Below are 288358 nucleotides of genomic sequence, written 5' to 3' on the forward strand. Positions count from 1 at the left end.
ATTTTCAGGAGGAGAACAAAATAGAGCTCTTTTTACATATGGTCCCCAGCAATTTTCCTCTATCTTTTAAGGCACTTTCATAGATTCTGTAATACCAGTCAGTGTGGGCAAGACTTTTAGTAAAAAAAAGTAAAATAGTTTAAAAATAAGAAAAAAAATTAGTAAAAAAGTTTTATACCATGACTTTTTATTAAGCCTGTTAGGTCATTAAAGTTGGCTTGCTTTCCCCCAAGTCATAAGAGGGCTTAAAAATACATATCGTAAATAAATAGGCCAATGAGAGAAATTTCATTTAAAAATAAACTTTGAAGGTGCAGTTACTGTCTACTGGGGCTATGCAAGTATTTTTGTTTTTGTTTTTGTTTTTTTGTCAGAAGAGGACCCCTTAACACAGTGGGAGAACCTTCAGAGCTCAAGGGGCAAATACAAACCCAGAGAAGTAAAACGAAGGAAAAAAGGGACACATCAGAATGGGACCCAAGATCCTTGCCATGGAAAGGAAGATGCCGGCAGGGGGCACAGGGAAAAGGCAGGCAACAGAGTGAATACTGGAGGTGTTGAAGTTGGATGATGCATAGTGACTTCCTTGGGAGAGCGAGGATCCATGATTGATTTAGTCCTTCTTTGGCATCTGTCCTGCTATTTGACCACTGCTTTCCCATTGTCTAGACTGTAAGGCACCAGAAACAATTAAATAGAGGATCGATGTAAGCAGACAGGTGTGCCCCAGTCACTTCCCGGCTTTCTTCTACACTGCCCATATTCTCTGAATTTCATACAAACTACTCTGGAAGCAGCAAACTAGTTAAAATCTTATGCCTGCCAATACTTCCAGGCTTTGCAAAGCGATTCCTGAATAAACCTTTGTGATATCGTTGGCAAAGGCATGATCTTAAACTTAAAAGAGATCTCAGGCATTAGACGTACTTTTTGGTTATAGGCATCAACTAGTGAGGCTAGAAAATCCATTCTCAAGTATTATGTATATTATCCAGTTAATGTTAGAAACGGGCAACTGACCACGTCCTCGAGACCTCAACCATGTTTCAGAAGAGGCTGGCTGGACTTTGCAGTATGAATCCTCCGGGGAGTTATCTGCAGGGTCTTTGAAGCTATAAATGCCCCCAGGAAGAGGCTTCCCCACCTGTCACAACCTGGACCGTCTCCACGGAGGCTGCCGGGCACACCACCGCCACGCCTCGCTGAGGTCAGCCTCTCGGGACTTGGGAGAGCTCTTTTTATTCTAAATTACAGACTTTGCAGCCACCGGATATCCTCGCTGCACAACTGGCAGTAGCCATGTGGCTGCACTAGCGTTTCCTGACAACCACGGCATTATTTCCACTAATATCCTGTCTGAGGCCTCTGGCCGGGCGACTCCCTGCTCCCCGCCTCCTACGCGGCCCCTCTCGCTTTTGGGTAACAACCCGACTGTGCCCGCGTGCCCAAACAAAGAGAAAACCATCCGAAAGTTCCTCAAATCGCACTTGGCGACAGTGGCCTGAGCGTCCCTCCCGACAGCTCTTCAGCGACCCCGTCACAGCCGCAGACAGTGCCCGGGGACGGCCGATTTAGGAAGGACGCGGCGGGGCGCTGAGGGGCGGGCCCGCAGCCGTGGGGTCCGCGCCCGGGCGGGGCGTCCTGGGCCGCCGCGTTCGCATTGTCCACGTTCCCCCGCGCCCCGCCGCGTTCCGTCCCTCCCTATCTGTGGCGCACACGCGCGCAGAGCGAGCGGCGCGCCCGGGGCCCGAGCTGCAGCAGCAGCAGCTGCGGCGGCAGCGCCGGCAGGGGCGGGGCGGGGCGGGGCGGGGCGGGGGCGGCGCGGGGCGGGGCGGGGCGGTGCGGGGGCGGGCCTGGGGCGAGGCAGCCCCGGCGCCAGCGAGCGGGCGGCGAGCGCGGCGAGCACCCGAGAGGAGCGCGAGCACCAGCATGGCGGGGCTCCGACGCCCGCAGCCGGGCTGCTACAGCCGCACTACCGCGGCCGTGAACCTCCTGCTGGGCGTCTTCCAGGTCCTCCTGCCCTGCTGTCGCCCGGGAGGGGCTCAGGGACAAGGTCAGCCTTGCGCCGCTGTACTCGCTCTCCCTCTTCACCCCGCCCCCCCTTCTCTTTCTTTTAGGGAACTGCTGAAATCTATAAGAGGGCGAGGGGAGGAAGGGGAAAGGGGCAGGAGGAGGAAGGAAAGCGGTTGCAATTCTCGGCTGATAACATTTTCTGACCGCAGCGTCCCCTCCCGCGTTCCCCGCCCCCAGACAAACAGAAAGCTGGGCAGTCGCGGAGCTTGGGGACAGCGGCGCGGACCGCTAGCCGCACGCGCCCGGGCGCCTTTGTGCGCGGGCCCCGGGCGCTCCGGGCGCAGCCCCCGCTTTGTGTGGCGCGCGCTGGGGCCCCGCCGCGGCCCGGCTTCCTGCAGCTTTGTTCCTCGAGCCTGGCCGCCCGGGACCCATCCCGCAGACGCCGGCCCCAGATGCTGCGGGATGCGGAGCGCCGAGTGGCCGGCGGCGTGGCTTCCCCGTCTCCGTCCCTCGAGCACGGGAACCCCGGACCTTGCACGCTCCCCGCTCTCTGTCAGAGGGGCCGCCGACTTGCACCCCGTCCATTGTGTTCTTGTCCCCGGCCGGCATCTCCGGTGGCCGCCGCTTTAAGAAGGAAAGGGTGACTTGTTTCGGTGAGGCGGGTGCATGGGGGCACGGGAGGGAAACAGGAAGCGTTTCTTTTCCGTGCATTAAAACGCGGTGTGTTTCTTGGTGTTCGTGCAGCGATTGAGCCCTTGCCCAACGTGGTGGAGCTGTGGCAGGCAGAAGAAGGGGAACTCCTGCTGCCCACTCAGGTGAGGACGACCAGGTGACAGGGCGGGTGTGGGTGTGCGAGGGTGGAGCGGCCAGGAGGCCATCGCCCCCCCCCCCCCCCCCCCCCCCGCAGCGGCTCCGGCGCTCGGGCCACTTTGCAAGGCAAATAAACGGTCGGCCCGAGCCTGAACACCTGGCAACGGTGGCCTTTCCAGCCTCCTCCCGCGCCATGTGACAGGGCGTGAGTCACGCCCGCCCCAAGTTCAGGAGGTGGGAGCCGAGGCCACCTCAGCAGAGCCGCGGCCAGCGGCAGCCTTGTGCAGGGGAAGGGCGGGCCCCTCGGCAGGGCTGTGGTCCTGGGTGCGCGAGGGACGTGTGCCCTGTTCCCTAAGTGAGCTGGCGCCGTGTGCCCGAGGACAACAGGGAGACTGATTTCAGAAGTGTTAGTGAGTGGCACTTGCCGTTAGCGTTAAGCAGCTTTGCAGTGAAGATGGGACTTTAAAAGATTGTAGTCTTGGATTTTTTCCAAGTGCCTTTAATTCGTGTTAGGTACACCCTCTTAACAACTTGAATTTCAGGTTTTGGGGGTTCTTCCCCCCATTTGATACAAGGATTGCATGTGGAAAAATAATTACTAGCATTTCATTGAGAATCTGTGGCATCATACAGGGTTTACTTAGGGCTGAGGTAGCTACGGTGCTGCAAAGCGTTGTGTTGAGGTTTAACTTTTAATGTTTGACTGCAAATGTGCACATTTAAATATAATATTGTTGACTGCTTTTCAGCAGCAACTGTAGTGACCCCCAAATACTTTTTTCTGGAGAGGGGAGAGTTGAATTATAAGGGAGTATTCAGCTTGTGTGTGGTAATTTTTAAGATGTTCATTACTTCCCACATTGGTGGCAGCACTTAATTCTGTGTTGTCTCTTGTGGCTCTTTGGAAAAACAGGATGTCTAGCTATAAGTTCACGGCTGTGTGGTTTTACATTTGAGTTTCTCCCTCCTATGTGAAGCAGTGGAGTGCTGGTTTTGAGATACTCAGAATACTCACTTTAACCAGGACTAATGAATAACAGCTTCAAGGCAGAGAGGTGATTTTTAGAGGAAAATTTTCCTGGACCTTCCCTGAAGGCCAGCATGCTGAATGAGACCAGTCCTTTGAGAAAAAGCCTCATCGGGATGGAGAGCAAATAGTCTGTCCTTCTCTTAAAGGTGTACCCCAAAGGGATTTTTTTTTTCTGATTATAAATAACAGATGTGTATTGTGGAAGGTTTGGAAAATACAGAAAGATAAAAAGAACCACATAGAAATTGTTCATGACTCTACTGAGAGATCCACGTTTAAAATTTGACGTTTTTACTTTTTAAAAATATGGTTATATTTGTGTGTGTATCAAAATTGTTCAAAAGCAGCATTAATAACATTCTGGGCTGGAGACTGACTTCTGTGTTGTGAAGGCTGTCCTGAGTGGACTTCTGTGTCCTGGGGGCTACGAGATGCCCAGCAGTTAGAGCATCTCTGTCTCTACCCATTAGATGCCAGTGGCACTTTCTCCTCCCCTTCCCCCCAGTTGTGACAGCTAAAAATGTCCCCAGACATTGCCAGATGTCCCTGGGGAGGAAAATTGCCCCGGTTGAGAAGAACTGGTGTGTATCTATATGTATTTGCATTTTTTACTCAATTGTGGCCTGTACTCCTTACTGGTTAGTGTTGGAAGCCAACCCAGACAGAAAGGAAAGGAAATTATAGACTCTTATTTGTTGCAGCATTAGCTGAAGATTTAGTCACTGTGCTCAGAGATGGAAATGTCAAGGCCTATGATATGATTAATGATTTTATTTATAGGCTTAAAAGTTACTTTATAAAATTCTTAATTTGTGGTTTTGTTTATATGTTGAATACAGTTTGTTTTGGTAAAAAAAATGCACACAATTCTGTCTTTCTGGAACACTCACTATAGAAGCATTTATAACTAAGCTGTTTTAATCAAAGCTATAATGAAAGTGAAACTGATATTCAAAATAATTTTCTAAATACTTCGTCTCTATATGTGTATCTTTTAGACACTGTTTTACTCCGCGTGTACCTGGGTGGGGATGGGGATATATATGAATCTGTCTATATCTATCTATGTAAACTGCAGGTATATATGCATGTGTATCTATCTAAACTGCATATATGCACATGCGCACATATGTATATAAACTGCAGAGCGTTCTGAAGAAAGTTATTTTTAGAGAATTCTCTTCAAAGTATTTTGACTTTTTTCCCACAAAAAGCTCCCCCTGTGTGTCATGGAGTCAGCTGAAAAGAGAGTATTTATAGGTGTTTTTTAAATTTGAGGGTTTCTGCTTAATTAATTTGTAGGTTGGATTTCTTTCACTCAGGAAGACTCCGAGGCAGCTGCGGAAGCTAAGATTTGTCAGTGATAGGTGAACTGGGAGCAGCAGAAGGTGTTGCATTCAAAAATCGAATATTAACATTTGTCACCCCGAAGTATTTATACAGTTATTTGTTTTGGAAATGTTTTCTGGTGATTGGGTCTTCTTTTTTTTTTTTTCCTAATGGGTCTTTAAGTGATCAAGGACTAGAAAAATGCATCATTAGTAAAACCAAATACAATAATTGAATTTTTATAATCTTCCAAACCCTTTGGATAGGCTTCCAGGATTTGGCTCCGGGTTCCATCCCTTTTCTCAGTCTCTTCATCCACAAAATGGGGGTAATCCTCTGAGATCAGCAGTGCTTGAAGTATCTTGAACTTAGTAAGCACTTTATGTATGTTAGCTATTATTTTGGTGTACTTCTCAGCTGACTACTAGATTTGGTCACTGGAGGGCATGGGACAGCTTTCCTGCTTTGAAGGGGTTGAACCAGTGCAGAGAACTCAGTACTATTATATGCTCTACGGTTGTATAGATATGTTTTGTTACTTACATTTTTTTGTTATGTGCTGTTTTACGTGGTAAGATACTTGGTGTGGGAACAGAAAACATTCTTCCATGATGATAATGAGAAGGAAGAAAAAAAACCATGTGATTTTATTCTTAGATTTACAGAATTTTTCCTCTCTTCTGACTTTACTTCACCCATACTTCAATACAAAGTGGTGATGGTTGGGAACCAAACAAATGTTTTCATTAGCTTATTATCAAGAAGTGATGGCGTGTGTGCAAGATACTGCTCTGTGTACCTGCTCAATTCACCTTTAAGGTAAAAACCCTTCTGTGATGCCCTTGACCTGCTCTGGCTCTCGGGGCCTTCCTGACCTCATGTGTCGCTCCAGTCAGTCCTCTGGGATGCTCTGGGATGCTCGCTCCAGCAGGCCCCACATGTATCTGCTGAATGAGAGTACAAATGCTATTGCCCTGCTGTTCCCAGAGAGCCAGTGTGTCCAGACTTCTAACTTGGCAGTGGCACTGTTGTCATTTCTCTCTCTCTGAGTTTCTTGAGTGTCTGGATTTTTTTCTTTGCCTTGCCTGTGCCTTCTTGCCCTAACTGGGTTCCCTGTGAGAGAGTTTGGGCTTCTAAGCTTGGTGGTCCCATTGTGGCCACACCGTTCTGCATACAGGAGGCCTTGAGTAGCTGGCCCATGAGTTCTTCCTGGGGCAGGAGAGGCAGTCCTCAGTGTCTTGTCCTGTTTACGAGATTAATTTCAAAGATGGCTGGCAGAGTGCCTGAAGTGTTGATTTCCTATTATTGTTTTCGGGTTTGGGTTTTTTTTGTTTTGGGTTTTTTTGTTTTTTTGTTTTGTTTTGTTTTGTTTTTTGGTGTGAGTTCTAGCAGCAAGAAGGGCAATCTAGAATTTGTTCTTCTAATCCATTCAGACTTTGCTGAGATGAGAAGCCTCCCTCCTAACACCCCTGGTTAGATTTGGGACACTGACATTGGTGCTGAGTAGGAGCAACTGTTACTTGATAGAGAATCATGTTGGTCTGGTTTGGGGTGGCTAGGCTTAGAGCTTTTCTGGCCATGTTTGTTCATCTAGCAGACACTTAGCATGGGCCTGACCCAGTTAGGCCCCTGGGATACAGTGATTATAAATAAGAAAGTCTCTGCTTTTAAAAATCTCATGTCTTACCCCCTTATGTCTGAGGGTATAGGTAACAGAAACTGGTAGAAAGTGAAACAGGAAATAGTACATTGAGTATCTGAATTCTTTATTGTCTCAGCTACTGTGTTATTTAATAGCATCTTGCTCCCGTCAGTGAATCATTGACTGGTATTTGGAAATCTTTTTGTTACAGAGATTAATTTTTGGTTTAATCTACTTCCACTATCAACATAAAAAATAATACCTGAGTTGAATACCTAGCATTGTTTAAGCACTTTATGAGTTATTATTACTCATGTTAATACACTTCAAACTGTGAAGTGTTATGACTTGACTTTACAGATGAGGAAACTGAGGCACAGAGTCATTAAATAATTTGCCCAAGCCTGAAGGAATGTGGCACTGGTATGATTTGAACCCAGGAGGCGTTGAGCTTCAAAGCCCATGCTCTTGGCCACTACGTCACTGTATGTGTTTTAGCAGTCTCACCGGGGAAGTATTGTGGTGGTAAAGTTCCCGGGTCTGGGGGAGATACCTTCATGTTCTGTTTTGAGTTTGAAAAATTTGCTTCATAAAGTTTTTAAAAATGGTCATATCCACTAGTATTTTTGAAATTTTTGCTTAAAAAAATTTTTTTTATTGAGGCATAATTGACATATAACATTATATTACTTTCAGGTGTACAACATAACAGTAAGTCTAGTTACCCTCTGTCACCATACGTGGTTACGAAAAATTTTTTTTGGCTTATGATAAGAACTTTTAAGATTTACTCTCAGTAACTTTCAAATTTGCAATACAGTATTACTCACTGGTCAAATGCTGTACATTACATCCCCAGGACTTATGTAGTTACTTTATAACTGGAAGTTCGTACCTTTTGACCAACTTCACCCATTTCGCCTCCCCAACCCTCTTGGCTCCCCAGTAGTCACCAGTCTGTTCTCTGTATCTTTGAACTTGGTATTTGTTTTTAAAATATTTTATTTATTTATTTATTTTAGAGCGCGAGCAGGGGGAGGGGCACAGGGAGAGAGAGAGAATCTGAAGCAGAGTCCATGCTAGCACCGGGGCTCGATCCCACGACCTGGGATCATGACCTGAGCTGAAACCAAGAGTCAGAAGCTCAACTGACTGAGCCACCCAGACGCCCCTGCTTTTGTTTTTGTTTTTCACATTCTGTATTTGAGAGCGACCATAGGTATTTGTTTTTCTCTGTTTGACTTATTTCACTTAGCATAATGCCCTAAGGGTTCATCCATGTTGTTGCAAACGGTGAGATTTCATTTTTTTTATGGCTGAGTAGTATTTCATTGTATGTGTAAGTACACATATGTACATACGCATGTATACGTATATATGCACATACACACGTATGCACATCCACACGTACCACATCCTTATCCGTACATCTTTCAGTGGACACCTAGGTTGTTTACATATCTTGGCTGTTGTAAATAATGCTGCTATGAACATGGGGGTGCAGATATTTTTTTGAATTCGTGTTTTTGGTTTCTTCAGATACATACCCAGAAGTGGTATTGTTAGATCAATTTTTAACTTTTTGAGGAACCTCCATACTGTTTTCCAGAGTGGCCGCACCAGTTTGCTTTCCCACCAACAGTGGACGAGGGTTCCTTTTTCTCCACATCCTCGCCAACACTTGTTTTATTTCTTGTCTTTTTGATATTAGCCATTCTAACAGGTGTGAGAAACAGCTAGACTGTCTTTGGCTCTGCAGACATTTATTGAGCGTGTGCTGTGGGCCATGCACTGGTCTAGGTGCTGTAGATGTCAGGTCGAATAAAAGGCAAAACCACTGCCCTGGTGGAGCTTGCAGTCTAATGGAGGCATATAGATGGTAAATAAGAAGTAGAATACATTGTAAGTTCTTTAGTCTGTTAGAAAGGCATCAGTGCTATATGGTGGCAGACCAGAGGAAGATTCAGGTGGTGGGAGCTGGAGTTTTAAGTTAACAAGTTGAAGTAGGTCCCTTTGAGAAGGCCTCTATTTGACATTTGAGCCAACCCTCGAAAGCCGTGAGAGATTTAGAATAGCTAGTGCAAGGGCCCTGAGGCACTGCCAAGGGGGTGGGGTAGGGAATTATAGGATTTGGCTCCCGCCCTTTGAGAGCCCTGGTGGTGTCGGGGAGATAAGGCTGGTAATATCCTGAGATAACATTCAAGTGCTGAAATGTAGGAACTGAGAGGAGAGAGGAGGAACACTGTGTATTGGCAGAGTCTGTTAAGACTTAGGACTGGGAGGGCCGCTTAGAGAACCGCATTAGTAAGGGTGTGAATGGGACCTCCTCTAGATCCTTATTTGAGTGACAGTGTTTTTAAGCTGATGTTTTAAATGGGGGTCCAGAGCTCCTGATGAAGTGTGGCTGTAGAGATTGGGATGGGTATGTCAAGGGCATTTGACAGTTGCCCAGTTCCAGGTTAAGGAGCTTAAAGTACATCTGAGTAGCAGTTAGGGATGGTGGTAGGCTCTTGAGCAGAGATTAATAGGACATTGGATGCTGGGTCCATACCAAGTGGGTGGTAAGTCGTGACTGATGTTGCAGAAAATTGGTCTTGCAGAGACACAAGGGGTGGATTGGAGGTAGCAGTCTTAAACAGAGCAAAAAGCCCTGTCTGTGCCAGTAATGGAGGCCTGGGGTACTGATGGTATGGGCTGCTTTGCTGGCAGAAGGGATGGAAAAGAAAGCACAGGTCTGTACCGTAGTTCAGATGAGTGAGTGGGTCATTATGGCTGGAGGTGAAGGAAGGAGAGCAGTACAAGATGATCGTAAGGTTTGTCCATGGGTCAAGGAGTGTGGTGGTATTCTTGACAGAGGGAGGCTGCTTAGAACAGAAACCACTTGGCACGGGCCTCTGATGTTGATTAGTCAGTGTTGGTCATAACTGTCTCGGGGGAGACAAAATGGCATATGTGCTAGGGGCATTTGCCGGTAGGGCTGGAGCTGTAAGTGAATTCATCCTACGGGTATCGTGGAGTACCTGCCACGTGCTGGCCACAGCTTGGTGCTGGACTCACCAAAGCTGCAGGAGTCTTGCTCTCAGGAAAGGTAGGCATTCCCTGAGTATCTACACGTGTGATTGGGTGAGGAGTTGGGGCTTGCCATAGGGATTTGAGCCCCACGGTGATAAGCAGGTGTCAACATTCTGAGGGAACTGGTATAGGGAGCCTGGGCCCAGGAAGACTTGCCGTGACAAGGAGGAAGAGAGGGTGCAGAGAGGCAGTAAGTGCCGAGAGCAAGGGTTAGAGAGAAGCGGGAGGACCAGGGAGGCTCAGTATTCCTGAACCCAACAGTGGCGAGCTTCGGGAAAGGATGGTAAAGATTGTGTCTGTCAGGCAAATACATGTAGTATTTAATCGGATCTGCCCTTTTGTTTCTCTTTCAAGTGACTTTTCTTTTTGCCCTCCTAGTACATGACACGTGGTCAGATTTTGGCCTGGTAAGTCTGGGAGAGGATTTTGGAAATGCTTCTGAGTGTGATGTTTATGCCATTTATAAAATTGGTCAGCCTTTTTATGTTAATGTCACAGTATATCAGGTATCCATGTAGGGGATTCTGAGCTAATCAATCCATTTTCTGTATTATCATTAAAATTTATTTTGTGTGATTAAAGTTAAATGTTAAAAAAGGCACTTGGAGAGAAGAGATGTCAAACTAGTGTTGAGATTATGTTTAGGTCATGACTTTAAGCAGGGAGAATCTTGACTTACACTGTCTAAGGGATCACTTGGCAATTTATGGTTTTTAGGAGTGTCATTCTTTCAATAAATACTCACTGAATGCCTGCTGTGTATCAGGCACTATTTTATTATTTTTATTTTTTATTTTTTTAAAAGATTTTATTTATTGAGAGAGAGTGTGAAAGGGGGGAGGAGCAGAGGGGGAAAGAGAGAAAATCTCAGGCAGACTCCATGCTGAGCATGGAGCCTGATGTGGGGCTGGATCTCACCACCCTGAGATCATGGCCTGAGCCGAAATCAGGAGCCAGATGCTTGACTGGCTGAGCCACCCAGGTGCCCACAGGCACTAATTTTAGACATCCATTACAAGTTCATCATCCATGTGAAATTTAAGAACTGTTTCTTTTGTAGATTTTTGTGTTCTTTTGAAATAACTGCTAAACCATGTTTTGTTTTGTTTTGTTTTGTTTGTTTTTATCAATAGGGTGATTCCGAAGAGAATATGGAGGAGCATTCTCAAGAACAGAGGTAAGAAAAACAACAGGAGCAAATACCTGCACGCTGAACATTGCTGCCCAGTTTGGATGCTATCTGAAGTCTTGGTATATGTACGTTTGTGTTTACGTGTTTAATAGATCAGTGATGTACCTTGTTCTTGGCGTTGGGGTATCTGTACTCTCTAATAATTAATATGTCTTTGTTTTAAAATAAGGTTGTACAGAAAGCTGTTAGAAATATCTCCCCTTCCCCCATCCTCAACTTTGCCTTTTCCATGGCACACTTATGCTGTTCTTCTTGTTCACAAATAGCTGTTGAGCATCAGGCACAGTGCTGGGTGCTGGGCATAGAATATTGAACCAAACCTGTGTTGCATGTAGTGGTGGAGTCAGACATTACTGTAAATAAAACAAAATGGCTGTGATTATAATAACTATCAACAATGAGATTGCTGTGGTATAGAATAGTGAGGAAGATGGGGTGGTCAGGCAGGGCCCCTCTTAGCAAGTGACATTTCAGTCTGGAGGATGTGGAGGAATAGCCACATAGCAAACAGAGGGAGAGTGCTCTGGGCAGAGGGGGAGTGGTTGGTACAAAGGCCCTGAGGCGGGAAGCACTGGCAACATCCCAGGAATGTGGAGAAGGCCAGTGTGGTTTGTGGGATCGTGAGGTAAGGTAGGACCTTAGAAACCACAGCAAGGAGGTTGGGTTTTATTTTTTTAAGGGTGGTATGATTTGTTAAAGGATTTAAAGCAGGGGCTAACAAATCGAAAGGTGTAAACTACATTTTTAAGAGAATACTTTTGGGGTGCCTGGGGGGCACAGTCGCTTAAGCGTCTGCCTTCAGGTTGGGTCATGATCCCAGGGTCCTGGGATTGAGCCCCACATCGGGCTCCCTGCTCAGCAGGAAGCCTGCTTCTCCCTCTCCCTCTGCCCCTCCCCCTGCTTGTGCTCTCTCTCTGTCTCTCTCTCTCTCTCAGATGGATAAATAAAATCCTTAAAAAAAGTGGGGGGGAAGAAGAAGAAGATAGCTGGAGGGGAAGAATGAAGGGGGGGAATCGGAGGGGGAGAGGAACCATGAGAGATGATGGACTCTGAGAAGCAAACTGAAGATTCTAGAGGGGAGGGGGTAGGGGGATGGCTTAGCCTGGTGATGGGTATTAGGAGGGGTGCGTTCTGCGTGGAGCACTGGGTGTTATGCACAAACAATCATGGAACAGTACATCAAAAACTAATGATGTAATGTATGGTGATTCACATAACAATAAAAATTTTTTAAAAAAAGGATACTTTGGTCATGGGGCAGTCTCCATCACTTGTCAAATTGGGATGTCTGGTCCCTTGGAGGTACATGGAGACTCTTAAGTGGTACCTGGGCACAGGGATAACTTTCAGAGAATCAGCTTGTATTTATTTGTTTGTTTTAAAGATTTTATTTATTTATTTACAAGAGAGCACAGCAGGGGGAGCAGCAGGTGAGGGAGAGGGAGAAGCAGGCTTCCCACTGAGCAGGGAGCCCGATCGATGTGAGACTCGATCCCAGGACCCTGGGATCATGACCTGAGCCAAGGGCAGACGCTTAACGAGTAAGCCCCCCAGGCGCCCCGAGAATCAGCTTTTAGATCCCACCGTCTACAGATAGTCTCCTGCAACTGATCTGAGGTTGCAAGTTATCCTTTTCCACTTCTTTTGTAATCTCTCTTTTCCACTTTACAGAAGAAAGGCCTACTTCTTACCCTGCCCCCATCTTACTATGGGCTCCATCTTGGGCGGACAGAGGTGTGACTTGAAATACTGGCATTGGTCAGGAGAAGCGATTAACTCCGATTAGATAACAAATTCTTTTGTAACTCTGGTGGTTTTCAAATCTTTCCACGAAATGCAAGGGCACAATCAAATTGGCAGTTGATAGATCATCAAAAGTGATTTTCAATGATAGATCACTGTGCTTTTTGGATAAACAGTGAGGGAGTTTAGAGAATATAGGGACAGTACCGAAACGATGCTCCTTCCATTCACATCCGTTGTCGTGAACAAGCTTTTTCAGTGCTTAACATTTAACAAAAAAAGTGGACAAGAAAAATAATAGTCACATGAATCAATGATGGGGGGTAAGACACTTTCATCCATTTCATTAAAGAATGCATTTCAGTAAATTTGTCTCAAGTTTAATCACCTATCAAAATTTATAAAATTTGTTGATCAGTTGTATACTAATGAAAATTATAATGATAACTCAATTCAGAAGAAAAAATTATTTAACACTTAAACCCTGTCATCACAGGACATTTTTTTAAAAGCCTAACATTTCAGCTGAAACCCATAGTTTTGTTGCAAAAGGCTTTGAACATTATGATGTATGTATTAGGTTAAAATCTTTGGAGGGAATATCCAGCGATACAAGAACGCCTATTGGTGTGTTTAAAAAAATGGATGATGATTGGGCACCTGGCAGGCTCAGTTGGTACAGCATGCGATTCTTGAGCTTGGGGTCATGAGTCGGAACCCTACGTTGGGTATAGAGATTACTTAAAAAAATGAAGGATGGCAGGGCGCCTGGGTGGCTCAGTTGGTTAAGCGACTGCCTTCGGCTCAGGTCATGATCCTGGAGTCCCGGGTTCGAGTCCCGCATCGGGCTCCCTGCTCGGCGGGGAGTCTGCTTCTCCCTCGGCCCCTCTCCCCTCTCATGCTCTCTCTCTCTCTCTATCGCATTCTCTCTCTCAAATAAATAAATAAAGTCTTAAAAAAAATGAAGGATGGCAGCTTTCATTGCAGTAGTATTTAAATTACATTGAATATATTTTAAAAAGTGATTGTGTTTTATTTGAAAATGCCATAATTTATAATATGCCAGGAATTACATTCTTTGCAGCCATTTAAATTCATAGCATAAAATTTTAAATATGGGATAAATATATGAGGCAGAGTTCAGAGTTTGTCACAGTCCTCTGTTGGAGTGTATGGGAGGGAGCAAGATGAGGCGAGGATTGCTGGTGGTGGTTCAGACGAGGCTGGTGGGAGTGGGGATGAAGGGAGGCGATGGGAGGTTCTGAGATGAATTTTGGGGGTGGAGCAGATTGATTAGTTGCTGAATCAGGGGAAGAGAAGTCAGTCATGGAGGGCTTCCAGAATTTGGCTTGAGCATCTGAAGGATGACAACTGAGATGGGAAAGGAAGTAAGGGAGGGAAATCAGGAACTCTGGTTGGTTGTCTCATAGGAATGTCAGACTTGATATGACTCGTCGCTGTGGCCATGGCGCTGTGAGCCCCGAGAGGCCTCCGGGGCTGGGTGTGTCCAGCCTGTAGACAGCCGTGTTGCTCACCTCAGCCTCTGTTCTCTTCTGTAGATTGCGGCGTTCTCTCCTTTCTCATCAGTCAGAACTAGTTTCTTTTCCTCTGTTTTCTGTCGGACTTTAAGGTATTAGTAGATTTTATCCCCATGGGTCTTTTGACCTAGTGTCAGACTGTTTGTGAAGGTGTGTGGGGAGGCAGAATGGCAGCTGTGATTTAGCACAGTGGCTTTCAAACTTTTTGACAGTGACTCATGGTAAGGGAGACATTTTATATCATGCTTGCCTACCTGCCCATAGACGTATATATGGAAGTATGAATATGTATGCATGCTTTGTTTATTTATAAAATGGTGCTTACCTGTACTACCTGTGACATACCCTTTTCTATTTCATTTTTTTATTGTAAAATATACATAACATTGGCCATTTAAGCCATTTTTAAAACGTACAGTTCTGTGGCATTGAGTACATCCACATTGCTGTGCAGCCAGTCCCTACTACCCATCCACAGAAATTTCTAGTTCATCTTATTTTATTTAAAAAAAATGCTGCTTGCCACTACTGGATTGATATTAAATTTCTTAATCATGATTCCCATTTTGATCAGCCCTGATTTATATATTTTAATCTTCTCAATATTAAATACTCCAGTATTTTGCTGGTGCTCTCCTTTTAACTTGGCATCCAGGCCTCTTCCTCTTTGTTTCTTCTGGCTTTTTTTTCCCCGCTTGGGATTTGTTCCTTGTGTGTAAAGACTAGATCATGACACGGGTTGGATGGTGCTACTAGAGAATTTTCTTTGTGTCCATTTCCTGAAAACGTAGGTTCTGGAGCTCTTTCCAAGAATTCTCTCTCTAGGGGCACCTGGGTGGCTCAGTTGGTTAAGCAACTGCCTTCGGCTCAGGTCATGATCCTGGAGTCCCAGGATCGAGTCCCGCATCAGGATCCCTGCTCAGCAGGGAGTCTGCTTCTCCCTCTGACCCTTCCCCCTCTCATGTACTCTCTCTCTCTCTCTCTCTCTCTCTCATTCTCTCTCTCAAAATCTAAAAAAAAAAAAAAAAAAAGAATTCTCTAAGTGTAATGTCCTGTGATAGGTAAATGAATCGTCTAAGTACTTAGTATTCACTCACCTTTACTGCACTGTTGGGAATTTTTTTAAATGAAAATTCTAATACCTCCAAAGCTCATATAACATCTTGCTACAGTTAAAATAGACCTTTTGTTTTAGAATATGTTTAGATTTACAGAAAAGCTGTAAAGAAGGTACAGAGAGTTCTCATAGAGCACGCACGCACTTTCCCCGACTGTTAACATCTTCCATTATGCTGGCACATCTGGTTCGTTACCATGAGCTAAACTCCACCCTATCTGAACTTCACTTGTTTTTCCCTGATGTCATTTTTCTGTCCAGGATCCCATCCAGGATACCACATTACTTTTAGTTGTCATGTCTACTTAGGGCCCATTTGGTTGTGACAGTTTGTCAGACTTGTTGGTGAAATCTTAACTGTTTTGAGGAGTAACGCTCAGGTATTTTGTAAAATGTCCCTCTGTTTGGGGCTGCCTGATGTTTTTCCTCCTGGTCAGATTGGGGTTACGGGTTCTTGGGGAGGAAGACCACAGCTCTAAATTGGTATTCTCATCACATATCAAGGATATCTGCTGTCAACATGGCTTATCACTTTGATATTGACCTTGATCACCTGGCTTTTTCACCTCTGTCCATGCTACACTCTTTGGAGGCAAGTCCTTAAATGGAATTAAGCTCCACCTACACAGATTATTTGGAATTCTTCTGTATGGGAGATTTGTTTATTTTCCCTCATTTATTTATTCAGTCATTTATTTATATCAGTCTGGACGTACAGATATTTACTTTATGCTTTGGACTATAATTTGATACTAGATTTGCCCTGCTAGTTTAATGTCCTTTATCCTAAATCTTATTTGTGAAGTTATTATGACCTCTTTACACATTTTTAAACATTTTTGTGATTTGCATTTTAATTACTACCCCACAGTGCCAACTTTCATTGAAAAATAGGACTTGAAGTCAGTAGAGCCAATGCTTAGGAATTCTACACCACGAGTGCCTCGTCTCTGAGGAGCACCTTGGGACTCCAGATTGATATGACCATAAAATAGAGTTTCAAGGTGTCCCAAGAAAAGTGTAGTGGCCCTGACATCTATCCCTGGTGAGAATCTAGATCTGAAGAGGGCTCTGTGTCTCTGCCCAGGGCGGGGCCCCGAAGCAGACCACCATTGATCCTGGGGTGGAGGGTTCTGGAGTCGCCAGCCTATGATCTCAAACACAGTTTGGGAAAGCTTTCAGGGAAATTGGCCTTGCTGAAGATTTTGTTTGTATTAACTTGACTTAATCTTCTATGAATGCTATGTAATTGTATTTGGTTGAAAGCCAGGAAAGCACTATTTGAAGGACTTCTCCCCTCTTGTCTCTGCGGCCCCGTTTTTCTCCCGGGGGTTCTCAGATATCAGCAGTAATCTGTTCCTTCACTGAGAGTGAGAGATTGCATTTGGGACTCAGCGATGAGAATCAGTGAGAGCGGACTTCAGCTCTTGCTGGAATTGGACGCTCTCTGGGAAGCTTGTCTGGCTCTCTGTACATTGCTCCCATAAGCCTTGCTGGCGTACATTTGTTAGAATGGGAGAAGTGTGAGCAATGGCGAAGTGAACAGTATAGTACATCAGCGTTTAAAAATGGTTATATAAAAGTCGTAAATACCGACTGGCCAGGTACAGTGTCGGTGGGAGTTGTCATTGTGTGTGTTATTTTTTTTTTAATGTGTTTTTATATGGTCAGTTAACAGCAGCAAACTGTGTTCGCCTGAATCCATTTACATCAGTTAAAGGCCGGTCCTAAGAGTCAGAACATGAAGAAAGTCTTGTTAACCTTTCAGCAACATACTGAAAGAGATAATTGCAGACAAAAATGACTTAATCGCTAGAGGAAACTTCCTTTTGTCAGTGACGGGGATTTCAGAGCCCCCACAGGGAATGGAACTGCTTTTCACTTTTCTTTGTTCTCCTTTAGAAGTTGAAAGCTGTTTTTTTCAGGACAACCCCCAAGTTCCTCACCTGTTGACAGGATCTTAGCTTTTTAACCTGAGTGTGCCTCCCCAGGGTTCCCTTGTGGACATTCTTCTCTTCCCATCTGCCATTTCCCTGAGGTGATCTCACCTGTTCTCTTGGGGCTTTATCTGTATAGAAAGAACTCAAACTTAGATTGTACCTTCTAGCCAGGGGTCTCACCTGTCCAGTTGCCCACAGAGAGCTCCTTTTAGCTTTCAGGTGCTGCTCACTTACTGAGCTCTCGGGCTCAGTTCCTTCTCAGCCCTCTCCAGCTGCTGCCCCATGCATTCATTTGTAGAAGCCAGAAACCAGGATGCCCCCCCTTGATTCCTTCCTGCTCCCCACCCTAGTCGACGACCAGCCGTGGCTGGATCTTCTTCCGATGGTCTGCTGCCTCCGAGCCTGTTCTCCACCTTTCTCCCTGAGTAATGTATCTCAGTTATACCTCCTTTCCTGTCATTCCTCCTACACACAACCTTGCCTTCGTGAGGAAGTGCAGACCTCCGAGCATGGCTTAGAAGGCCTTTTGTGACCTGTGCCCTGCTCACTTCTTCAGCCTTCCTGCCCCTGCTTCTCCCTTCCCCTCTTTCACCTGGGCTCATACTCTCTCTCTTCTCATCTCTGGCTAAGCCCCTTACCTGACCAACTCCGTAGAGCACCATGGCACCTCTAATACAGGGCATATCTCTGTGTAAAATCGCCTGTCTCAGGATTGTCCTGAGTCTCATTCGACTGGTTCCTTAGCACCCAACCCAGTACCTGACACCTAGGTGAAGAACTGCTCAACGAAGGGATGCAAGCTCCTAATATAAATTTAAGTCTTTTAAGTTGATAACTTGTAATGTTTCACATGTTCTTCATATCCAAGCCCACAAACCATATTTGCCATTGAAGTCAAAGCAGTGGTATTGGTATCAGAGGTTGTGGTTTTTAAATTAGGTCATTGCAGTTGGTGTGTTTTTAAAGAGAATGGGTTATTAGTTCTACCAGTGTGTGCCCCGTGGTACCTTCTACAGAGTCGTGTGGGCCCTGGGAGGGTTGCAGAATGAATGCATTCAGTCATGGTCTTCACTGAAGGCTATAACAGTCTAAAGTAAATTTTCTTTGACTGTAATAGTTCTGCTAATTTAGATATTCTTAGAATACAAGCTTTTCAACAGGGTTCTTGGTATATATTAAAATTGTTTTCAAGTCACAAAAACCTTTTTTTTGTTTTTTTTTAAGATTGTGAAATTTTTAGCAAAGCTTTTGAGAGTTATTTATATAATTATTTAGCCCTCAATTGGAATTAATTAGAAAAATAGTATAATAGGATCAGTATCCTAATTCTGATTTTCGTTGAAATTATTACTTCCCCTAGATTTATTTTTTTACAGACTTTGGAGTGATTAGGCTTGTGCTAATTTATATCTTTATATTGAAAAAGATATTTGAACCAATTTTAATAATTCCAGGTATATTTTGAAGGGTTAATCTAGATTAAAAATAAGCAAAACATTTCATTAATGTTCATGGTCGCATAACAATAGAAGTAGAATTGAAGTCTGGAGAGCCTAGGTATGGTCCCTAAACGTGGCATATCCAGTGCCAGAAACTCGGTGTTCATTACCTTAGACTAGGGATTGCCTTTAGGAGGAGTGTCTTAATTCAGCACTTCAAGTCTGACTCTCACCTGGCTTCACAAGTATCTCAGCTACTCGTCACAAATATTTCACAGTCAGGTATCTGTGGAGTCTTCAGTCAGGTGTGCATCCTGAAGTAAGAGCTAGGCAGATTCAACAGCCCAGGAAGACTTGCCCATGGAACTGACAACATGGTTATTAAAAAGTACATAAAAGATTTGTAAGGAGCTTATTTCAGACCAGAGTGAAGTTACACTGTGAGCAAGAGAGAGACTTGGGTGTTTTGCCATTGGGAACCTAACTTCTATCTTCAAGAAAGCTTATCGCTATATGGTTAGAGATGAGCTGACATTGTGGTTGTCTTGGGCTTCTTTTATGCAGGGAGAATTATGCTTTGGGTTGCTCTTTACTCGTCATGGTGGGCTGATGAGAAATAAAAGTACTTTTCAGATGGATCCCAATATATTGGCAGCAGTATCAGTCGATTCTGTGGAGGCATTCTGGATGTGTCGTGACCCCAAACTTCATATTGCTTAAGAGGGTGACAACAGAGCTTGGGATTTCAAGGTTCAGAGGAGAAAAATAATTTCCCAAGGCAGTATTCTCTGTCTAGGAACATAAGTATGAAAATAATAGGGTCTCCCGGGAGCTTGTTACTCTAGTTTTAAACGAATTGTCATCAAATTAATTCTTTTGTTGTTGCAGTCTTCCACATATGAAACATGCCTCTAGAATAATAGTGACTCCCACCCCCACCCCAGGAAATGTAACAAAGGAATGGTGCCACTTCACGAATAATTAACTAGGGTCGTCTAGACAGTAGTTCCCAGATGTAGTGAAAGATGGTTTTGGAACCATTGCTTTTGAATTGCCTTTGCAGACTCATTTATGAAGGATATAGGGAAAGTCTTGTTTGTTTATTGTGGCCCTTTCCCAGTTTACCCCTCCAAGTAGTGGGGTTGTAGTTTTAAAAGTCTGCTATGAACATTAAAATTCTTAGAAATTAAAAAAACCCACATTTTTAATTTATTGGGAATTTTAAGTCACTTTAAAATTACTCATGGTTGTTTCCTTTTTTTCCTCCAAAAATCTTTTAGTAAAATGTACGTTTTGGGAAGATTGTCTGTTTACCTCATGGCATTATTTTCTCTGCTACACACATATACATCCCAGTTGGAGAAACATGGTTTTTGTGCCATACATGCTTTTTCCCTCATGGCCAATTTCTGTTGTATTTACCCAGTTTTTCAGATATTTCAGTCAAAAGACATGGCTCTGGATGGCATGTGGCTCTTGGGCTAAAACTAAATGTTATCTATTAATAAACTATTGGGACTACACCAAACTAAAAAGCTTCTGCACAGTAAAGGAAACCATGACCAAAACAAAAAAGCAATCTATGGGATGGGAGGGGATATTTGCAAATGACATATCTGATAAAGGGTTAGTATCCAAAATATATAAAGAACTTATACGACTCAATATCCCAAACATGAATAATCCAATCAAAAGATGGGCAGCAGACATGAATAGACATTTTTCCATAAAGATGGCCAAGAGGTACATGAAAGATGCTCTACATCACTTATCAGGGAAATGCAAATCAAAACCACAATAAGATCCACCTCACACTTGTCAGAATGGCTAAAATCAAAAACACAAGAAACAACAAGTGTTGGTGAAGATGTGGAGGAAAAGGAACCCTCGTGCACTGTTGATGGGAATGCAAACTGGTACAGTTACTATGGAAAAGAATATGAAGGTTCCTCAAAAAATTAAAATTAGAAATACCGTATGATTCAATAATTCCAGTACTGGATTTTTACCCAAGAAAATGAAAACACTAATTTGAAAAGATACATCCACCCCTGTGTTTGTTGCAGTGTTAGTTACAATAGCCAGGATATGGAAGTAACCCAAGTGTTCCATTGATAGATGAATTAATAAAGAAGAGGTCATATATACATATATACCTATATAAAATGGAATATTTTTCAGCCATAAATAAGAATGAAATCTTCCCATATGTGACAACATGGAAGGACCTAGAAGTTATTATGCTAAGTGAAATAATTCAGATAGAGAAAGACGAATACATTATGATTTCTCTTTTATGTGCAATCTAAAACACAAAACAAGTGAATAATGAGAAAACCAGACTCTTAATTACAGAGAACAAACTGGTGGTTGCCAGAGGGGTGTGGGTTGGGGGACGGGTAAAATAGGTGAATGGGATTAAGAGGTACAAACTTCCAGTTACAGAATAAGTCATGGAGATGAAAAGTATAGCACAGGGAATATAGTCAATAATATTGTAATACTATTATATGTTGACAGATGGGGACTATACTTATTTTGGTGGACACTGAGTAACATAGAGAATTGCGGAGTCACTATGTTGTACACCTGAAACTAATATAGCATATGTCAACTATACTTCGGTAATTTTTTTAAACATCAGAAAAACTTCACCGCCCCCCCCCCAAAAAACCCTAAACTTATTCTCTAGGAAAGATGATTTGCCACCTGTGAAATGTCCAAAGAAACCCACTGCTGCATTTGAAGGTAGTTCCCAGAGAACGGCTTCAGTAAAAACAGAGACATTGTGTGTGGCCTCTCATGTTGACTGTTGTGCAGATGTACATAGTAAATAATTCATGTTGATGTTATGCCCTGTACATCGTTAACTTTTCAGGTTGTACTTGTGGTTGTTGGTTCCTTTAGCTGCCACTAAATTATTGATAATAGGTGAAGTCCAGCTTGAATAACAATCCATTATCCCAATTAATAGTTATGGCAGATGTATGTAGTATGAAGCTTTGGTGAAGTAATTCCTCTGGGATCATGATTGATCTTAAAACCAGCTCTTAAAACCAGGCTTTGCTAATTCAGTTAATCCATTAAAAATTGGATTTAAGTAATTGCCCTTGTATTATACTTTATAGTTCACAAAGTACTTTTACATGCAATGTCCTTGGTTAACTAGGAATTCCCATTTTATAGATGAGGAAACAGGTTCAAAAAAGCAAAGCAGTTTAAGATTGCAGAACTATGAAGTGGCAGAACAGGCACATAATCTGAGGTGTCCTCTCTCTAGATACACTGGTTTACTTTCATCTAAAGTGATACGGGGGACGGTGCCTGGGTGGCTCAGTCACTTAAGCCTCTGCTTTCGGCTCCCTCTCCCCCCCACCCCCGCTTGGGGGTGGGGATCCTTCTTGTCCCTCTCCCTCTGCCCCTCCCACCCCCCTTGTGTGCTCTCTCAAATAAATAATAAATAAAATATTTTAAAAAATAAAGTGATACGGGTTGGAAGATGATTTTCCCAATTAGTCTGCTCTCTGTAGGAGACCAAATCTAAGATTGATAGGTGGAAGCAGCTGAATTCTTTAGGAAGCCCTGATATTATATGGTTCCTAGCAAACCGCTGAAAAAAAATGAGTATACTTCTTGTAAGAGAGACCCAGAGTTGGGGCTTGAGTACAGTAACACTTTACTGTGTGTTAGCTTCTTTCATTCTCTATTCTTTTTTTTTTTTAAAGAATTAATAGAGAGAGTGCACGTGCATACACACACACACACACACACAAGCAGGGGGAGGGGGAGAGAGAATCTCAAGAAGACTCCTTGCTGAGCTCGGTGCCCCACGCTGGGCTCGATCCCATGACCCTGAGATCATGACCTCAGCAGAAATCAAGAGCTGGAGGCTTAATCGACTGAGCCATCTAGGTGCCCCATAATTTTCTAAGTGCTGCTTATCCCCTGACATTCAGTTGCACGGCTTTTGAAATTGGAAAATATAAATATGGAATTTTAGGATTACTCTGTGCAACACATACCACTGTAATGTGTGCTGAGAGGTTGTCTTTAGCCCTCCCATGGACGTGTTACCCTGTTTGCTTTGCTTTGTGATTAGATATTTTCAGCCTCAAGTAACAGAAAACCCTGACTCAACCAGCTCAAACAATGAAGAATGTATTTTGTCACCTAACAAGAAGCCCCGAGGCTGGGTGGTTCTAGACTGGTTTACTCAGCAGGTGAGCGTCAGCACCCGGCAGCCAGATTCTGCCAGCTGTCTGTTCTGCTGCCGGCTCACTGCTGCCCAGCTCCCTTCAAGGTTGCAGGAGGGCTGAGGCCTCACAGCCTCATGTCCTTCCCCGGAACAACCAAAGGCAGGTTCAGAGAACCTTCATCCTGTGCCTCTTTCTCAGGAGCACCCCTCAGCAGACCTCCCCTTCCATCTCACAGGTCAAAAATGGTCCACGCTCACCTTGAACTACGCTTTGAACTACCCACCCTTGACAGCAGGGTTTACACAGTTGCCAGGGAGTGGCGCTTACTGACACCACGGAGGCTGTCCCTGTGTGGGAGAAGGGGATGGACGGTGGGAAGGCCTGCAGCGGTGCCTGCCTGCCTGCCGGCTGCAGCCTGGGGCTTGTTCTCAAGGAGGAGTGACAGGTCCGAGGCAGTTGTTTCTCAAAGAGGAGTCCTGGGACCAGCAGAATCAGTACCACCTGGGAACCTGTTAGACCAGTTCCCAGAGCCCACCCCAGGCCTACTGAATCAGAAGCTCCAGGGGAGGGGCCTGGGATCTGTTTTAACAAGCCCTCCAGGTGATTATGATGCATGCTCAAGTTTGAGAATCATTGGTCCAGGGTAAGGCATCTGACGAAGAACATTTCAAAAGTCACCTTGGTTGAAGATTAAATATGAGCAGCAGAAACGGTCTTGTTGGTAAAACAGTGGGGTGGAAGTTTGGAGACAGAGGTTGCTTTTTTTTTTTCAGCACAGCTCACTGTCCCTGGCCCAGGATTTTAGTAAACCTAGAATACTTACATGTTCTTTTCAGATGGTATCAAGTTTCAGCCAGTTGATCCAATTTTTCTAAAAGAGCTCTGTCATGGTTATGGGGCTTGGAGCTGGGGTTCCAGGTTGAGCTTTAGTGCCCACCCATCGGGGTCCACCATGCGCTGGCACGCCTGGTAAACAGGTGAGTTAGGCCATTTCAGGTCAGCTTCCAGGAGAGAACTGAGGAACTTTCTCAGGGATAATTCATTCATTATAAGGGAAGTGAGTCTGGCAGAAAACCTTGGCCCAGTAACAAAAAGTCTCAGTTATTGGATGGGCGTGGCCACTCACAGTACAGGCTGGTGTGTGTACTCAGCTCTGTCTCCTGGCCCCGCTCCCTCTGGGCACGTGGCTGTGTGTGTGAGAGAGTGAGAGTGTAGAGTTAGTGTGTAAGGGGGATGTGGGGCATGTGGAAGGATATTACTGAAGTAAAAACTGAAAGAGGTGTGCTAAAAATTCTGTGAGAAACCGGGGTGGGCGGAAGCAGAACAGGCACCGCCCACAGGGAAGGGACCTTCCCCATCCTGCCCGACGCCCCCTGCTCCCACCTCAGTCATGGTCACGGACACTTGCATGGGAGCAGGGTGGTGCTCAGGGCCAGGGGTGGGAGCTGGAGGGAAGGAATAAGTCCAGACCCGGGCCTCGGAGAGCGTAGCCTGTCGTGTGACGCTTTAAGAGAGTTTCCCCAACCAAACCACACACTGGGGATTCCCTGCAGCTTTTTCGTGGTGCCGTGGGAGTATTTGCCAGCCGAGGGGGCGGGATGGAGGAAGGCAAGAGAAGGAAACCCCAGTTCAAGGGCAGTGTGTTCCCTCTTCCCAGGGCTGCCATAACAAAGTACCACAAACTGGGTGGCTTCAAATAGCAGAAATGTATTCTCTCCCAGCTCTGGAGGCCAGGAGTCTTGGACGCAAGGTGTCGGCAGGGCCACGTTCCCTCTGAAACCCGTAGGGGAATTTTCCTTGCCTTTGCTTCTGCTAGTGTGCTGGTAGCCTTTGGTGTTCTTGGCTTGCAGCTTACCCACATCATTCTGGTCTCTGCCTTTGTCATCACACGGCGTCCTCCCCGTGTTTCTCCACGTCCTCTCGTGGCCCTCTTAGAGGGACAGCAGTCGTCTTAGGGGAGAGGCCCGCCCTACTCCATGATGGCCTGATCTTAACTAATTATGTTTGCGAGGCCCTATTTCCAAATAAGGTCACGTTTTGAAGTACAGGGGGTTTCCACCTGTAACACTCACTCCTTTGTGGGCCCGCGTAAGGTCTCCCCATCTCCTTTTCCTGCTCTCCCCCAAGTTTGGGGTTCCCAGGAAATAACTGTGCTCTGTTGACTGGCGGTGATTTTTGGTTTCCTAGGGCTGCCCTTCCGGGCCCACGGCAGCTTTGGATTGCCGGAGCTCCAGGGGCGGCTGCAAGCCTCATGCATTTTCTGACCCAACTCTTTGAACCTGGCCTTTGGTCCTATGGATTTTATTTCTGAATCTTTTTTTTTTTTTGCACATCTGCAAGAACCTATCCAAGGGAATTCTTTATGCTATTTACACATAGTCACAAGTGTTGGGAACACAAGTATCTTCTCTTCTGGATTTTTTTTTTCTTGTGGGAAACAAGTGGGTTGCCGAGCATTTCAGCATATACTGAAGCTTCACAGGCAAAGCCTTGAAATCGAGCCGCACTGCTTTGATGAGGATCCAGAAAAATGCAGTTACGGAGACTGCTGGCGGGCTGTGTGCACTGTGTTGGTCTGTGTGTGTAGATGCCTTCAACTTGTTTCCTTACTGGTTTCAACTTAGCGCAGACAAGTGCCTGTGGGTTGCCTCGCAAGCCGAAGCAGATCCCCGTGAGCCGTTTATGGGTTTGGTGGGGGAATCCTCTTGCTATTTCCTGGAAATGCTTGTATCAAGATTAGTCCCTTTCTGCTTCCACGTATTTTAACTGCAATCAGCCTGGTGTATCACAGTGCTAACCATGAGGAGTAGCTCTGTTATTGTGAACTTTCACACTTCGCCTCTCAGTCCACTTTCAGGTGGATGAATGTCACATCCAAATTGCCTGTTAGTTGGGCTTTCATGTAACTTAATTAGCAGATTTGTGTTTTGGGAAAGTCTGATCTGTGATCTCAAAATTGGTTACGGTTGGTGTAATTCATGGGTAATTGGGCGCCTTCACAGTGACTCCTCCAGTCATTAGAGGGCTGGGGTGGTTTGCGGTTGAAATGGGAGAGAGGGAGAAAGCAATGGGCTCCCCATGCCTAATCTTTTAATCCATTTAACCTGGGTTGTCAGTTTGGGCTTCGTTTTAATTTGAAAGTATACTTAGGTAGTTGGGAAGGGGTTTCATTAATTCACCACAGTTAGACCATAATTAAGGGAGGAAGGTTATCCTTAATTGCCTAAATTTCTTGAAGTTATAGTGGGTACAGTAAGGGTCCGTTAAAGTTACGCTTCTCCTCGTTGGAAACCAAAATTCTAGTCTTAAAAAAATGAGGCTAAAACCAAACAAAACAACCATCACAAAACCAAACCCCAGTTCAGAGATGTTTCGTGGGCATGGTCCTCATGAGTTCTGAAATGTATCCGTGGCACATGGAATAGGGCTGATGGACACACAGATACCAAGTAACCTGGTTTCTTACTGAGTTCAAGGTCTGTCACTTGAACACACATTATTTACAATTTCTTTTTCTTCCTGCAGAGAGATTCTCCAGGAGGCCTGCGCACCTGTAATATTGACTAATAAAAGAAAAGGGGGAGTAGGTAGGAAGTAAGTGGAACAGGAGACTGGTTAAAGAAGGGAGAGTCTGGATTGTGGGCATTTTTTTTTATACCCTTCGTTAGGGATTTTGATCAGGTAGATGGTGATTACAGTGTAAATCCTATGAAATTAAGTCACCAGTGTTTCGGATTATTTTCTCAGTGGTCCATGTCAGTTTTCCGTCCCTCTGTGATCATTCAGGTGATTAGTAAAAATTACTTTTGCTCCTCCAGGTCTGTTTAGGGACAACTTTAAATATTTTTTCCCATTAGTCATTTTATTCCAATGTGTATGGTTTGTAGATTTATTTTTTAATATAATGCTTTTTTTAAAGGTTTATTTATTTAAGTGATCTCTACACTCAGTGTGGGGCTCAAACTCACAACCCTGAATCAAGAGTCACGTGCTCTTACCAACTGAGCCAGTCAGGCACCCCAAAATTGTACTTCTTTTTTTTTTCCCCTAACCTGATCAGTTTAGTACTTTTTTTTTTTTAAGGTTTCTTTTGCTTTTCTTAATAAAGACTTTTAGTACCCAAAAGTTATTTACGCTACTACAATATTAATTTTCTACACCGGTATAACTTTTGGAGTATTTTTCTTGTAATGGCTAGTTTGGGATATATTTGGCAGCACTCAGTACGTGTTATTTCTACCATAAAATAGAAACCTGATTAAGAGCAAATAAATATTTAGCTTTTAATTTTTATGGAAATCAAAACCCTAAAATTGTCATAGAAATTGAAGCCCTGAAAAGTTAAGTCTGTTTTGGCCTCAGGGAGGGGGCTAAAAGGGTCAGGCTGACTTGAGCATTTTACTTTATGCCACAGCACAGGGGGTTGGCCGGCCGGCTTGCTGCCCTTGGAGGGACATCCTCCCAGAGGGGGTGTCTTACATTTGTACAAAAGCACCATATGGGCAAGTCCTGAACTTCACTCTGCTTGCTACAGTTTTATTATACTAAGCATATATTCCTTTTGTAGCCTAAACAATTCATTTAGAAATTAAATTAAAATGTTAATTATTAAAACTAAGTATGCTTTCACATACTGGGTTTTCTATGTAGCTACTAACATACCACACTTTTATTTTAAAGCACATGGCTCTGTATTCTCATTTGCTCTGAATAAGCTTGAAGAACAGATCTCATCTGGAAAACGGGGATAATGAAACCAAGATTCTGGGTGTAGAAACATTTATTAACATTTAGCATTTCCGTTTTTGGGTTTTGTTTTGTTTTTTTTAATAAGTACTAGCTTATTTAATTCGTAGGACCCTCCCAAGAGAACATAGCCTTATTTCAATTTTACCGTGACTGTTGAGACCCATGCCTTTCAAGGTTTCAGGTCTTGCCACAACTGAGAGGTGTTGGGGCTGAGACCAGAGTCAGAGTCCAGGGATCAAGCCACCAGACTTTGAATTTCTCACATTCACTGTGTGATGTCAGTTGAAATGACTACAAAATTCTCACTTGCTCTCATTTTTTCCTTTAGTTTCTCTGTGTTCTATGATGAGTAGAAAGAAAGACAAGATAGAAGAGTACCACGTAATTACATATATTGAAGTGTTAATTCATGTAAGCTGGGCTCTGGAGAGGCAGAATAGAGTTATGAAAACTTTGACCTAAAGATTATTAAAAAGAACATTTTTTTAAAAAGTTTTTTTATGTGAAAGAGAGCATGCACGGGCCTGCATGAGCGCATGCCCACCGGGCAGGGTGGGGGAGGGAGGGGAGAGAGAGAGAAAATCTTCAAACTGACTCCCAGCTGAGTGTGGAGGCAGACTTGGGGCTAGATCCCACAACCCTGAGATCACAACCTGAGCCGAAGTCAAGAGTTGGACACTTAACCTACTGAGCCACCCAGGCGCCCCTAAAAAAGAACATTTTAAAAAAATACATAATTTAGCTCAAGGGGGCTGATCAAAACATCCATGATGATGGTAACTTATAATTAACATGCTGGCTTGATTGTAGATAATTCTTTTTTTTTTAAGATTTTATTTATTTATTTGACAGAGAGAGACACAGCGAGAGAGGGAACACAAGCAGGGGGAGTGGGAGAGGGAGAAGCAGGCTTCCCTCTGATCAGGGACCGATGCGGGGCTCGATCCCAGGACCCTGGGATCATGACCTGAGTTGAAGGCAGACGCTTAACGACCGAGCCACCCAGGCGCCGCGATTGTAGATAATTCTTAATAGTTAAATGCCTAGTACTAAAATATTTTTCTTTCGAGTTCACCCTGGATTAAAAATAGAGGGAGCTTGTTGAAAATTTGAATTTTCACTCACTTGTCCAAATCATTACATTTCCAAATTATCCAAATCATTACATTTTCCAAATTAATGATGCCTCAGTTGGAGAGATCTTCAATGACTATTTTGAATCTATATTACATAATACAGATGCACAAAACTTTGCTTAAATCACTGCCTAAGTCTCAAGGTTATACATAAAATAACTCAAGCTTGCCAAATTGGACCTGGAGAAAACGAATATTCTGCTGTAATTTACTGATTAAAAGACAATATGCTGGTAATAGGAAACTGGCATTGCATGGTTACTAGAAAGCCCCCGAAGCATATTGGTTAACTAGTAGCTTATAAACTCAGGCTCTAGTCTCAAGGAATGTATAGTTTTAAGAGAAAGAACACATGACTTTGGCAACACGTGAAATAATGTGTGTTCATGAGCCAAGTTTTTAGTTTAGTTCTTTTTACTTGCGTCTTTTCTGGCTTCCTGTAATGTTGGGGGAGGGCCGGGGGCAGCGTGGAAAAGACCAGAAGAGAAAGTGGGACAAGGATGGGTGAGTGGAAGGGTAGTGGGTGGGAGGGAGAGCAGCAGGTGGAGGTGAGGAGGAGACGGCTGGACAGGAGAAGTAGGGACAGGAAGCGAAAGAAATGAGCCCAGGTCGGGAACCTGAGGTGGTTTACGTGGGCAGTGCTGTGAAATAAGATGGTGAGACACAGGCGGATATGGTAATGTTTACCTGAGGTCGGGTATTTTTTCCAGCCTCAAGGTAGGAAGTCGCTCAGTGGCTGAAGGGTGTGCTTGGAGCCAGACCACCTTGGTTTGAATCAGACGTCCTACTTCTTAGCGGGCTGCTTTCGGCAAGCTGCCAATACGCTCTGTGCCTGTTTCCTTCTTTAAAATAGGGGTATTCTTAAAACTACCTACTGCATAGTTTGTTGTAAGAATTAAGTAAAGACACGTAAGGCGTTCAGGACCGTGCCGTGCCCGTCGCTGCCCCCGTATGGCCTGCCGTGGGATTGGGAAGGCGCTCAGCACGTTAGCGGTAACCTAACGCTGGAACTTCGGTGCGCTGCTCTGGCCTCCACCCTTCCCTGGCTTCCAGGGGAGGACGCTCTTTTTAGGACTTGGCTGCATTTGAGAAGCTGGAACTAGTGTGGGGAAGGCCCTGGGCTCGGTGTGAACCCTGTCTCTGTAGCTTACCAGCCGTGTGACCTTGAGCCTCTCTTCTCTCGTCTGTAAAATTGGGACAACGTGAGCACCCACCTCACAAGGTTGTGAGGATCCATTAAAGGGGTTACATGGGCAGTTGGCAGCACCTCTCAAAGTGTGTGTATGCTTTAAGATACTACACTCTTTTAAGAGTTTCTTGAGGAAACAGGAGGATACGTTCCCGAAGACGTACTTTGGTTTCTCTTCAGATCGTATAAATCTTTCACCTTTTGCAAAGATGTACTTAAAACAGTGTCCATCTATTTATATTGAAAAAAAATTGTGATCAACCTGATTTGTATTGGGAAAGAAGTAGAAACAACTTATATGTCCAAGAGGACATCCATGTAGATAACATTGTAGTAAAGTATTTGAGAAAGTTGTTCATGATACTGAATTTTTTGACAGGAAAAAAAAGTGATGGACAGACGTTAACTAAGCTGACTGTGGTGATCATTTTGCATACTGAATCATTCTATTGTACACCTGAAACTAATATAATGTTATATGTCAGTTTTACCTCAATAAAAAAAAAAAAAACCCTTGTAACTAGAGGTACTGATGTTGACTGAGTCTGTGCCGGGTTCTGTGATACAGTCCCCCAGATATTGCTTTGTTTTGTCCTCATAACAGCTCCCAGGGATGCAGTTCAAAACACGGAACCACCTGTATGCAGTCTGCAAGAATGCCCTGGACAGTATCCAGGGTTTTCATTTGGGAGTGAAATGTTATTTTTATTTTTGCTTATTATGCCATAAGGTACATCATTAGAAAATAAGACATCTTGAATTAGGAAAATTCACAGTAAAGGGAGGAAACCAATAAAGAAGTAACGAATTGTAATCCTTGATACGCTACGAGTGCCGGGAGCCAGGGGGAGCCCCTTCTGCGGAGGTGAGGCCCTCGCTTCATGTAGTCTCACCTGAAGAATGGGAAGTTGTCTTCTGGAACCTGAGGAGTGATTGTGGGGCAGGGGCTGGGAAAGGGAACAGTAGGAAGAGCTGCTTCGTTAGGAGTTTGGGAGGGTTGAGGAGTTGCTGTTAGAGAAGCTGTAACAGAGCTGACGGCTGTAAAAACAGCTGTGGGCCGATTCGGGCCATGTTGTAGACCCAGCTCTGTGATGGGGGTGCTGGGAGCTCAGCGTGGGGGGCGGTGCTCTGCCAGATATTTCCCCATTGGTTGCTCAATTCTGGGGAGGTGTGAAGTGGTCCTAGGAGAGGAGAAGTAGCTCCCTAGCAAACACATAGGGAAGCGTCTTAGCGCGGTAACGGGGTGTCTGGACCGGCGCTTAGGGAGTGGATGTCAGCTCAAGCAGGAAAAGAAGTCTGAAGATGAATTCCTAGAGTGCCAAGCCAGCCTCCCTGCAGGGGGTGTCCCTGAGAATCGCAGAGGTGGTTGGTTGAAGAGAATCCCATGCAGAGTCAGGGTATCAAAATAGATTAGGCTATAGATTTAATGGATAGACGTTCTTAAAAAAGGATCAACCAGTACTTGCCCAGGCATTACTTCAGAAGACTGCCCTAAACTACACTTTCTAAAAACGAAACACAAGATTTTTAAATCACTGACCACTTTATTTAGGCTGCTCTATTACAGTGGGGATGGGGAGACCCACTGAGCCAAAGGGATGGTTACCTTCCAAGAACCCCCCCCAATCTTATTATTGAGCTGGGGTGGCCATGCATGGCAGGGAAGACTAACCCTAACCCCAACCCCAGAGACATATTTCCATCTAAGTCATCCCCCTTGGCATAGATGGGTACCTGGTGTGACCATGACAATGTCATGGTTGTTCCCTCCATTTTGCCAGCACATAATTTAGGGTTAGATGTTTATGAATGACAGTTTTGAAGGCAATGTTGTTTGAAGACTTTGGGGAAAGTTTTCCTCACCTCAACACCAGTGAGGGTGTGATGCTGAGGGGATGGCAAGGTGGAAAGTTTCCACAGCTGGACCCACCTGCCCTCAACTGTCTAGGACTTCACGTCATGGGAGTCATGTGAGAGAAATCTTCTTATTTACCTTGTTCTGATTTAGGCCTCATGCTGCTTGAAGCTGAAAACATCCCGTTACATGTACTATGTTTTAGGTACCCCTGTCTGGCCCTTGAGAGAAACCTGTGACTCTAACCCAGTTTAAAGCTTTTTGCTCCATGGAATTATCCATCTAGAGAGTTAATTTCACTAAGTTAGGTCTCCCATTTTGTTATTCATATTTTCAAAGACATGTTTTTAAAGTCTGCATCTCAGGTAAAGCATTTTCCACATTACAGTTGAATCGCCTGTCTGTTGGAGCTGCTTTGTCCTATTGTGGAAAAGAAAGTTATTTGTGTGCTGAACACACAGATTTGAAATTAGAACATGATGACATGAATACCACACACATAACAACAACCAAACAAACCACGCAAACCTCACACACAACATATACATAGCAAGCACAGTCCACACAGTGCACACTCACACCGCACACAGCACACTCACATCACACAGAAGACACACACACATCATGCATAGACAGTAAACGTACTCCCCAAATAAATTGGCTCTTCTTGTCATGGACTGTATTCTTTCTACTCTTTTTTTTTTTTAAAGATTTTATTTATTTATTAGAGAGAGAGAGAACGTGAGCACACGAACAGGGGAGGAGCAGAGAGAGAAGGAGAAGCAGACTCCCCGCTGAGCAGGGAGCCCGACGCGGGCCTCGATCCCAGGACCCCAAGATCATGACCTGAGCCAAAGGCAGATGCTTCACTGACCGAGCCACCCAGGAGCCCCTGTATTCTTTCTACTCTTTACTATCTTCTCTGCTTTTACAAACACAGAAATACTTAAAATTGTTTCCTTTTTCGTATGAAACATGTCAAAAATAAAGAGAACTTGAAAGAACTGTGCAATGAACACCCAGTTACACATCTCCTAGATTCAGCTTCTACTGACATCCTTAGAGCTTTCAATAGCAGGGGCCCATGTTTGAGCATTTTGAAAAGAAAAATGTTATGTTGCCTTCTCTTTTCATTTTGTTAGATTTAAGGCACAGCTCCCTTTCAGCCTGCCTGCCACTCTGAGTCTCTGTAAGTTTGAGGAGGCGGGTGGAAGAAGATGTAGGAGGATGGAAAATGAGCATCTTGCTTTCTTCACAGACGTTGCTCAGTGGGTCCTGGATGGAGCCAGGAGTTTTGAGGCATCCTGTGCATGGGGGCCCTTCCCCTTCAGCCCTTTATATGCTTTTCGCTGCTCCCCACAAGGATGAAGAGACTGCGAGGGGCCCTCCCCTGCTGGGAAGTCTTCCTAAAAGTCCACTTTGGGTAGAGAAGCAGATTGCAACCACAGAGCCAAGAAGGGCTGAGGCCAACCTTCCCTGCTCTCCCACTCATTTCCGGCTCGCTGTTTAATTTGAAATCCTGGAACATGTGTTTTAGTGAATCGGTTCATAAAAATGTTTTCTGCAGGATTCTGGAATAGAGGCTGCACATTCTTTAGTGCGCCATACATGGATAATTGCACTATGTGAGAGTGTGTGTGTGTGTGTGTGTGTGTGTGTGTGTGTGTGTGTGTGTGTGTATGTGTTTGAGAGAGAGACAGTGTGTGTATGTAGATTGTATTTCTGGAAGTGGGTAGGGAGGTAGAGGGTGAAGACAGTTCTTTTAAACTCTCTTCACAAGATGCAAAATGTTTTTTCCCTTAGTATTTATGCCGAGGGTAAACAATGAAGAGTTGAGATCCTGTGACCCTCTGGATCCCCAGGGTCTTCTCACTTGGCCCTTCTGGGCAAGGCTGGGCCTCTTCTTTTTCTGTTTCAGTCACTTTGGAAACTAGTTAAAAGCTGGAAATTGAGAAGTTGCCATTTAGAAGTTTATACAACATATGCAAGAGAGAGTCTGTTCCAGACTTTGCAGTTATACCCACTTTGAGCTTTCCCCACCCTTCCATGGAACAAAGCCCCCTGGAATTAAGTGAGCGCTCACTGCGCAGCATGGCTGATCGGCACTTGTAGTGTGTATGTAGTGTGTAAGCCTGGACTGGGTTGTTCTTTGCTTTGAATGCTGTCTTAGGTGGAGAACTTGTGCTTCCTCTCATTTTCTGAAAACTTTATTTGGCTTATCCTAGCCACAACCCATATTTTTCCTCCTTTTTTAGTGTTTAGAGAGGTGGGTTAGACCTGAACTCCCTGTTTTGTGGTACCAAGACTATACCTTACATCGTACGAGCACTGGTCCCGGGTAGTCCCTTTCCCACAGAGACTCATCTCAGGTGCTGTAGCTCAGCACGTCCTCGGGAGCTTTGGAAGTTGGCCAACACTCTTCTGCCCATGGCTGCTGACCGGCAGCATCATACAGCATGGTAGGTGAGGCCTTGGTCCATCCTTCCTCCTCTGATGCATCAGTCTGGACAGGAATCATCTAGCTCTGCCAGTGAAGAAATAAGTCCTTTGATGACGCCCTTCACACTTGACTGATGATTCAACTTCAGCTTGAAGACTTCATGTGATGGGGAGTTCACCACCTCTGAAACTGACTTGCTGTTTTTGAGCCTCTCTCATTAAGATGATGTTTGTGATTTCATGTTTACCGTCGTAGGCCTTCCACCAGTTGATTCCAGCCTGTCGTCTGCAGCAACACAGAAAACGTCTGCTCGCTCTGCAGTCAGACAGACAGTAGTTCCGCACAGATCTGGAGACCATTATCAAATCTGATTTTAGGTTCATTATACCTAATTATTATTTTGTTACTTCTTCAGGCTAAATTATTCCTCACTTTTTTTTCAGTTCTAATGTTCATTTGATCTGAACTTTTTTTTAGTGTGAGTTTGGCCAATACTGGATAAAGTGATTCAGTTGAGATCGGAATGGTGCCATATGCAATGAATTCTTTTTTTTTTTGGGTCTGGATTCTGCTTATTTTAAGGAGGACTAAGATTTCCTTAGTACTTGTATCGGTCTCTTCCCACAGGGACCATGTTGATTTTACGGCCAGACAAAACCAAGAACAAAACAAAACAACCCCTTAAGCCTTTCTTGTCCTCTTTTCATTTTTTTCTTCTTTTTACCAGGAGCTGTTAGGTTCTCTTTCTCAACATAGTGGAGAGTTTAAGTAGTCAATTGCCTTCTTAAAAAAAAAAAAAAAGCCTTCAAGTACTTACATTTGGTCTTGTTAAGGTTCCATTTTGTTGATTCAGACCTACCTTAGCCTGTGGAGACCAAAGGAAAACATACACACGCACATGCGTGCTCTTTTATTCCTAGTTGTGAAACTGATTCCAAAGTAACTGCATGACTTAGTCTCCTCTCTCTCCCAAGACCTCGTTAGATATGACAGGAATTGAAAAGGTGGAAAAAAGCCCATAATGAATAAATGTTTGGGAGAGGAGCTCTCAGTTGTTAAGATATGTCAAAAAAAAATTCTGAAGATTGCACATGGGTCAAGATGGTAACTGATGGAGGAACCAGAGAAAAGTCTACAACATGGAAGTTTAGGGGGCCCACAGAGCATACTGTGAAATGTCAGCATGACACAATAAAGAGAAGATTCTCAAAGGTTTTAGGGGAGGGTGGGTGGGGTTTGGCAGGGACCACATCACTAGCGTCTTCACAGTGGGAACTGGGTGCTTGACTGGGGATAGGGGCTTAGTACCCGCACCTTCCAAGGTTGTTGCAAATGTTAAAGTAAATAATGTCCGTAATGTATTTTCCGGCCTGTGGTGGGAACTCTCAGGATGTGTGTGCAGGTGTTATTCCCCTCCTGACTGTCACTGCTGCTACCATAATGGTGAAGAAGTGTACCAGTTAGGTTAGGATCAGCAAACCTAGTGGCCTAAATAAGATGGAGGTGAAGTGAATGGGATAGGAGTTTGCTTCTCGGCCGCCCATCTGAGAGAGCGGGGGAAGGGGGGCAGGCCAGCACTCAGGGGATAGATAGCTCCGTGGTTGTCAAGGTTTGGCTCCTTCTGTCTCCCACTTCAGAATGACTGCTCAACCGGCAGGGTTCTGTTTCTGTCGCTTCCAGGAAAGAGGAGGGAGCTGCGGTGGCATTCAGGCTTTGACTTCCCTTTAAGGTCACTTCCTGGAAGTAGCCCCCAGATTCTAACATACATTTCATTTCCAGAACTTCGTCAGCATGATTGCCTCTCCGTTGCAGGGTCGGCTGGGAAAAGGAGTCTACTCTGCAGCCACGTGCCTGGTTTAAGAATGACTTAAGGGGCGCCTGGGTGGCTTAGTCCTTGGGCATCTGCCTTCAGCTCAGGTCATGATCCCAGGGTCCTGGGATCGAGCCCTGAGTCGGGACTCCCTGCTCCGCGGGGAGCTTGCTGCTCCCTCTCCCCCTCCCCTTGCTGTGTTCCCTCTCTCACTGTGCGTCTCTCTCTGTCAAATAAATAAAATCTTAAAAAAAGAATGACTTTTAAGGAGGAAGGGAAAACAACTATGGATGTTGGCAGCTAGCATTCCCTTTGTCACAGTAAGCCTTTACTTACCAATATGTTAGGTCCTCGACTTCTGGAATACAGGATTTCCTCTAACTCATTGGGATTTAACCCAAAGGTCCATTAACATACACACTTATATACTTTGATTGACCTGTGAATTATTACATGTTAAACTGGGCATTGAACCACAGAAGCTTTTAATATGGCCGACGTGCATTTAAACGTGCTCTGCTGGGGGCACCTGGGTGGCTCAGTTGGTTAAGTGACTGCCTTCGGCTCAGGTCATGATCCTGGAGTCCCGGGATCGAGTCCCGTATCGGGCTCCCTGCTCAGCAAGGAGCCTGCTTCTCCCTCTGACCCTCCCCCCTCTCATGCTCTCTCTCTCTCTCATTCTCTCTCTCAAATAAATAAATAAAATCTTTCAAAAAAAATTCTATAAATGTGCCCTGCTGAAAATGCTCAGCTTAACATTACTTTTTTTTTTTTAAGATTTTATTTATTTATTTGAGAGAGAGAGAATGAGAGAGAGAGAGAGCACAAGACGGGGGGAAGGTGAGAGGGAGAAGCAGACTCTATGCATGGAGCCTGATGTGGGACTCGATCCTGAGACTCCAGGATCATGATCTGAGCAGAAGGCAGTCACTTAACCAACTGAGCCACCCAGGCACCCCTTAACGTTACTTTTGAAAAGATCTGTGGTTAAGGGAAAAATTGGAAATCACGAAATCACCGGTAATAGTTAGACATTACCCTCTGGTATGGAGACCATTCATGCAGATTGCTTTGACTCTTAGCAGCATTTGGTGTTCACAGCTTGTTACTTGATCTCTCTGCCCTGGGAGTGCTAACTCTGCTGTCACTCCTGGGAAATCTACATCTTAGATTTTTCACATTATTCCCATCTGTTCGGAGGATAGCTTTGGGGTCTGTGACCTTATTCCTAGATACGAAATTTCTAGAAAGCCGGTTATTGCAAAGTCTCCTCTTGCTGGATGATTTTTTTTCCCCTAGTCTTTCTGACCATGTTTATTTCTATTGACCCAAATACTTAAGATTTATTTTTAGTTGGAACAACTCCAAGATGCCTAAAGATTAATCTTAAACTCTGTAAACTGTGCATTAAAACGAAGACATAATTTTAGTTTCTCACACTTAACTTGGAGAGTGCTTTCTCACTTAGGAAACTTTTCAAGAACCTTAATACTTAGCAAATGTTCATGTGATGTTTTCCACTACTGTAACTTTTCTTGTTTCATTCACTTTTTCCCTTAATCATTTTAATTTTTTTTTAAGATTTTATTTATTTATTTGACAGAGAGAGACACAGGGAGAGAGGGAACACAAGCAGAGGGAGTGGGAGAGGGAGAAGCAGGCTCTCCACTGAGCAAGGAGGCCCACACAGGGCTCGATCCCAGGACCCTGGGATCATGACCTGAGCCGAAGGCAGAAGCTTAATGACTGAGCCACCCAGGCGCCCCTCCCTTAATCATTTTTGAAATGCAAGGGAATTTTCACATTTCAGGAATCTGGTTATTATTCTTTCCTGCTCTTGAAACATAACCTAACTTTTAAACATAAATTAGGACAGGATTAACCATATTAAATAGGAAAGAATTAAGGTTCAGTGGCACAAATGGGCAGCTACTTGAAATATAACAAAATGAGTAAATTCTGTGAGTTACTATCATTTTTCAAATTCAGACATTATACAACTGCTAGGAGATAGCTTTGAAAAATCTGTTAGGATATCCTATTGGATACACTGAAATATTAATAGAAAAAAGCTTTGGGTATATACTAAGTTAATGCCTTAATTTGGTTTTGTGGCCAGAGCCAGGACCCAGGAGTCAGAGAACCTGGGTCCTGCAGGTTACTAGTGATATAGTTTGGGGCAGGTCATTTGCCTTCTGAGTATTTCACCACAAGAAGCGAAATAAGGCTAATGTCTGTCCTGCCAGCCTCGTTGCAAGAATGTAATAATACACTGGTTGTAAAGTGCTTTGAAAATGATTAAGGGTCATGAAATGTAAGGTTATGTTATGAAAGAGTCACACCTGAGACTAGAAGCAAATCTTTAATAAGAAAACAGAAAATTCACTGCTTTTCAAAATATATTGTTTTTAATACCCATATTGAAGCCTTTGCTTTTAAATGTATAATGAAGACTTGCTGTTGATTATTTGTGTTTTATCCTACCCAAGAGAAAAACTGGCTTATTAGGATGATAATTATTGTGTTGCTTGGCTAGTGTAATATAAATTTTCTTATAAATGATAGCTTTTTTCCTTTGTCCCCTAGAACTGGCAAAATGTTGTGATTCTTTTAACTGGGTTATAAGTTTTGTTTCTAAAGAAAGCCTTTTTTTTTAAACGAATGAAATTTAGGTTATATGAGAAGTAGAATCCTTGACTTTTTGCCTCTTCACCACATTTACCACTGGCAACATATCGTTGTCAAGGGTGATGGATGCATTCACTTGAATCTCAGCTTGTTTTTCCAGAGTGACCAGCCTTGCTGAGTAGTAAGAGAGGTGAGGGTTCAGGGAGCCATGTGGGAAGAGAGGACGGGGTTGGCTAGGTGCAAGCTGGAAGGATGTAGAGCGAGGGTCAGGAGACCCTGGTAGGAGGATAAAGACAACTTAGGTGTATTTTGTGCTCATAAATATTTGCAAATAAATTACGCTAGTCTGTAACGAACTCCAACACTGTAACTTCAGTCTTGAACTACGTTGTGAGTAAATACATGTTTGTGCATCGTTTGAAGTAACATTTGAAAGCATGTTATGTACTGAAGGGGAAAAGAAAAATGTCCTGTTACTCACTATTCAAGTTCGTATTCTGTTTGGGGAGTAAGTTTTGAGCTCATGACCTGCTAATGGGTGTGGGTTAGTACTACAGTTTTATCACCCAGCTAAAATGTTGTATACCACTAAAATGAGTTGAGTGGTAAAATTATAAGGATTCAGAAAAAGGGAGCCAATCTGGGGTGAGAATGGTGAATAGGGCATGCTCAGGATGTCGGGAGGGGTGCCTGGCCAGAGCATGGGGCTCATTTTGTGGTGTCAAACATAAGTCTCCTGGATAGGTCGTACCAGATTTCGATAGCTTGAATTCTCGCCTGGGGAATTAAACTATTCCATGAAGCAAAAAGGATCAGAGGAAAGTGTTGGAAATAGAAGATGGTAACAAAGAAACAACAACTTAGGTATAATTGGACTGTGAATAAGAAAAACAGAATCATGCAGTGGTACTCCTATTTATTTATTTATTTATTTATTTATTATTTATTCATAGATTTTATTCATTTTTAGAGAACATACACATGGGGGAGGGGAGAGGGAGAGAAATTCTTTTTTTTTAATATATATACATATATACTTTAATTTATTTATTTGACGGAGAGAGACACAGCGAGAGAGGGAACAAGCAGGGGGAGCGGGAGAGGGAGAAGCAGGCTTCCTGCCGAACAGGGAGCCTGATGCGGGGTTTGATCCCAGGACTCTGGGATCATGACCTGAGCCGAAGGCAGACGCTTAACGACTAAGCCACCCAGGTGCCCCGAGGGAGAGAAAGTCTTAAGCAGACTTTGCCCTAAGCGCGGAGCCCGACATGGGGCTTGATCTCATGACCCTGAGATCATGACCTGAGTTGAAACCAAGAGTCAGGCGCTTTAACCAACTGCACCACCCTGGCGCCCCAGTGGTACTAATATTTAAAATCCAAGAAAACTTTCAGAAAAGAAAAGAAGACCTGAATGTGTAAATTGGAAGAGCCCATCAAGTACCTAGGCAAATTAACCCCAAATGACCAACTCGGAGATACAATCTAGATAAAGTATTTGACTTCAGAGAAAAGGAAACAATATTCCCAAGGATTGCTTGCAAAAAGATTAAATAGTATACGAGGGCAAAATGAATTTGACCATCGTCACCTTTCTCAAAATGACTTCCAAAGCAAGGTCACCGTGGAGACACATTTTCAAGAGCTTATGGAAACTGATAACCATGCAGTTATATCCAGTCAGGCTGTCCCTCAAGTATCAAGGCTAGAAAAACAGCTTTACACATACACCACCTCGGGAATAATGTACCTTTGAGCTGTTGTTGAGGAATCTGTAGAGGATGAACTTCGTTTAAGCAAGAATGGCTAGAGCATTTCATATTTTGTTTGCAGATCTAAGATTAAAATCTTCGGAAGGGGCAGTGATGGGAGAATGAAAACCTTCCCTGTAACTGTAGTTGGGAGCTCTTGAAGGTTGTTTTCCACCGCAGTGTGTGTTCCTTAGAAGCGGTTGCCGAGACAGAGTTTGGTGTACAGGATATTTATGAAGGATTAACACCTGGGGAAGGGCGGGGGCAGAGGCAGGGTTAGGCAGAAGGAGAGGTCAGATTGCCGTATAGGTCTGCAACACTGAGGCCAGCACCACAGGGAGATCTGGAGTGTTTATGGCGCATCAGGGCTGTCCAGTGTTGGGCACAAATGGTTGGACTTTTATACCCATGTCTTCATCAGTCATTTGATGTGGACTGCCCTTTGGAGGGCGTTTTTGGGTGGGTGGCTATCGGTGGCTGAGGCATACCCTGAAGGAGCTGCCTGGTAGAGGCCGTCTGGCCCATAGCCATGTCGGTAGCACGTCTCCATGTCCGCCATGCTTGTTTTTTCTTTAGTAGGAAGACAAGCGTCAAAGTGATCATTTAGAAGATGAATTTCTTCTCATTGGTGATGGTAGCCGCTCCCTTACCAGACCAGTTTTAAACATGATTCAACCTAGATCCCAGGACTGGCTGTAACTTAGTATTCTGCTGCAGTAAATGCCTTTAAAACATGTAGAATTGGGGGGCACCTGGGTGGTTCAGTCAGTTAAGCGTCTGCCTTCGGCTCAGGTCATGGTCCCGGGGTCCTAGGATCAAACCCTGTGTTGGGCTCCCTGCTCCGCGCAGAGTCTGCTTCTTCCTCTACCTCTGCCCCTCCTCCTGCTTGTATTCTCTCTTTTTCTGTCTCTCAGATAAATAAGTAAAATCTTTAAAAAAAAAATGTGGAATGGATTCTGTGATTGGCAACTAAAACCCTGACACATGCGTATAATGGATTTTGGGGAAAACAGCCGAGAGGCTAGGGGAGCAGTTAAAAGACCATTGCATAGTCCAGGTGGGGACTAAGGAAGGCCTGAACTAGAAGAGGCTTAGTAGAATGGAAGAATGGATTTAAGGAGAGCATGAAAGAAGGAATGAATCACACTTACGATGGTTAGAGTAAGGAAATGGTGGGGAAAATCAGATCTCATTCAGCATTACCTCTGGGGAATGGATTTGGGTGTGACATAGGGATGGTTGGGTGTATGGGAGTAGTAGGCAGGCGTACTTTTCAAATTATACCCTACTGTATGTTGTGTTTATTATATGCTTAGAATATTTTTATGGTTTAAAAAAAGCTCTAAGCTTTGAGCCCGGAAGATTAGAAACATTGTAGTGTTCAGATATCAGATTTTGGTATGTTTATTGTGCATGAGTTTGAGCCTATTTTTTTCTAATCGGAGAAGTCACAGTAAGTCAAATGAAGGAAGGCTATGAAGACTGGAAATGTAAAGTTAGAAAATTAGGTACATGTTCCCTCTGAATCCTCAGTTCAGAACTTGTAAAGCACAATGCGCTAAGTTCTTTAAATGTTTTCTTCTCTATCTGTATTGTGGGTAATATCCACTAAACAGCTTCCCAGGGGAGATTGATTAATGATATATCTCATTGGTTTCCTTGAATTGAGGAACGTTATTTAATGTTTAGATGGCCTCTTTTAGCAGAATCAGACCTATAAATACAGAGAACAAACTGATGGTTGCCAAACCAGTAGGAGCATGGGTTGAAGGGGAGTGGCAGATACAGGCTTCCAGTTACGGAATGAATAAGTCACAGGAATAAAAGGGCACAGCCAGAGGAATAGACTTGGTGATACTGTAATAGTGATGTAACAGGATAGGTGGTGACTACACTTGTGATGAATATAGTGTAATGTATAAACTTTGTCAAATCCCTAAGTTGTACGCCTGAAACTAATGTAATATTGTGTGTCAACTATACCAAAAAAAAAAGTAGAAGAGGCCTCTTTTCATAAGTCAAAAAGATGGTGCTTTTATCTGCATAGAACTCTACCACCTATGCTTTTTAAACCATTAGTAATATATCTTAAGAATTAAAATAGGGCACTGGGTGTTATGCACAAATAATGAATCATGGAACGCTACATCAAAAACTAGTGATGTAATGTATGGTGATTAACATAACAATAAAAATTTAAAGAAAAAAATTAAAATAGGTTAACCTTGGGTTAATCTACAGATCAGAAATAAACCACTCCTCCACAATTAAAAACTAATTTTAATATTTAGATATGAATTAGTTGAGGGTTAGGTTGAGAACCCTCATCATACTATAGAATCACCTGGGGAGTTTTTTTGTTTTTTTGTGTGTGTTTGTTTGTTTTAATACTGATGTTACTGGCCCCACCCTAAAGTAATTGAATCAGAATATGGGCAGCCTGACTTGAAACTGCTGCATCGGATTGCTTTTGTAATAGACCCAACAGCTGCTTTTATGGTGCCGTTGTTTTGATCTTGCTGGCTGGAATAAGATCTGTCAGGAAAGGGATGACAATGTGCATTTTGAAGAAGGCTAAATTTTCATTTTAAAATGAAAGCACATCTGATGATGTGAAAAGTTATGAAAATAGCTCTCAATATTAAGATTTTGATACCCAACTCTCGTTTTCTTAAAAATATGTGTATGAGGCAGCCCAAATTAGAATCAGACTTTGCATAATTTTTTCTTAATCTTTATCCGTGCTTCCCTGTCATTCCCATCTGCCTTTGACCTTGAGGTCTATCCATGTAGGAGTCTTAGAATAGTGGCCTCCAGATCCAAGAGGATGCACAGCTAGGGGTACTTGGAAGCCTTTTCAAGGGATATGCAGGCACCTTTAATTTAAAGAGAATCCATTTCAGATTCTTAGACCTTGAAAAGTAATCAGTCCTAAAATTGACCTGCCTCAGAAAATGCTCTTGGCTCAGGTGGTATGCTGGTTCTCCTTTCATACCTCCCCTTTCAGAATTACCTGTCTTTCAAGGAAAGGCATACCTCACACTTCCTCCAGTCATCATGGTGCCAAGCAGAGGGATGATGAAAATATTGGTGTGGCTGCTGAGAAAGGGAATGACTCTAAAGGAAAATGGTCCCTTTGCAAATAAGTTTCCTATTCTCTACTGTTCATAAAATTGAGAGAAGACTTATTGAGTGGTCAGCTGATAAATTATTAAATATCACACCCATGGATGCATATTATTACTTTGCTAGAAAAATCTTCTTCCATTTCCATCTGCCTATTTATGTGAACCCATTTTCTCAATACCTACATCTGTAAGAACTAAACATAATAGATTTCATGTGGAATCTTGTCTCATTCCAGTAATAAGTTATAATCCACAAAGAATGAACTAATGCGAAGGCAAGTCCCATCCATGTCGTTAAGATACACATTTCCAATAAAATTTTACTTACATTGAATAAATGTATTATTTTTTTGGTCACTTTTGTCCTTACAATAGTTATTGTATCGAACTCAATTTAGATGAAAATTTTAACACTGAATTTTATGGTTAAATACCCAAATCTCAATTTGTTTACAGATTTTTGTTACAGAGAGGTAGGATAGACTTAGGCATAAAAGTATAGTAAGAATACTGTAGGGAAAGTAAAATGGAAAGATGAGATCAAGGAGAAAGGGATATGATGCACAATTTCCAACTTCTGAAGAGTTTATTCATTTATTTTTTTAAATGGATATTGGTATGTGAAAAATGCCAATGGAATTTAGACTAGAATAGATATTTAAAAGTGATGTAATTGTTTTATTTAAAACTCAGTATTTGCAATATGCCAATATGCCAGAAATTATGTTCTTTGCAACCATTTCAAGTTAACAGTGTGAAATTTTGAATGTTAACTTTAAAATGGTGTAGAGTACATAGTTTTTCCAAATCCTTTTTGGGATTATGCAAACAAAAATGTGAAGAACCCTGGGCTAGGCCTGTCAGGGCAGGGGTGATGAGGAAGACAGGGTTATTATTTTTTTCCTTGGTTGAAATACCTGGAAAGAGGATATGACTGCATGTTTTTAAGCCTCTCAGCCATAATTTAACAAAAGAAGATAGTTGCCAAACTCTAATAGGACATCCAAAAATACACTGTCTTTTCTAAAATCACTTAATTTCTTCTTCCCTGAGCCTTTATGCCATTTGTGATGTCTCCCTGTCTTTTCCCTTCCTCCTGCTTAAGATGACTCTCTTTTAGATAAGCAGGCCATTTGTGTTCTCAGGAGATGATAATGGGTTTTGTTCTGTTTTTCTAAACAAAAACTTTATTTTTTTTACATTTTTTTTTCTTGAGGTTGTAACATTGACACACAATGTTATGAGTTGCAGGTGTACAAGTAGTGATTCCACAAGTGTATCCGCTGTGCTGTGTTCACAAGTGTCGCTACCATCAGTTAACGGGGTTTTAACTTACCGGTTTGTCACGTGCAGATGCGTCTTCATGTTCTGCCAGTTTTCATTTTTTATCTGCTGGTTTTAGTTATCAAAGAGCCTAGAGAGATTGGGAGTGCCTAAGGAAGTAGTTGGAGCCCCGGAGAGAGAGTCCGGATATACTGTGGTCTCATTTTGGCTCTGTTGCTAGCAAGCTGCTTGAATTTGCAGTTACTTTGCAGACTGTCACGTTAGCCTAAGGGGGCGGAAATTGGTGTTTGCCTTTCTTGTTGCTTTGGCCAGAGCACATTTGTGTACTTCTTAGAGAAAATTGCAAGACTTAACTACAAAAGCTTCTTTCTGTTGGTTCTAGGTCTCCACACTGGGTAGAAGAGGAGCTCTACTCTATCATTTTTGGGTTGACAATTTTGAAAAGATAGAACCAGAAAATATTTATCAAATGAGTAAACTGAAGATTGAAATAAGGCAGAAGGCATTTGGTTTGCCTTTTGTATTTTGTGGGCAGATTAGGTATTGGGGAAACAGTATAGATATTCTTGTTTTCCTACATTTATTCTGAATTCCTGTACTGATGTTTCAGAAGCTGTCATAACATAAAAATATTGAGTAATATAACAGTTGTAAAATTGGTCTCCATTCAGACATGTCTTCCTGCTTAGTGCTAGCTTCTGTTCACCCATTTCCCATCCGGTCGGTAGCTAAGTGTCTTTGTGTTGGCAGTTGAAGATGTGAAAATTGACAAAGAGTGATTATTTGATGCTTCAAAAGAGGGCGCTTTAAATATCAAACCTTAGGAGATACCCTTGTGAAAATTTCTGTGGGCCTTAAATATTTTAGCAAAGATTACCTGTGTGTGACTCCTTCTATGTTCTATCATACCAGTTTTTGTCAAGAATTATGCTAAAAATTCTCAACTCTTGACTCATTCTTCGTTCCTGTTGAGACTTACTTAGGGTATACGGTTGGGATTATAACAATATTTGTTAAATATAAAATGCTTATTTTCATAACTTAGTTTTGTTTTTTAAGATGTCAAGCCCCAAATAAGTCTCCTCTCTCTCTCTCTCTCTCTCTCACTGTTGTGGATTTTAAGTGGCTTCCTTTGAGTAGCTTTTTCCCCCCCCCCAGGTACTAATTTTCCCTCAAATACAGCACAACATGGGCTTTGGCAGCATAAACATGGGTTTGAATCCTGGCTCAACCCCTGGCCATGGGCAGCCTTGGCCAAATAAATGTGTACAAGCTTTGATTTCCTCCTCTGTAAAACGAGACTAATGGTACCTTTCTCAGAGTGTTGTTGAGAGGGTTTACTGACCGTAGGCACATAAAGCGCTTAGTGTGGGGCCTACACAATAGCCAGCGCTCCGTGATAGGACCAGAGGCTGTCCTTCTTTAGTGGCCATGTGACCCTGGCATCTCATTGGCTTTGTGCTTGGCATTTGTCTCAGCTGCGATGAGAATGGCTGCTGCTGCTGCTTTTTTTTTTTTTAAATTTATTTATTTATTTGACGGAGAGACACAGCGAGAGAGGGAACACAAGCAGGGGGAATGGGAGAGGGAGAAGCAGGCTTCCCGTGGAGCAGGGAGCCCGATGCGGGGCTCGATCCCAGCACCCTGGGATCGTGACCTGAGCCGAAGGCAGACGCTTAACCGACTGAGCCACCCACACGCCCCAAGGATGGCTTCTTAATGATGTGAAACAAATCAAGAATGCATAGTGATGGAAGTAGGAGGGCACGTTTCTGTTTTCAAAGTGGAAATACAGGAGTTTTTTTATTTTAAAGGTTGTAATCAGAATAGTTAATTTTTGAGGGCTTGCTTTGTGCTGAATACTCTTTAAAGCCCTCTACAAATGGAAGCTCATTTAACTCTTTGAATACAACTAGGAGCTAGATACTGTTAACATGGGTACCCATCACTATCCCCATTTTAGAGTAGGAAATCAAAGGGAGTACTTATTCAGGCCCAGCTGGCAAGTATAATGCCTGTTGTTAAAAAAAAATTTCTCAGGAAATGCTATATAAAGAAGAAAACTAAAGCCACCATAGAGTACTGAGATAACTTTTTAAAAATAGCTTTATTTAGATAGAATTCACAGTTCACACAGTCCCATGTGAATGTACCTGTTAAAGTGTACAGTTCAGTGGGTTTTAGTATATTGGCAGTTGTGCAACCATAACCATAATCTAAATTTAGATCATTTTCATTACCCCAGAAAGAAACCTCACACCCCCTCCAGCCACTTCCCATTACCTCCACTCCAGTCCCTGGCAGGCACTACTCTATTTTCTGTCTCTCCGGATTTGCTTATACTGAATATTTCATATGAATGGGATCATACAATAGGCAGTCTTTTGTGACGGGCCTGTTTCATTTAGCATCATGTTTTTGACGTTCACCCACTCTGTGGCATATATCAGTACTTTGTTCCTTTGTGTTACAGACAAATATGTCATTGTATGGATGTACTGATTTTGTGCATTTGGGATGTTTCCAGTGTTTTAGCTGTTACGGATAATGCTGTTATGAACACTGACTTGTGTGGAGGTTTTGGTGTGGACATATGTTTTCAATTCCATTGGGTATATAGGGAAGGTAGCATTTCTGACTCCTATACAACTCTGTGTAACATTTTGAGGAACTGTTAAACTGTTTGCCATAGTGTCTGCACCATTGTACATTCCCACCAGCAAGGTAGGGGAGGTCCCAGTCTCCCCACGTCCTCACCAGCACTTAATTACCAGACATTTTGATTCCAGCCTTGGTAGCTGTGATGTGAAGTGATAATGTCATTGTGGTTTAGATTTGCATTTCTTCAATGACAAGTCATGTTTAGCATCTTTTCATGTGCTTAGGGGCCATTTGTGTTATTTTCTTTGGAGAAATACATATTCAAACCCTTTTACCCATTTTTAATTGGATTAATTGTATCTTTATTGTTTGGTTATACAGTTGACCCTTGAATAACTAACGGGTTTGAAATGCACAGGCCCACTGATACATGGATATTTTTTCAGTAAACCCAGTACAATACTGTAAATGTATTTTCCTTATGATTTTTTAGTCACATTTTCTTTTCCCTAGCTTACTTTTTTTGTGAGAATATAGTATAATACATACAACATAGAAAATATATGCTAATCAACTGTTTATGTTATGGGTAAGGTCAACAGTAGACTATTAGTAGTTAAGTTTTTGGGTAGTCAGAAATTACATGTGGATTTTCAGCTGTACAGGAACAACCCCCACATTGTTCAGGAGTCAGCCATATACTGTAAGGTTTTAATGTATCCTGCCAGCACTTTTTTTGCATTAATAGCGTGTCTTATTTTTCCTATATATTTTTCCCTTTTCTTTCTTTCTTTCTTTTCTTTTCTTTTTCTTTCTTTCTTTCTTCCTTTCTTCTTTCTTTTCTTTTAAAGATTTTATTTGACAGAGAGAGACACAGCGAGAGAGAACACAAGCAGGGGGAGTGGGAGAGGGAGAAGCAGGCTTCCTGCCGAGCAGGGAGTCCGCCCGACATGGGGCTTGATCCCAGCATCCTGGGATCGTGACCTGAGCGGAAGGCAGACGCTTAACGACTGAGCCACCCAGGCGCCCCTCCTATATATTTTTCAGTGGGATTATTTGACATGTACAATTTTGTAATTTTATTTTTTCGTTTTCCAGTTTTAATGAGAAGTAACTGACATATACCACTGTATATATAAGTTTAAGGTGTACAGCATGATGGTTTGACTTATGTGTGTTGTGATTACCACGGTACATCTCATTAGCGTCCGTCGTTTCATATAGATAAAATAAAAAGAAAAAGCAAAAAAAGAAGAAAAAATTCTTTTCCTTGTGATGAGAATAACTTTTAGGATTTACACACTTAATGACTTTCCTATATCTTACTATACAGCAGTGTTGAGTCTAGTCATCACACTGTATGTTATATGCCTCAGAATTTATCTTTATAACTGGAAGTTTGTATCTTTTAAACACCTTCCTCCAGGCCCCCCCACCTCTGGTAACCACACATCTGATCTCTTTTTTCCCATGAGTTTGGTTTGTTTTTCTGTTTGTTTTAGATTCCACATATAAGTGAGATCATACAGTATTTGTCTTTCTCTGACTTGGTTCACTTCAGCATGATGCCCTCAGGGTCCACCTATGTGATCCTGAATGGCAGGATTTCTTTGGGTGTTTTTGTTTGTTTTTTTTAAGGATGAATCCTCTTCCATTTGTGTGTGTTATGTGTGTCACAACTTCTTCATTTATCCATCACTGGGCACTTCGGTTGTTTTCATGTCTTGGCTACTGTAAGTAGGGCTACTATGAACATGGGGCTGCAGGTCTCTTTTTGAGTTAGTATAACTTGATTTTAACTTTCATGTATTGTGACCATCTTTTCATGTCTGTATCTAATTACATCACTTGTAATGACTGCGTTGTAGTTCATATGAACGTTCTATAATTTGAAGTCTCATACTTTACATATGGGATGTATTTGAAAGGAAAAAAAAAAAACACCCACGACGCTGCATCTGCACCTTTGAACACTTGTGCACTCATATCTCTAGGGTACCTTCCTTACCAGAACTGGAACTGCCGGGTCAGAAGGTGGGCAAGTTTTAAAGCCTTTGAAAAATATTCCCTAATTGCCCTCCAGAAACATTGCGTTCCAGTTAATACTCTCTTGCCAGTGGCTTTAGGACTCCTGGTTTCCCCACAGCCTTCCTAACACTATCAGTATTTTTGTTAATTTTGAATCTGAGGGCCCCAACTGGTATTCTGTACTTCTTTAAATTTGCATTTACTTATTAATGAAGTTGGTTGAAGTCTTTGTTTCCCATCACTGTTCCCTGAGCCTGGAGATTTCCTTCTGTGCCTCTTCCAGATAGCTCTCTGCCTGAGCACCCCTGGTCTAGGAAGCTTTTCCTACCCCTTCCCCCACCTGCACAGACCCAAACACCTTCTGTCTCTCTTATTCTCACTTGCACAGGTCCTCCCCAAGGCCCTGGGAGGGATCCGAGGAAGGTGTTCACATAGTTATGGTTTATTTATTAAATTTTCAAAAGTAAGATGTATTGTGTAGTTTTTCTTCTTTGAACCCCTGCTGCAAGCCCTCCGGTAACTTTCAGAACCCCATAAAAGCTGGATCTCTCTGCCTGGGATATGTTACATGTTCAGTACAAAGTTGGGTTGAATGGCACACACGAAGTTTAGTGCTCATTAGCTTTTTTAGTATTTGCAAAGGAACTTTTGTTCATCAGAGGCTTGGTTCCTAGTAGGGTCATGAAAAATATGGTAGCAATGAAAGAAATACTCTCTGAAGGTTTTTAACAGTTAAGATTAATTTTGTGGGCGGTATGTGTGTTTATGCAATCATGTGTTCCCAAACCTTGTTAATCAGAAGTCAGAAATCTATTTTGGTACATTCCTGATTTCCTGTGATAACCCAGTCAAATTACTCATTGTCCGTACTGCCTCTTTCTTAACTCACTCTGATTCACCTCTTTTAAGGCCTTTAAACAGAGGAGGAGTCTTTTAGAACCCTATATTTTAGGTCTTGAAAATTTGCCCAGCTTGAGTGATGGGGTATCAATGTGATTAACTTTACTAGTTTTTCCACATTTCCTAAGCTAACTATGTGTGTGTATTGACTAATGGGGTGAAAAAACTCAATAAACAGTTGAATAGAAAATTTCTGACTTGCTTTCAGCGAGACCTGAGACCTGGAGCTTGGGGGTTGAACACGCAGGGCTTTCACTGGACTCCAGTCTGGTTCCCCTTTAGAAGTGAGGTCGGTCAGCAGGTGTTTGAATTCTCACACGTTCCCTAGAACATGCTATACCCTGTGATTGGAGGATCGAACACATAAACATTAGAATGTTTCCTCTCATTTTTCTGAGCACCTTTGGAGAGAGAGCTCTGGTGGATCCTGCTGAGTATTTCAAAAGACAGTGTTTGGGGAATGAGAGAAAACCATGGCAGCAGGGGCCGAGGCAGGATGTCCAAGAGCTGATCCAAAGAGAAAACTGAATCAGAAGAAGCTGAGCCCATCTCGAAGTCTGAAAATAGGGAGCAGACACAATTAGCTGAGAAACTGTTAATGGAATAGAGGAGTTCGAAAATGTAATGAATAAATTAGTTTTTGTCTCAGCATTAGATCATTCTGGAGAGAAAAATGTACGTAACAAGTGCAACGTTGCAGGGTCAGGGTATAGACGAGCGAGACACTAGCATGACATGTGGAAAGGGAAAATCGGGTAAATTATTGAGAAATTTCCTAATGATTAAAGTCATGTGTGACAGTTTCAAAAAATTATACCAGGCTTTGGAATATGTTGGCATATGTTTACTATAAAAATCAGTGGCCTCACTTGGTGCTCAGACTCTCTTTTCCGTATTCCTAAGCCCTATCAGAGCCGGTTTTCAGCTTTCAGAAGGAAGCTGTGACTCCAGGGGACATTACTTAGCTACAAGCTGATCAGGCCTCCTCTCTCGTGTTTGCTCCCTTGCAGGGCAGGCACCTGGAAATCCTGGTTGTTAAGGCCGTTACAGATCTCGAGAGACTTTAACCTGTGGTTTACTTGTTGTAGTTGAAACTTTTGAACACCTTTCTTACATTTCCTGTGATCAGTTTTTAGTATCTATGTGTAGTACTCTTGTCCCTGCCCTCCTGGGGGGAGAATTCTATACGTAAAGGACTTGTCAAATTGGTGATGTGGTCAGACAGCTTTAGGAACATGCGAGACATGTGCTGGTGAGCCAGAGAGGTGTGGTAGTTGTGTGGGATACTTTTTATTCTTTGTTGAGAGCTTTGGTAGGGAAAGTTCTCTGGGATTTCGACAGCAGTTGTTCTGATGTCATGTGTAAATATTGTCTTTTTGAGTTGCTTGCTTGGGGCCAAGCTTTCAGTAAAAGTTACTGAAGTGATAGAGGCTGCGATAGAAAATTATTTAATGGCATTGCGTACTTATTTTTGAGGTTGAAGACTTTGTACTTGAATCTGCATACATAGGTCTCTCACTTTTTTTTTTTTAAGGTTTCATTTATTCATTTGAGAGAGAAAGAGCACAAGCAGGGGGAGAGGCAGAGGGAGAGGGAGAAGCCGACTCCCTGCTGAGCAGGGAGCCCGATGTGGGGCTCAATCCCAGGACCTGGAGATCATGACCTGAGCCGAAGGCAGACGCTTAACTGACTGAGCCACCCAGGCGCCCTGATCTCTCACTTTTTATTCTTGCCACAGAGATTGTGAAGTTTTCCTCAAACTTCAGGTGACATTAATGCCACAGAAGGAGAAAAGCTGAAATAAGAGTATGCAGACACGTTAAAATTACAATGGAAGGAGTTTGAGTATATGTACCTGTCCAACTCTATTAGCCAACACATTTCGACTATGGAGAATGAGTAATTTTAAAACTTTTATCCTTGGCTCTACATAGGAGGGGAACAACAGGCGCATGTAATTTTAAAGCTGATACATGAATTTAGTACACATGTAATTTGGCCAGGTCCCTTTGACAGGGACAAAGGAAAAAAGGCTCCATTAGATAGTAGGGTCAAATGGCTGTTCTCCCCGTCAGAAGTAAGGGGCTTTATCAGGCTTTCAGACAGAAATTCACTGTGAGTCTCGAGGAAGATGGCCTGTTGGCTCCTTACATACTTTTTTACACAAGGACCCTGAAGAACCTGTAGTACCAAGAGTCTGTGATGTGTCAGAAATAGGATTCGATGTGGTGGACAAATAGGGAAGTTTGGCCTTCCTTGATCATAGGGAGTTTACACATTTATGCATGTGAAAACAAAACCACCAGGGTAAAGCCCAGTCCATAAATGCCAGGCAAATGGTACAGCTGTCGTTTGCTCACGGGGAGATCTTGTCAGGCATTCGCTTCGTGGGGGCCTGCAGTGAGAACTCTTATGTGCGGGGACAACCAGGGCCCGTTTCCTCATCTGGGCTAACTCTGGGGCTTTGGGGTTTCTGGAGGCCTCGAACATACACGGTCCATCTTTCCTGGTTGCCAGTTTTACTTAAAACTTGGAAGGAAGATTTTTATATTAAAATAAACCCAACAGTTAAGAATAGAATGCTTGGTTTGCATCCATCTTAAAAATAGACGACTGGCCTTTAAATATTTGTCACACTTGAGGTGGGAAACTGGGAAGGCCCTAGATCACTGGTGCAGTTCATTCCCCTCTGTCAGGGGCGGTTAGTGGGGAAAGTTTGAGAAGCGCTGATGAGAGATTGGGAAGGGCCAGCTCCCGCAGCCTGCTCTCCTTTCCCCAGTGACTCAGTGGGTTTAGGGAGCAGTGGTTTCAGTTGGCTGATAGTGGTCTCCGGTGTACTAGGGTTCTTGAGTGAGATGGATTCATTATTAAATGCAAATAATTCAGGGGAGTCTAGGTGGCTCAGTCAGTTGAACGTCTGCCTTTGGCTTGGGTCATGATCCTGGGCCTGGGATCGAGCCCTATCCACCCCACCATGTTGGGCTCCCAGCTCAGCAGGGAGTCTGCTTCTCCCTCTCCACCTCCCCCTGGTGGTGCTCTCTCTCTCTCTGTCAAATAAATAAATAAAATCTTAAAAATAAGTGCAAAGAATTCAGCACTACTTGAAGTATTTTGTCTTTAGAATGAGTTAGGGGGAAACACTGCGGACCCCTCTGCTGTGCAGCCTGATTAGGTAGAGGCCAGGGGTACTGGCCGTGAAAGGATTCACTCAAGACAGAACAAAGGAGATAGAAGTCCGCTGAATACACTGCAAGGGAGTAGTGGGCAGGACAGCGGAGGAGAGACAGTCCGTCAGGAGGCGGTATGGTAGGGTTGGGGGGCTATCGGTAAAGGGGGACGTGAGGAGCTATGGGAACCTATGGAATTTTCCTTTTTTGGGACCTGTGCCTGGTTGTCAGACGCCCATTGGTCAGCTAGGGCCTATGGCTATTTTGAGGTGGGTCGCTTGATGGGGCTGCTTGCATTCAGCCTGGTGGGTCACTGTGGGCATTCCTATCTTACTCAGCTTTCTATTACTCAAGCTTGTTGCCTGAAAGCGGCCTCTATACCTTCTGCTTTTTCAGTTCAGGAGTTTGGATCCAGCATTTGAAATAGTGCCCTGCAGTTATAGAGCAGGTGTTCAGTGTGTGTGTGCTGAGGGGTGGGGCAGGGTGGGTGGAGTGATTTGCGACCACCCTGGGAAGCCAGTGCTTTGTGTGTATGACTTAAGGGGGGAAAGGCAGTAATGGGGAGTCCATGGGGGCCAGGGGAGCAGCACTGCTTGCAGGTTGGCGATGCACAGACTTTAGCCACTTTGAACTGTGTAACCTTGGGCCTTTTTTTCCTCATGTGTAGAAAGAGGATGACGCCTCCTTTTCTAGGGTAGCTGGGAGGCCGGAGGTAGCATGTTATCAAGTAAATATGTGTTAGGGATTCAGCTAATGGTGGTGGTGTCTGTGTTGAGGATAACAGTGCTAATGTCATTGGGGGCATACAGGGTGGCTCTTTCTCCAGGGAAAATTCTGGGCGCTCATCTTCTAGGCAGGACTCTCTCAATATGCATGTTCACTCTTGATGTTCTAGACTCTCTAGGAATTGGATAGTTTCCATTATAATTGCTAGATCCATTGTGTACCATTCAAAAAAGGGCATGTGTGTTGTTTAAATACAGATGGACCCTAGTTTAGATACAGTAAATTTCTGAAGACTTTTAAAAATATTTTATTTATCTATTTATTTGAGAGAGAGAGAGCGCACGCATGAGCAGCGGGGAGGGGCAGAGGGAGAGGGAGAAGCAGGCTCCCCTGTTGAGTTGGGAGCCCAGTGTGGGACTCGATCCCAGGAGCCGGGGATCATGACCTGAGATGAAGGCAGATGCTTAACGGACTGAGCCACCCAGGTGCCCTGAAGACTGTTCTTTTTAAAAAATTATTTAATTGTTGCAAATGCTGGGTCATACAGTAGCTCTATTTTCAAATTTTTGAGGAACCTCCACACTGTTTTCCAGAGTGGTTGCACCAGCTTGCATTCCCACCAACAGTGTAGGAGGGTTCCCCTTTCTCCGCATCCTTGCCAACATCTGTTGTTTCCTGACTTGTTAATTTTAGCCATTCTGACTGGTGTGGGGTGGTATCTCATTGAGGTTTTGATTTGGATTTCTAGGAGGGAGAGGGTAGCTGGGTGATAGACATTGGGGAGGGTATGTGCTATGGTGAGCGCTGTGAATTGTGTAAGACTGTTGAATCACAGACCTGTACCTTTGAAACAATACATTATATGTTTAAAAAAAATAGTAGGAAGGGAAAATGAAGTGGGGGAATCAGAGGGGGAGACGAACCATGAGAGATGATGGACTCTGAGAAACAAACTGAGGGTTCTAGGGGGGAGGGGGTGGGGGGATGGGTTAGCCTGGTGATGGGTATTAAAGAGGGCACGTACTGCATGGAGCACTGCGTGTTATACACAAACAATGAATCATGGAACACTACATCAAAAACTAATGATGTAATGTATGGTGATTAACATAATAAACTAAAATTTAAAAAATTATTTAATTGTGATAAAATACATATAAAAATCACAATTAACTGGCCACATCAGTGGGCTACCATCACCACCATCCGTCCACAGGACTCTCTTCATCACTCCCCCTCCCCCAGCACCTGACAACCACTTTCTGTCATTGTAGACACTACTCTAGGCCCCTCACGTTTAAGTGGAATCTGAGTTATTTGTCTTTTTGGGACTGACTGACTTCACTTAGCCTAATGACCTCAGGGTTCATCCATGCTGTAGCATGTGTTCCTTGTTGTTTTGATTGTTCTTTGTCTTTTATTCCTTATTCTAATTCCAGAAGAAATACATGTTTATTTTACAGTCTTTCAACAGTATAGAGAAGAAAAACATTCTGTAATTCTCCTACCCAACATAATTCTTGCTGTTTCAGTATGTGCTGCATCTGCTAAGGCTGCCTCTTAAAGCAGAATGGTATAGAGTAAAATCCCGCATATACTGAGGGAAGCTGTTGAATGTAAGTTTGGAAGACAATGAGAAATCAAGCATAAGTGTCTGTCGAGCTGTGGTGACAGAGTGGGGAGAGAATGTGGAGCGGTGAAGTGGGAACCCGCAACCACCTTTTATGAAATGGGACATTCTCAGCTTTGAAGCTTCAGCTTGTGGGTTTTGAGTTCCTGTTTGTGCCCTTTAATTTCAACTTTCTAAGTTCATAAGTTTGTAGTAAATAGGTGTCCTGGCTTTCATTATGTGCAAATATTAAGGAGACCTCGGAGAGCAGTCTCTTTCCTTCCAAGGTGGGCGGGTTGGGAGAAGAGCTCTGTGCTAATAAGCACCAGGGGAGGGAAGAGACCCGTCGTCTCGTCGAAGGAAAGATAAATGCGGTGCCGAGAGGCTGTGCTCTCTGGGTCCCCCGAGACTCAGCCACCACCCCGCCCCCCCCCCGCCCCCCCCCGTCGCTTCCAGGAAGTCCCAGTGCCCTGCTCCTTCTGCCAGAGCATCTGGTGCTCTGCCCACCTAATTCTCTCGTCTTCTGTTTGTTTCCACCTGGTGAGATGGAGTCTCCACCTGGTGAGATGGAGTTCTTTAAGAGCATAGTCCTGTTACTTTCTTTTTTGTGTGTACCTGACCTACTTAGCTGGGTGCCCTAGCCCTAGACGGTCTTTCACAAATGCTCCCTCAAATGAATGGAGAGCCTGAAGGTAGCTGCTCCTGAGTCACACGCGGGGCTGTGCTGTCTTGATTCTCACCACAATTCTTCTGTCCCCCAGGACCCCCTGATCTCCCCACAGCCCCCCTTCAGCACGAGCAGAGCCCTGCCTTTGGTGAGTTAGGTGATTTAAACAAGGCGGAGGAAATCCCCGTCGCCTCTGCTTCAGGGCTGCAGAGTTCCTGGGTTTCCCCTTAGCCCACTGTGATACTTGGTGGTTAGACTGTGCAGGACTTAAGGACTGAGTAGGTTTTTGTGGCGTCACCTAATTAACTTAACCATTGTGTAATATTTCCATGGTACTGTGTTTTCTTTGGTCTGAAAAGGTGCTTAAAGACCCATGTGACTGTAGGATGACCTGTATTTTTGCCTTTTGCATTTGTTGTGCCTTTAGCATTTTATGTCAAAATAAGACCTGAAGTACAGTTTCCTGTGAATGTAATTCCCAAATGTTATGGCAAACCATTGGCAAACCCTATTAATTTTAAAACTACCTGAATTATGTTGCTTTTTAAGTAGAAGTATTTGTGAACCTTACGTATTTTCTGTGTTTGTCTCTATTGCTGTCTGTTGAATGGAATTCCTTCAGTAAGATGTGAGGTTAGGAGGTTTGCCAAAGATTAGGGAAGGGGGGACAGTTGTCTCAGGAATGAAATGGAGAGCGGAGAGAAGCATAATAAAGAAAAAATGAACAATCCGAAGGAAGACAGCACTGCATTGCGTAGGAGGAAACCAAATCTGATGCACGTGTGCAGGTAACACTTGGGGTAAAGAGAAGGGGAAGTGTTTGAGGAAGAGGAATTAAGGCTTTAGAAATGCAGAGGCAGACATTTGCAGAGTTGGTTGGCTGTTTTGCAGGGTGTGCTGAGGAGAGCTGTCAAAGGGAGGGTGGCTGTAAGCTTCTGACTCACCTCAGGTTTTGTAGTGGAGTTCTCAGGTGATCATTGCTTAACATATTATTATTGATAAGATTGTGGGAAATGTCTGTAGTTAGCCAGTGTTAAAAGAAAATTAAAACTTACCTCCAGATCAAGACCATCCCAGAAATGAAGCTGTCACCCTCATAGATTATAGGGAACATTTTATTTATTTTTTTTCCCCTATGCTCAGGGTGATACCCGGGGTTCCAATCAGAAGAGGTCTTAGACATTCAGTAAAGGGAATCCATTCTGGCTGAATATCAACCCTGCCCTTCCTTCATGACAGAATTTTCCCATTATATTTCTCATTACCAAATTCATGTTTGTGGTAGCAAGCTTAGGTAATTCAGAAAAGAACAAAAAGGTTAGAAATCATTACCCCACTCTGCTCAGTAAGACTGTCTTGCCAGCACCTCTCACTTTAGGTATGCTGGGCTGTCCTTCTGTCTTTCCCGGATGTCACTTCTGTTTGACTTTTTCTGTCCCTCCTGCAGAAAGTCTACTGGGGAGTTTGGCCACTGGCAGCACAGGAGTGCCCTTCTCAAAGCTTTGCACCCCAGGGACTTCCTTGCAGTTCATGTGGTCTGGGGAAAGGCTCTGATGGGCCTGCATTGGGTCACATGCTAGTCTCCGTAGTCCGGGAGGCTGGGTCTCTAATCGGAAGGAGGGCATGGCCAAAAGTCATGGCTCCTCTGGATAGGCAGTCCAAGCCTTCTCCCACAATACTTTGTGAATTTTAAAAAGACCAAAAAAAAAAAAAAAAAGTGGTTAATAAGGAGCACACAGATATATAACCTTTAATGGCTGACATTGTTTGCAGGTAAAATGTGCTATATGGGAGTTACATTTTTATTTGCTTTATCTTTGTCTTATCTTAGAGATAGCTTAATAACGGCATATGCTTTTTGTCTGTTTTAAGGGACTTTTGTAAAGTAAGCTTGTGTGGTAGTGCCTGGATTGGTTAGTAGGAGGCCCGGGTTTGTTTCTCAGTTGGCTTCTAACTGCGTTTCTGACCTTGGGCAAGGGGTCATTTGGGTTTTCATTTACTGGCCTAGAGAAGGAGAGATTTAGAGAGATTTAACATCAAATTCCAATGCTATGGCTTGATTTTATCACTTTATATTATTTAGAGGGTTTGGAGTTGTGTCCTAGGTTTTGTGCAACATTGTCATTACTGTGATTTATTTGGTGTCTTTGGCCAGGATGTGCCCCTTCGATTTTACTGCACTTCCCATGGGAAGATATGATTGGCTCTATGTCATGGTTTCTAGGGAATGTGCTGTGAAAGTAAAGCAGGGATTGTCTCTGTGTAAGAAACTTCATTGGGTGGCTCTTCTTTTGAAGACGACACTATTTGGTTAGTGACACACACTTAATGATGCTAAGTGTTTTAAAACAGCACACTGTCCAAGTATTTGACAGGTGTCTTTTTACTGTCCATTGTGTTAGTTTATCCTGCCTTAGTGGACCACCTTACATTTATTTCTCTCTAGTTTCGTCTTTTTGGTACCACATTTTGATAATCTGAGAGGCTTTGATTTTTGATCTTGTGTGTTTTAGGGTGTTAGCCACACCATTAGTGTGGGCGGCTGCTTTTTCCTATGGTCTGTTCTGAATTTCCTTGGCATGCTGAAAGACGTTGCATATGAGGCCTGTGGCATACCTTCACTCACGGAGTTTATCATGTCTCTGTGAAATGGAGAGCAGTGTGGATATGGAGGGAGTTCTAGAACTGGGAGTAAAATATTGTAGCCTCAGCCTACTTCCAGAATTTGGCATTAGGTAATATAAAATGGATTACAGCTTGCCTCTTCGAAAACTGTATTGTTTAGTTGTAAAAATGGAAATGTATTGATAGGGAGGATTTAGTATATGAAATCAGAACCGAGAGTAAGGCTGTACTTGAGCTCCTAGCAATTGGCGTTGGTAGATTTGTGTGGGTTGAAAACATAAGTTTTAAATTTAGTGTATCCTTTTCCAGGGACTGGAGAAAACTGTGTGGCATGTTTTAAAATACTGAAAAAAAAAAAAAAAAAGAGGACCAGTTTTAAAATAAGAGCGTCCAGTCTGGTTGCAGTAATGCAGATAAACCCATTCACCTATGGAAATTTAGGGGGAAACCTCTAGGTTTAAAAACAACAAGACAGTTAAAAACAAGGTGAGAACAAGTGTCAGCTTAAAAGCAGGTAGAGGAGGAAAAGACTTATTTTGGAACTTAAGGAGGAAATAACTGTCACTTCCGTTTTCTCTTATGTTCTTCTTACTTTCTTTAAAATACTGGTCTTGTCTCTTGTGGGTTCCCTCCTGGACCTGTCTCATAAAATGTTTGTGTTAAAGTTGTTGTGTATCAAGCAAAGCAGTTGACAATACACGCTTCAGTTTTAGAGTTTCCAAGACTAAGGGAAATAGCATAGGGGAAAGAGGAATTTGTTTGGGGTTGGGGGAGCTGGCCCCTCCCTCAAAGAGTTTGGCCTAGAGATAGGGTAGAAACTCAAGAGAAATGTCAGCCACAGTTCCTTATCTGATGATATGTGTTATAGATCACACCAGGCTTTGGATTTTTGCTCCCTTTCTGTAGGGCACCTTTGCGTTTAGTCTGATCTGGGAGGATCATGTCCTCTGGAAGTAGGGTTCTGTGAGGTGAGGAAAAGCCTTGCATTGCTTTTACTCCACTGGCCAGACGGCTTCAGAGACACATTCATCAGTCATCTGTTCCATCCTCTTTGGTGATTTGCAGGATAGTTTGTAATTAATTTTATCTTGGTGCTTATGAGAAATGACACTTAATCTAGTGCCCGTGAACTTTGACTTTCATCTGTAGAAGGTGGAAATGTACTATGTGTTGGCTAGCTGAACAGAGTAATAATAATAAAAAAAAGGTGGAAATGTTCTGTTCCATATAGAGTTGGTTGTATTTGCAGTAGTAAAAGAAATGATTGATTACTCTGAATTTTTTGTTTAAGGAAATTGAATACAACATGCTTCTAAAATGGGGAGGATGGGATGGAATCCTTTTTTTTTTTTTTAAAGATTTTATTTATTTATTTGAGAGAGCGAGCGAGCACATGAGAGGGGATAGGGTCAGAGGGAGAAGCAGACTCCCCGCTGAGCAGGGAGCCGGATGCGGGACTTGATCCCGGGACTCCAGGATCGTGACCTGAGCCGAAGGCAGTGGCTTAACCAGCTGAGCCACCCAGGCGCCCGGGATGGAATCCTTTTACAAAAGAAATGGAAGTAACGTTTCCACTTAAATCACCAAGCTTTCGTGGGTGTGCCCCTTCACCTTCAGCATAGCTTGAAGAGAAACTTACTCTATGTATATGTTTCCACTTATTGAAAGTGAATATGTACAGTGAGAAACTTATGTGTACTCCTCATTTAGAAACTGATGCTGCTTGGAAGACAATAGGCCAAAAGATGTGAAAAGCCAATGAGAAGAGAAAACTGAAACCCTCGGTGGGGGTGGGTGGGGGAGAATCTTAATGTAAGCGCAAATATGATACCAAGTTAAGTCTAGGAGTACAAGTAGTTCACAGGAGAAATTGAATTAAGAAATTAAGGGTGCATGTACGTCTTATACTGTGGTGTCCCTCTCTGGACTGACTCCTTGTGTTAGGGATGATTTGTTTGCTTTAAAAGATCTCCCTTCACTCCTTACTGTGGCCAGGTAACTGTGGGAGATTTTCTGTTACTCGACACATGCCCATGTTTTGTATTGAATTAAGTAAGATCTGATTGCAAAAACGGACACTGTGGGCTGTTACACAAGATGTTACCATATGTTCATGTCACGAGACCTCACGAATGCTTTACAAAAAGAACAAACGTTATTCTTTCAAATCTGAGGGGTTTGTAATTAATATTGGGGTCAAATATACTAGTTGCAGCATCTAAAATTCTTGCTGTCTCTACTGTTCTTTTTCCTTAGGTCTCTGCTGCTCCTGAGGATACCTGCTCCTCGTGGTCAGGGGCTTTTTATCCATTCATAGCACTCATGCTGTGTTGGACATATGGTTTAGAAAATACTGTGTAAAAAAGGCTGGTTGAATTTGGGCAGATCTTGATAATGTGATTAGCATTTTCTTGTGAAGGTGGTGTTAGTATATTTTTTGTTAATCCTCTCTGTTTCGTGCAAGTGGGCATCAATTTGGTGAATGACAGGATTTGGGGGCAAAGATCCAGTTTGTTGGATGATAAAAATCAGGATCCTATAAAAGATCCAGAGAGACTGCATTATGAGTGGAATCAAAGATGAAGAAATTCAGAGGACGCTGGGTGCAGGCCTGGGATCTGAGTGAGCCATTGTCCCCACAGGAAGGGGAAACGGAGAGAAGAAAGAACAGAGGAGGCCTTGTAGGCGAGGGAGCATTGAGAGCGTTGAGGACTGCAGAGTAGGGAGTGCTGCATCAGGCCGTTGCAGAGTTGAGGTCTTCTGCTCAGGGTGAGCCTGGCACACCGGACTTGGCTCTGGTGATCACTGTTTAGTGCAGTAGCATGAGAAGCACATGGAAGTTGGGCCTCTGGAGGGTAGCGAAAAGGGAATGATTCCTCCCTTGCTTTGACTCAGTGGCTGTGGGGCATAGGACCAACAGTGGTGGCAGGGGCAGCTCTCAGGTCCTGCGAGCCCAGCTGACGGGGTGTTCCTGACTCAGTTGTCCCAGGACTGCTTCCTGAAGTGGTCCACCTCCCCGGTGTGACAGAGGTACCAGTATTCTTGCTGGGGCCGCTTTCCTCTTGCTCTGGGAGTCCCTCTGGAGGCCCAGCAGAGAAACCGCTCGCTTGAAACTTTCAACGAGCTCATAACCATCTAATTCCCTATATGAAAATCCCTCTCTGCTTAAAATAGCTAGCTTGTTTCCAGCAACCTGATTCTCACTGAGACCGGAGAAGTTTAGGGTGAGAATGAATGAGCTGCATTGGAAACAGAAGTTTCCCTGGAAGAATCCTACAATGAGCAGCAGAGAGATGGATAAAAGGATCTGTGGTTCTGTAGTGCACATACTACTTCTGCTTCCCTAATGGGTGCAAGGAGAGTGGAATTGCCTAAGGGAGCTGTTCTCACAATGCAGATTTCCAGGCTCTATCCCCAGAGATTTTGATTCAGGAAGAGGTGATGGAGTCCTGAAGTCTGTATTTTAAAAAAGCTGTTCCCAGTTATCTCTGAGGGATGGATAAATTGGATACCAGTGGACTAATTTCTTGACTCTATGAGCTGTGCTCATGATGATCCTTTTTTTTTTTTTTTAAAGATTTTTTTTTATTTAAGAGAGAGCACGCTTGCGTGTGCCCACCCTGTGCTAGCGGGGGAAGGCACAGGGAGAGAGAGAATCTTTAAGCCAACTCCCCGCTGAGTTCAGAGACTTGAGGCCGGGCTGATCTCACCACCCTGAGATCATGACCTTAGCTGAAACCAAAAGTCAGAGGCTCAATCGACTGAGCCACCCAGGTACCCATGATGATCCTTTTTGAAAAGGAGGACATGTTTAGGAGTTATACATTTTTAAAGATTCCACTGCCGAGGATTAACCTTTTCTTGAATTTAATGGGATTAATTCTGTGATTGCTGCCAGAATGTGGTGGTATTTCTAGAGTGGAGTGTACAGGATTTCCTTCTTTTGTTATTACTAGAGGAAAGAAATGTATTTCTGAAGTGTTACTGAATATAGGATAAAAATTGAGTTGTTTCGAATGAGAGTTAACAATATAACTGCATACTTACAGTATTTTATTATATAAATATGGTATTTTACTGTATAATACCTCCATTTCATTGTATAAAATACTGTTAGTATATTTTCTTATCTCTGTTTATAGTTAAAGGAAAATCACAATGGAAGCTATTTAAAATACGGAAATGCCTCCTCAGAAGAGAGGTCAAGGGATTATTTGGAGAACTGGCAAATTCGGAATAATTTAGTAGTTTGGGAGTTCATTGAGCTCTGGAGGCCAGGTGCTTTAAGGATCAGGGCTCACATGTCCATGTAGATTAATATGGGGATGGAGATCGCAGCGGGGAGAGGACATGTCTTGGTGTAAATATTTGTTCTGTTCTTATTTGATTTCTTCACCCTCATATCTACCCTTCCCCTCCCCCCCAAAAGAAAAGAAAAACACCAGTCCTGATTTCTGCCCTTGTTCATCCTCTCATGCTGGCTTTTTGAAGGTACATGCAGATGAAGAAGGAAGTCACCATTATTCTGTGGTTTAATAGTGCCTACTCGATTGAAATTGATTAGCCCTAGATGATTGGAGTCCTCATAGCAGCGGGGGTTATATGTCAAATGGGCCTCCACTGATGGGCAAGACTGCTTTTCCTCTGCAGCTGCCAGGCTGCTTGAAATTAGGCAGAATGATTTTGCACTTGGATAATAGGCAGGAATTAACTGCAGCTCACCAAGTGCTGCATAATGATGGGAAATGTGGACGGCGCTAATCAAATGCATCTGCATATGGCATTTTCATTATGTTTAAGAGGCATCGTGTGCATAGAAAGGAAATGAGCTAGTAGGGCTTGTGTGGGTGCGTGTTTGAGAAGATGCATCTGCAGAAGTGGCCTCCTCTTGTACCCTGAATCCTGACAGGGTGATTGAATTAGGAGGCTGGCACTGTGTGGTTGCTATAGGTTCTTAAAAAAAAAAAAAAAAAAAAAAAACAGCTTTATTGAGACATAATTCCTATACCGCACAATTCACCCATTTAAAGTACACAGTTCACTGTTTTTTAGTTTATCTGCAGGATTGTGCAGCCATCACCACAATCTAATTTCAGAACATTTCTGTCCCTCTTAAAAGATGCTATTGGTTCTTTCATAAAGAAAATGTAGTTTGCACTTTTTAAGAGACTTTTTTCTGGTTTTTTGTTTTATTTTATTTTTTCGGTGGATAGGCAGATGATCTTGGGCCCTCTGCAGAATCATCCTATTTCTCAGAAAGCATGTGTTTTTATATATAGTCATAAAATATATTTTAATGTTTCAAAGGTTACTTGCTTTTCTAAATTTGGACACAACCTCATGAATATATTTTAGTTACTTGGGTTTATCTAACTACTAGTTGGGACCTTTTCAGCCTCGGGTGACAGACTCCAATCATTTGGTTAAGCATTAAAAGGAATTTGTTAGCTCTTATAACCCGGAAGAAGGAGGGTTGGTTTCAAGGAGTAAGTGAATTTTGGGATTCTCCCTCCATCTCTCAGATGTTTTACCTCCATGTTGGCCACATTTGCTCCCGTTGTAGCTGGAGGACTAGCGTGGGCCTGGGATACACATGGGTTCCCCACTTGTGCTGATCCAGGGCTGCAGCTGAGGGTCTGGTGCTGGGGCTCACCTCAGCTTGCCTTGGTTTTTGTGTAATTGGTATTTACAAATACGGTAGGTTTTGATTTCTTCATTTTGGGATTACAAATCTACTCATTTAAGCAGTGGGACAAAACAGCCATCTCAGGCATGTTGTAGTAACTAGTGATGCTGATTCAGATGGTTCATCCGAGGTTTGAACCAGGCCCAGGCCCTGAATGCTGCCTTCTGAAAGATGCTGTCCAGCCAAGGGTGAACAAAGTGGGTCTTTTATGGTACTAGCTTTACCCTTCCAAGATGTTCAGTGTCTGATCCACTGCCTTATTTTTCTTGATAGGTTCAATATTCTCTCTCTCTTTTTTTTAATTTCTTAGTTTTCTTTCTTTCTTTCTTTTAATGATCTATTTGAGAGAGAGAGAGAAAGGGAGCGCAAACAGGGGGAGGGGCAGAGGCAGAGGGAGAAGCAGACTCTCCGCTGAGCAGGGAGCCCGATGCGGGACTTGATCCCAGGACCCTGAGATCATGACCTGAGCTGAAGGCAGACGCTTAACCGACTGAGCCACCCAGGTGCCCATTAAATTTCTTAGTTGTCTTGACATTTAGTAAGTCACTCTAATTTGTATACTGTTGACATGACTGACTAGGCCTGACTTTTTTTTTTAAGATGAATAAAAAATATAACTTACTTGACATGGGTTTTTAAGACTGTTTTATACTAGTTTCTTTCTTTCTCTGTTTTCTTTTTCTTTCTTTCTTTCTTTCTTTCTTTCTTTCTTTCTTTCTTTCTTTCTTTCCCTTAAAATGAGATTTTAATAAAGGTTTAAATTGAAATTTGGAAAACTTTTTTTTTTTTATGATCCTGTGGTTCTGCTGTGTTATGGTGAGGCTGACTTTATACTGGATAATTAAAAAGATATTCTGAGGCCTGAATTGTGATTTTATAAATCCGTGGCATCAGCTGAAAATGTTTTCTTTTACTTAACAAATCCTGTTCAGCAACTCTTCTCTAAATACTTGGGACATGTTGGCATACAAGACAGACCAAAATCCCTGTCCTAGTGGAACTTGCCGTCAAATCAGGTATGGAAATGAGGCAGCAAACCTAAAGACAATAAACAGCTGACACTGAAGGATGCTTGAAGACTATCCATGGTGCGGAGGAAGTTGGGGCAAGGGCAAGGGAAAAGATGAGGATTGTGGGTGGGGACTGTCATTAGGGTGTGGAGGCTTTTCAGAGGGAGAGATTTTACACGGACTTGGAGGAGGTAAGAGGGTTGGCCATGAAGCCGCGTGAGAGAAGAACGTTCTGACAGATGAGCCAGTGCAGGGGCTCTTTAAGGTGGGAACTGCACCTGGAGTGCTCACAGATGGCAGCGTTCACTGGAGACCTTTGCAGTGGGCAGTCTTTGCGGGAGTTCTGAGCAGAGCACAGCGACATGATCTGAGTTAGACTTATGAAGGCTGGTGTTGAGCCTCAAATGCAGGGAGAGCAGCTGAGGCCATGTGGCCAGGAATCAAGGCCATGCGGACAGGAATCAAGACCTGAGGGAGATGAGGGTCCTCGGACCATCCGGGAGGTGGTGAAGGTGGTGAGGTTCTAGATATGCTTGGGAAGCAGAGCTCACAGATTTCCAGCAGATTGATGTGGGGTGAAAGGCAGAGAACGGTTCAGGATGATTCCAAGATTATTGGCTTGAATAGCTGAGCTGAGGTGTCTATCGATGGAGCGGGTTGGGGTAAGGAGTTTTGTTTTAGACTTTTTTTTTTTTTTTTTTTTTAACGTCTTGTAGACATCCAGTTGGCCTGGGGGTGCGAAGCCCGGGGGCTGGGACCCAGGAGAGGGCTGGGCCAGAGGTGTAAATTTAGGGTGATGTTTGGAGGCTGAGATTGTACCAGATCAGCCAGTGAGGGGTGTAGGAGGGAGAGAGAAGACTTTCAGCCTGGGGGTCTCTGTCTTGAAGAAGTGGTGGAGGAAGAGGAGCCCCTGGGGCACTGAAAAGTATAACCAGTGACTTAGGGAAGTAAAGCAAAGTAACAACCAAGTGTTCTGGAATTGAAACTTCTGTTAGCTTTTAAATAACTGATAAATGTGGAAATGCGTGCTTTGAATTGATCAAAAGAAATGATTACAAGTGATGTTTAAAAAGAATATGCCTTTCTATTGCTCTTGAGTTTTCTAAAAACATGTAACTGAAAAATTTTAACATCCTCAGAGATGCTTAAGGGTTTTGGAGAATCGGGAGAGGGAGGTGTTCCCGTTAATTTTAGTATTGCCTTCTCCTGTTCCTCTGTGTATTCGTGCTTGGGGCAGTTTTTGTTTCTTTTTGTTTACTTGTTGGCAGCATTTTTTTTTTTCCACGGTGCTATTATTATCTTCGAAACACAGTTTTTATTACTAAGGGAGCCCCACTTCTTTGGGGATGGGCGTGCCTTGACAACAGGATGGAGTGGGTCAGACAATGTTGCCACCAGCTGATCTTTGCTTTCCCCTCCCTTCTCTGCTGGACCCTGGAGTCTGTGCTGGATTCATCCTGGGCTTTGTCTAGGGATGGAGAATGCTGGAAGCATTGGGGGAGATGGTGGAGACTGAGCCGGGCTGCAAGGCTGGGGCCGTTCTGACCAGTGGGAGGGTAGTAACAAGCCTGCAGGGCCAGACAAAGGGAGGGAGGGCCTGTGAAGAGGGGCCTCTCCCCTGGGCTTCAGTGACCACGGGGCTACTCTTTCTTCCGAGACATCTTCGGCAATAACACTTCAGTGCCTCAGGGGGTTGAAAGAAAAATTACAATTTAAAAGGAAAGCCCTTCATGCACTATTTGCATATGAGTGGCGCCTGTATAATTAAGAACAATTCAATTCCCTGCGCAGAATTGAAAGGGAGGCTCGGGAGGCTCCAGCTACTTTGGCGGCTGTTCAGTGGAGTGCAGCCTGGAGCTGTCAGCTCCCTTGAATTAAGTTGGAGGCATTCTGCCTGCCTGCCTCCCCCAGCTACCTACCCTCCTCCACCCCCTACCCCCCCACCTCCCACCCCTGCCAATAAATTAAATTCTAAAACAGACACTCTTTCGCCTTGTCCTGATTTGTTTCTGTGGAGTCTGTGGAAATCAGAATATCAATCTTTACTATTTTGCTTTTCTTCCAACCTCAGAACTGACACTTCTCTACTCATGGGGCAAACACTCTGCCGGGTGCTTTGCAAGCTCTTTACATATAAATTCCATTTAATCCTCACAGTGGACCTACCTACTTACCTTAATTTTATAATAGTGGACACTGACATTCTGGTCCCAAGAACAGTAGATGGTCTCTTATACTCATCTTTCTAGTTAATTCTGCTCCTCTGGGTTGGTTTCTGATTGGGATTCAGTCACCTGTAGGCCTTGGGAACGTACCAAACTTCTTTCATTGCTAAAACCTTCTTGTCCCTTGAATTCCTTCCTTCCTCCCGAGACCAGGTAGGAAGCAGGGTACCATCATCCCTGTTCTTCCTCTTCTGGTTTTGCAAGAGCTCCGCAGTTTGCCACAGTGTTGAAGGACTTTGAGTGCAGTTGGAAGGTAGTTGCTTTCCGACCTGGGGTTCCTGTCATCCATCCCCAGGGAAGGAGGCAGTGCATATCAATAATTGAGTGTGTTTCAAGCGGTCTTTGAAAAGTAGAATAATTTTTATTCCTTGCCTTCACGACAGTGTAAGTGGTGTTGGGCTCTTTTTGGCAAGGCCCCTTCGAGGACTTATTCCTAGCAGATCAGGTGGGGACATCACCTGTGTGTTCCTTGTAGCACCGCTTATATTTCTGATGTGGTCACATCAGTATGGAATACCCTCCTACCCTGGGTTCCCTGAAGTGTCTCATAGGGGTCCTTGCATGGGATTGTCCCTCCCTGTGTGGTTAGGAGCAGAACGATAGGTTCTAAACTAGAAGGTAGTTTCTCTGTGCCCAGTCCTAACAGGAGTTCATAGACAAGCATTTCTCAGTTTACACCAGCTTGTGAACAAAGCCCCCATAGGCTACTACCACAGTCAGTGGCTTTTCCCAGTGAAAGGCAGCCAGGAGCTATCCTTTCTTTACTTAGAATTTTCTTTGTTTTGCCATCAGGTTTGGGTTACTTTTATTGCTTAACCATGTAGCTTTCTGATTTATTGGGAAGCTGTGGTTCTGGACCACATGAAAGGGGGATGCACTGGGAGCCCATCTCCCCCAGGGCCAGTAGAGGCTGGAAAGATGAGGAAGTTATTTAGCATTATTTCTTCAGCAGTGGCCCCTGCAGTTTCTGGCGTTAGAGAAGGGTGAGAAGCTATTTCAGTTAGAATTAAGTTTTTAGGTAACAGAGTTACAAGATATCAGTGGTTTAAAACAAGATAGATCCAAAAATCTATGAAGAACTTATCAAACTCAATACCCAAAAAACAAGTCATCCAGTCAGAAAATGTCAGCAGAAGACGTGAACAGACACTTCTCCAAAGAGCACATACAGATGGCCAACAGGCACACAAAAAAATGCTCATCACTTGGCATCAGGGAAATACAAATCAAAACCACAATGAGATACCACCTCACATCACACCAGTCAAAATGGCTAAAGTGAACAACTCAGGAAATAAGAGATGTTGGCGGGGATGCGGAGAAAGGGGGACCCTCTTACACTGCTGGTGTGAATGCAAGCTGGTGCAGCCACTCTGGAAAACAGTACGGAGGTTCCTCACACAGTTGAAAATAGACCTGCCCTATGACCCAGCAATTGCCCTACTCAGTATTTATCCAAAGGATACAAAAATAGTGATGTCAAGGGGCACCTGCATCCCAATGTTCATAGCAGCAATGTCCACAATAGCCAAACTATGGAAAGAGCCCAGATATGTCCATCAACAGATGAATGGATAAAGATGTGAGATACACACATGTGCCGCGCACACACACACACACACACACACAATGGAATATTACTCAACTATCAAAAAGAATGAAATCTTGCCATTTGCAATGACATGGATAGAACTAGAGTGTATTATGCTGAGCAAAATAAGTCAGTCAGAGAAAGACAAATACCATATGATTTCATTCATATGTAGGATTTTAAGAAACCAAACAGATGAACATAGGGGAAGGGAGGGAAAAATAAAATAAGATAAAAACAGAGAGGGAGGCAAACCATAGAGACTCTTTAACTCCAGGAAATAAACAGAGTTGCTGGAGGGGACGTGGGTTTGGGATGTGGTAACTTGGGTGATGGTCATTAAGGAGGGCACTTGATGTAATGAACACTGGGTGTTGTGTGCAGCTGATGAATCACAAACTCTACCTCTGAAACTAATAATATACAATATATTAATTGATTTTATATAAATTTTTAAAAATAAAGCAAAAAAATAAATAAGATAGTTTTCTCTCTCCCGTGTGAGTCTGGACCTCCCAGCTTCTGGCTCCAGGAGGTCTTCAGGGATGACCCCCCCCTCCTCCTGCCCCTGCTCCCTCCAGATCACCACACTGCCTTCCCTAAGGTACTGGGCCTGGTACTCAGGATGCAGGGTGGAGACTCTTGTGTCCGTGGCAGCAGGGAGAAGGAAGGAATGAAGGAGAGGGTCAGAGGGTTCCTGGAAGCTGCTGCACAATACTCCAGCTTACCTCCCATTTGCTGGAACTTGGTCCCATAGCCGTACCCAGCTGCAAGGGAGCCCAGGAAAGGTGCCCACCAAACAATTATATGAAAGAGGGAGAGAAGGAATATTACGGGCTGAAGAACAGTTCCTGTCACACTGAGCCCTGGGAAAGAAACCATGAAACCTTTACCATTATTTCTCAAGGGAAGACTGTTTTTGACATAACACATTTTTAAGCCTTCCCCCTCACTCGCTACAACCCCTAGGGAAAAAAGTAACCCAACCCTTCTGATTTGTATTAGGGAGTACTTGTCTTTCTGGGAACATTCTAGTCTAGTTTCTCTAGTGTAAGTATTACTTGGGTTTCACATGAGAAAAAAATCAGCTTTTAAGCCATTCTGACAGTGGGATTATATCATACAAGAAGTGAGCTTGGCAATAGTAAGTGATGCTCTGTGGGCAAGTGTGTGGTATATGCCAGTGTGTTTAGTGGACAGCTTGACAGGCCAGTTAAAAGAGCTGCTTCTACATTTAAAAAAAAATATTCAGAGGGTAGGTTTGTTTTTTGTTTTTAAAGAAGACTTGACCTTGTTGAAGAGTGACATGTTGTCCAGGTATTCTGAGAAGCAGGAATGCCTGGACACACAAGTTAGTATTGTACGAGACTTAACAATGGCCGTGCTCTTCCCAGTAAGCTGATGCTGCAAGTCCCGCACTTGCTCCAGCCCAGAAGGCCACAAGGCTGGCTGCTCCAGTGACAGTTAAAAAGTGTAGACATTTCTCATTAGAGTTTTCCAGCTGGATTGCTAATAGTCTTTGTAAATGCCTGAAGATGATTTTGATATATTCCTCACATTGGGATTTAAAAAAAAAATCGGGGCACCTGGCTGGCTCAGTTGGTAGAGCATCTGACTCTTGATCTCAGAGTCGTGAGTTCAAGACCCATGTTGGGTGTAGAGATGACTTCAATAACTAAAACTTAAAAAATGTTTTAAAAAATCAATTCATTGTGTTTGAATTAAAGTGTTGTTCTGGGATGTGAAGTGATAGAGGATTATTCTTTCATTCTACCAAGAAACTAAGGAATTACCTTGTATATGTGTCAGTTTTTACCTTCTTGGCCTTTCTGTGGTCTGTGTGCCTTCATTTCTGTTTCTCCCCTTGTCTGGAATTCCTCCTGCATTTCACCTGAAGACAGAACATACAGGGCTTCCAAGCCCTACTCTATGCCTCCTCTTCCAGAACAATTTTCCTAACCTGCTCCACCACCATTTTTTCCCTCTCATGGACTGTGCCCCACCTTGTATTATATGTAAGACCATAAGCTTTTGATTCATCTCTGGAGGCTTTGGCTGTTGTAATATTTTAATCCAGGGAAAAGGAAGAAATTAATGGCATTGCTACTTTTATAATGTGAATAAGTATAGCTACCCAGTTGCTGAAAGGGTTATAGATCAGATTTAAAAAATAGCTGGTTTCATGTTCAGAGAACTAATATCTAAAGCTATATGGACACTTTGAGAACTCAAAGTTGGTTTTCTAGAAATAGACACAGTATTGCAGAAACTTTGGATTGTCTATCTGTGATTGAGAAGGAAAGTCCTTCATCCTGAGTCTTCCCATTCCCTTAGTGTTCGTGTGAATTTCTGCTTGGGCTTCTACTTCCGATATGTAGCCTCTGGACAACTCTGTTGCTGCTTGGAGACTGAATTACTTCTTCTGGGCACCTGGGTGGCTCAGTCGTTGGGCGTCTGCCTTCGGCTCGGGTCGTGGTCCCAGGGTCCTGGGATCAAGTCCTGCATCGGGCTCCTTGCTCCGCGGGGGGCCTGCTTCTCCCTCTCCCACTCCCCCTGCTTCTGTTCCCTCTCTGGCTGTGTCTCTCTCTGTCAAATAAATAAATAAAAAATCTTAAAAAAAATGAATTACTTTTTCATCCTAACTTGTCCTCGAGCCGAAAGGTAATGCAAAATGCGTTTTGTATTTTGCAGATTTAAAAATCACATTTAATTATTTTAACATATAGTAGAATCTAGGAAAAGATGTGACATCTTTAAACCATAGATGAGAAGCCATACTTTGCACTAAGGCATAAGTTGGAACAGGAGTTAGGAAACATGGGCTTAATTACTGGTCTTTTCTTTTCTTTCATTTATTTATGTATTTCTTTTGCCTTTTCTTTTTTAAGTTTTTGCAAATCTAATCACTTAGCTAAAGGAGTTCTTTATGGCATGTGGACTGTGGTGTACATGTAATAATATATTTTAAAATTCTTTGAAATGAAAACATAATGCTCTTTGAGGGTTCCCAGAACCAATTCCAGTGTGTGTGGGGGTTCCCCCACATGCAACACCAAGCTATTCTAGGGCACCAGCAGGATGTCCAAGAATTCAACTCAATTCTGACACAACCTACTCAGAGATCTCAAAGGTTAAGGGGTCAGACCTACAGGACAGCCCTCTCCACTGGCCCCTCACTTCAGATGCTGGTCACAAGCCCCAGGTTGTTACCTGTGTTTCTGACTGACAGGTACAGATTGGTGGTTCCAATGACCTTCTCCTTAGGTTCGATTAATTTGCTAGAGCACTGTCAGAAATCAGGGGAACACTTAGGTTCGCCAATTTATTAAAGGATAGGTATCAACAGCCAAATGAAGAGATGCATAGGGTGGGGTCTGGGAGAAAGGGCACTGAGCTTCCATGCTCTCTCCAGACCCTCCACTCTTTCTGCCTCCCTACCAGTTCACCAACCTGGAAGCCCTAGGAACCAGTCTCTTTGAGTATTTGTGGAGGCTTTCTTACAAGTAAAGATAGACTAAGTCATTGGTCATTGGCTGAATCAATCCCCAGCTCCGCCCTTTTCCCCTCCCAGAGGAGGTTGGGGGCGATGACTGAAAGTTCCAAGTCTCTAATCACAAGGTTGGTTCCCCTGGCAACCAACCCCCCCATTCTTGGTTGGGGTCCAGCATTCATTAACATAACAGAAGACTCCTTTATCACCCTTAACACTTGGGAAATCCCAAGAGTTTTGGGAGCTATGAGCCATGAACTGTGGACAAAGACAAAATATATATGAGAAATCAATACTGACAAACCACAATATTGCAAATGCCTTTTGAATATAAGGTCCTGTTAGTGCCACTAGAAGGAGGGGACAGACTTGAGTGGTGTGAATGTGTCAGGGCCCAGCAGGGCCTTCAGCATCCATCGCATGGGGAGTTAAGAAGAGTACAGGAGTCAGAATCTCAATAAGTCTCCCTGGGCAATTTTGGCATACCTTGGTCCTATATCCCCCGAGGATAAATTCCAAGAGCCCCAGTGGATGCCTGAAACTAACTGCAGATAGTACTGAGCCCTATCTATACAGTTGACCCTTGAACAATATGGGCTGGGAGCACTTACTGCCGACGCAGTTGAAAATCCACATATAACTTTTGACTCCCCCAAAACTTCACTACAAATAGCCTACTGTTGACCAGAAGCCTTATTGATAACGTAAACAGACTGTTTACACATTTTGTAGGGTCTGTGTATTATATACTGTATTCTTTGTTGTTGTTGTTGTTTTATTATGTTGTGTTAATCACCATACATTACATCATTCGTTTGTGATGTAGTGTTCCATGATTCATTGTTTGTGCATAACACCCAGTGCTCCACGCAGAACGTGCCCTCTTTAATACCCATCACCAGGCCAACCCCTCCCCCCACCCCATTCCCCTCTAGAACCCTCAGTTTGTTTTTCAGAGTCCATATATACTGTATTCTTTTTTTTTTAAAGATATTTTTTATTTATTTATTTGACAGAGAGACAGAGAGCACAAGTAGGCGGAGGGGCAGGCAGAGGGAAAGAGAGGAGCAGACTCCCCACCGAGCAGGGAGCCCGATGCGGGGCTCGATCCCAGGACCCTGGGATCATGACCTGAGCTGAAGGCAGATGCTGAACCGACTGAGCCACCCAGGCGCCCCCGTATATGCTGTATTCTTAACATAAAGTAAGCTAGAGGGAAAAAAATGTTAAGAAAATCATAAGCAAGAGAAAATTCATTTACAGTACTGTATTTATGGAAAAAAATTTGTGTACAAGTGGACCCGTGCAGTTCAAACCTGTGTTATTCAGTGATCAGCTGTGCTGTTTTTCTTCCTAATCATACATACCTATGATAAAGTTTAATTTATAAATTAGGCACAACAGTAGATTAACAACAGTAACAAAATGGAACAATTATGACAATATACATAAAAGTTATATGCATGTGATCTCTTTCAAAATACCTGATTGTACTGCCCTCACCCTTCTTGTGATGATGTGAGATGTAAAATGCCTACCTAATGAGATGAAGTGAGGTGAACGATGTAGGCTTTTTGACCTAGCTTTAGGCTAGTATTGACCTTCTGGCTGTATATCCGAAGAAGGATTATCTGCTTCTGGACTGTGGTTGATGGCAGGTAACTGAAACCACAGCAAGCAAAACCGTGGATTGGGGGGCCAGGGCGACTGGTGTGCTGTGCTGTGATCCAAAGGGGCGTCAGAGCGAGATGTTGAACTCCGCCATGGATTCCATTTGGATGTGCCCGTAGGCCAGCTGTGGGATGGCGTCTGGTACATTTGGAAACCCGAGTCAGGAGCTCAGCAGAGGGCTCGAGTCCCCAGATACACAGTCTTGGGAAATGAATCAGTCAAACCACAGAAACCAGCTCTGGCTGATTCAAGCAGAAAAGGAATTTATTGAAAAGATGTTGGGCAGCTCTCAGAATCTCTAGGAAGACTTAAGAACCGGGCTCAGAAAACAAAGCAAGGAAGAGGGGACTTAGCAGACGGAACCACAGCCAGGATTGTGCCGTGGAAGCAGATGCTGAGGACACTGTGGTCCTTGACGCCTGCCCTGCTGGCTGGCTGCCGTGCCCGTCCCCAGAACGATTCTCCGCTTTCTTGCCTTCCTTGTGGCACCAGCTCCCGATGCCCTGCTTTAGGCAGGTGAATCTGGCCATGTCTGGGTCATATGCCAGCATCCTGACTACACGCAGGGCTAGAAAATGAGTAACTGGCCCTTTCAGAATCCAGGAGGGGTGACGGTGGGAAGTGTGTGGTGAAAGTAAGGAAACTTGGATGCCGGACAAAGAAATGACAGCTGTCCATATCGGAAGAGGCACCCAGTTGGTGACAGCTACAACTAGGGGGTAGGTGTGATTGGCCAGAGTGAGACTTTAGGGAGCGCTGAGGGGACAGTCCTGTGGGGGAGAGGAGCTTGACAGGCAGCTGAGAAGGAACAGCACAGAGGGAAGGGGAGACTGGGCAAGATTTCCTAGGAACCAAGGAGGGGCACTTCAGGAGAAGAGCCAGTGGGCAGATGGGAGTAACCTTAGCACTTGCCTTCCCGGCGTGTCCTCACTGATGACCTCAGCAGAGCATTTTTGGTAGAGTGAGGGGCAGGACAGCAGAGACGTGGATGGGAGGTGGTGTAGCATAGGGGCTCCTTCCCGGTCCGCCGGGCAGCGGAGTGGGCTTTGGCTGGTTGTTTAAACCCTCAAAACATGGGTTTCTTTGGGTATGGAGATGGGATAATAATGGTGTCCACAGAGGGTGCTTAGGATTACGTGGGATAGTGCCGGGCGCAGCATCTGGTCCACTGTAAGTGTTTAATAAGTGTTCTCGCTGTCACTGTTACTTTTGCCCACGGTTGAAGGGTTGAAGGTCGAAGGGTCTTCTCAAGTGAGAAGAGCTTGAGTCTCTCCTTTGCCTAAGTGGAGGAGAAAGACAGCAGGAGGGGATGCTGAGGATCCCGGAGAGGGCAGGATGGGTAAGGGCCTGGAATCAGCCCAGGTTCCACCCAGAAAGGGGCTTTGGGGCATTAGTCTTTGAGAGAAGGAACGCCTCGTCCATGGGCGGTATGAACTGGGAGAACATCTTCACACCTCGACGGACAGATTGGAGTGCGGGACTTTTGTTCTGGCCTTGGGAAGGCGTGGCCATCAACAGGCAGGTATCCCATTATCAGTGAGAGCACCTCTGAGAGACCCCTGCTGGTATTATTGCTCCAGGCCTTTTCCTGTTTGCTTTGACCTTGAAGTCTGAGGCTTTGTGTAATAGAAAAAGCGAGGAAAATCATGTCCAACCAAATTATTTCCCCCCCTCTCTGGGGATTCAGTGGGGAAGAATACCGGTTTCTGCCTTCATTGTTAAGTGGTTCTTTGCCCGTAGTTACTTTGCCAGGAAGAATGGCAGTTCTAACCTTGGTACGTGTGCCTGTATCTATATTTTTCCTCTGTAAACTTCTGGGAGAAGTTTTTTTTTTTTTTTTTTTTTAAGTTAAGAGTAAGAGCTGAAAGCAACTTATAGAACTAAGATTACAATGTGGAATTTCATAACTCATGTAGTTCTAGAACTTATTTCATAAATCATGCACTTTGGGCCTTTTCGCCGAGGTCCCTAAAGCTGGGTACCTTTGGATCATAGGAGTGATTAGGGAGGGTGGTGTCTGTGCCAGTGGTCGGTGGGAGCCTGTGGAGGCCTTGCTCTAGAGTGGCCGGTCTCATGTGGGCAGGCTTCAGTAGGGGCTGCCCTAGGCAGGAGCTGCTTCTACCTGTGCAGGGATCCATCCCAGTTCTGTATAACCGAAGAGTACTGAAATCCCCCGGGGTGCCTGGGACTAGCAGCTGAGTCCTGGAAATACCTGTTGTTGGCTCAAGGTCCAAGGGAATTAACAGTGCATGAATCCCTACCTGGGTGGAATCTGTAGGTCTTTTCCAGCGTTCGCAACCCTGGGCTCTGATGGGCGCTCCCATTCTCCTAAGGAGAACAGCCCAGTAAGTAGCTCAGTAGCATAACATGGCTTTCCTCGAGTGCTTCAGAGTCTAGACAATAGTGTTATTTTGCTGTGGTCTCCTTTGTTACCTTTCTTAGGCAGAGAGGGTTTGCAAAATATGTGTGAAGCGAGTCCCCTTGTCCTTGTCCTCATCCAGTGGCTAAAGCCTGGTCAGGGCCCTCTCTGGAGGGATTGAAAGAGTTTGCATGGAAAGGCAGGGAGCTGTAGATGTTGGGGCTTTGAGAGGCCGACGGAAACCAGTCCATTTAGGAATATGAAAAACCAGACAGTTCCATCCTCCCTGGAGGTGGTCACTGTTGTTTCTCAAATCCCTGCCAGAGGGTAAAGTTATTTTTTACCTGTTCAGAAAGGACGACAACAGCCTCTGAAGACCGTGTCCTGAAACACTACAGTCTTCTCCAGAAACTGGTTAAACCTTCAGGTTCCTTTAGGAGTAAAGGCCCAGCACAGACCCACAGTGCCCGGGACTCGTTTCAGGGGCGCATTGTGGCGTGTGTCGGGCTCGTGCCCCATCCCAGTGTTCTCGTTGTCCAGCAAGGCCTCATCGTTGGCTCCCTCCCTGTCTGCACTCCACCACTCAGAGCCGCCAGGCCAACTGTCTAGTGTGTTTTCCTTGCTTGGATGGTGTTCTCCAGATGTGGCCTGTGCTTTCCTTAGCCTTTGTGTCTTCCCTCCGGCTGTCAGTTGTGTTCAAGCGGCCCTTCTTCAGTTTCCATTCGAGGTCACTGTTCCTTGACGCCCCTGCCTCCTCACACCCCCAACCCCAAGCCTTTCCTGACTTTTTCAGAGAGTTCTCTTGCTCTCTTTGAACTTCTTGATCTTTGAGTTTTGCTTGTTGGCCTGCAAGCCTTGTCTGGCTCCCTGGATCCTAACCTTGAGGGGAGAATCTTTCTAGAGCTAGCCCCTTGCCCCGGGGGCAGCCAGTCCTTACTGAGTATTTGCCACAAGACTGGGTCTGCAGTTCCTGGGCCCTGTTGCTCATTCCAGAGAGGTGGGGCGCTACGTTTGCAGTGATGTGTTCGTTTGGTCAGATAACATTTCTGAGTGGCCTGAGCAGTTGGTTATAGTTAACTCATTTCCATATTGAAGTCACTGGAATGTTTAATGGGTGTGTCTGATATCAGCAGATAGATTTAATTTTCCTAGGAATACAGAGTCTGAGCATCTGAACACTCCTCTAAGGATGTCAGAGCCATGCTCCGTAAGTTTGCCAAAAAGGAAACTCTTACCGGACCTGGGACCCGAACCAAGGTCTTCTCATTTCCACAGAAATTTCTTTTCTCTTATTCTACCCACTTTTTTGAACTGTTTCTTTGTTTATAATTATATATAGAGAAAAAAAGTTAGCTGAAGTTTCTGAAAAAAGAGGAGATAAAAGAGGAAGTCAGATAATCTTAGGTAATGATATTCTTTCCAGACAGCACGTGTAGAATTCCTCCTCCTCGTGTCCTGCCGCTGAGGGAAGAGTCAGCTCTGCGGAAGGCAGGTGTCTTCAGAAGGGCTAAGGGAGTGTATGGGGCAGGGTCCATATAAACAAGAGCCCCCTCACCTCAGATGACTGTCACCTCTATTTCCTCTCCCTGTGTTCCTGTTAGGGAAGCAAAATGGCTCTTTTATTTTTCTCTTTTCATAAAGGGCTTTTCCTTAGAATTCTCTTGCTGGTGGGGGAGGGGTGAACATTAGAAATATGTGACACGAATTTATCATTTGTTTTTACAAGATGCCTGAGTTTATTTTACGCCGGATGAGGGGACTCCTAAGAGTGAAAGAGGCCAGGTGAACTGTGACATAAAAAAAGCATTCACATTACTAAGGGCACACATGCTGAAAAGGTCAATGCTGACTTTTGAGTAAAGGAGAAAAGGGAGGGAATTTTGTCTTTTACTGCTGTAGCTCATAAGGCTTAAGTTACTTTGATGTCATCGATTTGGAAATGAAAACTTTGGCATCTTTAAACACAGTGTAGTTTCTTAGCTACCACTGATATTTGAGGATGGTTGTTGATGTCCACAGTTGGCTAAATTTTGGCAGTTGGCTGCGGTTTCCGCCTTCCATCTTTAACAAATACTTGAGGGCATGTGCGCATGTGTGAGTATCGTCCAGGGCAGTACCTACGTCTAAGATGGTTTTATCTTTGAAAACTAACTTTTTAACTTAGGCAGTGATGTTAAATCTCCTTGTAACTTGATCTCCTTTCCAAATTGTAAAGTCAGGTGAGTTGAAACTGACCAAAGAGAGAAATGAGTCTGTTCTATGACTTTTAGGAAGAAATATCGACATGATTTTACTTCTCCATTATGAGATTAAAATAGGGTTTTCTCCGAAGTTAGAGAAATTCTGGCTATGTTTAGTCCTATTGCTTTAAGTTGGACCTTACATATCTGATTTTTGTTGGGTTTGTAAAACTTCCTGATTGTGGGATTGAAAAATCTCTGTTGTGATATGAGATGGCCCAGGTTTATATTTCATTTGTTCTATTCAGAGATAATTACTGCTACCCGTTTGGGACTTTTAAATCCCCAGGTCAGCTCTGACTCAAGCCCAATTGGCTTCTCCATCTGTTCTCATTACTTTTCTTGTTAGGTGACAGTCTTCCTCTTAGTAACATGATCTAATATTTATTGCACTTTTAACTGTGTGCCAAGCACGAAGCAAAGGCATTATTATCTGCTTTTAACCTCAGGATAACTGTATGGTAGATACTGTTGTCATCTTCATTTTAAAATAATAAGGCTGGAACTTTTGAGAAGTTAAGTGATTGACCTGCTCCCGACTAGAGAGTGGTGACCTTGGGCCTGGAATCTAAGTTTGTTTGCACTCTGAAGCCCAAACCCTCACCCAGCCACTAGACTGCCTTGGTTCCTTGGATAGGTCCTGTGAACTTGGATAGGCCTGAACTCCATACTAGCTGCATGTTTCTGACCTCGATAGATCTGCATTGGCATTCTGGCTCTCTTCGTAGCTGTGGGATCTTGAGTGAATTGCTTAAATCCTTAAAACCTTGTCTTCGTTCAGAAGTTGGGTGTGAAATCTGATGGATAAATCCACTTTCGGTATGCGAGACAGGAAGAGACTATAATTATTTTACTTATTACTTATACAGTGGCCTGACTTTTCTAAGATAGTTTTTGGCGTGCGAAGTTGCCTGTTTTCTTTTTCTTCTGGAATGCTGAGCCCTGGCCACCTCATCTGATGTTGGCACTTCTTTACATCCGTCACCTCTTGGGGTTCTCCAAAACATTTCTGGAGGCAACTAGGTGTGTTAGTGGCCTTTTGGTACACAAGTCATGGAGTGGGTCCTGGCCTTTTGGGGTTGGAGGGAGACCAGTAAACAGCATACCTCTTCTCTGCTTAAGTTCAACACCAGTGGAGAGGTGGCAGAAGTTGGGCAGATGGAGACTGAGCTGTCACCTTGATTTAGAGAGTGGAAGTAAAGTGAAGGGAGGAAGGAAAAATTGCAGCCAGGATTCTTCCTATCAGATGAGGATTTTGGAGGGGTTCTTTGGTCTCTGTGTTGTTTGCATCTTCAAGGAAATGGGAGACGGGCTTGCTGAAGGTCACAAAGCTTCTATCGGCCAGCAGCTCTGAAACTCAGATGTCCACTCCTGGACCAGTCTTGGGACCATGTTTGGTGGAGCACTTAGGTGGTGGGAGGAGATAAGGGAAACACTGTATTTTGGAAAGTTTGCGGGAGTCTTTGAAAATAGCTATACATGTTGTATTTTGGGGCTTCTTCAGTTAAAAATTTTTGGATTACATGGCTTTTAAAATGTCATATGACCCAGGTGCCTGGGTGGCTCAGTTGGTTAAGCGTCTGACTCTTGATTTTGGCTCAGGTCATGATCTCCGGGTCATGAGATTGAGCCCTGAGTTGGACTCTGTGCTCAGCATGGAGTCTGCTTGAGATTCTCTCTCTGTCTCCCCCTGCCCCACCATTTGTGCATGCTCTCTCTCTCTCAAATAAATATTTTTTAAAAAATAAAATGTCATATGACCACTGATAGTTTCTTGGTGTATATAGCGCATATAGACATGCACATACATATACACATGCTTTGCATTTTAGGTCTTTAAGTATATTTATGTATATGTATGTGTATGTGTATGTACATTATGTTATGTCATATATAATATATGTTTTTTCTTTTATTTGTTTTCTTTATATGTTTTTGGGTATGTTAATTTGTGTCTTGGTTCTGAAGAAAAATCATCATAATGATTAAAAACTGCAGAAAAATGACTGCCATGTGAGGTTTTATGTAAAGATTATTCTTAAAAATACAGATTTGGTGATCGTTTTGGCCTTGAGGGGCAACCCTGGCTACACTCCCCATCCTTTCCCTGTTACAGATAGTCTACTAATTTAGAGGCCAAATCTCTTTCCCTCTCCAGCCCGTCACCTCCACCCACCTTACATGTATGTCTTTTCTTGATTTGGAGTTTATGAAAATAGTCATGTTATTCAAATGCATCCAGAAATGAAGCCTATTAAAACTTAAATGCTTCCCCATTTTTGCTGAATGCTTACAGAATCTGTACATTTGATACGAAGTTATATTAACCGTCATCTAATCATCTAAAAGTATCTTAAATTTTTGCAGCTGTAGAATTATATTAGACTTCTAATAATTCAATTTTTACATTTAAAACCAATTTAGACTCATCTATAAGGGAGTAAAATTATATCTCGTGAGAGCCATTGCCCTAAGTATATACTCTTAACTCAGCATTCAGATTTCAAAACTACAACAAAATTAATCTGTCTTGTCTTTTCTTTTTTAGCTTCTCAGACAAACTATTTAGTGGAAAGGGCTTACATTTTCAGCCATCAGTTCTAGATTTTGGAATTCAGTAAGTATCTTCTTTATAATTGTTAGTAACTTGTTTAATGTGCATTATTTGCTCTCAGGATATCATTTATATATATGCTTAAAATATATTAACATATTTAAAATGTATTTATATATCTATATATAAAATATTAAGTACATTTTAAGTATATTAGTAATATAAGGGATATTGACCTTGGGACTTGTTAAGAGGAATATTTTTGTGAAAAGGAGAGTGTAAAATTGTTTTAGCCATTTCTTCAGTTTTTAATAAATATTTCCTTATAATGTTTTATAGTGATTGGAATTTAATAAGAAGTCAATATTAAGTCCTGTTTTTCTATAACAAATCAGGTCATTTTATAGTGAAAAACACTAAATACTGATGGTTTCTGAATTCTTTTCATTAGATTCATTTGCTTGTTTTTACTTCTCGTTATGCTTTGTTAATGCTCTGTGCAAACGTTAGTTGTTACCAGTAAGACTTTGGAAATAAGTCAAGTGGGGAAGACAGCATATAAACTGTAATTACAGTGCATCACATTCAGAACCAGGAAGATGAAGGGAACGTGACTTGAGTGTTGGGTGAGGGACTAATCTGGGAACTTGGAGAAATTAGGAGAAGGGCGATGCTGGGCCGAAGGGAGAACTTAAGGACTCTTGTTGGCGTTAACACTTAAAGTGGTTGAAGTTCGAAACTTCAGGTGTTAAACGCCCTGGGTGCAGCATATCTTGGCACTGAGAAGATACAGTTTCTCGGTCGTAGAGTTTCAAGTATGGAAGTAAAATTGTTTCAGGTGTCAAAGCTCTGCTTACTTCAGCAGCCTGGAACATCAGTTTCACAAAGAGCTGTTTTGAGTTACAGGATGAGTTAGGTGAATGAAATAGTAGGCATGGTGCTGGGAGAGCATCTGGGGGGAGTTAGTGGTGGGCTCCTGGGGTGCCCTCCTTGACTCATCTGGATTGCCTTCTTTCCTGTTCCTTCTGACCAGCAAAAGATTAGAGCTGCAGTAAAGAAGGAATTTTAAATGTAAAAGTACCTTGTTGAGCTTTTAAAGGAGATTCTGTAAAAGGAAGAAGAGAGGAAAGTGGGAAGGGCGCTTGCTGACTTTACCAGATTCTAGGTGTCTGGTTTTTTTGTGTTTGAATTTGTGTATTTTTACTGTTAGGTAAAGAAACGTTCAAAGCTGAATTTATGATAAAACCTCACTGGTTTGAGATTCTGAAAGATTGCTTTACTTAGGTGAAAAGTCTTTATCGTAAAAGGGAGCTTTAATGCAGGACCTACTTTTAAAAAATATATATTATACAACATTGCACTGTATGTTAACTAACAAAATCTAAATTAAAAATATGGAAAAGAAAAAAAAATATATTACAGATTGGTAGATATAATAAAATGAATAGTAGTAAATACAGTTAGATGAGGATAATAACTCCAGTTCATAGGATGCTAGCTATGATATATTTATTCTTCAGGAAGATAACTGTGATCAGTGCACATGGAGGGATGGATGTCTTGGCTACAAATGTTAATTAGCTATATGCATCCGTTTTTGATCCTGATGACTTGAAGCAGGTTGAAAAGCAAATGTTTAAAATGTTTTATTTGCAAAAGGTTATTTACACTTGAGCCTTGACTCACCTTTGGATGGTTCAGTTTTGTTTATGTAGTACTTTATAGTTCTCAAAGTACAGTTGTGTCTCTTGTCAGTTGAGTCTTCTATCAATCCTAGAAGGATAGTGGAGTAGTGGGGGCAGGTATTATCTGAGAGAGAGAGAGACAACAAGTTGCTCGTGTGTCATTTTCAAATATCTCTGTACTTGAGCATGGACTACAGATGCTCATGAATTTGTTGCTGAGCAGTAATGTTTTTTGCCCAAGGGCGTTTCACTAGAAGTGACAGAACAAGTCTTCTGATTTCTAAGCCAGCACATTCCATGCTATTTTTTTTTTATAAGTGAGCTCTAGGATATGATTATGGGAATAAATTAATTTTGCTAAAGTTTTTTAAAAATCTTGGTAAGAACAAACAGTAATCTAAATTAGAACACTTCTTTTTTTTAAGATTTTATTTATTTATTAGAGAGAGAACATGAGTGGGGAAGGGACAGAGGGAGAAGCAGGCACCCCGCTGAGCAGGGAGCCCGATGTGGGGCTTGATTCTGAGACTCGGGATCATGACCTGGGCTGAAGGCAGACACTTAACCGACTGAGCCACCCAGGCATCCCAGAACACTTCCAAAATTAGTCAAGTTTTTTCTTACTTTTAAACAAATGGTCTAATTTATAGGCATTAGGTTCAGACTTCAGCCAGAGAGTTCTTCTCTTGATTTCTTTAATGCCTTTGCTCAGCTTTTGCTATTGTTTATTTCGAAGCTGACCTTGGGCAAACCCCATCACTTTTCATAGCTTTGGTTTCCCTCTGGGATGCAGAATCAGGATTGTGAGATTCATCTGCCTTCTGCCCACCTCTTAGGGTTGATTATAAGGGTTAATATTCCGCTGGTCCAGAGATTAAAAGTGCTAATCATTCATAAGAGATTTTAATCATTCTTTTATAGTATTAAATTAATAGAGTATCTTCCAGTTGTCACTAGTGGAGGAAATTCTTATCCTCATAACAGTTTTAAAAATAGAATTAAAAAATAGAATAAAAATAGCACAGTGGTAAACTAGGTCTATGTTAGGTCTGGTGAGGTTTCTGGTGGATGCGGTCACTGGGCTCTGTAGAATTGCTGTTTGGAGTCTGATTTCTAATGTGTTTTTGTTTGGGCAACATCTGTATTTTTTTTAACTAAACATCTTGTATTCCAGTGATATGAATGGGATATAAAACTTTGAGGATAAGTAGTAAGAACTTTGCTGATTGAGTCGTATTATTTACCTAAAACCTAAAACGATGGAAGTCTTTGTTTATTTAACTTAATGGAGGGAAAAGGCAAATGTGAGCCCAGCACTCCCAAGGCAGGGCTCTGAGTTGACCCTTTATGGTAGTATAAAAAAAAAAAAATTAGTTGTATTAGTTAAGAACATTAAAATAATAATAATAATAAAAATTTTTAAAAATCAAGGTTTTGATCACATTAGTGTGTCTTTTACTTATAACTGGATTAAAGGACATATTTTTTAAAATACACATTGACTATATTAAATCTTCAGTTAAGACTTGTGATTAAAAGTAGGAGGTGTGGGGTACCTGAGTGGCTCAGTCGGTTAAGCATCTGACTCTTGATGTTAGCTCAGGTCTTGATCTGAGGGTCATGAGTTCAAGTTCTGCATTGGCCTCCGCGCTGGGCTTGGAGCTTACTTAAAAAAAAAAAAAAGTCGGAGGAAAAGCTGGAAGAGGAATGTGAGGGATTTGATGGCAGGATACAGTAGTTTGGAAATCCCGTTGTACATAAGACAGCATGTACTTCATTTTCTCTAAAACACGCAATTCTTAGTATCAGAGAAATACAAGTATAATGTAGATGAGTTTTTAATATAGAATATAGTTTTATTTCTAGGCCATATTAAAGAGAGCTGGATACTTGGGTCCCTGCCTCTGAGGGCATTAAAACTGGAGAAGTGGCTTCAGTGAAATTTTTGTGGCTCTCTGCGTATGGCAGTGTGACTTAACTGGTAGCAACCAGAGGTAAAGGATTCCAGGGAACATGGCACGTAGGTGGGCCAGAGATAGCTCCGCTCCTTTGCAATTCCTTTGCTAGCCTTGCAGGTGGAAACGAGGAGGAAGGAAAAAATCAACATGAGTGTCCTCATCAGTGAGGGTGTTCGCTGGAAAGCAGATACTCTTACCTTTAGTGCGTGAATGTTTTGAAATTAGGTCTAAAACTTCCATGTGTGTCTGTTTGTGGAGGGAGGAGCCAAAGCTTTCCTCAGAATTTTCTAAAAAAACTCATGATTTAAGTGGATAAGAACAAGCTATAGAAAGTGTTGCTGAGTTTGCATTCTTCTTAGAAGAATGGTCTTTAGCAACAATTACGTTTTCCTTTCGTGAGAGTTGATAAAGTCTCTTTGTGAGTAGAAATCCATTCCCCACCCCCACCAAAGCCTCTTTAAACTTATCACTCAGAGAAGAAACTCTAAACAAACTGGGTTTTTCTATGAGTACGGTTTCTTATCTGAACCTATTTTCATTTGAATTAGAGCCCCATTAGGCGAGAACCTAGTTCCTACTCTGTATTTGCAAGCATTTTAATGGATTGCGTTCTTCTAACGCCAAAGTCAGTGAGGTGTTCCCAACGGTTGGCCTAAGTGTCTAATAAAAGGATTCTTTTAAAAGTTTTTGACTTGTGAATTAAATGTTTTGTTAATAGCAGGATTTAATCATTGTTGCCTTTAGCTTTAATGAACATCAACAGCTTTTTGGGTTTAAAGTATATACATGTGTGAGTGGGTGGAGAGATGGGTGGATGGATGGCTATATTCACCACCACACAATCCATTGGTTTTTTCTCCTTGTTCCCCTCCTAGGTTCCTGGGTCACCCTGCAGCAAAGATTCTCTATGCTTATAACCCTAGTAGGGATAGTGAGGTCGTGGTGAATTCAGTGTTTACAGCTGCTAGACATTTTCATGTGCCTCCTGTTCATTGCAGGGTAAGTGTTGATGTACTCTTTGAAACTGCTATGGCAGGTGGCCAGGTTTTCTTGCTTTCTTTGGCCTGAAGTTTTTACTTTCTGCTCCCTGTCTCCGCTTTTTCTGCTACCCACACTCTTTCCTTCTGCGTGTTTGCTTTAGCATTTATTTTTTTCAGTTGTCCATAATTTTGGTGGCTCTTGATATCTCCATGGAAAAAAAAAGTTTAGAGTCTAAACAAGGTATAATGTTGTATATCTAATAGGACTTTTTCATAGTTAAAGAAACAGTATTATGTGTCTTAAAATGACTACAAATGCTGAACCATTTAGTAATTAATACAAGTTTTAGAGTCGTGATCTCTTGGCCTGGCAAACCTACTAGAATAGGACTCCTTTCTAAATGTAGGAATAGAAAGTAGTGAATGGCCCTTAAAAAGCTAATTTGCACCATAACAGAGAGCTACCAAGCCCTGATCTTCTGGTAGTTTAGATTTCAGTGGTCTTTAACTTTCAGTGAAGATCCCAATTACTAGTGGGTTTTATTTGTTTATTTAGCTTACTTATGTCTACCTGATAACACCGTTTTCCTTTTAAATATCGAACCAAGGAGATGGTGCAACAGGGAGCCCCGTATTGTGTTTATGATAGTCTGTCCAGATAAATGCAGCTGCTGACTTTCATTAGGAATTGGCAGGTTTGTACATCGGTGGCTCCTTTTACTTAAGCAGAGTTAGAGCTGTGTTTGATAAAGGCCGTTGAACACATGGGTGCAGGAGAGGAGGGAAGACGGAGAATGTGAGGGCGCGGGATTCCCAATCGGAAGTGAAAGGACTCGGCAGCGGCCTTGCTGTAAGTCTGTGGTGTGTTCTTTGTCTTTGATACATTGTCTTCGATTGTTGGTGATTCTCAGGGATTCGTGATACTTCTGAGTCAAGGGCACAGAATATTTAGACGTCTGTTAATGGAAATTGTCAAAAAGGAGGTCTCTGAAAGACATTTTTTTTACAGAGGTCCATTGCAAATGGCTAATTTGGTACCTTCCTTTCAGGTAATTCCAGCAATGGGGAAAACATCCTTCAGAATTATTTTCTTACCTACTGAAGAAGGAAGCATTGAAAGTTCTTTATTTATTAATACCTCCTCGTATGGAGTCCTTCCCTATCATGTAAGTAACTTTTCCCTCTAGTCCCTTGATTTGGTTGTTGATTTAACAGAGGGCTTTGGATATTTTATAAAAGACTTTTGGAAATGTTGCCACCTGCTTTATGTCATTAGAATATAAGATTGTTAGTGATGTAAACTCACCAGCTTTCCCCCTTCTTCTGCCTCCCATGCCATACCCAGTTGGCTGTCTCGGGCTCAGAGCACAGAGCTGAAACTCTCACTATGGATTTTTGAACGGCATTGGAACAAAACAAAGAAGGCTACCATATCCTATTTCTATTATAAAATAGAGTGGGCTTTCAGAACTCTGCCCTGACCTCATGAGCAGGCCAGAGGGAGGAGCTTATAAAGGCAGTCCCTAGTGCTTCTGCCGCCTTCCCTCCTGGGCTCAGGAATATGTCTAATCAGGGGACATGGTCAGTTCTCAGGGAGCTTGCTATTCATATCAAGGTACCAGGGATGGAGTGTGAAGAATCTTTTTGTTGTTGTTCACAAAGTAGTTAGGAATCTTTTTTTTTAACTTTATTTTATTATGTTATGTTAATCACCATACATTACATCATTAGTTTTTGATGTAGTGTTCCATGATTCATTGTTTGCGTATAACACCCAGTGCTCCATGCAGAACGTGCCCTCTTTAATACCCATCACCAGGTTAGCCAGAACCTTCAGTTTGTTTCTCAGAGTCCATAGTCTCTCATGGTTTGTCTCCCCCCTCCGATTTCCCCCCTTCATTTTTCACTTCTTACTATCTTTTTTTTTAAACATATAATGTACTATTTATTTCAGAGGTACATCTTAAGTGGTATCTGTGACATCTTTAATAGGATGTGGCATCAAGCCAAGGTCTGTCATTTTTGTGGTTATTTCCTACTGGTTTCCATTAAACACTTGGTCCCATATCAGAAAAATTGTTTATTTCTGGAAAGATTTGCTACAGTGAGGAACATTCAGCTTAAATAGAGCAACTTTTGTTGCTTTCTTTTGTAGATAAAAATATATAATAATTGGATTAATAGGGTCTTAAAGACCAAGGTGGTGAATACAGATTTCCTTTGGAAAGGTATTTTAACATTATGACAAGTATGTTTCAAAACGAATAGGGGAGTAATTAACTCTTTTTTTTTTTTTCCTGAAGGTATCTGGAATTGGCACTCGAAGAATCTCTACAGAAGGGTCTGCAAAGCAGCTACCAAATACTTACTTTCTGCTTCCACAGGTCCAGAGCATTCAGCTTTCACAAACACAGGTAATTTTAATAGTAGATTTATTTTGAATTCTGGTAAACACCACACTTTGTAGTCCTCTAAATTGATGTATCTTTTGCAGCCCTTTTTATATAGGATTGTTAGAGATGTTAAACTCACCAGGTTTCAGAATTGGGATTTTATTATTTTCTGCTTTTTTGAAAAAAGATCCTGATCTGTATAGAAATAATACATATATGTGAAGTACCAGTGGAATCCATGTGCGTCTTGTGAAAGGCTTTATAGTCTACGGTGTTGCTTTCTCATAGTTAGCTTAATCTTGTTTTTGATCATTTGAAATGTTTCCAGTTTTTCATTATTATTACCATTAGGCCATGTACATGTTTTATAAGTTTCTTTATTTCCTTTTTGCCTTACCTATTTCTTTGGGGTATGTTTTGTAAAGAGAGATTCTGTAGTTAAAGAGTATGAACCATTTTATAGAGCTTGTTAGTTGCTTTTTAGGAAGACAGAACCTCCATGGTCACCAGTAGTGATATTTTTTCAGGAATGTCTTACTGTCTTCCCCTCTCCCTGCTTCCAGTCTTTCCTGAGTGTGGCTTAGTGGAAAGAAATGTTTTTGATGTTTTAGAATGTGTATCCAGTCGACCTTGGAACAGTGCAGGGGCTATGGGGGCCCACCCCCTATGCAGTTCAAAATCTGTGTATAACTTTTGACTCCCTAGAAACTTAACTACTACTAGCCTACTGTTGACCAGAAGCCCTACAGATAACATAAAGCTGATTAACATGTATTCTGTGTTGTAGGTATTATATACTGTATTCTTAGAATAAAGTAAGCTAGAGAAAAGGTTATTAAAATCATAAGGAAGAGAAAATCCATTTATAGTACTGTACTCTTGAAACAAAATTTGCATAAAAGTGGACCTATACAGTTCAACCTGTGTTGTTCAAGTGTCAAGGGTAATGATACCTTAATGTTCTTTCAATATGCATTTCATTAATAGCATGTAGGGTTTGATCATTTTTCTCCTTTGTCTTATTTCCTGGCAACTATGGATAACTTTGGAAATTGAGAAAACTCTTGAACCAGTGTATGATGAACTTTGCCACCTTATCTACCCTTTTCTTTCTGATAAGTGAATAAAGAACATTGCTTAGAACTTTCATTGAATAGTCTTACTGCACCTCTGCTATGGGCATGCACTGGTTTAGCATTTCCATCTTCCTGGAGCTTACATACCAGTGGGAAGACAAGCAAAACTAATTTACCTGTAATGTAATGTCTGGGAGATTTGTCATCATTTTAGATAATTCTTGGGGATTTTTAGTATTATTTTTATTTTTATAAAATTGAATAACCCCCTTCCCAGGATTTTAAGGATGATTTCTTAAGGTTTGCAAGTTTGGATTTGGTTTAAATCCTAAAACCAGTGGGGATGTATTGAAGGGTTTAAGCATAAGAATGGCATGATCTGACTTGCATTTTTGTAAGGGGTTGAAAGGGCGGAGTCAATGTAACTTGCATCTGCTTATAGCATAGGTTTTTCCTGCTGAACATTTTTAGCCTTATCTCAGGGCCGTCCTTCAGCAAAGGGGGCGGCTGAGAATGGCCAGGTTTCTCTGGTTACTGAGACTGGAAGTTTTGAATTCCAGATTCCATATTAGTGGTGATAAAAGTATTGAAACAGAGACAGGTGTTCAGATACCTTAGTTAACAGGAATTAATTGAAGGGAGGATACAGGGCATTAAGGGAGAGAGGCAGTGACCATGCGGGCCTCTCTATGAGGTCTGCTGGAGAACTTGATGTGAAGAGAGCTTGTACGTTAACACGCTATACCTGGCAGATCTTGTCTGCTGGCCATGACGCCCACTGCCCTTTCCTGCGTCCAGGCTGTCATCATCCCTCTCCCAGGCCACTCTGGTGGCCCCATAACAGACCTGCCAGTATCTACTCTGGCCCTTTCAAAAGTCTTTGTCCCCCAAATGCAGATTGGACCACACTTATGATGTGATAATATGCGCTACATTTCAGAGTTTGTAGATAAGACTCAAATTTGGGGGCTGATCTTTTGTTAGAAACCAGTATTTTGAAGATCTGAATATCAAAAATATCTCTTAAAAGGCAACTATTTTAATCTTCCATTTTTACTGTGATTCAGGAAAAAAAGAAACTGTATTTTTCAAGTCTTACTGTATCTAAAAAAACCCCTGCAACATTAGACTAAAGAAATCATTATGGCATTCCTCAGAAAAAATTCTGACTATAATATTTCTGTACTGAAACTGCATACATATATGTGTTTGTGTGGTGTTTTAAGTGGGTATAAAATTGCCAGCTAACCTTCCTCAGAAACAGATGTCTTCATTTTGATGTTCTATCTGTCTTAAGTTTTCTTCTTTCTGTTTTTTGGTGAGAACCCATCATCTGGGTGAGTGGTTCAGTTCAGCTTCCTTCAAAAGGGAATAAAGGGTCTGGAAGGTACTCATAAAATCACCTCTGGTTCAGTTTAGAGCTGGAAGGTAGATCTGCTAGAATGCTGGAGATTAAGAAGGTTTAGGCAGAAATTAGGATGTCATCAACTTTGCTTTCACTTACCTCCTTAGCTCCACATGAAGAGAAATAACTTTATTGTGTTTAGGAATATAATTTGAAGTTGAGAGAAGAAATACAATTGCTTTATGTGAGTCCACTGAATCGTAAGAAAACTGAGACTAAGGTGATAATAACCATTTAAAAGAATTCTCACTCAAACAATAATAGGGCCAAATAATTTTAAAATTTTTTTGTGTGTGAGTAAAATGTACAGCCTGCTTATACGTTCAGGTTTATGTTGCATCTGGGCCTAAATAGGGTTGGATTTCAGTTTAACTGAGTATTAAAAAAATTATCTGGCTCAAACATAGTTAACAGAAGACAAAGACGTGCCCCCAAGGCTTCACCCAAGGATTCCTGAATATAAAGTGTCTAAAAGGTGAAGGCTCCAAAATGTGCAGATGCTGCTTGATTCTTCCAAGCTATAGAAATGCTGATCAGAGAAGGAAAAACAGCAGAAGTATTTTGTAAAGCTAGGAGTGTGGATCAGAAAATGTGCTTCTGGTGCTGCCTTGAGGAGACATAAATGAAATGGCATTTTTAATATGGCCATAAGCTACTGTTTCAAAACGTGAAAGAAATTTGAGTTATCAACATCCTGAGTTGTCAGGAGGATCACGGAGACATCAGATATTTTGCTGTTGCAAACCCAACACAATTCTATCATGAGAAATTAAGTCGGAAACAAGAGACAGATGTGTACCTTTGTACGGCATTGTGACGTGTATATGACCTGAAACACTTGATGCCGTTGTCTCCACTGTAACTCAGATGTAAGAAAGCAGAACTAGGTTTTGGTCATGTACCAGGATGGCTAGAGAGCTTGGGAAGCTAAGTACGAATAATGAAAGCTGTTTATGCCTGTCCCTCACTTAGAACCTCAGCTCTGCAGGGCAGAGATCTTTGTTGACTGACACATTGTAGGTGCTCAATTAGTAGGCATTGGCATGACTGCATGAAATTCATTTTTGTACATTTTGTACATCCAGGGATAAACAGGAAAATTCTAACCAAATAAGATTATAAAGTACAAAAATGTACATAGTTTCAAGGAGGCTTTAGAGAGATTGCTAGAAAAATGTATATAAATAGGTGATTAAGGGAGCATTCTGGAACCTTTATAAATTATTTTTCCCTCCATGCTGTGCATTACAACTCCAGGACTTATTTCTTTTATAATTGGGAGTTTGTACCTTTTCACCACTTTCACCCATTCTGCTCCCCCTACATTTCTCACCTCTGGCAATCACGAATCTGTTCTGAGTTCAGTTGTGTGTGTGTATGTGTGTGTATGTTTTTTCCCTAGAGTCCGCATATAAAGGGAGATCATATTTGTTTTTCTCTGTCTTACTTCACTTAGTATAATGCTCTCAGGGTCCATCCATGTTGTTGCAAATGGCAGGATTTCCTTTCTTTTTATGACTGAATAATATTCCATTGTATATACATACTACATTTTCTTATCCATTCATCCATTGATGGACACTTAGGTTGTTTCCCTGTCTTCGCTATTATAAAAAAACCAGAAATGCTAGGGGCGCCTGGGTGGCTCAGTCGGTTAAGCATCCAGCTCTTGCTCTCAGCTCAGGTCTTAATCTCAAGGTCATGAGTTCAAGCCCTGTGTTGTGCTCCACACTGGGCATGGAGCCTACTTAAAATAAAATGCTACAGTGAACATGAAAGTGCAGATATTTTTCCAAGTTAGTGTTTTCATTTCCTTTGGATAAATACCCAGAAGTGGAATTGCTGGATCATAGGGTAGTTCTATTTTTAATATTTTGGGGAACGGTTGTATTGTTTCCATAGTGGCCGCACCAGTTTACATTCCCACCAACAGTGCACTAGGGTTCCCTTTTCTGCACATTCTTATAAACTTTTTATATGTATATGAAGAAGTGAATGTTGATGGAAGACAGGGGAGCTCTTTCCACTGGGGACCAGCTAGCTGTATTGAGTTTTTCAGATACAGGGGGTTGTACTGCTCTTTCCTCACACTTCCTTAAAATTGCTTCCTGAGGTAGCAACTAGAAATTTTATGGAATCAGAACACCTTAGCTCACATATCCTTGCAACTTACTGCAGATTACCTCATGTGAATATACCGTGGCGGTAGTTGGTGTTACTCTCCCCTAAACTATTAAAAGATTCAGGTAGCTGGGGCACCTGGGTGGCTCAGGCAGTTAAGTGTTCAACTCTTAGTTTCAGCTCAGGTCTCATGGTTGTGAGTTCAAGCCCCACATTAGGCTCCATGCCCAGCATTTATTTATTTATTTATTAATAAATAAATAAGATTTATATAGCTATGACAAAAGTCAAGTTTAAATAATGCTCAAAAATTATGGATTTATTTTAGGGATACAGGCTGGAGGAAAAATTAATTACTTGTATGAGATCAAAAAGCCAATTTTATACCTCTGTCTGTGTGTTTCCAGGCCTGGGCCACACTGTCTTTTGTTGGAAGCATTAAATGAGCATCTGTAAAACATACAGTACAGAACTTAACCTCCAGACTATGACTTTATTAAAGTACTCTGAAAAGGGCATTATTCGGTATTTTAGCCTCCTTTCCTAAAAGAGCATATATTTAGGAAAAGTAGTCAAACAGATTAAGTCCATTTTATTTGATCTTCTCTCTACTAGTAGGGGAAAAACAGTGTTCATATTTATAGTGTCATATAGATCATAACTGCTTCTGCCCTCTTTTTTTTTTTTTGAAGATTTATTTATTTTAGAGAGAGTGAGACAGTACAGTGGGGAGGGGCAGGGGGAGAGAATCCACAAGCAGACTCCACGCTGAGCGTGGAGCCCAGTGCTGGGCTCGATCACACAACCCTGAGATCATGACCTGAGCTGAAACCAAGAGTTGGACACTTAACCGACTGCGCCCCCCGGGCACCCCTGCTTCTGCCCTTCTAATATGAATATCCTAAGTTTAAGATACCATTTTGTTTCTTGTAATAACAAAAAATGTGTCTATCTCATGGAATAAACTAGGGTGCCAGCGAACAATTGTTACCTCATTTTTATTTTTTATTTTTTTGCAGTATGGGCTCATTTTGGTCCTTTTTGTTTGTGTCTTTTACCTGTTGGTATCTGACTTTTGCATCGCTCAGTTGAATCGGGTGAAATGGCTCACTCTCTTCTGCTGGAAACAGAAGTGTGTGTGTGTGATTTGTCTTCTCTCTAGATTCTTGCTGGCCCCGTGTGTTGCAGCGGCCACTGAGTTCAGTGGGGAGGAGGGCGTAGGTTTCTGTCTGTGTGCTGCACATGTGTGTCTGCTCTTAGGAAGAAAGTAGGGGAACATGCAGACTTGAGATTGCTTTTTACTTTTTAAACCTTTTCATGTGGCCCTTCTTTTTCATTTGTTTTGCCCTTTGGAAGGGCAAAAGAAGGAAGGGTTCCTAGCAGGTGAGAAGTCACTGTTAGAGTGGGTCCGAGTGCGAGTCTGAGGTTCCTCTGCGTTTGTTGTAGTCGTCATTATTTGGCCCTTGACTTATTCTAGTCATTCTCCGCTCCAGTCCACGTGTCACACGGCTGTTCTGACATCCTCCAGAACAACGCCGCTCACCGCTTCCCCTGGTCTCTGTACTAGTCGGCTCCTGTAGCTTGGCATAGGAGGGCCTCAGGACCTGCTCCAGCTTCCTCGACAGCCTCAGATGCCCCACCACTCTCTTCTCCACTCTGGCCTCCCAAACCGCTCCCTGCCGGAACGTGCCATCCCTGCTTACATACTGCCTTACCTTCACAAGCTTTCAACCCCCTCTGACTCTCACGATCCTTCTCATTCCATCCTTTTTTTTTTTTTTTTTTAAGATTTTATTTATTTATTTGACAGAGAGAGACACAGCAAGAGAGGGAACATAAGCAGGGGGAGTGGGAGAGGGAGAAGCAGGCTTCCCGCCGAGCAGGGAGCCCGATGCGGGGCTCAATCCCAGGACCCTGGGATCATGACCCGAGCCAAAGGCAGACGCTTAACCGTCTGAGCCACCCAGGCGCCCTCCATTCCATCCTTTGAGATCCAGTTCAGGTATCATCTCCTCTGCAGCCTCCCCAGGGTTCCAGGTGAGTCTGCGCTCCGGGCCCCATGGCACTTGGTTCAGGCCCCTGCTTGAACGTTTGGGGCCCTGTGTTGTCTCCCTCCCATGCTCTTTCACAAGGCTGTCTTGGACAGGGCCTATTTCCTTTTCATTTTTATAATCTCAACATCACTTTAGTGCTTAGTACACTGAGGACCCCCAGAGTTTTTAATAGATAGGTGAGTCAGTGGACATCTGAGCTGTGATCCCCAAATAGCATATCTACCTGTTGTTGTTCCATGTAAGATTTGTATGACTTCACCTTTTCACCACATCAGCCACGTGGACCTTCACCAGATTTACTACCAGGGCAGGTGGTAATATTCTTATTTTAGAAACTGCAGAAGGGACTCAGTTTACGTTACTTGGTGGAGGCCGAGAGCAGAGCTGGGATCGGTAGAGCAGCTCAGTCTGCTGTAGGATTTTCCCCATATATAGGAAGTGTCATGATGACTCTCATTTCTGTTGACTTAGTAATTGGTGGTCCACAAAAGACAAATAGCAAATAAAATGTGTTTTTTTGCTGCATTTTTATAATGGCAATAAAACAATAGAAACAGCTTAAAGGCTCAACAGTAGAAAAAGGATTTGATGAATTTGATTATGTCAGTATGGTAGACTATTAAGTAGTTCTTCCAAATTGTAATTATGATGCCTCATCTGACAAGTGAATAGTAGAATATAAGCTAGACTATACTTGATGATTGTAACTGTAAAATATATGGTGGGATAGAATACACAAATATCGTTGTGTTAGGCTTGTTAAAAGTGAAAGTTTTTATTTTTTAATGTTTTTTACAGTGGTATTTTGTTTCTAAACCATTGAGATTTGAGGAGTGTTTCAGTGGTTTATTTGGGCATAATTCAAACAATATTTGAAACTGGCATCGTCTCAATCTGGCATAGAGTCTCACTGTCGCAATAGGCTTGTCTCAGAGATTTACAATAACTTAAGTTATTCTTGTTAGAATCATTGTAAAATAATGTTTATTGCTAAAAATAAAATGATAAGTCAAAGTGGGAAACCCAGAAAAGTTTTGAAGTGAGAGCTCATGATGCACCAAGTAAAGGTGTGTGTGTATGTCCTAACGTGGTATCATATTACCAAATTATCTAAAAGTGAGATTGTGGCTATGAACAATTGCAATGTAATCATTAGATAACATGAGAAACCAGAGGAGTGAAAAATTAGACATAAGCCCCAAGACCACAGTCACTCTTGGCAACGAGAACCAGGACTAATATTTTGTCATCTGCTCTCAGTGTATTTTCTGAGTGCATGCATATGATGAGGGTTCCCCTTCGCCACCACACTCTAGTGTGGCTGGAGGGTGTGAAGAAGAGATTCTCTCGTGTGCTGTGTGATAGCTAATGCATTTCAGGCCAGGAGTTAGTTCCTAACCTTTTCAGATTGGCACAGCCCTCGCTTTTGGAGTGGTGATGTCAGGGACAGGTGTTGGGCAAGGGCTGCCCGGAGCCCCGTGCCTGCCAGGCTGGGAGAAGGTGCCCTGAGGTGCTTTCCTGCTTCTTGCCTCCTGAGGTGCTGATCCCTGTCAATTAAGTGTGGCAATCTGAAAGGGAAGCTGTAAAATCAGCATAGGGAGGGAACCAAGGAAAGTTTTTTCAATCACAATTTGACAGAAGAGAAAGGGGCACATTTCTCACTAACAAATAAGTTACAAGAGTCTGATCTAGGAATTGGAGATGGAAGATAGAGAACAGGGAAAGGTTCTTTAACCTCTTTAGCTCTCCTATTTTCTTGATGGGCTTCCGTAATTAGTTAAATGGAAGAAACAGATTTTCTGAATGTGATAGCTGATAATTCCTACAAATCCATGTGTAATCAGTAATGTATTTAATACCATTTCTTTGCATGATAAAAGTTGTTTGATTTTTTTTAACATAAAAAATGATAGAGTGTCAGAGTCTGGAAAAGTATTACTCTATGTTAGGTAAATATATGCCATTAGTTAATTTTTGTTGACATACCTGCCTCTGAATATGGCTTTTATTTTTTAAATAACAGTAAAATAATAACAGTAAATAACAGTATTCAAAAGTTTTTGTTTTTAAATGTGTATTTTCCTTTGCCAAGATTATAAACTCCTCAAGAGCAGGAATCCTGTCTTAGCCAGTATTTGTTTTCTTATTACCTAGCACAGTCTGGCCATATAAGATGCAGTAAATAAATGCTTGATAATTGAATAAATGATCTTCAAAGGAAGAAACTATAATCTCAACTATTTATGAACTAATGAGACATGAATCTTTTTTGACTTCTTTCAAACATTCATTATGTTAGAATATTCTAGAAACTCTTGGGGTATTTGAAGATGCCCAATAAATAACGCCTGTATTCCTGGCCAAGTTCTAAACTAGTGGTCATATAAGAATCAGGAGTTGGGGTGGTGCCTGGGTGATTCAGTCAGTTAAGTGTCCAACTTTTTGATTTCAGCTCGGGTCTTGATCTCAGGATCGTGAGTTCAAGCCCCGCTTTGGGCTCCGTGCTGGGCGTGGATAATACTTTAAAAATAAAAAAAAAAATGAGGAGTCAGGGAACCAAAATGCCACTCATATTGTTGATAAGCCACATTCTTGTGTATCAGCTGAGGTCAGAGAGCCGGTTCCTAACTCCCTGTTCCCTTGGGTAGGTCATGGGGTGGCCCATCAGAAGGGGGGTTTGAGTCTGAAGGACAGACACCCCTCTCGAGAGTAGAGAGGAAAGAAACCAGCTCCTCTGTGAGCCCCTACCCTTCTCCACGCTGTCTACAGTATAGCATCATGTTCTGTTGCCCACTGACAGGCAACCCCCTCTGCCTCCAAGGGGAGAGGAAGACTTGGGGCAAAAGAACAGAGAATTCTTTCCTCATAACATTCCTCACCTTTTATACCTGTGACCCGTTGGGCTTGCCTATTATCAAGATTGGGTTCCCCCTTCCTCTGGCAAGGAGACCAGCAGACTCCTGACAACCATGCTCCCACTTTCCTTAGTCTGCTCCTCCTCCCACTGGAACCAAACCCCCATTTCTTTGATCCTCCACAGACTGTTGGGGAGCATTGTTGAGTTTGCCCCTAGAAAGCTCTGAGATAGATTAGAATAATTCATTAATAATCTGTTCCAAAGGCACACTGCAGCCAAGGTTGAAAGTTCATGTCCTCATCTGTTTTCCATTCCAAATTCTTTTCAAGTATGATATTCAATACAGCTTATCAGAGTTTTTGCAGTGGGATCAAATAACAGAGTTAAGATACTCCAATAAAAAAATACCAGCCATAGAAGTATGCCCCATCATAGAGATACACAGTGTACTGAATAAGAAGGTGAATTCTAAAACCAGACCACCTGGGTAAAAATCTTGTTCACCTCTGAGTGACCTTGGCCAAATTACCTAATGTCTTTGTGTCTCAATTTATCTATAAAATAAATAATAATAGCACTACTTTGTAGTATTGCTATAGCCGTTGACTAAATTCATGCTTGTAAAGTGCCTAGAACTAGTACCTGGCACCTAACTAAAATGCATTCATCACTTAAAAAAAAAGTTGTGAATATAAACCTTCTATTGTGAAACTCTTGGAGAATTTTTAAATTCAGAGATTCAGTCCTCTGGCAAGACTTGGAAAGTTCAAGGCTATAGTCCCATATCAAATTATCTTAGCTTGTGAGTTAACATTAAAAGAATTTGAAGCCCTCCCCAATTTCTTATTTTTTGGTCTTAGCCCGAGAGGTTGTCCATGCCTGTGTGAGCTGGGGAGCCTTCAGCAGCTACGGCCAGGGCTGGCTCTCCCTAGAGTGCATGAGGCTTCCCCAAGTCACACTGGCTTAATATTAAGTCACTTGGGGCGCCTGGCTGGCTCAGTTGGTAGAACATGCAACTCTTGATCTTGGGATTGTGAGTTCGAGGCCCATGTTGGGTATAGAGATTACTTAAAAATAAAAAAATAATCTTAAAAAATAGTATCAAGTCTCTCTTGAGCCTCTCTTGAGTCTAGAATCTTAAGACACAACAATATCAGATATCAACCTTCCATCCACAGGACTTGGAAAACACGCCTCCCATCCCAGCCCCCAAGGGACTAATTCTAAGCAGAATTATTCCCAGCCCTTCATTTTTGCCAAAAAGAGGGATGGAGGGTGGAGAGCATCACCTTGGCTTTGGCTTTAGTTTATGCCAGTTGTTCTGATTCCAAGACCTTTGCATTTAAACTCAGCAGGGAGAGATTGCCTGTCAGGAGGCTTCCCTGGAACCTCAGGGGCTTGGGGAAGCGCCACTTGTACAGACCAGCTCCTCTCGGGAGGTAGCCCCTGAGGTGCTCTGGTCTTCCCTCCAAGTTGAGCACTTGGCAAAGGTGGCAGCCCAGTCACAGGTGTGTCTTTGTTCTCCTTCCTTGCACAGAACCCTTGTTTCTGGCACTCCTGTGCTGAATGGTGTGGGACACCCTGTTGAGGATGGAGCAGCCTCAGTGCCTGGGCAAGGGCACTGGGATCTGTGCACACACTGGTTTCCATGGCCTCTTACGGTAGATTTACTTAGGCTCCTGGAACCTACTTAGAGAAGGCTTTTCCCGTTTAGCTCCACCTGTTTCGAGTGCAGCATTGTTCTCAGCAGATTCTTGGAGGGCAGCTGCTGTTGACATTTGGGAAGCTTAGGGCCTGGTGGGGATAGCACGTTGGCAGTGAGCCACTCACTGTCTCCTCCAGGTTGTGAGTGCGCCCCTCTTTCTCTGCAGTTGTGGGCTATGCCTCCAGGATGCTCTTGGTTTCTCCTGGCCCCTCTTCCTCTCAGGAAGGCTCAGTTGAGTTTCTAGCCATTTAACCAGCTTTTTTGTTAGTCTTTTTCTTTCTCTAACACCTGTAAGGCTGCTACTGTTTTCTAGAATTGGTTCAGTCCTTTTTTCTTTTTCTTTTTCTTGTTCTTTTTGGTCTAGATTATATTATATATGTACATATATAATATAATCTGTCTATATATACATATGTATTTTTTTTCTCTAGATGTTCCTTTAGATATTTTCTGTGAGTTCTCCTAAAGGAAGAGAGATTAAAATCAATTAAGTTCTGGGTCTGCTAAAAGCATCTATTCAGACCAATCTTCCCTTCCTGTGTTGGAGAGTCTTCTGCAGGAGACGCCCCCCTATCACACCAACGTCTGAATCAGGCCGGGGTCAGTCTGTCTCAACAGTCTTGCCTGGTTCCCCTTGAATGGGTTTCCTCTTCTTGCTGCGCCTTCTCTCAGACTGAGTCCTGCTTCTCTAAACTTCTCGAACATGTTTCCCCAGGGCACGGGCAGTAACTGTGTCTCTGCCTGATACGCTCTGAGCATTCTGCTCTGATCTTCCCGTCCCCCGTCCCCCTGGACCTGCCCAGGTCTTATGCAGTAGTCCAAGGGACAGCTGCCTCAGTCCTCAGTTGCTCTTACTGTGGATTCCGTACCTGGCTTTGGAAGTGCGTTTCTCCCTAACTCCTCTAACGAAAGCCTGGTTCTTTCGGGGGGAACAGTCCTGTCTACTGAGGTCTTGCTTTTCTTCTTTCATTCCATTTTTTTATTTTTATTTATTTTTATTTATTTTTTTTTAGAAAGCAAGAATGAGAGAGAGAGAGAGCACATGAGAGGGGGGAGGGTCAGAGGGAGAAGCAGACTCCCCGCTGAGCAGGGAGCCCGATGTGGGACTCGATCCCAGGACTCCAGAATCATGACCTGAGCTGAAGGCAGTTGCCGAACCAACTGAGCCACTCAGGCACCCTCATTCCATTTTTTTAAAGCTCCAATAAGCACAAAGATCTGTCTCCCTCATTTCAGTTAGCTACCAGGTTATCTCCTTCTCTCTGTCTGTCGAGCTGGACCTTTGAGGTCTCATTTTCTCATTCAAATTTTGTCTAGTTGTTCTCTAAGAGGTTAGTGTTTCTCTTAAGGGGAGCCCTCTCTTCCTCCTGCTCCATCAACCTGCCTTTTTTGTTTTGTTTTCTGTTCATCTTGCTCTGATAGGAAAACTAAACCGTGTTTCCCTAACTTTCTAGCACCTCTTTGATGTCCAGAGTGAACCGGATTGTTTCAGCCTTAGTGGTTGCCTTCTTTGTGCATGCAATAATTCTGTCAAATGGCTTCTCTGCCTCAACTCAAGATGAGAGCATATCTTCTATTTTATACACTTACTGCTTCTTTATTTATAAAATTTGCCATCTGTGTATCTGCCATTTTGGATCTTGAGCATCTAAAGCAGTGGTTAGCATTTAGATGATTAATAAATCTAGAGCCCATGAGTTGAGGAGGAACTTTTGAGTCTGTGGACCAGTCCACATGAATTTATAACTAGATTCTTTCATAGTTCCAATTCTTAGCCATGAAGATAATGCATAAAAAAGGTACAGATTTTGGAGCAACCTGACTGCCTGTATGGAATTGGACGCCACAGTTTCTTCAAGATCCAGCTATAAAAGCAGACGGTCCAGCTCTGGAAGCTCTCTCTATTGTGAGGGGAGCCCTGACTAGGACATCTTTTCCTTTTCCTTTTTCCTTCTCCCCCTCCCTTTCCTTTTCTAGTGGTAAAGTATATACACCATAAACTACCATTTTAAGTATGCAGTTGAGTGGCATGCAGTACATTCACACTGTTGTGCAATCATCACCACCATCCATTCTAGAACTTTCTCATCTTCCCCAACTGAAACGCTCATACCCACTACATAGCAATGCCCATTAACCTCTCCTCTCAATCCCCCTCTCAGATCTGCCTTCTGTCTCTATGAATTTGACTATTCCAGTCCCCCCCCCATATAATATTTGACCTTTTGTGTCTGGCGTATTTCACTCTCTTGTAATGTTTTCAGGGTTCATCCATGTTCTAGTATATGTGTCAGAACTTCTCTTTTAAGACTAAATAACATTCCATTGCATGGATACACCATGTTTTGTTTATTCATTCATCCATGGATGGATTTTGGGTTGTTTCTCCTTTTGACTACTGCATGTAATGCTGGTATGGATTTGGGTGTACAAATATCTGTTCAAATCCCTATCACTTTTGGGTATATACCTAGAAGTGGAATTGCAGGTCATTCAGTATCCATGTTTGATTTTTTTGAGGAACCACCATACTCTTCCCCACTGCGTGATCCTTTCCTCCATAGCCATGGCTGATTTTTGCCATGGCTATGCCTATTTAGGTAAAAGCTATGCCCACAGGGGTGCCTAGGTGGCTCAGTTGGGTAAGCGACTGCCTTCGGCTCAGGTCATGATCCTGGAGTCCTGGGATTGAGTCCCACATCAGGCTCCCTGCTCAGCAGGGAGTCTGCTTCTCCCTCTGACCCTCTTCCCTCTCGTGCTCTCTATCTCTCATTCTATCTCTCCCAAATAAATAAATAAAATCTTTAAAAAAAAAAAATCTGTGCCCACATTGCTCAAGGTCAAGCTACCACTGCCTGCATCACAAAACCCAAACTTTTGCCAAGCCTGGGCCCAGGGTCAAGTTCTGAGCCAGGCCTTCAGGACCCACTTGCCATTTGCTTAAGGCCCAGCAGCATCCAATTGTCTAAAAATAGCTGCTTGCCTTTGGATCAAGCCACCATATGCTGCATGACCTACCAAGGTGCAAATCCCACAAGGCTGTCCTGAAACTGCCAGCCCAGCTCGGAACAGTTAAAAGCCAGCTCCCCAAGTGCAAAAGCCAGAGTGTTGCACAATACAGGCCACTGTCACTTGGTCCAACGAAAAGTCTCAGGATCTAAGTGTTCACTTGTTCTCCACATTGCTTTTTTTGTCTGTTTTTCAGGGTCTCTGGCACATTTCAGGAGGGTGGAAGGTGGTGGGCAACAAATGGTTCTTCTCTTCTTTTGGGTTCTGAACCAAATGTGAAGTAAGACAAAAAGAACTTGAAGTGTTTAAGAAAAAATAACAACAACCACCCACTTTTCTTAGAAACCAAAGGAGAGTGGAAGAGGAGTTTCCCCTCTTACAACTTTGATGTGGGAAAAATGCTTCCCAGAAGCATTTATTTGTTGTGGAATTTTACTCATTTAATGCATTAACTGTGAATGAACAAGAAAGGACAATAACACTCCCTTTGGAAGGTCTACTCTGCCCTGTGCTGTGTCCTGTGTGTCTCATTTAGGGCTCTTAACATAGCTGGGAACTCACTAACTCCGTGTTATCGAAGAGGAAACTGAGTCATAGGCAGGGTAGGGGATGTCCCTAAGGTTTTGTGGCTGGGGTTTCATCTCGAATTGAATTCACGGCAAAGCCTTCTCTAAAATAGATGTGGATAAGAGGAAAAGCAAGACGTGTACATGCCCCCCCCCCCCCCTTGAAACAGAAAAACAAATTCCAGCCATTTCCTCGGTTTTTACAGATATTTTAGCGAGGGTTTGGGCAATGTTAGGTGAATTTTGTTCCAGTGGTTAAGTATCTAAGGATTAGCAAGGCAGTGGTTATGGGGAGGGCTGAAGCCCCGTTGCTGGTGAAGGGTGAAAGCAGCCCTACGGTGCTAATAACTCTGCTGAGCCCGTCCGTTGTGCAGAAAACACTAAATTAGGAGTTTGGTTATAGAGCATGGCCGCTGTGGGGAAGGGACCCAAGAGAGGGCCTGTTTTATGCAAGCTCATTTGCTATATAGACTGTATTGTACCTAGCACTGTATATGTGGGCCACCCTCTGGACTGGTCACATGGCTTATACAGGATCTGGGTTCCTGCTGACACACATGCTGGTGTAAGACGTTTACCTGGATAAGAACCTTTAAAATTTAGCGTTCAAAATTGTGGAAGGGGAGAAAAGCAAGACCTAATATTGGAATTTATCTATAATTCTTTTATATATTCCTTAACTATTCCTTAAATACAGGGTTTCTGTGTGTGGTCATTACTATGAATGCCATGATTTCAAGGCCCTTGATCACTATATTATAGATTCTCATATGCTTTTGTTAAGATGTTGGTTTATTCTTGTTAGTAGAAGTCCTCTAAGAGGGCAGGACTTCAAGTCTATCATTTTCTTTCCTCTTTACTTGTACACGATCCCCCCACAAATCACACTTTGCCCGGGGCCTGCCGCAAAACACCAGTTTCTTAGCAAGAAGAGAACTAGGTGATTTCTTCTCTCTTAGATCCAGTTAACTAGAGTCATAACACAAAACCATGGGAATATAAGCCGTTACAAAAGGGGGTTTTTAACACTGCCATTTTCTGGACTATTATTGCATAATCTCCCGGTAGGGTTTTCTAATACGTGTTTCCATGGTGAAGAACTTTCCGGCTTTTAAGTTTAGGAGAAGTAGACTTGGTCTGTTCTGATTTACTTAGAAAAAGTACTGACCTGTGTTAAAAGACCTGCAGGTTTTTTTCTTCTGGTTTTCACTAGCCAACCTTAGGACCTTTGATAAGTCATTTAACCCCACCAGACCACATTTCCCCCCATCTTCTACAAGAGAATAATACCATATACTTTACATGGAAATTACGAAGAAATTATTTTATTTTTTAGCTGTAAAATTTATGAACTAATTTGTTAAAGTGATTTGGGGGGTTTGAAAAGTAGAGAAGTAGGTTTCTGTTTTCCTTTTATAATCTGCCCAGGCACACTCTTGGATAAGGGGATGTCCCACCATCATAACAAATGTGCTCAGCTGGGTCCCTTTCAGAGAGAATTTAATCCGCGTGTGTGTGTGTGTGTGTGTGTGTTTGCCCGTGTGTGTGTGTGTGTGTGTGTGTGTGTTTGTCCCTTTCAGAGAGAATTTAATCCGTGTGTGTGTGTGTGTTTGCCCGTGTGTGTGTGTGTTTGCCCCAGGTTTCAGAGAGAATTTAATCCGTGTGTGTGTGTGTGTGTGTGTTTGCCCGTGTGTGTGTGTGTGTTTGCCCCAGGTTTCAGAGAGAATTTAATCCGTGTGTGTGTGTGTGTGTGTGTTTGCCCGTGTGTGTGTGTGTGTGTGTGTGTGTGTGTGTGTTTGCCCCAGGTTTCAGAGAGAATTTAATCCGTGTGTGTGTGTGTGTGTGTGTTTGCCCCAGGTGGCTCATGTTTTGGTTATACTTTACTTTCTTAAGTCAAGATTACAATAGTTTTGTTCTTTTGATAAAGACATGAACTGTTTAAATTGCTCTTCTAGAAAAATTGGCCTGCTTCAGGGACAGTTTGGAGGTGCTGCGACTCCCCCTTGTGGGACTCTGAAATGTTCTACAACAAATGAGACAATTTGGTAGTTTATTTTTGTTATGCTTCCAGCTAAGAGAGGAATCTTACTTAAAATGGTAAATTATAAATTCATCTAGAAACTTATCAAGAATGACCAAATACTGGGCTTTATATTACATCAGATCACTGTGCAAATTGGATTGTTTAATCGTGTTCAAAAATCATAATTTTGAACTTACATTTCAACGTTTGAAGAAATATTTTAGGTAAGAGAATTACCGTGTGAGGTTAAGGCCTATAATTAAATTACTGTAAATTTTCAAAAAACACAACTATTATAAATGCATATGTTGAAAATATGTTGATATGGGTTTTTCTTTAAACTTTTTTTTTTTAAGTTTTAGGTCAGAAGTACATGTCAAATGACAGGCTTTGGTATATTCTTTTATTTTATAGCTATTTATTATTTTTAGTTTCTTGCCCATTTCAAGCTTGCCTTTTTCAAGCAAGCATCTGTGGCTGTGTGCCCACTTCTCTTCATTCACTAATTGCATATTGAATTAAGTGGTAGACATTGTGGTAAAAACATCAAACAAGGTGCTTACAATCTTCTGGGGAAGACAGACCTTGAGCAGGTTGTTACATTATAATGAGGAGTGTTCAGGAAGGTCAGGGAAAAGGTGCTGTGGGTATAAGTAATGGACAGTTACCCCAGCTGTGATGTCAGGGAAAACCTTGGTGAAGGGGTTATTTGAGCTGGGCATGAAGGTTTAACTAGGTAGAGGAAGGCTGGATATGGGGATGTGAGTTCACAGCAGAAGAATACATTCAGAGGTTGAAGGCAAAACAGAGCAGAAAGCAGACCAGTGAGGCTGGAGCATAAATAAGGAGGTAGAGACTGGGCAGGTGCCTGAGTTTTGAAGCTACAGTAAAGGATTTGGTCTTTGAAGGGTTTTGAGCAGATAATGGCGTCACCTGATTGGCACACTTGTAAATTCACTTTTGATGCATTGTGGAGACCGGAATGGAGAGGGCAGAGGTGGACACAGGGAGACTAGCCTACCTGTCCTCCTCCCTCCCTCTCCTCCTCCTTTCCACGAGGATGAGCGTCCTTAAACTTTTTCTGTAAAGGCCTAGAGAGTAAATTTTGGCTTTGCAGGCCACACTGTCTCTGGTGCAAGTACTCATCTCTGCAGCTTGTAGCATGAAAGCAGCCACAGACAATACACAAAAGAATGAACATAGCTGGGTTCCAACAAAACTATTTACAAACAGGCAGTGGGCTGGATTTGGCCCATGGGCATAGTTTGCTGACCTCCGATCTCCTCGGTATTGGGAATGAAGAGAAGTGAATGGATTCAAGGGTACTGAGGAGGTAGGGTCAGTATAACTTGGTTATGGGTTTGTGTGAGAAGGGTAAGTGAGGAGGTGGAGTGAAGTTGGTTTGCAGGTTTCTGTCATAAATAACTGTATGAATAATGATGCCACGATGACACGCACAGCAAGGGTAGCTGTCTCGGCGAGTGTGAGCATTCAGGAGGTTGCCCGGCCATCGGTTGGGCATAGGTGTGTGGAGAGGTCTGAGCTGGAGAGAGAAGTGCAGGCAGCTTCAGTGTGTCACAGAGCTTGCCTAGAGAGAGATACTGAAGAGGGCAAAAGACAGAATCCGGAGTAACTCTTAACATCTTGAGAGGAGAGGGGGAAGAGCCACAAAGGAGGCGCCAAAGAGGAAGGAGAAGAACCAAGAGAAGCACAAGTGGATAATGGGGTTAAACTGGCAGAAGACTTGGGCAAAATGAAAAGTGTCTCTTGGATTGAGATATGAGGTGGTCATTTATAACTTTGCATAAAGCAATTTCAGAGAGTAGTGGGCTTTTTCTGTCTTTGATGGTGGGACTCATTTACAAAAAGACAAATTCAGAACTGTAGTTCTTAAGATTTTAGGTTCAGTTTACAAATGGTATTGTTCTAAGTCTAGTAGATACTAGCAATTACTTTTTAAAAGAGCTTTTGGTTAATATTTGGCCCCATTTACAAGCTTGGCTAAACTCCTTAACTATCTTTACTGCATTTTAAAATGCATTATATTTGATTCCAATTTTGGTACTTTATTTTTTATTTTTATTTTTCTTATAATTTTTTTAAAGATTTTATTTATTTATTTGAGAGATAGAGAGAGGGAGAGCCCGAGACAGGTGAGGGTCAGAGGGAGAAGCAGACTCCCCAGTGAGTAGGGAGCCCAATGCGGGACTTGATCCTGGGACTCCAGGATCATGACCTGAGCTGAAGGCAGTCGCTTAACTGACCGAGACACCCAGGCGCCTCAATTTTGGTACTTTATTTGCTGAATGACAATTGCACTAGTTAAAAATGTGTTTTTTTTAACGTAATATACTTAGGTAATTCTTAATAAATCTAACAAACACCATCGTGGTGGTTCTACTTAATACTAAATCTTCCTGGAGTGAATAAATGCTTACCCACAATTAAGTCAGCCAAGGATTTGGGGAATGCCCCTTACTATACTGAGATTTCCTGGTGTCCTGACTGTGGCTGCCAAGCCGAGTGCCTTTTTTTATTTTATAATCACTATGCCAGACACATCAGACTGAACAAAAAAGGAGCCCTCACAGCTTAGGTTGTTTGGATTTACATGCCTCACTACCTGACTGCTCTTTGCCTTCACTGTATGCAGCCCCCACCCTCCCGCCCACATGGCTATGTTCCTGGGTTGGGGTGTGCATTTCCTCCTCTTAAAGATATGACAGTTATCATCCCATGTGGCTGTTAAGATCTTTGAATTTGATGAAATTCTGCGTTCTTTTCATTTATTTTGGTCTCTTCCATCCATAGCTCTTTCACATATTAAAAATGATCATGATGGCCAGTGGAATTTTAGACCCCTCTGAGTGTTTTGTCACCACTTCTAACGTCATTCTACTAATGGAAGGCAGACATAAGAACAGTTAATTGGCTATTACTGGGTGAACCTACTTTGAAATGAAAGACTCCTATGTTGAAACAGAATGTTCAAAAAGTACAAGAAATGCCAAACTACAGTGTTCCTGTGTATATTTAGAACATATTTATCTCCTTACTGCCATAATAGGAATTTTCATGTTGCCCAAGGGAGAGCTTATGATTTCCATTAGAATATAAGCTCAGTGACAGTTTTCTGTCTTACTCATGTTTATTTCCAGCTACTAGAATAATACCCAGCATTTAGTAGATACTCAAATATTTATTAAATGAATGAATGTCCTGAATAAATGATAGTTTACTACGAATATGAGATTGAACTTTTTGCCTCTTTTAAGTGTTTACCCCCGTTTTTTCTTCTTTTAGGCAGAAACCACTAATACTAGCCTCTTGCAAGTGCAACTGGAATGCAGTTTACATAATAAAGTGTGTCAGCAGTTAAAGGTAAACTAAAAAATTCACTGTTTTTATCCTTCCTTTCCTGCCTCTTGGCTTGGAAATCAAAAATAAAATGACATATTTTGCTTTCAGAAATGCACATGCCCTTGCTTTTCTTTTCCTAAATTTGAAATCACCAAGTTTGGATGGTTTTTTTTTTTTTTTTTTTTGAGTTTTTCCTTTTTTTCCATCCCTCCAATCTCAGAGTTGTTATATGGAATCTGATGATGTTTTACGGCTACAAATGAGCATAATTGTGACCATGGAAAACTCCTCAAAAGAATTTGAAGAAAACACACAAGATTTGTTAGATCATCTTTCTATTATTTATGTAGCTACAGATAAATCTGAGACCTCAGGTAAGGTGGAATCTTTTAAAATTTTTATTATATATTTTGATTAACCTGCATCATCATTCTTAACAGCATTGACTTGTAGATTCTGTCATATATGCAATGCAAGACAAAGAGCCTTTGCTTTCATTATTAAGAGATTGAAACTAATTGGTTCTCAATCTGCAACTGCTAGTAAGACTATTATTTTGGAGTAAATTAAGTGGCAACTGCGAACCATTCTGAGTTTCCTTGGGAATAATTTTTCTTGGTGTTCTGGAGATAGTAAACAAGTTAAACAGGCACAAGAATCTAATATAAATATTCACAGAGTATTTTAAATCTCCTGTTTCTTGTTCCATTGTTACTAATTTGCAGAAGCTCAGTTAAATCATACTGTTTTGTACTTTTAATAGTTGATTGGGTGCTGGTTGTTCCTGGATGCCTGGCAAGTGAGGATAGTGAGAATTTTAGTGTTCATTTCTATGAATTTTGTCTTTGAAAATGTGTGTGCCATGTACCAGAAGTTACCTAGTTCATCAGTTTAAATTTCTAAGAACTTTGGTAGGCAACACACGTTACATAGTCCATACCATTTATAACATAGACATTTGCTATTATCCATTGGTTAGCAAGACTGTGCTGGTATATTTGTATATATGTGTGTGTGTGTACTTGTGTGTATATGTGCACACACACACACATATAAACATATATACGTATCTGGAGAAAGAATTGTTAGCAAAGCATAATTTTATTTGGGAGTCTTAATTGTTGGTCAAGCGTCATTTACTTTCCATTCGTCAGAATTGGTTATAGTAGTAATGGTTCAGCAGGAGAGCTGCCCTGTCCTTGGGCTCATAGTTTTGGTGATTCTCAGAATGGCCAGGTAGACAACAATGTAGAGAAGACCCCTGTCCCATGGGGAGCACTTTTGGTGAAGGTTAAAAGGAAGGCTGTGCTTTGAGATCCCAGGGTTTTGTTTTTCCTCAAATATGATCATCTAAATAAGGAAATGAGGGACTGTCTAATCAACAGGAGGACATAGCTTTATTTAAAGCTATCCAGTTGGTTAGTTTCATCCAGAGGAGTTATAGTATGGCCCTAAACTCAAGAGTTTCTCCACTGGTAGTTCATCATCATTTAGAGATCCTATATTTGAAGGTCAATCTTTTTGTATGGATCTTTTTTCTTGTGACTTAAAAGAATACCCAACAGAAAATAGCTCCCTGTTTCAATTGTAGTGTTGAAAAACGAGTCACATTTTGTATAGAAATGTGTAATATGGTATTTTAACTACTATGTTAAGGTGTGAGAATGAGATGACTCTTTGTTTTAATCTCATTGCTCTGATTTTTTTGGACAGATGATTCGGCAGTAAATATGTATATATTACATTCAGGAAACAGCCTTATTTGGATACAGGTAATTGTAAATGCTTACATAAAGTAAATTTTAAACTGACAAGGGTGTGTTTAGTTGGAGAGCATGAGGATTTTTCAGGAACAGTTACAGAAACACTTGTCTCAGTTCTCTTTTGCTTTAATTTATACCCATTTTCCCTTGCTTGAACCCATATTAGGATGAAGGTTGTCAGCACCCCCTTCATATTGTTATAGACACATATGCTGAGCAGTTACTTGTATGCCAGTCTGAGCCACTTATTCTTTTAACAGAGTTGATTCAAATTGGATAAACATTCACCCAGCTGAGGATAGTAATATGGAGTTTTTTTTGTAGGATGTACATCATTTCTCACAGAGAGATGCTCTGTCCCTGCAGTTTGAACCAGTCCTCCTACCTACTTCTACGACAAACTTTACAAAAATCGCCTCTTTCACTTGCAAAGGTATAGATTTTAAAAATATCGGAGATTGTCTTTTTATTTTCGTTATCTAGTTATGATCATTCTTTCTATGAAATGACTTAGAACTACAGAGTAATAAGTAAGGTTTTCAGAAAGTGAATGGGTTTGATTATAATACTGCAGCCTTAATAGTTCTAAGAGAGAGAATCACGGAAAGAATGATTGTTGGTGTCACTTTTATTCTGCCACATGTGTAGGGGTTTGCATTTAAAGCTTAACTGCTCCAGTTGTGTTTCTTGGTGCAGAATGCGATGCAGATCTAGTGAATATAAACCCAGTCCTCACTTTGGGTTCTTACTTATTTACGGTAAAGTTCTGTAAAGAAATGCAGATGGTCTTAAACATATGAAAACATGCCCTGCCTCACTTATATTTCAAAAAATGTTAATTAAAGCAACACGTGAGATATAATTTATTACTTAGATCAATAAAATAAAAACATTGTTAATCTGTGTTGGTAATGACTAGGGGGAAAAACAGATATTTTTGACAAGAGTATAAACCAATGCAGGCTTCTTTAGAGGGGAAATTGACAATCTAAGAAAATTTAAAATGCACATAGATGCTCTTTGATCCTTCTACATCAAGGAACCGTCTGCAGATATACTCATGTATGTATGCACAACTGTACCTACAGAAATGTGCACTGTTGGTGACAACAAAGCAGTGTCAATATCCATCGATAGGGGGCTGGTGAATTGTGCGTGTCGTGTTTTTTAAGGGGTGTCTATGTACTTGTGTATGTACAGAACACTGGATGGATGCATAAGAATCTGCTAACAGTTGTTTCCTCTAAGATGATTGGGAACTCAGGAGTGAACAGTAGACGTTATTTTCACATTTTTGTTAGTGTTTGAATATTTTCTTGGAGCCATATCTGTAGCTTAAGAAGAAAAAAAAGACTAAGGGAGCCTGGGTGGGTCAGTTGGGTAAGCATCTGCTTTCAGCTCAGGTCAAGCCCTGAGTCAGGCTCCCTGCTCAGCAGAGTCTGCTTCTCCCTCTCCCTCTGCCCCTCCCCCCTTCACGCGTGCACCTGTGCTCTCCCTCTCTTTCTCTCTCTCTCAAGTAAATAAATAACCCCCCCCAAAAGACTTGAGTATTAGTATCAGAGTTAAGAATTCAACACCAGTGTCTTAATATTACAAACTAGCTCAAGGAAAGCTTGAAAGTGTTGTTTTGATAATTCACAATGTTTCGGACTTCATTCCTACTTTCACTGTGAAGCTCCTTCTTGCTATTTTGGTTGTCTTCCTTTCTTGCTCCTATCTCCACATGCTGCACCCCACCCAGCTGAGCATCATTTTTCACTTTTGTCATCCCTGGCAGAACTAAAGACTTTATTTATAGTGAATGCAGATCTTTGTAAAGAGAAGCCACAAAGCATTCACTCTCTCTCTCTCTCTCTCTCTCTCTTTTTTTTCGCCCCAAAAGAAGAAATGAGAGGTTGGTTTAAAAAAGGGGTGGATGGGGGGGTGGGTGGCAGACACCGTGTTCTAGATGATTGGCAACAAGCCAGCAGAGAAAAAGATAGGAGTGTTTGAGAAAGGATTTTACCATTGATATCTGATGCACTGTTTTAATGGAGGCTGAAAAGCAAAGTAATTAGAAAGTTATAAATAAAACATAGATCTTGTTTTTGTTCACATATATTTCTTTGTGTCTCAAAACAGCTACGTCATGTGACAGTGGGATTAAAGAAGACACGAAGAAAATAAAAAACACTTCAACACTAAAAGCATGTCTCTCCTCTCCTGTGGTTCAAGGGTAGGGTGATGATTCCACTTTCCCTTAATCGTATGTTCGTTTGTTTGTTTTCATCTCGCAGTGATTTGAAAATATTACCGATAAGATGAGTGTATGATTCTCTCTCTCGGGACTTGCCTTCCATACATTAACACAGCTAACAAGCAGTGGGAGGGCGGACTGCAGACTGGGGGAGAGGAAACCGGATGGTTCAGTTAGCGGCGCAGGTCCTGGGCCAGGGAGCCGAGCTGGGTGTGGGATAAAGAAGAGGGCGTGCCTTTGGGTCCTGGCTTTGCCCTGGCGGCCTCCATGAGCTGGCCTGGTCCCTTTCCCTCTGGCCTTCAGATGCTCCCCTTATGGGCGTGAAGGTTGAAGAAGGCAGTCTCGAAGCTTGTTTCCTAGCACTACCAACCTTCATGCCCTGACATTTTATGATGCCTCTCTTTTTGCGCTCAGAGGCAGGATGAGTGCTGACAGTTGTCTCAGGCTCCAGGCTGATGGCGTGCCTGTCCTGTGTTCACAGGTATTTTAGAATGGACTCCTCTGCAGCCCAGTTTCACATAGAGACTCATGAGAACACATCAGGAGTTTGGTCAGTGTGGTACCTCAACCATTTCGACCGTGGCGTTGTATTACAGGATGTGTTTGTTTCCAAGGAAACCAAGCACATTTTAAAGGTACATATGGTATTTTTATCCAGGTTTTAGCCTATTTTAAGCTTTATTTAAGGTCACCCAGATGCTATGAAATTAATATTTATAAAATTTCATTTTTACTTCTGATTTTTAAAGCAAGTATTTTTCTTTCAGTATTTTCAGAGTTAACCTCTGGGACCTCTCTATTTATTTTTTTAAGCTGTTGTTCAAGGAGTTAAAAGGGACCAAGATATATTCTTAAATGATATTTGCTCTTACCATTGTTCAAAAAGATTACAGTGTATAATTTATACTAAAAAGATGGTATTTATTAAAAGCCTAATTAATGACAAAATAGACTTTTTCAAAATACTACCCCATGAAAATTTCAAGATTACTTTTGTGAAATTTAAAAGCAGTAGCATACACAGCATTTAAAACCTGTCATTTATATAAAAATATTTCAATCTTTGACCTGAAAATAAGTGAGTAAAATTATATTTTTAAAAGTACAGAAGACCTTTAGCATCATACTTTATAATGGTCTTTTTTTTTATTATGTTATGTTAATCACCATACATTACATCATTAGTTTTTGATGTAGTGTTCCATGATTCATTGTTTGTATATAGCACCTGAATGGAGATTCAGGACGTGCCCTCTTTACTACCCATCACCAGGCTAACCCATCCCCCCACTCCCCTCCCCTCTAGAACTCTCATTTTTAAAAATTTTTTTTATTATGTTAATCACCATATATGGAACACTACATCAAAAACTAATGATGTAATGTATGGTGATTAACTTTATAATGGTCTTAATCCTAATTAGTGTTAGGAAAAGTAATTTCTCTTGCTTTTTTTCTTTTTAGATTCTGAATTTCACTGGCCCTTTATTTCTACCTCCAGGCTGTTGGAATATATTTTCTTTGAAACTTGCTGTTAAAGACATTGCCATAAACCTATTCACCAATGTATTTTTGACTACAAACATAGGTGCCGTTTTTGCAATACCTCTACAGATTTACTCAGCCCCAACCAAGGTATTGTTTACAACACTATGTGTTATAATTTTCATAATAATTACTGTTTATTAACTTACAGTGCTTGGGTTTTATTGGCAGAGTTAAGCTTAGAGTTCTTGAAGACTGTCTAAGAAATTAGAAGGATATTACCAGGCCAGTCTTATATGGTCAGTTGTTTAGATATGGAACTCTTTATTTGGAAAGAGTTTCTATTTTTCATAAAGTAATTTGAGGTTCTTGAATAAAATAATACAAATAGATTAATCTCATTTTCATTTGTTTCCAAAATTTGAAGAGCAAGGAATATATGCTTGCTATAGAAAACGCAGTTGAGCTTTTGGTGCATACTAGCAGTGAATTCAAGTAAACTAGACGGTCAGATGCTTTAGTTAGGCCTCTGGTAAGTGACTCTCAGTTGCTTGTAATCCTTGCATTTCTTTAGTGGGCCAAATCTAAAACCTGAAAGGGTTATCAATTAAAATGCTTTCTAAAATCTGGGTAAGCCATATTTAATTTAGATCTTATCTTAAACATGTCTCATTTTTTTCTTAATGTTTATTTATTTTCATTTGGTTACTGTTATTGCTTCTTTTTAATCCAAGCTCTTCTGTATAACACTGGGTTCTAATTTTTCACTATGAGACATTCATGCAACCATCTTTATGATTTTTCTCACTTACTAGCTTTGGTGTTTCATAGATAGAAATGCCTCATGCTTAGCTATGGGCTTAAAGGTAGGACCTCTAAAATTAAACTACACAAGATGCAAGCTTAATTCCATTCATCTGTATTTCGAGCAGGGGAGATTTCTTAGAAATCTCCTTTTTCCGATCAAGAGTTGCATTTTAAGAAGAGCTGCTTGTGGGAGGGAGGAGGCAGGTGTCACATATATGTGGAAGTAGGAAGTAGCAAGTCTGTGCTTTCCCAACATGTGGGAAGTGGAACATCAGTTTACATGTCCCAAGTGGTTTAGGAGTGACTATAGATTGGTATACTGTTTTTCAGAAGATTAGAGTACAGTTTAAAAAACAAAAAACCTGTCAAGAGTGTCCTGAGATTAACCTCTAAATCAGAAGGCAGCTTTGTGTCTTTGGGGCCCAAGGATCGTCCCTATGGGCATTGAAGATTGTGCAAAATCCCCTGCCGTGATCCTGTCTGTGACAGACAGTTCAGAGCACTCATTCAAGGAGCAGGGAAGCTAAGAATTCACTTTCTTGTTGTTTGGCTTCTGGTTAAAGAGAAATTCACTGAGGTGGAGGCCATTGTCTGCTTCGCATTTGAGTGCATTAGGATTTTTATGTTTAGTGTTGTGTTTTAAGTTATTCATATATTACTTTTCAATCTAGGAAGGGAGTCTGGGTTTTGAAGTGATAGCACATTGTGGCATGCATTATTTCATGGGAAAATCAAAAACAGGTAAGTATTTTGCCCTTAGGCTTTCTATAGAACTCTAGTTTGGTGTTGGGTGGGAAGTAGTGAGGAAAAATAGCATTTGTAGATAGAATAATTAATACTGTAAACATAATTGTGTCATATTTTATTCTTAAAGAGCATGATCATTCACAGAATGACTTGAAATTGTTAAGAATCCTCCAAAAACACCCAAGGTACTTGTGTTAATAATGTCCCCTTGAACTTTTTGTAAGGGATTTTCTTTCCAAACACATTATTTGATGGTCACAGCAGCCTTGTGTCCAGGAATAATTGGAAGGTTCCAGTTCTTTTATAAAAGGGCTGACTACAAGTTAGTAAAAATAACCTGGAATTGCATTTGAACACTTTAGTTATAGGAACATAAACATCTTACAGGGGGTGCTAGTTGTGGTGTGAGATTGAAATACATAGTGTTGATAAAGAAGCTCTTTCTCGTCCTTCTCCTGCCTTCTGATTTATTAAGATATTTAATGTAAGGAGACTGTTACAGTACAGTACAAGATGTCTTTGGGGAGATTCCCACTTTCTCATCCTGGTACGCTCTTTAGCACAGATCAGACAGAATGGATAAGTAGAGAGGGCAAGGTGAACGGGAGGCCAGTTTGTAAATATAAACATGCACCTTCTCCAGGCCCAGCCCCTGGTCTGTGCCCTTCTTTAGGAGGACTGCTGTTTGTCTCTCAGCACTGATCCTAGTCGCTGAAAGACTTGGATGATGACGAGCTCTGTTTACGGGGAAGCAGTTTGGCCTGTTAGCTTGAAAGCTGTTAAAAGTCATCCAAGAATAATTTTAACTTGTTTCAGGCTGTATTCATGAGCCATGTGTCTTTTATGTTATTACCTTTACATAATTCGGTTTAGTTTTGTTTTATACATGTTTGTTTGATTTGATATGTCATTTGCCATTGGGTTAGAGGGACTCCTAGTAAAGTACAGTCAGAGGAAAGTGGGGGGAGGATGTTGATTCGCTTGGCAGTCCTCTCAGTTTGAGAAGTTTGACAGCCTGTGGCTTTCTTTCCTAACTGAATTGCATTTTCTGTACGTCTAAATATTACATCTGATCTAACTTGTAGAAAATCCTAATTGGGAAGGGAGTCTTTCTCTGGATTGGTCTACCTGGGACGTGGATTCAGAACTTGCCAATAAATTGTATGAAAGATGGAAGAAATTTAAAACTGGTGACGGCTGCAAGTATGTCTTTTGTGTTCACCTTTGCTTGTCTCTTTTCTTCAGCACCGGGTCAGGGAGGGGGAACACTACTACGTAGTACTTTATTGAATTTGCACGACTGAGTTTTTAATAATTAGTATTTCTCTTGGGCCTTTTATTTTGACAAATTTCCAACCACAGAAACGTTGAAAGTATAGTACCATGAATACTCAAACATTCCTCATAAATCCGGGATCCATTCAAGGATCATGCATTGCATTTGGTTGTCATGTTTTCTTAATTTTCTTTAGACGTGTATCTCTGCCCCCCTTCCTTCATCTTTCATAATGCTGACACTTTAGAGAGTCTTAGCCAGTTGTCTTAGAGAACCTTCAGCGCTGTGGGTTTCAAGTTTACATTCGCTTTAAACATTTTTGGGAAGAGTGCTGACTACTTGGTTGGTATTATGTCCTTACCATTGCATCACCTCGGAAGGGACATATATGTCAATTTGTCCCATTGTTGGTTTTGCTAAGTTGAATCATTTGACTCTCCCCATTGTATGTGTGACAGATCTCTCTCTGTTATAGATGGATTTTTCCTTTAATAAGTAATTAATAAATAATATGTGCCATGATAATTTGAGATCATATAAATTTCCTGTTCCCTAAGAGTATGTCACCCCATGATCTTAGCATCCATTGATAATTCTTGCCTGGATTGGTTAGTTGTTAGATTGATGGCTGCAAAAATGGTGATGTTTCTAATTATTTTATTTATTCTACATTCTTCTTGAGCATCCCTCTGGATTCTTTGTTCATTACCACCACTTACCACCATTATTATTTTTGATGCTAAATTGTCCCAGATTTGACTGATGAGAGCCCCTTCAGGCTAGCTTGTTGGTAGCCTCAAATGTTCTTACCATTCATTCTTTGAACACTTCCTTGCTTTCTAGTAAGACAGGATGTTTCAGGATCATCTTGTATTTTCTCTTCCCCAGACTCATAATAAGCCATATTTTTCCCCAAGACCCCTTGTTCCATTTAGTGGGATTGATATTTAGTGATTTCATTTTTTTTAATGTCAAAATGATTTTTCAAAGTAATTTTTCTTTATGAATTACACAGGAGGACTGTTTTAGGAGTGACACGGTTTGGTCGCTTGAAGAAATCCAAGGAGTCGGAATCCTTTGTTTTCTTTCTGCCTCGTTTGATTGCAGAGCCCGGCCTGGTGTTGAACTTCAGCGCAACTGCCCTGAGGAGCAGCGTGGTGAGGGTCGCATGTCTCCTTGTCAGCAACGCCCCAGCTCTCGGGTTCTTGAGTTACCAGAGTCTTTCCACCTTCAGAATACTGTTTCAGAACCAAACATAATTTAAGTTCATTTTTAAGTGACACACATAGGCTGTTTAGTGCATTTAGTAGGGAGGTGTCAGAAGAACACAATGAGTAAAACTCAGAATGCATGAAACGAATACATTTTCTGAAGCTTGTTTTCGATTCAAAATCTATCTGCCAGGAAAGTGTTCAGCTATGAACAACAGGGCAGGTCTTTTTTTTTAAGACTTTATTTTTATTTTTACATAAGATTTTATTTATTTGTCAGAGAGAGAGAGCACAAGCAGGAGGAGCGGCAGGCAGAGGGTGGGGGAGAAGCAGCTTCCCCGCCGAGCAAGGAGCCTGATGCAGGACTTGATCCCAGGACCCTGGGACCATGACCTGAGCCGAAGGCAGATGTTTAACCAACTGAGCCACCCAGGCGTCCCTTTTTTTTTTTTTAAGTAATTTCTACACTCAACGTGGGGCTCGAACTTAACAACCCCAAGATCAAGAGTCACAATGCTCTATGCTGAGAAAACCTTGAGTGACACAGGCTTATGTAGAGGTAGCTTGTTTCATGCGACAAGCTCAAAGGAGAGAAGTCCAAAGTAGTTGTAGCATCAGTGAGATGCCATCAGGAGCCCAGGCTCTGTCTGCCTGCTACTCTCTGTCCTTAGTGTGTCCACTTCTCCCTGTGTGTGCTTTCCTCGAGGAGCTCGGGAGGCCTGGAGGAAGGCACAGGCAGCGAAGGGACACCAGCAGGCTTCCATGTGTGTCTCCAGTCTCGCTGCCAAAGAGCTGCCTGCATCACGTGTGGTCTGGGTGATAATTTACCCTTCGTGAGGCGCTCACTGGGTTTCTTAGGGGTGGCATCTGAAGACTCTCCAAAAGATGTTCATTTTGAAATGATTTCAACTTAAAAGTTTCAAGAATAGTACCAAGAACTCCCAATCACACTTCACAGAGAGTCACAAGTTTTCCACGTTTGCCACATTTGCTTTATCATTGCTTCTCTCTCTTTCTCTGCATGCGCGCACACACACCACACATTTTTATGGGCCATTTGAGAGTGTCTGACGCTGTGCCCCTCTTGTCTCTACTTCAGTGTGATTTTCCTAAGGACAGGAGCGTCTTCCCACATGCTAGAGTATAATTATCAGAGTCGGAAAATGTGACATCAATCAGCATAATGTTACCTGGTCTGCAGTCTATATTCAGATTTTTCCAGTTACCCCACTCACATACTTTATGGTAGGCTTCCCCCTCCTCCCCCCAGTTCAGGATCTTGAATTGCACGATTGCGTCTTTTTTTGTCACCCCTGTAGTCTTCCTGAGCCTTTCCTTGCCTTTCCTAGCAGAGACATGGTTGAAGAAGGCAGGCTCTTTATTTTCTAGGATGTCCCTCGATTTTATTTGCACGATGGTTCCTCATGATTAGATTCAAGTTATGAATTTTTTGCAGGATTATTTCAGGGGGCGACGCCGTGTCCTTCTCCGGGTTTTGATTTGCCTTTCTCTGTATCTAGGTGAAGTACTTTGTGGTGAAGAACCCTTCCTCTTGGCCAGTCTCCATGCAGCTTCTGCCTCTCTCCTTGTACCCCAAGCCTGAGTCTGCAGTGCGCCTGCTGCAAAAATGGTAAAGCTCCTAGTTGAGGACTTCCTGACAGGGTTTGGGCACTATTGTTACGACTCAGAATTATTCTAAGTCCTTCACATTTTTCACCCGGAACCTGTATGCGGGTATACACAGTATTAACCCCGGTACCTGGACACCCAGCTCCTTGGGGGATATACCTGGATGGAAATTGCCACTTCCCTTTGCTGTGTGGTATCTTCAGTGTTACCATGTCAAGGCTACTTCCTGGCAGAATATTATTTTCTTTGGCCAGGGAATCTCTTGGACTGTGATTTTCCCGCATATACTCTAAAATTTAGAAACTAAATCGCAGTGATCTCTGGGCGACACAAGAAAGTGAGTTTAGCATTTTATACGTTTTAACTGAGTGTTAGAAAAGATGATCATTTTAGTTCGTGTCTAAAAGATGTTAGATGTTCATGTTACATCTTATTTTTACAAAGCAATCGCAGTTTCACTTAGAATGTTTCCTTCCTTGGCTTCGTAGAACCTACTCTGATCCCAGGGTTTCTCAGCTTCAGCGCTACTGATATTTTGGACAAGATGATTTTATGTTTGGGGGAGGAGGGGCTGTTCTGCGTTTTGGAGGATGTTTAGCAGCATCCCAGGCTTCTACTCAAGAGGTGCCAGTAAGATCTCCCCAAAAATGTCTCTGGGTATTGCCAGATGTCCACTGGGAGATAAAATTGTCCTTGGTTGAGAGTCACTTCCTGTCAGGTTCCATATGGACCATTTGGAGGAAAAAAAATGCTTCATATTTAGAACTTTTTTTTTTTAAAGATTTTATTTATTTATTTGACAGAGAGAGACACAGCGAGAGAGGGAACACAAGCACGGGGAATGGGAGAGGGAGAAGCAGGCTTCCCGTGGAGCAGGGAGCCTGATGTGGGACTCGATGCCAGGACCCTGGGATCAAGACCCAGGCCGAAGGCAGATGCTTAACGACTGAGCCACCCAGGCACCCCCATATTTAGAACTTTTGTTACTATATGCTTCTTTACATTATGTGCTACCACAGTCATTCATTCAACAATAATTTATTGAGCACTTAACAATATGCCAGGGAGAGTGCAGGGGCCTGGGACACGGTAGTGACAGGATGGGGTGAATTTTGCATGCAAATACATGTACTCACATAATAGGTGTATGTGCACACATATTAGTCTCTCTTTATTGGCAATCTGAATGTTATTTCAAACATTTTTTTCTCTTTATAGGTTTGGCACCGATATGCAGATGATTAATTTCACAACTGGTGAATTCCAGCTCACCCAAGCTTGCCCTTACCGGGTAGGATGTCCTTTTTAAATAGAAAGAGAATGCTAACAAACTGTACACATAGCATATGGGCTCTACTGATTTATGTTTTGAGCGTGTTTTCATAATATACGTGGCTTTCTTATTTTTATATTCTAGACCTTAAGCACACATAGCAGATTTTTCCAATTAACGAATGCAGCAGGAGCTGTATGGTTCATGTTAGCCTGTAAATCATTTTAATTTGATAGTTTGGATTCATGTGAGTGAAGAAATAACAATTGAATCAGGGCTATGTAGAAAACCATAAAACTTGAGACCCCAGAATTTACAATTCTCTTCTAGATTCCCCATCCAGTTTTTTTTTTAATGGCTGCATAAGGTAAAAATAAACTTAAAAAAAAAAATCTTCTCCTACCAAATTGGCTTCATGTTTTGAGCAAGTTACCCAGCTTCTGTGATGTTCATCTCATCTGTAAAAAAGGATTTCTCTGAAATTCTTAAGCCTCAGGGCACTCATGAGGTCTTGCACAAATACTTAGGGAGAAGGAGTAAACATGTCATGTGGTGAGGATGTTGTCTAGGCACTTGGTGGCCTTGTTTCTTAGTTTCCACCCAGTAGTTCTGTGGTTCTTTGTATGGAGCCGAGTGTTTTCCTTACAAGTATCCTATGTGTGAGATCAAGTCAGACATGGAGCATCTGTTAAATGATGCAAGCACACATAGGCACACAACTATATTTCTAATACACACATACTTAAATGCCTTGGGTATTTTCTTCTTTCTCTGCACTTATCCATCTGAAGATACGCTGTTGGCTCTAGGTGAACTTGAATAGCAGAAAGAGGGAAACCAGATAACCTCCAACTAAGAGTTAAAACTCATCAAAGCAAGTTTTTAAGTGGATTTAACAGAAACTTGCAATAGGAAACACATCACAGCAAGTGTTCCTTTGTCTTTGTAAGCGGTCTAGGTGGCTGCGTGGTCTTGTTTTTGTTAGTGAGCCTGCAGTACTCATTCCCTCTCATTCTCCTTTCCACCGAGCAGCCTCCCAGGGCTGTTGGGAGGTAAATTAGTCCAAAATACTAAGAGATCTTTTGCCCCCATGGTTGAATCATATATAATTTGGAATTCCAGAAATAATGCCAAATTCCTTTTACATATAAATGTTCTGTTCAGATTTGAACAAATGGTGCAACTCACTTGGAAAAAGTTTTTCGTCTGTGATTGAAGGTTTTCCCCAAAGATATTACACCTTTTGCCATCAAGGACACTATTACCATCAAGAATGGTATCAGTGCCTTTGAGACACTTAAAAATTTAACTCAAAAATTCTTATTAGAACTCTGTCGTGTAAAGAATAGCACACATTTTTTTAATGTTGGTGTGCTTTTAGAAACGTAATTCCTTTAGGGAAGAGCAGGGGGGATTGGACAGTCAGGTTTCTGAACCCAGGCTCATAACATGGGCTTGCTGCGTGACCCTGAACAGATTCCTTAACCTCTCTATAGCCTCCTCTCTCTCACAGTAATGTTGGAAGATTCAGTAAGGTTTATGGAATGCTCAGCGTCTTACAGACCTTATTATATTCCCGTGCGTGGCGTATAAGAACTATTTAATAAAGGGTGTTTTTGTTATTAGAGTTTTAATACTAAAAATCAGCTTTTTCTTCAGTATTTATATTAGATATATGTAAAGCAGGGTTTCTCCCCTCATGAAGTTTATAATTCTAATGAACATGAAACAAGTACCATCCCTATTTCTTCTTTCAGATAGCATGGGGACATGCCAGCAACAGTTGCGGAATAAAACAAATTTAAAAATGAGGAACGCAGAAAAGGGAATTATTACCATGAAGATTATATGGTTATAGCGCTAAGAAATTAATAAATTGTTTTTAGTGAGAAGGATCTGGAAAAAGCAGTGGAAAGAGGAAAAATGATGAAGACCTCAATCTTGAATACTAAATGTAGAACACAAGATTTAGTCAGAGTTAGAAATCTTGGGGAAAGTCAAGGGGGACATGAATAGAGCTCTTTCTTGTGAGTGCAGAGACTAAATGTAATAAAGATGGTTTCTGTATAAACCGAAGCTCAATATGAAAGAGAAATTTAGGGTTGTCCAGCAGTGGTGGGGTGTTTGGTCAGCTCCTCATAGCATTCAAGCAGAGGCTGTTTGGTCTGTTTTCTGAGTGATGTTTTCTAGTCAGAGCATCTTGGCAGAGAAGGCTGCTTCTGGCCGCAAGTCCCCTCCAAGCCAGGAAGCAAATCCCCTTGCCAGCCTCCATGGCAGGTTGTCCTGCAGCCTCTGCCTACACTTCTCAGCTGTGGTTCAGGAGCTGTTCGTTGGTGTGAGCTCTCAGGGTAAACAGGTTCAGCAGGTCGATGAGGGTAGTCACATCTGGACATTAAAAGAAGAGCAATCATGGTTATACTCTAAAATGCATGTAATGAAGACAGAAGCTTGCTTTACAGGATTCCATTTAATTGCATTTATTAAATTTGCAGGGCATGCATTCTGAGGAGTCCAGGTTTGGCATCCTCCACTTACATTTGCAGCCTCTGGAGGTGAAAAGGGTCGGTGTGGTTTTCACGCCAGCTGACTACGGGAAGGTTACGTCACTCATACTAATCCGGTAGGTGTGTCCCCGTCACGGAGCCTGTTTGTTTCCCTCTGACTCATCCATCCAAGTCTCTTTCTCTCAAGGATACATACTCTGTCTAGCCAAGAGCTGACATTGACCTCTCAGGCCGGTAGGGATGAGGCCGTGTTGCATGGCAGGCAGAGAAAGGCTACCTGAGGCTCCATGCTTACACCCCTGGGGCCTCTGGCCTTGAAAGGTAGGGGCCGTGTGTGTGTCCTTCTCTCCAACAGCCACAGTGTATTTTGCTCAGCATCCCATCTGTTGCTGTCTCCAAGGGCAGAACACACACACATACACACACACGCACACACACGTACTTCTCTTAGCTTAGAGAAGTAATCGAAACACTGCTGTGTACGTTTTCATTCCGCAGTGTTTGGATTTACTCCACTTTCATAGCTGCCTTGCTTCTGGAATTCTCTGTAGCCCCAAAGGACAATGGACTAAGGATTATTGAGCCCATTGGCTTTTTTAAATTTCTTTTTCTTTCTTTTAAATGACAGTGGTTGCTAACTGATTTAAGCACCCAATGTTTTTCATTATTAAATCTTTTTCATCTTTAGGTAGTCTTTATTGAGAGTCTTCTTTCAAAAATTTACAGTAAATACAGATGTTTGTTGAAGCTCTCTGTATTGGTGAGAAGTCTAATTTTTAATAAATGACATTTTAGTTTCTTTTTAAAGCTTTTCTAATATCAGATCAGCTGACGAAGACTTTCCTATTCTGGACTTCCTTTAATATAGCACATGAGTTTGTTGTTCTACAAGTGAATGCCCTGAAAAAGGAAAATGTACTAAAGTTTTTTTAAAAGAGTGTGTTCTATTAAGCGTTTTAACTAAGACTTCTCATGCCCTGCAGTGTCTTTCATCTTAAACCCATTCTTGATTGAAGACCTAAGGTCCTGGGAAGTGCAGAGATGAACTTTACCTCCTCCCAGGTTAAACCCTCCTGGCTTCGAAAAGTCTAAATTATTTATAGTACTTAATTTATTTTTGATGTTTCTGTATTGATAGTATTTTTCTGTAGACAACAACATAACATAACTTAAAGGTTTTTAAATGGTCAAAGATTCTTAATCCTTTAGAGAGAGATATAAAGATACTGGTGTTTTTTGCATAATTAGGCATGAATTCCTTCTCCGCTTCTACAGTATTTGCATTAATGAGGACTGGCTTTCACTCTAGTCCGCATCATTTAAACTTCTGTCCATTTTACTTTTTATGGCCTAACAATCATGGTTTCAGTTACTGAAAAGGCAAAAGCTAGTCTGAATTTGTGTTTGATGACTAAGAACTTATAGGTTATTTGTGGGATGACATTATAAATCTTTGGTTCAATAGAAATAATAGGATTCTATTTCTGGAATTATCCCTAAGGCAGAATTTCCTACAGTCATGATTACTATGAGAACTCCTTAATTCACCCTGTAAGCAATTTTTGTCAATTAGCCTAAATTTGTTAATATTTCTCATTATTAAATCTTTTTCATCTTTGGGTAGTCTTTATTGAGACTTTATATTTTCAGTTTGTTTTTTTTGTTTGTTTGTTTGTTTTTTTCCTCTTGGAGTTCTGATCACCACCCTGGTGGCTGGTTCTTAGAAAAACATGGCTTTGCAGTCTCAGGCCAAGGCAGGAGAGTGATGAGGAGCATTCCCTCGTTCTTGCTGTAGTCAGCCTCAGCCTGCCTGGGCTCTTCTGAGCCCATGGGCAGCTTCCGTTGCCCATGGACACCCTCTAATTCCATGAGATGGCCGGAGGTGCCACGGTATTTAAGTTGATTTTCTCTTTCACATTGTTACACTGTTCTTGCCAACTAGGAATGTTGAAGTCCACGTGCACCGTGTCTTGTGACTCTGTTGTAATGCCTTTGTGTTTGTATGGGTTGCCCCACTAGGAATAACTTGACGGTTATTGACATGATTGCCGTGGAAGGGTTTGGAGCCAGAGAGTTACTGAAAGTGGGCGGAAGGCTTCCTGGCGCAGGAGGTTCACTCCGATTCAAGGTGCCTGAGTCCACGCTGATGGACTGCCGACGACGTGAGTTCACATGCCTGGCCCTTGGACGGCGAAGGCTTGGTGCGAAAGTCAAGGGCAAAAGGATTCCATAAGAAGATTTTTAAAATTGACAGTGAATTCATGGCATTGATGCAAATAATTAAATCAGGCGAACATCTGAACATGTATGATAGGCTAGTACTGCTTAGAAAAATAGCCTTAGATATTTAACCCAACTTAAATGATACCTATATAAAAAGTATAATTGCTAAATTATCAGTATAGTGATGGATATTTAAGATAAATAGTATGAAGATGTCAGTTTGGTTATCAGCTACATCTTCATAAAAAAATCACACCAAAATGATGAATGGCGAGAAGAGTAAAGGTCTGCTAACCGGTAGAACTTTATGCAGTAATGGAAATGCTCTGTATCTGTGTCACCCAGGACAGCAGACACTAACCACATGTGGTTAATGAGCACTTAAAAATATAGCCGATGTGAGTTTTTAGATTTACTTAATTTTAATTTTAGCCATGTATGTCTAACAGCTACTGCATTAGACATTGCAGATTTTAGAAACTTACCTAAATGTTGCATTAGAAATTTCCAAATTGTGCATGTATTTAACTCAAATGCTTCTGAATTATTTATATTAGTTTCAAGAACTTCCTCAGGAACTAAGACAAAAATCAAACAATAGATGTAAAATGTTTTTGGTAAATTCCTTGTTTTCCTATTAATATTTTGTATTTCTGGAATACACTGAAAGCATTTTAGTGTAACACCATGCTTCCTATGGAGAAAGCTAGTTGGTGAAAGTATTGGATAGTTTGTAACACTATCTAATGCCTGATTGGAATTTCTTTTTTAAGAAAACTATGCTAATTGAGCAATGAGTTTGAAAAGATTTACTGATCATTTGCGTTCAAAATTCATCAGAGTATTCACTTTTCCATTCATTCATTCATTCAGTAACTTAGAGTTGACCTTGACAGATGAAATTAGGGAAAATTATAAAAACTACAGAACTACATAAAATTTTAGTCTTTATATGGAAAAGATTGTGGGTTATAAATTTATAGGAATAATTTAAAATTGTGGTAATTCTTTTTTAAACTCCCCATATAAAATGTGCTCTCGTTCTTTTGCAGAGACTTAGTGACTTACTTCCTCTGAATGTAGTGGGTGTTTGAACTGTGTTTCTAGAAGCACAGACTCTTGCTCTTAACCGGTCCCTGTTCACTGTGAGGATCCCGGGAGCAAAGTGTGCATGGTGTCTAGGGGTATCCAAAGTACTTGGCTTCTGAGAAGAATAAACTTCTAACCTTAACTTTTAATAAGTAAAAGAACAAAGAAGAGATTCTGATTACTTTTGGTACCTAGGAAGGTCATATAACTTAAGAAAAATCTTGACTAATTAAATGTTTTTATTGTATTCTGGTAGTATAAGGAAATCTGTGACTGTTCTAGAAATTAGATAGAAGTTGACTTTGGGCTTATATTGCATTTTTTTCACATTTTAATAATATAGGTCATGGTTTATTGATTCAGTAAATGTTGATTCAATAAATGACTCTGAAAAAATTTTGTAGTTCATACATACTAAATATCACTTTTTATCCTCACTTAGAACTGAAAGACAGCAAGCAAATTTTATCTATTACAAAGAACTTTAAAGTTGAGAATATTGGACCACTTCCTATAACTGTGACATCTTTGAAAATTAATGGGTATAATTGCCAAGGTTATGGATTCGAAGTGCTAGATTGTCATCAATTTTCCCTGGCCCCAAACACATCCCGGGATATCAGCATCGTGTAAGCATTGGGTTTTAACCTCCCTTAGGTTTTGTGGTGCATTTGATAATGTGGGGAAGAAAACCTTTTTTGCATTGGTAAGACATGTTAAGTTGTTTTTATATAAACATATATTGTAAGTAAGAAATATGACTGCTATCGTGATTATTTTGTTTTGTGCCTAAAATGAAAACAATTCATGTTTTGTTATCAGGTTTACTCCAGACTTTACCTCTTCCTGGGTCATTCGAGAGCTGACTCTCGTAACTGCAGCAGACCTGGAGTTTCACTTCACTCTCAATGTGACCCTCCCCCATCACCTCTTGCCTTTGTGTGCAGACGTGGTTCCAGGACCCAGCTGGGAGGAGTCGTTTTGGAGGCTTACAGTCTTCTTTGTCAGGTATGCTACCACCTTCAGGAGAGTTGCATGAAAATGTACTTTGCCTGGGTGTAAAAAGCATATGAATTGTCAAAAAACATATTCAAAGTGTGTGAATTGAGTGGAATTTACATTGCTTTGTGAACCTCCACATATATGAAATAGACAAAGTAGTAACTGATGAACTTTAAGATAATAGTAAACTTACTGTAGGAGATTCATGGGACCTAGAAGTATGAGATCCTTGTGCTTCTTACGCTTCTGTTGGCAGTCACGGTGGAAAACACAGATGTTACTCCTTTTGGCTCGGCGCAGTGGCAGTTTGAGATTGGAAGACTAGAGTGGCCCTTTTGAAGTGATTTTGTCATGAAAGTACCTTTGAAAGTGGAATTGGAATGTCAGACTTATAAATGTGCACATTTTTAGAAACTTGGAGCTTTTTAAATCTAAGTCACATCAGAAATGATGTGATACATTTTATGGAATTTCAATGCTATATCTTTAGACATTTTGCATCAGCCAACCACTGCTCTTCTGTAAGAGAGCTGGTCTTTTTAATGCCCGTCAGAACCATGCAGTAATGAACCTCGTTGCTTTCTTCCTCAGTTTGTCCCTGTTGGGTGTGATTTTAATAGCCTTCCAACAAGCACAGTACATTCTTATGGAATTCATGAAAACAAGACAGAGGCAAAATGCTAGCTCATCTTCACAGCAAAACAATAATCCGATGGATGTAATTAGCTCCCATTCTCACAAGTAAGAATTCTTGTAGAGTGTGTGTATATGTGTGTTGGAGAGGGGGGAGGAGCTCTCACCTTTGATATTACTCAGTTCTGATTTTAAGGTAATATAAATATTACTCTGCTTCCAGATTTGTCTTCCTAAAATTTTCTTGAAGTCATTGTCTGGCAGCTGTAACAGTTTTTACAATAAGATAGACCTCCTATAAGGACTTAGTTTGTTAAACTCACGGGCCTTTGGAAGAAGGAGGGAGAGAGAGTACTCCTTAATACACACAGTATCGAGATTGCTACTTCTCTCTCATGGGTTTAGAAACAGAGGGGTAGGGTTTGATTCCATTTGGCTTTCTGTTAAATGTTTTTCTTCTTCAATTCAGAAGCAATTGTAAGAACTTCCTCGATACCTATGGCCCCTCCGATAAAGGCAGAGGGAAAAGCTGCCTTCCAGTAAACACTCCACAAAGCAGGATACAGAACACCCCAAAGAGGAGCCCAGCTACCTACGGTCATTCTCAGAAGAAGCATAAGTGCTCAGTGTATTACAGCAAACACAAAACCAGCCCATCTGTCACCAGCAGTGCTAACACTACTGCTGAGGAGAAACAGACTCCGGCCCCGAGCAGCTCCCTGTCTGCTCCTAAAGAGGACGTGTGCACTGATGTTATGGGCGAGAACTGGGTCAACCTCAGATACGCAAACGGCATCAATGTTGACCTGCAAAAGAATTTAACCCTTTCCAAAAACTTACTGAATAAAGAAGAAAACACACTGAAAAACACAATTATTGTCAATAATACTTCTTCAGAATGTCATATGAAGGAGGGAATACAGACATGTATGTTTCCTAAGGAAACGGACATTAAAATTTCAGAAAACATAGCTGAGCTCAAGGAACGAGAGCTCTGTCCCCTGAAGACCTCTAAGAAACTACCTGAAAATCACTTGCCAAGAAATTCACCTCAGTACCAGTCAGACTTGCCAGAGATTTCCAGGAAAAATAATGGTAATCTTTTCATCCTCCTGGATGATTCTTTTCTCTGGTTTGTCTTCGGTCTGTTTTTCGCAGAACTTGTTCTCACCTGTGATTTTAGTTTTAATCACGGATGCTGCACAAAGTTTTAGCCAACGTATGAATGTTGAAATACAGTTTGTAAAATGAGAAGTTTAGGACGAGGCACCATGTTTTTAGAATGTCATGAGTAAAGAAGTTTACTTTTTAGTACATATGTTTAGAGGGATGTGAATGTCCTATTTTACTGTTGGGAGGCTATGGACACTGTTTTTAATTACTTTCTATCGTGGATTTTCAGACTTTTTGTGAAAATTAATCAGCCCGTAAAATATTTCTGACCAAACAAAACTTACCAGCTTTCTATATTTAACAGCTGCTACCATCTCACATTCCCTGGCCCTGGTGCTTCTCTAATTGTGTCCCTTGGTTAAAAGAAGACAGATGTTCTCTCACAACAAATACAGTTAGTGAAGGCATAAGCAGGACGAGACTCAGAAAACCACCTACATGTAAAATCGCCATTAAACTGTAACTGACCCCTTTGGCCTTTGGCATAAGAAAGAGTGCTTATTTTTTTTTTTTTTTGACCATTCTGACCATTTTAATACGCACATTTCTACACCTGTTAAAAGTCAGATTTTGGGGGCACCTGGGTAGCTCAGTCATTTAAGCGTCCCGAGTCTTGATTTCGGCTCAAGTCCTGATCTCAGGGTCATGGGATCAAGCCCTATGTTGGGCTCCGCTCTCAGTGGGAGTCTGCTTGGGATTCTCTCTCTCCCTGTCCCTTTGCCCCCCCACCCCCAAATAAATAAATATATTTTTAAAAGTCAGATTTTTGACACTTTTTAATCTGGAAAAGTCCGTTACCTTTAATCTTAATTGAAACACCTAAGTATAAATAACTTAATATTTTATACTCCCCGTTATTGGAGAGAAAGTACAGAAGTGTTATGGATAGGCCAATTCTGATGAGCTTTAGGCATTTAGTTAAAAACCCAAACTGAATTTTAAGTGTTGCATCAAAGGACCTGTCTCATTGAAAAGAAAGCTGGAGTGCCCTGAGTGGAACGTGGTTTAGGCAGCTGCACATGTATTCCTGGTGCATCTTGTTCCAGCCAGTTTGCACCGTTTCCCTGGCCTCAGCGTGTGTGTTTGGGGCGGACTTCTGTCTGCAGGTCAACACTGTCCCCCGTGTTCTCTCTGCCTGGCGTGTGAGGACGCACTCTGAGTGATGTGTTCAACCAGATCTTCAGATGAAATCCTAGCGTACATTGTCAGAGCCTGTTTGATGGTGGAGTGGGCGGGGTGCCTCTCATTCCGTTTCTCTAGGGCCCAGGCGACAAAACCTTTGTGAAAGGGTGAAATTAGGGGCGAGTCCTACTGAGCTTTTCCTTGTTTTCTGTCATTTGGGCCCGAGCACAGTATTTGACCGAGGCTGCCTCGACACAGACTTAAAATCATAGTTGTTTGGGGTGCTTCTGTGGTCCATTGCATCCGTCAGCTGTCTGCATAAACGTGGCTCTGGATGCAGCACCCGGGGCATGGTGGATAGATGGATGGGGAAGGACCCCCTGCTGCATCGTAGTACACTGGAGTGGTTGAAATGTAGAGGTGCGGACCCGAATTGCGGTGCCACAGTCGGTCAGAGGGCTTGAATTTGTGCTTCAAGACCTTCCTGCCCAACACTTGATGTTTAATGCCCATAGTTGAGCCTAGATGACCATGGAATAACTTCTGCAAGTGTGAGTAAACTTAATATGGGAGTCCAGAAACACAGGATTTGCTTAAATCATCGTAGATGGCGGTTCTGCCTGGAATCTTCCCCTCCGGTGCAGATTATTAGCCTATTTGTGTTTTAAAGGGAAACACGCATCTTGCAATAAGAAGTCTTTCAAAACTGCTCTTTGGCGGGATCAGTAGCATGTTAAGTGGTATCAGAGTGATTGTTGATCAGATCAAATAAGAATCGATGAAAGAACTTCGTTCAGACCAGCACATTCAAAGGTGCTAATTGACAGTGCTGTATTTCTCTCCAGAATGAATATGTCAGAGGAGAGTCCTCATGGGGAAAGCCGTTCATTGACATGTATTTTGTTCTGTGTTCCGTTCACAGCACTATTCTGGGAAAATAGCAAAGAGGTTAAAAAGCTAAACATATTGCCTGCCATCATTTTACAATTTGAACATTTTAAAGAATTTGCAATGTTAAAGATAAGAAAGGACTGAGTAATCCAGAGGAAGAGAATTGTAGTTTGAAGGCAGGATGTGGAGTTTTGTTTTGTTTTGTTTTGTTTTGTTTTGTTTTGTTTTGTTTTGTTTTTAAGTAATATCAAGGGTCTGGGGTTCTTTTTTCACATTTTAAAGGAAAGCATTGTAACAAACTGGCAGATGGTGAACAGGCATATATAATCGTCAGGGAATCCATAACGTGTGAAGAATGCTCAAGGATGAGAAAACCGTTTATACATGAGAACTTTCCAAGTTTTTGTTTCCAACTTTGAGCTTTAGTTCTTTTTTTATTTTGAAAAGTGTTTTCTTTGTGAAAAACATGTTTCCATCTTAAAATCATTCTAGAATCTGAAGAAAATAGCCTCAGTCTTAGTAGCTGAACTTCACCCAGCTGATGGCGAATCCTAAGTTCCTGGCATTTTGTTTCCTGTGTCCCCCACCAGAATGGGGACTCTTCCCTTTGCTCAGGGGGAAACCACATCCTTAGCTGTTTCTCCTAAACGACACAAATGTTCCGTAGAAACAAATCTAGTGATGATTGCCTTTGGAAAAAGGGGAAGGGGACAGGCAGTCTATCCTAAGAGTGCCTGAAGTGATTTTATTAACCTGACAGATGTCCCTGAGGCACCTGAGGAATTGTGCCTTCTCCTGTTCTGAAGCTTTTTTTATTTCTCCTGAGGGTAACATATTGTGTGAGGAAAAAAACATTCCAAGGTGTTTATTAATGGCCCTGGCACTACATGCTCATTTTTGTTGTTGAGAAACACAGACTATTTTCTGAATAACAGAAATGTGTCTCATCCCTTTCCTCTTCTTTCTCCAGCCTTCTTCTGAGAGGCCTGTAGTAAATCATAAATTAAAATTCCCCTTAGAAATGAAGTCTGTTGACAGATGCTTCAGAGCTCTGTTTTCACACACTTGTTTTTTGGCATCCACCTGTCAAACAACAGCTCAGTTCTTCAAACATTTGTTAAAACGTGTTGCAGACTCTCTTGATCATCTGACAAGAGTAGAGCTTTATATGTCATGTAAATGATCATTTAAGTATGTCTCTTTTCAAATATTTATTATTTTCTAATTGTACGATCAAAATTCTAGATCTGTATTATTTCGGTCACATAAAGAGTAATGAGCTCTGGAATTAAGGCTAAAGATAAACAGCTGGCCTCAGCACTACAGAAGTGGAAAAGTTAACAGATTATTTTATTGCTTTCTGCTTATAATAATGTGAAGGATAAAAAACTTTTAAATTTAATAATACCCTAAGCCTTGGAATTAATAATACATGAAAGATTTCACTGAATTCAATAGATACCTCCAAATTTCTGAAATCCCAGTATTGGAGAAATTCAAAAAACTAGCCTCATTGACTTATAGATACTAATAACTTGAAGATTAGCAGTTGGCTCAAAATAGAACACGATTGGATTTGATACCATTAAAGCTTAAGCAGGATTCTGGTGAGTTCACTTGTTCCTTGTTTTATTCGTGTTTTTATCTTCATGGCTCAAAGACTGACTCTGAGATGGGTGTGAGAAAGTTGTGTAACACCGTAAGTAATCACAGTTAATAAGATGACATGGATTGCCTCCATTATTAAATGAAGAATATACTCACGAAATTTTTAAATTCTTAGATATTGTCATGCTAGAATTTGTCAAAGACTTAATGAAGAACTGCTTATTAGAATTCCTTTTACTACTTCTCCTGATTCCTGGCCCCATGGAAGGTGTTACTAAGAGTGGGTGCTTTACCACTTTTTTGGGGTAGTTCAGTATTGGATATTAAGTTTGGATTCTTCCTGAGAACGTATGATGACTAATACTTTTAGTGCTCTTGTTGGCCTGAAAAAACCTCAAGGAAATCCATTTTCTCATGAATTAAGACTCTAGGAAAGTTAGTGGCACATTTTTGAGGAGAATATATGTGTTCTTTTTCACATGTATGGTTTCCAAAATCCAGATTGATGTCCTTAGTTATGATTTCATTTTTCTGTTTCAGACCCTGTCGCCTTGGTTTTTGGCTCTTTTACCACTTCATCGTGGTGGATATTTTCCTCTGTCGGTGTCTTAAACACCTGATTTGTGTCATAGAGGAATTAATGCTTCCCAGCATTTTTATAGTTTTGTAATACCTACACGATTTTCCATTAACAAAATAAAAGTATGCTTACTTGTCAGTGTTATTTGCAAAATGTATATATCTTGCTTTGAGTGAGGTCAGCTTCAGAGTTTCAGAATCAGAGGGGATTTGACTGCTCCTTTCATTTTGTGGGCAGAGACCTTCCCTGCCCCAGGTCCCCAAGCAGGGCCAGATTGGAGCCTCTGCTGAAGTCCAGTCAGGCAGGCATCTCACCAGAGCCTACGGCCTGCTTTGCTGTGAAATCTTTGCATTGTGGTCATCTAAACTTTCTCAGGTTGCAAAGGTGTGGTAAGGGTTTTCTCAGTTAAAGAGAAAAGGAGAAGGTGTTGAAATACTTTGTTTTCTGTTAGGACACTGAGGACGGTTATTGTGGGGTTGAAGTTGATCTGACTTTATTTTGAATTAAGGGATAGAAGAAGAAATACACTGATGAATGAAATCACTTGAAAGAAAAGTGGGAGAATCGTGTTTTCAGATGAAGTCTCTTCCAGCACCCACTTTTGCCATATGATTCACCTGCCCCTCATTGTCAGTATGTAGACGCTGGTCACTGGGGGCAGGTGGGCACGGACTGTGGGAGGAGGAGCTGCCCCAAAACAGGTCATGTGTTTTTGGTGGTGATCGTTTCCATGTATATGTCTACTGGTTTCATCTTTATAATGGTCAGAGGAGGCAGAGAAGGTGGTATTTGCATTTTATAAATAAGAAAACTAAAGAAGCTCAGGCAGCTTGAGATTTACTTTGAAAACTAATTTATAGCTGAGTCATGACTAGAAGGCAAGTCCTTAACCCCCCTCCCTCCCTCCCCCAACTTTTAAAAAAACTGTGGTAAAATAGACATAACATAAAATTTACCATTTTAGTCATAAAGCTCAGTGGCATTAAGTACATTCACACTGTGGTACAGCTGTCACCATCATCTGCTTACAGAACCTTTTCACCATCCCAAAAAGAAACTCTGTAGCTGTTAAACAGTAAGTATCTGTGTTCCCTGCCCCCAGCCAGCCCCCCACCATTCTGTCTCCATCTCTATGAATTAGATGACTCTAGCTCCCTCAAATAAGTAGAATCATTGGATGTTTGTCTTTTGGGGACTGGCTTATTTCACTTAGCGTAACGTCTTCTGGGTTATCCATGTTGTGGCATGTCTCAGAATCTCATTGCTTTGTTTCCCGTCTCAGGCATTTTTTTTTTAAACTTTGAATATGCTTTATTATGCCATAAAGTCCCAGGAAATATAAGAAATATAATTTCTGAATGGAACTAATAATTTCATTTTTGAGTGTCCCATTGAATAGTATTAAGTGTATTCACGGTATTGTGCACTGATTCGTTCCTCTTTAAGGCTGAGTGGTATTCCATTGTGTATGTACCATGTTTTGTTTTTTCTGTCTGTTCGTCCATGGACACTTGGGTTGTTTCTACCTTTTGGCTGTTATGAATGATGCTGCTATGAGTAATGGGGTACCCCCTCACCTTTTTTCCTTGACCTCTTTTAAATACTGTTTGTAGAACTCTTCATGTAAGTGCATTTTTACTGGTAAAACACTTCCTAGAGCATCATGAATGTCAGGAACAATCCTCAAGTCTAAATCTCAATTTAGATGGCTTGGTGTAGGAAAGAGATTTAAGTATGAGAACATGAATGGAAATAATTAGCTAGAGATTCAATCATTTTTATTTATTCAAGGGAATAACCAGCAAGTGCCTGTCAAGAATGAAGTAGACAACTGTGAAACTTTGAAGAAGGTTGACACAAAGTCTTCCTCGGAAAAGAAGATTCACAAAGCATCTAAAGAAGACATTTGTTTTGAGAAGCAGGATGTACCTTCAGTCGAGGTCTGTATTCCATTTTCTCTTGACTTTTAGAACAAAACCCATGTTTAGGGCTGAGAGTGCAATTATCTGTCTAGTAACTGTACATGTGTATTTCATACCTTTTAGGGGGGCCAGTTATCATGCATTTGAATCAGCATTATAAATTGTGTTTGGAAAGTTTTCTTTATCTTCTAATTATATAGGAGATGCTAAAATAATTTATAGTAACATCAGATAGCTTTTATTCTCAAGGGAAGCTGTTCTTAAGCAAATGGGTTAACTCCTGGCAAAGATGATGGAGTAGAAGCAGATCACCTGTCTCTTCTCTCTGGTTGTTACTCAACACTCATTATTGGGCCTGCTCTTGCTGTGTTGGAAGCATAAGCCAAAATCCACAGGAGTGGGATGCCTATCTAGCTCAGGTGAGGGGGCCCTAGGACAACAGACCCGCAGAAGAGAAAGCACTGTTGCACACCATCCTGGCAAGCCCTGCACCTTCCTGCCAGTGTAGGCTAATGAAAAGCATCTGGAGAACAGAACTGAGCCCTGTATCTTGTAGGTGAAAGCAGACGGGTCCAATGTAAAGGTGGGAAAGGTATTCAGGAGAATTTACCTACTTTACATCAGAACAGAGGTATTTGTGTATTAGTGTAAACCCAGTATGAAAAAAAATAGCATTCTGACTATGCTGATACATACCATCTGCTGCACACATGCACGCACACACAGAGTAAAAGTGAATGAGAGGAGTAGAGCACAGAAGACAGGTAAAGATCCTAATCTGTTTTTTCCTATCCCATGTACATAGCAAATCAAGACAAACTTTCGCCATCTACACCTAAGTTCATCTGTATAGGAAACACACAACTTGGCACATACATATATATTTGTGTATTGGCAACTGAATATGTCATGAATGTGTAACAGCAACATTGTGTTTCACAACTAAATTTTTTTTATCCAGTAAAATACATTACATTAAAAAAAAAAAAAGATCCTAATCTAGAAGAAAACCTGTCCAGAGACTGGAAGGAAACTCTGAGAATACTTCACACTATAGTTAATGAACTCAATAAAATAAGAGTTTTTTTTAAAAGGCAAATTAAGATACTAGGATGAGGTTAAAAGAGGTATTATATAGCTAAGTAAATAAATGAAGACCCAAATGACATTTCACAGTTGCCAAAAATAGAATTGCTGACCCTGAGAAAGGCTTTGAGATAATCAGGGTGAGTGTGAGGGAAAAAATTGAAGAGCTGGAAACATTAGATATGGGGCAAAGAAAGACAAAGCAGTCCAACATAAGAATAATGAGTGTTTAAGTAAATGGCCCAACAAATGGATCTGAAAGGTATTCAGAGATGTAATAGAAGAATATTTTCCTGACACGAGGGGAGAATTGAATTTATAGATGAAAGGGCACACTGTGTATACCAGGAAAAATTGATACGTAATAATGGACATAGGCGCAGCCTGGCTAAATTATTGATCTTGATGCATAAAGAATGGTGCAAAGGCAGGAAGATGGAAAAACACCAACTCAGGGTTGCCTCAGACTTTGTAGAAACATCTAATGCCACAGAACAGTGGAGCCATATCTTTAAGAGAATAAAAATGTGAACAAGAACATTCCAGACAAGTTGACACTCAGGTACAAAGGAAGCAAGGCAGGCATCCTTAAATACAAGAGAGCTCATCATGAGTCTTTCTTAAAAGATGAAGTTAACAAAATTTAGCCAACCAAGACAGAAGTAAAAATAAAGACCCGGGGCGGAAGTAAAAATAAAGAAGCTGTGTTAATGGTCTGTTGTTGAGATTTCTATCCATTTTATATCCAGAACTAAGACTAAACAGTTGGCAATTATAATTCCAGAACAGATTGCATATATTACAACTTTAATAAAGCAAAAAAGTAACATAAGCTGCAAAAACAGGAGGTGGTATTGAATGGTAGGTGACAATGAGTTTTAATTTTATTTTTCTTGGTGGAGAGTCAATACTATATAAAACTGAACATATCGTTTAACAGGGTGAAAACTTAGGAAAATGTCTTTCATGGTCTTTTGCTTAACTTTAGAGAGATCCTTAAGGAACTAATGTATCATGTGGAGAAGAAACAATTATTTGACAGTTGGTAGTTCCTTGGGTTCTACTTCAGTTTATGTTAAATTCAAATAAATCCGAACCTTAAATTTTTATTTAAAAGTAATACATCGTTGTGTTCACTTCAGCACGTATACTAAAAAAAAATAATACATTGTCCCAGTGTTATAAATGATTCCCATCGTCTGTCTTGCCATCCTAACGTGTCTGTAGGTTCACAGAGAGTTGGTAAAAACAAGATTTGCCAAATAATCAATGGCAGACTGTGGTTATTCTGAGTGGTGGGATTTGGGGTGATCTTTTTCCTTCTTTATATTTCTGCATTTTTATTAAACTTTATAACAAACATGAATTTTTCATTTAAATAACATGAAAATGATGCAAAATAAATATATCCTAGACATCCCCAACTGGAAATTTGCAGGCTTTTAAGAAGGACACATTATGTCCAAGTAGTCAAGTGCCCCAATCCGGATTGTACAGAGTGGAAGGGATTTCAGAGAGTGAAAAGTCAGTTTAGCCTGCAGCGGGCACGGAAAGCTCCTAGAGGAGGTAGAAACGCGGACAGGCAGAGAAGGGAAGGTGGGCAGCAGCCCCACTGAACCCCACGGCATAATCAGGAGCAGTGGGAAATCCTCTTTGGGAAGAGGCTCAGTCAGGAATGTGAAGCAAGAGTGGGAGTCATTCCAGATGGCGAAGGCCTTGGCTCACCAATTCCAAGTTTGGACTTCTCCACTCGATCTCAGCTGGCAGTGCAGATGGTGAACTAGATGAGCCCAGCAGTCGGAAGTGATGATGCTTGCAGAGAAGCAGAGCATGGTCCCTTGCCTGCTAAGGAACTTCAGAGTCATATTCCTTAAAGCACATGTGTCCAAACAGAATGTCTTCTCGGAGGATTTAGCTTGAGCGTGGCCAGTTGGGGAGACCCTGATGCAAAGGATAGGGAGCTAGGGAAGGTTTCTGGACTGGGGGGTGGATGGGGGGAGGGCTGTGGGTAACCAGTGGAAAACAGCCTGCAGGCTGTGATTTTCTTGAAGGTCATAATTGAATCTTTTTCAATTCAGGTTTACAAAGATGGGCAGAATGCCTATTATAGAGATCATAAAGTGCCGTTTAGTAAATGCTTGAATGAATGTGTGAATAATGCATTTTTGGAGGATCAGTGTGAGTGTTTTGGAGGCTGGGTTGGAGCGGGCCAAAAAGGACACCAGCTCTCTTCTAACAAGGAGGCTGTTACTCTACTGGGAGGTGTGACGTAAGGCTGTGTTTGGGGAACGACAGGAAGAGTAAGTAAGAGTTTAGAAGAAAGACTAACAGGATTTCCCCTTCCCTAATTGTATAAAGGAGAGGAACTATCTTTTCTTACATAACCATTTGCAAAAATAACTCCTAAATTTTAAGTCTGGCTAACGAGAAGATGGGGGAATTCTGACTTATGCAATGAGTTCATTTTTATGTTTCTCAAAGCAGTGTTGCATATTAAGAGCATGGACTTTGCAGCCAGACTTCTTGGGTTTGAATCCTGGTCGTCATTTATTTGCTCTATAACACTGGGCGAGTTACTTAACATCGCAGTTTCCTTATCTGACAAATGAGGGTACTGAGAGCGTGCCTACATCCTAGGGTTGAGAGGAGCGGCTGAGTTAACATGGTAAGTGCTTGGAGTAGCTCATGTACCAAGAGCTGACAAGGGGTCAGTACAAAGGGAATGACTGTGTGTGATTGTGACCGACAGCGGGAGATACGGAACCAGAGCTTACATGGCAAACTAGGGCCTGGAGCTTGAGATCTGGGAGCTGTGCCTGTGGAGGTTAGAACTGAAAGGCGACCCTGAGTTCTCTGAGGTGTGGTGGGCATAGGGAGAAGAGCAGGGCCTCAGTGTGAACCCTGGTGGTGGTAAATCTGCAGGTGGCCCGAGGGTGCAGGTATACCACATGTACAGAAAGCGAGGCCATGAGACTACGATGGGCCGTGCTTTCAGGAGCAGAAAGAAGTCATTGAATTTGAGGTAGGAGGGAATGGGTGAAGTTAAGAATTGGAACTTAGCAGCCTCTTGCTAGGGGCTTTGGAGACTTCCATGTTGCCCTGCCATGTGATGCAAACCAACAGTGAGATGTAATGACTCAGTGGCTGCAAAGCCTATGTGCTGGGCAGAGCAGGTGGAACTCATGCCAAGTCCGTCCATCCGTCTGAGGGCCATCAGGAGGAGGTGGCCCCAGGAGCCCTGCTGTGTGGTGCTGCCACGAGTGGGCGCCATTCCTGGGCTTCAGACTCCATCCGAGGCCCCCATGCCAGACTCAGCCCTCTACCCTTGTGCCCTTCCTTGTGGCAGGTTTCTTAATTTCTTCCTGTTGTTTTCTTCTCTGCGTATCTGCACCATTCCATCTTTGGGGGCATGGGCCTTGTCTTTTCTCTCTCTATCCCGGGAGTGCAGACTTGACTTGTGCACAGTCCCAGGGGTCGAGTAAGTCCCTCCTTTCTTTTCTGGTCCGGGAGCCCATGGAAGAGAGACCTGTGCAGCTAAAGATGGCAGCCGGCTCTGCAGAAAGGCTGCAGCGAGCCGGAGGATCTGGGGGACCATAGTCCCCATCTTTTTTTTTGTTTGTTTGTTTGTTTGTTTTGCTGTCTCTGTGACTTACTCCCTGTTTTGCAAAAAGCTCTTTAAAACCCTGCAAGTGTGCTTTCCATTTCATTGTTCGTTTGGAGAAATCATTCTCAATAAACACATTCCCAAGGGCAGTATTCAGTGTTTGTTTTTCTTGTACATTCTTAGGACCTAACTTTGCAGCTTAGAAAATTGTATAAATCTGTCTATAGTACATGGAGAACATTCTTCTAGATTTATTGGCAGAGAAAGTTGAAGCCCAGATCTGAGAGCTACAAACTAAATTTTAACCCTAGCCCTGCTGTTTATTTTTTTTAAAGCAGATTTTTCTTTCCCTTAGAAAGGAATTCATGATTATTATAAAAGCATGAAGGGGGGGAGAAAAGTGTATACAAAATGAACCACTTTGTACATTTTTCTTTATGCAACTTTTTAAAAAACTCAGGACCATCATTATGTATATGTAGCTTTGTTAATAATGTTATAATTCTACATTTTCTCATGTTCAGAACAAGGGGAACTTTGTTTCCAGTGGTTATATTACATTCCATCATTTAACTATGCCCTAATCCTAAACCATTTGCTTGCAGTCGGACATTAAAGTTATTTACAGCTTTATTTTCATAAATAGCACTGTGATGAACTACATTGTTCTTAAGTCTTCCCTGTATACCTGATATATCCTTGTTAGAGATTTCTAGAAGCAGAATTAAAGAGTGTCTTCCTGTGTGCCCCAGATTGCTTTCTGGAAAGGTGGTCCTGATTCTCATTCGCACTGATGAGATGATGCCATGGGACAACGCTGACTTCCTCTGCTCCCACCAGCACCGTGCTGTGTTTCTTGCAAAATCTTGGTCAGCATGATGGGGAAGTGACTGTGTTTTGGTTTTCATTTCAATTTGCATCTCTTACCAGGGAAAAGTGAGCACTTTCCTTCATTTCCTTTTTTGTAAAATTCTGAAAAACAAGTAAAAAAATCATCCATCCGAAATCCTACCCCTGAAATTCCTGCCTCCCTCTCTTCCTTCTTTCTTCCTTTTCTTTCTTTCTTTTTTTATAAATTTGGAAGTGAATGTCTCACCCAGTTCTGCTTGCACTGCTCAGAGGCAGACTCTGTTAAGGGCATTGCCTCCCCAGGCCTCCGCCTCCCCAGCCCTCTCGTAGTGTCTGCAGGCACAAACATGCAGTATAAACACACTCGTGTTTTTTAAAACCAGCACGGAAAGAGGAGATACAAGCTGGTCTATAATTTCCCTTTCCTAAAAACATACTTTATTATTAAATATTTTGGATAGAGTCTTCATGGTTTTTTAGCCTTTTATATTTCTTTTGTGAATTTGCCTTTCATGTGCTTTGCCCACTCTTCTATTGCATGTGTTTTTCTTATTTGCCGTCAGAACATATGGCATGGTATTGACTCTGCCTATCAGTGTGTCTGGTTTTTTTTCTTAGTCTGCCCTTCTCTCTTATTTTTTATTTGCTGTTACTTCTACACAGCAGCTTAAAGATTGTTTTATGGAGTCAGTCTGTGATTTTTCTCCTTTGATTTCTTTGTTGGCTTTTATTAAAGTTTTAGGAAATCTTTTTATTTGCCCAACCTGTAATCAGCAAAATTGTCCCTTCTATCAGGGACTTCCGAGAACTTCACTAGTTCAAATAATTCAATCATGTGAGAATAAGACGCCTTCTATAAAGTGCTTGCTATGTGTCAGGTTATTTGCTCCTCACAACAGCCTGCTGGAAGATGCAGGAAACTGAGGCAGAGAGAAGCTGAGTAACTTGCTCAAGATCGCACAGCCAGTAAAAAGCCTGGAGTGAGCTTCACTTCAGGCTGTTTGGCCTCAGAGCTGCTGTGTTCTTGCTTGCAACTCTACCTGGACTCTTCCCCTGGTTGGGTCTGCCTCCCTCTCTGTGTGACACCCTCCCCACCAAAAAGAAAAGAGCCGAATTCTCCCTTTATTCTCCCTCTCATTTCTTGACAGGTCTGTTGCTTTGGGTCTCTGATGTCCTCACCCTGCCTCCCCACCCCACTCCCCCCGCCACCATCTGCTATGTCCAGGGCTAGCTTGTTCTCCCCAAGACGGGGGCCCTTCTTCCTCAATGCCGCACTTCCCAACCCCCTCTCCCTGCCATACACGCGTGTGCACACACACGCACAAAGGCCATTCATTAGTTTTTCACTCCCCCATATGTCCTCCATCTCTTCCCTCTTTTGTCCACACCCTCTTTCCGTCCCCCGCTTTATTTGGTCATGGACACTGCTTCTCGGTCATTCCATGCACCCGAGTCCAGCGTGCCGAGCACTCTCCCGCTAATCACTCTGGCTAATATTCAGAGGCAGTAGCCATGCCTCTGACCGCCCTGTCGCACGTCTTCTGTAGTCCCTCTTGTTTGCACAGGATGACAGCTCTCACCAGATTGAGTGGAGAGAGGCAGCCAAGTGTCAGAGTGACTACTGACCAGTTCACTCTTTCCCTGACCCCACTTAGAGGCAGATCCTTTCTTTGTATGTGACTCTGGAGGGACACAAAGGCTCAAGGTCTTGCTGTGTTGAACAGCCTTTCTTGGCCCAAGGAAAGGGGAATCCCTTTCTCCCCCAAGGCTAGAAATATACGGGGACCAGTACACGAATAAATATGGTATATAGCTAAACTTTAACTTTGGAGAATGTCTGATCATATGTTATTAATGTGTTTGTTTAGCCTCAAACTTGAGCAGTTGGCATTAAGATCCTCTAAGATGGGGCTTTGTGTGTTTAACTTGTCACGTTTTTAAAATACCTTCAGAATCAGAAAAAAGTTAATACCTACTTACTGGGGGAGAAACTAAAGGAGTATTAAGAAAAAAACAAAAATCCCATTCTCCCACCACAGGTACAGTTACAATTTCATTTTATTTCTAGTATTTATTGTAATAAGCCTGCTTAATGGCTTTTGGTACCCCAGGTATGTAACGTATAGGCATTTGAATGAAACCTTTTCTTTTTCTTCTTCCAAGTCATGTGTGTCAGGCAAGTGTATGTTAGAACATCATACATTCCTACTCTGATTTCAGGACCAACCTTCTCAAAAAAGAAGGTAAAACGAGCCAGTCTTTATTCTTTATGAAATGTGAATCCTAAGGGTCAGTAGGAAGAGGAGTCTTGGAGCTAGGGGATTTGCCTCTGGGAGGTCCCTGCAGGATACATTTTTCAAGCCCTGGGGTCTCAATTTGTGAGCTCTGTACCACCTCCCACCTGCTGACAGTGCCTCTGCTTTAAAGGGGCAGAGTGGTGGAAGGAAAAGAGAGTACAAGAACACTCAAGGCAGGAGCTACTTCAGAATGCCAACAGGCAGGGGACTCCCCCTCCCCTCGGGCCAGTTAACAGACTGTGCCTAAGGTAAAAGGAGAAGACCCAAAATAAAGAAACAATTACATACATATACACGCACACACACACACTTATGTATATGTATATATACACACATACACTATATATAATTTATAGGTATGTATTTCATGCTAAATTAAGTTTTTCAAAACCACATTTAAAAAACATCAAGCATATTCTTATTTACAAAAGCTTAAACTATTTGGAACACTCAGTGGAGATTGGCTGTCTCCTAAAGTTTCTGTAAACAAGTACACAAATTACTCCTACCTTGAGTTTTTACATGATTTTTCTTCAGTAGTAATTCATGTGAATTGCACATACCAAATTAACAGGTGAAGCTGGAGAATTTATTGCTGCTGAAGTTAACAGCAAGCTGACCCTAAATTGCTAACAGATGTTTTCCCTTTTTAGCCCCATTGGAATTCTGAAGGCAACAATGTTTCTTCTTTTTGCAGAGATTGAGGGAGGTAGAGAAAGAAGGGGAATGAAAACAAACCGGAGATTGAGAAATGTGTGCCTCCATTTTCACCAGTGTTGGAACATTCTGAATTTGTATGGAGTTGGTCTTCAAAAGTTAAAAAAAAAATAAAAAAGGTTTTAAATGTATATTTAGTCAGTTTAAACCTTCATTTAAGGTTTCTTTTTTCTCTGTAGCAAGAAGATCCTTATAGGAAGAAGAAGCTTCAGGAGAAAAAAGAAGGAAATTTACAAAATTTAAGTTGGAATAAAAATCGAACGTGTCGTAAAAACAAGAAACGGGGTGCTGCTCAGGTCTTGAGGTGTGTTAATTTTTACAATCCCTTTAAAATTTTCATCTATTTTTTACTCTAATTTTACACTTAGCTGTTACCGTTTAATCTGTTTTTGCGATGTCGGATACTGAGAAGAGAATATTGATGTAAAAGTACGTTATTAAAATTAATATGTATTCTTGTTATGTTTTCATTTATATTGTTAAAATACCTTAAAGTGAATAGATTTTTCGTGTTTTTACCTTAAAAAAATGCTCAAAGCTATGGGAGGTTTTAAAGAAAAAAGCATAAGGCCTCCTCTGTGCCAGGCCTTTCGTTCTGCCTGTGAAGTGCAGGAGCGTTTGTGGGGCAGGTGGGTGCCGACAGGCCTCCCCTCCCCAGCGTTACCCTCACCCATGGGGTCCCGTAGTGAAAGAGAAGAGTCACCAGAAGCTAGGTTCTTACATTTCTGGGAAGTGAGGGGCCGAGACATGTGTTTTGCTGAAAGCCCCAGAGTTGGTAAGGGGCAGAGCCAGAATTGGTGTTCTCCTTTGGAAACCTTGCTTCCTTAGGTCACTCAATTTGCCTAAGCTTTCATTTTCTTATTAGTAAAATGAAGGCACTGAATAGTGTTTATGTGGGAATCCCATATTTTTTTTTCAACAGGTCATTAGTGCATACATTCTTTTTTTTTTTTTAAGATTTTATTTATTAGAGCACGAGTGGGGGATGGGGGTTTGGCAGAGGGAGAAGCAGACTCCCCGTTGAGCCGGGAGCCCTGTGCCAGACTTGATCCCAGGACCCTGGGATTATGACCTGAGCCGAAGGCAGACGCTTAACCAACTGAGCCACCCAGGCGTCCCTGTAGTACATACATTCTGACTCCAAATCCATCTGGTGGTATAGTCTCTGAATTTTGATTTCTTGGGTTAGACTTCTAAACACCCAACATGTGCCCAAGTCGAGAGCCTCCAGTAGAGATGCTTTCTCCTGCCTTTTCCTCCCAAAGTGCATGGAAGCAGCTTTTCTGGTGTCTCTTGTACTGACAGTGCCTCCTTCAAGGACCCTAGTTTTATTTAGGAAACAGTTCCAGGTCCCCGACTCCTGTATGTGACTGTCCTTGAGCAGGGAATAAAACCCAGCCCCTCCTGAGTAATCCCTCCATCCTCACCACTCTGGCTTTTTCTTCTTTTGAGTTCTGGCATCTGGGGATTTCTTTCTTGTAGACTCAGCTAGGTATTTGTATGTGTTTCTGTCAAATTGTTCTCTGGTGGCTCCCAGTCTTTCTGTGGAAGGGGCCCCACCTTGCTGCAGTCGCGCTTGTTGTGGGAAGGGGACTCGGGCAGCACAGCTCACATGGAGGCGAGGACCACGGGGTGGGGAGCATATTTGGTGCTGCTCATGGCGTCTGTCCCTAGGTCCCTGAGGTGGCCACGATCTGGAGCTCAGAGCCGGTGATTCAGCAGTGTCGTGTTGTACACTGCTGGAGCACGGTCAGGCAGCTCCAAGGGCCCTGGCTAACACTGGGCAACAGCAAAATGCAAACATGAAAAAAGAATAGTCTCATTGTTAGTTTGTTGTTAATACCAAATACTAACTGTTGATTGGTAATTATCCTTTTAATTTAGGCTAAATTATTTAAAAAACTGCAATGTGGTATCTTATAGAAAGTTACACCTTATATTCTTTTTACATGTATTTTCATTAAAAAAATTGATTGATTTAGATCACTTTTAAAATATTACATTTTGGGGGCGCCGGGGTAGCTCAGTTGGTTAAGCGTCTGCCTTTGGCTCAGGTCAAGATCCCGGAGTCCTGGGATCGAGTCCCATGTTGGATTCCCTGCTCAGCAGGGAGCCTGCTTCCTCCTCTCCCTCTGCCCTTCCCCCTGCTCGTGTGCATGCTCTCTCTCTCTCTCTCTGTTAAATAAATGGATAAAATCTTTTTAAAAATTAAGTATTATATTTTCCTGATAAGGACATACAGGAAAATACAAAAATCAAGTGGAATTTCACCAATTAAGTGTCAGGGTATATTTCTGTAAGCCGATTTCTGACATGCTAAAGAAACAAGTTGTTAAAAAAGAACCGTTAAGTATCTTGTAGCTAATCAGAACCTTCTGGGAACATGATGCTTAAGAAGTAGGTGGTTGTCAGATTATCTGTTTCCTTGGCTCTTGCTTCTGTCTATTACACTCTTTACCTTGAGGGGTCAGAAACCGGCGAAATCATGTGCTATGGTTCACATGTTTTGTCTTCATAACTGCCGTCCTACAAACCTGCCACGAGGTACTGAAATTGGACCATGTGAGTAGCCATCTACATACTCCTATGGCATCCTCTACCATTTCTAAATGTTTAGCCATTTGCAAAACCATTACAGTTCTTTCCCCCAAGGAGTTCACGGTCTAGTAGAGAGATGTTATCATTGGGCCATGAATTCCTTAGGGAAAGAACTTTATGCTTTGTAAATGCTACACCTCGCCTAACAATACATGGCACTGTAGTCATTCAACAAATGTTTGCTAAATGAATGGATGAGAAAAGATTTAAATTAACCCCCAGACAGCAGGGAGTAGGTTCATCTACTGAGAATCATACTTTACATTAAAGCCAAGGAAGATTGGGCCAAGAGTCCTGGGTTCTGGTCCTGGACTTGCCACTTAAGAAATGATAGAAGGACTCCTTTAACCTTGTGGACTTTTATTCCTGTCACTGTGAACTAGGAAGTCGATTAAATGAGCTCCAACTTGATTGTCGTTCTAAAACAGCAAAATCTTTGTCTTTTTGATATCCTTCTCTTCCTCAGTGTCTTCTCCTCCAAAACCCTAAGAACAGAGGTCTTGAGTTGTCCCAGGTTCATATTTTCACCTCTGATAAGTCTCCTGGAAAGCAAGGATGGATGGATGATAACATTCAAATGTGATATTTTTGTGGTTCTTCTAGGCCCTCTGAACAGAGTGAATTAAAACTTGTGTGCAGTGAATTTGAAAGGTCCGAGCTGAGCAGTGACATCGATGTCAGAAACTGGTGTATACAGGAAAATCCTGGGGAAATTTGTAAGACCGATGCTGGCGTTGGAAGCAGCTTACCTGCTGCACAGGGAGAGGCGGGTATGTAACTATATTGAGCTGTGAATGGTGCTTCTGTCGGAAGTTTTGATTCCTCTAGGAAGTATCCAGTGTAAAGAAATGGGTCTTGACATGAACAGACACTTCTCCAAAGAAGACATAGAAATGGCCAACAGACAGATGAAAAAATGTTCAACGTCATTGGCCATCAGGGAAATTCAAATCAAAACCACATTGAGATACCACCTTACACCAGTTAGAATGGCAAAAATGGACAAGGCAAGAAAAAACAAATGTTGGAGAGGTTGTGGAGAAAGGGGAACCCTCTTACACTGTTGGTGGGAATGCAAGCTGGTACAGCCACTCTGGAAAACAGTGTGGAGGTGCCTCAAAAAGTTAAAAACAGAGCTACCCTATGACCCAGGAATTGCACTACTGGGTATTTACCCCAAAGACACAGATGTAATGAAAACAAGGGCCATATGCACCCCAATGTTCATAGCAGCAATGTCCGTAATAGGCAAACTGTGGAAAGAGCCGAGATGCCCTTCAACAGACGAATGGATAAAGATGATGTGGTCCATATATACAATGGAATATTACTCAGCCATCAGAAAGGATGAATACCCAACTTTTACATCAACATGGATGGGACTGGAGGAGATTATGCTAAGTGAAATAAGTCACGCAGAGAAAGTCAATTATCATATGGTTTCACTTATTATAGCGTGGAGCACATTAGGAGAAGGAAGGGAAAAATGAAGGGGGGAAATCAGAGGGGGAGATGAACCATGAGAGACTATGGACAAACTGAGGGTTTTAGAGGGGAGAGGGGTGGGGGGATGGGTTAGCTTAGCTTACGGCAGCCCAAATGGGAAGGTATCAGGATGAGACTGGAAACCTGAGATTCTTTTGAACCTGGGCAGGCCTCTGGTGTTCCCCCCTCCTCCCTCCCCCTTCCTCTAAAACCTGGCCATTCTCCACTCGCCCCATGCAGAGTGTTGAAGGCATAGTGGGTGCTTACTCTGGGGGATGGCCAGGTGGGAACCGTGTTCTTCTCACACACCTGAGTCAGGTGGTTCCTGCAGACCAGGCTGCTGGCCCACCTGAGAACTGCTGGGCAGAGTCTCTGGGAGTGGGAGGTAGAGGGCACGCAGAGCTAGGTCCAGGGTAGGGCAGAGCATAGCAGGAGGCTCAGGGGCCGCTGAAGCTGGCTGTACCCGTGGGGTAGGGGGCGGGGGAGTGGTCATCCTCCAGGCCAGCACCCGTGTCCCTAGACACACATCCGCGTCAGTGCATGCAGGCTGGCAGACACACAAGCTGACAAGAGTTAGGGAGTTTCTCCGTCCTCTCACTCATTCCCTTGACACGCATGTTGCTTTTTGGTCTTATTGGAGGTTCTTTCCACCCACACATAAATAATAATTTGAAGCTCTTAGTGGAAATCTTAATAGAAGAGAGCGGGACTTTACCCATAAATTTCCACTCCGGTTGAGTAGGCTGTTTTCTTTCCCAGAGTGTTTATTTCCAGAACCATTGTTAGATCACAGTTATCATTGGTAGGGACGGTCTGAGCCCCGGACATGTGTGAGCGTCCATCCCATAGGCAGAGCTCATCCCCTACAGTTCCCCCACGTCCCGTCATTGGTGTCAGGTCGTTCTTCTCCCTGGATGAGCAGAGGTAGAGCAGACCCTGAAGCTGAACGTGGCCTCCTTCCTAATTCTAGCTCTCTCCTTTGATGGGACGTGGCATCCAGTTGAAAACTGTTTAACTGAAACGTGACGCCTCTCTGCCTTCCCACAGAGGGCTACTACCCGAAGCCCAGGGAGAAGTGCATGGAGAAGTCCTGCTCTGATTCCAGCTCGGACTGCGGCAGCTCCTCGGGCAGCGTGCGGGCCAGCCGGGGCAGCTGGGGCAGCTGGAGCAGCAGTAGCTCCGACGGGGACAAGAAGCCCGTGGCGGGCCCTCAGCACTTCCTGCCGGCCGGTGAGTCCCGGGGGGCCGGGGGGGGGGGGACCCAGCCTGCCAACCGCCCTCGGCCAGCCCGGTACCAGGCCGGGATCTGCTTTCCAGCGCCCGGAGCCCACGCAGGGCCGCAGGTTGGAGCCGCAGGTTGGAGTACCGGCTTCACTTTGGATTTCATTCACTCTCTTGTTTTTCCCTCCTTCCTTTTTCTCCCCTCCCCACCCCACCCCATCATCATCATCATCATCATCATCATCATCATCATCATCATCATTTCAGTGTCTTTGAAACAGTTCAAAGAACTTCCACATTTATTTCATTACTTGCGCATTTTTATTATGGTAAAATATTTGTAACAGAATTTACCGTATTTAAGTGTAGCATTCAGTGGCATTAAGAGCACTCCTATTGTGTAACCATCCATTCCTCAAATCCTTTCATCAGCCCAAACAGACTCTGCACTTTTAAACAATGGCTCTCTGTTCCCCACTCGCCGCTCCCCCAGCCCCTGGAAGCCTCTCTGCTACTTCCTGTCTCAATCACTTTGACTACTCTAGTGTCTAAGTAGAATCACACAGTGGTTGTCCTTTTGTGTCTGGCTTATTTCACTTAGTGTAATTTCTCCAAGGTTCTTCCATCCTTCCTTTTTAAGGCCAAATAATATTCCATTGCATGTACATACCACATTTTGATTATCCATTCATCTGTTGATGGCCACTTGGGGTGTTTCCACCTTTTGGCGCTTGTGAATAATGCTGCTGTGGATATTGCGGCCCTCTCTTTATTTTTGAGAAATTTGAAGATTTGGGAAAGGTCAAAGTTCATTTTTTTTTAATAATGCCTTATAGTCTGTTCCACTTTCACCTCCTCAAGAAAATCACTGTCCACTGTCGTGAACTTGGTGTGTATTCTTCTAGTCCATATTTTATTTTACCTTCATATGTCCACCAACAAAGTATAGAATATTTGTGACTTACATAAAGGAAATCACACTTCAGTATATCATTCTGCATCTTGCTTCTTTCACTGTGTTTTTTTAAGCTCCGTGACCATATAAAGATGGAGTTCATTCCTTTTCACTGTTGTTTTCAACATAGTAAATTTAGTCTTTGTGGAAGGAAACGGTGGTGAGGTTGAGAAGCTCACATGTGTGAGGCCTTCGTTCCCCGGTCACACTCGCACTGCTCCCACATGGCCTTGAGAGGGAGGGCCAGCGTCCCCGGGCCAGGCCGAGGCGTGAGGCCCCGGGCTCAGAGAGGTTGACGGCTTGTTCCACACCCCGGTTTGCTCACCGCCAGGGGCTCAGCTCGATCCCTGTCTCCTCCGCCAGACAGGCCGCTTCAAGCCACAGACAGCTCCCTTCAGCAGCCTCTGGGCTTCTCTCTTCTCTGTCTCCTCCCCGCGGTGAGACCTATAAAAGGTCTTGGCTGAGAGACCAGGGCACAATAGCCATAAAAACCTACACAGGGCACCCACGTGTATCTTCAGGCTGTGTTTTGTTATCAGCTGCCTCACCTCCCCCCCACCAGGAGCCTTTGAGACATTGTTTTCTTAATGACCCCCATAAAATTTTAATATCACTGATATGCACTGTTTATTACTGTGTACTGTGCTTTAGGCATAAAGAGATAAGATCTTCTCAGAAACATAGCAGTCCTGCCCCTTCTGGGGGACACTGTCTTCCCTTACGTGGAGCTGCCGGCCCATGTGCTTTGATAGCGGGGATGTGTTTGGCCTGAGGAAGCTTGGCTTTCGCAGCCTACACCAAGCACAGCTCCATCCACCACTGAAGACAAAGTTTGCCTGATGATGCCAGCTCAAGATTTTTAAAAATCAGTCCTTAGTAACAAAGAATAGAAGTGCAGTTTTTGCTTAGGGAAGGCCAACAGGAGCAAGATGGTAAAAATTATTGATGGTGTTGCCGTACTTAAAATGTAGTTTATAAGTTGTTTGAGGGTTATGTACCATCAGGAAAATGCCCCCAGTATAATTAATGGTGTAAAAGACCATAAAGACAAAGTATATATGAAGTGTGACCCCAATTTTATACATATGCATACACATAAAAGAGATTATAAGGAAACATACCTGATGTTGAATGGCAGTATAATCGCAGGTGACTTCTGTTTTTCTTCTCTAAACTTAGTTTATTTTCATAGGTTTCCTACAGTGTCGCTTTTATAAACTGCAGGGGTCTATTTATATAACAAGACTTCTTTTTTCTTTTTTTTTATATTTTATTTATTTATTTGACAGAGAGAGACACAGCGAGAGAGGGAACACAGGCAGGGGGCAGAGGGAGAGGGAGAAGCAGGCTTCCCGCTGAGCAGGGAGCCCGATGCGGGGCTCGATCCCAGGACCCTGGGATCATGACCTGAGCCGAAGGCAGACGCTCAATGACTGAGCCACCCAGGTGTCCGCAAAATTTCTTTTATCAGAAAAATCCTTATGAGAAAGTTACGTAATATTAAGTTTCAGCTTTTTTCCATAATTAAAACACTGTGAGTCCAAAATCCATAAATTTAAGTTAGTAAGTTTTCAATGAAAAGATAAATACAATAGAGAGTTTTAAAAAATAAAATTACTAATGTGAAAATCAGTTAAAAGTGAGAAATAAATTGCTCATTCAGGGTTAGTGATAATTAGCAGTCTGCCCTTTAATACATAATGCAGTTAAATTACATTTGTAAAAGCTTGTGATAATTTTTTTGCTTTTATGCAGGAGACAGTGTTTCACAAAATGACTTTTCTTCAGAAACTCCCATCTCCTTGAATCTTTCTCATAACATCTGCAATTCCACGTAAGTTTTTAACTTTCTAGCTCTTATAGTGTGTTTTATGTACTATCTTTTTTCTGTCACTGCTGCTTGCTGCTTTGTACTTGGTTCTGCAGGTGAAAATAGGAAAGCTTTTTAAGAATGAAAGAAAGTAACATCCAATTTCGCTCATAATTCAGAAAGTAGGATCCTTCCGAGTAAACATGTTTCGTGTGGGAGCCCTGTTGCTGCCAGTAATAAAGCCACGTTAGAACACATCCCATTTCTGGGGCGCCTGGGTGGCTCAGTCAGTAAAGTGTCTGCCTTCGGCTCAGGTCACGGTCCCAGGGTCCTGGGATGGAGCCCTACATCGGGCTCCATTGGGCTGGGAGCTCAGGCTCAGCGGGGAGTCTGCTTGTCCCTCTCCCTCTGCCCCTCCCCTAGCTTGTGCGTGCGCTCTCTCAAATAAATAAATCTTAAGGAGAAAAAAAAAAAGAACACATCTCATTCCTGAAAGCAGAAAGAGAAACTGCAGCTATTGTAGGGATGGGCGTCATCTACTATTTGCTAGGACTTGAAATAAAACTGAGACTGATGACGTAGGGAGTTTTGCAAGAAGCTAGCCGATCCTCCCATGGTTATGACTCCACTCTGTGACGATTGCTGCCCCCATCGAACAAAATAGACAAGTGGCTTTTGTTGAGCAGGGCAAGAGGAGAGGACTCAGCAGGCAGAGGGTTTTCGAGTGAGAACGTGATCGCATTTCCTTAGGCGCCGATCGCGTTGCGAGAGGACGGGAGGCTCTCGTTAACATTAGGTGGATGTGCCTGTGAAGGAGGAGGTTCAGCAGGGGGACGAGGCAAGCTGTCGACTGTTTTGGGAGCGGTGGAGCGTACAGTAACTGGGGATCGATAACCTCCTGCCGGCTGGAGCTGGGCAGGCGGGAGCCTGCAGCTGGCCTCAGTTACACTGATTCTGTTGTGTATGGCTTTGCTGGGTCTTGGAAATTTGATATCCCTTAACCCTTTTCTGGTTGTGTACCTTTGTGTCTCCAGTATTTCTGTTTCTTGGGGGAAGAATTTCTGTAAAACTCAGACTTGGTTGAACAAAGTTGGTATGTCCTTGCACAGAAGAAATCTATAGATCCTCATTTTCTCACTTTCTCCACAGAAACATGAATAACCTCCCACAATATGCAGAACCTCCCTGTCCCAGCCTTCCTGCCGGGCCCCCAGGTGTTGAAGAAGATAAAGGTGAGACGCAGACTCTTGCTTCAGGCACCAGCCAGGGGTCCCTCCACATGGCAGGCCAGGGAGCTGGTGAAGACGAGCAGGTGGCAGGGGGTGCGGGCCCTCTCGTCCGAGCCACGTCACCGCACTTCCGTGCACTCTGGGAGGCACCTGCTCTCTGGGTCGGCATCATCAGGGGCCTCTGACTCAGGCTGCCCCTGCCTTGTAGCCGAGGTGCTCATGTCTCCTGTTTTCCTCTAGTGCCTGCTTCCCGCGTGGCTAGGGTCGGGGGTTGTGGCAGGATGAGCCCGATGTTCACGCCCCGTGGCATCATTGAGCTCTGATACACGGACTTGCTTTTGCTTATATAAACTCTGCTAGATTTGAAAACCGCCCTACACCTTGGAGCCGACTTTGAAAGCATGGGCTTCTGCACTGTCCTTTGGATACATTTTGGACTTGCTATTGTTGAATTGTTAGTGGAACAGTGGCATTCTCCTTAGACCCCATCTTTCTGCTTTATATCCTGAAAGTATATCCCGAAAAGGGTCAGGGAAGACAGAGATGGTCAGCACGTGTGGGTGACTTGCAGGGAGTGTTTTCTAGAAGGAAAGAAGAGAAGATGCAGGAAGGGTGGGAAGAGGGTAGGCTGAGAGGACCTGTTCTCTTCCTTAGGTCTTTACCCACCTGGAGACCTGTGGCCCACGCGGCCCGTGTGTGTGACCAGCAGCTTCAGCTGCGCTGTGGAGAGCAGCATGCCTGGCGTGATGCAGGGCCCGGCCCCCGTGCATAATAGGTACGGAGTCTCTTCTCTGGTCGTTGCCTCGCTTAGCCTAGGGGCTTGCCCTGGGGACTGGAGTTCAGTCTGTTGGGCAGGCCTTGCAAAATTGGGGGCCAGGCTTCCTTCCCCCGTGCACCTTAGCTGGGTGTTTCCATCTGTCTCTTGAAGTTGTGTTGTGATGTCTTAGAAAACAACAAAGCCTGGGTGCGAGAAACATGAAAGGAAATAAGAGCGACATAGCTGCTGACCACATCGTTACTTTCCTCCTTAAGTTGAAAAGATGGTCTGTTAACGGAGGCCTGTTTGGAAAAACAGTCACAACTCCTACCACCTGACAGAGCAGAGATTTCCATTTTTCCGTGGCATTCATCACGAACACATTTAAAATGTTAAGGAAGATCAGATAGTTTGAGTATTGAAAGACTGTGACATTAGAGCAGTTTCTTTAATTTACTGTTGGATGTCAAGGACGTTCAGTGGTGAGAACATGAGAAAATGGTGGCATCTATGTTTAATCGCGGAATCTATTTGAGGTTTTCTTTTTTGGTTCAGTTTATTACAGTGGTATTGACTTTCTTCTATCATGAGACTCCAGTTTGTAATCGTGATCGAAGTGTCTGTCACGAATCAGTCATGCTGGTTTTGGCCCCCCTGAGAGGAATGCAGACCCTGCCCCGGGTGAGGGGGACGCCTTAGAGCCACGCCTGCTGAGGCTGAGAGCCTCGGGGTAGCGCGGTCGCTCTCCCAGAGAGCTCCGAAGCCACGGCCTTGGATTCTGCCTCCGGGTGGACTTAGCCCACCTGGTGATCAGGCGAGCGCGCTCCCCGCCGGAGCCATCCGTCCTGCAAGGCCCTGTCGTTGGCGGGGAGCGTTCAGTCAGGAAGTCTTTGATCCCGGGACTTGAGAAAGTACATCTTTTCTCTTCCAAAACAGGGATGAGCAGTGACTAGGAGGCTGGGCCATGAAATCGTTCTCTTTCTTCACTCGGGTCTTTTGATGTCCTGCTTCTGAAACGAGACCTCTTGTGTTTTGTAGCAGCTTCATTGACTGGAGCACAGCCTGTGAAGGCCAGTTCCCCAGCGTGTACTGTCCGTTGGAACTGAACGATTATAATGCCTTTCCGGAAGGTAAAAGCTGCTCAGACAATCCGATGCCATTCTTTTACTTTCAGAAAAGTCGAAGCAAAAAGTGGATGGACCTGAGGCACTAACTGCACAAGAATGTACCTTTTTGTTTGTTTTTAATTTAATTTAATTTTATTGTTATGTTAATCACCATACATTACATCGTTAGTTTTGGATGTAGTGTTCCATGATTATTGTTTGTGTATAACACCCAGTGCTCCATGCAGAACGTGCCCTCTTTAATACCCATCACCAGGCTAACCCATCCCCCCACCCCCCTCCCCTCTAGAACCCTCAGTGTGTTTCTCGGAGTCCATAGTCTCTCATGGTTCGTCTCTCCCTCCGATTTCCCCCCCCTCATTTGTCCCTTCCTTCTCCTAATGTCCTCCATGCTATTCCTTATGTTCCACAAATAAGTGAAACCCTATGATAATTGACTTTCTCTGCTTGACTTATTTCACTTAGCGTAATCTCCTCCAGAATGTACCTTTTTAAAAGCAACTTCGATATAATTGACCCAGAACATTGTATTAGTTTCAGGTGTACGACGTAATGATTGGCTATTGGTATGTACTGGGAAGTGATGGCTACAGTAAGTTTAGTCACCACCCATCCCTGTACATGATTACACATGTTCTCTCTGTGAGGAAAACTTTTTTTTAAAAAGATTTTATTTATTTGAGAACGAGAGCACAAGCCGGGGGGAGCGGCAGAGGCAGAGGGAGAAGCAGGCTTCCCGCAGAGCAGGGAGCCCGATGCGGGGCTCGATCCCAGGACCCCGGGATCATGACCTGAGCTGAAGGCAGACGCTCAACAACTGAGCCGCCCAGGCGCCCTGTGAGGAAAACTTTTAAGATCTCTCTTAGCAACTTACAAATACACGATAGGATATTGTTAACACTGCTCACCATGACTGTACACTCTGTCTCCAGGATGGATTCAGCTTATCATGGGGAGTTTGTGCCGCTCGAGCACCTTCATCCATTTTACATACACCCCACTCCCCTCCACCCCCTCCATCCCCCGCCTCTGACAATCACCAGTCTGTTCTGTGTATTCATGAGCTTGGTCTTTTGTTGTTTTACTTGTCTGTTTGTTAGGAATGTGCCTTTAAGAACAAAACAGGTGAACATAGGGGAAGGGAAGGAAAAATAAGACGAAATCCGAGAGGGACACAAACCATGAGAGACTCAACTCTAGGAAACAAACTGAGGGCTGCTGGAGGGGAGGGGTGGGGTGACTGGGTGATGGGCATTCAGGAGGGCATGTGGTATGTTGAGCACTGGGTGTTCTGTGCAACTGGTGAATCACTAAATTCTCTCCCTGAAACTAATAATACACTATATGTTAATTAAATTGAATTTTTTTAAAGAAAGAATGCACCTTTAACAGTGAGAACCTTTGAGAATGACCTTACAGGAAGCTGCCGAGTCGCTTCATGTGGGTTCAGTTGTGCAGGCCTGCCGTGTATAATTTTAGGTGGTCTCAGATAGCCCTCTCAACCTGGCTGTCTGGGGGCTTCTACGAAGAACCCTGATCTATTTAGTCCCTCAGATTTGGTAGACCTGGGTCATTTGGATTTCTGTGGACTTAAGATTGTAGATTATCCACTGGGAGGCCGAGGCTTTAGATATTTGGTGTACTTTTTAGGCAGACAAGTCCTGAGTGAAATGGAAACAAGTATGGGCTTGTTCCTCAGCAGGGCCTAACTCTTCTTCCCCTGGGTGGTGCAGCCGAAGGACAGAATGGAGAGCCAGGAGGGGAAGCTGTGGGAAGTTGCAGATGCTTGGGCGCAAGCATCGGTAATAATAAACACTAAAAGCTATGAGATTTCCCTGATAAGCTGCAAAATGTTCTTATTATACATTACAGCCTGATCACAATTTCTCATAGTGGGGCTACCTTTTCAGGGAAGCTCTAAGCCGTGTAAGTAGATGGACTTCACCGGATTTTGATACCTGCCTTGCGCCATGCTAGCCACAGGGGGGTGCTGGGGTGACTTTCTTCCCGGGCTTGGGAGGCTTCTGTATATTACTGCAGCACCCCATTATCCGTGTTGTGCTTTCTGTGGTTTCAGTTACCCTCGGTCAGCTGCCTTCCAGAAGCAGATGATCCTCCTCCTGACGTATTGTCAGAAGGTTGATAGTAGCCTAATGCTGTGTCACAGTGTCTGTCATTCACCTCACCTCCTCTCCTCACGTAGGCACTTTATTACCTCACAGCCTCACAAGAAGGGTGAGTGCGGTACAACAAGATATTTTGAGAGGGAAAGAGAAAAGAGGGCCCATTCACATAACTTTTATCACAGTATATCATTATAATTTTTCTATTTTATTAGTTAATCTCTTGCTGTGCCTGATTTATAAATTATACTTTACCCCGGGTATTTATGTATAGGAAGAAAACAATGTACATAGGGTCCGGGAGTATCCGTGGCTTCAGGCACCCACTGGGGGTCCTGGAACATACCTCCCGTGGATAAGGCACGGACAGCTGTACCTTCCTGCTTAGCTAAGAAGTGCTGGTTCCATGGTATATGTGCAGGAGGCTGAGGTCGGCACGACAGGTAATAAAAGCAAATGTTAAGGACTGGTAAGAATGGACACGATTCCAGGCTGCAGGAGTGTTGATTAGAAAGCCTCCCATCACATTGTCAAATACAGAACATCAAGGCCAGAGGAAGACCTTCCTGAGGGCTTCCTGAGGGCTTCCCAGGTAGCATATCTGATAGGTTTAACCTTGCGAATGACAGTGTAATGGCCCGCCTGGTTCCCATGGGGTGAGTATCTACGCCTGTCTTTACCTTGGCACTACGGTAAGGCCTTGAAACTTTTGGCCTGAGAGTGAGAATTCAGATCTTGCCGTAAAAATGTTTACGTATGTTGTTGTCTTCCACTCTTTGTAGAAAACATGAATTACCCCAATGGCTTCCCTTGTCCTGCCGAAATTCAGACAGACTTTATGGATCACAACTCTCCATCTACCTGGAGCCCCCCGCCCAACATGCCGACTGCCTGGGGACATGCAGGTCTCCTCAATTCTCCGGTCAGTGTCGTGGCCCCCGGGCAGCTCCGAGTTCTTTCTGGTGCTTCTTTAATCCTGGTCTCACTTCACTTCAGAGTCAGGTTCAGATCGGCCAAAGCCCGGCTTGTTTCCTTTAGATCACAAAAGCCAGGCTAGCCCCCCTCTGAAGGAGCCTAGTGCGTAGTCAGACAGGTGGGGGCTTGCAGACGTGGGCGGTTTAGCCACCCTGAATGAGAAAGGCGTCCCAGAGGACACGGAGGAGCGATGCTGTGTCCCTAAAATTGAGTTTGGGCCAGGAAGCCCCCTGTGACACAGCTGTGTTTATAAACACGGTCCTGCTGACCTTTTCATCTGTGCTCAGGGAGGAACGGATCCAAATGACCAAAGAGGTTGGTCAGTGGTCCGTGAGTGGGTCCTGAGGGCTTCCTGCTTGTCAGCACCCTTCTGAGCCTAAAAGCCCCGTGCCGCCTCCCTCTCACATCCACTCAAGACACTTTTTACGGATCGAGGGCATTTGACCTAGGGGGTCCTTCCTTGGGTTGAAAATAAGTTTACCCAGTGAGATGAGGATTTCACAACGCTCTATTTGAGAAAAATGGCGTTGAGGCAACCCAGAGGGTTGAGAATAGTTTAATGACTTCCCGGTGACTTGGATGGGTACCACTGTGGTGTCCACTGGTGTGCCTTCAACCTTGATGTTGCCTTTCTAAAAAATTTCTTTTTTTCCTCTCCTCATGTACACCTCAGCCCTACCTCACAAGCACCCGAAGCTTGTCTCCAATGTCTGGACTTTTTGGTTCCATCTGGGCCCCGCAGAGTGATGTATACGAAGGTTGCTGCCCCATCAATCCCACCACGGAACATTCGACTCACATGGAAAACCAGGCTGTCATGTGCAAGGAATACTACCCAGGGTTTAACCCGTTTCGTGCCTATATGAACCTGGACATATGGACTACCACAGCAAATAGGAATGCAAGCTTCCCACTGTCTAGAGACTCAAGCTACTGTGGGAATGTGTGAAAAGAATTTGATTTTTAAACAATGTGAATAAAGAGGCTTGTGTTTTGATTACTAGCGTAAACTGGTTGTTGAGATAGATTATGACATTGGTGGATATTTTGGCACTTTTATATGAAAATAAATTTTTTTAATGAAGTCTGGGTGCTCTATTTTTTTTTAACCCATTACAAATCACTGGTAGAAACTTAAGCATCCATATGTCATCACTTCTTCGTAAATGAAGAAGTGTGTCAGACATGCCAAGTGTTTTAAATTGGAACACGGGGTACTTCTAAGAAGGTAAGAGTTGAGAAAGGAGGGGCTGCTATGGTTGTCCCCTCCTTGGGCATCAGAATCCTCCCTGCCCTCCCCCGGGGAACTTCAAAAATGACCTTCATCGGGTGACATTCCCAGAGATTCTGACTGAGCTGACCCGTGGCTCAGACCGTCGGGATTCTGCTTCAGGTTCTCCACGGACTGTAAGTGCAGCCGGTGTTGCGATGCCCAGCTGAGCAGCCCGCTCCCTTGCCTGGACAGACGGTGCTCAGGGTGGAAGGGTGGCTCTTTCCGGTCCCGGCGGTCGCAGCTGCTGGGCGAAGCCGAGAGCCTAGCTGCGCTCTGCCTGTTCAGGAGCACAAGAGTGTTCCCTGCCCTCTGTCCTGCCTGTGTGGGGGCAACAGCAGCAGTGGGGACATTCTGGCAAGTGTTTGGTTTCCCCTGGGCGAGCGGGCTTACTCCAAATACAAAACCTCGGGGGAGTTAGGTAGCCAAAGCATGTTTGCCAGACCAGTTTGTATCTGCTTGTCAGTGACTTTAGAAAGCCATGAGATAGTGGAAGTATCTATGTGCATGTTTAAACCTTGAAAACCTTTTTAACTTTTAATAAAAAATGTCTTCTTTTTTAACCTTTTGTCTTGTCTTTATTGGAAATTCAGTAGCAGAGAGTTTCAAGTGGAGTGCTGGGTATGCTGGCTTTGGATCTCTCTTTGCCATGGCTGCCAGGGGGCCTGGGACAAGGAGGGTGGCATGCTGCCCACTGGGGACTGCCCTTCTGTAAGGGGTGCCTCCAGGCATGCACAGCTGCCAGAGACTACTCAGGTGGCCAAGTTAGAATCCTGATTTGGGTAAAGCAGACTTCCCACCCCCAATGTTGAATAATGTTACAATAATTTAGGTTCTAGGTATATACCCAAAAGAATTGAAAGCAGGGTCTTAAACAAATGTTTGCATACCCATGTTCGTAGCAGCATCATTCACAATAGCTAGAAGGTGAGAACAACCTAATTGTCCATTGACAGATGAATGGATAATCAAAACATGGTATGTACGTAGAATGGGATATTCAGCCTCAAAAAGGAAGATGATTCTTACCCATGCCACAACGTGGAGGGACCATGAAGACTTGATGCTCGGTAAACTAAGCCGGTCACAGGACAGTTACCATATGATTCTACTTGTATGAGATAACGTAGGGTGGTGAGGTTCATAGAGACAGTAGAGTGGTCACCGGGGCTGAGGGGAGGGGGTGGGAGTTGTTGTTTAATGTGTACAGTTTTCGCTGGGGAAGATGAAAACGTTCTGAAATGGATGGTGGTGATGGTTGCACAACAGTGTGAACGTACTTCGTGCCACTGACCTGCACACTTCAAAATGATTAAAATGGGAAGTTTTGTGTTAAGTATATTTTCCCACACACAAAAATAACTTAGGTTGATGAAAAAGCCCCCAAGCATTTTCAGAATCAAATTGAAAACTCCCAGGGAAGAGAGAGATGTTAGATGTACATTCTGTATCTACTTTATATTTCTACGTTCAGCGATCCCCCAATTCTCTATCAGGAAAACGTGAGAAACCAAAGTAAGCGTTTCCTCCACTCTGTACGAGAAAAAGTAAATCTTCACTTCGACTGGAAGATGGTCTTTAGCCCGAAGACTAAAGCCAATGGCTGTGTGGCATGTGCGCAAGCGGGAGAAACCAAGTCCGGGTTGTGCCCCTAATGCAAGGGGCGTGGCCTTCTCTTCCTTTGTCTTCCCCCTGGCATCGTGGCCTGGACTCCTGACCCTGCTAAGGGTCTGTTACAGCATCACACCCAACACAGCCTTCCCCACTTGTCTGGTTCCCTGTTGTTCCTCACACCTGGCGTGGGGTCTGGTATAGGGCAGGGAGTGTAAAGGAATCGGGGGGAGAGGGGGTTACGATTACCTGGCAGTTGAAGTGAGTCTTAATTATTAAAGAACACTCCAATCCTTCTGTGGTTGAGAGACAAGCAAGGGCCACCAGCAAAGCAGCCAAGGTAGGAGAAAATGTTACCACAGTTCTTCACATATGAGTGAGCTTTCAGACGTCAATCTCCATGCATAGAGTTCTTCATGACCACTGTTGTCATCCTGGATTACAGTGACAGTGGGGAAAACTCGAGAATCACTTGAGTAATCAAGGAGGTAGAGGAGAAGACTGACCCTACCTTCTAGGACTTTCAGTTTGAATGGAGAACTCACCGAAGAGCCTGCCCTTTGGGGCCAGGCTTCCCGAGGTCTAACTCCAGCTTCACCACATTTCTTAGTTTCTCCATGCCTCAGTTTCCTCTTCTGTAAAATGGGGATGACAGTGGTAACATACCTCATAGAGTAGTTGTGAGGATTAAATGAGTGTTTAAATCGTAAACCCTCGATTGGCTGCTACTAGTATTTCGTATAATTACTATCGTCAATTTCAATGACAACATGAAACAACAAGACCCAGGAAATGAAGTTTCAGGGTGGGCAGGGGCGAGTGAGGCAGGCACTTTTTACATTGCTGATGTGATTATAAATTCATTGGCAGTGTATATCAGGGACCTTGAAGACTCTTCTAGGAATTGACTCCTACAAAAAAATAGTACAAGATGTGCACAAAAATCAGATACTAGTTTTCTCTTGCTGCCATTAAAAATTCCCACAAACTTAGTCGCTTAAAACAACACAAACTTCTCATCATCTTAACAGTAGTCGGTCAGAAATCCAACACAAGTCTCACCAGACTAAAATCATGTTGGCAGCACTAGATTTATTCCCATATGGAGGCTCTAGGGGAGAATCGGCCTTCTTCCTTGACCTCTCCAGCTTCTCCAGGCCACCCATGTTCCTCTGCTCGTGGCCCCCTTTCTCCATCTTCAAAGCCAGTAATGTAGCATCTCTCTGGTAACTGCTTCCTTCCATTGTCACATCTTTTTATATGATCTCAACTGGGAAAGATTCTCCTATTTTCAGAATCCATGTGATTAGACTGGGCCCACCCAGATCATCTCCCTATCTCAAGGTTCTTAATTTACCCCATCTTCAAAGTCCTTCTGGCTGTTTTTACAGGTTCCAGGGGTTAGGATGTGGACTTCTTTGGTGTGGGGGGTCTTTTTTCTGCCCACCACAAGTGATGTGTGAGCATATTCATTACAGTGTTTAGAACAGCGGTGAATTGGAAATAAATGTTCTACAACAGGAATGTTTAAATTATAGTTCACATGGATGTTAGAATTCTAGGAAGCCTCTAAAAACTGTAAGACAATGATATAGGCAGTGAAAGAATTAGGATACAATGTTATATACAGCATGAATATGGATAGTTGTTTTACATATGAATATGGATATTTTATACAGTGTGACTATGATAGTTTATATAGCAGAATATGGAGTTGGAGGGAATGATGCACCATCTGGTGGGTGGGGTTGCGAGTGGTTTTTCTTTTTTGTATCTTTTTTTTTTGTATTGTCTATTATAGGAATGTATTAATATTTATTACTCTTGTCTCCCAAAATTTTAATTAAATCTGAAGGGAAAGTATTTTATTTAACAGTGGGGAAAAGTAAGCATGTTAAAAACAAATAACCGAAGTCCTAATAAAAGTTACATCGTGCTATAAGAAGATATAATTTTAAGGAAAAGGCAAAGTGAAACTTTGACTAAGCATTCCCCAATAAAAATCCTATAAAATGAGGTATGTGGTAATTATGTGGGTTAGGATTAAAGGCACATAAGAATGTCTTTAAATACTTGTATAGCCAGCATACAAAATGCAAAGCAGTCTAATTATGATGAATCGAAATACTAGACAAGTTTATAAAAGTCACCTTTAAAATACAACTTTGTTAAAATACATGTAATACTTATGCCAACTCAAATTAACATTTCAAAATAATAATTTCTGTGTGACCTAGATATTTGAGCCATTTAATCCTCCCACTAGAGTACAGAGGTCAGTAAAATAAAATGTATTATTTATGGATGTAGAATGTATGTATTACTTACAAAGGAAAATTAATTTGGAAATTAAAAATAATTGAAAACTTTGCTCATGTCACCTCATCTGGCCAATCGGATGTGTATGCCTTCACTGTAGATGTAGAACTTACTTAAAATCTTGAAAACGATGGAAGGAACTGACCGAGCACTGTGGCCTCCACTGGAGGGGGAAGTGAGCCCTCTGGCTACATTCAGTGTTAAAAGAAAAGGAGCAAGTAGTCCTGGGTCAGGCCAGGTTCCCCAGTCCATCGTGTGTTCTCGATCCACAGAGCTATGGAAGCCAAACCAATCACTTGTTTGCCTTCCTGCTTTCATTTAGGAAATTTCATTACATCAAAATAACAGGTAAAAATTCAGAACTGAGTTGATATTCGTTGGGATAGGCTGAGTTATAAGCGGCAGTAACAAACTGATCCCCAAACAGGTTCCGAGGACCCTGCAGGGCAAGGGCCCTCTCGTGTGACTCAGCCATTCAGGCCACTCTGCCGTCTCCACCCCGGAAGAAAGCGCTGGGACGACTCAGCCCACTCTCCGGTGCTTGGGCCCAGCAGCGACCCCCCCCCCCCCCCCCGACTTCACTTCTCACAGCCCATTGGTGCGAGTTGGTCACGTGGACCCCCTCGGCGGGGCTGGGGGGGGCGCATAAGGACTTCCACGTGTCTGAAATAGGGGCGCTGGATATTGCTGGACACCGTTGATGTTAAACCAACAGGATACAGGCTTGGGGATGGTTTCTTTATTTCCCTCCTAATTGGAGAAATGGTGTCAAAACCCCAGGGTGGGCAACAGGGCCTGGGCCTCCTTCTGGGGAAAAGACCTGCAGTGCCAGTCGCGGTGTGACTTGGGGCCCTGGCCGTTTGGGCTAATCCTTGGGAATTGCTCAAAATCCAGTGCTGAGTCCCTGTGGTACCCAGCACCCAGCCCTCCAGGCTTCCATATACGGGGAGCTGAGGGCCACCCCCCTTAGCTAATGGGGATCATGTGCCTGCCCAGGAGCCTGACCTGGCTCCAAAACACAGTGTGTGCTCCTTACGTTGCTTTTATTTCAGAAAAACATAAATGTTAGTAATGGGCACAAATGCATGTCAACTACTGAATAGCTATTCCAACAAACAAACAAACAAACAAACAAACCTTTTGCCATAGTAACTAGAACGCCCCAAACCTTGGGAGCCATGAAAGGGGTCATTGCTGGATGAAATCGAAGCAGAACTTTGAAAAAGAGGTTGTAGTGACACTGCGGTAGAATGTTGGCTTCCTGATGGTAAGTGAAAGTCTTACCGAGTTCTGCTGGGGGCTGAGAGGAAGGCGGGAGCGGTCTCGAAGGCCATGGTTTCTCGCGCTGGCTGCGCCCAGGGGGACGGCGCTGGGGTGTCGCTGGAGCTGTTGAATGGAGGCCGCCTCCAGAGGCTGCGGAAGCTGGCTGCCCGCAGGAGGCAGTCCACTTGCAGGGGTGGGAAGAAGAACGGCTAGGCCGCTGTGGGGGCAGGAAAGGGACTTGAGAGGCAGGTGGAGAAATGTTTCCGAGAAAACTGGCTGTGAGGGTGGGCCAGAGTGAGGCTGGCAGCGTGGAAGGTGGCCATCCAGGACAGCCAAGACCAGATGTCTGTGCTCCGACCCAACCCGAGATTTTGCTTCGGAAATGACGAGGGATGACGCCCTCAGCACCCGCTGTCCTCTCTCCTCTCCTCACTGGCTTATCACCTTCACCCGTGTATCTTCAATGGCTTACATGAGACTGACTTTTAAATCCATCATTTCCCTGCTTTTTAAGCAGAAATACCGTTATTGTTTGTCCTTTCTGTAGAAAATATGAATAACCGAAAGGAAAAAAAGAAAATCATTATAATCCTACCACCCATCAAGAAGCACTTAACATTTTGGTATGTTTCCTTCCAAACTTTGTGTGTGTGTGCGTGTGCATGTGTGTGTGTCTGTGTGTTTTAAAAAATGGGATACACACACTATTCTTTTTTTCTCACTTCATATTCTGTGAAAAGCTAGACTTAGTTCTGAGTGCCTATTAGACATCGTACTGGCATTTTACACTCTTCATGTCAACACCGGGCCTACCACTTCCAGTCTGTCGCTAACCCAAACCTCTGCCTCCGTTTGTTCATTGAGGAACTGATTCATTCAACATCTGAGCCCACAGTAGGGGCCCACGCACTCGATAGTTCAAGGTAAGTCAGCCCAGCGTCTCTCTCTTTTCCTAGCCCCTCACACTTAATTAGTCGCAGCATCACTCATTTATTTAACAGATTTTTATTTCATTGGTCCTGGCATGCTCCGTAGGTAGCCTGTGACCTCATGGTCTCCTCACTCAATAAAATCGAGCATCTCTCATGTGCCAGATTTTGTGTTTTGCTCTGGGCATACCGAAGTGAACAAGATAGGCATGGTCCCTTCTGCCATGGTGCGAACACTCCAGAGGAGGAAATAAACAATACATCTGTGTATTAATTATTTATCGGTGCATAACAAATCACCCCAGAATTCAGTGATTTCAAATGACAACATTTATTACCACACAGTTTCTGTGGCTAAGCTTGGGAATTCTGCCTCGGGGTTTCTCACGACGCCGCAGTCAGGGTGTTGGCTGGGACTGCAGTCATCACGTTAAGGCTCCCCCGAGGGAGAACTTGCTTCCAAGCTCATTGGTGTGCTTTCTTGCTGGTTGTTGGCTACAGGCTGTCTCGGTGTTTGGCCACATCCACCTGTCCATTGGGGCAGCTTCATCAGAGTAAGCAAGGAGAGAGAGAGAGAGAGAGCGTGCGCGGGAGAGGGAGAGGAATTACGCTCTTTTAGAACATAAGCTCAAAAGTGACATCCCATCGCTTTGCCATATTCCATTTGGTAGAAGCAAGTCCCTAGGTCCTGCCCATACTCAAGGGGAGGGCTGACTCTCAGCAAATGAGGATCTGGGAAAGCCATTTTAGAAGGCTGCCACCCTTGGTCATAAATAAACAAGGCAATTCCAGACTGTGTTCAGCACTAGGAAGGAAATCAGATGGGGACAAGACAAAGAGCCCCCTGGAGCATTGGGAAAGGTCCTTCTGAGTGAGGGGTCAGGGAAGACCTTGGGAAGAGGTAACAGGTAGGCAGAGACCTGAATGACAAGAAAGAGCCCATCTGAGAATATGCCTTCCGGACAGAGGGAACAGGAAGTGCAAAAGCGGAGACCAGTGACACGGAGCAAAGTGAGGTGAGAACTTTATCACAAACCCATGAGGCAAATATTATCTGCATTTTAAAATAGTGAGTAACTCCTCTAAGATCACACAGCTTGGAAGTCACATAGCACACACATGATGCTAACTAAAATCCATGTTTTTGCCACAGCAGTTCCTTGCAGTCCATTGCAGAATTCACTAGAAGGGATGATGGCCGGTGATCAGCCAACCCAGTGGCCCAGGACATAAAGCCAAAATAGTCCTGTGGCAGCTGGGGTAGTTGGTCATTGTAAAGGGAAAGGATGGCCAGCAGGCTCTTTCCTGTGGCATGAAGCCCAGGTGAGCCAACAGCCTTGAGTCAGCTGGGTAAGACTCGGCTGCGTCTTTTGTAGCTAAGAGAATAAACTGAGTCATAACCCCACCTTGTTGCTAAAATCAGATGTTTATATACTGCTGCTTTGTTTCCTTTTGTTCCTCTCCAGTCATTCCTGTGAGAGAAGCTGGCCTAACACACAGGGGCAATCAGGGAATCTTCGAGCTGGGAGAGGCCTAGGCTGGTTCATGCCGGTCTTCAGCCGCTGAGCAGGACCTCGGGCTCAGGGCAAGGCTCCTTGCTCCCTTAGACATCTTTCCCCCTGGGCCTCTGCTTTGGGCAAAGCTACCGATAACTTTGTCCCTTCCTGAATTACACCTCTCTCCCTCCCCCACCAAAATGCTCAGTCCAGTGCTTGGCCCGCGGAAGGTACTTCATGAAAGTTCAATGCCTGAATGACAGGACATCTACCTGTACACAGCAGCGTGGAAAGTGTCTGAGAAGGGCCACAGCAGCAGAAGATGGAAGCTGAGCTGTAGCTAGCTTTTTTAAAAGATTTATTTATTTATTTATTTAAAGATTTATTTATTTTAGAGAGAGAGGGTGCGTGCACGCGAGTGAGAGAGTGCGTGCGTGCGGTCCGGGGGAGGCACAGAGGGTGCGAGAGGGGAGCACACTCCCCACTGAGTGGGGAACCCGACGCTGGGCTCAATTCCACCACCCTGAGGTCATGACCTGAGCCAAACCAAGAGCTGGATGCTTAACCGACTGAGCCACACAGATGACCCATATTTATTTATTTGAGAGACTGTGTGTGTGTGTGAGTGTGAGTGGGGGGAGGGGCAGAGGGAGAGGGAGAGAGAGAGAAGCAGACTCTCAACTGAGTGGGGAGCCCGAAGAGGGGCTCAACCCCACAGCCCTGAGATCATGACCTGAGCCAAAATCAACAGTCGGACGCTCAACCGAGTCACCCAGGCGCCCCTGAGCTGTATCTATGTCTTTGCTGGTCACGTTGCCATATCCTGGTGACCTGAACCAGGAAGTCAGTGGCTCTAAGATATCCCCGGTGGGATTTGGCATCTCTCATCAAGGCAGTGGATCCTCCACTTCTCCATGAGATCTGACCTTCCAGACCAGCCCTCCCTTTTGAACCTCTCCTAATATAAATTCTCCCACTGGCAGTTCCCTTCTGCGCCGCATTACTCCTGGTCTCCTAACCCCTGGCCTCGCTATTCTCCCGTGAGTGGGTGACAAGACTGGGCCCTGGGCCTTCTCTCCCTCCCTAGAGAGCTCCACACTCAGCTGCAACCTTCCTTCTATGCTGATGACCTCCTAAGGAGGTCTCAGACCAGACTGATTTCAGTTGGACACAGGGTAGATCCCACCCACCATCTCCCCTGTGGTGCACAGCACCTCTCTGTGATTCCTTGCCTCATGATCAGGCTTGGCCTAATGTCTTGTTTCGGCCACTGAAGGTGGGCAAAGGTGACAATGTGCCAATTTCCAAGAGAAGCTCTAATAGGCCCTGCATGGTCCCTCGTCTTTTACTCTTTCCTTCTGCTGCATAATAGCATGCTCAAATAGAGGCTTCTCTTTCAGTCTAGGATTCAGAAGGAGAAAACCAAATACCTACTCTCTCTGTTTTCTACAGAATATCAGAAGTTGATGGGATCATAAAAAGCACATCATTGAAAGGTATCCATTTGCAAGTGGGATCAGATCTCTAAGAATGACTGGAAAGGCGACTTCTGTCCAATAATTATTCAAAGTGAAATATAGAATTAATACATTCTGAAAGAAAAAATAAAATAGTGCAAAGATCCCATCTCAGAGGTACTTCTGGGAGAGCCAAGGTTTTAAGAGAGCACAGTATGCTCCAGCTGACCAGCGCTGGTTTATAGGGTATGGGGGCTTTTTGTTTGAAAGATAAACTATTGAGATAGTGTTTTCTGAACAGAGCAACCAGGAATGGTCCTTTCAGTATGCCAGACGATGTCACACTTCCACTCAGCACCTACTCATGGCTTCCCATGATGCTTAAGTGCCATAGCACCCAAGACTCTACGTGATCTGACTGCCCATCACCTCATCTCTCTCCTACCCTGTCTTTGTTACTTTATTCCAGCCATTTCTCAGACACACCGAGAATGCACCAGCCTCCACGACTTTGCACTGACTCTTCTCCATCTGAAACACTCATTCCCATCCGGATAGGCACGTGACACTCCCTCCCTCCCTTCAGGTGTCTATCCAAGTACCACCTTATTAGAGAGGTCTTTCCTGATCATGCCCGCACAGAGACTGTACTTCCTTGCCCATTATTACTTTGGACAATGAATTTTCGCAACAATCACGTGTGTCACTCCTGGGTTGAAGCATTTAAGAGCCAGTATATAACACTGATGTTTATCCTCTGATGTTTCAAGGGAGCAGACCACATGTTCCAGATGGTTTGATCACCGGAGGATGTAGCCTGAATTATGGAGTAACTGCCTAGAGCAAATTTCCCTGGAGACTTGCCAGGACCTGCAGTGGAGTCTGTGTTTGTTACAGCGGCATAACCTGTGTGGACTGATACACATTCGCGTGTGCCGTCAACCCTTTCCCCTTTACACTACTTTATTTTATTTATTTATAGGTATTTATAAATAAATAAAATGTAAATATAAACAAATACATAGAATAAAGTACTTAAGCATTTACTATTACTCAACATATTGTGTATTTACTTGTTTGTTTGTAGAGGTCCTTAATGCTACTCACCAACTATTTCCACCTTTCTGCCTTCTGGACGTGTCGTAACATTGTGGTTGGGTGAGGCCATGTTCTAGAGTTTCCCTTATGCACAACGGCTGGTCCCTTGGACTCATTGGGTCCTAGAATGTGGCAGGTAGACCCTAAAGTGGTCCCCATGATCCCTAAATCCTGGTGCTTATGCCTTTATATAATATCCTCCTGTCAAGTGTAGGGGGACCCGTGACTTATTTGTAACTAATAGAATATGGTGAAGGTGATGGGATGTCACTCCCATAATTATGTCACTTTGTGTAAGACTCCGTCTTTCTAGCAAACGCTCTCTCTTTTGCTGTCTTGGAAAAGGAAAGCTGTCATAAAGTAAGGGGCCACGTTGGAGAAGCCCAAGTGGCAAGAAACTGCAGGTGGCCTCGTCTTGGAGCCAACAATGACCCCAAGCAAGAAACTGAAACCTCAACCCAAAACTTGAGGAAAATGAATTTGGCCAAAACCATGAGGGGAGCTTGGAAGTGAATTTTTTCCCAGTTTAGCCTGTGATGAGAGGCCCCGTCAGTCAGTACTGGATTTCCTCTGGGTGAGAGCCCGAGCAGAGGGCCCAGTGAAGCCACGCCTGCCGTGGTGGTGTCCCCCTCTACCTGACAAGAATTAAGCTTCACGAGGGCAGAGTTTTGTTTTGTTCACTTGTATTTCTTCAGCATCATTGCTTAGCACACAGTGGGCACTCAATAAAGACTTACTGGATGAATGAAAAAATGAGAAAGAACTTTGTTTTGCTTAACTTAAAAGAGAGATAGTTGCCCATAATAAATCCATTACATAAAAGATGCACACATAGTAAATGCACTATGTATACATATCACGTGTATTGGAATGGCTATAGAAGTTAAACTTTGTCATGGGATTATTACTGAATCCCAAGTCTCATTAGGCACCAAGCTGATAGGATTTGATCTGTGGTAGAATTGACTTTATGCTAAAGCAAAAAATAGGATCATATAAAATAAGTGTTTCTTAATCCGTATCAATAAAGCAAAATTTCCATTGGTCTTAACTGTGTCAGGAGAAACTGGCTATCAGTATTTTCGCCAAACATGTCTGGAAGGGTCTGACTTACAATTTAGGCTATATAATGTACGTGAAGTCACTTAGTGGAATCTGGTGGCTTTAAAAGATGGGCCTCGAAATGAAAGTCGTGAGGACGGGCCTCAATTTGGCATAGCGCCATTTCTCACATAGGCAACTTCATAAACATACTATAAATATTTATTATATAATGATAGTTAAAATTCTCCTGAGTGATGAAGAGGCAGCCAGAAATCAAATAGGTGGATGTTTTGTGGTAAATGTTCTATTGCAAAGTGGCTTCCCTCCGTGAACTATCAGACTTCTGTGATTCCTTTCAGTACAGTTTGTGGTAGAATAATGGTCCCCCAAAGATGTCCTCACCCTCATCCCTGGAGCCTGTGAACACGGTATGCTACCGGGGCAAGAGGAATTAAGGTTGCTGGTAGAATTAAGGGTGCTAATCAGCTGGTTTTGAGATGGGGAGATTCTTCTGGATTATCTGGGGAGGCCCAATGTAGTCACCAGTGTCCTTACAAGTAAGAGGAGAGCTGGAGCGACAAGAAGATGGAGGAGAGAGGCACAAGCCACGGAATGCTGGTGGCCTCTAGAAGGCAAGGGAACAGATTTTTCCCCTAGAGCCTCCAGCAAGGGTTGCAGCCCTGCAGACTCCTTGTTTTTAGCACGAGGAAGCCCATTTGGAGTGTCTGCCCTCCAGCACTCTGTAAGATAGAAAACCTGTAGGAGAGTCTGGGTGGCTCAGTTGTTAAGTGTCTGCCTTCGGCTCAGGTCATGGTCCCAGGGTCCTGGGATGGAGCCCCGCATCGGGCTCCCTGCTCGGCGGGGAGTCTGCTTCTCCCTCTCCCTCTGCCTGCCACTCCCCCTGCTTGTGCGCTCTCTGTCTCTCAATCTCTGTCAAATAAATAAATAAACTCTTTTTTTTTTTTTTTTAAGAAAACCTGTGTTGTTTTAAGCCCCTGAGTTCGTGGCCATCCGTGAACTCAGCAACAGGAGATGAAGATAGCACTGTGAAGAACAACGAAGTACTGGAGATTTCCCCCTCAGTGCAAACTAGCCGGTCTCATTTCCGTGGATGCTGGCAGAACACACATGGCCACCGGGCCAGAGACAAGGGGCCGCTTCTCCCTGACTAACGGCAGGGCAGCTGCTGGGCGGGGGGTGGGGGTGGGGTGGGCAGCTTTCTGCACAGTTCACCGAGCCCAGATTCCCACAGGGCAACGTGAAGGTGGCCAGGTGACCTCTGCACACAGTGGCTTGTGTGATGGGCGAGGAAGCTTGACACTAGGATCTCAAATCATTCAAACTGGGCAGCAAGCACCGCTGCCCTTTGCTCCCAAGGTACTCTGTCTTCCAAGCTAATAAGCAGGAGAACAGTGGTTTGAGTTTACAGACTACTTTTCACCTCTACCATCTAATTTAAACTTTTCTTTTTAAAGATTTTATGTACTTATTTGAGAGAGAGAGAGCACACGAGTAAGGGGTGGTGGGGGGCAGAGAGAGGGAGAAGCAGACTCTCCACGGAGCAGGGAGCCCAATGTGGGGCTTGATCCCAGGACTCCGGGATCATGACCTGAGCCGAAGGCAGACGCTTAACCGACTGAGCCACCCGGGTGGCCCTCCCCTAATTTAACCTTTTAAAAGCCCCTTAAAGGGGTAACATTCCCAAGAACCCGAGGCCCTGAAACGCTGAATGACACACTCGGGGCCACCCACTCACCCCCATTTCCTGTCGCTTCCCCTTCTAATACTCTCAGTAAATAGATCCATTTGTGCAGCTCTTCACCCTTTGAGGGTATGAACGTCTTGTAAAAGAGTAAATTGTTTTCAGGCTCTAACCTGGTGACCTGCAAATGGCGGACACTAAATTCAGCCATAGAAAGAACATGGGCTGTGGAATTAGATATCGGTGGTTCAAATCCTGACGATGCTTCTCTAATGTCTATGAGCCTCAGGCTGCCCATCTGCAAAATGGGGTAATAATTCCTTCATAGGGATGTTAAGAGACTTGTGCCTCCTGGGTCCTGTCGCTTAGGTTCAGGTTGTCCCCCTTGGAACTACTTGCTCGATTTGTCTCTTCCCCACGACTGTGAGCTTCTTGAGGGCAGGGACCACGTCCTCTGTGCTGGTCCCCCTACGACTAGCACCATGCCTGACAAGAAGACATGCTGAATAAACATGTGGTGACTGAAAGAGTCCACCTGGCACCCAGTAGGTGCTTGATAGTTGCCCCTTCCTGCCTTCCCTCCGCAAACCCCGCCTTTCGGAATCGGCTTCCTGGACAGATCGCTGCACGCCCAGGCAAGGGCCAGTTTCCATCCTAAAGCAAGTCTGGGTTCTCCACAGTCACTTTCATTTCCTAAAACTGAAATTTCTATGACACATATTATGCAAGAGCAAATAATGCAGCCACTCATTGGACAGCAGGGAGCCGAACAGAGTCATCCGTCCCGGTTCCTGGCATAGCTGGTGGGGGCCCAGTTGTGCAAGTTTCTGAGGTTGGAAACAGAACAACTCTTCTAGTGTTTCTGCGAGCACCAGGGAAAACTGTCCTGGCAGAGCTGTCCCTCATTCTTGGAAAAGAGAGCAATGCCCCTTTCCTCCCCAAAGCCAAGTCCCATGATTCTCTCCTGTGAGAGGGAGTAATGATAAGTCACCCCTGGGCCCGCAGACTAGGCCTGTAGCCCTCCCTGGACGAAGAGGCAAAATGCCTCCACAATTCAGGTTTCATGAAGTGGGTTCCTCCCCACCTCCTTTTTCTATCCCCTCCCGTTTCCTGGACTCGAGCCTCTACTTCGGAGGGGATTCCCCTTCTTCCCAAATACTTTCCTTTTCCTGTTCCAGCTGAGCCTGCCTGAGGCGATGCTGTCTGCCTCAAAACAGCACCTCTACTCATTCCAGCAACACCTTTACTTTCCGAGGGAAACTGAGCTCATCCCATTGATAAGAAGGAGACAACATTCACATCAAAGTCAAAAAGCCCAGTAATAATTACATTTCTTGGTGTATGTGCCTTTTATCAAAGGGGCTTCTTAATCCAAATCCAAACCCACACCCATTCATGTCATTTAATTTTCTCTCCAAATTTTTATTCTTTGTCAACACAGCTTTGAAGCTGTGTGATTTCAGGGCTAAAAGTTCCTCAGCCAACCGACCTCCAATCCCCCTTTCTCTTCTCATTCCCCCATCGTTACCTAGTTTTGCCTACTGTTTGTGCCCTGATATTGACAGACAGCTGTGTTTCTCCCGCTGATTTTCCATAAAACAAACACATTTATTCGCTTGGCTCTACTTACCAAGCAACCCATATCTCGCATTTACAGATGCCGGCACTGCGTGCATCCTGCCTGGGGCCTTGCCTGATTTCCACGACTCTGTGACATTCACTTAGCAAGGACAGGACTGGGGTGAGATGGTGCAGTCAGCAACAGGGCTCACCGTCTCTGCTGGTAACCACTGCACCACACTGCCGTCCTGTTCTATCTTCATGTTGTCAGAAATGTTTTAAAATCACTCTGAAATATTTTTTTCCCACACCAGACCAGAGCTCTGGCATCCTAACTTTCCACTAGGCTCTCTGGACCGTTTGACAGATGAACAGTTAAGGTAGGGCTCGACCCCACTGTACCCATAGCAGGCTCACATTCCTGCTCTTTCCTCCTTACCTGGTGATGGCATCACAAAGCTCAACAGGTTCTGGGGGTGTAGGCGTAGGAGCCCCTTGAATCAGGAAATCAAAGGTGACAGGAGCCAGAAGTGACTATAGGATATTCTTTTCCCCCAGGACAGTGTCCTCATTATTTACATCCTGCTCTGTCAACAATTTGATTTGACTGGCCGAACCTGCAGCAAACTAGAGAGGATGAAGTTCCCGTAGTTTAAATCCTACGGCCTAGGGTGCCTGGGTGGCTCAGTTGGTTAAGCAACTGCCTTCGGCTCGGGTCATGATCCTGGAGTCCCGGGATCGAGTCCCACATCAGGCTCCCTGCTCAGCGAGGAGCCTGCTTCTCCCTCTGGCCCTCACCCCTCTCACGTACTCTCTCTCTCATTCTCACTCTCTCAAATAAATAAATAAATCTTAAAAAAAAAAAAAAATAAATAAATAAATCCTACGGCCTTTCCTAAAAAGAACAGCTAACACTGAGTGTTTACCAGGTTCTGGGTGCTGGCTTCTGGGTATCATTCCCCCTAGTTAACACGTGTGAAAACTGCTAGATCTTAAAGCTAACACGTGGAAGAGACACAGCACGGGCCCTCAACAGGCCCCGTCTCCATAATCCCATCATGCTGTGGAGGTGGGGGCGCAACGGGGTGCGCGGAGCCCTGGAAATCAGTCCATTCAGCTTTGGATGTGCGCTGCATGGGCCACCGTTGGTGGCTGCCCCGAGCCACTCCGGAAGCTGATTTACGGTAGCGACTCGGAGAGAGTCTTTTGGAGCTGGCGTCACATATTTTTAAGAACCTGTATATTTCGGTAGGAAAAGGAAGTGAAAAGCTGCCATGATAATGATGGTAATAATAGCTGATGATTATTGATCTCTTTCTGTAGGCCAAGCATTCTGTTAGCTCATTGGATACATGACCTCACTTAAGCAGTGAAATCCCAGAAAATCAGCTGGGATTTCAGTGTCCCGTACTCAAGCCATCATTCAATTATCATTTAACTTTCTTCTTGGACTTAGAAGAGTAAATGACATCCTTGTAGGCAACGTTTGTGCCGCTTATGATTCTTCCATGTGGCAATCATCCTTGAAATGTGCAATGCATTTGGGCCACGTTTGTGTAAAGAAATCTTGCAACAAAATGGGCACACAGAGACACATCCCATCAAAAATTCAGTTTTCTAGTAGTTGAGTGTTTCCTAACATTCTCATTGAACAAGTGTAGCAAGATGATGAAGCCAGGGAAGATGTCTATGGGGATCTAGTGAAATGCATGTGGGCTCTGAAATCAGACAGATGGTGGTTCCAATCCCAGTTGTGTTACTTAGCAGGTTCCTGAGCCCTTCTGAGCCTCCTTGAATTTAAAATGAGGGGATACCCGCCTCATAGACTTGCTATAGGATTAAACAAACACATGTAGAACAATGAGCAGAGGTCTTGGCACAAGACAGAGTCTCAACAGGAGTAATTTCCTTCCACTCCTCCATCCCCACTTTGGATTCGACTTGCCAAACTTGGTAGTGTTCCCTGACTTCTTCTGTACCCCAATTTATAGGTCCTTATTTCCTGATTATCTTGATTTGCTCATTTACTTACTCAAAAGTTTTTATCAAATGCCTATTATATGCAAGTTACTGGGTAACCGTTGAGGATGCAATGAAGAACTAAATAAAAACAAATTCCTTTTCACGTCCTGGTGAGAGATTCAGACATTAATCATACAAGTGGGTGGGTAGTTAGAAAGGGAGATAAATGCTGCGAAGGTTAGGGACACATACCTAGGCTTTAGAGTAGAGACATGAGGGTGAGTCGAGACCAGAAGTGAGAGTGTCTACGGCAGGGGGGGTTGGTGTTGGGGGAGTGGACAGTGATGGTGAAGGGCGTGTGGTAAAGGACAGCATTCACAAAAGGGCTGTGCAAGGGACGTGTGTAGGGTGGAAACTCTGTGTGTCTGAAAACCTGAAAGACAAGTGTGGCTGGCACACCGATGGTGAGGGGGAGAGGGGCCAGAGACCAGGAGTTTAAGCAGAAGCCATTCCACAGACCCCGCAGGGCTGTGCGGTCCACCTGGATTAGGATCCTCATCCCAAGAACAATCCAGAAGTCACAGAAGAATTTTCAATACGGGGGTAGCGTGAAATGATCAGATTTTGCGCTGCAGAAAGATCATTCTAGGATCTGTACTGTCCAATAACTGTAGCTACTGGCTACTCGTGGCTCCTGAACACTTGAAATGTTGTTGGTCTTAGTTGGAATTTACTGCAAAGGTAAAATACGCACTGGGTTTCACAGACTTAGGTATGAAAACAAGAATGTAAAATGTCTCATTCATTTTAACAGATTGATTCCATGTTGGAATGATAATATTTTGGGTGAAATAAGATGTAATTAAAACCAATTTTACCTGTTTCTTGTTACCTTTTGAAAACGGAGCTACTTGAAAATTTAAAATGACACGTGTAGCTTGCACGTGCGCCTCCCATTCTATTTGCGTTAAACGGAGTTGTTGGATGCAGTGTGGGCGAAGGGGTACAGAGAAGGTGAGGTGGACCTGGAGGCTGTTTTAGAGTAAGGCAGCTGGGTCATGGTCGCGGGAATAACAGGGGTTGGGTGGATTCAAGGTAAAATCAGTAGGACTAAGTCCTGTAGCAGGTGCATCTGGATGAATGGTGGGCACCACATGTTAACCTAAGGACCGCTGGAAAAGGGCCGGCCCTGACGAGAAATAATTATGAGCTCAGCTGTGGATATGTTCTGAGACAGCCAAGTAGACAGATGTCTCACCTAGGCTTGGATGAGATGTCTGGGTGGGAGACTTAAATTTGAAATGAACTGGCATGCAGAATGGGCATGCCTGACGTTCCTTAGGAAGCAAGCAGCCAGTGAGGAGTGATCTGGAACCTAGACTTGGGATAGAGGGTAGGGAAGGCTAAGTTTGAAAAGGAGAGTTGAAGGGGAAAACTAAGTGTGTGCGGTCCCGGAAACAAAGGGAGAGAATGTCTTAAGGAGGAAGGAGCGGTCAGCAACGCTGTCTGCTAGGACAGGTTAGGCAATGTGAAGAATAAAAAATATTGGGAGTTAGCAACATGGCGGCCATCGATGATCTTTGCAAGTGCTGCCTGACATGATAGGCTGTAGAGGAGTGCAGACTGGGCAAGAGGTGAAGAAAGAGGGACGGTGACTATAAAGAGCTCTTTTCAGAATTTGGACTATGAAGGGGGAGAGAGGGAGAGAGAAAGAGAGAAGCTTGAGGGAGATGAGTTTTTTTGTTTGTTTTTTAAATAACCGGAAGAGACTTGAGCAGGTGTAAATATTGTTAGGAGTGGTCTAGTTGGGGTGGAGTGGCAGAAAGTACGAGAGGGAGAGAACACAGGGAGGGAGAGCATTCCCTACTGGACCGAGCTGGGGGTGGGGTGGGGGAGGGGCGCTGGGACAAGGGATCCCCCTTCTACTGTGGCAGGAGGGAGGACGGCGGGCATGGATGGAAGCTCAGAAGTGGGAAGTTGAGGAGATTTCTTCAGATGGCTTCAGTGTGCTCTGTGAAGTAAGAAGTAAAGTCATCCCTGAGAGGATATGAGGGGGTGAAGATGGATGGTCAACGGCGGGAGGAGCGTGCTGGAAGTGTCACACATGGTGGGGAGTGCGGGGGCCTTAGCCAGAGAAATGGAATAAAAATGCCTGTTGTCCTCTAAGAAAACAGGCAGGAGGGCACTTTTAGGTTTGGGGTTGAATGTTATACAGGAGAAACAGAAACAGGAGGAGAAGAGACCGTGGTGGCTCTAGAATTTCTATTTGGTAGAGCAAGCTGATTCAGGGGTGGGAGGGCGTGAAGCGTTTTGTGTAGGGTTCCACATGCTATTACAGTGAGGAAACACAAATTGTTCATACTGAAGAACAGGGAAGCCTTACGGAGACTGGGTAAGTCTTAGGAGGTAAAGCCCTGATCTTCAGCCCCGTGTTTGGCAACACCAAACGAAGGTGTTACGACGATTGTGCACAAGAGGGGCTGTGCCCTCTCTCAGATCTCCAAGGCCTCCTGCTGGCACCCCAGCCACCCCCCCCAACCCTGCAGCTGGCGTGAATGTTCTGACTATCTGGCGGCCCCAGTCAGCTGGGTATGTTCCCTATAAAGAGACGGAAGGAGCTCCTTCCCGCGGAACCAGAAGTTTTTAGGCCAAGTACAACTCTCCATATGGTGTTGAGAGAATGGGAACCCCGGGGGCTGCTGGCCCCTCTGCCTGTGAACGCCAGCCTGCGCCAAACGTTTGCCTCAAGCTGCACTGAATGAGCAAGGAAGAGAAGGAAGGAGATGACGAATGGATTGGGGAAAGAGGAAGGAAATCAGTGGACTCTGAGCAAGATGCAAGAGGCCCGAGCTAGTCATTGAGAGCCTGGTCGACTGTAAGTAATGACCAAGTCCAGGGAGTGGCCGAGGTAGTGCAGAGGGAATCTTCTGGGAGGAGGAGGTAAAGGGACAGAGAGGCTTTGGGAAGAGTGAAGCCCCCTGGGCTGCTGGAAGATCTTGGGAAGAAGAGTTCTATGGGCTGGTGTCAAAGCCTTCAGCAAATGGGAGGAAGGGACTAGGGAGTCAGCAGACGGACACAGACATAGGAGGCCAGAGGTCAAAGGGCATGCCAGGAGCCCATGGCCCCAGGGAAACTGATTTTCTTACAAAGGATTGGGGAAGTAACAGATTCTCAGGGAACAGGGTTCCTGGCTCTAACGACGCCCTTTGCAGAAAACCATGAGACACCATGGAACGATAGATTTAATCCCCTCGTATGAACTGGGATTTAGCACAAATCATTTTAGTGACCTACGTGGGCTGGAACTGTTACATGGTAAATAATGGACACACGGTTGGATCTTCACCAGTGACTGAAAGCTCAAAGGAACCGTAGCCAAAGGAAGGGCAGTCCACCAAAGAACGTGGAGGGAAAGTCTCTTTCTCTCTTTCTTCTTCCATTTCCCAAATAGTTGCTGAAATACTTACAAATTCTCTACATTAAAGAAAAAACAGGAGTTTTATGGACTTTCTGTTCTGAGTTACCATTGATGCTTCTAATCCTGAAATATATACCAAGAAGCCTGAAATCAGTGTAGATCAGTCACTCGGGCCAACATAGGAAACAGTCAATTTTATTTGGAGAGATTTTCTTTAATCTATCTTCCCTCCCTCGCTCCCTCCCTCCTTCCCATCCCTTCTTCCCTCCAGAATGAACGTTGAAATTATTCTGCCAAGAATACCTTATTTTCTGGAATCATTACAGGATCATGAGTTTAGTCCTTGAAGAGACCTTGTGGAAGGTGGGTGGTGAATTGTTCTGAATAGGCACGGAGTGATATTAGGAAGATGGCAAGCTGAAGATGAGCATTACATAAGGGATAAAACTATCTGAATACGGGGCGCCTGGGTGGCTCAGTTGGTTAAGCGACTGCCTTCGGCTCGGGTCGTGATCCTGGAGTCCCGGGATCGAGTCCCACATCGGCCTCCCTGCTCAGCGGGGAGTCTGCTTCTCCCTCTGACCCTCTTCCCTCTCATGCTATCTCTCGTTCTCTCTCTCTCAAATAAATAAATAAAATCTTTAAAAAAAAACTATCTGAATACAATATAAAAAGATTTTATGGTGTTATGTTTCTAGGTCATTTGGAATTTCTGAGGTATTTAAGAAATTTAATTTTCTTTCCATCAATAAATATCTTATTTAGAGCTCTTTTGGGTGTGAGAGAAATCAATGTCAACTTATTAAGGAAAAAGGAGATATTTTATAAGTGAGTCTATTTATTTTATGACTTGCTAAAGAAATTAGATGTTTTCTCCTTCCTTCTCTCAAAGGGCTAGTAAAAAGCCAGCTCCTCTCTTTTGGAGGCCTGATGTGTCTGTCTATCCTTTGCTCAAGGAGAAAAAAAAAAGAGATCCTTAGAGGTCAGTTATTGAGATAATTTATGTACAATAAAACTTGTCAATCTAAAAATACAATTTGATGAGCATTGGCAAAGACATGCAGTGTGTAGCCACCACCACGATCATGAGGCAGAACCTTTCCAGCATTCCCAAAGTTCTCGGGTGCCTCTTTGCAGTCAGTCCCCTCCTGCCACCTGGCTCCCTGGCTTCTCCTGGATGACCTTTTGTCATAGTTTTGCTTTGTGCAGCATTTCATCTAAATGCACCCTACAGAATCTGTTTGCTTGTGTCTGACTTCTTTCACTTAGCATTACGCTTTTGCTATCCATCCATGTTCTTGCATGTATCAGTTCTTCCTTTTCATTGCTGAGTAGTATTCTCTTGTCTAGATAAGTAGTAATTTTTAAAATCTATTCATCAGTGGATAGATATATGAGTTGTTTCTAGCTTTGAATATAGTACACGATTTTGTGTGGCCTTATGTTTTCATGTCTAGAGAGTAAATACCTAGAAAGAGGATTGCTGGGTCACAAATTAAGTGCATGTTTAATTTTATAAGAAGTTCTCAAACTTTCCCAAAGTGGGTGTACCATTTTGCATTCCCACCAGCAATGTATGAGACTTTCAGTTGTTGCACATTCTTACCAACACTCGGTATCATCAGTCTTTAATTTTAGTCATTCTTGTGAGCATGTAGGGGTATCTCAGTACAGTGTTTCCCCCAGTTTTATTGAGCTATAATTCACTTATATCATTGTATTAAATGTTTACAACATAGTGATTTGAGAAAAGTACATATGATGAAATGGTTACCACATTAAGTTTAGTTACCACCCATCACCGCACATAGTTATAGTTTTTTCTTATGATGAGAACTTTCAAGATCTACTCTCTTAGTAACTTTCAAATATACAGTACAGTATTTATTAACTATAGTTCTCATGTTGTACATTACACCCCTAGAACTTACTTATCTTGTAACTGGAAGTTTGTACCTGTTGACCCACAGAAAGCAGTCAATTTTACTCTGAGAGGTTTTGGTTGATCTTTCAAGGTTCCAAAATGTTTAGAAGTGAGAGATGTTGCTTTTCAAAGAAGATGAGAGGTAACAGAAGAGTACCCTACGGTCAAGCCCATAGCGAAAAAACTAATATTAAAATGAGCTAAAGTAGTAAAACAGTAAAATTTGAAAATTAGTTATTAGAGGTAGAACTGAAAGACTGTGTACTTCAGGAAAATTGCGAGAATTTTTTTGAGATGATGGAACTTTAAAGACATGCTTTTATATTAACTAAAGATATTTACAGTCGAAACTGCCCAAGTCGGCTTGATACCTTAACTTCTGTCACAGTATTTTAAATCCCCAAGGTACTTAGATCTCAGTGAAAATCTGATAGTTGAATAACTGAAGCATTCACTTTATAAGGATATCTGTCACTCCCTGCATACCTTGAATTTAAGACAAAATCAGGGCGCCTGGGTGGCTCAGTTGGTTAAGCAACTGCCTTTGGCTCAGGTCATGATCCCGGGGTCCTGGGATCGAGTCCCACGTTGGGCTCCTTGCTCAGCGGGAGCCTGCTTCTCCGCCTTCCTCTGCCTGCCATTCCCCCTGCTTGTGCGTTCTCTCTCTGTCAAATAAATAAATAAATAAATAATCTTTAAAAAAATAAAATAAGGGGGCGCCTGGGTGGCTCAGTCGTTAAGCGTCTGCCTTCGGCTCAGGTCATGATCCCAGGGTCCTGGGATCGAGCCCCGCATCGGGCTCCCTGCTCCGTGGGAAGCCTGCTTCTCCCTCTGCCACTCCCCCTGCTTGTGTGCCCTCCCTCGCTTTGTCCCTCTCTGTCAAATAAATAAATAAAATCTTTAAAAATAAATAAATAAAAATTAAAAAAATAAAATAAAAATTAAAAAAAGACCAAATATTCTATAAAGTTCGGAAAATGTTCCTCACCCTAGAAAAACCTGACTAATCTTAATCTTTGTAAATGTACACTTGGTTCTGTACCTAACACTTATCAGTGGCCAGAAAAGGTCGAATATTCAAATTTATCCAACACAGAAGTATACAGTTTAACCCACAGTGTTTCCCAGCCACGAGGCATAGTAGCCGTTAGCAGTATCTTTTATTTTGCCACAATTTAAAGAACTTGACCCTTTCAGGTATGTGCTGAAGACACCACCAGATACTTCCTTCTGGAAAATAATACTTTCTCTTCAGAGCACCCTGATTCTTTTCACACACTGGAGGCTCTGGACGCCGGCGGTAACAATTTCCTTTGCTCCTGTGAATTCCTGTCGTTCACGCAGGAGCACCGAGCGCTGGTCCAGATCCTGATCGACTGGCCGGAGAACTACCTGTGTGACTCTCCGTTCTCTGTGCGCGGTCAGCAGGTTCGGGACACGCGTCTCCCGGCCTCTGAATGCCACCGGGCCGCTCTGGTGTCTGCCGTGGTCTCTGTCCTGCTCCTGCTGCTTCTGCTCACGGGGGTCCTGTGCCACCGCTGCCACGGGCTGTGGTACCTGAAGATGATGTGGGCCTGGCTCCAGGCCAAAAGGAAGCCCAGGAAAGCGCCCCCCAGGGACCTGTGCTACGACGCCTTTGTGTCTTACAGTGAGCGCGATGCCTACTGGGTAGAGAACGTGATGGTCCAGGAGCTGGAGCACTTCGACCCTCCCTTCAGGCTGTGTCTTCATAAGCGGGACTTCATCCCCGGCAAATGGATCATCGACAATATCATCGACTCCATCGAGAAGAGCCACAAGACCATCTTCGTGCTGTCTGAAAACTTCGTGAAGAGCGAGTGGTGCAAGTATGAGCTGGACTTCTCCCACTTTCGCCTCTTTGATGAGAACAACGATGCTGCCATTCTCATTCTTCTGGAGCCCGTTGGGAAAAAGGCCATTCCCCCAACGGGAAGTGTTTGAGTTGGAGAATAATTCTAGTTTTTAAAATGCAAATATTCAAACAGTGAAATATTCTCAGTTTTCAAAACTTCGTTCTAGGTTGAGTTAGAATTTTACTCTTATTTCGCACAGGCCGTATTAAGAACATTCTTCAAAAATTGCAGATGTTAGTGAAATCTTTTCAGAATAGAAAAATTTTGAGGAATGGGCATTTGTGTTTGCAAAGGTGTATAAAAGAGTGCAGGGAGGGGCGCCTGGGTGGCTCAGTCGTTAAACATCTGCCTTCTGCTCAGGTCATGGTCCCAGGGTCCTGGGATCGAGCCCCGCATCCGGCTCCCTGCTCCGTGGGAAGCCTGGTTCTCCCTCTCCCACGTTCCCTGCTTGTGTTCTCTCTGTCAAATAAATAAAATCTTAAAAAAATACAAAAATAAAAAAAATAGTGCAGGATTATATTAGATTTTCATCAAGTGATTTTTGACAGATGTATTTCTTGGTACTTTATGTAACTATTACAAGGCACTTTATATGAAAAAGACAGACTGAATTTTGATAACTTCATTTTAGAATTTCAGTCAGTTGCTCAAAAATATAAATATCTACCATGAGTTATCCCTTCCCAAACACCTTTTCATATTCTGTGCTCATTTTCTAACCTTAAAAAAATAAGATTTATAGTGAGTTGTAGGTCTTATGCCAAAAAAAAGCAGACTGACTAAGGAATCTTGGAGTGTGATCTGGGTTTGTCACCTAGCTGTGAGCCACGTGACTTAGGAGTTCTCCAATCACTTGAGCTGAAGGTGCAATAATATCAGAACTATTTATTTCATGTGTTCTTATGAGATTCAGATGAAAAGATATATTTGAAAGTGATTTGAAAACGTTTATGAATCTTTATTGTACACAGATGACACTGGTAATAACTTGTGGGTAAATAAATGATTTCTCCCTGACTTTGCCAGACATTCTAATTGGCTTTGGGATACAAAGCAATAACATCAGTCTAGGCATTTCAACTAAAGACATACAGAGACAGAAAAGAGGGTTTTTTTTTTTAGATTCGGGGGGAAATATTGGAAAGAAGCTTTCTGAGGTACACAATTGAGAACTCATGAGAAAGAGAGGTGGGAATTTTGTAGGAAGAAGAAAGTCTTTCAGGCAACAGCAGAGCCCGGATCATTAGGGATAGAGACAAATATCCACAGTCAGTAACCTGTATAGAAAATCAGACTCCACCCTCTCAAGTTCACATTCATTCATGCCTGTTAAGTTCGCCCCTATTGGAACCTTTCATGAGGATTAGGGATGTGGAATAGGGCAAGACAGGAACCCTGGTTTTAGGGTAAAATTCTCATTTCAAATCTCAGTCCTGCCACAACTTGCATGGCATTTCTTCCTGTGTAAAAGAGAAGAATGTTTTCTCAGCCTTAATTTGTGAAGATCAAATGTAATTATGAATATAAAGTGCACTGTATGAATATTATTAAGGCAGTTTAATTTTTAGAAGGTAGTTTGTTTCCCTTATAAATATTCTTCACTAGGTTCTGCGGCAATGAAAAAAGCCAATCTAAGACTGTTTTTGGAATTACTTTCAGAGGCAGGGATGGAAGGAACAAGGTTGTGATTTGGATTCAAAATCTTACGGGTAAGTGGGAGCCCCCCATCTTTCATGGTCAGAGTAGGGATGTGACATAGGACCTACAGTCAGTGAACCACCAGGGACTGCCCCAGGATTGGGGAAAAAATGTCCTTATCTGCTCCTCGGGCAAAATGTTGCTCAGTCTGGACAGTGACTGGTAAGCTATTTTAATATAGGCGAGCATAGCCATGCTGGTGGGAGCGGACCCTGGGGATATACTGGCCGGTGAATACATGCTGAAGCAGGGCAGGGTGAGAAGTATGAATCTGAGCTCCCGACGATGGAGCGAAACGGAGGGCAATTTCAAGACTGCGTTTCCGGGAACGCGAGGCTTTGAATGCCAGAGCTTCAAGAAAATACTGGTTGGGTAACTAGCCTCTGATTTCGAAATCCTCCTCTGTGCTTCGGGAATTCACGCACCGCGGCCGCTGGCAATCTCGGTTCTCTTTTCTCCGCCCCTGACCTCCAACAGCCCCAGAGCCCTCCTCGGACCCGGGCTGCATGCCGCCAGCCGCCACCTCCGTCAAAGTCACCTGACGCAGCCCGGAGCCAAGGCCGGCGGCGCGGGGCCACAGCGCCGGGCGTGCGCACCGAGCTCGGGCCTCAGCTCCCCTTGCGCGGCGGCGCGCTTAGCGGACGGGCGGTCCACGCAGCCGGCGAGGAGGGACATCCGTCCGGCGCATTTTTCCTTTCGCTGCTCGCCTCGGCCCCGGCGCGTCGCGTCCGGAGGCGGCGAGGAGGCGCGGCCCGACTGCGGCGCCGTCGTCTCCCAGGTACGTCGGGCCGCGCGTTCTCGCCGCCGCGCCCCAAAGCTCCCCCCCCCCCCCCCCGCAGCCGTGCGCCGGCGTGCGCTGGGCGCCGAGGCGGTCGCGGGGAGTCCCCGCTTCCCTCTCGCCGGCGCGCGGGGCCCGAGGCTGGCCGGCGGGCGGGCGGGCGGGGGTTGGAGGGAGAGCACCCCGGCACGAGGACCCGACCCGACGCCCCTGTCTGCGCGCCACCCGTCTCTCCGAGCGGGGGCGACGACGGTCAGGTAAGGGCTTGCAGGTGGCACGCGTGCGTCCGGCTGGGGGTGTGTCTGCGTTCCTTGGTTACTGCAGGGACCAAACTCCGCACGTTGGATATCCTTCGCTGTGAGAAGTGGGAAAGGGTCGGGACTCGGGATCCGCCCGGGACTCTCGCACCCTAACCCCGAGCCCGGCCTCTGCGTGGGGGTGAGCTTCACGCCCCCTGCGTGTTCCTCCAGCCCTAAAGTAGCTGAGTTATGTCTCTGATGAGAAAATAACTCAGAGCATTTAAGTTTAGGTGAGTTCTTTAAATAAGAATGCCCTGAAGTACCCCTTCAAATTCTCCAACTTCTATAAATGAGAACTTGTGTTTAGAACTTACGTGCAAGACAGGATTGTGTTTTTTACTCTTTTTTGGGGGGGGAGGGGCGGGAATTGATTGCTTGATTAGGTGTAAACAGCTCAGCTGGCTTGCAGAAGGTCTGCACTGTTACTAACTCAGATCTTTACCAGAAAAGGAACCGGTAGATAGGGTGGCCTGACTTGAAAGCAGAGACTAAAAAAAGGAAATGGCAAACATCCTACTTGAAAATGGCTTATTCACCGGTATTTTAAGTTTCTTCCTGTTCTAAGCAGAGAACTTTTGCATCTTTAAACTTTTTATGATGCACTCATTTTGTGAAAATTGCCAGAAGTTTACAGCATGTTTTGTAAGTTTCTAAGCTATCAGTTAATTTTTTTAAAATTTCTTTAAGAATTTGGCTTGGTTGGTTAAATATCTTTATTTTGATTTTCGTGATTGAGCATGATTTATGGTTAAACAGCATTGTGAGTGTGACATTCTTATAAAGATCTAATAAATGTAAGTTGTATTTACTCCTTATAAATAAGAGGCTTGCTTTTCAAAAATACGTTTCCTCCCACAGTAGCATTTAAAATTTATATTACTTCTTCCTCATACCAAAAAGCCATGCCTGAGTCTTTGGATGCTGTCTTCTTTCTTATCAATTATTAAATTAAAAAAAATGCAGTTGTTGCTTCTTGCGGTCTACTCTTACCAGGTTTATCTTCCAAATTGCGGAAGAACATATGTTTTGGGGTACTTCTTTCAATGATGGACTATGGGTAAAAATTATTTTTTTGCTTTTGAGTGTCTGAAAATGTCTATCTCACCTTTACTCTTAAATGATAATTTAAATGGGTCTTGACGTCTAGATCGGCAGGTGTGTCTCCTCTGCCCTTTGAGGATATCATTACATTGTTTTCAGGCTAGGTGAGGAATTTTTATTTATTTATTTATTTTGCTGGAGATTCAATATGCATTTATAATTTGGCGACTTATTTTTTTTTTCCAATTCGAAAAAAGTGTTTAGTTATTCTGTCTTTTAATATTTGGATCCACACCAGCATACACGGCAGGCCTGGAGTTCTGATTTCTTACAGGAGATTTCTGGTAGGCTGGCTTTTAGCTAGGGCCAGAGGGTAGAGATTTTTTAGATCCCTGTTCACATAAGGAGTAGCCTTTTCCCTGCCTGTGGCTTTATGGAGAGTGCACTTTCAGTTCCCAACCATGCACTGGGCCCTGCGTCCCTTCACCACTCCTGCTACACCCAACCATTATGGCCCTAGCCCTGATGTGGGTATCTGGTCGTTGTTTTGCTGGGGGCCATGGACCTTCAACTTTCTCTCAATTCTGGAGCAGCAGATGTACATAGCATAAGTTGCCTGTCCTGCCAGGCTTACTTGTCAGACTGCCATCTTTTCCTGGCTCTTGGGCCAGTAATGCCTCACCGCTCTGTCGATTTTCTGAATTCTTTAAGCAGGTGATTTTATACTTTTTCCAGACCCACAACTCTCATTAGATCGGATCCCACTCAGTCTAACTGTAGCCACTGCTCTTCCCTTTCTCAGTGTCTTACTCCGCGGAGCTCTCTGCCCCACGCTGTAATGTAGAGGGGAAATGGGAGGAGAGGGATGTGACTCTCATCTTCAGTGTCAGGTTGTTAGCGGTAGTTTTGGCATCACCAGTAATTATTATTTGTTGAAAAGTCACCATGTAAACTTCATACAAATATTAGGATATTTGTATGAAATAGCCCAAGGTCCCTGCTCTTATGAATTTTACATTTAAAGACAAAAGGCTAGGAAAAATTAAAAAATAGATGTATTTGACCTTTAAATCTCAGCTGAAAACTGGTATCGATTTCTTAAGATTGGTGCTATTTATTACAAAATGGAAATGATCAAGTAAATTTTGGTTGCCCAGAACTAAAAAAATCATACTAAGATGACTTTTTTCAATAACTGATTCAGGAGAAAGACAGTGGGATAACTATAGGACCAAATAGTAATCTCATTTCGTCTTCCCCCCTGTCAATTTTAGAGGTGGGGACAGTACTGGATCTATAGTCTTTATGGTTCGTTTCCGTTGCCCACTGTTGCCGCTCTTCTCATACGCATTAGCTGGCTTCCTGTAGTACCTGGTTGTTTTTTTTATGGTGTACTGGACATGCACTTCGAAAAACTGTTTGTAGGAAGAAGTTTGAGGCCTCAGATAATCTTAGCCTCTTCTAGAATTTCCCTTTGCTTCTGCAGGTACCTGTGAGCACTTGCATTCCAGAAATCGTTTTCATCCATTTTCAGAGACCGAGACTGTCTGAGCCATCCAGATAAATCAGAGCTGTGCTACAGTCTCCCTGAGGGCTCGGTTTCCCCTGGTTCAGCTTTACCTTCCCATCCATGATTGCCCCAGACCTTAACCTTAAACTCCCTGTCCTTCAAGGCTTCAGTGTCATGTAGCCTATCAGACGAGGCTTACTGTGTTCAAGGTGATGAAGGACGAGACTGAAAATTTTGGCAGAGAACTGGAAACTATAAAAAAATGACATAGTGGATGGGGAAAAGAACCAAAGAGAAGTTAAATAGATGAAAATGGCAATAACCGCAAAATTTAAAAGCCATGGATGGATCTGCCAGTAGATTAAGCATAGCTGGAGAGAGAAGAATAAACTAGAAAGTGGATCAAAAGAAAACAGCAAGCCTGAAACTTGAAAGGCAAAATATGGAAAGAATGGAAGAGGAGGAGGCCTAGAAAACAGAGCCAAACTAGTGCTTAGATGAAAATGTCTGACTTTAAATAAATATATTAGAAATGAAGAATGGCTGAAGATTAATGAGCAAACATCTACCTTAAGAAATTAGAATAAGAACAGCAAAATAAATCTAGAGAAAGTAGAAGGAAGGAAATTGTAATATAAGAATAGAAATTAGTGAAATAGAAAAGAAATAGAGGATCTGTGAAATGAGAAGCTGGTTTTTGAAAATGCTAGTAAAAAATGATAAACCACTGACAGTCAAGACAATTAAAAAAGGCACAAAGAACTCATCTAAGGAATAAGATAGGACATTAAAATAGAGCATGTTCTGAGTAACTGTGTCAATAAATTTGAAAATTTAAAAGAAAATGATAAATCCCTTGAAAAACACAATTTACCAAAAGCTGACAGATGAAGAAAAAGAACATCTGAATAGTTCCATAGCTGTTAAGTATATTTAATGCATTTTACAAAATCAAGATAAATGTATAGATAATAACAAAAACTGCAGGCTCAGAAGGTGGCATTGGTGAATTCTACCCAAGGAAAGGAAATGTATAGGGCAGTTTTACTCTGAATATGGATGCAAAAGTTCTAAAGAAAATATTAGTAAATAAATATATCCAGTAAAATATAAAAAGGATAATATATCCAGACTAACGGGTTTTATTCTAAAAATGCAATATTGTCTCAACACTAAATTGATTAATGTAATCACTAGTATTAGGGTGAGGGAGGGAATTCATGTTATTATTGCAATAGATACTGGAAAACAAAAGAGAGTTTGTTAAAATTCAATATTCAGTAATCAAGAAAACAAATGTATACAGATTGGAAAAAAGAAAAAAATTATATATGGGTGATATGATTGTGTACATAAAAAATAAAAATAATCTACAAACTGTGGAATTACTAAATCAATTTAGTAATTTTGCTTACGTGCATGGTAAACCCATAAAATTTAATTGAATATATATATATACATATACACACACACACGACACACAAGTACATATTATTATTTTCAAAGCTTTGAAAATATCAAATGCCTAAGAATAAATCTCATAAAATACACTCAAGATATCTATGCAGAATACCATAAGATGTTCTTGTGATAAATTAAAGAAAACCTAAATAAAGGGAAAAATGTATCCTGCTCACGAATTGGAAGATTTAGTATTGTAATGATGTCAGTAATTTCCAAATTGATCTACAGATTCATGGTATTGCCAGTTAAAATGAACAAGTTTTGTTTTTGAAACTGATAAGCTGGGGCACCTGGGTGGCTCAGTTGGTTAAGTGTCTGACTCTTGATTTTGGCTCAGGTTGTGATCTCACACTCCTGAGATCGAGTGCCCCGGGTTGGTCTCCACGCTCAGCTTGAGTCTGCTTGAGAGTCTCCCTCTGCCTCTTCTCCCACTCACACTTTCTCATGACTCAGCAATTGCACTACTGGGTATTTACGACAAAGATACAAAGGTAGGGATCTGAAGGGGTACGTGCACCCCAATGTTTATAGCAGCAATGTCCACAATAGCCAAACTGTGGAAAGAGCCTAGATGTCCATCAACAGATGATAAGAAGTGGTGTGTGTACACACACACACACACACACACACACACACACACACACACACAATGGAATATTATGCAGCCATTAAAAAATTGAAATCTTGCCATTTGCAACGACGTGGATGGAACTAGAGGGTATTATGCCAAGCGAAATAAGTCAATCAGAGAAAGATAAGTATCATATGATCTCACTGATAGGAGGATTTTGAGAAACAAGACAGAGGGTCATAGGGGAGGGAGAGAAAAATGAAACAAGATGAAACCAGAGAGGGACACAAACCATCAGAGACTCTTAATCTCAGGAAACAAACTGAGGGTTGCTGGAGTGGTGGGGAGTGGGAGGGATGGGGTGGCTGGGTGATGGACACTGGGGAGGGTATGTGCTATGGTGAGTGCTGTGAATTGTGTAAGACTCAAGAATCACAGACTGTACCCCTGAAACAAATAATACATTATATGTTCATAAAAATTAAAAAAAAAAAGAATTGAGAGCCCTGAAACACAGTCACCCCTATGAGGACATGTGGCTATTGGCAAAGGTAAATATTATTGATTGTTTCCCCAAAATGATCTTTTTAAAAATGGTGTTGGGTCAGTTGAATATCCATATTGGAAATAAAATGAATCCTGTCCACTACCTCAAATATGAATCCCTAAGAATGAAAGGCAAAGCCATAAAGATTTTGGAGAATAATAAAGAGGGGTGCCTAGGTGGCTCAGTCTGCCTTCGGCTCAGGTCATGATCCCAGGGTCCTGAGACTGAGCCCCGCATTGGGCTCCCTGCTCAGAGGAGAGTCTGCCTCTCCCTCTGCCTCTGCTGCTCCCCTGCCCCCTGCTCTTGTTCTCTCTCAAATAAGAGAAAGAAAGAGAGAGAGAGAGAGAGAAAGAGAAGAAAGAAAGAAAGAAAGAAGAAAGAAAGCAAAAAGAATAAAGAGAATATTTTCATGATAAAGATTTTTTAAACAGGCCACAAAAATCACTACTAAGAAACAAAATAGAAAAACGTAAGAACATCTGTTCATCAGGAGTCCGTGTAGAAAGTGACAAGGAAAGGCGCAGAATGGAAGAAGAGAGAGCCATACCTTGTTTCATTGCATGTGGCAGGTACTGCGTTTTTCACAAGTTGAAGGCATGTGGCAACCCTGCATTGAGCAAGTCTGTTGCTGTCATGTTTCCATGCTCATTTTGTGTCTCTGTGTCACATTTTGGTGTTTGGTGTTAACAGAAAGTTAACCATATGGATTTCAAATTTTCCATGATTATTATATTCATTATGATGATCCCTGATCAGTGATGATGACTCACTGAAAGCTCAGATGATGGTTAGCCTCCATTAGCAATAAATCATTTTTAAATGAAGGTATGTACTATTTTTTTTAAGACATTGCACATTTAACAGACTACCGTGTGGTATAAACAGAGCTTGTGTGTGCACTGGGAAACTAGAAAATTTATTTGACTTGCTGTATTGGGATAGTCATTTTATTGTTGTGGAACTGGGCCCGCAGTATCTCTAAGAAATGCCTGTACTTGTAACACATGTATCTTCTATGTTGAGACGATATATCTTTATATATATGTATGATATATAAGTTATTAAATTAATTATTAAATATATAGAATTTAATATTTATAATAATTATTATAAGGGTGACAACCCAGTAGAAAACAGACCAAACACTGAAACAGTGCACATTACAAATGAGGATTCCAAATGATCATTTGCAAAGATGTTCAGACTCATTATTAGTCCCAGAAATGAAATTTAGACTACAAGGAGATGGCACTACCTCCCTACCAGAATCGCTGAAATGAAGAAGACTGGCCATGCACAATGGTGGCAAGATATAGAGCAGTTGGATTCTCACACAGTGCTGATGGGCATGCCAACTGGGGGGTATCCATACATTGGGAAAGAATCAGAAATGTCTCTCTATATGGACATAGGAAGATGTCAGGCTACATTGTTAGGTCTCAAATAACTATGCATGGTATGGCCCCGCGTATCTAAAACAGACAGGAGACGATGCAAAGCAATTGCATTGGGGTGGCCATAAAAAAATCTGGCGGCAACAGCTATTAAATTTCCGAACCAAGTATGTATTAACATTATGTATGTTTTAATTCTCTGTGCCTATAAATTATATAGCCTAGGCCTTGATAATCTCTCATTCTGTGAATGTGGGAAAGAAATTAGTTTTACCTATAAAAAGTGTTGTTCTTGGGGTTACATTTTTAAAAATGTTTTGTACAGTTTGTGTAGTGAGCAAATACAGACAAAGGAGTGCAGGCACAAGGAATGAGAGAGCTGAGGGGCGCCTGGGTGGCTCAGTTGTTAAGCGTCCGTCTGCCTTCGGCTCAGGTCATGGTCCCAGGGTCATGGGATTGAGCCCTGCATCAGGCTCCCTGCTCAGCAGGAAGCCGCCTTCTCCCTCTCTCGCTGGGTCTCTCTCTGTCAAATAAATAAATAAAATCGTAAAAAAAAAAAAAAAAAAAAGGGAACGAGAGAGCTGAATGGAGCCAAAGAGGGATACAGGGCCCAGAAGGCGGGCACAGAGAGAGAGAAAGTGCTGGATTCACGGTTGCAAGGAATCTTGCAGTGGTGGAGGGTGTGCAGACCGCTTTATTTCCCCCACATTCATCTGAATAACCCATGCAGACTGAGCACTGCTTCTGCACTTCTCTGCAGGAAGGGAAGGTTCTGATGGTCTGATTGTCCCTCAGCCCAGCAAACCACCATGCTCTGCTGGGCGTGCCCAGCATCCCTCCTGCCTGCTAGTGGTAAGTGCCAGACAAGCTTGAGGAGCATGGGACCTTTGTCTTTCGGTGAAAGCATGCTACCACCCGAGCTGCGCTCAATGAATCCTTGTCCAGTGAGAGGTGTGGCTGGGCTCTGTGAGATCTCTAACTCATAGGGGGCATCGAGGCAAGGAGGAGACATGCTTAAATACAAGAGCATTTGAAGTGCAGGAGTCAGTGATTGCAAATCCATATGGTTAAGCCTAGCTCATTTCTTTTTTTTTGTTTGTTTTAAAGATTTATTTACTTTTTTAGAGAGAGAACGGGAGCACGAGCAGGGGGTGAGGAATGGCAGAGGGAGAGAAGCTCAGTGCGGAGTCCGATGCAGGGCTTGATCTCAAGACCCTAAGATCATGGACCTGAGCTGAAGTCAAGAGTTGGACGCTTAACTGAGCCACCCAAGCCTAGTTCATTTCTTAACCTGCTTCCTTATTCATCCTTCCATTCATTCATTTAGTCATTCTTTCTCGGCTCATGCTTAGTGAGTCCTTCTCTGTACTCCCAGATGGTATTGGGCTTTTAAGTCATGGCACAGGGGCAGAATCTCTGTGTTGGTATTGCTGGATGTGTCAGGGAATTCATTTGTTATCCCCGTTCATACATTCCATTTGCCTCTCTGTTATTTCCTGGTAGCTCAGTGTGTGTGTGTGTGTGTGTGTGTGTGTGTGTGTGTGTGTGTGTGTGTGTGTGTGTGTGTGTGTGTGTGTGTGTGTGTGTGTGTGTGTGTGTGTGTGTGTGTGTGTGTGTGTGTGTGGCGCGCGCGCACGCGTGTGTTATGCCTTACAGAGCATTTCTCAGGAACTGGAATCTTGATAAACCGTCAAACACAATCACTCATTTGAACCTCTTTTATTTGTAGGTTGGACCACTGGACCATGTCACGTGTTTGGTGGACAGTATGGGTGTTGGGGGCTGTAAGCAACCTCTCTAAGGAAGAGGCCCCTGATCAGGCTTCTTCTCTGTCCTGTGACCCCACCGGTATCTGCGATGGCCGCTCCAAATCTTTAAGCTCCATCCCGGCAGGGCTCACGGCAGCTGTGAGAAGCCTGGACCTTTCCAACAACGAGATCGCCTCCGTCGGCAGCATGGACCTGCGGGGCTGTGTGAACCTTAAGGCTCTGAAACTGGCGTCTAATGGGATTACCACAATAGAGGAGGAATCTTTTGTTTCCCTGCAGAGTCTCGAACACTTGGACTTGTCCTATAATCTCTTATCTAATTTATCATCCTCCTGGTTCAGGCCCCTTTCTTCCCTGAAGTTCTTAAACTTACTGGGGAATCTTTACAAATCACTTGGGGAAACACCTCTTTTTTCTCAGCTCACAAATCTGCGAATTCTGAAAGTAGGAAGTACTTACAGCTTCACTGAGCTTCGGGAAAAGGATTTTGCTGGACTCACTTTTCTTGAGGAACTTGAGATTGATGCGTCAAATCTCCAGAGGTACGAGCCAAAGAGTTTGAAGTCAATTCAGAACATCAGCCACTTGGCTCTTCGTATGAAGCAGCCTGATTTACTGCTGGAGATTTTTGTAGATCTTTCAAGTTCCTTGAAACATTTAGAACTAAGAGACACTCATTTGAACACTTTCCGGTTTTCAGAAGCATCCGTCAGTGAAACAAATACGCTGATTAAAAAGTGGACTTTTAGAAATGTGAAAGTCACCGATGGAAGTTTTAGTGAAGTTGTGAAACTGTTGAATTATGTTTCTGGAGTGTTAGAAGTCGAGTTTGAGGACTGTACCCTGGATGGGCTTGGTGATTTTGACATAACCGATATAGACAAAATTAAAAGTCTAGGTGGGATAGAGATATTAACAGTACGGAGGTTGTATATTCCATATTTTTACTCATTTTACGATATGAGTAGTATCTATTCACTTACAGTAGAAGTTAAAAGAATCACAGTAGAAAGCAGTAAGGTTTTTCTGGTTCCTTGTTCACTTTCACAACATCTAAAATCACTAGAGTATCTGGACCTCAGTGACAATTTAATGGTTGAGGAATACTTGAGAAACTCAGCCTGTGAGCATGCCTGGCCCCTCCTGCAAACCTTAATTTTAAGGCAAAATCGTTTGAAATCGTTAGAAAAAACCGGAGAAACTTTGCTTACTCTGAAAAACCTGACTAACCTTGATATTAGTAAGAATAATTATGTTTCTATGCCTGAAACTTGTCAGTGGCCAGAGAAGTTGAAATACCTGAACTTATCCAACACGAGAATCCACAGTGTCACCCGATGCATCCCCTGGACACTGGAAATTTTAGATGTTAGCAATAACAATCTCGATTCATTTTCCCTGACTTTGCCACAACTCAAAGAACTTTATATTTCTGAAAATAAGTTGACGACTCTACCAGATGCCTCCTTCTTACCCAGGTTACGCATCATGAGAATCAGCAGGAATATAATAAGTACTTTCTCAAAGGAGCAGCTTGATTCTTTTCACACACTGGAGGCTCTGGACGCCGGCGGTAACAATTTCCTTTGCTCCTGTGAATTCCTGTCGTTCACGCAGGAGCAGCGAGCGCTGGTCCAGATCCTGATCGACTGGCCGGAGAACTACCTGTGTGACTCTCCGTTCTCTGTGCGCGGTCAGCAGGTTCGGGACACGCGTCTCCCGGCCTCTGAATGCCACCGGGCCGCTCTGGTGTCTGCCGTGGTCTCTGTCCTGCTCCTGCTGCTTCTGCTCACGGGGGTCCTGTGCCACCGCTGCCACGGGCTGTGGTACCTGAAGATGATGTGGGCCTGGCTCCAGGCCAAAAGGAAGCCCAGGAAAGCGCCCCCCAGGGACCTGTGCTACGACGCCTTTGTGTCTTACAGTGAGCGCGATGCCTACTGGGTAGAGAACGTGATGGTCCAGGAGCTGGAGCACTTCGACCCTCCCTTCAGGCTGTGTCTTCATAAGCGGGACTTCATCCCCGGCAAATGGATCATCGACAATATCATCGACTCCATCGAGAAGAGCCACAAGACCATCTTCGTGCTGTCTGAAAACTTCGTGAAGAGCGAGTGGTGCAAGTATGAGCTGGACTTCTCCCATTTTCGCCTCTTTGATGAGAACAACGATGCTGCCATTCTCATTCTTCTGGAGCCCATTGAGAAAAAGGCCATCCCCCAGCGTTTCTGTAAGCTGCGGAAGATAATGAACACCAAGACCTACCTGGAGTGGCCCACAGATGAAACTCAGCAGGAAGGGTTTTGGTTAAATTTGAGAACAGCAATAAAGTCCTAGATTCCTTCATTAAAGGCCAGTCTGGGTCTGGTGGAGGTCTTTATGTCACCAGTGGTAGCTAGGTCCATTCTTGACACAGTCCTATGCACACCACACAAATGCACTGTCCTTTGCAGACTTGCTTACTAAAACCACTAAAATTGTTCATATTTTGTTTTGTTTTATAAAAACTACCAGATTGAAAATAAAAGGTTCTTGGTTTTTCTTTATCCTGTGAGATAGTCATGATCTAGGTCCATTACGGACATCAGAATTATCTGTAGCAATTGGCTTAGTTCATTAGGAAATAGCACAAATGAACGGATCTCATATGAATTCTTGGTCAGTTTTCTGCAAGGACTCTCATCCCCGTAGATGGCATCCTCTACCCCCACTTAGCTGTCTCCTCTCTGTGTGACTCTCTCAAGAACAACAAGGGAAAAGGTTGGGGAACTCAGCCAAACTTGTTGCTATTCCTAGAAAAAAAGTGCCTTGAATCCCCATTATTTACAGGATGCAAAATACCTAGATGGTGTTTTCACGTGACCTGGGTCTGAGTGTTGGATAGGTTTCTCCAGTCACAGTCACTTGAGAGAGGCTGTAGAACACACTAAACAGTAAATTATATCTTTCCATGAAAATGAAACTAACGAAGTACAGCTGACCCTTAACGCAGGAGTCAGGGGCAGTGACGTACCCTCTCCCCACTGTGCACTCGGAAATCTGTGTATGTAACTTTTGACTTCCCAAAACCTTAACTACTAGTAGTTTATGGTCAACCAGAAGCCCTGCCGATAACAAACAGCTGATTAACACACATTTTGCATATGTATTATATATGGTATTCTTACAATAAAGTCAGCTAGAAAAAAGAAAGTCATTAAGAAAATAATAAATCTGCACATAAATGGACCCACGCAGTTCAAACCAGTGCTGTTCAAGGGTCAAGTGTAAATAAAATACTCAATTTAGAGGACTTCCAAAGAAGCTCCCACATCCCTAACTCATCTTCCTTCAGCCTTTAATTCTGTGTGAAGTTCTGATGAGTTTCTAGTTACTCCATCTTCTAATCCATTTCCCTGCAGCATCTTGCTTTTTTTTTTCTTCTGAAAGTCTTATTTCTCATTCTCAGAAAGGCTCTTCCCCCCCCCTGAACATTTACAAAAGCACATGTGAGCTAAATAGATTTTTAAAAATTTTTTATTATGTTAATCACCATATATTACATCATTAGTTTTTGATGTAGTGTTCCATGATTCATTGTTTGTGCATAACACCCAGTGCTCCATGCAGAATGTGCCCTCTTTAATACCCATCACCAGGCTAACCCATCCCCCACCTCCTCCCCTCTAGAACCCTCAGTTTGTTTTTCAGAGTCCATCGTCTCTCATGGTTCATCTCCCCCTCTGACTTACTCCCCTTCATTCTTCCCCTCCTGCTATCTTCTTCTTTTTCTTTTTTCTTAACATATGTTGCATTATTTGTTTCAGAGCTAAATAGATTTTTAAACAAGTATATACCTAGTGATTCCTCAAAATGACCCCAAAATAGTGGATACACAATAATTTAAAGATAGATATTACTTCCACATGTTAATTTTTTTAAAGATTTTATTTTTATTTTTGCAAGAGAGAGAATGAGCACGAGCGGGCGGGTGGGGGGCAGGCAGAGGGAGAAGCAGATTCTCCGCTGAGCAGGGAGCCCGACGTAGGACTCGATCCCAGGACCCTGGGATCATGACCTGAGCCGAAGGCAGACGCTTAACCGTCTGAGCCACCCAGGAGCCCTCCACATGTTAATTTTTATAATGTAGAATTAATTCTACATTACGTTTAATGCAATTAATTAAGCTAAGAGCTATTTACTGATTCAATGGAAATTTCTTTTTAAACTGGGAACCACTTGTGAAAGGAAGCGAACTTCCTCTGACCTGCTCTGTTCTTAGCCAGAACTGGGTTTGTGTGGTTGACTGGGCTCTGGGTCAGTAGATGTGTATCTTTGGGCAAGTCACTTAACTGACCCCAAATATTTTTCTGCCCTTAGAATAGGAACACTAATATCTACATCATGTAGGTCTGAATGTACAGTAGTTTAGGTAAACTGCTGAGCACGTGCCCCTTGGTGACCATCCCCTCTGGAGGGTCGAGGAGGGCAACAGGACCAAGTCTTTGAGAATGGGAACCATGGGTGCTAGCGTGGGGTGACAGCAGTGACTATAGTAGATGTTAGCTATTATTTTTTTTTCCAAGAAGTGGTTTGTCTTATAGATTAGTTGGTAAGTGTATATTTTTCTGTTATGGGTACTAGCAGTGATATAAGGGACCCTGTTTTTTGCAGAAAAATACTCCAGAGAAATAAGTTCATTAAGTGCAGAGCAGTTTTAGTCCTGGGGAAACTCACAGAGTGTTTCTTCTCTCTCATACCAACTCTTGGGAAAGTGTTATGGAGGAGATAGTAGCTAGCCTAAGCAATAAAATGGACAAATTTAGCAGAAGGAAGGGTGTTACAAAAACCAAAGACAATGATGGACTTCTTGCCTTATTTCTTTACATCTTACATTTAAGCACGATGTTAATTATGAGAACCAAATTTAACATAGACTTGGTCTGTAGATTTATTTCCAATAATTTATTTCTATTTTTTTAAAGATTTTATTTATTTCTTTGAGAGAGAAAGAATGAGAGAGCACGTGAGAGGGGGCGGGTCAGAGGGAGAAGCAGACTCCCTGCTGAGCAGGGAGCCGGATGCGGGACTCGATCCAGGGACTCCAGAATCATGACCTGAGCCGAAGGCAGTCGCTTAACCAACTGAGCCACCCAGGCGCCCTTATTTCCAATAATTTAAATAGCAAGAGAAAAAGCTCCATAGTTAGTTGGTAGATTGAAAGTAATGTTATAAAAATAACCTTTATTTTTCTCATCGCAGATGTTAAACACGTTCACCATAGAAATTTTGGAAAAGAGATAGGAGCATATAAAGAAAGTAAGAATCCACTCTTATCCCTTCACCTTGGGAGAACCATTGGTAACTGTGTAGTGTATAGCTTTGCACAATTTTTTCAATGTGTATAAACATATTACCTCACAAAATTGGGATTAGATTTTAAATACCTAAACTATAAAGAAAATAGCATCTTTGTTTTTTGTGTGTGAGGTTGTTTAGTGATTATCTAAAATTTCTGAACTCTGAGGGTCATTCAGAATTCCACATAGATACATACTGGTCTAATTGCCCAGAGTTCTAAAGGGTTCTAAAGGCTGCCCTCCCATCCAGGTACTAACCAGACTACCCTCATGCAGCTATCCATAAAAGATAAATGGGAGGGGCGGCCCGGGTGGCTCAGTTGGTTAAGCATCAAACTCTCAATTTTGGCTCAGGTCCTGGTCTCAGGATCGTGAGATCGAGCTCCACATTGAGCTCCTCGCTCAGTTCGAAGTCTGCTTGAGATTCTCTCTCTTCCTCTCCCTCTGCCCCCCCTTAAAAAAAAGATAAATGGGAAATACGTCAGAGGTCAATTTAAGGGCTCCTTCTTTTATAGAAGAAAAAACTTTTAGTTAATGCTTTATCCAACAGTGAAGACTTTTGTCAGTGGACTATAAGCTCAGGAATCTTGTTTTATCTCCTTAATCCTTGCACACGCCTGGTATATAATATGTACCGAACTATTGAAGTATTTGTTGAGTAGAGAAATAAACCAGAGTTAAATCTAATAATCTGGCTGGTGAACCAATCATAATACTGAAGCACTGAGCAGTTTCAAGAAGGAATATTACCAACAGGTAAAAATCTTAGCACGAGTTATCTTCATTACAACCGTGATGGGACTTTGAAGAGCATTAAGTACATTGCCCAGGTTTTTGACAATAGGCGGTTTCCTTTCTACTTCATATAAGTGTAGTATCTCCAGGTATGCAGAATAGATGTCTGATATTAGGTATACAGGGGTGGCTGTTTTAACCACTCACCACCAATTTAAAACAAATACATTTTGGGAGGCCAGTGTATTGCTCTTTGAGTTAATTCTTTCTGACCATTCTTTCCTATTCCATTACTTTTATCCCTTCCTGCTGGATTAATTCATTCTTTCAACAAATAACTATTGAGTGCCTATACTAGATGCCAGGCACTACTCCGCATGCTGGAGATACAGAAGGGAACTAGATCTCTAAAATTCTCTGCCTTTATGGAGGGGAAACACACAATAAAAAAATAAATGTATCATAATGAGTTCAGGTATTGATAAGCACTATGAAGAAAATAAAACCAGAGCACAGTGGAAGAGAGTGGCCCTCCTCCCCTTTAGTGCAGCCCTAGATCGGGCAGGTGCACTCGGCAGGCCCAGGGAACGCAGCGCGCCTCCGGCCCGGCCCGTTAAATGGGCTGTGGCACCTAATGCTAGACTTTTCCGGAATAACACCGTCTATGCCGAAGGGCTTTCTGGTCAAAGCCGCCATGTGGTGACAAGCACATAGAGCAGAGAAGACCATATCCTTAAGCTGCAGATTACATAAAACTCTGCCTACTTCTTTGAAGATGTTGAACTCATCAGAAGATATTAGCTATCACTAAAGGTTGTATGTAAAGTACATTATCAGCCAAATTAAAGGGCGGGTGTCCATGGTGGGTTGTAACAAATGTGTCGCATGGATTAGAAAATGATCACAATGGGAAAGATGCAAGGTATGCTGTATTTGTTTATGTTGTTCATATTAAAATCAAACTCAGAGACCAGATTTGAAAACTCCCTGAGTGGACAAAACCAGTTTAGTCTTTTTTTTTTTTTTTTTTTTTTTTAAGATTTTACTTATTCACTTGAGAGAGAGAGCATAAGCCAGTGGGGAGAGGCAGAGTTGGTGTACCAACTATACACCAACCTCTGGGGTAATCTCCCCCCCCCCAGAGTGGGGAGTCCAACACGGGGCTCGATCCCAAAACCCCAGGACTATGACCCAAAGGCAGATGCTTAACTGATTGAGCCACCTACGTGCCCCCAAACCAGGTTAGTCTTATAATTTAGCTTATTTTGCAAGACAAGTAAGGCTACCTTGATCCGGGTACTTCCTGCTTAGGCCTCTGAAAATCATAAGCAAGACTTAAATTGTTTTCCCAAAATTGATATGAGGTGATCACTAACCAATTCCCTTCCATTTAAGAGAATTCCAGTATTGTAAGCAATCACTGTGAAGAATACACAGTCCCTGCATCTGCACTGTGTAAGCTGTTACCTAACATATACCTCGAGCTTCATTCTGTGTTTTTGAGTGCTCTTGGTTTGCAAACGATCTTTTTGATGTGTGCACAATAAACTTTTACTGATTACTACTTTACTGATTCATTGGTTTTACTTCTGTTTTTTTCTGAACTTTTGACAGCTTCTCTTTTAAATTCTTTTCCACATAGACAGATTGCCTTTTGTAGGGCCCTGAGTTTTATTCAGTTCTGTAAACTCTGGGGCTCACCTCTGAAGTAAAAAAAGATTATCAATAACAAATGTAGAACCAAGGATTTAAAAATATTTCAACATACAACACGTTGCTTCCGGAGTAGGTCTGCTGTATTATTCCAGCCCTAGTGAGTAATTAATGCCTTGAACTATTCCAATCACCACGGGTTGCCACGCCACCAAATAACGAAGCCAATCAAGGATTTGTCCATACAGAAAGTGTGTGCGCTCCCAGCTAAATCTCAGTTAAGGAGGTTGCTCTCTATGCAGTCAAGTAGCAGAAATATTCAATCTCATTTGCAAATATAATAAGCAATGCAATGAGTGGTTATTTCCTTTCTTGTTAATTCTGTGTGCTCATATAAAAGCCCCTTCTGTGATTTTTATAGCATTTGGTTATCATTGTATTTACACTACACCGAATTTCCAAAAGGAAATCAAAACAGTTTACCATAAAATCCCAGACTATGAAACAAGAACTAAAGGTGAGGGTCACTACTAAAAGAGTGGGAAAGGGGAAATGGCTACACTGGAAAACCAAGGATCATGGAAGCTTTTGTAAGTGAGCCAAGACAGCCTTGGGCGTTCCTGTGATTGGCTCATCAGAGGGAGCGCATTGTGTATTACAAAGAAAAACATCACAGATAAGATATACTTTTTCCTGATTTCACTGATAAATTGTGCTAAGGGGACATAATACATAATATCTCTGATAGCAATGTTATATACATAAAGGCAAATATTCCCCAAGTAGCTTTTTTTTACTGAGTCTCAATAAAAAGAGCACATGTAATACTCAAAAGTTTGTTCTCTCAAGACCATATAGAGTAACCCATTGTCCTTTGTTATTTACATGACCGTTTATGGTGACATTCAGGATTATATTATCAATTTTATAACAACGATGCATATATTTTCGCTTCATAATGTATTAACCAAAAGTGGTTCTGGGCTCGGTCTCCTCATATTAGAAGGGAACTTCAGGGAGAGTGCATGAAAAGGAGGGAGGGAGAAGCATCACACATCCATCATTAGCCGTTAGGGGTGGTTGTGCTTGAGTTGCACTGACTCCCTGGGAAAGCTCAGGCCTGTACATGGAGCTGGGGGCCGCAGAGGGGCTCTCTGTTGCCGCCCCCTAAGACGCAGAGACCCATGGTCCTGCTTCCACGGCTGCCCTAAGGGCAAATCTTTCCTTGATCTGCAGTTCTCAGGGATGGGGGCACTGCTGCCAACAGCCATGGTTACACCTGTATATTTAGGGTTGGTGAAGAGTAGGGGGAGCAGGGAACAAGGGAGGTATCTCCTCTAGCACTGTAAAATGTAGCTGACCGGTACGCGGAATGTATAGAAAGGCTGGCTGTCTCTTAGGAGAAGAGAGAGTACTTGGTAGGTTGACGCCAACCTCTCAATGTTTTCTGCATGAGGTCGGGATATGTTTTAATCCCATTTACTAACCACCCCCCCCACCCCCCGCCCCAAGAGATATATTATGGTCTTGGGCCAGCGGGGTTGAGGACTAAGTGTTTGTTAATCAGCTCTGGATGGGGCCGTTGAGGCTTCCTGTGGACTCAGTTGGAGAACATTGGTGTCTATTAAAATCCTGATTGTTGCCATAAGCTGTCCGTAGGTCCTCATTTTCTTTCACTATTATTATCCCTAGGGTGTAACCCAAGACAAGATGAGGCATGCCAAGGAATTTAAAAGGCCAAAATACAGGGGGTAAAAAAATCCTCTCTCTGGAAACAATAAAATTTAGTACACCTTAAAAATTTTTTTCTCTACTAGTTCACATTTGGGGCTTTTAAAATTTCAATTCCAGGGGCACCTGGGTGGCTCGGTTGATTACGCATCTGTCTTTGGCTCAGGTCATGACCTGGGGGTCCTGGGATAGAGCCCTACCTCGAGCTCCCTGCTCAGCAGGGAGTTTGCTTCTCCCTCTCCCTCTGCTGCTCCCCCTTCAAACCTCCTCTATGCTCGCTTTCTCGCAAATAAATAAATAAATAAATAAATATCTTTTAAAAAATTTCATTTCTATTCTAGTCTATATGTTTGTCTACCCACCCACTCATCCCATCCACCTGTCATCCATCTATCTGCCTGCATACCTATCCATCCATCCATCCATCCATCCATCCATCATCTATTTATAGATCTATCATCCATCTATCTGATCCTGCCATATATTTATCTATCTCTTGCAACATCCCATCACATTTCCACTAAAGCGCTTATAGAGTAGAATGTATCTTCTTTGGCATTTAAGTTCCTAGCCAGAGTAGTAACATGGGCCCAGGGGAGAAGAGACCAGGAAGTCGTTTTGAAATAAATGGCTAGGGAAAACAAATATTTCTGCTAAAACTGTAATGAAGAAAATGAAAATACAGATTGAAGAATGCATTACCAGGAACATTTAAGATAATACTTCAAACTTTTTTTAAAAAAAGGATACGGGTTACTGATCATCCTCTTCAAATCAACCTTCTCTTTGCAGTAAGGGCAAGTCTGCTTTTTACCAACTATACACCAACCTCGGATGCAGAATTCGTGAAAGCTTAGGCATCTTGTTAGGGAAGTTTCTAGATATTAAAGGGCAAGGTCTGCTTCATGATGGCATAATGGAAATGACCCCATCTGCGGGGAGGAAGTCGAGGGTGAGAATGGCTGTCCGTCGTGACTTGATTGTGCACATCACTATCTAAGGAAGATTCTGCAGGAGGATGGAACCCTCAAGGACTGGGAGCTTTCAGTCAGAGCTGCCATAGCTTTAGGACCCTGAGGAGTCTGTACAGCTCCTTGGCTTTACTTGTTCTTCTTGCTTCACTTGATCCTCCCAAGATTTAAAAGTAGATAAAGAATATGAAAGTGCTTTTTTTACAGTAATATTTTATGTAAATGTATCATGGCATTTCTCTGCCTCGCTGATTGTGCTCTTCTTATGCGTTCACCGTAGCATTTCCAGGTTCTACTTTCTGTGCATTATTCATTACCTACTATGTAATCAGACTTGTCCTAGGCACTTAGACAGGCTTCAGTTATTTGTAGTCATAAACTGCAAACTTAACGGCTATTTCTGTTAGCTTCATAAGTCCTATCTCAAGTTTTTTTTTTATTACTGGTGAGGAGTCACTTACTTTTAATAGACTATGAACCTAATAAAATTCTGAAACTCTAGGCATTTACAGATTCATTTGTATATCTCGCCTTGTCTGCAGAGTTTGACCCTTTGCCCCTAAAGTTGAGAGCGCATCCCATGTTTTCCCACAGCAGCAGGGGAATGCTCCTATTAGAGCTCATATCACATTGTATCATGACATTCCATGAGCATCCACGTCTCTTCTGGACCACTGGCTACCTGTGGGACCATGTCTCTTTCTTTTCTGTCCTCAACACCTTAAGCAGTGCCTAAGGGCCTATTTATTAAATAAATATTTGAATGAATCACTCAAAACCAATTACTTTTGCAAATATATTTTCTCGGGTTCCACAACATTGTAGATTTGAGCAAAGTGATTAACAGTAATGAGATCCATCCTACTGGTGTATTTATTTCTACAGTTGTTGATCCCAATGTGGCTTTCTGGATCCAGATCACATGATTTTTCTGACTAGCCTGCTGTCGCCCATGTGAACAGCAATGATGACGTCTCCTCCCTAACAAATGGAGGACTGTGAAGTGTAGACAAGTCAAGGCCATGTATATAAGTCCTCAATATAGATCTGTCTGCAACTAAGAGTTTCCACTGTTTTATGTTCTTGGAATTGGGTCATTTTTGCAATAGGCTTGAATGAACATAAAGGGGTGTATTATAGCAAAGATTTTAAACCCAAAGCCCTTACAGCCCTTTATTCAAAAGGGCTGGAGTACAGCCCCATCTTCTAGACAGGTAGAGAGGTCAGGGGTCATGGAGACAGCATTGAAATGTCCACCTCCTCTTTAATATTCTCTGTCTCATCTTCAAAATCTCGATGCTGAAAAGTCTCCAAGCTAGCATAATTGCTGCAGAGCAATATTCAGATTCCTTCCCCTGCCCCACCTTGTTAATATGAGTCATGTTTTCCCACTCCTTGCTCATATGACTCATGCTAAAGTGGGCCATTAATAATACTCCCTGCAAAGCAAATTTAAGGGTGACTACATTTTAGATTGCATATGCACACATGTACAACAATCCCTAAGCGCTTTTAAAGGTGGAGAGAGAAAATATTTCCACTTGCAAATGGCAAAAGGGGCACTGGTCCAACATTTGAAAAGTAAATCACGTTTAAAACTAGGACCAGATTTGGAAAATTTCTTCCAAAGAAGGATAGTTTTTTGGGAAAGGTATCACACTGAAAAACCACCACAGAATTCCATGTGGGATATCTTTGTGTTTCTTATCTTAAAATAGTAAGGCTTAAATGTTGGAGTAAGGGGTCCTATTACATTTCAGATGCATTCAGTCCATTTTTTACCTCTCAGGACTGAATAAATGCAATCTGTCCAGATTAAATCATAGGCACTGCACGTCTAGAGTGTTACTGAGTTAGGTGGGCTTCAGAGGCGAAAGACAGGTGGCTTAACAACCTCATGATGCCAGAACTTTGAACTGAGTGTAGAGCAACATTATCAAATTGATATTGACTATAAAATAAAGATAAACGACACCTTTCCCCTGTATTTACAAAAGAATTAAAATACCAATTGTCCGCCAACCCAAACACGACTTTGGTCTCCAGATTTATATGCTGGGGCAGCATGGGCTGCTTGGCTTGGGGCTCATGATCCCAGTCTCTTTCCACATATTGAGGTCTTCCTCCACAGTTACTGGAATTACCAAAGAATGCTAGTTTCCAGGCCCAGGCTTGTCTGGTTCCTAACACCTAAAGATCCATCAGCCATTTGGGGCAGAACTCACAGGCAGAGGAGCCAAATGGTCCAAGAACTGGGTGCTCGAGATTTGGGCCCTCCTTCTGTAATCAAAGGTATCCTGCTGCCTATGGCACTGTCTTCTTTCCAAGACCGACGCTGATACTTGGCTGCCCCCACTACCACTGTGGACACAAGCACGTTCCCGGGATTATTTCTAGGCACAATCTGCTGTGTTCAGTCCTGTGAGATTCAGACCCAGGCTCCACCTGGAGAGTCCTGAGTTCCTCCCTGCACCCGAAAATCCACTTTTTCTCACCCCAAACCCTTCTCTCCCTGGTTCTTCTTGGCTATCTGTTCACTTACGGCTTTGCTAACTTTCCCAGCCAGAGTCTCGGGCACATGCTACAGCTTTTCTAGTCCGTATGGCTTTAAGATTCGGTTTTAAAAACGCAATTACTAGCAGAAGAGTAGCCGTTCATTATTCGGCAGGGATTATCAGAAAGTCTCAACAAGAGAGATGGCGGAGGATCAAGGCCTGGGGTTTGGGGGATAGGAGGTAGCTCAGCAAGGCAGAGGAGATGCTGAGGGGGGGAGGAGGAGAAGGAGGAGGGGGAAAGGGTGAGTTACCAACTCCCGTGATCAACACAGTGTATGTGAAATTGCCTCCCATCACTGGCTTGATGAAGCCCGTATGGCTTCCTGTGAAAAGGATACACATGATTGCATGAGAGCTGGTAGGTGTTCTCAGTGAGCCCTTCTTCATCGAGCTGCACAATGATCTGCCCACAGACGGCACAGACGTTGTCTGACAAGCTCCTCGTGGGCATCCCACTGATGCTGTAGAACTGTTGGGGAAACGCACAGAGCGCTGTTGGAAAAGAAGGCACATACCATTCCTTCTCTGAACACAGGGAAGCCACTGAGTCTGTGCTGCTTCTTCCTTGGGTTAGAACTTGAAACACTCTTCTCCATAGGAATGCTTCAGTGGGGTCAGGGTCTCCAGGCAAGAACCCACTGAACCCCACATGGACCCAAAGCACATGGCTAACTACGACCTCCAATTCAACCTCCCCAATGAAGAATCCTTCAAGGGGAAAAGTCTTTTATCCAGGGCTGTAGTTCAGAGCTTTTTAAGGAAGCTTTTTAAGCTTACCTATAGCCTGACCCTTTCTCTTATTTTAGAGATTGGTGCACAGGTCTGGAGTAATCTGAGGCATCGCTATATGTTTTAATTCCCATGTGATGAGAAGGAGCACACAGACTAACCCCATTGGGTGCAATGCTTTTAGAATTCTAACTTGGGATACCTGCATCTTTCTAGTACGGAGGATGAAGAATGATTCCAATATTGGCAGCACATTAGAATCCCTAAGAAGCTTGCTTTTTAAGATTATTTATTTGAGAGAGAGAGAGAGTACAAACAGGAAGAGCAGAGGGAGAGGGAGAAGCAGACTCCCTGCCAAGCAGGGAGCCTGACGTGGGGCTGGATCCCAGGACCCTGAGACCATGACCTGAGCCGAAGGCAGATGCTTAACCCACTGAGCCACCCAGGCGACCCTAGAATTCCTAAGAAGCTTTTTAAAAAAAAATAAATATTCATTGAATAATTGTTTTAGACTTAAAGAAAAGCTATGAAGATAGTGCAAGCCCCCATATACCATATACCCCATGTCCCCTACTATTAACATCTTACATTAGTATGGTAACTTCGTCACAATCAACGAACCAACAGTAACACTTACTATGAAATAAAGTACATACTTTATTCAGATTACTTAGTTTTTTTTTTTTTTTTTTTTTAAGTCTAATGTCCTTATTCTGTTCCAGAATCTCATCTGGGATACCATGTAGGGTCCTCTTGACTATGGTGGCTTCTCAGACTTTGCTTTTTTTCAATGACTTTGACAGTTTGGGGGAGTATTCTGTGGAATGTCCCTCAATTGGAATTTAGCTGGTGTCTTTCTCTTGATGATACTGAGGTTATGGGCTTTCGGGAGGAAGATAACAGAGGTGACATTCTTACCACACCATAGCGAAGGTACATGCTATCAGTATGACTTATCACTGTTGCTATTAACCTTGATCACCAGGCTTGTGGCAGGGTCTGTCAGGTTTCTCCACTATAAAGCTACTTTTTCTTTCTTTTTTTTTTTTTAAGATTTATTTCTTTATTTGAGAAAGAGAGAGAGAGAGCGCGCGCACACACACACACAGCGGGAGAGGGGGAGGGAGAAGCAGAATCCCTGCTGAGCAGGGAGCCTGACATGGAGCTCTATCAACAGGGGGCTCCATCCCAGGACCCTGGGATCATGACCTGAGCAGAAGGCAGACGCTCAACAGACTGAGCCACCCAGGCGCCCCAAAGCTACTCTTTCTTTTATTCCTTCTTTTCTGTACTCTTTGGAAGGAAATCACCATGAGCAGCCCATTCATAAGGAGAGGGCCGTTATGCTCTCAGTGTCAGTGAGGTTTCTCCAGAGAAAAGGACCTGATGGCGTGTGTGTGTGTGTTTGTATCTAGACTAGTGTTTGGGTGTTTGATCAAACAATTGAACACCTTAGCCTACCCAAGTTGACACAAAAACCTTAACCATAACCATACAACCATCTTAAGGTTGGAGTACCTACATAAATTATGTGGAATTCTTCTGCGTAGATTTGTCTGTTCTCCTCCATTCATTCATTCATTCATTCACTCATTCATTCATATCAATACGGACTCATGATAATTTATTTTAGACTTGGGGTTATAAGCCAATGCAGCTGCAGCTTCTACTGCTATTAGTACTACTCTTTCGTTGCACGGATCGTTCCAGCTCTGGCCATTGGCAGCTTTTTCAGTTGGCTTCTGTATCTTTTTGAATAACCCTCATCATTGTGGTATTTTTTTTGTCTGGTTGGTTTTTCGAGCACTTCCTTCACTTCTGGCAATACAAGATACTCCAGGCGCATTTGTATGTTCCTTGCCAAGACCTAGGGTCAACCATTTCTCCAAGGAGCCCTGGTTCCTTTTATTGTAGAATGGTATTAGAAAAGATCTGGGCACAAGGTGTGCTCCTTGCCACAGGGGTTACGTATTTTCTTAAGGAGTATGGCTTCTGGCTTTTGCTGGAGGAAGTAGGAGTGGAAATGTTCCCTCCTGTGCTCACCATAAACATTAGAAAAAGGGCAGTTGTCCCATAGATGACGCATGGCAGAGGAATTCCAAAAAGTAGCTTATTCGAGCATTTCACCACAGAAGTGGATTCCAGACTACAGAAAAAGAGTAAGATAGAGCCTACATAAATGGAGAAGGGCAGATGGGATGGGGATGAAGTTAGGGTCATGTCTACTTAGTCTTGCCCCATAAATGGAGAGAGAGAACAGCCCTGAATTATACTCTTCCCTTGCCACTTGCACTAACTTTTCCATTTCATATCTGCTGTGTACCAAGAGACCAGTAGAGGGCAGAGACATGGAATTCTTGACACCACCGGATCACCCCTGGAGCCCCTGTGAGTTTTAGAGATGCGCATGTGTCAGGCGTAGACGAATGCTTCTAATATCTGAATCTGGAATCCATCTAGCCAGAAAGTATGTCTATTTGGAGTTTACTCTTAAGAGAGATTTTTAAAAAGCTATTAGGGGTATTCTTTAAATTTTATACAGTCAGAATACATTTGGCACAGTTTTTGTATCTTCTACTTCTAATGTATAATGTATAATGATAACTGATCTTTATGAGGAGTAACCCTGAGGCACTGATGGGGTCCAAAGTACTTTATGTGCATCAAATATGACTTTCTGTGTTAGGCAGATAGAGAGGTTTTTACTACTATTAAAATTTTCCTAACCCTTTCCTTTGTTTTTTTTTAGAGAGATGGGGGGCGGGGCAGAGGGAGAGGGAGAGAGAGAATCTAAAGCAGGCTCCATGGCCAGCACGGAGTGCAATGTGGGACCTGATCTCACAACCCTGAGATCATGACCTGAGTTGAAATCAAGAGTTGGACACTTAACCGACTGAGCCATCCAGGCGCCCCTACTAATCCTTTCAATGTTGGCAATTGGAGTATGCTAGATATGGTTGCTTCCAATAATTATTTTATTTAAAAAGAGGTCTTTGGGGGCGCCTGGCTGGCCCAGTCAGTAGAGCATGTGACTATTGACCTCAGGGTTGTGAGTTTGAGCCCCCTGGTGGTGTAGAGATGACTTAAACATAAATAAATAAATAAAAAGATGAGATGCCTTATTTCCCAACCACTTTATATAAATAAGAAGTATATTTTTTAATCAATTAGCAAAGATAATTTTTGATGCAAGGAGAATCAGGGAGCAGCTGGCCTGGGAGAACCAAAAAAGATTGATGTATTTCTGAAAACGGATGCAAACATGTAAAATGAGACCATTTCTCTGTGTGCTGTAGTGGTTTCAGAGAATGAAAGCAACACTCACCCCTATCGTAGAGGCCATGTAATCCGAACAGATCTCTGCAAAGTCTCTCCCCATTACACCATAGTAGAGGCCATAGAACAAGGATACGATGCCAAAATCCATGGAATCTCTAGCCTTGATTCTATTGAAAAGGACAGTGTAAGGTAAAATAAGAACGTGGCAGTTGGGGGGCTCGGGAAGGGCTGCAGCTTAGAGGACATTTCCTGCCAGGGTATCTAACAGAAATTTGATTACTTGATTTAAAAAATTTTTTTTGTAAAGAATTTTAAATTCTCTAAATTCCCCTCAGATTTTACTACTCAGTGGCAAGTGGACAAAGTAATTCTTGAGAGGGTCTTCTAACTAGTGGTTCTCAAGCTGGGCTGTGCAAAGAAAGGCCTGGGCAGCTTATAAAACTGTACTCCCTGAACCCCAGACCAATGACATCAGACTCTCTGGGGGTGAAGCCTGGGCAGCAATATTTTTGGAAGCTCTCCAGAGCCAGGTGATTCCAGTGGGCAGCTAACCTTAAGAACCTCTTTAATAGAGCAGTGGTTCTCAGCCTTCAACGTAGATTAGAATCACCTGGGGGAGATTTAAGACTGCTGATCAGGAGCTGAACTGTAAGTGGCCTGGGGTGGGGTCTGCAGAGCAGTGCTTTTTAGAAGCTCCTCAGGTTGGGAATCCCTGCTATCAAACTTAGATTTTACAGAAGGCTTTCAAATACTTTACTTCCTTAACAAATGCTGGAGGTAGATAGGATTATCCCCACTTTGCATTTGAAAAAATGGAGATTTAGAAGAAATGATTTGCTTAACATGACATTTGGTACTGGGGCTCAAGCTCCAATTTTGAGGCCCTTGGCTACTGTGCCGTAGTTGCCATGTATTAATCAGAAAAAAAATTTTGCAAGTTGGATCATATTTCAAATATAATAGGATTCTCTATGATAAGCCCCACCCCATTTTTTAAAAAAGATTTTATTTATTTATTAGAGAGAGAGAGAGAGAGAGAGCACAAGCAGGGGAGGGGCAGAGGGAGAGGGAGAAGCAGGCTCCCTGCTGAGCAGGGAGCCTGGGATCATGACCTGAGCTGAAGGCAGACGCTTAACCCACTGAGCCACCCAGGCGCCCCATCCCCACCCCATTTTTAAGGGAAATATTTCTTTAAGAAGTGAACAATCAGGGGCGCCTGGGTGGCTCAGTCGTTAAGCATCTGCCTTTGGCTCAGGTCATGATCCCAGGGTCCTGGGATCGAGCCCCGCATCGGGCTCCCTGCTCAGCGGGGAGTCTGCTTCTCCCTCTCCCACTCCCCCTGCTTGTGCTCCTCTGTGTCAAAAAAAAAAAAAAAAAAAAAAAAGAACAATCAGCCCCTAACGTAATTAGCTCCTAATTTAATGAATCTTAATCATTGTACATATGGTTTGTTATATCTGTCAACAGTTTCAAATATTAGCTCTGCGCCCGGGTAGATCTGATTGAGTCAGGCAGCAAGTGAGAAGTGGAGGGAAGCTGGGTAGTCTGTCTCCGGAAACCTTTTCTGGTTGTTCTGTGCTCTGTTAACTTGAGGAGGAAATGGTAAAGGCAGAGAGCTTTGTAGACTTCGAGGTACAGATCTTTTGGTGATGTGAATTGGGAATTCTAACACAAATGATGGCTTTATTCCCTCAAGATTTGCCTGAGTATATTTGAGAACTGGGGCAATGGGGAGGAATGAAGATTACCTTCTCTCCATGTTCAGGGGAGGATGTATTATAATCTAACTGATAAAAAGTATAGTGACAGATTCGTGGTTCCACAGAAAAGAATCTTAAAACAGTGATAGTCAATAACACTAAGGAGTGAAAAAATAGTTCCTTCCCAGCCTGAAGGGTTAAGTTCTTGGTGTGCCTCATTGTAGGAGAAGTCATGGCTAAGGACCTTATAATCTTATGGAAAATAGTCTTGGGACAACTATAGGCTCAGTGATTTCATAAAATCCTTATGAATATTTTTACAGTCACTAAAACAAAGTTATATAGATGGTATGCTGAAAAAGGAAATCAGTGTCTTTCCATACACAAAATAATATAGAAATCATAGATCTGTACAATTACTTTCTATCCCTTTCCTGCTAGAAAATGGTGGGAGCTCCTGCTCTGAAAGTGACATGAAATGCTTATAAAATCAGTGATGTTGCCATAGGAAGAGTCCTTCCCCTCAGGGCTGACACTCCATCCAATTTCCTTCCCTATTTTATGAGTTAAGGGTCCCCGAGCTCTGCCTTTCAATTTCTGTTAAGGTCCCAGAGACTTAGAGGAACTTCGATGTGAGAGAGATTCTGGGGAGTTTTTTTATTTGAGCTGCTTCCCACAGCTGTGTGGTAGGTCGTAAATTCCCTTTCCAGACCACAGGTTGATTACACGGCCATGGCTCTGCCCATGAGAACCTTCATCCACAGCACATCTCAGCAACCATCCTTCTGGTGGGAGCTCTGTTCTGAGTTACAGTTACCCTGATTTCCTTGACTGCTCCCAAGACTTTCTTGCTATTATCTCCTTACCTCTCACTCAAGTTCTAAGCACTTAGTTTTGTCCTTTTCTGACTGTCCTCAGGAAAAGGGATTTCATGGGTACCAGAAACAAAATTCTAGAGCAGTGCTGTCCATGGCAAATACAGAAATATAGATTAAAAATTTCCTAGGGGCGCCTGGGTGGCTCAGTTGGTTAAGCGTCTGCCTTCCGCTCAGGTCATGATCCCAGGGTCCTGGGATGGAGCCCCACATTGGGCTCCCTGCTTGGGGAGCCTGCTTCTCCCTGGCCCTCTGCCTACCGCTCTGCCTATTTGTGCTCTGTTTCTCTGTCAAATAAATAAATAAAATAAAAAAGTCTCCTGGTAGCCACATTAAAAAGAAACAGGAAATAATTTCACCGATACATCCCACTGTAGTTCAACATGTAGGCAATATAAAAATTATTTTTTCATACTTTGAAATCTAGTGTGTATTTTATAGTTGCAAAACACTTTATTTCATATTTCAGGTGCTCAATGGTCACATGATCTATCATATATTGCACTGGACAGCATAGTTCTAGAGGTTTTAAGAAAGAAGGTATATACAAGGAAATGACACTTCAGAATTTTATGGAGGGGAAATTTGTAGTTCAGTAAGAATTACTCTACCACAAATGTAAGCCTAATTTTAATGGCGATCTTTAAAATTTGCCATAGTACAGATTTTCTTTAAAGCTTCTAAACTGTGAAAATTTTTTATTCTCTAGGGTTTCCTCTTATACTTTTCTGGTTGTTTCCACCAATGGCATTTACTCTACCAATGATATCTACTATAAACAATGTGGGCATGGAACATCATAGGGCCAAATGCTTCCAGATGCAGAGAATGCGGCCAGGCGAATGTGGCACACAAGTGCTTGGAGATATTAAGGTCTTAATTGGAGATACTTACCTGAAAAGTAAATTGAATCCACACATTGTAAACATGATAGCCAAATAACCCACAACACCAAGTGCATAGCTGAGTTTGTAGATTAGAAGAAACCATTTGTAGACCAATCTGTGGAGTGTAAAATGGGGAGAAATACAGAACATGATATATTATGAAGTATTTTATCTTCCTCAAACATTTTTGTAAGTCAGTTTTTAATTTCTAGAATTCTATTTTTCATGTAATATACACAAGTAGTTTATATCAGCTAAACTCAGTAATAATCTACAGTTTTAATACATCAACAAACTATATAAATAGTATGCACACGCATATACAAATTCACTGTAACATCTATGTTCCTCATGTAAGAGTGATCTTCAGGGATGGTTTCTCTATCTGGTACCCTGCCTCCCCATCTCTTTTTTGGCCCTAGGGTTAGCTTAGAGTGGCTTTGGCAGGAGTAGCTTGGAGGTAAGCAAAAGATGAGCAGAGAAGTCAGGAGGAGGTGACCTCCTCCCCCAGGAGCTTCTCGCCCTTCCTGCTCCTGCTGCCCCTCCACCCTCCAGCCCCAGGGCAGATGTCATTAGTAGCGAGCTCAGCCTCATCCCAAGCCCTCTCCACTCACAGAGCTCCTCCCCTGGCCCTAGGATGGAATCGCCAGTGAGCCTCAGGTTGGTTTTCTCCTGCTATGTGGATGGGTCTTCTGCGTATCCCGGCAGGGACCATGACCACTGTTAATGCCTTTCCTTCTTCCCACGGGGTTGAAGTGGAGAAGTGGGAGATTGGGGACAGAGGGGAAGGGTATAGATGATCTAGAAGGGAGCCCCGCACCCTGTTGGTTTCCCTTATCCCTGTCAGTAAAAGCCCTTAGAAAAACTACGGAAGGGCCCGTGTGGCTGCTTCATGCCTGGGAGGATGTGGGAAGAGGTGGGCAGCCCAGACCCACTGGGCATGTGCCACAGGGCAAGGTTCTGCCCACTGGAACAAGAGGAGGTGGTAGAAGGGGAAGGAGCAGCTGGGTGCTGTCCTTGGCGCCCAGAGGAAAGAAAGGGGTGACTGGGCTGTTACTCCCAAGCAGGAGGCCTTGTTTGTCTCTCAGCTCTTTCCCTCTGGTTCTCAGAAGCCCCTGTTCCTGCCTTTCACAACGCTCTTCACTCAGAATCGCACTCCAGAGACTACCACACCTTCTCACCTCCCACCTCTGGAGCCCTGCCTCCAACTCTCTCAGCTCTCCTAGCTTCCTCCCTGTTGGAGCCATTGCTCCAAATGCTCACGCTCTATGATATTACTGATGCAATGTTTCGAGGTTATTTAAAAGATGCCCTGCTTCATTGAATTCCAGTCCGGAAGAGACCTTCTGAAACATGATGCTTTACATGGGAGTTGGTGGGCTGGCTTGAGACACGAGTTGTCATTCACATCATTTCTACGGGTGAAAGGCTTCCCCACTTCAGGCAAGTGCCTAGCAGGGCTATGTGGGCCACGCCTCCACCTCTCCTGCAGGTGTAATCCCGCTCCGCGGGAGGGGTCCGCCCAGGGGAGTTCCGTGGAGCGGGAAACTCGGAAACTCGGAAACTCGCGGACACCGCACAAGGTGGGTCAAGTCGCTCTGAGCCCTTTGTCATTTCTAAAAGGGGCCAGAGAGGGTTCTTGGCGGGGGGGGGGTCTTTCTGCCACAGTGACTCCTTGGGCTGCTGATCCTTTTGATTTGCCAGTGCCTAGCAGTTTGGATCACTGCTTAGTGCAGCCTGGTGGAGGAGGAAGTTTATGTTGCTAAAAGGGGTGACAGTGGGGAGAGCCGCCAGCTCTGAGAGGGCCTCCCCCTTCCCCCCCCCACAGCACCTGCCAACACCAGAGTGGGGGTCCTAGAACTCCACGCGTACTCCAACTCGACCTACCCTCTCTGCACCTTGAGGGGCCCCTCTCAAGGTTGTGCCAGCACCACAGGTGTTCCTGACTTTTTAAACTGCGGGTTTCTCTGTGCCAAGCGATTTGTTGACGTCATGAAGGCACAGCATGATGTTGGGAGCAGGGGTTTTGCATTCTGGTAGTCTTTGGTATGATTCTGGGCTCCCCCTCCCCCGTGACTGCCTGTGGGACACTGGCCACCCTAGTCTGGCCATTTTTTCTACGATTGCCCCATTTATAAAGTGGAGATGACAACACTAGCTCCTATGGTAGTTCCGAAGGTTGTGTGAGATGATGTATTCATGTGCAAAAGCCTCGGCACAGTCAATGCTCAATATGTCACATAATTATTACAGATGTGTTAGATTTTCCAAATCCCCACCACCCCCAAATCTTCCTGCTTATTGGGGGTACACGTTTCTAGAACACTAGAGTCCAGAATCCCCTTGCTACTTAGATTACAACTGGAAGGCAGAGAAACCAGATTAGTGCTTTAGCCTCCGCAAAGGACAGCTTGGCCTGGAATTGATATGGGCAAGCCAGGCTCTTTGTGGCCGGTTTGTGGCCTGTTTTTGAGCCTATGCGGTACAGAGGAACCTCACTTCCCCTTCTCTGTTATTCTGACCCACAGCGAGGGCTTGATATACTCTGGGGGAGGAACAACCGGGTTTTAAACAACGTCCGTGCAGGGGACCCCTCCCCTTGGGTTTACCTTTGCACCATGCTGATTTGCTCTGACCAGTTTTCCTAGCCTGTAATGAAATCCTGTTTCCAAATGGAAAATACCTAAGAAGTGACTTACCTATAATATGATGATTAAACAAAGATCCATAAAGATCTTTAGGACCTACTACCTCTCATAAACAAGAACTTCTTTATACAGACTGCTTTTCTAGAAGAAATGGGATCCTAATTAGCCTTTCCCATTGTTGTCTCTTCAAATGGTGGCTAGGTCTTTCCTCAAACGTTAGTGGGGCGTGTTGGCCCTCAGGCTCTGCCAGGGCTCAGAGCTTGCAAGCAGGAGAAGCTGAAGTGGGTGCACGATGGGCAAGGGCCCCTGGCCATCTGGGATAAATGAGGCGTGGCGTGTAATGAGGCATCATTTGCATATTCCTTGACATGAAGTTCCTCTGCACTGAATGAGCTGAGATGCACAGAAATACTGTGTTTACTGGGTGATTCATTCTAAGTGGAGAAGTGAACTAGTCTCACTGAAATACAATATAGATTATATCCAGGGAATGAAACAAGTACATTTTGGTTCATCCAAAATTTGGATCACTTTCACAAGTCTTAAATAACTGACAACATTTTTTAAGAAGGAGAAAGTGTGCCATATGTCCATGTGCTGATGGGCAAGCCAGGCCATACCAAAGGCTGTCTAAAACCCCAAACTGGCCAGTTTGGGAGGTCTCCTAACACCACCCCAAAGCTCTTCCCAAAGTGGGATTAAATTAAAATATCAACCTGAATTTATTTGAGTATCAATCTTTTTAAAAAATTACTTTTTTAAGCCATCTGTACATCCAGCATGGGGCTTGAACTCATGACCCTGAGATCAAGAGTCACATGCTCTTCCAGTTGAGCCAGCCAAGAGACCTTTGAAGATTAATCTTTATCATTACATTTATTTATCTGATTTCTCACCGTATACTTTTTCTTCTCCAAAGTAGAAGGAAAAGTTGATATTTGTCTCTCCCACATTTTTAGAGGATTAAGAACAAACATCTGAATGGCTAAATACCCATAAAAACATTTCACAGGAGCTTATGATTTATTCTTCAACAAAGATCAAAATTTGACATTGTCCTATTACCATGTAACAGTTTACACATTTTCTCTTTATCCTATTTCAATTTTATCTAGATTCAGCTTCAGATTTTATCCAGAGAACAAAGACAGTGAAAGCAAAAGTAGGGGCACATTATGAGATTATAAGCACTTTGGAAAGATTTGTAGACAATATGATGGAATTATAGAAATGTCAAGAGGTTGGCAATGGTAATTAAGATGACCACTGGAATATTAAAGCCTCATTTGTTATGAGAGGAATAAGTTGTCCATTGCTTATGATTTATCCGATATAAAATACATAGTTGTTAGAAATACAAACATCTAACTCTTGCTCTATTATAAAATGTGTGTAACCCATTTGCTGGGTTACACAAAATGCTGAAAATAAATATGCAAATAGTGCTCTAGAAAGTTTAAATAGTACTTTCACTTCTCTTTCTTCTGGCTTTCATCTGAAGTAATAAATGTTATAGGTGTGTCTGAGTCTCCATTAAATAATGAACGTGAACTAACAGCAGTATAGCTAATCTCTAGTTTTGCTACTGAAGGCAAAAGAAGTATAATGCCCTCCTTCCCCACCCGGGAAAATGGAATTAAAATATACTTCTTAGTGCTTACAATAAAGAGGATGTCAGGGAAGGGACGAATGGAATACATACCTTGGTGTTCTCCCTGAGAGCGGTTTTCGGGTAGCTTTGAAGAGGATGTAACTGGTAATAACAGAGAACATTCCCCACATAGACAGAAACCGCCACCAGTAAAGCTTTATCGTGAAATAGAGAGGGACAACCCACATTTGCAACAGTGTCACCAGCTGTCAGAAAAATGAACAGAAAGTCTCTTTCAATGACTGAGGGCCCAGAATGTGAAGTCCACTAGTAAATGATTCAGAAGCTACTCTGGGGAAACCACCTCTACCATACCGTCTATAGCATGGAACTAGCTCACCATCCAGCTATAAGCTCTTCTATACTTGCAAAGTTTTGGAGGGACTTGGTATGATCCTCTAAAAATTCAAATGGGAAAGAACCCAAAATATTCTTTTTTTTTTTTTTTTTTTTTACCTCTTTCTGCCTAGATATTTCAGATGAAAGCAACTCTGGGCTTCAAAAGCTAAGTGACTTTGGACAAATGAGCCTCACTTTTGTTGTAACATAGGGGATAACAATGCCTGCCCTGCTTGCCTGTGCTGACTCAGGTGGGGATCAAAACCATCACAGATGGGAAAGTGCTCTGGAAACAGTATGTAATACAGGGAGCCAAGCGGCTGTTTTTTTCTATCATGGGCACATGTACAAATGCACAGTGATGTCAAAGGAGGAAGTGACGTCACAGCAGCTTCTGGGACCTCTTTTGCCTGCTACCCCAGTGCATCCTGCAGGGTTAACCCTGGAGTCCCAACTGTGGGACCGCCTCACCCCCCGGACTATTCGATATGCAGCCCATCTTTTTGTTTCTGGCCTTTCCTTTTTAGGTTACTGGTGCCTCTTCCAGGCAAGCCAAGATGTGGAGCAGACTCTTTCCTGTTCATCTGTGTGTAACTCCTTGCAGCCTGTACCACTGACCTGAGTGCGAGCGGCCTTCAGAGGGTTAAGTTGGCTGGCCCCAATCCCATGTGGCAGAAACAGGAGGGACTGAGCTGCTGGCTCGTGGGTCAACTTGATATGGTCACCACAGTGACACACCCATTCCTTAGATCAGGCTGAATACCAGCTATCACCTCTCTTGTGAAAAGCAGCTAGGTTTAAACAATAGCCAAAACCTAAGATCTTTTATGTTTGATCACATGCAGACTAAGCGCCTATGATTTGCTCAGCACCAACATAAGAGGGAGATGGCAAAGAGGGTTTGTCTCAGGAGCAGACGTTCGTTGGTGGTGGCACCGGGCAATGCTCTGCTGCGGAGGATTCTGAACCCCGGGGCCTGGTGTAAAGAGTACCATGATTGGTTAATTATGGCTGCCCGTGAATGTGGAAGGAGTTGTTAGAGCATGCATTTCATACATTTGTCATCTGAGTAGAACAAAGACTGATGTCATTTTTTAAAATCTTTTATTATTTTTATTACGTTCTTCATCTTTGTGATAAAAGGAGGCAGCTTAGAAAAAAAAAAGCCTCTGGATATATTTTTGGGTCCTTTAATAAGGTCTCGGTTGTAATAGCCTTAAGGTCAAGAACCAAAATTATGTGATAAGACTTCAAGATGTCCATGAAAAAGAAAAGGCCACAGCCATTCCTCTTTCCACATCAAATAAGAAGACATTTCTGAGGTTTTTCATTTTTTTATTGCTTCATCCCCATAAACGACCTGATCTGAAGTCTTTTGAGAGTTGCCCTAAATCTTTGGGAGAACACTAGGGTTGTTACTGAACATATGCACTTGAACAAAATTACACATGGAACCAATCTGAGGGGACTATCTGGAGAGTTTGTGGGAGAAAATATCCCTGTAACCTCCTTTTTTTGTTTTCAAATTCCAGGCAGGACTTTCAGGGAAGAGTATTCTTTACTCTGGCCTGAATTAGTCAGATGCAGACATGCCTCCTTTCATCAAGCTTCGCAGATACTGTGTTCCTACAAATGGAAGGTTTGTGGCAATCCTGCGTCCAACACGTTTCCAGCAGCATTTGCTCGCTTTGTGGTTCTGTGTCACATTTTGGTAAATCTGGCAACATTTCAGGCCTTTTCATTATTATATTTGTTACGGTGATCTGTGATCAGTGATTACAACTCACTGAAAGCTCAGGTGACAGCATATTTTAGCAATATTTTCTAATTAAGGTATGTACATTGTTTTTTTAGACGTAAGGCTATTACACACTTAATAGACTACTGGATAGTGTGAACATAGCTATGATATGCCCTGGAAAACCAAAAAATTCATTGGACTCGCTCTCTTGCGATACTTGCTTTATTGTGGCAGTCTGGAACCGAACCCACTGTATCTCTGGGGTATGCTTGTAATTGCTTTAATTTTCCACCCTACCTCGTGAGTGTGGTTATAGTGAATACATGAGTTAGCACCTTTATTTATGAAGTCAAGATGAATATATATCTAAATAGGACAGACAGACTTTACGTAAAGAAGTAGAAGACTGTTCCTGAGGGCCAGAAACCACATACTAAGTAAGACTCAACACAGACCTACTTTAGCACTCAGCACTAGCAACTGTGACCCTCTGCTCTTGATAGTAAAGGTGTGTGGTGCCTTAAAAGATCACACCAGTATTTGGGTCATTTATTTCCTATAGCTGATTTTGGAGATAGTTATCTATGATAAATGATATGTTTTCTGGCTTTTTTAGTTCATTACTTCTGATATTAAAAAAAGAAAATGGACATGAACTCCATCTTTCAAAATCTGATCATCTGTCTTTTGCATTTTTCATCTTTCTGTCTTAACAGTTCGATTCATCTTGAGCTCAGGGTACTGTATGTAGGTGATGAATCACTGAATTCTACACATGAAACCAACATTGCACTGTATGTTAACTAACTAGAATTTAAGTAGAAATTTGAAAAAAAAAAAACAACAACCCAATTTGATTCATCTTTACATTTCCCCCATTAAAATCCTGAATTTTTAAAAAATAATAAGAGTCAGTTCATTTTAATTCAGCAAACTACCATGCCCCTATATTTTATACTTTAGATCATAAGCCAGAATAGACAAGACTAATACATTTCCTCAAATCCATGGAGTTATTATAATCTATAATATTTTAGAGCAATGATTGGATTATATTTTTATAATACTAGTTCTCCTTGTGATTCTATAAGTACAACCCATTTCTAGGAGATCCCAAATTTCTCTTGATGCCTGGGTTTAATTAGCAGTGAATAACAATGTTCAAATGTATACAAACAGTACTTTTTAAAAATAGGCCCGAGAGATCAGAAATAATAGAAAAGCAAAAAACCATTATATCAGGAATGCAAATATGTAATTTCTTAACTATCTTTAAAGTGCTGTATTTTCTCAACACGTAAGGGGAAAGGTCAGAAACGTGCATTATGAATTCAATAATTGTAGAGGTCATTTTGAAATGAGGGCCACATTTCATATCAGTTTAAAAGATTCTTTATCAATTTCCAGAGCAGTTAAAACTTTTCCTTTTTAATATCAACTGCCACATATGAAATGTAGGAATTTGGTGCCTCATAAATAACTACACAAAATATGTGAAATCGAGGTGCATGCATGCAAAGGAGGAGGCCTGGCAGCTGGGACACATTAATAATGCCAGAGGGGTCACCATCTGGGCATGTGCATATAAAACACAGCTGCATTCCTGGGAAGGGCAGCCTGTGCATCTGGATCACATCACCAAATGTTCTCCCCACCCACACATTGTGGCAGAGGAATTTCCTGACGAATCAGATGCTGCCCAAAGGTACCATGCTTTTTCTTGAAGCTAGGCACATAACGATTCTGAAAAGAATAGCAAATCAGTTCAAAACAAAGATAGCTTTTTATTTGCCTAATTATACAGAATGATGAATGGATCACACAACATAAAAGAGAGAGAGAGGGAAAGGGAGGGAGGGAGGGAGGAGAGAGAGAGGGAGACAGAGAAGGAGGGAGGGAAGGAGGGAGGAAGTTATGTGTTGCTTATTTCCTTTGCACTGCAAATCCCTAAGTATTTGCAGCCATTTGTCCATGTGTCTTTGTGTATTTGCATAGGTGGAGATGGAGCAAAGAGCAAGGAGATGCCAGAGGTAAGCAGAAAATTATCATGTAAATAAATGACTCCAGGAAATACTGCCGCTCTTATTAGTACAAAGGCAATGAAGGAGTGTGGACATAAATCAAACAAGTAAAAAGATGGAATCTTGTCACAGGAAGGGCCATTAGAAATTCACTTGGTTCTTACTTCTACCTTCAAATCAATTCAGACTGTTGATTTTGCTCTTTAAATTCTTAAAGGAGATTCTGCAATGTTATGTATGTATGAAACTCTGTATGTATTTGTGTGTTGCCTCATATGAAAAAGACTCAGGCAGGCATAAGGCTTTACTGGTACAGTAATATGTTCTACTGTTTCACAGCTATTAATAGGCAGGAAGTTGATTTAAATAGAGCAATATTTCAATCTGTGGCAAATTATTTGCCTGTATGTTGAGGCTAGTTAACAGTGCGTCTGAAGCTCAAATTCTGTGTATGGAGTCATCAGGCCTTCTCTTGATTTGAAGGGAAGTACAAGGATTCTTTTTTGGCACCTTCCCCCTATTTCCTGCAGATATGGAAAGCAGGATATAAAAAAGAAGGTAGAGAGGGTGGTGTTGAGTGAGATTTTATTTTTTAATTAAATGCTGTTAAAAAAAAATTCTGTTAAAAGCATTTAGAAAGCTTTCCCGTCTGGGCTGCCGACATGCCATCCAGACTGAGGAAGACCCAGAAACTTCGGGGCCACGTGAGCCACGGCCACGGCCTCGGCCTCATGGGCAAGCACCGGAAGCACCCAGGAGGCCGGGGTAATGCTGGTGGCATGCATCACCACAGGATCAACTTCGACAAATATCACCCAGGTTACTTTGGAAAAGTTGGCATGAGACATTACCACTTAAAGAGGAATCAGAGCTTCTGCCCAACTGTCAACCTTGATAAACTGTGGACCTTGGTCAGTGAGCAGACACGGGTAAATGCCGCCAAAAACAAGACTGGAGCTGCTGCTATCATTGATGTGGTGCGATTAGGCTACTACAAAGTTTTGGGAAAGGGAAAACTCCCAAAACAGCCTGTCATCATGAAGGCCAAATTCTTCAGTAGAAGAGCAAAGGAGAAAATTAAGGGTGTCGGGGGCGCCTGCATTCTAGTAGCTTGAAGCCATGTTGGGGGGGATTCATTAAATGCTAACAAGTGCTTTAAAAAAAAGCATTTAGAAATAATTTAACTCTAAGGTTCTGCCATGTCCACACCATATCAACACTATGATCAGAAAAGAGAAAAATTCAAATATCCAGATGCTCTGTCTATATTGTACTAAAACTGCAACTATTTGGTAACATCCAGGTATTCAGTAGTATTCCAAACAAAATAAGAATTTTCCACTTCTGATCTACTTTCTCTCTTCACTTTTTGACATCACGTAGGAGCAGTTAATGTTGTACTTTTAAACTGTTTTCTAAATAACCTGTTTCCTTTGCTTTAGGTATTTATAATAAGCTGCTCTAACAGACACAGCTGCTACAGATCATGGAACAGAATCTAAGACAAATTAGATGGTCACTTCAGAAGATAGACATATTTCTTAAAAGCTGTAATCTGAAAATGTTTTCAGCGTTTTGGATTAGTCCCCTCACCTCTGAAATACACGATCCAAATTATTCATGAAATAATGTGAAACTACTATTTTATATATAGTAAATAATACTTTCAAGATGTAAATAAATACTAAGTAACCTGGCTCCCACCATCTGCCATCTATTTACTTAATTGTTTCCTTCCAGGATACATACAGAGCAATATCGGAATTGTTAATCCATACTCTCATAGGACCCTTTTATCAATGAGGTACCCTGCTCATGTGCAATTCCTATTGCCTTAATCTTACAGACTCTTCTGATTTCCGGAGGGACTTAGAGCAGCACCTTTCCCCACTAATTCCCTTCAGTGAGGTTGTTTCCTACATTTGTAATGCAGTTAGAGTCTCTTGTTACCATCCGCATTTACGGAGGAGTCTCTAATCTCTTAAATGAATTTTTTAAAATCGGCAGGTCTTAACCTCCACTCTGTGTGCTGTACTATTCAATGGAATTTGACAAACGCATACAGTTTTGTATCCACAATTACCATATCATGCAGGTCAATTTTACAGCCCCAAAGTCCCCATTTCACTTGTTTGTTCTTCCCTTTTCCTTCCTTGAAACATTGATAGTCAACGATTTATTATGATCATGCCAGTGATCTATGGCTTTGCATTTTTCAGAATGTTATATAATTGGAATTCTACAGCATGCAGCCTTTTCCTATTAGCTGGTTTAACCAAGATTCTTTCATGTCTTTTCATGGCTTGATAGCTTATATCCTTTTACTGCAGACTAATATTCCATTGTATGGATATACCACAATTTGCTTAACTATTCCTATTTTAAAGGACCTCTTAGTTGTTTCCGGTTTGGGGTAATTATGAAGAAAGGCCCTATTAAATATTTGCAGGGAGGTTTTTGTGTCAATGTAGATTTTCCGTTCAGCTGGGTAAATACCTAGTAGTGTGATTGCTGGATCATGTAGGAAGACGATGCTTAGCTTTGTGGGAAACTGCCAAGCTGACTTCCAAAGTGGCTTTACCATTTTGCATTCCCACCAAGATTTCCTGCTTTCTGCATCCTCATCAGCATTTGGCATTATCAATATTTTTGGATTCTAGTCATTCTAATAGGTATGTATTAGTATCTTATTATTGTTTTAATTATTTGCAATTTCCTAATAACATATCATGATGAACTGCTTTTTATATGCTTATTTGCCATCTGTATATTTCCTTGATGAGTTCTCTTTTCAGATCTTTTGCCATTTAACTTATTTTCTTAGGATTGAGTTTTAAGCATATTTGGGGTAACTGTCCTGGGATGGATATTTGTTTTGCAGTTATTTTCTCCCAGTCTGTGGCTTGTCTTTTCATTCTCTTCACAGTATCTCTCACAGAGCAGTTTTTAATTACAATAAAATCCAACTTATCAATATTTTCTTTCATAGATCATGCTTTTGGTGTTCTATCTAAAAACTCATCACCAAACCCAAGTTCACTTAGATTTTGTTTCCCGTTATCTTCTAGAAGTTTATAGTTTTGCATTTTACATTAGATCTGTGATCTATTTTGAGTTAATTTTAGTAAAATACATGTTCTAGATTTTTTTTTTTTTTGCATATGGGTGTCCAGTTGTCCCGGCACCATTTGTTGGAAAGATTATCCTTTCTCCATTGATTTATCTTTGCTCCTTTGTCATGGATCAGTTGACTATATTTGTGTGGGTCTATTTATGGGCTCCCTATTCTATTCCATTGATTTATGTGTCTATTCTTTTACCAATATCACACTGTATTGATTACTTATAGCTTTACAGTAAGTCTTGAAGTTGGATAGTGTCAATCCTACAACATTGTTTTTCTTCAGTGTTGTGTTGTCTATTCTGGGTCTTTTACCTTTCCATATAAACTGCAGGTTTAGTTTGTTGATATTCACAGAATAGCTTGCTATGATTTTGATTGGGCTTGTATTGAACCCATAGATCAAGCTTGGAAGAACTGACATCTTAACAATATTGAATCTTCCAATCCATAAATATGGATTATCTTTCCATTTATTTTAGGTCTTCTCAGTTTTTACATATGTATCTTATACATATTTTGTCAGGTTTATACCTGTTTCTTTTTTTGAGTGCTATTGTAAATGGTATTATGTTTTAATTTGAAATTCCAGTTGTTCATTGCTAGTATATAAGAAAGCAATAGACCTTTGTATATTGACCTTGTATCCCACAAATTTGCTGTAATCAGTTAGTTCCAGGGTTGTTTTTTTGTTGTTGTTGATTCCTTGGAGTTTTCCACATAGTCATGTCATCTGCAAGCAGTATACTTTTTATCTGCCCCACTTTTTCTGTCTTATTGCAGTAGCTAATACTTACAGTGCAATTCAAATAAGAGTGGTGAGAGGAGACTTTCTTGTATTCTTCCTTATCTTAAGGGGAAAGCATCCAGTTCCTCATCATTAAGTGTAATGTTAGCCGTAGATTTTTTATAGATATTCTTTATCAATTTGAGGAAGTTCTTCTCTATTTCTAGTTTGCTGATAGTTTTTATATGAATGAGTGCTGGACCCTGTCAAATGCTTTTTTCTACATCTATTAAAATGATCATACAATTTTTTTTCTTTAGCTTCTTAATGTGATTGATTACATAAATTCATTTTTAGTTGTTGAACCAACCTTTCATATCTGGAATAAATCCCACTTGGTCATAGTGCATAATTCTTTTCATACATTGTTTAATGTGATTTGCACATATTTTGTGGAGGATTTTTACATTTATGTTCATGAGAGATATTGGCATAATTTCTCCTTCTTGTAATGTCTTCGTCAGATTTTGGTATTAGGGTAATGCTGACCTCAAAGAATGAGTTCTGACGTGTTCCCTCTACTTCTACTTTCTGAAAGATTATAAAGAATTGGTATCAATTCTTCCTTAAACGATTTGCAGAATTCACCACTGAAATCATCTGGGCTTGGTGCTTTCTTTTTTAGAAAGTTATTAATTATTGACTCAGTTTTTTGTTTTTTAGAGAGACAGAGTGAGACAGAGTGTGAGCAGGGTTTGGTGGGGGAGAGGGAGAGAGAGAATCTTAAGCAGATTCCATGCCCAGTGCAGAGCCTGATGCGGGGCTTGATCTCACAACCCTGAGATCATGACCTGAGCTGAAATCAAGAGTCAGATGCTTAACAGACTGAGCCATCTAGATGCCTTGACTCAATTTTTAAAAATAGATACAGGCCAGAGGCAGGATGTGTGGGGTGTATTAAACGGGTGATGGTGGTCAAAGGGTACAAATCTTCAAACTTCCAGTTATAAGATAAATAAGTCTTGGCGATGTAATGTACATCATGGTGACTATACTTAACAATAATGTATTGTATATTTGAAAGTTGCTAAGAGAGAAAATCTTGCAAGTTCTCATCACACACAAAAAATTATAACTGTGTGGTGATGGATGTTAACTAAACTTATTGTGGTAATAATTTCACATCATATCAAATCATTAAGTTGCACACCTAAAATTAATGCAGTGTTATATATCAATTATATCTGGATAAAAAATAGATATAGGCCTATTCAATTATTCATTTCTCCTTGTGTGAGTTTTGGTATAGTTTGTGTTTTTCAAAGACTTAGTCTATTTCATTTAAGTTGATCAGATTTGTGGGTATAGGGCTGTTCATAATATTGGGGAAAAGGAGATTGGATCCCAGGAAAGGGATGAGCCAGCCATAAGGCGCATAACTGGAGGTGATTATGTTTCTCTATTGATTTCCTGTTTTTAATTTAACTGATTTCTGCCCAAATTTTTATTATTTTTTCCTCTGATCGCTATAAGTTTAAATTACTCCTTTCTTTAGTTTCCTAAAGTAGATGCTTAATTTACTGATTTTAGATCTTTCTTCTTTTCTAATAAATGCATTCAATGCTATAAATTTCCCTCTAAGCACTGCTTTTACTTCATCCCACAAATTCTGATATGTTGTATTTTTGTTTTCACTTAGTTAAAATTATTTTTTAGTTTCTCTTGAGTCCTTCTCTTTGACTCATGCGTTGTTTACTCTCTAAATATTTCAGGATTTTTTCCAGCTATCTTTCTGTTACTGATTTCTAATTTAATTTTTGTGGTCTGAGAGCATAATTTGTATGATTTAAATTCTTTAAAAAATTTTTTGGTGTGTTTTATGCTCTGAATGTGGTCCATCTTAGTGAATGTTCTCTGTGAGCTTGAGAAGAATGTGTACTCTTCTGTTGTTGAAGTATTTTAGAAATGTCAATTAATGCAGATTGATGAACAGTGCTTTTCAGTCAACTCTATCCTTACTAATTTTCTGCCTTCTTGATCTATCCATTACTGAAGGAGGGTGTTGAAATTTCCAACTAAACAGTGGATTTGTCAATTTCTTCTTGCAGTTCAATCTGTTTTTGCCTTGTATATCTTAATGTTCTCTTGTTAGGTATATACATGTTAAGAATTGTTATGTCCTTTAAATAACCAACTCTTTTACCATTACGTAACCCCCCTTTTTCTCCCTGATACCTATATCTGTATTCTTGTAAGCGTTTCTTGTCAACAACATATAATTAGGTCTTGTTTTCTTGTTTTCTTTTGTTTTTTGTTTTGTTTTGTTTTTTACTCACAGTGACAATCTCTGTCTTTTAATTGGTGTATTTAGACCATTCACATTTGAAGTGATTATTGATATAGCTGGATTAATATCTATCATATTTGTAACTGTTTTCTGTTTGTTGCATAGTTTTTTGTTTGTTTCTTTTCCTCTCTGCCCTCCTCCTGTTTTTAGCCTCCCTGGCTTTGAGAATTTTATGATTCCATTTTCTCTCCTCTCTTAGTATATGTATTTTTTAAGAGAGAGAGAGAGAGAGAAAAATGCAAGTGTGGGGAGGGGCAGAGGGAGATGGAGAGAGAGAATCTTAAGCAGGCTCCATGCCATGGAGCCAGACACGGGGATCAGTCTCATGACCCTGGGATCATGACCTGAGCCAAAATCAAGAGTTGGATGCTTAACTGACTGAGCCACCCAGGAGCTCCAATTACATATTTTTTTAAAAGTGTTTTAGGGGTTACCCTAGAGTTTGCAATATATATTTACAACTAACGCAAGTCCATTCTCAAATTATACTATTCTGTTTAACTGGTAGTGCAAGTACCTTATAACACAGTAATTCCAATTCCTCCCTCATTGTTCTTATAACACTGCTGTCATTCATGTCATTTATCCATATACTACAATCACCCAATACAGTAGAACATCTATTTGAACTGCGTGGGTCCACTTATATGTGGATTTTTTACAGTACTGTACCATAAATGTATTTTTTCCTCTTTATGATTTTCTTAACGTTTTCTTTTCTTTAGTTTACTTCATTGTAAGAATACAGTATATAGCATATAACATACCAAATATGTGTCAACGGGCTGTTTATGTTACTGGTAAGGCTTCTGGTCAACAGTAGGCTATAAGTAGTTTAGTTAAGCTCTTGCGAAGTCAAAAGCTATATGCAGATTTTCAGCTATGTGGGGGGTCAGTATTCTGAACCCTTCTGGTGTTCAAGGGTCAACTGTACATTGTTACTATTACTACTTTGAACAAATAGTTATCTATTTGGTCAATTAAGAATAAATAAAGATTTTATCTTTGTTTATTCCTTTTCTGACACTTTTCATTTCTTTATGTAGACTTGAGTTCCTGACCTATATAATTTTCCTTCTTTCTGAAGAACTTCTTTCAACATTTCTTGCAATCAAGTCTACTATTAATAAATTCCCTCATTCTTTTGTTTATCTACGAGAGAAAGTATTTCACTTCCACTTTTGAAGGATAATTTCTCTGGATATAGAATTCTAGGTTGGTGGGGTTTTTCTTTCAATACTTTAAATATTTCACTCTATTCTCTTCTTGCATATATGGTTGGTGAAGAAAAGTCTGATGCAATTCTTATCCTTGTTCCTCAGTAGGTAAGCTTTTTTTCCCTCTGCCTGTTTTAAAATTTTCTCTTTGTCTTTCTGCAGAAGGAATTTGATATGTCCCAGTATAGATTTATTGGTATTTGTTCTGCTTCTTCTCTGAGCTTCTTAGGTCTAGGGTTTGGTGTCTGTCATTAATTAAACAACAATTCTTGGCCATTATTACTTCAAATATTTCCTCAGCTCCATTATTTCTTTATTCTCCTTTGGTATTCCAATGTGTGTATATTATGTTTTTTTTTTTGGAACTGTTTCGCAGTTCTTGAATATTCTTGTTTTTTAAAATTCTTTTCTTTTGGGACGCCTGGGTGGCTCAGTCAGTTAAGTGGCTGCCTTTGGCCTGGGTCATGATCCCAGGGTCCTGGGATCGAGCCCCACATCAGGCTCCTTGCTCAGCAGGGAGCCTGCTTCTCCCTCTCTCTCCCTCTGCTTGTGCTCTCTCTGTCAAATAAATAAAAATCTTTAAAAAAAATTCTTTTCTTTTCTCTTTGCATCTCAGTTTGGGGAGTTCCTACTAATATTATCTTCAAGGTCCCTGATTCTTTCATCAACCATGTCTGCTTTATTAATAGGCCCACTGAAGGCATTCGTCATTTCAGTTACAGTTTTCTTTTTTGATTTTAGCATTTATTTTTTTTAAAGAATTTTTATTCATTGATTTGACAGAGAGAGAGAGAGAGAGAGAGAGCACAAGCAGGTGGAGTAGCAGGGAGATGGAGAGGGAGAAGCAGGCTCCCCGCTGAGCAAGAAGCCAGATGTGGGGCTCGATCCCAGGACCCTGGGATCATGACCTGAGCTGAAGGCAGTCTCTTAACCAACTGAGCCACCCGGACACCCCAGCATTTATTTTTTCATAGAGTTTCCACATCTTTGCTTACATCACTCATCTCTTCTTGCATGTTATCTACTTTTTCCATTAGAGCTCTTAGCATATTAACCATAGTTATTTTAAATTCCTAGTGTGATGATTCCCAAATCTGCAATATCTGGGTCTGGTTCTGATGCTTGCTTTGTCTCTTCAGATTGTGTCTTATTTTCCTTTTAGCATGACTTTTATATTTTGGTTGAAAGGCAGACATAATGTGTGGAGTAATAAGAACTGACATAAATAAGTCTTTTGTATTAATTTAGCTAGGAGTTGTGCTGTGATTAATGTCTGCTGTAGGTATCAGAGGCTTCAGTTTCCACTAGTATTCTTGTTTGTGTCTCCCTCTTTGTCTTTTGGTTTCCATAAAAACTCCTTCTCGTATAGCATCTGAGTCTTGCAGCTCTTTCAGCTATAATGCTCTGTTATACTGGACACCTGTTGATGTGGTGGTAAGGCATGGGGACAGTGCAAATGTTCTATTATTCTGTGATTAAGTCTTGATCTTTTCATGGGTCTCTCTCTCTGCACCATGACCTTCACAAGTGCTTTAAATATTTTGTTTTCCCTTTAGGGGAGACAGGAAGGCTAGAGGGGGCCGGAGTTGGGTAATTTCTCTTCCCCTACAGTGGAGAAGGCTCTGATTTACATTGCTGTGTAGGTCTTTGTTATGGAGAACACTCTGGGTCTAGTTCAGAATAATTACTTTTCCCTCCCCCTGTCAGATGCACAAGGGTTTTTCTTGGCTTTATACCATGGGAATCTGGTGGGGTTCCTGGAGCTAAAACTAAAAAAAAAAAAGGGGGGGGGAAGCCCCTAACACTGTGGCTCTCAAGAGTTTCTCACTCATACACTATTCTAAACTCCACTTGCAGCAATTCTTCGAAGTTACCCCTAAGGGTTTCTACCATTGTGTGGCTCTTACAACTTCTGCTCCTAGTCACCAGATCTCAGATGTGATTCCCTGCATTCTCCTGTCTTTCCAGATTTATGGTGGTGGTTTTCCCACTGACCTCAATTCTCTGATCGATCCAAGAAAATTTACTGACATTCCGTTTATCTAGTTTTTTCTTGTTATAAGATGGGGATGATGATTTTCAAGCTTTTTACATGTTAGAGCTATAACCAAAAGTCCTTCCTATTTTAAAAAATTTCATCATTTGTAAGATCAGGAACCTGAGGCTCACTGTGGTTAAATGAGTTGCTGAAGTCTTCTAATTCCTAAGCTGGTGTTCTGCCATTCACCATACTGCCTCTGGTTGCTATTAATATAGCTCACAAAATCAGCCTGGGGAACACTCTGCAGGTAAAGCATATGGCAGGGCAGAGGGTGGGGCAAGGCAGGAGAAACAGGTGCACTGCTTTGAAAAAAACAATACACTGAAATCTCCTAACAGAGAGTGAACCTTAATAGCTGAGTAGTCACTTTAGCTTTACAAAAGGGTTCAGAAAAGGATTCTTTCATTAGTAAACTGCTTTTACAATGTATGACTAAATTTGTAAAACTGTTATATACATCAATAGCCCTTGAATGTATTCAGAGTCAACTAACGGTACTGAACCCTCACTATATATCAGTCACTATGCTAGAAGTTCTCACAGGGAAATGTTGTTGAATCGCAGTAACTTTGGAAATAGGTTCCTTTCTTCAGTATTTCCATTTTGCAGATTAGGAAAATGGCTCAGAGATATTTAAGGAGCTTATCCTTGATATGAAAAAAAGTAACTAGGGAGGTTGGATTCTAGTCTCTGCCACTAATTAGTTATATAACCTTGACCAAGTTATTTAATCTCTCTGAACTATATTTCACAAAGGGAATAAAAAATAATTATCTCCCAAGGTAACTTAGTGTATAAAAAGCACACTACCACAACTATAATAGTAACAGTAATTTGTATATAAATCTTTATATATAGTAACATATAAATAGTAATCATAATTAACATGTTAGAAATATTAATATATTACTAATATACTGATGGAGATTACAAAATTGAATAGAAATAAATTCTCTTATATGGCCCCTTGTAAAAAAGAGCCATGAATCTCATAAACGTGTTCAAAGCACTCTGTAGCTCTGCGAGGTGTCACATAGTCTTAGATGCCAAGAGAAACAGTGTAAAAGTTAGGTTCTCCCTGGATGATAAGGCTGTTCAGGTCAGCATTTGTGGAAACATGACCATATCAAATTCCATCCCAAAGATGTTAAATTGAGTAGGATGTCAGACGCAGGTTTTTTTGATACAGTTCACGCGGAGTACAATAAGAACGCTGGAAACCAGGGCTGGAATCAGCTACTGTTGCTCTGGAAACCGTTTCCAGATTCAGTGGTTGCAGCTACCACCAAGAGTTCCTGAAAGGGCTGTGTTCTGATGCCTGGGTGAACCCTTAAGAAGAATTGCAAAGTATGGGGCAAATTTGAGGCAGCAGTCTGAGAAATATCAGCCTCATGTGCTGGCTCTCACCTTGAGCCAAATATTATCAACAGAGACATGCAGGGGAAAGGGGCTACTCCACCCATTCCTTTGGGATAGAGATGGACTGATGGGCAAAGAAGTGGAAAATATTCTAGAGGCCAGTCACGTCTATGAGCTAATCTAGGAGAATCCCAACAGGGCCACCATGACCCCAAATCTGTCCTTGACCACTGTGGGTATTGTCACCTAGGCTCCTGGTTCTGCTAAAGTGCCAGGCAGGATCACTCTAAGGGAGGCTCCTATCACAGGCATCTGGTCACCTCCAAGGGGATCCTTAGGACCACAGAGCCCCTCTTGGTAACCATACAACAGAGGAGCTGTGTGACAGAAGAACACAGAAACAGCAACCTTGGAGAGCGGAAGTGGGGTGACTAAGGGAGTCCATTTATTGGTGAGGGAATGGGGTGCCAGCCAAAGTAACAAGTCCAGAGAGTTATTTCAGGCAGCACAACTTGTGACGGTGAGCAACAGGAAACAATTTGGGAAGACCACTCCAGCTAACCAACAGTTGTTAAGCTCAGGGATGTCTACCTGGTGACAGTGTAGCCTGAGTCATCAAGGGTTCGAAACTCCAAAGGCAACAAGTCCTTCAAGTGGCCTCTGACTCACAGGCAGTTCTATCTGTGGCTAGGCAGAGCCAGTGTGCGAGCTCCACGCCGACCGGTGCCATGATGTGCATCTTCAGGGAGTTGACAAAGGGGCAATTTCTCCAAATACAAGACAGGGACAGATTCTTTTTTGGCAGAAGCCACCTCGAAAATCATCAAATAAAAATGGTGGAGGAGTAGTGGGACACAGTGGAGGTCAGCTGGCTCACGAGGCATTTACTTTCCAGGGCAGGGGGGTTTTCTGTGTAACATCTACACCTGTGTTGCCATGGAAACTGAGCCATGTTTTAAAATATCTAATCCAGAGATCATTATCAGTTATAAAGGACTGATGGAACAGGGCTACGAATGGTTTCCTTAGGAATCCAGTTTTCTTCTTACTTAAGGACTCCAGAAATTCTGTATATTAGGTTATTTCCATTTTGCAGATAAGAAAACCATGGTTAAGATATATTTAAGGAGCTTTTCTTTGATATGAGTGAATAACTAATGAAAGTTTTATTCTAGCCTTTTTCTTTTAAAAACAGTTTGTTCAGGGGAGGGGGTGGGGGGATGGGTTAGCCTGGTGATGGGTATTAAAGAGGGCACCTTTTTACATGGAGCACTGGGTGTTATGCACAAACAATGAATCATGGAACACTACATCAAAAACTAATGATGTAATATATGGTGATTAACATAACAATAAAAAAATTTAAAGAAAAAAATAAGTTTGTTCAAGTGCAATGTAGAGGATGTTTGTTTTAATTGACAAGACAATGGTGGCACGACAGAAAATAAATGTGTTTGCTTAACAACAAAAAGACAAGATTTCCCTTTCTAAATAAAATTTACAAATTGTCTAAACTTAAACATTATATAGAATTCAAAAGAATTCCTTTAGATCCTGTGCTAAACCGGGAATAGTTTTATGGGTAAAAATAAAATACAATAAAATACTGGTCTAAGCCAGCACTTCGTATATCATGGACAAGTCTTATACAATGACCAGTCCAAGACCCAGCACCATGTGGAGCGTTAATTGAGGACCTTCTTTCTTTGCAACATACTCTAGTCTAAATGACCGGTGCTCAAATGTGGTCTTGGACCAGGAGCATCAGTACCACCCGGGAACTTGTTAGACATGCAAATTCTTGGGCTGCTATTGAATCAGAGACTTTGGGGGTGGGACCTGGGAATCTGATTAACAATGTGACTCACCTCTCAGGTGATTCTGATGCCCCTTAAGATTTGAGAGCCACGGCTGAAACATTACGATGGCAAGATCTCAGGTCCAAGATGGCCCCCGGCTATGATCCTGAGGCCCCAAAATGGCAAAGTTCCAGTGGACATGCTCGAGTGGGATTGGTCTGTGCACATGGGATCATGCTCTGTGTTGCTGAGGGCAGTGCAACGTTTGCATTAACACATTTCCATAGATATGCCAGCTATCGATGCCAAGAGAGTTTACTGCTAATCAAACAAAGTTAGCCTCAAACTTTTGCTGCTGCTATTCCTAATCCTCCTTCTCGAGGCCATTGGCAGAAGTTGTTCATGCTAAAGGAAAACTGGTTTACTTAAAACAGGGTTTCTTTGTCTTGTCACTATTGACGTTTTATCGTGAGGAGCTGTCCTGTGCATGTTTAGCGGCATCTGTGGCCTCTACCCACTAGATGCCAGAAGCAATTCCCATCCCCCTCTCCCCTCCCACTAAGGCATGACAATCAAAAATGTTTCCAGATGTTGCCAAATATCTCCTGGGGGCAAGACTGCACCCTGTTGAGAACCACTGACTTAGACCAAAACATTTCCTTCAAAGCGGTAGGAAAGGAGGGATGTGGCAGGAATAGGAGCAGGCTTCCAGAGCCCCTGGGGGCAACTCACGTTGTAGGACCGGCCATGCCTCCGTTTCCACTGTACCAGCACTATCTGGGCGATGACCAGGGTGCAGAGGAAGATCAAGATCATCTCCACGTGCATGGACTCATGGCCCCGGTGCATCTTGTACATCCTCTCCTGCTGCAAGCTGGAACCAGCAAATGAGGTCATCTGGAAAAGCCTTCAACCCTTGCACAGCACATTTAGGGGGGAAAAATGTCTGGGCTCATGGAAAGCGATTGGAGGTTTCGAATGTAGGGGGTTTTAAGTTTGATTACAGTTTTCCTAAGTTTTTCTTGGTTTTTCCTTTTCTCCCAGGCTTACGGAGGGGGCAGCAGAGAGGAGGAGCCTGAGTTCATCAGGGAAACCAATTGCTCTCAGCCCTTAACGAGCCTGTGTGGTTTTAGCCTCAGCCTTGTCCTTTCAAGTGAAGTGATGGCGCCAAACAAGTCACTGATGGGCTCTGGAAAGACTTGGGTGCCAGTCCCCGATCTGCCACGTGGTCGCCATACAGACTCGCGGAAGTCACTCATCCTCTCTGCACCTCAGTATCCTCCTTTGCAAACTTAAAGTCATGATCCCTCTGTACTTCACATGATTGTTCTAAAACTGCAAAGCCCATGTTATTTTATTTGTTCTCAAATGAGGAATAATAATGATTATTAGCTTAAATCATATGCAATTGCCGTTTTTGAAAGTCAAAACAGTAAAATAGTGGTAATTTCAAGTAACTTTTAATATTCTGAAGTAAAAGGATATCCTGTACATGGTGCCAATGGAGAGAATATTGTCCAAAGGGATCCAGAACACTCCTGAATGAACTGTATACATGTTTTTTTCATTATAAGGAGAAAGGAGAAGCCCACGTATTATCTTAGGCAGGCACAAACATTCAGATGATGGCTGAATGTCTCAGTTTTTAGCTGGGCTCTTGGGTTTGCGTAATGGTGGAGAAAACACTATAACGGTACGTCATCTGGTTTAACTTCCTATAGCCGAAGTGACTTCAAAGAAAGCCTAGAGCAGTGGTTCTTGATGTTGGTTATAAGTTGGAAATCACTGGGGAGCTTTTAAAAGCCCCAGTGTCCAAGCTGTGCCCAGGTCAATTAAATGACCCTTTCTGCATGTTATGGGCTGAACTGTACCCACCCCCCTTCATATATTGAAGTCGTACCCCCCGCCCCCTGGTTCCTCAGAAGGAGACTGTATGTGGAGATAGGAAATTTAGGGAGGTAAATAAGGTTCACTGCCAACCCTGAATTGGGCCCCAATCCAATCTGACTGGTGTCCATCTAAGAAGAGGCTATTTGGATATAAACTCACACAGAGGGAAGACCATGTGAAGGTGCTGAGAGAAGGCAGGCATCTGCAAGCCAAGAAGTGTCGGGAGAAACCAGACCTGCCGACACCTTGACCTTTGACTTCTTGCCCCCAGAACCATGAGAAAGTAAATTTTTGTTGTTTAAGCCACCAGGGCTGTGGTACTTGTCATGGCACTTCAAGTTCCACATGTGATTTTAAGGGGCAGCCAAGATTGAGAACCGCAGGGTTAGAGGAAGAGAAAGCGGTCCGGGGTCAAGATTAGGGGAAATGGGAAAATTGTGAATGTCCCCAGTCAAATACTTTATAAATAGTGGTTAGCATTTCACCCCCAATGGGGCACCATCAGTCAAGAAGTCTCTTGAAGTTTCCACTTATGACTGGTTATAGTGTGCATTTGATGTACCCATCAGAAAACACTGCAGGGTAATATTCTGTGCCATAAGATTGTGACCTTTTAAAGGCACTCATTGGGTACGCAGGTTGGGTTCTCCCCCTTTACCGGTAATTTCTACAGCTACACTAAAGAGTAAAGTACCAAGTGCCTCTGAAAAGGGCACTGAGGGTGCCCCCTGCTGGAGAATGTGTAGAAATGAGCCTGCAGAGCCTAGTAAATACTCTTGCCTTAGTTCACCTTTGAGATGGAATCTTAGAACCTTCATGCTGGGAGGTACATTAGATGTACTGAAACCCCTACATTTATCAAATGAAGAGGCTGAAGTCCATACCAGGTAAGCAACCTGAATAAAATTACATTGTTAATAGTCTCTGCGTTGGAAGCTGAGCTTAAGAGACAAGAATGATTTTCAGAAGCTCGTTAAAAAACATACTCGTTCCTTTGAAGAAATGGGAAGTGAAGAAAAATAAAAGGGCACAAGCACTTATAGTCTTTACAGCCCCAAATCCAAAATAACTATTTAATATTCTATTTAATGAATAGACTTTCAACTTAGGCCATGTAGATAGAAAAGTGAATTTATCATCAGTCTAAAATAGGGCTTGCATAGATATAAAACAAAATATGCTTTATGACATTCATTTATTTTGTGTATATATATGTGTGTGTGTATATATATATATATATAATGAAAACATATCTCAAATGGTTAGCCTATGTGGAAGTATTTTGGAAAGTATAAAGTAGTGTGTAAATATAAGTATTTCCTATTTTGATTAGGAATACATTCATAATTGATTACCATAATGCAAAAAAGGAGGAACTTTTCATTTTTGTTTCATTTCTTTTGGTGCCCACAGAGCCCTAGTAAGTACCAGAACACAGGGGAAACAGCATATAAAGAAAACCAGATGTATCTTGTGCCTAAAATAAAAACTAACTTGACACTGCCCTATTTTGAAGGGACGTCCAAATCTAGCTTTGTGGGACTGCGTGAAGCACACTGTAGGAAACAGGTGAAACCCCTGTGATTTTGGCCCATGCTATCAGTGCACATGCACGCTGTGCTAGCCCGCCTTCTGTAGCCTGAGACATTTACAAATAAATCATAGTTTCATTTAATTTCTCAAACTGTTAAGGTGGAAATGTAATATTTAGTGTAACAGCTGTAAAAAAAAAAAAGACTCATCACTTACTTCCACTCATCATCCGCAGAAAGCTTTGTGTGAGAGATCTGGAAAACAAAAAACAAAAAACAAAAACAAAAAGAGCCCTTCTCAAAATTTCTTTGTTCTTTTCAGCTTGTATTTTATAGCATTACATGGGAAACCCAAACCATGAAAAATAGTGATGTTTCCTAGTACTAGAGTAACTTAGGATTGAAAGCTCTAGTAGAATATTTGCTTACAGAACACACACACACACACACACACACACACACACACACACACCCAAGAGTATTCAGGTTACTATTAATAAATATTTGATTCTGCTCCTAAGTCAGAGAACCAGATGAGGCTCCATTCCCATAGTTTATTTGGCAATTCAGTGAAGACTGTAGAGAGTGGCCTCCCAGTAGGCAGTGTCACCCTGGCTTTTGGGATAGGATATGGGAATCCTAAAAAACATCTCTTGCTGGTGTACTAAATGATGCCGGTGAGTAAATATCTGCAAGTTCAAGGTTTTAGAGACAGAGATGACCAGAGGCTTTACTTGTTTGGAGCATTTTTTTGTGTTTTCCTGCTAATTTAATTTACAGCTTTGCCCTTGCAGACTGAGCTGGAGAGCACAGACCCCACCCCAGGAAGTGCTTTTGGATGACCTACAGATTGTAGCCACGTGCTGCCTTCCCTTGAGCACAGCTAATCCACTACATTTGGTCATTTGAGACCTTTAAGGCAATCCTTGAAAAGATATAATCTTATAATTTTCATGGAGAGCACAGAGAGCTTAATCCCTCGTCCTATATGTTTAGAGCTAAAATCCCCAATGATGGCAAAGAAGGGAAGGCAAATAAAGCATTTGTTACACAAATATGATCCTAACTAGGTGTTTTTTCTGTATTCTTCAAATGGCACCAGCAAATTTGACCGATGGGAAAAAAACAGTGCCATCCATAGTTCAGTCTAGGTTTCTCTGACTCAGGGTAACCAGGTTCCATAATAAAACCTGTTCTTCTGCCAGAGGCTTGAGGGGTTCCCTTAGAAGAGAGGACAAAGCTTCAGATGACACTGCTAGGGAGAGGCCTAGGCAATATTTGCACAGTGCCAGGACTTGCCAGAGAATGCCAGGAAAGGGGAAGTGGGTGAAGCAGCCAGTGATGCCGGTAGCTTCTCTATGGCTCCCCTGCTTCTGGATGATTCCATCAGGTGGTCCCCGACATTCAAACAGCTGGGCTCCAAGTGCTGCCTTCTGGGAGCAAAGCCTTAGGGGCCACCCTTAGGGAGTAGTAGTACCGGAGTCCCCACCTGTCTGATAGGTCCCTCCCTCTCTGTGGACTGCTGCTTCGGGGTTAAAAAAACATTGCATGGGTTTAGAGCCCCGAACCATGCATCCATTTAGCACCACCTGGCACTGAACATTGAGCTAATGGTTCCTTGGGTGACTGTGGGCACAGCACTAGCCTGTGATTGTCTCAGTTCCCGTATTAGAAACTGGAGATTGATAGAATAGCTGCTCTTGTTAAACTTGCTGGGAATGTTGTGAGTATAAATAAGATGCTACATAAGAGTTTTGTTGGTGCTTAATCCAAGGGCCAATTAACTCAATTAAGAGTTATAATCTAGGAGTGCCTGGGTGGCTCAGTTGGTTAGGCGGCTGCCTTGGACTCAGGTTGTGGACCCAGGGTCCTGGGATCGAGCCCCACATGTGAGTCCCTGCTCCGCGGGGAGCCTGCTTCTCCCTCTGCCTGCCGCTCCCCCTGCTCGTGCTCTCTCGTTCTCTCTTTCTTCCTGACAAATAAATAAATAAAATCTTTAAAAAAAAAAAAAGAGTTATAACCTATAGGACTCCCTGGCTGCTTCTCTTTTTGCTATTCAGGATGATAGGGTTCACAGTGCTTCTTATTAAAGTCAACTTAAAAAAGGGAACTGAGGGCCCACCTGGGTGGCTCAGTTGTTAAGCGTCTGCCTTCAGCTCAGGTCATGATCCCGGGGTCCTAGGATCGAGCCCCGCATCGGGCTCCCTGCTCCGTGGGAAGCCTGCTTCTCCCTCTCCCTCTGCCTCTCTTTCTGCTGGTGCTCTCTCTCTCTCTGTCATGCTCTCTCTCAAATAAATAAATAAAATCTTTAAAAAAAAAAGGGAACTGAGTTTTTAGTTAAGTTGAGAAGAAAAATTACCTTTGCCTTTTACTAGTCATATAGCCCTGGGTCTAAATGTATAACTATCCACCAGATTCTAAGTCATTCATTTTTAGTGAAGTATGATACATTATTCTACTGAAGACCAGAAAAGCTTAGGGAGTGGAAATTAGAGTTGAAAAGTTTTCTGCTAAACACAAGTTAAGAACTTTGTTAGATCAAGTGTACTGAAAAATACTCTCATTTCCTAGGGAAAAAGTGAATATAATGATAATGATGATGATGATGATATTTTCAGAGATATCTCTTTTCTAGTAATAGTTCCCTATAGTACAATATTTTTTTCCTGGGGTGGAGTCTACTTTTTGACAATTTTTTTCTGGTATGTTATTATGCAAGCCCACTTAATATCTTACGAGGATTTATTTTGGAATTAAAATGACACTAAAATTCATCTGGAAAAATAAGCATATAAGGATAGCCAGGAAAACTCAGGAGAAGAGTAAATACTGGACAAGCGGCCTACCAGATGCTGAAATACACAATAAAGCCACCGAAATTAACTGAAGGTGTTACTGGCCCAGGAATAGGAAGACAGATGAGTGGACAGAACACAGGGTCCAGGAACAGATCCAGGTACATATAAATGAGTCACTTCAAGTCAGTGAGAAAAAAAAAATGGATTGTTCAACAAACGTTGCTGAGACAACTGGATGGGCATTTGGAAAAAAATACAGAGCTGTATCCATACCCCATCTCAAAATAAATTCCAGATGGATCAAATATTTAAATGTAAAAAAGAAAGTCTTAAAAGCACTAGAAGACAATATGGGTAAATGTTTTAATAATCACGTAGTGGACAAAGTATTTTTAAGTATGAGGTAGAGATCAGAAATTATTAAGTAAAAGAAAAAGCAACAGACTTTTTTTTTTCTAGGCAGGATGAAAGTTGGAACTTTGAGGGTGAGGGTGGGTAGCCAGGAGGAGCTCAGGGTCAGAGCCTTGCCCAGAGGGATGGTGGAAAACTTGTGGGACTTTGGGGAATTTGGTTGGACCAGAAACCAGGTTGGGGTCACATGGAGAGCCTCAGGGGGTCCATCGAGAGGGCTAGTTGAATCTTTAGACCCCAGCGTCCCCCAGCCCCACCTTCTCTTAGGGACAGTGAAGTGGCTGGCTGGGCCAGGGGCAGGCAGGCAGAGATGGTAGAGGAAAAGGTACAGTGGCTGTCCATTCACTCCCTCCATCCTCTGGATGAGGCACAATCACTTGATTACTGTGGGCAGAGAACCCAGGGTGTCTGTGGGCTGGGGATGGAGAGGTGGGGTACATGGGCTGGGCTGGGAGGTGGCCCCTGCACTCTCCTGCTTCTGGATGCCCCCCCCCCCCCCGCAGGGCTGAGGGTGAGAAGGGCCATCCATGGGGTTGGGAAGGATAAAGCCCTCTGAGCCCTGGAATCTTCTGTGCGGACCTCCGCCTGCCACCTGCCGGGAAGGGTCCACTACTGGTTCCTGAGAAGAGCTGAATGTCGTTGCTTCTGGAGAGTGGGAAATCAGGAATGGGAAAGGGTGGAGTGGTCATGGGGCCCCACTGTTTTTTTTTTTTGTTTGTTTGTTTTAAGTCTTGTAGAACTATTTGACTCCTTAAAATGTGGATGTACATAATTTTAATAAAAATTAATATTAAAAGGAAAAAAATGTCCATAACAGTAAGATATGATTTTCACTTAAAAGTATGACAAGGGGAACAATTTTTAGTGGCCAGAGGATGATGGGATGGCCATCAGGATGAATTCCTGATGAGGAAAAATGGTCTTCTCATGCCCTTCAGATGTATTGTGTACATTAAGACAGTTTCTCTGGACAGAAATTTGGCAAGGCATGTCAAAATTTTAAGTGTTCGTTTATCCTATGTAGAATAGTCTAGGAATATTCTCTCATGAAATGAGGAGAAAAATACACGGGGAGAGATGACACAGGTGTTTGCATAGTTTTATTTATAATGTTGAGAAATTGGCCACAATCTATGTGTCAACCCATGGGGGACCGGTTAATGAGTTATGATATATCTATAACAGGAAATCTGCTGGCTCTTTAAAATGATTGTGCAGATCTATATTTATTGACATAGAAGTATCTCCATGACATATTGTTAAGAGAAAAAGCATGCTTCAAAAACAGTTTTATATAATGTAAACCTATTAATGTAAATATAGAGTCACATAGAATCAAGAACCATCCAGAAGAAAGATGTCCAACAGAATGGTCACCAAAGTGCTAACAGGAATGATCCATGAATGCTGATGTCTATTGGAATATTTACTCCTTTTTTATACTTGTCTATATTGACTATATTCTGCATGAACATATGTCACTTAAATGAAGAAGTCATTTTTTTGGGGGGGGGAATAACATGTTTCATTTTTTATAAAATTTTTTCTTAACATATGTTGCGTTATTTGTTTCAGAGGCACAGGTCTGCGACTCAACAGTCTTGCACACTTCACAGCGCTCACCACAGCGCATACCCTCCCCAATGTCCATCACCCAGCCACCCCCTCCCTCCCACCCCCCACCACTCCAGCAACCCTCCGTTGAAGAAGTCATTTTGATTCCGCTTCTCCTTTTTCCTTGTCTCTGAGTCGCCAAGTCTTTTTTCCCTGCAGCACATTCCTATTTATCTCTCTTCCTGTTTTATCTCACTTTTGAGCTTCAGATTCTTCTACCCGAGGGCCTTTTACAGATCTCCACTTGGATGTCCCTCAGACACACAAACTCAACCTGCCCGAACCTGAACATATTAATTTCCCCCCAACCTGCTTCCACTTCAGTTTCCCCTTCTCACTCAGCAGCTCCACATCCCGTCTATCCAATCATTCAAAACAGAAATATGGGGCACCACTCTTGACCCTAGCCTTCCACCTCCAACCCCGTACCCTCCTGCTGACCTTACGAAAGTACCTGGCCACCCACGTCTTTCCACCTCAACGGCCTCTATGCCAACCGTTTTCTTCATTCATTGAACAAATACCTACTGAGTACCTCCTGGGCGCCAGGCCCTGGGCTAAGAGCTGGCATATGATAAAGGTCAGACAGACAAGGTTCCTGTTCTCATGAATTGAGCCTTGTGTTCTAGAGAAAGTACGGATAATAAACAAGTAAGGAAAACGATGACCTAAGGTGGTAAATTCTATGAAGAAATGAAACCGAGTGTGTGGTAAAGAAGAGCCAGCACGGGGAGCGGCTGTTACCCTTTAGACTGCTTGGCAAGGGAAAGCCTCCCTCAGCCTGCGGAGAGATCCAGCGGGTGTGCAGTGTTCCCTTCTTCCCGGAGGGACTCTTGCCTTCACTCCTTTTCTCCCTTCAGACAGTGAGGGTGATCCAGGTACGAGCAAAATGATCACATTGGATCCCCTGCTCAAAACCCAAGTGGCTACCCTTGTCACTAACACGGCTCCTGTGGCCCTTTTCAGCTTCATTTCTCTCCAGAACCCCTACACACCCTCTGCTCCAGCCAAGCGGAACCTTCCTTCCCCTGAATGCTCTTCCCCCACCCCCAGACACCCTTTGGGGATGCCCTGGATTCTACTCCCTCCAGGAAGCCTTTGGGGTTAGGCCTCTGCAGTAGATCCCTTGTCCACTGAACATTGTTACCACACAGCATAGTCACTGGTGATTTATTACTTGTCTTACCCCACCCTGAATACCCCGTCTGGCACATCACACACTCAATCAATATACAGTTGACCTCTGAATGATGCAGGGACTAGGGGTGCCAGGCCCCCACACAGTCAGAAATTGGGGTATAACTTTTGATTCCCCAAGGCTTAACTACTAATAGCCTGCTGTGGACTAGAAGCCTTCCCAATAACATAAACGGCTGATCAACACATACTGTGTAGGTTATATGTATTATTACTGTGTTCCTACAATAAAGTCAGCTAGAGGAAAGAAAATGTTAAGAAAATCATAAGGCAAATGCATTTACAGTACTGCACTGTCAATAATCCATGTATACATGGACCTGTGCAGTTCGAACCCGTGTTGTTCAAGGGTCAACTGTATCTGAAAACTGCCTCCCTCCCAGCACCAGCCTCACCATTTCTCACCTCAGCTGCTGCCTCCAAATGGGTTTCCCCACTTTCAACTCTTTCCTCACAAAAATCCACCTGTTAGAAAAATCTTGCTAAAATGCCTGACAAAACCAGAACAGTCAACTCAAACTACTGGTGTCCCTGGGACGTATGTGAGGGAGGTAAGGATGTGTCAGGCTTGGAGGGCTGTGTTTAGTGATACGGAATCTATGTCACTGGGCGAGGACAAAGCTTCCGTGGCTGGAAGGGGAGGGAGGGGTTATGTCAGGCCTACTTCAAGGCAGAGAACAATGCTGGGGCAGAGGTAGGTCCTCTGGGGGAAATCAGAGGCTGAAAAGCAGGCCTCAGACAAGCAGAAGAGCACACTGCTGAATCCCCGCTATCTGCTCTCTTGCACCCCAACCTTGAGGAGTCTCAGGAGCAGATAGGGTATAGCTGGCTCGCAAGACCACAGGGGATATAGCTGGGGAGGAGAGTGGGGAATAGGGAGATGGTGTTTGTCATAAACAGGTAACACAGGGAGCTGGGCAGACTAGAGTCCCAGATCATGAGGTTGTATGTTTATTATTCATTCACTGATTTGTCCAATAAACATTTCCTGAGGCCCTGCCATATGCCAGGCTCTGTGCTGGGTTCTGGAAATACAGTAGCCCGCAAAGCAGATCGAGTGCTTGCTTTGCTGGAGCTTCCAAGGTGATGGAGGTTCTCAGAAAAACAAATATACAACTAGCCATGCTGCAGGGGGTAATAAGGATGATGAATGAAAATAAAATAGGGTAAGGTTTAGAGTCAGAGGGTGCTGTAATATACAGGGTGGTCAGTAAATTCTTACGGGGTTGGGGTGGTCAGTAACCATATCTGTTTTTCTTTTATTATCCTCAGCTCTTATAAAGTCCGTTTTAAACTAGCACTTCTCAAACTTTGATGTGCAGTCACCCAGGGGTTTGGTTAAAATGCAGATTTTAAGCCAATAGGTTTGGGGTGGGGGACTGAGACTCTGCATTTCTAATTGGCTTCCAGGTGACACCTTGGCTGTTGGTCCCTGGACCACACGGCTCTGCTATGGGGGATTAAGGGAAAAGCTGTGAGTTCCTCCTGGGGAAGAGTTAACAGGGGACCATGTCTTCTGAGGGCAGTGGGCAAGGCAGTGATGGCAGCCTTAAGGGACAGCAAACATCAGCTGCAGAAGGTGCCAGTCTTCTGCCCTTCCCAGCTTGCAGACTTCTTCATCCATAACCCGCTGTGAATGATCTGATCTGGGTCTGAAACCAGCAAGTAAGTCATGGAGTTCCCTTATAGCTTCCCCATTTTAGAGAATAGATCCCCACTGCAGAGTGTGTTACAAGATTTGTCATAACTCAGCTCTCCCTTCCTACAAGCCTTCATGAACCCTGGATTTCTGCCAGGGTCATAGTGACTATCCACGACCACCCCCCAACAATTTTTTTCACCTCAAGTGATTTGGTATTCCTGTTTCCTCCATGGAGAATTCTCATTTCCCCTCACGGCCACATGGAATCTCATCCATCCTCTGAGGTCCAGCTCACAATAGCCATGCCACACCCCCAGCCTCCAAACAGCCTTGCCCACCCTCCCTGTCAGAAGCAATTCCTTGCTCCTAGAAATCCTACAAAACTTCACTCAAACCTCTTTGGGGACAGTAATCTCTTCCTACCCTCTGTGAGTTATTTTATCCTTGTTATACTTTCTTCCCAGGATGTGAACTCCCGGAGTATACCTCTAACTGCCCCTTTACCCACGAGTAGCACAGTTCCTAGTATGTGATCATGGCCTACGAATCGTCTATAAATGAAAAATATTAATGACTTGGATTTGAAATCACCAAAGGGCATTGGGGGGAGAGTCTGGGAGGAGGAAAGTGCTAGCCCAGAGGTTCTCAAAGCTTGAGCATCAGCACCTCCTGGTAACTAGTCAGACTTGCAAATAGATAGTCAGGCACTATCCCTGATGTCAGGAATTAGAAACCCTGGCTGGGGGCAGAGCCCCACTGTCTACCTGCTTTTTAACTAGCCTTCAGAATGATTGTGATGCACGCTGCCCTCTGAGAACTGTAAAGTCAAGCCTGATGTACACCCAGCACCCTTCAGCTGTCCTCTTCTAATGCCCACGGCCTTCACCTGGGCCCTGGGGCTTCTGCCAGGGAGCAAGGAGAGAGGGGCAGCCAGTACGGAGGACAGGGAATGGACAGGGATGAGTCGGTAAGAGTCCTTCAGGAGGACACGTGGGGGAGGGAAGCTGGAAGAAGGAAGGGGTAGGGGAGAAGAAAGGGGAGAAGGAGCAGAAGAGGGAGAGGGAAAGAGGGAAATGGAGAGGGGTTCGTCTTCCCTGGGGTAGGGTAGGCTGAGGCGAAGCAACGAGCACCTTCCAGAAAGGTCATCGCCCCTCCATCCTGCGCCAGGGCGGGGGACTCGGAGGCCCGTCCGTGCGGCCACCCAGCCCCCGCGTGAGCCTCGGGACTCTAGCCCCGTGTCCCCCGGCCTGCGCCCCGCGCCCGGTACCTGCTTGTGCTGGGGAGGCGCCTCCAGCACCGGCGCCGCCTTGCGCACCGCGGCCCCCGCGGCCATGCCTCCGCCGCGGCGCCAGCCCTCGGCCGCGCAGTCCCTCGCGCCGCGCGGGCAGGGGAGCGTCTCTGGGAGGCCCCCGGGCGGGGAGGGGGCGCCCTGCCCCGCGAGCGCCGGGGGCGAACTGTGCCTGCGGCGGCCCCGCCCCGGGTCCTGCGGTCGCGCGCGCAGACCGCCTCCGGGAGCGCCGCCCCTCCGCCCCGCGCCCGCGGCCCCGCCGCCCGCAGAGGCGGGGGCTCCGGATCCTCCTCCCTGTCACTGCCCCGAGAGCCTTTGGGGATCTTTCCCTCTGCAGGCACGCAGTTGTCGGCCACCGTGGCGCTTACCGCGTCCTGCGCCTGGCTCCTGCCGGCGGTTTTGTCCCAGGCGGCAGGGCCGGAGAGCCGCCCAGAAGTAAGGTGGGAAGACATGTGGGGAGTACCGAGAGTGAGAAATGGAGAGGAGAGAGGGAGCGAGGGGTCGTTTTCTCTTGGCTCTTTCCTTCAGAAGCCTTTATCCGAAGACGGGAGTTCAGGTGGCCGTCCAAAACTGGGACACTGAACTTCGGTTTCATCTCCAGTTGCGTACCTGTTCCTGGGCCCAGCGCCCCTCCTTCCCTGTTGTCTGCAGTTTTAATATACTGGACAGGTCCCTGATGAAGTCTCACTTGGCCCCTCCAAAGATGACAAAGGGGAGAAACCCTGTGGGGAGAGAAGGCAGACCCTCTGGGCCTCTGTGCGGCTCTGTGCCTGCACTTCCCCTGGGAAATCACCCACAACTTGCCTTTGTCCCCTCCACCTTCAGGGGGAATTCTCCTTCCCCTCAGCTGTAGACCCAGTATGGATTTATGGCAGGGAACAGGCTGGGGCATTTGGCGAAGCCTTTAGAAATGCACTGGTAGGGAAATAGACAAAAAGGGAACACATAAGTATATAGTCTGACTTATAAAATATGGCTCACTCCCTTCCAGTTTGTGGTGACTCATAGTTTTCAACACCTGCAAGGAGCTACCAGTGGAGACTGATGAAGAGATGGACACATCCCTGCCATTGTAGAACTTATGGTCCAGCAGGGTGTAGAGACAAACATTCAGGACAATTAACTGTGGTAAGTGCCTTCCTCTTCCAAGTACTTTACTCTGTGTTAACTCATTCAGTTTTCACAACAAGGCTACCAGGTAGGTGGTGTTATTATCTCCATTTTACAGGAGGACATTGAATCACAGAGAGGTGCAGAAGTTTGTCCAAGTTTCAGAGCTGGTAGGTGGTGCAGTGGGAATGTGCCTTTTGGCTTCAAGGGTGGGCAGGAGGACTCACCCATGGTTCAAGTCAGGGGGACCAGTCAGAAAGCTATTGCTGTAGTTCCAGTTAAAGATGGCAATGGCCTTGGTGGTGTATGTGAGTATGTGCAGGGATGGGGTGGAGGAGAGATGGAGAGACGTGGATGGAGCCAAGAGATCTAGGTGATAGAATCTGTAAGACTTACTGATCCTCAAGGACGGCTCTCAGTCATGTGGCTTGAGCAGCTTGGTATTTGGGCAGAGGGTGCTGAGAGTGGGAATACTGAAAGAGCAGCAGATTTCTGGGAACAAAGATAATGAATTCATTTGGACATGTTGCCTTCCTACCTAGCTCTTGGCCTGTCTTCATGTGGCAAAGGCCATTTTTTTTTTCTCCAGTCTAGGATGTCCTCAAATTCATCTGGATTCCTCTAAGTCAGGTACCCCCCCCCCCAACACACAAATGTCGGGGTAGAAATAGAATTTCCCTATCCTATAAAATTCTGGCCTATTATTATTATATAAGTTCTGACTCCCTGATATGAGATTCTCTTCCCTGGTTGATTGACACCAGAAATGTCTACATATTTCACTGGAGACACCTGTGAGCACAAAGGGAGTCATCTTCCTTCTGATTTCAGCTCAATAGTCAGCAGGGAATAAAACTCAAAAAGTTCATTTCTTCCCCACTGTTAGTGATGGACTTGCTCTACTGTATTAAACCTGTTTCCTTTCCTGACTCATTTCCAGATATAGAACTAATACCTTGTTTCCCAGAAAGGTAACCATTGCTTTCTGGAGTGGTTTACCCAACCAAAGTTAATTACTTTGCAAATTTGTTTCCCAAATCAAATGCTTGGCAACTGAGTGTCATAAATCCTGGAATAAATCAACAGCCTTCCTGTCGTTTAGCGCTAATTTCTTTAGCATATTAGCCATAGCTCATGTATCCTCCTGTCGTGTCTTGATCTAGAGCCCTGAGATGGTTGTAATGATGTAATGAAAGAAATGAGCTAATGTCATAAAGGTGTTTGAAAAACAAGGTGGATTCAAGAATAGTTAGAAAATTAAGTAGGCTATTTGGTGCAGGAATAGAGAAATAGACCCATGGAACAGAACAGAAAGCCCCCCAAATAGACACATGGATTTACAGGAAGCTAGTTTTAGGACAGGGGAGACAAATCATCAGGGATACATGGACTATTTAGTAATTAGCTTGCCATATCAAAACAAAACAGGTGGTTTAAAAAGCAAAACTTGAAGAAGACAATTTAAATGAATATCATTATCATCTCAAGATGGTGAAAAATATATTAGACAAAACTCAAAAGGAACAAATCATAATGGAAAAGATTGGTAAATTAGTCTATGTTAAAATTTTAAACTTCTGTACAATAAAAAATTGTCATTGAAAAGAAGCAAGCCAGGACACCTGGGTGGCTCAGTCGGTTAATGGTCTGCCTTCGGCTCAGGTCATGATCCCAGGGTCCTGGGATGGAGTCCCACATCCACGCTCCTTGCTCAGCAGGGAACCTGATTCTCCCTCTGCCTCTGCTGCTCCCCCTGCTTGTGCTCATTCTGTCTCTCTCTGATAAATAATAAATAAATAAACAAATAAATAGATAAATAAATAAAATCTTAAAAAAAAAAGCAAGCCATGCACCAAGAGAATGTATTTGCCTATATCTAGCTGTCAAAGAATTAGTACTGGGAAAAACCATAACTGTTAAAAATTAATTTTTAAGAAGTGTAAATCAATAGAATTTAGGCAAGGGATATAAAGCAATTTTAAGAAATAAAATTATGAGACATTTTGTAGTTTTAAGGGAATTAGTTATTGCATTTATGTATATGTGAGTTAATCTAGAATGCACTTCACAGGAATGCCTTGTGTATGTTAAATTACTTATTGCAAAGTGGCTGCTTTCAGCCTTCCTACCCACTTCGTGACCAGCACTCATTAATGTTTCCCTTTTCTGCTGTTCTTCGCAGGACAACCCAACTGCCCTGGGCTGTTGGTGCCACCTAATGGTAGATCTTACAGAAGTCCTCTCTATTGCCTTACAAATGGTCTTTTTCAAGTTACTCCTTTTCTCTTTTCTCATGTCTTTTTCATATTTACAGATAAAATATTTATATTTGATCCTTAACCTCACTGCTAGAATGGGTGATTTTGAATGTCTCTAACCAGGTGCGGTATTGGTCACATGGAGCAGGGTGGTAGAGGAAGAGAGTCCAAACAACTGTGGGGCCTCCCCTCCTTGAAGGGGATGGCAGTAGTAGAGGCCGTCTAAATGGGGGTGGGGGTGTCAAATTAAAACCATCCAGGCGATGTTAGTATCCGAGAGAGCTTGTCTGATCTCAGAAATCAGTGTGAAACAGGCACCAAATGTTCCGCACTTCTGTGATCCTTGGGGTCAGGGGCAGACTGGGTCGTAAATGGGAGTAATCATGTCTAAAAGGAGAGGGACACGGAAGCTAAGTCCTACTGTGGCTGATGAAATGGCTGCATAGAAATACTCCGGCTAACTTTTTCAGTCATCCTCCACCCTCTACCCACCGCCCCCACGCTGGGTGCTAGGTTGGCCTTCAGGTGCAGCCGCTAGCCTCTTAGAATTGGTAGAAATCATGCAAGCTAGTCTAATTCCCAACTGCTGGGGGTCCTGACTACCATCCCATTGTTCCCTGGCCTCTCAGCCTCACTGAACAGACATTTTCATTCTCCATTCATTAAACCTACGTGTGCTTAAAGATTACCACTCAGGACAAATGAAAGATACTCAACTTTATTGTTTATTTCATTCTTTTTCTTTTTTTTTAAGACTTACTTATTTATTTGAGAGAGAGAGAGAGCAAGCACATGCACACGAGTCAGGGGAGGGGCAGAGGGAGAGAGAGGGAGAATCCCAAACAAACTCCCCACTGAGTGGGGAGCCCATGGTGGGGCTTGATCTCACCACCCATGAGATCCTGACCTGAGCCAAAATCACAAGCTGGACGCCTAACCGACTGAGCCACCCAGGCACCCCTGTTGATCTCATTCTTTAGTTATTAGTATTGTAATATTATTGACCTCTACTCTTTTTCGGGCTAAAATGTACAGAGAGTAGCTATATTATGATTACATGGAGTTTTGTGAGCTGGCGTGTGGCCCTAATCACCATTTACAACGTTGCTTCTTTGGGAAAGTGCATTTTGCCTTTCAAACCACAGCCTTCCAAATGCATATTTGGAACACAATCCATTTGTGAGCTGGGAACCCTCTGTATTAATGTCTCTTGGCCCAGGGCAGCCCCACAACCAAATGACATGTGGTTTAAGGTTCATGTTAACAGCCGGTTCATTTAAATAATGTTAGCTGGAGCTCAGTCCAGGTTCTCAGGTTTCTGGTTAAATTGGAATAGGGGAGGCAGCAGAATGACTGTGTTCAAACAGTATGTGTGGGGCGCCCCACTCGCTGTAGAGAGATGGCACGTTCCTGCTTTTCATGATTTTCCCTGTAGGTTTCAGGACTGAGCCTCTTCTGAGGGCAAGCTTTAAAGTTCTGTTGAACAATTGATCCTGAAAAAGAACTGCTTTTAAAAACCAACTATACTTCCCAGCTTGGAAGTTCAGCTAGGGTCATTCTCGTTTATTGAGTTCAGGGGCCCTCTCAGTGGGAGGGAAAACCACATTTAAGTCCTTAATGGGGCTCCTTGCCCTCCCCTCCCCTTGTTTTCCTTTCCTGGTGTCTCTTTGAAGAAGTCTCATCTTTAGTAAGTTAGAAGCCAGACAGCTTGTGCCCGGCAAGCCAGTCTCTACTGCGCTAACTATAAAAAGGGTTAACATTTATGAAACGCCCACAATGTGCCAGGCACTGGCCTAGCACGCTATGTATCTGGTGTCATCTCATCCTCCGAATAAGCCCCAGTGACAGGTATCACTGTCCACGTTTTACAGTTGAAGACATTAAGTTAGGAGAAGTGAATTGCTTTATCGCTGGGTTGGGTGGGAGGCTTTACCGGGGGTGACCCCAGGAAACTCCGTCCTGGTGTGGAAGTTGTATTTGTCATTTCTAGTTGAGACCAAGGACCTGCCATCCCAGTTCCTACACCTCAGGTTAATTGCCAAGACCACAACACAACTGTGTTCTGCAAAAGTCACATTCTCGTGGAAGAAAAATACTAATGTTCCTTTGTTTCTCTTGACTTTAGATATTTGTCCTACTTGGGGGCTTGAAACAAGATCAGTCATAGAAGCAATGACAAGAGGACACAGTTATTTTTTGCTGGAGTATAAAGCCTTCCAGTGAGCACTCCTGGTTTTACTACCCTCCCTGCCCATGGTAATAGCTACAGCTTTTTAAAGGGCCTGCTAAGGCCAGCTACTTTTTTTTGTATTCAATCCTCAAACCACCCTCCAAGGTAGGTGTACTATTATTATCTTCATTCTATAATTAAGGACAAATAAGGTCACTTCTGAGCCATGACGTCTGCTTATAATGCCCCTTTCTTTTCTCATTTTAATCTGCAGAAGTCATCCCACCCCACCCCATCTAAGAGCCTGACCGGCTCTGTTCTCCCGCCAGACTCTCCCAGATCCCCAGTGGGAAGACCTTTCTTTCAACCCTATGCTCCACAGCTTTTGCATTTGCCTCTATGCCACACTGCCTTGTGTTCTACGTGCTGGTATGAGCCACCAATTGCAAATATGGGGAGAGCAGAGACTCTGTTCTAGTCATCTGTTACCCACCACTGTATCTAGCACAGTGCCTGGCCTGGGGCCAGATAGAATTGGTGGTGCGGTCACATTTCCAGGTGATGCTGCTTGTGCCCCAGGCCTCTTCCTGGCTTAGGAAGGAGAGTGAGGGCAGGTGGATTCCCTTAGCCTATTGCCTACAGATGTCCCTCCAGGAAGGCGGGGCTGTTGTTAACCGCGGCCACAGCCTTTTGCTGTCTACCCATAACAGGACCACTGAGACCTCTGCACATTAATATGGATATAAACTTAAAATACAAAAAGAGGCCTAAATTGTGCCCTTAACATAATTCCATGCAGTCCAGATGTGCATCTACTACTATTTATTTTATAATGCGTCATTGTTAATCAGAACGGGGACCCACTTTTGCCAACGCTTAGAGATGCTGAGGTGTGGTTGGGAGAAGGAAAGCAGTGTAAAGGGTAAGGCCTGAGTCTGCTCCCTTCTACCTGTTATCTTAGTCTTGTACTGAATGAACATAAATTTTCGTGTCTAGCCACATAACTGCTAAGAATATGTACCACACAAGAGAGTTGGAGATGAGTTGCTTTTTCCAATTTATTCTATAAATGCAGTAATCCTGACACTTTATATAACTAGTTGAAATAGTGCGTGCATGGAAATAAAACACATATTTACTTTATTTTAGAATATCAGCAAAATGGAATATCTGTGTTTTGGGTTGTTTGTTGTTGATTTCACTTTTTCTTTGCAATTATTCCAAGTTATCGAATGGTTATAAATAAAAATTTTGTGCTGGGCATGTTGTCTAATGACTTTTTAAAATTTAATATTTTGGGGCACCTGGGTGGCATGGTCGGCTAAGCACCTGACTCTTGGCTTTGGCTCAGGTGGTGATCTCAGGTTTGTAGGATAGAGCCCTGTGTCAGGCTCCGTGCTCAAGGCAGGGTCTACTTAAGATTCTTTCTCTCTCTCCCTCTGCCCCGCCTGCTTGTGCTCTCTTTCTCTCTCTCTCTCTCTCAAAATAAATAAGTCTTAAAAAGAGAATAAAATTTAATATTTTGGCATAAAGTTATATATGTTTAATTTGTACACTAAACACATTTTCCAAAGAAGGAAAATTTTAGAAGTCATCCTGGATACAGTAGTTAGAGGGTAATTTAGGGAATAGCTAGACTTGACTAGTTTAAGATTTTCCTGAATCTTAGAACTATCCATCAAAGTGGCCATAGTTTTGGGGATGACTTTAAGTGAACAACTCAAAGTTTTATCCTATTAGAAACATGGAGAAGTACATTGTGTGGTTTCAGTTCACTGCGAGACTTGAGCGGGGGTACTGTATTGTACTACTGGCTCTCTCTAGAGTTTTTGGGAGAGAGGGTCTTAATTTTTTTCCCTTAGTTGCTATTATGTTCATATTTGACGTATACATTTAAGGCTTTATTAATAGTGAAATGCAAATGAAAAATCTCTTGGTAATATGTCATTCAAGTGAAGAATCATCAAAGAGAATAGTCAGAGCTCGTAACTCAAGCATGAAAAGCCTGATCATTTACTGGGCTTGGGGTAGGTTAATCCTCTTTGCTTTCTAAACGGCCTGAGGACTGGTAGGGACACCAGCCCATGAAGAATACCACTGGTAAGAGGATTCATCAAAGGGAGATAAGGTCATGGAAGGTGAAGTTAAATTTGGTTTAACATGGGTTGCTTTTGAGGCATCTCTAGGCCACGCAGGCAGAGCTGTCTACAGTTAGAGACAAACTGACTCGAGAACAAAGTTAAGGTGAAAGAGAGATTTGGTGTCTGACGGTGGTGAACTCTAGAGGAGTGAGTAACCGTTTCCAGAAAGCCTGTAATGTGAGAAAAGAAGGAGGTCCAGGAATATAGTTGGCAATTAAGACAACAGGATTTATAATCAAACAAATTTGGCTTCAAGTCTCAATTATAACCCATTCATGTGTCACCTTAAGCCTTGGGACTTGAGATATAATTCACATACCATACAATTCAGCATGAATCAAAGCATATGATTCAGTGGTTTTTAGTATATTCACAAAACAATGCAACTACCACTGCTATCTAATTCCAGAACATTTTCATCCCCCCAAAAAGAAACTTGTATTCATTAGTAGTCACTCCCCATTTCCTGCTTCCTTCATCCCCTAGCAACCACTAATTTCTTTGTGTAGATTTGCTTGTTGTGAATGTTTCATATAAATGGAATCATACAATACGTGGTCTTTGTGCCTGGCTTCTTTCCCTTAGTGTAACGTTTTCGGGGTTGATCTATGTTGTACTATGTACTGGTACTTCATTCCTTATTATGACTGAATAATATTCTTTGAGATGGTTATACCACATTTTGTCCATCTCCTCATCAACTGGTGGGCTTTTGGGTTGTTTCTACTTTTTTGCCTATTATGAATAATGCTGCTATGGAAGTTCATATAAAAATATTTTTGTGGATATATGTTCTCAATTCTCTTTGAGTATATATTTAGGAATACAGCTGCTGGGTCATATGGTAACCCTATGTTGAAGATTTTGAGGCACTGCCAAACTGTTTTCCAAATTAGCTATACCATTTTACAACCCCACGAGCAATGTATGAGGGTTCTGGTTTTTCCACATCCTTACCGACAGTTGTCATTATCTGACTAGTTGATTGTAGCCATTCTAGTTGGTGTGAAGTGGTATCTCATTGTGATTTTGATTTATATTCCCTATAATGACTAATAATGTTGAACATCTTTTCACGTGATTATTGGCCATTTGTATATCTTCTTTGAAGAAATGTCTAGATCCTTTGCCCATTTTAAAATTGGGTCACTAGTCTTCTTATTGTTGAGTTTTAAGAGTTCTTTGTATATTCTGGATACCAGTTCTTTATCAGCTATATGATTTGCAAAGATTTCCTCCCATTCTGTGGATTTTCTTTTTATTTATTTCTTGATGGTATGCTTTGAAGCACAAAAGTCCTAAATGTATCTATTTTTTCTTTTGTATGTGTGCTTTTGGTATCATATCTAAAAAAACCATCACCTAATCTTAGGCAGTAGAGATTTACTGCTATGTTCTTTTTCCCCAAGAGTTTTATAGTTTTAGTTCTTACCTTGAGGTCTTTCATCTGTTTTGAGTTAATTTGTGTATGTGGTGTGAGGTAGAGGTCCAACTTCATTCTTTTGTATGTTGATATCTAGTTGTCCCGGCATCATTTGTTAAAAAGACTGTTCTTTCCCCATTGAATTGTTATCTTGGCCACCCTTGTCATAAATCAATTGCATAAATATAATGGTTTATTTCTGGACTCTCAATTCTATTCCTTTGATTGGTGTGTCTGTCTATCCTTGTGCTAGTACTACACTGTTCTTGATTACTGTAGCCTTGTGTTAAGTTTTGAAAATGGGAAATGAAAATCTTCCAACTTTGTTTTTATTTCCCAAGATTATCTTAGCTATTTTTAGTGCCTTGTATTTTCATAAGAATTTTAGAGTTAGCTTGTCAATTTCTGCAAAAAAGACAGCTGGAATATTGATAGGGATTGTATTGAATCTATAAACCAATTTGGGGGTAATATTGCCTTTTGTTTTAGATTTTTAATTTTTTAATTAATTTATTTGACAGAGAGAGAGACAACGAGAGAGGGAACACAAGCAGGGGGAGCAGGAGAGGGAGAAGCAGGCTTCCCGCTGAGAAGGGAGCCTGATGCAGGACTCCATCCCCGGACCCTGGGATCACGACCTGAGCTGAAGGCAGACGCTTAATGACTGAGCCACCCAGGCGCCCCAGTATTGCCATATTAATAATATTAAGTCTTCCAATTCATGAACATGGGATTTTTTTAAATTTGGTTAGTTCTTATCTTCTTTCAGTGATGTTTTGTAACTTTCAGTGTACATATCTTACACTGCATCTGTTAAATTTATTCCTAAGTATTTTATTTTTTTAATTCTAAATGGAATCATTGTCTTAATTTTATTTTTTAATTTGTTCAATGCTAGAGTATAGAAATAGTTTATTTTGTATGTTGATCTTGGATCCTGTAGTCATGTTGAACTCATTTATTAGTTCTAATAGTTTTTTAGTGGATTCCTTAGGATTTTCTATGTGCAGGATCATGTCATCTATAAATAGAGGTAGTTGCTTACTTCTTCCTTTCCAATCTGGATTCTTGTGCTCTCTCTCCCTTTCTGTCTCTCCCCTCCTCTCCCTTCCCCTCCTTCCCATTCCCTCCTTTCCTGTTTCCTTCCCTCCATTCTCGCCTCCTCCCTCCTTCACTTCCCGCCCTCCTTCACTCTTCCCCCCTCCCCCAACCATTTTTTTCCTTAGGCTTTCTCAAATGCTTTTCTGTATCTATTGATATAATCGTGTGGTTTTTGTGCTTTGTTCTATTAATATAGTGTTTTACATAGACTGATTTTCATATGTTAAACCATGCCAGCATTCCTGGGATGAGTCCCACTTGGTCATGGTGTATAATTCTTTTAATATGCTGCTGGATTGTTGAGCATTTTTGCATCTGTATTCATAAAGTATATTGGCCTGTAGTCTTATCTTGTGATTTCTTGTGTTGTCTGGTTGCAGTAATTAGGGTAATATTGGCCTCATAGAATGAATTGGGAAATGTTTCCTTCTCTTCTATTTTTTTTGGATGAATTTGTGAATGACTGATATTAATTTTTTAAATATTTGTTAGAATTCACCAGTGAAACCCTCTGGGCTGGAGCTTTTCTTTGTGGGATATTTTTTGATTAATAATTCAATCACTTTACTTGTTACAGGTCTATTTAGATTATCTATTTGCTCTTGAGTCAGCTTTGGAATTTGGTGTCTTTCTAAGAATTTACCAATTTTGTTTAGGTTGCCTAACTTGTTGGCATAAAACTGTTCATAGTATTCCCTTATGATCCTTTTTACTTCTGTGAGTTTGGTAGTAATATCCCTCTTTCATTCCTGGTTTTAGTAATTTAGATATTTTTTTATTTTGGTCAGTCTAGCTAAATTTTTGTCAGTTTTGGTGATTTTTTAAAAAAGATTTTATTTGAGAGAGAGAGAGTGTAAGAGCATGAGCAGGGGGAGGGGCAGAGGGAGAGGGAGACTCCCCACTGAGCTGAGCATGGAACCTGATGCAGGGCTCAATACCAGGACGCTGAGATCATGACCTGAGCCAAAATCAGATGCTTAACTGACTGAGCCACGCAGGTGCCCCAATTTTGGTGATCTTTTTAAACAGTCAACTTTTATTTTCTCTATTGTTTGACTATGCTCAGCTTTATCTATTTCTGCTCTAATCTGTATTTGGGCTGAGTTGGTTCTTGTTTTTTAAGACAGAAAGTTAAGTTATTGATTTGAAATCTTTCTCCTTTTTTACTGGAGCATTTACAGCTGTTTACCTCTGAGCGTTGCTTTAGCTGCGTCTATTCCTTTTTGGTACATTGAGTTTTCGTTTTCATTCACCTAAATTTCAAACACATTTAGGAAGGTGTTGTTTAACTTCCACATATTTGTGAATTTCCCAAGTTTCCTTCTGTGATTTTTTTCTAGTTCTATTCCATTATTGTTGGAGAACATACTTTGCATGATTTGGGTCCTTTTAAATGTATTGAGGCTTGTTATATAGCCTAACATATGGCCTGCCCTGGAGAATGTTCCCTGTGCACTCGTGTGTTGAGGTTAAGGATTTTAGGGCTGATCAAGGAAAGACAGGAACGTGAGATGGTAGTACTGCACAGTAATATTATAGGGCCATGTTTTGCTGGGGTTGCAGGAGAGGGGAAAGTCCTTCCCAGCAGGAGGCTAACAGGGGAAGAGGGAAAGGGAACTGCCAGGGAAGAGGGGAATGGAGAGGGGCTTATGTGTCTAGATGGTGTCATTCAGTGGCAGGATGGGGAGGATCAGAGTCAGAGAGCACCAAAGGGCAACAGGGGTTTGGGGTCTTTTATGACTACAAGGTTTGTCTTATCTATGGCTAGTGGATATTTGGTGCAGTTTTGCAGGGTATGCAAAGCACATGAGTTCTAAATGGCTAAAAATATGATGATTTTGGATATGTAAGAATTTGAGTTTGGCTTTGAGCTAATGGTACCAATTTGCTGTGAAAAAGTAAATGACATAAGGGCCAATATACAGGGTCCATCTTTGGGCCATTTATGTAACAACTTGAGAAAAATGTGTATTCTGCTGTTGTTTGGTGGGATGTTCTATAGATGTCTGTTAAGTATAGTTGGCTTTAGTGTTTTTCAAATCTAGTTCCTTCTTGACCTTCTGAGTATTTGTTCAATCTATAATTGAAAGTGGGGCATTGGGGTCTCTATTACTGTTGGATTTTCAGTTTCTCCACTTTGCCGCCTCTCTGCACATCTCTCCCACCTTCTCCTTTGCCAAGATAACTCTTTCTTGTAACATAAAAAGTTCAGGATTTATGGTGGTGGTCTAGCTCTTCTGGGCAGGGGGTAACTTTATTGGTTTGGGGGTGGTTTTCAGTTTAATTTTTCTTTTCTAGCCTTGTATCACATTAGATTATTATTATTATTATTATTTTTGCACATTCCAATCCTTTATTGGACAAGAGTTTAATGGCGTTAGGCCAGGAAATATGATAGGGACCATGCTACACTCAGAACCTCTCCCCTTTCAATTTCAGTAGCTAGTGAGTGTTAAGCTTGTGAAAAGTACTAAAGACTAAAAGAAAGTATTATGACCTCCCCATACCACCTCTTAATTTTCCTTCTTATTTTAAAAGGTGTAAGTAAGTATACAATGACCTGGTTTTCCCCTATGTTAACTATTTTAATGCTTTAAAATATATATCAAAATCAAATGCTTTTCTCCCTTTTCCGTTTTTGGAACCCCTGCTTTATTGGCATCCTGAGCACAGTGTTTTGCCCACCATGGAATTAGATACTACAAGGAAGTCTCCTTTGCTGCATAGGACCTGGGTGCCAAGCATCTGGGCCGTGACTACCACTCCCTCCTCCCATGCCCATGTGGACTTCATCAAAACCTTATGTATATCCTCTTCTACCAAATGTCTGTTCATGTCTTTTACTCATTTTCTAAGTACACTGTGATTTTTTACTGTTGAGTTTTGACAGTTCTTTATATATTCTAGATACAAATCCTTTGTTAAATATGTGGTTTGCAAGTGTTTTCTCTAATTTGTAATTTGTCATTTCATTCCATTAACAGGTTCTTTTTTCCCCTCAGCTTTACTGAGGTAGAATTGACAGAGTGTAAGATATTGAAGTGTATGATGTCATGATTTGATGTACTTTTAACAAGATCTTTTGGACAGTTAAATTTTTAAATTTTGAAGAGGCTTATTTTATCAGTTTTCCCTTTTATGGATTATGCTTTTGGTACCAAATTTAAGAACTCTTTGCCAAGTATTAGGTCTTGAAACAATAAATTTATCTTCTGTTTTTTTCTAAAAATTTTATGGTTTTATGCTTTACATTTAAGTTCATGATCTATTTTGAGTTAATTTTTGTATACAATGTGGGGTTTAGATTATTACTTTTTTGCCAGTGGGATATCCACTTGCTCTAGCACCATTTGCTGAAAATGCTATCCCTACTCCATTGTATTACATTTACATCTTTGTAAAAAATTAATTGGTCAGATTTGTATGGGTTCATTTCTGGGTTCTCTACTCTGTTTTATTGATCTATATGTCTATTCCTTCACCACCACCACACAGTCTTGATTACTATAGTATAACAGTAAGCCTTAACATTGGGAGGATGATTTCTCCCACTTTATTCTTTTTCAAAATTATTCTGGCTCTCTTAGAGCCTTTACCATTCAATGTAGATTTTAGAATAATGTTGACAGTGTTTACAAAGAAGCTTGCTGAGATTTTGAAATAAGAATTCCATTAAACCTGTAGATCAATTTGAGGAGAATTAACATCTTTACAATGCTGAGTCTTCCAATCTATGAACATGGTATGTCTTTCCAATCTTGCATACCTTGAAGAAATCCAACATGGTTGTAGTGTATTATTCTTTTAATACATTGTTGGATTTGATTTGTGAGTATTTTGTTGAGAATTTTTGTATCTAAGTTCAAGAGAAATATTGGTCTATAGTTTTCTTTTTTCATGCTTTTTTTTTGGTCTAGTTTTGGTGTAGGACAATACTAGCCTCATAAAATGAGTTGCAAAGCATCCCCTCTTCTATTTTCTGGAAGGAGTTGTATAAAACTGGTGTCAATTCTTTAAATGTTTGGTGGAATTTTCCAGCTAAACTTTCTGGGCTTGGACATTTTGATTTTTACTATTATTTTAATGTGAACTTATTTGTACCCTGAAGAACACATAGGGCTCAGAAAGACTATGTCCAGGAAGGTCTGGAGAAATTTGGGTCTCACTTGGTGCTGTCTGTCACATGTATATGTGTCACATTATAGACTGTGAGCTTCTTCAGAGTGCTCATAGTGTGTTCGTCATCAGTGGAACCTCAGCACCTAAGACAGCACCTGGCACACAGTAGGTTGCTCAGTGTAAGATTGTTGAATAATTGAATGAATTCTCAGCCCTAGGATTGTGCAGATTGGAAGCCTGATGCTGTTAGAGAAGGCTAGTGAGAAGAGGGCAGCTTGGAGGTGCTTGAGTCCTTCCTTGGAGGTAGAAAAAAAAAAAAAAGAAAGGAGTAGATAGTATTTATGGCTCTATCTCTTCCTCCTGTCTGTCTGAGCTGCTACCCCCCAGGCTCTGATCACCCACACCAGCTAGAGCAACCCATTGTGCTCAAGAACCTGAAGAGCATGGGGAGCTGGTGCAGTAGAGGGTTATGTAGGGGATAGGACTAGGACTGGCTGTAGACTGGTGCTCTTTCCTGCTGTGGATATTTCCTTACACAGAAACAAGCTCTGAGAATTATATTTCAAAATTGAGGATGGACAGGAGATGATAGTGTATTGAGCTTAGGCATAGTTTATAGAGTAGTAATTCTTTATTTAGAGTTGAATAGTCTCAGGTTTGCAGAAGGAATCAAATTGCCTAAGTCTCTCTGAATTTCAAAAGCTACCCCAGTGTTTTCCACTTGTAGTGCAGTTTCTAGTTGGCTAAGTGGTTTGTTTGATATCCCTTAAATTATGCAGTTTTAGAAGATTTTCTGCCAGAGCTACATTTGTGTGTAGGTGCACATGAGAGCACATACTATGCATGAGTAAATGCATAGGTTTTTAGGTGTGTTTCTACTGAGGACCCAGTTACTGAGTTCTAGTGTTTTGCTTATTTCATAGCATAGCAGAATGCCTGGATTGTTAAATAAATGATTATTTTTTTAAAGAAGATTTATTTATCTATTTGAGAGAGAGAGAGAAAGAAAAAAGGCACATGAGTTGGGGGGGGCAGAGGGAGAGAGAGGGGAAACAGACTCCCCACTGAGCCTGGAGCTAATGCAGGGCTGGATCGTAGAACCCTGAGATCATGACCTGAGCCAAAACCAAGAGTCAGTCACTTTAACCGACTGAGCCACCCAGGCACCCCAATAAATTATATTATTACTCTGTATTGGGACATCTTGTGGCATTTGAGTCCTTTGATTTGTTCTTCTAGCACCGTTTGTATTAACTGCTATCTTTAGTAATCGAAATTTTTTTTAGCACCCACCTATCTGCATCACTCTCTGGACAGTGATGGGCTGCTTTTAAAAGTATTTTATTATGTTGAATTGCTATTTGTTTCTGACCTGGATGTTGATCCATTGTTTTGTAATTGAGAATTTGGGAATTTTATGGATTATAAAAGTAATGGATCTTATGCTAGGTTTATTGGTAGTATCTAGAATAATACCTTCAGCACGATAATTGCACAATACCATAATTGATTGGTCAGTACGTAAAACTGATTATAAATACTGAATTTTTTAGACTGTGTCTTAATAGAAGATACTCTGGTGCAGCTCACTTGAAAGCATCTTTGCCCTGATCCTAAGCTCAACCTGAACCGAATGTTCTATTTTGTATTGAGTTAACTACTCTCTCCTCTGTGCCATCCCTGGGCAGGTATACATCTCCCTCTTAACACAGAGTATTAGAATTATTTGTTTACATGGCTTTTCCCCTGATTGAATTGTTAGTTCCCTTTGGGCAGGATCCATCTTATCTCCAGGGCCTAATACAATTCCTAATTCAAAATATAAGCTGAAGGAGGAGAATCACTTTGTATCCACTACATAGAACAGTGCCTACATGCAGGAAAGCATTCAATATATTATTGAATGAATAAATTCATGGCAATAGTTGGTGCTCAGTAAATCTTTGATGAGTTAATGAATTAGTTTACGGTGTGCTTCATTGGCAAAAATCACAATCATAATCCAGAGGTAGTAACTGCCTGAGGGATACATATGCCTGCATTTGTTTTTCAAGGTGACCCTCTTCCTTCATCAAGAACATTGAACACCTGATAGTAAACAAGAGTTGAAAGGTAAAAAATCCGGTCAAACTGTCATTGGATGAGAGATCAGACAATGAGGAACAGAGGGTGCTATTAGATAACATAGATTCTTTTTAACCCTATGAATTTCAGTACACCGATGTGTGCATGTGGATAGAACCTTTATTCTTCATTCACTTAGGAAATGCTGCTCAAAAAAGTTTTATAGATTTGCTCTTGTACAACAAATCATTTCTCAAGTTATTTAGGAAAGGGAAGAGGAATTACATGCATAGTAGATACGTAGTTTTCAGATTTTTTGACTTTTCTGTTTCAGCCGATCCCCTACTTGCAGCCTTTTAGCAGTTTATTAACAGATCATGGATCATCTTAGGAAATGCAGAAATCCAGTGTCTTCTGATTACCTGCTCTCTTCTTCCAGTAATGGACGGACATTCATGTTTTCATCTGCCTGTAAAAGAAATCTGATAGTTGGAAAAGTAATTAAGAATACAACATGATTATTTCAATAATAATAAATATATATTTCATACATATTTGAGCCATCATGCCAAACAGAATGAAAAATCAAACAAAAACCTACCTGCCCTGCCCGAGCATGTCTCATTGGCTCATAGCTGCATCCAAGATGGGAAACAGGTATTGGAAAATCCATAGAGAGGCATGACGGCAGGAGGCAGACATTGGAGTGATGCCTGTGCTGCTGGCTCCTCAAAATATGACTGAAGAGGCCGTGTCTGGCATTCACTTGCTCTTCAGAGCTGGGGCTTCTTCTTTCCAGTAGATGGGAAGGGACTTTTGACTTGACTGGAGAGGGAGCATTCAGATACATCAGTGTCTTCCAGATTACAGCTTTCCATTAGTTTTTGATGCATTGTACATATTTCCCCCTTCTCATTCCTAATTCCTTGGTTTACTATCTCCTTTCTTTTTTTTTTATCTTCTTTTTCTCTTTTTTGCCTTTTACAGGGTCCCTGGTCTCTTGTTCGAAATGCTTAAAATGAGTGTTAGCCTTGATCCATGAGCATCTCTCTTCTAGTCTAGTCCAGAGGTGCCTTGTCAGAAGGGGGTCTATCTTGAGTTTGTGGAATCAGATGAGAAGCAGTCAGGTAGCAACTCAGAGGAAAATGGAAAGGATTGTCGGAATCCTATAGCCCCGGTAGTGGGCAATATTGACTTTTGGTGCCAGAAGACTTTGAAGTACTGTAGAGAGGTCATGGATGTATGTTCAGGAAACTTTAAAAGTAGATCAATAAAATGCTATCAGATAAAGGCTTCACATGAATGCCAGGAAAATTTTCAGATTTGATGGGGACACTCTGTTGCTCTCACATATTACCTGTGAGTATATACATATATACATATAACTGATAAGTTATAAATATATAGTTGTAATTGTGATTATTTTGTTTCACTCCCTCATATAAGCTCCATAAGAACAAGGATTCATGTATGTATCCCCAGCGCTTAGAACAGGACAAGGCACGTAGCAGATTCCCAATAAGTATTTGCTAAATAGGTGAGTGCCATCATGTTTCTATACTCCAGTCCTAGGTGGACTAGAAGACAGAATTTGTTGTCTGAAAGGCCTGAGTTTCAGCCCTGGCTCTGCCTCTTAGGAGCTGTCTTTCTAGCCCCTCTGAACCTTAGTGTCCACATGCACTTAATAGAATTTCTATGGAGGTTCCCACATAAAACAATGAAGCATTTGAATGGACATTTTATGGTTGGAGGTCTGTCTGTCCCCTTCTCACCCTGATGTCAGTTTTTCACTGTCCCTTCACTCCCCCCTGCCTTCCAGCAAATATCCTTCAAATCAGGACTCTGTATCTAAGGGTTAGAGTTTAAGTGGAGAAGGAACTAACATTCTTGCAATGGTTCTTTTCATTACAAAAATCTCAGGAGACGAAAAGCACAACTGTAAGGCTCATGAACCTTAGGTTTAGAGTAGTGCCCCCGAGTAGCTGCAGCTGAACTGCTGAGAGGAGACAAAAGCAGGGAAGTCCTTTGCAAAGCCTGCCAATCTCTGCCTCCCCAGCAGGGTCTGCAGTGGTAAAATGTGTAGGAGATGCGAGGCACAAGGCAGCAGCCAGGTGGTGTGCAGTGGGGGTGGGGGTGCGGGGGACACTTTCCTGAGTCACTTAAACGGAACCTTCAAACCGTGGGAGGGCTGGAGCTCAGGACAGGGCAGTCAACCACTCTCCGTACATGGCCTTCCCACTTCCTTCCACTAAGAAGAAAAGACAGAAGACAGGCAGTAGGTAAAACAGGATGTAAAGTTTATATACAAGAATATAATGTTTATCTGAAATATTTACAGTGTTGGTTAAAGCAATATTTTTACAACTTTTAAAGGTCAACTACTATGTATATTACAGGTAAGCTACAATGGTTTAATTTGCAAAATTAAGTAAAAAAATGTTTTAAACAAAGCTTAAAGTACTCAGGTCAATTATAGAATCTGTTTTGCCCTTTATTCGAAGAACTCATGCTATGATGGTTAATGTGCTTTTGATAAATGGAAGTACTCTACCCAGAAATGCAGTACATGCTACTGTGGTAAGTCCCCAAGGAGGGTGTAAAATGACAGGTGAATTATTATAAGACTTAGGCTCTGAGTCTCAGGCTGGAGCGGAGAGATGTCGAGATAACAGCCAGCTTTATCTCAACGAGGTTTGTGACCCACAAAAGTTTGGGCCAGGTAGGAAAATGAAGCCATTTGCACGTTACAGCAACCTCAGCTGAAAGTGAAAGTCAGTTGACCCAAACCAAACAGAAAAACAAAACGATCAGACCCAAGTCACAGTTGTACCTAATCAAAACTAAAGTGAGCTATTTTAAAAACTTCATAAAAATATTCATGATTTTATTAGTTTGAACATCTCTACAAGATCTGGGTGGGTTTTTCCTGTATGTGAAAACAGCTATTCGTGCCTGAGGCCTCCTAAGGCCCTATAAGTCAGGAGATGCTGGGGGTGCAGACGTGCAAAAGGCAAGGGAAGCTGCTCCAGGCTGGCGGCTGGAGCCGCAGGGCCTGTGCTTGGGAAATGAGAGCTGAGGACCCAGAGCGGAAATGGTCCGCCTGGCCCTGGAGTGGCCTGGGGGGCCGACTAGCACTGCAGCTTGCGGATGCTGCGGGAGATGCGCTTGAACTCTCTCTGCCCCTTCTGCCACCGCTTCACGGAGGTGATCACCAGCTCCCCACCCAGTTTCTGTCCCATGACCAGATAGGGCGCATTGATGTCATTCATCTCTTCGCAGGTGCACTGCAGGCTGTCTTTGAGCCACAGCACTGATTTCTTCAGGTCCCTTTCAGACACACCATTCAGCTTGTAAATGGTCTTGCTCTTGGTCTCCAGGATGATTTTGGTATCTCTGTTGATGTAGGTTATCTCCTTCACTTTTATTTTCAGTGCTACGAAGACAAGAGGGGACAGAATCACCAGTTGTAAGAAGGGAATACGGTGTAGAGTGGGAACTTTCCTCACCCCATTTCATTTGTGTGACTGGCCTGGGGGGTGGGAAGAAGAGCTTCCTGTAGCTAATGAGACTGTCGGGGGCTGCAGGTGGGGGGGGGGTGTTGGGAGCTGGGGGCAGCAGGTGGCTTCATTTCTAAAGCCTCAAAGGGCTTGCCAGGCACTTTATTTCAAATCAGCCATCCTTTCAAAAAATCTCTTTGCGGGGCTCAGTTAACTTTTTTTTCTCACCGCCCTTGTGTTCTTCTTGCGTTTGTACATAGGTTGCATGTGGTTTGCGCTCTCCTCAACAAATGACTTCCCCTATTGGAAACTTCAGCATGAAAAGAAATGCCTGACTCTTAGGTGAAACATGATCCTTCTGTGGCCATAAACTTTAAACTCAATTTATTACGTTGGAGAGGTTTTTGGACAAACCTGTAAGGAAATTATATCACCCAATCACTGTTTTCTAAAGAACAGACTACAGGGAAGGAGAATTGATCTTACAGCAGCTGCATTTGATTTGGTAAAGCAACTAGGAGGAAAAATATCCAAGACTCTAAGAGCACAACGTGTTTAGCTGTAAAAGTGTTTTTCTGAAGATCTCATTCTCATCTGCTATCATTTGCCTGTCCAAGGCCAAGGCGTTTATAGATCATATATGTACCGTTTCCAAAATGGATATGTAGACTCACTAGAATGCTAAGACCAAAAGTTAAGTGGTTCACTATAAAAGACACATTTTACAGTCATGAACAGTCTGCTTTGGGAAAGAAAACCCTACAAACATACGTGCTGGAATTAAATTTCAAGACTCCATGAAGGCAGGGAAAGGGTAGAATTTTAAGGCTGGAAAGGATCATTCGGTTGAAATCTCTTGTTGATAGACAAAGAATTTGAAATCCAGAGAAGTTAGTGACTTACGTGAGGTCACCCAGTTAGGTTGTGTCCTGGCTAAGTCGGGTTGTCAGAACGCTGGTCCCCAAATCTCCTCCTCTAACACTATTGTGGTCTCTTAAAATTCTGGTCCTGTTTGGGACATGAACATGCCCAATTGTAATGTAGCCTAAGACTCTTAATGACAAGTGTTCTGTATAGATGATGTGTGAATGGCACTTCCTGACTTGATGGAGTTTAATGCGTTATTCAAATTAGTCGTAGAGGAAGAGGGTTTGTGTGTGTGTGTGTGTGTGTATAACTGCTTTGCAGATCTCTCTCTCTATCTCAGCAAGGGAATTTGACTAACCATGGCTGTTCCAGCCAACCAGGAAATGAATGAAGCTCAACCAGATAAATCAAGGATGCTGTGATTTGGCCAACCACTGTTTTGTCTGATGTGCATCTAAACTGTAGTACTGAGTTCTCAGGGTTTATGGGACTTAAGTCATGGAATAAGTCACGTGGAAATGTCACATGTTCCTGACGTCTCTGCTTCAGGCCTGGGGTGGGAAGGTTACATGGTGGGAGAAGTGATTATATGTTACACAGATAGAACATTTGTGATGGAGCACCTGGTCAAATTAAACATTCATGAGCTCCACACATCAGAAAACCATTACTTTTCACCAGGAGGAAGATTTATTACTTATCTTTTTCTTGCTGTAAAATAATCAACTTTGCAAAAGCTCACCGTGCGAAAACAGCAGGCATTTCCTCCCTGGATTTTCAGCTGGGGCCAAATGTAAGGAATCAAAGCCCTCAAATAACTTCTCCCGCCCTGGAAGATGTGAGTGGGGGTGCAGGAAGTGGTCGGAGTCAGGGGTAATGGTACTACCTGATCCAACAGCAGGTTCGACGCATAGGCAGGCAGCACTGGGCTATTCTTTCTGCACTGGTACTTTTACCATTGCACTAAGGGGACCTACATTTCCCCTGTACTTCAGGAGTGTAGTGGGGAAAGAGGGTGATGCTTTCGTGGATGACTTAAGTAAATTAGATTTCTACCCTTCCATTACCTTCCAAAGTATAGAGGCAATATAGAATACTGCTTCTAAACCAGGAGTATATGATACACTTCCTGCAATTCAGGTTCATTATCCCTTTTGGGACAGAAATGAATGTGGGGAAATAGAAAACATAACTGTGAGGTAATCTGAGTGTGTGATACCTTAAATGTGATGATATCCATGTTGTTTTGAAAGGCTTTCTCCTCTAAGGAGAGAGAACAGTAGGATACACACACACACACACACACACACACACACACACACACACACACACACACATTTTTTGGGGGCCTAGGTCTTGATAGAACATCCTTAGGAAGTGGGTCTTTTGTAAGGGAAGCCATAAAGCAAGTATTTGTGTGTGTGTGTGTGTGTGTGTGCACACGCATGTGCCCTAATTTCAATCATTTTAGAGCCCCATGATATAACCAACTTTTTCATGGAAAGTCAGGAGAGAGATCTGGATTAAATCTAGTGCAAAGGACATAAGCTACCAGAAGAAAATGATATTTTATATACATTTTAATGTACGTTTTATTAAAATTATATTTTTCTATTTTCCCCTTAATCAAACCTTGTGGCATGGAAGTGCAGAAATGTGTTTTGGTAAGGCTCTGGAGATCTGAGATTGCTGCTAGCAGCATGCCTGGCCTTCTCTACTCCTTACAGTTGTATGTGTTTAAATACAGACATCCGAAACACTATCATCCCATTTGTGGTTCTTCCTGAGGGGGTAGATTGGTTAGGACTTAGGATTGCCTCCTTTCTTTTGCCCTTCCTTGGCAGTGTGAAGTTTTTTCTAAAGCTATGGTTGTTCTAGGATCAGCTAAAGCTAAACCCAGGACACTTCTGGAAGAGACCCAGGGTTGTAAGGAACAGTGATTGGATTGTTTCCAGAGTTTCAGGGACCTGATCAGGTCTGAGATTGCTGGGGTGGTAAGTTGTAAGGAGAGAGTGGGAAGGCAGCCCCCAGCAGTGAGTGCGCAAGTGATTTCTCTCAGTTTCAAGGACTTTGTTGAGTACGCAGAAATGTTAATACAGATCTGTCAGACCGCATTATTGTTGGATAGAACAGGAACCATAGCTGCTTACCAGTAAGTTCATCCTTCTGCCTGAATACTTTTAAAGGATACCAGCCTCTCAAAAACATCAAAAGGTGCCTACTCTTGGAATGGGATGAAGACAAGAATGTCCCAGTGAATGTCTGGGTGAAGTTCATGGCCACTCCTGACTCCAAAGTTAGCATTGATTCTGTGTCTAGCTGGGCTCCTGCCCTCACCTTGGGGCCCTCAAGACAGTGGAGAGGTGCTGATGAAGCTCTGTGTGGACAGTCTCCATTCCTCTTTCCTTTTAAATACTCTCTTAAGGGTAGTGACCTACACACTATGAACCTGGTTAACAAATCACACACATTATTGTCCCCAAGCACTATGTCATCATGGCACCTTTCATGTGTTTTGCCAATATAAATTCCTAAACTGTGTTTCTTCTTCTTTTTAAATTTTAAGGAACTCCTCCCCCCAAATTATTAACCAGTACCTTGGATGTAGTCACTAGTCACATAGTCACTAGTGATGGAATGCAAAGGAGCGAAGTGTTATGGGCTATGAATAAGGTAAAAATATTTGATGCTGGAGTAAATTTTTATTTTTGGCTAACTGAATGCCTTGAATCTGTTTTGCTGGGGCTAGTATTTACATGTTTCTATTCCTGGTACTCATATCAAGTGACTGAAAGAGAACATGGCCCAAAATGATGCTTACTGGCAAGAAAAGCCAAAGTGAAATGAAAAAATGTGCCATCGAAAGTTCCTAATTTGAGTAATTCTCATTATTTGATTATTGCTTAGCAGAACAATGAATCTCACCTAAAAAGATAGAACTCAGGGCAAGACAGTTAAATAGAGAGGCAACTGTGATAGAACAAGTTAGAGGACTTTGGGAAAGATGAGTTATGATGGTATTTTACCCGTCTTTTTTTTTTTTATTTTTTTTTATTTTACCCAAGTCTTATCCAGTAACATCTTTATTCCTTTAAGTTTTACTAGTAAATAAAACTTCTGAATGTGAAATCTTTTGTTGGTGGAGGTATATTACTTACCGAAATCATTTTTACAAAGAGTTTCCATTATGTCGTTGTCATCCTCATTTTTATTTTTGCAGGCTTCACATACCTTTGGAGCTAGAAATGTGAAAAATTAGTAAATTTGCTTACGAGGGAAACAGCAGGTGGCGTTTGTAAACAACTCAAAGGGGCTTATCCAGACAAGAGTAGCAATTGCACGGTAAGACCCCAGCCTCTGCCTCCTTTGAAAAGGACTACTCATTCCTAAGAAAGTCTTCCATGACTCCTGTTTTTTGATGGGTAAAACAAGAATGCCTATAGTTGTGTTTAATAAATGAGGAATCAACCCCCCCCCCCCCGCCCCGCCCCGCAAAGAATGTTGTGGGCCAAGTGTACAGAGGGTTTTGGTTTTTTACCTCTTCCTCCCCCACTCCCAGACAAATTCTGTCTCTGAAAAAGTTGCTCCCAAAGCCTCTCTGAAGAGAACGCCCCAGAAGAACCTCAAGCGGTTTTGGAAAATCGGTTACCACAAAATATGGCCACAAGATTGTCTTTTTCGGCTGCAGGACACCAGTGCAGCTCAGTTTCTGCTGGACTCTTCAGGAGAGTTGTGTCTCTGGGAGGTCCCTTCACGATATTTTCAAGTCTGGACAGGGAGAGGTGGCTAGTGCTTATAGGGGTTACCTAGGGGCTCTTCCCTCTTTGGAAACACACCTCAGCAACTACAGTAGCCTGCTCTCACTGGTTCTGTATCACCCGTGTGCTTTCTGTCAAGTGTGTGGCTGAGTCAAGCTGCTTTTATTTCATTGTTATCTTCCTCCCTGGTCAGGTTCTTCTTGCTCCTCTTTGCCCATTTCAAACTCTCAAAAACAAACAGCCCCCCAACACGCCCCCCCAAATCCTAAATCAAAAAAAACAATCAGCCAAACAAAAAACCCAAAGCTTTTTCTGAAGTGAATCATAATTGAAGCAAACTGTCTATGGGGGTCTGACCAAATGCGGGAATATGCGCTAGCACAAGGATCGGAGAGCCTACTAAAAGCTCTTCTAAAAGAGTCTGATTTGGGGGGAAAAAAGAAAACACACTATTCCCTTTCTTGCATTTATAAATGTGCTAAAGCTAGGTCTAAAATTTAGGTAAAATTTGATTTTCATTAACAAGAAATTGAATTTTTACAGAAAAAAACTTTGTGACTCAAGATGTAAGAGATATGTATCAAATTAGAAAAATTGCAGGGCATATTTTGAAGACCATAAACTTTTATTTTGAAGGGGGAAAATGGTCATTTGGAGAAATGTAGTTTATAATATTGGTGCTGATGGTGGAAAGAAATAAAAACAAAAGTAACACACATAAAACTGTCCTTAATTCCTCTCACTCAAACAAAATGAAAACATTTCCAATTAGGAGCTCTAGGAATGTATATAAAATGTTACTAACCTGTATTGGTTGGTCTGTGGTATATGTTGGACAAATGTTTGAAATATGCCAAACATTTGCAATAAATTAGAAATCTAACCAATAAGATGATTGCAAACTCGAGGTGCCTGCCAGGAAAGATTGCTAAACAACTGTGCATTTTCTTTAACCGAGGATGGCTATAGGAAAACAATTAAAGATTGAAAGAGAGAGGCTGCTGGAGCCCTGCAAGGGATCAGGAAGCTCTCTTTCCATGTCAGGGGGACCTGAATCAGCTCAGACACATTGTGTATGTTTTTCTTTCAGGAAGAGTATCAAGAACCCATGAGGTTTTCATTGCTTTGAAGGTTTTTGCACAGGACCTCCCCCTCTGTTTTCTGAAAACCTGGGAAACTCTCTTTTGCACGATTTTCTCCAGTTAATTAAAACCATTCCTAAGATATAAGCTGATTAGTGATAGAAAAATGATTCCTGGAGATTCCCTTTATGCCCCCTTCCTTAGATACCCAAACAGTGCAACCAGTGCTCAATTTTCAACATGCTCAGAGCCAGTCCGGCTTTTATTTCCAAAATCTAGGTCGGCAAGGAACAACAACAACAAAAATACCTTAAAAGACTATCTGTGCGTTTTGGCTATCCTGCCTGTATGGGAATGTTTCTGTGCCTAGAATCCTGCCCGGTGGTAAGAAGGTGTTGCATGAGGCTGGGCGAGGAGCCCCTGGCCAGGGTGCTCACTACCAACTCCACACAGGACCACTTACAACACTCTCAGAATTGTGGCCCCAGGGCTTAACATCTTTAAAAATAACTGTATATCTCTACGGAAAAAACGCCTTTCGGTTCTTCGTTTTTTCTTTTAACTGTCTCTAAAAAAGCAATTGGTATAACTCGGAAGGGAATGAGGGTGTGTGTGTGGTGTCTCAAATTTGTCACGATGACACACGAGGGCAAAAAGAGCGTCTGCCCCACCTGGAACTGGCACCCGTGGCGGGGACACATCGGGAGGTGGGGTGTGGGCCGCGAGATTCCCCCCAGAAAGCCTTCAGCGGAACTGGGTGTGGGCGGGGAAGTGGGGACGGAGGTGGGGGGTGGCGATACGGGGAAAGGCTTACCTTCCTCGGTGGCAGGCAGAAGGTGGTCGCTGCTAGCGAGAGGTATGCAGAGGTCGTTGTCCTGGGGGAAACGGTCGCACTCGAGCATGTCCGGCCAGGGGAAGCCGAAGGCGGACATGACTGGAGCGCAGCGGTCCTTCACCTGCACGCAGAGAGAGTGGCACGGCTGAATGGTTTCGTCCAGGTCATCGAGGCAGACAGGGGCGAAGAGCGAGCACAGGAACTTCTTGGTGTCGGGGTGGCACTGCTTCATGACCAGCGGGATCCAGGCGCCCGCCTGCTCCAGCACCTCCTTCATGGTCTCGTGGCCCAGCAGGTTGGGCAGCCGCATGTTCTGGTACTCTATGCCGTGGCACAGCTGCAGGTTGGCCGGGATGGGCTTGCAGTTGCTGCGCTTGTAGGAGAAGTCGGGCTGGCCGAAGAAGAGCCCACGCGCCGAGCCCAAGCAGCAGTGCGAGGCGAGGACGAGCAGCAGCAGCGAGCCAGGGCCCTGCGGCATCGTGGGCGCGCGACCCTCGCGGGGCGGAGAGCGGAGCCGGGGAAGCGGGAGGCAGACGGGGCTGAGCTCGTCCCGGCCGGCTTGCTCTGCTCGGCGCGGCTCGGGGGCCTGGAAAACCGGCGGCCAGGCGACGGGAGCGCCGAGACGCCGGGCGCGGGGAGGACTGCGCGGGAGAGACGCGGTCCGCTCCGCTTCGCGCGGCAAGCCCGAGCTCAGCTCCGGGGGGCTCCGACCCGGGGGAGCAGAGTGAGCCGCTGCTGGGGCCCAGCCAGAGTTTTCTTGGCCTTTTTTATGCAAATCTGGAGGTGGGGGGAGAAAGGGAGGAGCCAGTGGAGAGTAATCCGAGGAGGGTTGGTCACTACTCTTTTGGTCTGGTTTTCCGTTGAGAATGCCCCTCACGCGCTCCCTGGAAGGAAATTCTGCCCCCACCCCCTTCAGATGCTGCTGATCGTGTGCTCCAGGATTGCTTCAAACGGCAAACATACAAACAGACAAGCCTGGCAGCTGCGCGCCACGGTGGGCGTGCGGAGCGCGGGCTGCAGGAGATGGGGTAACGGCAGCGGACGCGATGGGCGGCCTCGCCACCAGGTCCCGGCGGGAACGCGCTCCGCCCCCTGCGAGGCCCAGGTCGGGGTTTGTTTGACCCCGGCCTGAAGTTTCTGCTTCGACCCCCGCGCTGCGCGGCGGAGCTGCCTCTCTCGGAGCCGAGAGCCGCAGCCCTCGGGCTCTTTGTGCCTTCGTCTCGCGCCCGGGACCTGCTCGCTCGAGGCCGCCTCCGCGAGCTCGGTTTCCTCTCCCATCTCCAGCCACAGTTCCCAGCCTGGCCCACCTCCATACGGTGTGATTCCCCGTGCCCTTAAAAAAAAAAAGAAATCAGAAGTATAAAGTCGTGCGAGCAAAACTTTTACGCGGAAAAGGGAATAAAACGTTGGGGTTGTTAGGTTGTGGGAGTTAAGTCTAGATTTTGCCGTTGTGGAAATGCCTTTGCAGAATCTCGTCAGAATCACACAAAACTGCCCACCATTTCCCGGTTTTGGAAAAGAGACCTGCCCCCACCCCCCTTCCATAAATGAAAGGGATGACTCAATGCTCGAAGGCAGTGCGGGCCCTAACACACACAGGCCCTTGCGGCGCGGCGCTCAGGAGAGCCGGAGTGTGGGCCCGGTTTGGAAAGACTAGTGCCGGGCCCAAACGACTGGCAGAAAAAGCGTCAGGTGGGCAGCCTGGGAAGGGGTAGGGGGCAGAGGAAGGAGCCCTGCCTAGAGATCCACGAGTGTTAGTCGTGGCCTTGGCAGCGTTGGTTCCTTCATCCTACACACGCCAGCGGGCGCCGAGTGTGCAGAGGTGGACAGGCCGGCCCTTGCTCTCGGGGAGCCGGGTCTCTTCTGCCCTTGAGGACTGCAAACAGTAAGTTTACAGCTCGAAACCCGGACTTGGGTGACAGGAGAGGGAAGGTGTGTGTGTGTGTGTGTGTAGAGGGGCTCCTTCTCCCTAATCACCCAAGTCTCCCTTAGGGGCAGGTCGTCTCCGCCCCCTCAGCCTCCCTCGCGCAGTGGCGGTGCTGATCCAAACAGATAATCCCCGGAGAGCGACCCCGCCAAGGTTCTTTCATATGTAAGGTAGTGCATTGTTATTACTTCCCGGCCTCTGGGAGCTATCCACAGTCTCTGTCCGCAGCTTCCCTATTTCCCTCCTTCCGGGAAGATGCAGTGGCCTAGGCGGCCTCCCAGGTTCAAGTCGTCCGGCCTGCATTGCGGTCCGAGTGCTTTGGGGAGGGGGTTAAACATGTGGATGGGGAAAGCCCACTCAGTGTTATTTCCGACCCCTTCCTGGACGTAAACACATCAGGAAAATCGCCGTCTGGAGGGAGAGCATCTTCTGGGCTCCAAGAATCTAGGTCCCTTGAAGTCCAGCTTCCATCTTTTCTTTTACCCGGGTGATCTTCTGGGGAAGGGCCTGGGGCGGCAGCAAAACGCCGCTCTTCCGCGGAATGAGCCCTGGGTCTTTTCGTTTCTAACTAAAGCATCAAGAGGCCTAAAACCCCAACACAAACTGTTTTGAAAATAAACCCCAACGAAACGGAAGCACACCGAATCAAGTAATTACTCAGAACCTGAGCTCTGGGAGATGCTAGGACTTAGAACTTGGGCCTTGGGGCGGGAAGGGGGCTCTCCCACCTCCACCGCCCCCAGTCCCAACGCCCTCCCCTGGGGTCGTCTAGGCCCTTCAGACCCCCTAGCGCGGGACCAAGGAGCCCGAAGCCGGTCGGGCTTGGGTTAGGCCGGGTGCGGCCGCACACGCAGGAGCCGCCCAGAGCCGAGGCGCTCCGCTGGCGGGCGCGGCCCCAGGCATTGTTTTCGCAGCCCGCGCAGCTCCACTCGCCGCCAGGGGGCGCCGGGAGCCGCGCTGGAGTCTCCATCTTCGCCACGCGCTGCGTCCGGCTTTGACCTGTCAGGTTCCGAGGCCCGCGGAGCCCCTATCGCACCTGCGCCACCCAACCTCGATCTCATCCTGCTCAGGCTGCGTCTTCCTTCCCCACCTGGAGTCGCGCCCCACTCCCTTTCCATTCAGCCATCCTCCCCGCTCCCTGCATCCAGCCAAGCGCGTGTCCGCGAGAGAGGAGCGTTCACGAGACTAGATGATTGAGGGGGAACAAGAAAATAACCTCCCACAGAGGCCGGGACGCGAGCAAGGACCTCTGCCTGTGTGAGAGCCGCAGGAACGCCCATGCTGGGTGCTGGGTGACAGTCTCGGCGCGCCTCCCCAGCCGGGGTCGCTGTGCCACCGCGAGAAATGCGCGCACGAGGTGCAGCTCCGCGGCGGCGCCTCCGCTCAGCGGACTCTTGGGCGCTCCTGGCTGGCCCTCCGGCCTAGGGGCCTCCTCAGAGCCTTGCCACCTAGCAAAAGTCAACAAAGGCTTTTGCTCTTACAAACCGAGAGCCAGTGCCTCCTCCCCCCCCCCCCCCCCCCCCCCCCGCCAAGTCCATTCAGTACTTGCGCGTTTTAGGAACGGAAACTGTAATCACCCAAACCTGGGATAAGTGGTGGTGGGTGCTCGCTTCTCTAAAGCCTTAAGTACTGAGCCGGGCAATCTGCTTAAAGGGGGCTCCCCATCCTACCCCCACTCCATGCGCCCCCCCCCCAGTGAAAGAAAACCCACCCAAATGCAGCAGGCCTGAAGAAGAGCCTCAGCCGTCCGTATACTGTATTTGGCCCCGCTTCCCTGCATGAATGTTGGCTGTAGTCAAGGCACTGAAGAATCCCCGGGCACAACCTTCCCGCCAGTGTCGCCAGAACGACTGGGCTGTGCTAGCTACAAGTTTCTGGGCACGCAGGGCCCTCACTGTCGTGCTCAGAGGTTCAGTCCTATGGCTGGGGTCTCTAAGCGGGGGGCTGGTGGGCCCTGCATCTGCGGGGTAGGAGCGGAGAGCGGGGGAAACGGCGTCTCCCAGCCCGGCTCGCGAACACTGACTCTTCCGAGAAGGAGTGCGAGCGAGAGCGGGGAGAACCACGTGTACAATATGCCGGTTTCTTGACTCAAAACCCAGCGCCGGCAACGGAGGGACAGTCTTCAATTGGAAACAAGCTTTTGAGCCCCCAGAAGACGGTACCACTGACCGCCCTTCCTTTCGACTAGAAAGCTTGCCTTTCGACGCCTCTTACTAATATGCACGGCCCCCCGGCAGGGTTTGAGCCTTGATGGCCGGCAAGTCCTGAGTCGGGAGGACACAGGTACGAAGGCAGGGCGGGTGCAGTCTGGGGAAGCCGCGGGAACGACGACCCGCGCCGACGCTAAGAGGCTGCACTAACACACTGGCTGAGGGCACCCCGTCTCCTGAAATCCTCACTGCCACCCGACAGGTGGGTGTGGGTATTATCATTTTGAAAGTAAGTAGTCACGGGGACACTGAGACACGAGGGGTTAAGCAACCGGAAGCGGGTCACACAGTGAGGTACAGCTGCTGGTATTACGCGTGCCGCCGCTGGGTGCATTCCGGCCCGGACGGCCTTTGGGGACGCGTCTAGACCTGTTGGGTGTCTCCAACAGCATCGTCGCTTGGCTGTCATCCGCGCGCAGGCCGGCCGGATGGGTGACGTCACCCCTCGTCCTGGGGCTGGGGACTCGGGCCTTCCCGGCTTCTGGCAGGACAGAGAGGCGCTCTAGCCCCAGCATCTTTCCGTGGGATTCGCGGCAGCCATCTGGGGGCGCCATTTCCCAAAACAGAGGGTCCCTGTAGGGTTGCAATTCGGCTTCCTGCCCTCAGTTGAGGTTCTGAGATCTTTTGCGTTTTTAGAAGTTGGCCGTGAGACTGGCTTTTTTGGGGGGTGGGGTTGACTAGCTTGTTCTTTCGCCTTTGGCCTTCTCTCCGCTCGCGCTCAAGAGCGAGGGCGCAGACTGCGGCTGGACGCGAAGCTTGTCGCCGCACGCGCACGAGGGGCAGCTGCCAGCCGCTTCCCCGCTGCGCACCGCAAGGGAGCCGACGCGGATTTCCGATACCTATGTCCCGGCCTGCGACGCGAGAGCCCTTGCCTCGTATTTTAAGAAAACAAGAGTCGATACGGAGGACCAACAGTTTACCGATTGCTAACCCGAATTCTGGCGCCTCTCTGCTTCTTTCAGGTTTCCAGGGGCCCGCGGGCCCCCGTTTGGAGCTGGAAAGGCAAACGAAGCGTCTAGGGGGGTTCGAACTCGGTGCCCTCTTTTTGCCAGGAGGGGCGAACTGGCCGAGCAAGGGCGCGGGAGGGGCGGTGGAGACCACGCCTTTGGTGCGCGCTGTGCCCGAGCCCCGGCGCAGGGCGCGGGGCGACGGTTCCCTGGGGGTGAAGCGGCAGCTGTCCCCGGGCCTTCCCCGCCGGCCACCTGGCGGAGAAGGAGGCGGCCCCGGGAGAGCTGTAAGTGCGCGACTCCGTGTGAGCTCTCTGGTTGGTGGGTCCAAAGCCGGTGTGAACACCCTCCCCCGCCTAAGTTCCAGAGGCCTCTTTTGAACCAAGTACGGAGAGTTTGCTCTTTGAGAAAGGCCTGAAGGCAGTGGATGGATACTTTTAGAGCTCACTAGAATGATTAAAAACAGGCGCTCCAAAATGATAAAAACAAAACAAAAGCCAACCAACCAAACAAAAACCATTTTCACTCCCAGTGTTAATCTACGGCAAAAGATCATTTTCTTGCTCTTCCCCAGCCACATGAGTGTTTTAGTCAAACACCGGTTTGGGATGGATTGAGAAAGATATTTTATAGTATACTTTCCCCCGGCACATCATGGAGGCTGTCGGTGGTTGGTGCTTTGGGAGAGACTCAGTTCTGTTTCTTTTATTGTTACGTCAATGAGAAAATGGCCCTAGACATTTAAGGAGAAAGAATGGGGCTAGGGCAGGGCATGTCCTACTTGCATCCCTTGCTTCTGCTTCAAAACCAAAACCAAAACCCAAAAACCAAAAACAAAACTCAACCCAACAGAACACCTGGGGGCAGCTCAGTGACACAGATCTCTCGGAAGGAAATTCCATTTGTTGAGTGTACATGTCCTTCCCAGCAGCCTTTTGTTCACAGCATAAGGTCTCAGATTTGCTGGATCAATAGTAATTTCTTGGTCTTTGGGGTTCAAAGCTTTGAAATTCGTGTCAACTGTGTACACTTAGTTCATTTGGCACTCTTAATTAAAGAAATATTTATTGAGCACCTCATATGAGGAGGTGCAAGGAGCTCTGCTGGATACTTTTCCTTTCTTCTTCCCTGTCCCTTTCTTTCCAATTTTCTGTCTCTTTCTGGGGTCCCAGCAGTTTATTGCTCACTGATGTGTTGCAACTGCTGATGAGACTCTTGAAATGAAGCATCTCCTAATTGCTCACATTAGGAAATCCTGAATGGAAATAGCAAAATCCCAAGGCCATTCATAGAGGGCGGTCCAGAAGCCACAGAGTTTCTCTGGGAAGAAAGTCCTGCTCCATTGTCTGATCTGAACAGCAGGGGTCACTGGCTAAGCTGGTGTTCACTCTGGTGGGAATTTATTGCCATCAGATAAGAAGACAAAGTCAATACAATACAGCCTGTTGGCTCTAAAGCAACAGATGGAATCTGTGTTCCAGCACACATGTACAATCTTTCCAGAGACAAATCCCAGAATAAAAAGCCCTTTGTCATTCTTCCTGAACTGACTTTAGGGACACCTTTCCATTCTCTGAGTATTCGTTTGGGTCCTTATAATGGTAGATTTTTATGCCGCCCAAACTAAGAAATTGGTCAGATTCATTAAAGTGATTCATCCTTTTATGACAGACTCAGCTTCAGTAAACCACAGGTATTCGCAGCAACAAATAAGTCTGTAAATTAGAAAGAACATTTGCTTTTGGTTGATTTAGTGTAACCTGTAATTTCAAACTATAGTATTCAGCATACACAGACTCAGCCCTCTGACTGAGTTCATTGGCACTAAACGTTAACAAAGTTTCATTAGTAAGCCTAATATTTCTTAATAGTTTGTAAATCTCCAGTGGTACAGTGGGGAGGGAAATATTGCAGAGAAATAACATTTCCAAATGTTAAATTGGGTTTCTGGTAGGTGGCCAGTCTGTGAAGTGTCTAGTGATCATCTTGGCCATGTTGTCCAGAGCTTTGCTGTTTTCTGTTAGTTTCCTTGAAATCTTAATTAATTAAAGAAATTCATAACAAGTTCTGCTGTGGAGGAAAATAAAGAAGAAAAGAGTGCTTTTATGAGTACATTTAACTTATTATTATTTGTACTAGTTTAGAAACATTTTCCATGTCCAAATTTGTCTGGATTAGAGCTTCAAAATGAACAAGATTATTTAAGGTTTTCCCTTATCAGTTTTTCCCTGGAATAAATACTGAAAACATGTCTTTAATTGCCCTTTGCTTCGTAGTATTAAGTTGAAAACGTTTACTTGTTATGCTAGTTATGGTTCCATTCAGAGGAGCTGAGTGTGGATAGAGGGGAAGACTGGAGGGGTGGGGGGCGGGAGATCAAGCTTGTTTGTACACAGCCTCAAAACCAGATTTCTTTCATTTGGAAATAACCCCCCCCCCCAAAAAAAAGGTGTACTGTTTCCTAGGATATTCTAGTGGTATCTGAAAGACTTGGAAAGGTGGTCACTGGACTGATTTCTGTGGAATGTTATCATGTCACGGCAGGAAGGACAAATATTCTGCCCTGCTCTTCTCTTTAACCATAGATGCTGTAATTAGCAGCCTAATACCTTAAAGAAGGAATTTCTCAAGTTCCTTTGTGTTTAATTCCATCCATCCAATCAAAAGATTATTGGGCCTCTACCATACACTGTGGGGGTTATCAAAAGGCCCTTGCATGTAAGGGGTTTATGATTTAGTATTTGTAGGTAAAAATAAAATTCCCACTTCTCTCCTTTAGCTTAAAGGTGAAGATGGCACATATTTCTGAGGGTAAAGACTTTTTCCCACTACATTTGGATAAAGGGATTTTTCTCATAGAGCAAAATATGTGTTGCTGGGGAAAGGAATAACAAGGCCTAGGCATTTGCAGATCATGTCTGAGAAACTTAGTTGCTTTTTGAATTGTGATAGAATATAATCTTTTATATTCATAAGACTTATTAGAAAGCAGACAATCAGAAAATCCTTCTGTAAAAATCTTGAGAAATCTGTTCTTTGCCCTCATTTAAGACTAGCTTAAACTAACAAAGGGATTAAATTCTGTCTAGTTTATAAATTTACTTTCAGAGAACAATATTCAGTGACTTAAAAACCCTAAACTGTAACAGATACAGGGGAAATTCTCATTAACCACCAGATAAATGATGTATTTTTTATAGTTGCATTTCCCAAATCAACAGCAGACAACTGATTAGAAGACTGAAGGCAATGGATTGAAAATTAAATCAAGTTAAATGAAACTTTCATTTTCACTCATGAATTGGTTTCCTCCCCAAAAGGTTTCTTTGTTGTTTACAAAAGTAATTCATGTAAAATATTCAGGCAACACAAAATTATAAAGGGGAAAGTGGAAATCTCTTTAATTTTACTGCTTATATCTACAGAAAAAAGTGAAAAATTGTTGTATTCTTTTAACCTAAGAGAAAATGAATACATAAAGCTTTGTAAAACGGCAATCAAATGGCACATACTATTTGTAACAACTTTTCATGTCAAGAAATGGGGATTATGTCTTAATAAATTACCTCTGAATGTAGTATTTGAACCATATCTAATTTCATGAGTGGATTTTTCTGTATTGATGTTTCCTCTCCAGGTTCTTACCGGCTCATAAGTGGTACTGCTTTTGTAGTGGCTGAGTTATGCATATCATGATTAAGATGGGTTTGGGCAAGCACCTCATTGTCCAGATTTCTCCTAACATAAAAGTTTGATCATAATTTCTTCTGGCATTTGGACAGGTTGGCTACAACTCAGAGACTGTATTTCTTGTATTTCTCAATGTGATATTTCCCATATCAACTTGGTTGAAAAGAGGAATTTTAGATTTGCAATGAAAAAAAAAAAGCAATTGAGCTTTTCTCCTTTCCTCTTAACCTCAAAAATGGCGTGGTTAGAATTTGAGAAGGGTTAGCTCTTATTTTTCCTGAACCATTTTTTCCCATTCATGTATTTCAAGTATCCCTTTGTGCAGAGAAGAATGTACTTTGGGAAGCAGAATTTTCTGGTTCTTGGAGAACATACTTGGAAGGCTCATTTCTGCCTACAGTGAGGGTGATTGACAGGGTAGGTGGGGAAACGTTGAGTCCATAGCTGAAGGTTATTGCTCCATGACTTTATGTTGTTTGGGAGAGGAATGTGTTCACTCTCAGGTGGGTGTAGTTTTAGAAGGGGAGTGTCAGAATGGACCCGACAGACTCACACGAATAGTGGTCCTTTTGTTCACATACTGTGTGCCCACGAGACCTCTGCTAAGGATCTTCATGCTGGCATGAAGTAGCTGAAAACTCTTTTGTATATTGTGTCTATCTATGTTCTACTTCCAGAATTAATTTAGCTAAAATAGATTTTTGATTTACAAGATATAATGGGCTGTTTTTTATGTGCAAGGATGATCTGATTTAATATCGATCATTAAGATGTGTACCATCCCTTGCTTTTATAGAGGTAGAGAGCATGTACACAGATTGCTGCAATTTATTTTTCCAGTGCTCCTTGTAACCACATATTAGTAATCATTTTTTAAGATGGTCAAGTTAAAATGATGTTTGGCCACTGGCAGAGTAAGTTGACTAGTTTACTCAGAAATTACACATACATCCATGGGGTTCAGTATGATGCAAATCATGGATAACATATAATACTGTATCAGTCAGGATGGGCTAGGTAACAATCATTACCAACCAACAGAAGTTTGTCTCATATTAATGCAAAGTTTGCTGTGGGTTGGGGGGCCTTCCCAAGGCAGCTGTTTTCCCAGCTTAGCATTCTCAGCTGCCTTATTTTATGGTACTTTCATATCAAGATGTGCTCCCATAATCACTTAGCAGGCAGAGAGAGGGCTGCTGAATCCGTTACTAGAAGTTGAATACTTCCATTGGGAAGTGATGCATGTTACTTTCACTCGCATTTTGTTGGCCAAAACCAGTAAGAAGGCCACCCTGAACTTCAGAGGAGTAGAATGTGCCATCATGCCCTGTGGCTGGAAATGGAGAAGAATTGGACATTAAGGAACAGTAGTAATGCCTACCACATATATAGTACATGTTTCATGTCTAATTCCATGCTTTGTATAGTGCTTAAGCTACTATTGCTGATTCGTAATTGTCAAGTAATGAGTAAATACGGTTAAGGTTTATAGATTGATACGCTGTAAGTTGGGGTTAGTGAAAAAATTGATAACTGGCAAATTATCACCTGAGCCTTTTGTATGGTTATATTTTGATTTGTATCAGAGCAGACTCTGTATGGCATTTAGTTAGGTAATGATCTGATTCCACTTCATTTGCAACTGGCTTTATCAACTAACATTAAGAAATAAAAATAGTCCACTCTTAGGAGAGCTAGAAAACTATAAAGCTGTTCCCTGGAACTAAGAAACCTGAGCTGATGGGTCCTATACCAGTTCTTCTACATCTCTAGTTGGCAATATTAATGAACTTTTATAGGTATTTCCCCTAGAACCACCTATAGGAAATAAGAGCACTACCTGAAGGCCATACTGAAGGAAATATGCTTAAGAGTGTGTTTACATTATATAGCTGAGGAAGAAAGTACTTAAAGCATGTAACCTGGGAGAGTAAAGCTTTTCTTTTTTTTTTTAAAGAAAGAAAGTGACTTTCTGAATTAACTTCTTTTAATAAAATAAAATCTTCGAGCAAACTGAAATGTGTTGGGGCTATAGCCAGAAATCCACATTGATGGTATATTTTGTATAACATGCATTACTGTTCTTCATGGGTTAGATTTTTTTTTTTTTTAATTTTAAGGTGATCCAGCTATGAAAATATGTTCAATGAAATGTAAATTGCCAGGAAATTAGATAAAGACGGTAGATTGAGGGAAGAAAGATAAAGGAACCCTTTAAGCTATTTTGATGCTCTTGTTTTCCATGGAAGAAGGAATGCCAAAAAGAGGAAGAACACGCTTCAAGACTCCCCAGGGGAGGGGAGCCAGAGTCTTTTTTGTCACAGAGGGGCAAATGAAGATTGCAGATGTTTTCTTAGATTCTCTTCTTCAGCATTGTCACAAGGCAAGAAAGCAAATCCTGAGGTTTAACTTGAGATAGGTATTTCTATCTTCTAGGTGACATCAGCTTCTTCCAGGCTGATGGTAAAAACTCACACCACACGGGGTTTGAATCTGACTTCATGGCTTTCTAGCTGTGAGATTCTGGACAAGTTACCCAAACTCTCTGTGCCTCAGTTTTGTCACCAACTGGAATACAAATGCACTGAGTAAGGGTGAAAGGAGTAAAGTACTTAGAAATACAGAGTAAGTACTTTGTGTAAGTGCTATGTCTTATTTTTATTCTGCTAGGTAGTCATTAGTTCATCATGTCAGCCCAACTCCACCCACAGAGGCTTCCTCTGGAAACTTATCACTTATCATGTAGATGTAACAAAGTGTTAGGAGACTTGCCCAGGTCACAAATAAAGCCGCAAATCACCAGGAGAGTTGGAGTGCCACTCAGCTGTGAAGGACTGGGCCAGAAATGAACTCGCCACTGTCATCCCAGAAAGGGGAAAACAAATCGTACACTTCACGCACATTAAAAAGAAAACTGGTGTCACTAAATTGGAAAAAGATCCAATTATTTAAAAAATGTGTTACTGTCATTGGAATTTGAATTTTGAGTCGAAATTATATTACAACATAGATGACAAGTAGTTGAAATATTAACTGAGGGAAACAGTTTTGGCACTCCACGAAAAACCCTTGTAATTAATCTTCACTGGTAATCTCCTCAGAGTAACCATTACTAATTAGAAACATGCTTTGTCAAGCCATCCAGATTCTAAGCCTGATGATGGCAGGAGTATATTTTTTTGTACCGCCACAGCCCCAAGACTAAGTGGTATGTTTTGCATGTAGCAAGTGTATAATCAGTGTAGTTTGTTACTACTCTGAGTGAGAGCTAAACATAAAATTATACATTTAAAGCAAACACAGAACAGAAGGAGTTCCTGGAATGAAGCCATTCTCCTTTCCAATCACATGGAGCTGTTGAGAGACAATCCAAGTGGAAAGAGTGAATTTGGTTCTGACAGGGTGAGCCACAACATCTGGAGTCTGGCCCTCCACCCTGGGCCTTGACCATCTCCTTCAAAAACAGTAGAAAGATAGAAAGATGTTTTAAACAGCCTAAGAGTGTCACCTTGTAAATTCAACTAGGGCAAAGTGACTAGCGTTTTGCAGATGAGTTCATTCTGAGTGTTATTCTCAGCCTAAAGATTAAATCTCTTTGGATACAGATGATAAAATTATAAGGTCCATCCCTGTCTCTACTGCATGTGCTGATCAGCATGGTTCTATTAATCAGTTTCCTAGTCTCTTAGAAGGCTAACATGCTTAGAGGTGTTATTTTATTATGTGATTAAGACTTTGTGTTACTTTTTTAAAAAATTGTGGTAAAATGTAATAAAATTTACCATTTTAAGCATATTTAAGTGTACAGTTCAGTGGCATTAGGTACATTTGTTAGTCTTTTAATCAGAGTGCTATTCATGTTTTGGGGTGTGTACTGCTCATTAGCACTTTTACCCAAGAGGGGTATAGAATAACAAGGACACCCTGATCCCTTAATGGGTTCTCTTAG

At 42.9% G+C, this 288358-nt stretch overlaps 6 protein-coding genes and 1 long non-coding RNA gene across 16 annotated transcripts; 5 read left to right on the top strand and 2 right to left on the bottom strand.

Moving 5' to 3' along the window:
* The first annotated feature begins 1850 nt into the window (after window positions 1-1850).
* TMEM131L (transmembrane 131 like) lies at window positions 1851-161164 on the top strand. 2 transcript variants are annotated; one of them, XM_027598879.2, is made up of 35 exons: window positions 1930-2053; window positions 2758-2828; window positions 11030-11073; window positions 82174-82242; window positions 86698-86821; window positions 87852-87968; window positions 89106-89216; window positions 109315-109392; window positions 109592-109745; window positions 111085-111143; window positions 111459-111567; window positions 113256-113349; window positions 113852-114005; window positions 114835-115005; window positions 116334-116403; window positions 117495-117612; window positions 118701-118842; window positions 120417-120526; window positions 121744-121816; window positions 124291-124418; window positions 126322-126464; window positions 128057-128243; window positions 128437-128622; window positions 129208-129357; window positions 129719-130344; window positions 136415-136563; window positions 145278-145402; window positions 148300-148466; window positions 150229-150411; window positions 153113-153191; window positions 154317-154399; window positions 155051-155171; window positions 156192-156283; window positions 159186-159325; window positions 160052-161164. In XM_027598879.2, exons 1-35 carry the CDS (start codon window positions 1930-1932, stop codon window positions 160325-160327), a joined length of 4827 nt encoding a protein of 1608 aa, XP_027454680.2. In that variant the 3' UTR covers window positions 160328-161164. The 2 variants fall into 2 exon arrangements, with proteins under 2 accessions (XP_027454681.2, XP_027454680.2); XM_027598880.2 differs by lacking the exon at window positions 156192-156283 and having other exon boundaries at window positions 1851-2053; window positions 160052-160317.
* Window positions 161165-183619: 22455 nt separating this feature from the next.
* Window positions 183620-184732, top strand: LOC113924391 (toll-like receptor 2; the record flags this gene model as incomplete). The annotated part of the gene is made up of 1 exon (XM_027598168.2): window positions 183620-184732. A coding segment is annotated over one exon (774 nt), but the record flags the coding sequence as incomplete, so codon positions are not given.
* Window positions 184733-186434: 1702 nt separating this feature from the next.
* Window positions 186435-197919, top strand: TLR2 (toll like receptor 2). 3 transcript variants are annotated; one of them, XM_035726056.1, is made up of 2 exons: window positions 186435-186781; window positions 195337-197919. In XM_035726056.1, exon 2 carries the CDS (start codon window positions 195353-195355, stop codon window positions 197708-197710), a length of 2358 nt encoding a protein of 785 aa, XP_035581949.1. In that variant the 5' UTR covers window positions 186435-186781; window positions 195337-195352; the 3' UTR covers window positions 197711-197919. The 3 variants fall into 3 exon arrangements, with proteins under 3 accessions (XP_035581949.1, XP_035581948.1, XP_035581950.1); XM_035726055.1 differs by lacking the exon at window positions 186435-186781 and adding an exon at window positions 186836-187038; XM_035726057.1 differs by lacking the exon at window positions 186435-186781 and adding an exon at window positions 187144-187310.
* A 4540-nt stretch (window positions 197920-202459) lies between these two features.
* RNF175 (ring finger protein 175) lies at window positions 202460-249317 on the bottom strand. Of its 6 annotated transcripts, none has more exons than XM_027598162.2 (9): window positions 249190-249317; window positions 240478-240515; window positions 237571-237712; window positions 220178-220332; window positions 215835-215942; window positions 212412-212532; window positions 208696-208826; window positions 205582-205683; window positions 202460-203360 (listed from the first exon to the last, which is right to left on the bottom strand). In XM_027598162.2, exons 1-9 carry the CDS (start codon window positions 249253-249255, stop codon window positions 203291-203293), a joined length of 933 nt encoding a protein of 310 aa, XP_027453963.2. In that variant the 5' UTR covers window positions 249256-249317; the 3' UTR covers window positions 202460-203290. The 6 variants fall into 6 exon arrangements, with proteins under 6 accessions (XP_027453963.2, XP_027453962.1, XP_027453966.1 ...); XM_027598161.2 differs by having other exon boundaries at window positions 202460-203367; XM_027598165.2 differs by lacking the exon at window positions 249190-249317 and adding an exon at window positions 249053-249145 and having other exon boundaries at window positions 202460-203367.
* LOC113924390 (60S ribosomal protein L27a-like) lies at window positions 224890-225342 on the top strand. The gene has a single exon (XM_035726058.1). It carries the CDS (start codon window positions 224890-224892, stop codon window positions 225340-225342), a length of 453 nt encoding a protein of 150 aa, XP_035581951.1.
* Window positions 249318-249516: 199 nt separating the features above from the next.
* Window positions 249517-256002, top strand: LOC113925633. 2 transcript variants are annotated; one of them, XR_003521004.1, is made up of 4 exons: window positions 249517-249645; window positions 250202-250338; window positions 254704-254913; window positions 255023-256002. It is a non-coding gene; the product is annotated as an uncharacterized LOC113925633 (long non-coding RNA). The 2 variants fall into 2 exon arrangements; XR_003521003.1 differs by having other exon boundaries at window positions 249522-249650.
* An 11869-nt stretch (window positions 256003-267871) lies between these two features.
* Window positions 267872-276598, bottom strand: SFRP2 (secreted frizzled related protein 2). The gene is made up of 3 exons (XM_027598752.1): window positions 275615-276598; window positions 273119-273199; window positions 267872-269029 (listed from the first exon to the last, which is right to left on the bottom strand). Exons 1-3 carry the CDS (start codon window positions 276111-276113, stop codon window positions 268725-268727), a joined length of 885 nt encoding a protein of 294 aa, XP_027454553.1. The 5' UTR covers window positions 276114-276598; the 3' UTR covers window positions 267872-268724.
* Window positions 276599-288358: the final 11760 nt, after the last annotated feature.

Source organism: Zalophus californianus, chromosome 2 (assembly GCF_009762305.2).
Source record: "Zalophus californianus isolate mZalCal1 chromosome 2, mZalCal1.pri.v2, whole genome shotgun sequence".
Lineage (NCBI taxonomy): Eukaryota > Metazoa > Chordata > Mammalia > Carnivora > Otariidae > Zalophus > Zalophus californianus.

Excerpts from the sequence above, each read along its gene's own strand:
- TMEM131L (XM_027598879.2), top strand. The coding sequence starts at position 1,930 with ATGGCGGGGCTCCGACGCCCGCAGCCGGGCTGCTACAGCCGCACTACC. Across the intron at positions 2,054-2,757 it reads GGGAGGGGCTCAGGGACAAG|CGATTGAGCCCTTGCCCAAC; the intron begins GTCAGCCTTGCG and ends GTGTTCGTGCAG. Across the intron at positions 136,564-145,277 it reads AGGATGTACCTTCAGTCGAG|CAAGAAGATCCTTATAGGAA; the intron begins GTCTGTATTCCA and ends TTTTCTCTGTAG.
- TLR2 (XM_035726056.1), top strand. The coding sequence starts at position 195,353 with ATGTCACGTGTTTGGTGGACAGTATGGGTGTTGGGGGCTGTAAGCAAC.
- LOC113924390 (XM_035726058.1), top strand. The coding sequence starts at position 224,890 with ATGCCATCCAGACTGAGGAAGACCCAGAAACTTCGGGGCCACGTGAGC.
- RNF175 (XM_027598161.2), bottom strand. The coding sequence starts at position 249,255 with ATGGCCGCGGGGGCCGCGGTGCGCAAGGCGGCGCCGGTGCTGGAGGCG. Across the intron at positions 215,943-220,177 it reads CTCTCAGGGAGAACACCAAG|ATTGGTCTACAAATGGTTTC; the intron begins GTATGTATTCCA and ends TACACTCCACAG. Across the intron at positions 203,368-205,581 it reads AAGAGGATGATCAGTAACCC|CTGGGAGCGCACACACTTTC; the intron begins GTATCCTTTTTT and ends ACTGAGATTTAG.
- SFRP2 (XM_027598752.1), bottom strand. The coding sequence starts at position 276,113 with ATGCCGCAGGGCCCTGGCTCGCTGCTGCTGCTCGTCCTCGCCTCGCAC. Across the intron at positions 273,200-275,614 it reads TCTGCCTGCCACCGAGGAAG|CTCCAAAGGTATGTGAAGCC; the intron begins GTAAGCCTTTCC and ends TCACATTTCTAG. Across the intron at positions 269,030-273,118 it reads TCTTTGTAAAAATGATTTCG|CACTGAAAATAAAAGTGAAG; the intron begins GTAAGTAATATA and ends TTGTCTTCGTAG.